At 48.4% G+C, this 277297-nt stretch overlaps 1 protein-coding gene and 1 pseudogene across 20 annotated transcripts; one reads left to right on the forward strand and one right to left on the reverse strand.

Moving 5' to 3' along the window:
- Positions 1 to 2402: 2402 nt before the first annotated feature.
- Atxn7l1 (ataxin 7 like 1) lies at positions 2403 to 216695 on the reverse strand. 20 transcript variants are annotated; one of them, XR_012907774.1, is made up of 14 exons: positions 216501 to 216695; positions 215928 to 215996; positions 145993 to 146097; positions 51053 to 51275; positions 33558 to 33829; positions 30782 to 30864; positions 29676 to 29932; positions 19323 to 19515; positions 15417 to 15538; positions 13831 to 14136; positions 10554 to 11496; positions 6758 to 6832; positions 5656 to 5852; positions 3950 to 5615 (listed from the first exon to the last, which is right to left on the reverse strand). XR_012907774.1 is itself a non-coding variant. In XM_075948689.1 (13 exons), exons 1-13 carry the CDS (start codon positions 216679 to 216681, stop codon positions 5811 to 5813), a joined length of 2595 nt encoding a protein of 864 aa, XP_075804804.1. In that variant the 5' UTR covers positions 216682 to 216695; the 3' UTR covers positions 3950 to 5810. The 20 variants fall into 20 exon arrangements, 17 of the variants coding, with proteins under 17 accessions (XP_075804814.1, XP_075804804.1, XP_075804799.1 ...); XM_075948689.1 differs by having other exon boundaries at positions 3950 to 5852; positions 10830 to 11496; XM_075948684.1 differs by having other exon boundaries at positions 3950 to 5849.
- Positions 202035 to 202513, forward strand: LOC142834699 (NADH dehydrogenase [ubiquinone] 1 beta subcomplex subunit 3 pseudogene; annotated as a pseudogene).
- Positions 216696 to 277297: the final 60602 nt, after the last annotated feature.

A 277297-nucleotide genomic window follows, 5' to 3' on the forward strand; every position in this document is an offset into this window, starting at 1 on the left:
TACATAACACTGACCTCCCAAGCCAATGCCTTCAGTTTAGACTGGCTGAGAGCCTCGGCAGTGTGGACTCCATGCTGCGTGTGTGTGCGTGTGTGTGTGTGTGTGTGTGGTATGGTGTGTGGTGTGGAGAGGTGTGTGGTGTGGTATGTGTGTGGGGCCGTGTGTGTGTGTGTGTGTGTGTGTAGCTGACAGAGCTCCTACTCAGAAGAACCCAGATGAACTCCCGTACACAGAGAGACGTCTCCCACTGAAAAAGAACAGTTTGTCCCTAAGTCAGGGAAGGAAGGAAGAGCTGCGGCCAACGAGGCCAAAGCAAAGGTGAACTGGGAGTAAATATAGTGTACAACAATGCAAAGAAAGCCTTTGGTTTTTAAAGTTCTGTTTTGTATGTGCGTGTTTACTTCCATGAAGAAAACTCTATCCGCTAAGGTCTGAGCTGCTGCGTCAAGAGGGCATGGAGAGGACGGGCTGGCGCAGTGAGTACAGTGATTGTCACACAGGTCTGACGACACAAAGGATGGGCTGGCGCAGTGAGTACAGTGATTGTCACACAGGTCTGACGACACAAAGGATGGGCTGGCGCAGTGAGTACAGTGATTGTCACACAGGTCTGGACGGGCTGGCGCAGTGAGTACAGTGATTGTCACACAGGTCTGACGACACAGCGCTCATCTCCTGCAGCCTCATAAACAGCGGTGCTCATGGTTCCTGCTGGGGACAGAGGCAGGGGATCCCTGGGGCTTGCTGGCCAGCAACACTACCCAAGCAGCAAGCTCCAGATCAGTAAGAGACTGTCTCAAAACGTAAGATGGAGGAGCAACTTAGAGATCCATCCCCAGTCTCTCGTCCCTCTGTTCAGCAGACTGGGAATCTACGCCTTAGCCCACCCTGCACTCTGACAAAGCAGCAATGAAGCTAGGGGCTCCTCTTCCTTGAGCACTGCAGACATCACTTGGGTCTCTTAGCCTTTGTTTCTAAGAGTGTGACATCAGTTTAAAAAGATCACTATTTTGTAGTAATTAAGAGTGTATTCAAACTTGCACCCTAGGCTCACATGTAAACCTTTATGTCCTTTCAAATAGAGGCAGCCCAAACTTGAGCGCCTTGGGGGTATGGTGATGCGTGCTGGTAATCTCAACTCGTGAGAGGAGGCAGCAGAATCCGTTCATCCTTAGCCTGGGCCATAGGACACCATGTCGTAACCCCCACCCTGAAAAAATCCTCTGCATATTCTTTGAGGTTCTGCCCCTACCTCTGAGCCCACCATGGGAGCCATGGGACAGTTCCAGAAGGGGCTGTCATTTGCATTGTTGACAGCTTCCTGGATAGGCATACCTGCAAGGGCCTGGATGGTTTCAAAGGTGTGCTGAAGTGAAAAATGAAGATTTGGGCTTTCATTTTGCACGTGGTTCTTCTGCACTAGGTAAACACTGAACCGCTTTCAGAGGCTACTTCAGTGACAAGCGGGACTCACAGCTTCTGACAGGAAACGCCATTCCTGCAGCCACAACAAAGCCCTTTCTCCCTTAGGTTTTCACCGCTGAAGAAACAGAGTCTGCACCCAACATGCTTCCTGTGAAAGTTTTCACTAGCTGAGCAAGTCCTAGTCAGCATTGTCTGCAATGCACCTAACCCATCATTTCTCTTTATAGATATTATTATTATTATTATCCTGGGGCCACAAGACCACCTCAGCCTCCAAGGCAGGGTCTCACTCTGCAGCTCAGGCTGTCCCGGAACTCACAGAGATCCTCCTGCCACTACCTCCTGAGTGCCACTAGACCTGGCCTCTCTTTTGGTCTCTTGCAGTGGCTTACACAGGATGCCCTAGACAGCAGGTGCTGTGCTACTTCAGGGGAGCAGAGGGCTCCACATGGCTACCCAAATCCCTTCAAAGCCCAACTCTGCCAGCACTTAGGTGACCTGGTCCTTTCTTCTGTCTCTCTGCCTCTGTTCCACCAATAAGAGACTCACGAGGCTTTTCCTGCCTCCGGAGACTTCTGCCTTCTACCTTTTCCTCATAGGGAGCTCCCAGCATGGAGAACGCCTCCATGTTAGACCAGCTTCTGTCGTCATTTTCTCTCCCCCGTAGCTCGGTCCTTCCCCAGCACAGCATTTGCTACAATCTGTGATTATACTCTGGATCGTGTGTTAATTTGCTTTCTGACTGAGCTGCCTCTAGAAAATAGAAAATGTCTTGTTGGAGAAAAAGAAGAGCATAGTTCAGGGGCAGGCACAGAGGTGTTCCTGCAAAGATTTGTTCAGTGAGTTCACCGTCTTCCACCGCATCCTCTCCTGTCATCAATGTCCTCCCGGAAGGGCTGTTCTAAAGAGAATACCTCCATTCACAAGGAAAACAAAACATAGTCTCATAAAATTTATAAAAGCCAGGAGACTTTGTTTTTACAAACATATAAATTATTTTATTTACAAAGCCATGTTACAAAAAAAAAAAAAGCAAAAAAAAAAAAAATACAATCGTTCAGTGGAGAAAAGCTTCCAGACCTGGTGCAGACCACAGCAGGATCACAGATACAGTTTCGTTCTTTCTTTGAAAACCTGTAAGCCATAGAGTTACTATTTACACCTACTTCGGACATGTATTTGCTTACAACGTCACAGGCATGGAATGGATTCTATCTGATAGTGCTAATCCGTAAAGGTGCGGGACGATGGAGGGAAATGCTTAGTGTTACAAAATGCGGATCATAGAAAAGAAACCCACGCCACGAGTGTGGCCTTGGTTGAGTAGGATCGGACATGCTCTCTTCAAAATTCCTCTGGAAAAGCTTCTAAAATTGGTTAGTAGGAAAGGACAAATGGACAGGTGCAAATTCTAGTCTGTGCAACAATGGTTATTTAATTCACCCCATGACTGACCAGCTACATAAAACCCACAGAGTTTCGTTAAAGTGCCATGGGCTGACGGCATAACAAAATATAAGGTGTAAATAGAAAATTTCCTTTTTTCCTTTTTTGTTTTTTTTTAAACAAGAGTTCACTGAGAATCAGCAATAATAGAATACGCTGTATAAACTATTTCCTACAAAGGCTGATCAGCGTTATTTACAGTTGGTACATTGATACAAAAGAAGGCATACAAGTTATCCAACTCGATTTTTTGATTTTTAAATTTTATATGGCTGACAGGTCTATGTGGAGGCTGAGACGAGTCAGGAGCTCCTCAGGCAGACAGGGGTGTGAGCAGCCAAGGGGCCGAGACGGAAGGCTGAGTGGGGTGTGGGGAACAGAAAGACCGGAAGGGACGACTCTCCTGATGCGGTAGGTGTTGGTCCAGTGGAATCCATGAGAACAAACACAGGAAATCTTTTCTTTGCATTCCATTAGTTTTTTTCCTAGCTACAAGCATTTTTTAAAATACATCAAAACGTAAACCCAGGGCTAACTGTGAACGAAGAGATACCGGGGTTTTTCCCTTTTTGCTCAGTTTTCTGGAATTGTCCTCACCTTTTGGTCAAAGCGGTCTCTCAAGAAAGTAAGCAGCATTAGGTGGAGAGCCTCTTTATTGCGGCTTCCGGTGCAAGACCCAGGGCGGACCTTGCTGAAGCCTGCGTGCTCCCTCCAACTCTGTGAAGTCGCGGTTCCTCGGAAGCAGCATGTCACCTCTCAACCTTCGGTTTCCCTCTCTGAATAGAAGAGTTTAGGGGCCAGAGGCTTATTTTGTTGCTGAGACTTGTTTTGTTTTTAATCCCGCAAGTTTTACAACTCAAAATAAATTATGTATTTATATTTATATTTATATATATATATAAAACAAGACATCTAAAACCGAACAAGACAAAAATTGTGCAAAAATAACAAAGATATATACACACTTTTGAGTCTGAAGAAATGTACAATAAAAACATAATTCAAAGAACATTTTAAAAATATAAACATTGCTCAAACTTTCCGAAGTTTCATATTGTTTCTGAAACTATTCTGGTCAGTTAGCTCTGTAATATAGTAAAACATAAATTATTACAAAATTAACACTATAAAAATTTACTTTAAGAATATCTTCTAAACTTTTTTTCAATGGATCTAACCTTGTTTATAATTTCTTAAACATTTATAAGTCTTAAAATCTGCCTTAACCTTAAAAAACAACAAATATCCCCCAAACAAAAAAGTAACAATCACCCCTTAAATTTGCAGCCCCCCCCCACCCGATGTAAATTGACCAGCATATAAGTGCACTTTTAACACTGGAGAAATAAAAACGAAATAACCCAACCAATGTCCTGGTGCTTAACGTCAACCCCGACTTAAAAAAAATCTTCATTTTCTATTTAAAAATTTAAGAATCCTGTAAGAAACACTGTCAGTGCAAGTCCAGTGACGGACATCACTCCTTTCTCCTTTCTCCTTCTGTCTTTGCAGATTCCAACTCTGTGGTGAGACTTAACATTAGTCTGATCTTTGGGTTGGGAGAAGAGGAATGGGAAGGGCTTCTTTGGGGAGGGACAGGGGTGTGCCCAGAGGCGAAACTAGCATTCACTTCTGATTTCAGGATGGCACAGGCGGGTGTCTGGCAGATCAAAGCCGGAGTACCTGTTCCGTGTACCAAACTCTCTTTCTCATTCCCCATTGGAGCTGCTGTTTCTTTCAAGACTCCAACATGAAGGGCTTAATAGCCGTGGTGCTCCGGTGCCTCCCTGCCCACGCCTCTTCTCTATCTCTGGCTGGTCTGTCTGAGTTGGAGCCCCTGAGGATGGAGGGCAAGCTTATCTAGGGTGTGGGTTTGCAACCAGTAATAGTTCTTATTCCCACAAGGAGTTTGGCACAAAACCTCCATGCAACCAGACTTGTCTCTGGAGGACCCTTCCTGACCCCAGAACCTTCCTGATATCTCAAGAATTTTCAGGAGCTATGGTCACAGTGCCACCTTATGAAGTGACTTCCCTAGGTCCTGTGGGCTTTCTGTCTCTGGCTGACCCAGCTTTAGGAAACTGTGCACTGGGCCCTACTTGGTACGGACTCTTCAGAGTATATTACAGACAAGCTCTGACCATCACAATCATTGGGTTCCACCATCTCAGGTCCCTTCTACCCTTTTACCCTTCTACCTGACCTGGTGAATCTTTTCTGCACAGCTGGGCCTTGGCATTGAGTAAGCCACACCATGAAAGGGCCACTGACCTCACTCTAGTGGCTGGCATTTGGCTCTGGACAAGGAGAGCTGCGGAAGGTCCACTCCCACCCCACAGTGCACCTCCAAGCACAGGCTCCTCCCCAGCGTGTGGTCCAGAGCTGCCGATGGGTGGGAGCTAGCAGCTTCTGATGGCCTCCGGAGCACAGTGACCCAGAGGTGGAGAGGAAGGGCAGGGTGGGAAAGGACTCGGGAGAGCGTGAGCTCTGCAAGCGCTAAAAGTTCAAGAGCTTCCGTGGGTGCCAACCTGGAACCGGAACCCGGAACTGGAACCGACAGTTTGCACCTCTGTGCTCAGGAGCAAAATGACGGTGCACTAGCAGCATCAGGAGGAAGGGGGTAACCCCGAATGTGGAAGAATGTATAAGACATGACAAGTGAAAACAGAGAAAACACTGTTTCTGTAAATCTCACATTCAGGCTCTTTTGCCTTTTCTTTCTTTCTTTCTTTCTTTCTTTCTTTCTTTCTTTCTTTCTTTCTTTCTTTCTTTCTTTCATTCAACTAAAAATCCATGTTAAATAAAAGAATTAGAAGAAGAAATGCCAGAGCCACAAGCAGCGTCCAGGAATCACTCCCCCCTCAGACCTCCCTTCTCCCGACTTAGTCTCCTGGGAAGGATGTCCACCGGGACTGGTTGGAAGTGGCTTCACCATCTTGTTAGGGAAGAGTCCTTATCCTGCCCATTCTGCTTGTGTTCTTCTAGGAAAGAAAAAGAAAAAAATGTGTCTCATTCAGGGTGATCCATGAGGTCCAGGAGGGCACCTCCATTTTCTTGTGTGTCACAGAACGGAGAAGAATCCACTCCCTGGATGTGGCTAAGAGTAACCACACTTTGTAACTAAGAGGACGGCTATAGTTAGTGGTTAGTGACGGTAGCTCCGAGGCTGGAAACGTGGGGACAAGAGCGTGGCTTTCATGGCCTCTCTCCTGGATAAAGGGCTGGGATAACTGCATGTTTTCTCTGCGCCTTCCTTTTTATTGGTTCATTTTTTTCAATATATTATGAATGGCACAGTTAGGTAGCTAATGAAGGTAGAGCCCTGGGTTAAACAGGTTTTGGAGATTTGGGGTGGGTGTGGCTAATTTCGGTGTGACTCAGCTTCAGCTGAGTACAGCCTTGTTCCTCCAGTCACTACCTGCTGCTTGTGTTTGCTACTTCTTCTGTGAGGCGTAACTGCCTCCCTCGCCTTTTCCCCAGGCCTGAGCACATAGCCCTTTGGAGAAAGTCACTGATCTCTGGGTTTACAGATTGATCACTCTTACTTCTCCTAAGTGAATCAAAACATAACGGTCATTACAGCTAACACTTGATTTTGCTACGTGCCAGAGTGTTTTAGCTATTTTTCAGAGACTTTACATCAATAAGCTGGTTTAACCTCACATAGGTCGTAGAACCTTGGGGACCATCATGATCCTCACTTTATAGAGGAGGAAATGGGGGAAGCAGATTGCTCAAGGACCCACAGCTAATAACAAGAAGGTCCATGTTTGGAAGCCAGGTTATTTGCTCTGCTGGAGGAGAGACTTGAACTTCCAACACCAGCGCACGTTCTTACTGGTCTGACGTTGGCTCTGTGTGGCTTCCCCCACCCCTAGAAACTTACCTGACGGCTGTGTCCTGGGCTGGATAGGCTTGCAGGGCTGGATTGGGACAAAGCTAGGCTGCTATTTTTTCCAACCTGAAAGACACCGTGAACTCCCATTCAGACACGGAGGCAAACTCAAGAAGACCCTCTGACGCCGTATGTTGTCAGGGCAGGCAGGGGAGGAGGGCAGTACTACAGGTCTTACTCCCTCGATTACTCAGAGTGGATGCTTCCCACTTAAATGGCAGAAAAAGGAACTGCAGTTTATGAGCACTTTTAAGAGGTCCCTCTCTCAGAGTCCCTCGGATGTGCACAATGCAGGAGGCAGGGCTTATCCCTCTGCAGCTCAAGAGACCACAAGCTCATGTATCTCTGAGCACAGTGCAGGCCCACCGTGCTTCTAGCCCTGGCTCCTCAGGTCTGTCTGGCTAGGGGGTCCAGGATTCAGCCTCTGGTTCTTCAGAAAACCAGTTATGCTGGGCTGCTCTTGCATGTGCAGGGAAGGAGGGGAAAGGGTACTTTGTCCTGCCTGGCAGGGTCCCTGGGATGGCAGGCCTGGGGTCATAGATGACCTCTCTTTGGGTCTGTCCTTGTCCCCTGGTGCGGTGGGCTCTGAGAAGAGCTGGTGCCAGGGTCCAGTCTCATGGTTCCAGCTCATTTGCAAAGGGGGCTCTTGCCCCCAGCCTCCAAACAGCCCCTCCACTATCTTTGCTCCCCCTTTGAAGACAGGCACCCACCTTTCGCTCTGAGTACTGCTCTGTGTCCCGTTTAATACCCTGGTGGAAGTTTGGGGCCTTTTACTTCCCAGACACAGTTAGGAGAACCTGAGAGTTCTCTGCGAGGCACAGAGTCTCATTTGGATTTCTTTTTGAGTCAGGATCTCATGTAGCCCTGGCTGGCCTGGAATTCACTGTGTAGCTAAGGACGACCTTGAACTCCTGATCCTCCATCTTCCCATTGCTGGGCTGCCGTAGCTGGCTCTCATCTTGGGTTTCTGGAGCTTTCCTCTCTGCGTTCTAACAGAACCAACACAGCTGCCAGAGGCCTTTTCCTTTTCCTAAGACATGGAAATAAATGCCCAGGGGTGACTCCAGCCAAAGCCTTCTTTCAGTTGCCTGGTGACAAGCATCGCTGTCACTGTGTTGAGGGTTGGTGCAGCATGGCTCCTGGGGCACATTCTCAGGGAGGCTCATGGGCTCTTCTGCTGCTAGCTGGGCTGACTCACCGTGCCGACTGAGTGTTACAGACAGTCTGGGAGCCAAACAGCCAGCACTCAATACCCAGGCCCTTCAGGCTTGACAGGAAGACCCAAGAGCCCAGAGTCAACTCCCAGGTTTAGGTCTCTGCTCCACTGTTTGCTTGCTGTGTGACTTTGGGAAGCTCGTGTAAGTTCTCTACGCCTTGCTTGGCTCATGTATATAAAAATGGGTTAATAGCAGGTTAGGTACTGAGTTCCTGGACTTCAAGGGTTTGGGGACAGAGACCATCAGTGACGTGTAGTCGGCCAATAGAACTTTATCTAAAATGAGGAAAGCAAGGCAGCTTTGCTGCAGCAGGTAAGATCCACAGGCATGGGGAAGCAGCTCCACCTGTTGGCTCCCCCGCGGACTCTGCTCTTACTCCCAGCCTGTTCACCCTCAGCCTGCCTTTTCACAAGACCCCAGTGTATCTGTGCGCATGCATTCCAGTATAAGAAGCTGTGTGCCTCCTTCTGAGTCTACAGAAGACCCCGGTTAGCAATCCAGTCTCCGGGTAGGATCTGGAGGGTGCCAGCTAGACGTGACATTAAGTGACCCACGTCTCACCATGGCCAAGGCTGCAGCTGTCTGGCCCTTGCTCGTGTGTGCTTGTGAATCCCTCCCAGAAGGTGCTCTTCTTGGGGCTTTGCTGAATGTCTTACATGGTGACACAAAACAGTGGTTCTCAACCTGTGGGTCGAAGCCTCTTGAGGGGGCAGGGTCGCAGATCAGACACCGAAAAGTAGCAAAATTACAGTCATGAAGTAGCAAGACAATTTTATGGTTGGGGGTCACCACAACATGAGGAACTGTATGAAAGGGTCATGGCATTAGGAAGGTGGTGACCCAGAGCATTAATGCATCTCCTCTCTCTCTCTCTCTCTCTCTCTCTCTCTCTCTCTCTCTCTCTCCCCCCCCCCCCCTCTCTCTGAATTTCCCATCTCTAAGCAGGGCTGGTCTTAAGGTCTATTAGTTCCCTGGCGAAGGGTGGTTCTCAAAGCCCACTTGGAGGAGGCCAAGGAACCTGGGATCCTTCCCTCCAGCTCTTAGCTCCCATCAGGTAGAGGGTTGTTATCAGCAGCTCTCCCAAGCTGTGTAGGTAGCCCGAATTTGGGGAACAGGAGCAGAGTTCAAGGAAAGATACAGCTATTCTTTGGCCAGCCACACCTCCCAGCTTCCCTACTGTGCACACTCTTGTGGGTATCCTGGCAGTGAGTGCTTCTCTTGCTAGCTCTGCCTTGCTGGGTGCAAGGGGCACTTTTGCTTTAGGAAGGGAGGGAGGTTGAGGCAGCCTGAGGTGAGGACAATCACCTGGAAGCTGGGAGATCAGGCTGCCACTCTCCAGGGACGGGGGCGGGGGGGGGGGACGGGGGTGTGTGTGGGCTGATATCATTTAACCAGTCAGGGTCTCAGGCTCATCCTGAGGTGATCCAACAGATCAGATCAAACTTCTTAGCAACAAAACGCTTTAATGAAGTCGTCCTTGGAACCTCAGGATATGAAACAGACAAAAGGAATGGGGGAACTCAGAGCCTCTTTGGGTCCCAGTTTACCCATCTGTAAAGTGACAACCGTTTTTGTGACCCCATGCTGGGCTGGCATGAGGACTAAAGGAAGTGAATACTGTAAAGTCCTGTGCACAGGGACCAGCAAGGTGAGGGTCTCACTGACTGTAAAGTGCTGAGCACAGGGACCAGCAAAGTGAGGGTCTCACTGACTGTAAAGTGCTGCGCACAGGGACCAGCAAAGTGAGGGTCTCACTGACTGTAAAGTGCTGCGCACAGGGACCAGCAAAGTGAGGGTCTCACTGACTGTAAAGTGCTGAGCACAGGGACCAGAAAAGTGGGTCTTACTGACTGTAAAGTCCTGTGCACAGGGACCAGCAAAGTGAGGGTCTCACTGACCATAAAGTGCTGCGCACAGGGACCAGCAAAGTGAGGGTCTCACTGACTGTAAAGTGCTGCGCACAGGGACCAGCAAAGTGAGGGTCTCACTGACTGTAAAGTGCTGCGCACAGGGACCAGCAAAGTGAGGATCTCACTGACTGTAAAGTGCTGAGCACAGGGACCAGCAAAGTGAGGGTCTCACTAACTGTAAAGTGCTGCGCACAGGGACCAGCAAAGTGAGGGTCTCACTGACTGTAAAGTGCTGAGCACAGGGACCAGAAAAGTGGGTCTTACTGACTGTAAAGTCCTGCGCACAGGGACCAGAAAAGTGAGGGTCTCACTGACTGTAAAGTGCTGCGCACAGGGGGACCAGCAAAGTGAGGGTCTCACTGACTGTAAAGGGCTGCGCACAGGGACCAGCAAAGTGAGGATCTCACTGACTGTAAAGTGCTGAGCACAGGGACCAGCAAAGTGAGGGTCTCACTAACTGTAAAAGGCTGCGCACAGGGACCAGCAAAGTGAGGGTCTCACTGAGAACCCTCAGAGCAGAGGACGCGCATTGCCTAAGGGGAACCTGGGGAAAGGAGCCATGCTTATGTTGCCTGCCTGAGCCATCTGGCCAAGCAGGGGCACTGCCCAGCTCCCCCTGCCCCCCAGAGCCGATGAAGGCAGTGCCAGGATCTCCCTTACCTGCCGAGAGGAGGTGCTGTTAACGGGATCGGGCACCGGTGCAAGAAGGCTGGGTGGGTTCTTTTTGTGGACACTATTCATACCAGGCATTTTAGTGATCTTACAGGCTTTGCTACTAGGGCTTGAATTCTTACGCTTTTTTCCTTCTGATTTGTCAAAAGAGAGGGGCAGAGAAGACACGGTGTTGTGTGAGGCCAGAGAGAGGTCCCCCGCGTGGAGCGCAAGGGAGGGCACAGAGAGGGGACAGGGGCCACTGCTGCCACCCACAGCGCCCACCTGTCTCACTATGTCCATGGGGCTGCTGGGCAATGAGGTCCGTCCTGAGGGCTCCAGCTTGGCACTGAGTGGGCTCACCCCGTTGTTTGTGTGCACAGACAGACTGTTGTAGGGAGGGGCTGCCTGATAGGAGTTCAAGGAGGAACTGGCGTTCAAAACGCAGTTCTTTCTGTGGGGCCCTGGCAATGGGGATGAGAAGGAAGCCTGCAATGACAAGGAGGAGGAGGAGGAAGTCGAAGACTGTGGCTTCCTCTTTTTGTTACTTGGAGATTCGTCGCTACGAGCTGACAGGTCTTTGACTTTTGAGGATTTGCTGGTTTTGGTTTTGGATGGCTTGTGGGACGGGGAAGGAATGACAGCTGGTATCGGGGACACGGCGGAGGGGGCCTTGAAGGTTGAGTCCATGATGCTGAGGGTTGCAGCCACATGGGGAAAAGCTGTGGTGTGGGACATGAGGACGCGTGGGTCCGGCGATGCCACAAAAGCCGCGTCTGAGAGCATGGCGGATGTCATTATGTAAGAAGAGGTGAGTCTCGAGCTGATGGGAGCTGAAGGAAGATACACAGCACTGGGGTTGCTGAAAGGCTGCAAAACGGATGCTGGAACAGGGGTGGTGATGTGGGCTGCTGGCGAGGGCATGGGGCTCTCTGCCGCAGGAGGGATCTTCCTAAACATGAGAGAAGAGCCAAAGAGAAACAGTGAGACGTCGGGGGGCATTGCCTGGGGGAGGGGGCCGGGTGAGCTTTGGTCGGCAGGGCTACAGAGGACACCCGGTAGGACCAGACTATGGAGAATGAAGCCTTGACGGATGGTGAGAACTGGAGGATGGCTCTTTCCTACGCTGGCCACTAACACAACATCAGCACCTGTCTCCACGCCTCAGACCCTGCTCTCTGTGCTCAGCAACTTAAGATCTGGGTTCACGAGGAAACGGCAAATGCTATCAAGACTATAAATGTCCTGAGCAGTCTCCCCGCCCTCACACACCACTAGCAGTGATGAAAGTGGTTTTCAGAGAGGAGAAAAGGCCGCGGCCACTTGGGCATGCCCCCCTCTCCTCACTGCAACCTCTTCCATTCCTCTTTCCCATGCTACGTTTGGCTGGAGATATTTTGAAAAGAAACCATCTCCTAACTTGTCAGCATTCTTTTCTGCTGGTTGCCCAATGCCTCTGGCTACTCCATAGAGAGGTATTTCTCTTTTAGCTCATGGCCACTGGATTGTGGTGGCCACGGAAAGTCAAGAACTTGGAAAATGATATCAAGTTGCCCATCTCTCTCTCCCTCACTCTACTTCAGTGGGGTTGACACACAGATGCCCTACAACAAGTCCTCCTGCTCCTGGGCTGGGAAAAGGCGATAGTTCTGGACCAGTGTGCCCAGAGGGGATCAGGAATGTAGATACGGGCAGAAGGCCAGCCTGTGAACAGGGGCTCAGAGAGCCACTGCTTTCTTAGAACTGATGGGGGATGGAGCCTGAGGGCGAAGTCCATGGACTAATGCCAGCACCAGGCAGGCAGGGTATCATTCTTAAGGCCTCTGCATGTATTTCTGTTTTTCAGACAGAGTAACACTATGTAGCCCCAGTCTTGAATTTGTGGTCTTCCTGCCTCTATGTGTGGGATTACAGGTATGTGAAAGCACCTAGCCATAAAACTCTCTGCCTTCTGGCATGTGCTGTAAATGGCTCCATGTGTATCTTATGACTTAGGTCCATGCTGCTGCTACTCTTGGGACCCAGAGATGGTAGCTACGGCAGCTATGGGATCACAGCTGATTCTGAAAGAAGTAAGTGGTGTGAGGAGCCAGAGAATGCTTTGTTATTTTCTGCAGAGCTTTCTGCTTGCTCCCCAGTGTGTGTCTTCAGGAGATTTCCTTCTCTGAGGTAAGTTTCTTTTCTTAGGAGGTAAACTTGAGGCACAGGGCAGAAGGGCCTCACACTGTCCCTTCTTCTCCGCAGACCACCTCCAGCTGAGAAGAGGCCCTCTCCTGGCGTTCCCCTCTGAGGATCATTTGTCTGGCTTCCATCTCTAGGGTGGAACCCAGCAGCATCCTTCAGTGCGGAAGCACAGTGTCTCTGAAACTGGCAGACCAAGGAGATCGAATACAAAAGTGTTGCCAAACCCCAGGCAGTTGTGATGGCGTCTGAGAGCTTCCTTCTTCTCCAGCCCCTGGGGACCTCAGAGCTCCTGCCATCCCTAAGTAAGACGCTGCACAGATAGATCCCGGCTGTGATGGATGGATGAGGGTGTGGACAGATGGATGAGGGGGCAGAGGATGGGAAAGCAGGCGATCTGAGCAGAACACAACTGTATTGTCAGGGACTATGCATGCTGGGCAGGGATTCCCATGGCGTCAGGCCCTGAGGGTCGGCACACATCCTCACCACTGTCTGGCCCTGCACAGCCCTTCCCTGAGAGGGTGGGGACGCTAACAACTCCTCTGCTGTTTTTGTGACCCTACTGTAATACTGCAGGTGCCCCCACCGCTGCGACGTGCTCCCTAGGGGAATTTACAAGTCCCAGGTCATTAATTTACTTAAGGGGGTGGGGCTTCACTTTGGAACCTTCAATGTCACGTCCCGAATGTTGGGAATCTTAATGTCCCAATTTATATTTTGCTCATTAAACAGTATACATACTTCAAATTCTGTAGACAGGCAGAATTGAAGTCCTAAATCTTACTTGGCCCCTGCTCAAGACTGGAATGGCTGCTACTTCTGCTATATTTTCTAGACTTTTCTTTCCTCTCCTCTCCAACCCTCATTGGTCGAGGAGAAGTGGGAGGTGGGGCAGTCCCTGAGAGCTTTCTTCCCAATGCTAAACAGTTTCAGTGTTCCCTGGGGGCTCAATGGGAGGGGGTTTCACCTTTGTGGGGGCTGCTGACTTAGGCTTTGCACCCTGGCCTACAGGAAGTCCCACATAAAAGCCCAGAGATGTAAATACACTCCTGACAGCTCCCGTCCTCCCCTTGCCAGCTGCCGAGGAGATCCAGATGCTGACCTGGCTGAAAGAGAATACTGTGTTGGCGTCTCCTGATGCAGAGTTAAATGCTTGTTAAAGAAAAAAGAGTCTTGGCCGTTCCTTTTCTTCCTAATGTCTTCCATGCCCCCATCGGCTGCCATCCCTCCAGGTTCGGGCCCATCAGGGCCTGGAGTTTGGGCCCCGAGGCTGAGAGGGCAGCGGGGTGCTACGCTCTCCAGGGTTGACACCCAGGCAGCCCCAATGTTGCTCAGTGACAGCAGATTGGTTAGGCAAGTCCTGAACAGAGGGGAGGGACCTGATGCCCGGTGGCTCGGGCTTCTGTGCCTGAGGAGGAAAGGAACATGGAGCTTGAGCTGACAGTATACCAGCGCGCGAAATACAGACCAACACATTCCTTCCACGTGCCAGGGATTCACACTTCCGTAATACAGAGGGCCTGCAGCACTGGAAGAATCACCAGGGCTGGCTGCCGTGTTTGGAAGCTAAGGCAGAGGGCCAGGTCATCTGATAACCAAGAACTACATGATCCCTGTGCTGGACTTTCTGAGATCTTCAATGCATACAAACAGGAGCTAATGATGCCCTATAGACAGGCAGGGCAGTCGCCCGTGTGGGAAGACATAAGCTTCTCTTTTGGCCCTTTCCTAGTTGGTATAACAACATCTATCCTAAGTCCCCTGTGAGTCCCCTGTGAGAAACAAGGCGGGGCTCAGGTCTATGTGTGCAGAGGGGCTTGGGAGAGGAGAAGGCTGTGGGTTCTGTTTCCTGTTTCTCAGGGTGTCCTGTGGCCTCTCCTGGGCCTCACTGGGCAGGCTCAGGGTCTCAAATGCTTTGGGGCCCTAGTCTGACATGATCCATCCTTTTAGCGGAGTACGCAAAAGCTCCCTTAAGAGGAACGCTGGGTGGGGACACTCGGAGCTCGGCTAATAGGGTCAAAGTGTAGCTTCTCATCTGCCATGGTTGAGAGGGTCCAGGCCTACTGAAACTTCTGAAGAGCATCCTAGGTGTCTCCCCTTTCTGTAAGTACCTGTAGAGTGTAAGTGTGTTAGGAAATGGTGTAGACACCGGATAATAAACTGCAGGTTAGAGAAAGAGAAGGAGAGGTGAGGAGAGGGCCCTAGGGAGACGGGAAGGGCCAAAGACAAACTTAACCCACTTCACAGCACCGTTCAGAACCTGCCCTTTTAGACAACTGGACACAGTTTTTAACAAGAACAGCAACTAACTAGAAATTGTAACCATTATGAAAATTTTACTATTGCTCCTGAACCCTTAACATCACAAACAGAAGCATATTCTTGACATCTTTAGATAATCTGAAAATAATTAAAAAAAAAACAGCAAAAGCCTATAATCTCATGGAATAGACAAGATCTTACCTAAGATCCTTTTCAACTGTTTGAGAAGCTTACCAACCCAACCATCCCAAGAAGACAACCCAAACAGCACATTATAGATACCCTAGAAAGCTGTTCATTAACACTGACATTTAGAACCGGTCAGGATCCCTGACAAGCCAAGTATTGGGGCTTGTTCACAGAGTTTGGGCTCAGATAATGGCAAGGCAATTGTCAACTTAGACCACAAAGAAACGGCTCACTTACTTCCACATCTGTGAATTCAAGTGTTTCTCTACCATGGAGTTTAGTGCGAACCGAAACCGGTCCCATCTTCTATCAAAGACATAGTACCCTCGTCCCATGAGGCGACTCCCGAAAGAGCAGAACTGTGAGGGGAAAGAAAAACATTTTAATCGTGATTACAGGTTAGTAAGCTAATATGAAGCACACAGAGAAAAATAACATTTGCATAAAAACACACAGGGGTACAATTTTGCTCAGAATAAAATAAGCGACTGGTACTGAAGCCAAAACTATTCCTGTGGCGCGGTAGATGGAGCTGTGGATCCCAGCAGAACCTCGCATTTAAGCCAGCGATGGCGCCACTTGGAGAGTCACACGCGTTACCTCTAAGATGGAGCCAGTATTTTAGGATAGAAAACAAGAGGACAGCTACGCCCAGAGAGGCTTTGCAGCTCCAACTCACACCACCCATTATCTCCAGGGACACGGGGTCCCTGCCTCCCTTTCTTCCGGGAAAGAGGATGGAAAGAGGATGGATGACTCCTCCTGTCTGAGGCCACAGAGCCAACCGCTTCCTTCCTCCGGAAGCTGCCCTTCCATGCCAGTCCCAACTGCATCTGCACCATTTCATTTATTTTTATGTGCTTTGGTGCTTTGCCTGCATGTAGGTCTGTGTGAGGCTGTCAGAGCTTGGCGTGACGGACTGAGCTGCCATGTGAGTTCTGGGAAGTGAACTTCCTCTGTGAGAGCAGTCGGTGCTCTTAACCACCAAGCTATCTCTCCAGCCCTTAAAACACATCTGTTGTTATTGTTGTTTTGTTTCGGTTTTTTGAGACAAGGTCTCGATATGTAGCTCTGGCTGTCCTGAAACTCACTATGTAGACCAGGCTAGCCTCTAACTGACAGAGAACTGCCCGCTTCTGCAACATCTGCCCTCTTTATCTGCTCTCCGAAGATGCCAGGGATGCACCACCCCTCTGAGCCAGTACCCTCTGCCTGATGTTTCCCTCTTTGGCAATTACGGTCCTACCCTCTGATGCTCATCTTGTAATTCCCATTGCTAATGGCCTCGTCTGACTGATCCTCCCACTGTGAACACCGACAACACATCTACAGTACATTACACTACATTTCACTTAGACTCATTATAGCGTAGATGGAATTACATATGTGGTGGCTATCAATCTATAGCGTGTGGGGACTTCATTCTCTTCCTCCTCAGTCTAAGGATCATTGAGATTAGGAATTAGAAAAACAAAGAATTTTAAGATTTAGGAAGCTGAGGAGGGGAGCATCAATAGTTCAAAGCCAACCTCAGCTACACAGTGAGAGCATCTAAAAAATTCTTTTTAAAAAGTGGACTGGGAGAAAAGCTTCCAAAGAAATGTCTAAAATAAACCACTGCATTTAACTTACAACTAAATATCAGGAATGTAGTAAGCACTGGCTATAAGGCAGGACACCTGAGGGCCAGTAGACAGAAATGTAAGAAGCAACCTCTGGGAAGGTGACATTTGCTGGGTCTAGAGCTCAGGGAAGCCTTCAAATGACTCTATAATTCAAATGGCACCTTCACATACCCCCCACCCCCAGGCCTCCAGCAGCTCCCTGGACGCAAGCCCAGATCAGTGCTGGATTGGCACCCGTTCCACAAATGCATCCTGGACCCAGCCTTTGAGCAGTTCTCAGAAGGATCTAACTGCAAGGTCTTCCATTTGTTCTGCTTCTGCTTGAGTTGGGGGGGGGGGGTTGATATTAAAACCTTGCTACCCACAAAATCTGATACCGCAAATTATTTACTACAGCAAGTTCTTACTGACCAAGGAGGAAAACATACAGGGGAAGTCTTCAGCTCAGAAGCTGGCCTCCACCTGTCTGAGGGAGCTGCTCCTAGGGTAGCCATCACCTTCTCTCTTGTCCCAATTGCTAAGGACACATTGAGCAAGAGTTTATTACAAAAAAAAAATATGATTTAATGTGTCAATTGGCCATGAGAAAAAAAGGACAAAGCAAAGACACAAACTCACAGGTTTTTCCATTTTAATCAGCAGAACATTAAGGGCCTATGAATGCCCTGTGGATGTGGCTAATTTTCTATAACAGCTTGCCCTGTGGACAGACATCTTGATGCTATCCAGAGCCTGGCCTTTTGGGAGGGGCCAGTATCTCTTTCAGACTCGGAAGCTGGAGGCCCCTTTGGTTTTGGCTTCCAGTGTATCTAATAGCACTTAGATGTGAAGCCAGACAGTGAGAGAAGCTGGCACCGTGGGCCTCTGGCAGAGCGGCAGACCTCTCTGCTGTGCCCTCACCCCCAGCATCCTGACTTACGTGGCCCTGTCTTCCTGCTAACACCAGCACACTTCTGACTTGATACCTTATGTGCAGCCGTAACAGAGAAGATGTGTCTCCTCTCAGACCTCGAGATGAGGCGCAGCTGGGTCACTACACTCTGTTCTTTCTCTGCCACCTGCTAGTGCAGCATTAAACATGTAACAGACGTCTGCATATACGGAGAGTCTGCTGGGGTTTCATGGAAAGCTCTTGCTTTGTGATGAAGAAAGCATAGCATCTCAGAAGACCCCTTTTTCCCTAAGTCCCCTCTCTTCCCGTTTAGAATGCCACTAGGTGACAATGGAGCTGCAGGGGATGTGTTAACACGCGAACAGCCAAGGTATTTACAGATAGCAGAGAGGTTGAACCAAGATTGCAAGGGCACCGACTTCTAGACTTCCTACCACGTGAGATAATCTTGTGTGAATATGGAGGCGCCGGGTTTTCTACAACTGTAGGCAAAACCATTACAGCGAGTCCCCCACTATTTCTGTTCTGGCACAATCTCGGGTTATAGGTGAGCCATAGGTCGACATCATCTCCAGAAAGGGGAAGTGACTTACACGGAGGAGAAGGGGGCCAGCCTTGTCTTCCAACAGGACTGGTTTCATTGATAAAGCCCCTGAGGTCTGAGTCAACCAGAGTTAATCCTGCAGACTCAGGCAAGCACCAGAATGAACCACTGTGGAGACCATATATTCCCAGGCCCCAGCACTGGGATGTGTGGCTGTGGATCCCACCAACCACTTCCTTTCTCAGGGGGTTTGTGAGGCAAACGTGAACAAGCTTCCAACCAATGCCTTAGTTTCCCCTCTGGCATGGATGACCATTTGAACTGTTGGAGCGTGCTCCTTCAGACAGCTTTTGTTAGCAAGCTGCTAACAAAACTAATGTGAAACACTGCCCTCGCCACCCGCTCTGCAGCCGTGTGGTCATACTGCTTACTAACAACAATGACACAGAGCCGTCCGGGAGACTGAGCCTGAGTTGCTGCTCAGACAGCTTCAAGAGCAGGTGTGTCTGGCCAACTCTTGCCCAGAGGCTCTGTTTTCAGATGTGCAAAGTCCGGTTGGCTACCAAGGAGTTTTAAAGGATGACAGCCAGTGGGGAACCCCTCCCTTTCCTTCCGTGGTCAAGAACATCTCTAATCCCATTTAGCCTTTGGGATGACACGCTACTATGGAATTTCCTTAGGAATTCAGGCCTCTGTTGCCATCACCAAGTTGCCTTTGAAGCACAAGGGCCAACAGGGACGGACAGAGGAGGCCTACCGCGAGAGGTCTGGGGGCCAACAGGGACAGGACAGAGGAGGCCTACCGCGAGAGGTCTGGGGGCCCAACAGGGACGGACAGAGGAGGCCTACCGCGAGAGGTCTGGGGGCCAACAGGGACAGGACAGAGGAGGCCTACCGCGAGAGGTCTGGGGGCCAACAGGGACAGGACAGAGGAGGCCTACCGCGAGAGGTCTGGGGGCCCAACAGGGACAGGACAGAGGAGGCCTACCGCGAGAGGTCTGGGGGCCCAACAGGGACGGGACAGAGGAGGCCTACCGCGAGAGGTCTGGGGGCCCAACAGGGACGGGACAGAGGAGGCCTACCGCGAGAGGTCTGGGGTGGTGCGCGGAGAACTGACAGTCTAACTTCTCGGACTCCTCGGCTCCGTCCATCTCCCCTTCATCACTGGACAGTCGGCTGGCAAGGTCACCTCCAGCTGGGGGCAGAGGGGGCTCCGGGGTGTAGGCGCTCTGATTCGAAGATGTACTGCTACTTATGCTGTTTGCAGATGACGGTCTAAGGGCGGGAGGGAAGAAGACATGGGTTTTCTTGAGGAAATCAGAGCCACCGATTCCATGCCACCAAAAAGCAGTCCTCCCATGATGCCGGGAAGGGTGGGCCAATGGCAGTTTCCTACAAAGGAAAGAGTAAGCTTTCTATGATGGCCCACGAGGGTTTCGGTGCTTGTCCTCTGGCTGGCTGCCTCTGGATACAGTACAAGCCCAAGGGAAAAACTTAAGTGTGAGCCTGAGATGTGAGCTCACCCAGAGCCTGTCTTATGTGAGTTCAGCGACAAATACCCACCCACGACCAAGTGTCGCCATTGCTTGGCTTACATCCTTCCAGACTTCCTTAGTGTACACACATGAATTTTCTTTTTTTTTTTTAAAAAAAAAAAAACTATGCCACTTTTTCAGCAAGAACAGGATTTGAGACAGGATCTCATGTACCCCAGGCTCTGAACTCTGACCCTCATGTCTTTGCCTCCTGAGTGCTGGGGTCATAAACGTGTGCCACCCCATGCCCAGTTGACGCAGTTCTCGGGACCAAAGTCAGGGCTTCAAGCATATTAGGCAAGTATTCTACCAACCGAGCCATACCCTACTAGCCTCAGCCCTCGGGACAGATTTATTTTAAAAATTATTATTTTATGTGTATGAGAATCTTGTCTGTAAGTATGTCCGTCTGTCACTTGTGTGTGCCTGTGTCTGAGAGAAAGCAGAATCCTCTGGAACTTGAGTTATAGGTGGTTGTGAACTGGGAATTGAATTAAAAAATCTCTGGAAGAGCAGCCATTGCTTTTAACCACTGAGCCATCTCTCCAGTCTGAACACATTTTTTAAAACTTAGTGATGTAGAACTCCGTTTGTATATTATCATTTTTTTAATATCCTCCAGTAACATTTAATATCGATGGCACAATTTATATAGCTAAATCCTAAACATTTATTTCTAAATGTTCTGGAAGGCTCTTGGGCAGCAGTTCATCCCATCTGGGCAGGACCACCTTGTCCTGCAGGATAAACGTGACCTGGGATTTGTTAATTGCATCTTGGTCATACTTTCCACTTTCCCTTTTCAAAGAAGTCTTTACCAGGGAAATGTCATCATCTATGCTATTCAAAAGACACTAACAAAAATGTATTATAATAAAATCTCAAAATGTCAAAATCAGGATAGGTAAGTTTTCATTAATATGTCGCTACTTTCCAGTATGTAGGGGAATTTTTATAAAAAAATGAAAATGGACAGAAAAAGAGAGTGAGCAGTGCCACCCTGTAAGCAAGAAAGGGACTGAAGGATGTCCTGCGTTCTTCTTTTTATTTTTTGTCTACGTGCATCTTGTGAAATTATTATTTCAATCAAGTTAGTTAAAAAATTAACATACCTATCGTTCCTTAGTGTTACCTCCTCTCACAGTCTACTAGGGATTGAACCAGGGCTTTAGGCAAACCAGAGAAGGGTCTACCACTGAGCTCTAACTCCAGCCTTCTTTTTCAGTTTTATTCTGAGGCAGTTTCGCTAAGGCTGTTCTTGAACCCACTGGGTAGCTTAAGCCAGTCTTGAGCGTGTGGTTTTTCTGCTGGGGAAGACCTTGAACTCCTGATTCTCCTGCCTCTACCTTTAAAGTGCTGGGAGTACAGACGTGTGCTAAGAACCCTTCCTCCAGCATTGCGCTGTTTTTCTTTTACATAAATTCTCTTTACAATTAGCCCAAGCTATCCTTGAAGCCACAAACCTCCTGGCACAGCCTGTGGAGTGCTGGGATTACAGACATGCACGGCTACTCCTGGCCCCACATTTCTTTATGTATTCACCCACAAGCAGACACTTAGCTTGTTTTCATATCTTGGCGATAGTGAATGATTGTACAATAAACACCAAGTGCAAAGCTTCTGTTAAATGAAGTATAGGAATCACAGTCCCTCACCAGCTTCTCTCCCCAAATCCCACAACTAAAGGTACTTACGGGTTTATTTTTTTGTTTGTTTTTTGTTTTTTTTTGTTTGTTTGTTTGTTTTTGATTTTTTGAGACAGGGTTTCTCTGTGGCTTTGGAGCCTGTCCTGGAACTAGCTCTGTAGACCAGGCTGGTCTCGAACCCACAGAGATCCGCCTGCCTCTGCCTCCCAAGTGCTGGGATTAAAGGCGTGCGCCACCATCGCCCTGCTTAAGGGGTTTTTAAAGAAGCAAGAAAGTCAAAGAACACAGAGCAGCAGAAAGACAGTGATTGTGACCCTGAATCCACGTGGGTCTTTTTAATCGTGTCTGCTAGTGATTGGCTTAGGTGAGTTGCAGAAAATCAAAGAACATTTATTGTGTGTGTTTGTGTTTGTGTGTGTGTGTGTGTGTGTGTGTGTGTAGGAACACAGGAAATCTCTGTCACATGTGTGAAGGCAGGAGGAAGTCTGTCTCTTCAACTCAGTTTTCCTATCAACCTAAAACTGCTTGGAATATAGATGATATCCAAGCGAATGGCTGAAGCACACAGATGGAATGGTCTCAGCTTCATCTGGACCTGGGACAGCTGTGGCCATCTTGCTACAAGATTTGAAGGATAATTCGAAGGATTTTTTTTTCTTTTTTAAAAGGTGTGTGGGGGGGAAGAGGGCCATTGAGATCCGCAGTGGTCAAAAGCACTGGCTGCCGGTGACCTGAGTTTAATATTCGGGAGCTACATAAAGGTGGAAGGAGAGAACAGACTTCATGGGGTACCACTCCCCCAACGCACACATGGAGGGGGAGAAAAGAAGAAACCCATCTCTGGGGATTGGCACCCCCTCACCTGTGGATTCCTTGTCACATTCAAGATATATCATAAGGACACAAGTGTCCATAGCTCAGGGTTCTGCTATTCCCACCTGAACTGATACACCTCTGAGCAGGTTTTCGTAGACATTTAGATAATGTGGCTGGGGATAGGAAGCCCGGTACCTACACCTACTGAGGGGCTGCAAACCCTCCTGTTTAAGGCAGTAGGATCAGGAGTTCAAAGGCAGCCTTGGCTATATATTGAGTTCAAAGCCAGCCTGGGCTATATAGTGCAACCCTACCTCAATAAAAAAAAAAGTAAACTATAAACGAAGATGAAACGTAGCTGAATACGTAGTTGGTTTCCGTGCAGTCATCTCCACATCTACCAAATACTACCATGCCTGGCAAGACCCAACATTCTCAGGAGAAACAAAGGTCAGAGAAGGTGAACTGGAGAGGCCACAGACACAGGCTTCCAAGCACGTCAGAAAGCAGGAGTGAGGTGCAGGCTGCAGACAGAAGCCAGGGGCTGTCCTTAAGGACAGGCGCCTAAGCAGGCCCGACATCGAGCAGCATTCCAGCTGCAGGGAATCCTCCTGCCTGGTGACCAGACCCTCTCTTGGGTTGCAGCTCCACATGGAGGCTTCCTGCCAACTTGCTGGGACCTCTCTTCCAGGTGTGTATTGTCAGCAATAGCCTAGCATCTCTAGAGCTCCAAGGCTCAAAGGGGGACCCTCCCTCAAAGGAACAAGGTGGGTAGCAAGAGGCGGCCACTAGTGTCCTCTCTGGCCTCCAAGTACACACACACACACACAATCAAGAATAAACTAAAAGACAATCTTTCACAAAGTACAAGGAATTTAAAGGAAAAAAAGTAAACTAAAAGATCAGGGAAAAAAATGCCCAGCATTCAACTAAGAAGAAGACAAGAAATGGAAAATACAGACAACTGTGGGGCAAAAGGTATCTAAGATGCAACAGGAAAACAAGTACCCACTTCAACCAACTGAAAAGGAGCTACAGCCAGAGAGCTTTCTGTTGCCTGAGGTGTGATGGCGTTCTTCCTACTGCATGTACGGGAGCCTAGTCTGTTTGGATGCTCACCTTCCTAGACCTGGATGGGGGGGGGGCTTGGACTTTCCACAGGGCAGGGAACCCTGACTGTTCTTTGGACTGGAGAGGAAGGGGAAGGGGAATGGGGGAGGGGGAGGGAAATGGGAGGAGGTGGAAATTTTTAATTAAAAATAAATTTAAAAAAATAAAAAAAGGCAGAGGCAGGAGGATCTCGAGTTCAAAGCCAGCCTGGGCTGTCCAGTGAGCCTTGCTTTCCAAGAAGTGCAAGTAAATGATGAAAATTAGACACATTAGAGACACCCCTGAGAACTTTCAGTGCCCCAGGACAAAGAGATAGGAGTCAGGATGTTAAACTTTGTGGCAGAGACTCCCTGTGCCAGCCATCGATGGGAAAATGGCTTCGAAATTCTGCAGGGAAGTGATTTCCAATCTAGTTGTATACTCAAAGAGATCATCTATTCAGTGTTAACGCAGAATGAAAATGTGCTTGCTGGGTAAGGACTCTAAAATTGATCTCCCACGAACCTCTTCACGGGCAGCCACCGAAGGAACTACTCCATCAAAGCAGAGAAGCAAGGCAGAGACAGGAACGCCGCAGGAGCCAGGAGCCGGCACAGCAGAAATACACCCACCCCACTGGCAAGAGCGGCTGTTTTTTCTTCTGAGCTTTCTGGCACTATTTGATTTTTGAACTATGAACCCATATATAACTTTGATAAAAATGAAGTTTAATTAAAGAAAAGATGGTTGAAACACTCGATAGTAAGTTCTAGTTGCCAGATAAAAGAGGGAAGGAGGTGGACAGAGGAAATTAGTGAGAAGGAGAGTGGAACAAGACCCAGAACTGACCGAATGGGCTCTGAGGTGGTCTGTGGGCACCCCCACACACAGGAGCGCCGATGAGACTTCTCTCTGTATGTCTGTCTGCATCCTCCTGGGGATGACGGGGTGGGGGACATTATTAGGGCCTCCAACTGAGTGCAGAACTCCAGGTGGAACCAGGAAGGGGCTTTTACGGGAAGCAACCACACTTCAGAAGAAACAAGGCTTAGGAAGTGGTGGGAAGAAGTCACTAGAGTCTAGTGAGCAGAGTACCAACGCACATTCAAGATCATGCACTTGCTGTTCACTCTGCCCTCGACACTCACATCATCTGCCCTTCTCCACCTGCCTGTCTGGCACTCAGGGAGCTACACACGACATCTCAGCCTGCCTGTCTGCAGGAGCCTGGCGGCCATCTGTCTGAGTATTCAGTGTGAGAGCGATCTTCACGGAGTCATTCTAAGGGTGAGGACCACACACGTTCTTATCCTTGCCACTAAGTGAGGACTCAGGTGACAAAGGGAATGACACCACCTAGGCCTTGGACTCTGAGATCCACCTGCCCCTACCTCCCGCATCCTGGGATGAAAGGCATGCATCGCCATGTCCCGCCAAGAATTGCAGTTTTGAGGTCTAGACTATCTAGTAAATTTGAGGCTCAGCTGGGCTATGTAGAATGATCCTGTCTCCTCTCCACAAAACAAAAACGAATGGAGCTGGAGAGATGGCTTAGCAATTAGCAGAAAGAACCTCTTGTTCTTTCAGAGGACCTGAGTTCAATTCCCAGGGCCCACATTGGACCGATCACAACTCTCTCTCTCTCTCTCTCTCTCTCTCTCTCTCTCTCTCTCTCTCTCTCTCTCTCTCTCACACACACACACACACACACACACACACAAAATAACCAGGTAAATAAACAAATGCAAATCTTTAAAAAACACACAAACAAAAATAAAAGAAAAATAATACCATCTGCATCTGTTGGCTTTCAAGTCTCCTTGAACTGAAACGTTGGCTGAGACGTCACAGATGCAGAAGTTGAGGACAACAAAAGTGTGCCATGTGGCAAGAAGGCCCTCCTGATGCACTCCATCCATACCCCCGTCCTCACTGGGCAACCCACAGACCTCCTACCCGTCTTCACACCACTCCTGACGATGTAAGGCGGTCTGGGATTGACCACCTTGTACATTAGTCTGGATGTGTGCAATATACCCAGGGCAACACCCATTACTGACACTGGTTTCCACAGTCTGTCTCCCCTCCCTCCTACTCAGAGAGATAGCCTGGGCCATCACAGTCCAGGTGGGCTCTGTGGTCCTCTACTTTCCGATACAGTGTGGATGCATTTGGCTGGGCTACGACCCATAAGGCTTGGGCTTTCTAGGGGCAGGCAATGTGTTCCCTTAGAGCAGAGGACAAGGAAATGGAATCAGGGGTTACTATAATTTAAATAATTTGGATAAGGGCTATCCCCCAAAGGCTCCTATCTTGTAAGCTTGGTTCCCAGGGTGGTGGTGTTAAAATGGAATCTTTTCAAGCAAGCTAACTAGGTTATAAGAGCACCAACCTCCATACACGAGAGGAAGCCTGACCTCTCTCTGTCCGGCTTCTTAGCGCATATGCGTGTTTACTCTGCAGATGGTAGTTTCCCTTCTGTGGCTCCATCAAGCACAACGCAGCTAGAGAAGACCTTAGCGAGGTTGGAGCCTGGACCAGCTGCTTGGACTTCCTAATCACCAGAACTGTGAGCCAGATGAACCTCTTTCCTTTATACACTGCCTAGAGTCAGGTGATTTTATTTTAACAGCAACACAAAATGACCACGTGACCACGGCTGGGGTATACTTGCTTACGTACACCACACATGTGGCTGGTGCTCTTAGGGGCCGGAAGACGGCACCAGGGCCCCTGGAATTGGAGTTACAGTAGCTGTGTGTTGCTAGGTGGGTACTGAAAATTGAATCCTCATCCTCTGCAAGAGCAGTAAATGCCAACAGGTGTGGAAGCACTGGCCTTTCATCCCAGCACTCAGGAGACGGTGGAGGGTGGGGCTCTGTGAGGTCAAGGCCAACCTGGTGTAGAGTAGGTTCCAGAACAGCCAGAGATACAGAGAGATTATGTAGCACCCTATCTCAGTGAGAGAGAGAAAGAGAGAGAGAGAGAGAGAGAGAGAGAGAGAGAGAGAGAGAGAGAGAGAGAGAGAGGTGAGCACTGCTAGCCATCAAGTCATCTCTCCAGGCCCATCGTTAAATTTCTATTAGCTCCATTTTATACCCAGGCAACCTGAGGTTGGAGGGAATCTGAGCCACACCTGATCTTATCTAGTTAGAAAGCACGGGTGTGTGTGGTGTGTGTGTGTGTGTGTGTGTGTGTGTGTGTGAGAGAGAGAGAGAGAGAGAGAGAGAGAGAGAGAGAGAGAGAGAGAGAGAGGTTCCTGCTTCAATCCTGTTGCAACTCTTGTTATCTAATTTACGCTGTAACTCATAATGTAGCCCAGGCTGGTGTTAAATTCTTGATACCCTTCTGATTATGGAGACTGCAAGTGTGTGCCATCGAGCCCAACGAAAGTTATGATTCTTGAACTCAAAGACCCAAGTCTCTTTGTTAGCAATCCTTGACAAGAATGGGTTGCAGTGAAGGTCATCAAACAGCGGAGTAATAGCTGAGCAGTGGTGGCACACTCCTTTAATCCTAGCATGCGGGAGGCAGAGGCAGGTGGAACTCTGTGGGTTTAAGGTCAGAGTGAGTTTCAGGACAGCCAGGGCTGTTACACAGAGAAACCCTGTCTAAAAAAAAAAAAATCCCACTCATGTGTGATATCTATCTTTACTTGTTAAACTTGTTAATATGGGTGAAGTATCTATTGTATATATCATTTCTAGGAGCAAACGTCTGCTCCTGGAGGTTTTGTGTGATTTTCATGTTAAATTCTGATCATGCCTTTTCCACCTGACTGCACAGGATTTTGTTAACCTGAGGACTTTGTTCCCATACATTCATTCACTTTGGAAGAGTCCAGCTCTGTCCTAAAGGATGATCCACTCGTTAACATTTGCCATGATGGTTTGTTTCTTTTCCTTGTAAGACATTCATTTCAAAATGAAACGTATCCAGGTCTGCTGCTTCCTGATGAAAACATAAGTGGACATTCTCCTAAAATGCAAGGGCCAAACCTGAGAGGACCCTTAAGGCTTCCTCCCTGTGCTGTTTTCAGCAGCTACTCTCTTACTCCACTGTTAACTCAGGACACCACTGATAAAGCGAGCCTCCATCAGCTAAATTTGCTGGAGAAGTGTTTAATGAAAGAGTTCACAAGACATGTGTGTGGTCCGCACTCAGGTCAAAGCAGGATGATTGTAGAGATTCCGAGGTGAGCCTGGGCTACATGGGACCCCTTCTCATCCCCCAAAAGAGCTATCAAACTTGTGCTGCTTGAGGAATCATTGGAGAATCCCCCATGATCCCTGGATGGGGGGGCGGAGATAATGGCTCTGGGTACACGTGGTTTTAGGTAGAGACCAGTCTACCAGTATCAGGTACTGTGGAAGGATGAGTTGTGAGGAAGAAAAGGTTCCCGAGCTACAAAAAAATGGAAAGTCACTCTACATAGCCTGCCCTTACCAGTCTCAGTCACTCATGGTCAAATGAGGTCTAAAAATATTAAATAGACAATTGTATGCACCAATAGTTCATAAATTCCTAGCACGTGCAGTGCTCAGGAGTATGGGGAAATGGTGGGTGGTCCCACTCTGTGCCCTCCTGGATGCAAGTCAGCCATTGTTAATGTATCCAGCCATTGTTAATGTACCCATGCTTTATAGTTGCCCCCTTAGTCAGTGGCCATTTTCAGATCAACTGCAACAGTGTAGTAGTATATGAATTCAAGTAACCATTACTTTATTTAATCAGGGTCCCATAGTGCAGGGATAGTAATGCTGATGGTTTTATTACAATATATTTTATAACTGTTTTATTTTATTTTATTATTAGTTGCAGTGCCCAATTTATACATTATGTTTTATCATAGGAATACATGTATAGAAAGAAACATAGACTGTGCAGGGTTTGTTTTTAACTGCAGTTTCAAGCATCGACAAGGGATCTTGGAAAATGGGGCGCCTCTGCTTATACAGTCAAAGCCCAGAATTCTGGAATATAGTTGTCTCCTCAACTCTAAAATAGGGGTAACACTTTGACCAATACCTGGCTTCCTAGTGACAAGTAATTATAAAACGATCTTGCAAAGAAAAGGGCTGCAACAATATAAATGTCTACAGTGACAGAAGCCCTGGCAGTTAATTTAGGAGTTTAAGTTAACTGGTAAAGCTGTCTGCTCCTGAGTGCCTGGGGCTGGACTGGACCATACTACAGAGGCACTGTGGTAAGACGGGGTCCAGGTTCCCTCAAACTGAACAGGTAGAAGATCGTGAACAACTGCTACCAAATAGATTTTCACTTTGTGTTGTTGTTGTTGCTTGGCTTTCTGAAGCAGGGTTTCCCTGTGTAGCCCTGGATGACTTGGAACTTAGACCAAGTTGACCTGGAAGTCACAGAGACTGGCCTGTCTCTGCCTCCTGCGTGCTGGGATTGAATGTGCACGCCACCAGCTCTGACCCAGCCCAGATAGATTGCTGATTTAAAAGCCATCTCCTTGCTCTTTTCTAATGATGTTCTTTCAAAGCTTACTTGGTGTTGAACAATGACCCTTTGGGACACATTCATTCATCTAATTATAAAAAAAAATAGATAATACAGCTATTCGTACTTCTTGCTGAATGAATAGCATTATTTCCTTTTTAAGTCAAGCATGAACATTTGGGTCTTCTCTTGCTTGCTAAACTCTATGTTTTTGGAAAGGAGGGTCAGGTTGCATTTTTCTCTCTCCCCTTGCCAGACAACACTTTGGTTCTGGAGCGAGTCCTCTGTAAACACTTTTGAATGCATGCTGTTAGTTCTGGTCCTGTTACCTGGAAATTGGCCTCCTGCCCATCAAAACAAACATTCACAGACCTTAAATTGCCTTTTAATCCAAATGGATTGTAATTCTGTTTCCTGTTCTTGCCCACCTGTTCAGTGCCACCGAACAGGTGGCTCACCCTCCACGTGGCTGATCTCCCCTTCATCCCGACCATGGAAGCATTGTGAAAATAAGTCATCAGGAATTGTGATATGTACGCAAGAAGGAGCTTAGAAGTTGTTCTAGCTACTTCTCTACCCAGGCTTCCCCAGGAGTCTTCAAAGAACATAAAAACCCAGGCAGACAGGAAGCTGCTGGGTGGTTGACGTGCCAATCTCCCAGCGCTCTGTAAAAACACACACTGTCTGATAAAAGGTCTGTGAGGAAGGCTGATGACCCTGGCTGCAGCAGGAAAATCTGTTGAGTGCTGTGTGGCCAGCACAGGGATGAGCCCCTTAGGCTCACAGAGCCATGGACGGTTGGACTAGGAGCTCTCATTAAAACACAAAGCCCCGAACACGGGAGAGTGCCTTGACTGAGGCTGCTTCAACGCCCATACCGACTTACCTAGGAAGTACAGAGTTGAGCGGCCTGGCTTTTGGTGGGGATGGTACTTTGGGCTCTGCCACCGCGTTCCCGGAAGACCCTTGCAGAGCGTCGGGCACTGGTCCCGGCGGCGGCGGGTTTGGAAGTATTTCCCTAGTGGAAGTCAGGAGGTGCTCTTTCACTTCTTTCTCCCGCGACTTGGCTTTGTGCTCCGCCAAGAGGAGGTCAAATTGCTTTCTCCGGCCTGGGACCGCTCTGCGGTGGCTCAGCGAGTGGGTCTACGGAGAAGAGAGAGGAGAAGCACAGCCTCTTTGATCAGCACATAAACCTGCTTCCCCGCGGCCCGCATTTCCGAAATTGCAACCACAGGCAATGAAAGATGCTTGGCAAAGTCAACTTCAAGGCAACAGCTCCTGTTCTGTGGCCGGGAAGAGGCAGAGACCGCTCGGACGGACGCAACCATGCCCTACACTCCAGGTGTTAAGAAGCCAAGGCTTCCTCCAGACAGCTTCTGCGCGGAACCCAGGACCACCTCAGATGAATGACACCCGCGAGGGCCAAGCTAGAGTCAACGCAGGTGCGGGTGGGAGGCTCCAGTTGGCCCAGGCAAACAGGGCCATACCCTGGACCCCTCGAGGCACTAGAAGGACAAGAGGAAATCTGGGGCTTGAGGCTGCCCAGTGGCGGACGCCAGGGGTCCGCCTGTCCCCTGGCCACCCCGAGGGGCTAGATCAGGGAGTAGCATCTCATCCTCCCCTCCGGGGCTGCCTTTCTGGGCGCTGCCGCCGCCGCCACCGCCGCCGTTCCTGCATACATTAAAACGTAGCAGGCTTTAGAACCGCCTGTGAGTGCCTATAAATACAATTTACTGTCTGGCCTCCCAAGTAACACGGGAAGCCTAGGGTGGATTTTTTTTTTCTTTCCTTCTTCCCCTTAAAAAGCCAGCCAGCTTGAGGCAGGCACTATGCTACCGTGGACAGAGAAGAAAGCATTTCCCTTACAAAGAACAGCTGGAGGTCGTGTCGAGGTTCCACACCCTGCCGCGTGCGCAGAGTGGCATGCAAACACATCGACAAAGGCCCCAGCAAGAGCAGGAAGTATTTTCTTTTTTATGGAAAGAGAAATACCTTGCAGGTGAGGGATCTTGTGCAAGGTTTCTTTGTCTCGGGATCCAATACTCCACAGTGTTTATTTGGGTCAAATTCTCTCTCTGGTTTAAGAAACAAACAAAAAATATAAGAAAAAAGGAGACTAGATAGGATTTGGCATTAAGACTACATTTAAAAAAAATGCACATTTGCACCAACAAGTGAGACATTGTCAGGCAATCTGTTTTGTTTTGCTTTTCTTCCCCCCAACCAGCTGCTAAAATGCTTCAAGAATCACTCAGGGGAAATGGAGCTCCACTATGAACCCAGACATTCCGAGCCTGCTACAGGGCAGCGCGGGGGACAGGGCAGGAGCAGGTGGCAGAAGGGAAGGACCTTGTGCTTGCAATACTTTATTTAACTTAAAACAGTCCCCCAGGTCCTTGGCACTGTGAGCACCACGGCTGCAGAGCAAGGAGGCCCACCTGAAACCCAAAAATGCTCCCTTTCTTCTGGAGAACCCATGGGGGCCTCTGTCTGCCTTCCTGGTTTATGCATTGCCGTGGGAGCTTGTCCACTGACGTGTCAATACGGCCACTCACGTGCCTCACAAAGGCCTTTGGAGAAGGCCTTCCACACAGTCTCGCAGATCAAGAATATTCCACTCTGGCATGCCACAGGCAGGGGCAGGAGAAAGTGTGGCAGTGTGCCTCTGTGGGGCTGAACTTGAAGGCACAGGAAAAGCAGCCTGCTAACCCTATAGCTTGTGCTGTCTGTACATAGTCCTCGCCCAGATGCTACCCGGGAGGAGAAACAGGACACAGGGGCCTGGGGGGTGAAGAATGACTGAGGACGACCGCTTTCCCGGTGTCCTCCTTTCTGTCCGGACCGTTGAGAGCCTCCATGGAAGTAACTGCTAACTGTTCTTTTGATGCCTCTTGCGATCCTTCACCTCTTTGGGGCTTACAAAACCGCTTACCACACCTGCAAAATGTGGGGATGTGTGGCAATCTCTCTAGGACCCTCAGGCTTTAGGGAAATCTGTGCTGTTTCTGGAAGGTACCAGCAAACACCTCAGTCCTGCAGAGCAGGAAGGCCACAGCTCTCTGGGTGTGAAGAGTGGAGAGGGGGCCCGTTAAGGAGGTGCCAGGTCTCTAGAAAAGGGAGGTGTCTGTAAGGGCCTTGAAGGCTGCAAACTGAAGAGAGTTCCTTAGCCAGACACTGGGTGCATTTACTGGTGTAAACTTGGAGCATAATAAATGAATATTCTATTTTCAAAGGTCTGGAGGTCGGGAAGGGGCCGCAAAAGGGCTTGTGGGGCTGTAGAAACTGTTTCCCCCTCCCCGCCCATGGCCATGAAAATGTCTCCCTCCCTTTCCACACAGAGAGCTCGGTCCAGCAGGCAGCGGGCAAGCAGGTGCTAGATGCCAGGCTGCCTGCTGCTGAGGTCTTTCATTTCGGTCTGCCAGCATCGGGCCTGTGCCCAGACCCACACAGCACCTCATATGGGAACTGAACAGGGTTTTGGCTAAGGATAGGAGCTGGCTGTTGAATCTGTGAGAGAGGTAGAGACAAGCAAAGGACCCATTGGGACAAGACAACCCACAAAACACAAAATTCCACCACAGGCTGGAAGATGCCAAGGTAGTGTTAATGCAGCAATAAGGGACCCGCAGCCTCTAGACACTGCGCAGGCCAACAAAGACACACACACACACACACACACACACACACACACACACACACTGGGGTGTGGCCACCCACCTCTGCCCAGTTAACCAGCACATTCCATTTGGGAAGAGAGCTAGCAATGGGGGGCTGAGTCCGTGCAATGAAATCCTATGATGCACTCCCCTTATCTTGATTGTGGGTAAGCAGAACACGGGGAGAGGTGAGGAGTTGTCTCTCAATGTTTTTGGTAGGCCCAAGTACTTTTAAAACACAATTTTTAGATACAGATATAAGATAGAAAACCCAATTAATTATGAAGTAGTATTTAAAAGCTGCCCACACCTCCCTGGGTGCTGAAAATCCATGCCTGCACCAGAAAGCCACATCCTCAAGGGTGGCTGTCTCTGTATTTTGTTTTTCCTAGCTACCCTTAGACAGGGCCCATGACTATGAAGTGCGTGGCTTCTTCCAGTCACTCGGAGATGTCAGAACAAGCCATGCTCAGTCCCACAACAGATCCAAAGCAAACGTCATCCCGTAAAGTGGCAGTTGTCGCCTCTGAGTGGCCATGTGTCTCTTCAGAGGACTGACCTGAGAGACATCCTGACACCCCTATCCGCTCTGTTGGTCTGTATAACCCCCTTGAGAACTCCAGCCTGACCACAGGGCAGAAGGCAGCCCCAGCCCCAACTGCAGAATTAGCCAAGAAAAGCGGGAGGCTGAAGAGCAGAGGTTACAATTCCCTCTGCAGCACAGTCACTGAGTGGGCTATCCTACCCACCACGTCATGGGTAGCCCACGAACAACAGCAAGGCGTCAGCTGGAATCATGCCAGTGTGGCGTGTCTGTATTGGACCACCAGGCTAACAAGACCATCAGAGTCTACGCCTGTTGGTTGAGGCAGAGTCTCCTACTTCCTGGGCTTGTCGGATAGATAACGCTGAAACTCGGCCGGGGAGACCTCATCTGCATTGGGGTGCATGAGAGCACTAATCCTGCCTGGTGTTTCTAGATGCCAGAGCCGGTACGCTCCAAGTCACCCTTGAAAGGAAAGAGCCGTCCAGCTCCATGAACACATCACCAGTTACAGGTGTGACTCGGTTTTAGTCCTAGCACGAGCCAGACTCTAACCACAATGACATACCTGAGAGTCTCCGGTAAGGCTTGTTGCTGGTTTTGGCGCCGTTTGGGTGCTTCTTGTCTATGGCGGCCGAGAGAACCGCCTTGCCGTTTAAGATCTTCTCTGGTGACGGTGGCACCGGCTTGGACATCAAGGCGGGCTTAATTAACGGTGGGGTGGTGACAGCAGAGGAGGAAGTGGCTGCGGTCGTGGTCGTAGGGTTCATTTTGACATTGGCACCATCTGCCTTCACTAGGTTAGGAATTTTCTCTAAACTGACTACCGGAACTGGAACGCTGAAAAAAATAAGGGAACACACATGCACGGCTGCCTTCTTTGATCCATCAGGTCCACCGGGGAGCTACACCCGATTATCGTTATCAGAACGCTTCCTTACCACTTGTTTATGCTCCTCCTGGAAGTGAGCAGCTGATTCCCATTTTGATGGGTGGGAGATTTGTGTTGTGAAAAGGATCGACGGGTGGGGGGGGGCGAGGCTGGCACAGTGCCCGGGATAGATAAGTGCAGACTGATTACCTCCCAGGATGACTGTCCCTATGGGTCCTCTGATTCCCCCACTTCTCAGGCCCTATATGTGGTCCTCTCTGACACAGCACCTTGGGTCAAAACAAGGCCACTGCTGTGAAGTTCAGGAAGGCAGGTAGTCTGTGCCCTGGAGACAGCCTGCTGCCTTGGAATCAGGTCCCCTCCCCGTCCTCTGGCTTGTGGGTTGTCTCCCACCCAGGCCCCATCCAGGCCTGACATCTGCTTCAGCTGCCAGAGTGCTGACAGGCTCACACCCCACGGAGCATGGCTGCAGGCCAGTGTGGGGCACGCTGCTGTCGGAGGGCTGCTGGATCATGCTTGCATCCCGAGGATGGGCTTAAATTGAGCGAGGCGCCATGTACCGTTATCCGATATTCCATTTTAGGCAGCTAGTTATGTAAATAGGCAATTCTCCAGACTGGCAGGTGAGAGGATGAATTTTAAGAAGGCGAGAACACAAAGGTGTGCATTCCTTTTGCACAGCCTGTCACCTTCGCCCCACGCCCCTGCTACTTCTCCAGGAAGGCGCGTGCGTTTGATTTCTGCTGCTCTTTAATGTAAGAGGACCCTGTGTCCGGGGGGCTGCGGGGGGATGTGTCTCGGGGTCTTGAAAGATGAGATGAATAAGTTTTGCTTTGGTCTCTGAACCAGATTCCCTTTTCTCCTGGCAGGAGGGTAGACTGCTAACACTTCGGCTCCACAATCACCTCTGAGCGTAGAGAGTGGAGCTGCTTAGCGGTTTGAATGCCAAATGTCGGGGAATATGTGGCTCTCGAATGCCTGCAGACAGTGTATGGCATGAAAGAGAGGCTGGTTTTGGCAGGGAGGAATCCTGTCTGTCCACATGGCTGGCTGGCTCTTACTTCTCTAAGCCATGTTCACAGATCATTTCTTTGATCGAGTTGTTCATGAAATTATTTTAGCAACTCGTCATCCTTTGCCATCGTTCTGATTTGGAAACAGAACCACAGATGTTAGTTGTAGGTCTTGGTGGAACAGATTGAAGCTGGACATTTTAGACTTTCCCCACGGGACATGAATTTTCTCAGCCTGCAGAAAGGTAGTTTGGGGACGTGAAGCTCAGGAGAAGGGAAATGGGAATAGTGTTTTCTGTGATGCTCCGTGTTGTAGTCACTGAGATGGGGCTAACCTGTTTTGTTTTGTTTTTTAATCTGTTTAGGGGGGATTCTCTAAGTACTCACATCTACTTACTAAAGAACAGCTCCAGAAACTCTCTTGAATGGGAGGATGCTGAGAAGCCACAGAGACATTCCCTGGCGAAATTAGCACCCCTCAAAGTTCATGTGTTAGAACTTTAAACCTCCAGACGCCCAGGTTGACAGTGTTTGGGAGTGGGGGAGTGGGGCTTCGGGAAGTAATTGGGATCAGATGACGTCATATGGGTGGGGCTCTACAATGGGGCTAATGGCTTTATAGGAAGAGGAGAAGAGGTCTGAGCTCTCAGCCTTCCTGCTCCTCATCTGGTGACTCTCTCCACTGTGCTGTGCTGAAGAAGAAGATCCTCAGCAGATGACGACATCTTGGCCTTGGACCTTATAGCTGTCTCACTGTATGGTGCAGATTTATTTCCATTATAAATCACAAAGTTTGTGGTATTATCACAGAAGCAGAAAACAGACTAAGAATATAAAAAGATGCCATGACAAAGAATGCAAACTATGGGACAGTATGAAATATAATTCTTCTTGACTCATTTCCTCATCCAACTTAAAAAAGCATAAGTTACAGGAATCAGGCCCCCCCCTTTTTTTCTCCCTTTGAGACATTGTCTCAAGCAGCCCAGGCTGGCTTTGAACTTGCTATGTAGCCAACACTGGCCTTGAACCCCTAGTTGTCCTGCCTCGCGTCCCGAGTCTGGGATGACAGCTGTTTTACGCTCGCCCCTCCCAGTTTAGAAATGAGCATCTTGAAGGGATGTCTTTACATCTTTGGACCTGGCAGTGGTAGCCACAGGGCGGAAGCTGACCAAATGCCGTTGACACAGCACACAGATGCTACTATCCAGCTTTACAGAGGAAGGAAATCCCGACCCGTGGCTGGACCCCGAGGACAGTATGCAGAGTAAAGCAAGCCAGTAACTAAGGACCAGCAGTGACCCCACTGACATGAGGCACCCACAGTAGCTAGAGCCAGGCAGACACAAGGCAGAACAGTGGTGGGGGCGGGGGGACCCCATGGACTCAGTGTAGAGTTTCAGCTGCGTAAGGTGAAAAGAAGGCCAGAAGTGAAGATGGTAGTTTTTATGTTATACATTATATCATCACTTAGAGTACCAAGTGACAACTCCATAAATCACAGGATTCACACAACCTAAACTCTGCTTCAGCAAGTCTGCGCACATGTGTATACATAAGTTTTATATCTATGTGGATATAGATCTTTAGGTGTATATATATACACACACATATGCATGCCATGTTACTTCACAAAAGGAAACGAGGACTTTCAAATTGCAGGCTTGAGTACACAGAAGGGTCTCCTGTTTCTGTGTCAAGTGTCCTTGACTTCAGCAGGATGATGCCTGGGATGGCATGGCCCGGAGCAATTGCCCGGCACCCCCCATGCTCACAGTCTCCTCTGGAGTCAACGATCGCTGTCAAATGTATTCTTCAAGGCAGCCACATGCATATGGGGGACCTGGCTGACGTCATAGTCAACATGGCAGCTAAGCAATGACGTCACAGCCAACATGGCAGCTAATCCATGACATCACAGCCAACATCGCAGCTAACCCATGGCATCAATCAACATGGCAGCCAACCCATGACGCCACAGCCAACATGGCAGCTGACCCATGACATCACAGTCAACATGACAGCTAACCGATGACGTCACAGCCAGCATGGCAGCTAACCCATGGCTGGTGCCTTCTAACTCTTCCTGGTTGCCTACTGGTGCCCTTATTTGATGTCTTACTGTGGGATTTCCTCTACTGTCCATTATTTTCTGTATCATCTCTGCTTCTAGGATGTCAGCTGGACTTTAATATCTACTTTTTGGTACCTGGGACCCACAGGCAGGGAGTAGAGATGGAATCCACAAGAAACAGGAAAGGAAGTGACAGGCAGTCCTGTGGACTAAGAATGGCAAATGCTGGTCAGGAGAACCTGATGGAGAATTCTAAAGCCCTTGTGGGTCAGAAATCAGATAGCCACCAAGTAGGTATCCCGGATGTTAGGTGAGCAGGCAGCGAGTCATCAGACGTGAGAGAAGGGGGATACAATCTCTCCAGCAGGAATTCTGAGGGGATTCGCCCACCGACAGAAATGAGTGCACTGCAATGGGGAGCTGTCCCTGGTACTACTCTCCCGGGTTGCTGTTCTCTCCAGCAAAGGACCTGGGCTTTTCGCAGGTCACCTGACTTCCGGCTGGGTCTGAGAAGGGGAGGTGAGGGAAGGTGGGAAAGGAGGCAGCTCTATGACACTGAGATGGTGGGAAGGATCTTGCCATCCGTACCCTGGCCCCAGCACACATTCTAGCCAGTCTCCTTTCTCCAGTAGTGCTGGCCCAAGACCCTAAAGTGATGAACAGAGGACATGAGTGGGCACAAGACGGCGCACACAGTCATGGGCATCTGGCCCCAAGCAGATCTCTAGAGCTGAGAGATCAGGTGGGTGTTGGAAGCTCCACCCTCAGCCTACCTGCACCCCATGCAGCCGTCTGCACCTGTCTCTATCCCACTGGGTTAGTGCAGCCACAGCAAGCCACTAGCTCAGAACTGCCTGCTGCTCTTCTCCTTCTGGTCCCCACACCTCTGCCCTCACTTCCCCGCATCAGCCTCGGGCTCCTTCAGATGACAGTGAACCTTTAAGTACAGGTTTAATTCCCCCTGCCCCCTGGCCTGGAAAGAAGCCAAATAGTCTGACCCTGCTTTCACGGGGTGGTCATTTCTCATCGTCTCTGCAACCACCACACCAAGCAAAAAGTTTCCACATATGGGGGGGGGCTGCGGGGAGTTGGTTAGGTGACAGCACCCAGAGCACAGACTAAGCAAAGAACTTCTCTGTGTGTGGAGGTGATAAGCGAGTCTGGGAAGGGACCCAAAGCCCCCCAAAGCCCTTTCCCCTTCCACCTAGAGGAATGCCTTCACTCCATTCTCAACACTCATGGCATTGGCCAACTCACTACTGTCTTTCCCTTGAAAGGCTGTGTTTGAAAATGAGAGAGGAGCCCCGTGAAGTCCCTGCTGCTTTCACAATGTCTGTTCTGTAGGTCTGGCACAAAATCTTTTGGGGAACCCAGGGCTGCAGTTCGTTCCGGCTGCATCTAGTACCCTAAGAGCACACACATCTCTGCCTCCTCCACTTGGTCCTGGGAAAGTGCCCAGGGGCATGGGCCCTCCCTCAACCCCTGCACCACCGAGGTGACTACCTTCTGCCTTGGCTCCCCTTGTCTTCCTCCTGCGTGCTTGGCCTGTCTGAATCGATCTTTCTACCCCTCTACCAAGGCAGGTCTTCTGGCTTTAAGAAAAAAAAATGGTTCTCTTGGCATCAAGTAGATTCCCCTCCCCGCCCAGTGATGTCTGCAAAAGAGCAGAGGTGGAGAATCATGATGGTGTCACTGTGAGAGTCACTGCCGGGCTGCAGGGCCAGCTGCCCCTGCCAGCCATGCCTTCCTTCGTGGTGAGCATGGTCTATTCTGTCATCGACAGACAGGCCTTAATAGGATAGTTCAGAAAGTCTCTAGGTTTGCAGAAATTATTGCCAGCCTCTCTACTCAACAGAATGGGGGAAAGATGGATTTGACAGGCAGGAGCGTGAGGACATATGGTATTTGTGCTGTGGGTTATGCATCTGATGTGAATTCGTGGCTGTCTGGCTTGTTCCACTGCTTCATCCGACAAAGATCCGCACGCCTGTGCGATTGCCCGGGCAGAATTTTCAGAGTCTCTGGTTTATTGGCAGACCCTTGGTAGGCTGTCTCACCCAGCCTCCTGCCTTCCAAGTGGTAGGTAGCAGCATCGGATCATCCAATAAAGAGAAACGTAAGCTTCTTTTAACATGCTCCCAGAGTAGGAATTCTACTTTGGCACTCATAGATGCACTGAGGGGTTAGGGAGAAGGCTGCCACTGGGAAATTATTTCTAATCACAATTCTTTAAGTTGAAGAAATATTAGGGACAGTCTGGAAGGTTTGGGAGTCGGGTGGTCCCACTAAGAAGCAATGTAAAGAACAGCCATAGGATCCTACCATGCTAGGACCACATACATCCTGATGAATGGGTAGGTCCCCCTCGCCCTGCTTTTGAGGTATCTAGAAAAACTTTGTAAATGCCTTTATCAAACAAAAGAGAAGACCCATAAATAAGAAGCCTGCAGGGCTAACGTAATACCGTGGTGGAGGCGTGTGCACTAGCTGCGTGGTTTGGACTCTCTCCCACACAGCACACACTCAGTAAACTGGGGAATGTGGTCAGACCACACAGCTGCTGAGGAGGGGGACGTCCTGGCAGTAGGGTTGGAATATATGGGGATCTCTACATCTTCACCAGTAGTGGGGCATGGAAGCAAGGCTTAGCTTCCTAGCTCCATTGTTGAGGGGACTGATGTCCCCCTGAGACAAGTTAGAAGTGTGTGGGTGGGCACAGGCATCTGAATAACCTCACTTTGATGTACGGTAGAAGGGGGTCAGAAGCAAAGACTAGGGAAGAAGGGGCTGGGGAGACAGCGTCCTGGGGAAAGGGCTTCTAGGTCAGCAGGAGGACTGGAGGCTGCCAGCCAGCAGGCATATAGCATAGAAAAGGCTGCACCTGGTGGAGCAGGCCTGTGATGCTAGTGCTGGGGAATTGGGGACAGGAGGATCATCTGGCTCAAGGGCAGACAGCCTAGCCTGCTTGGTGAGTCTCAGAGAAAAAAAAAACAACAAAAAAGGAAGATGCCACCTGTTAACACCTGAAGCTGACCTCCACATGTACACACACACACACTCACACACACACACATGCTCACTAATGACAAGCACTGAACTGAGGGTCTGTGCCTTGTCAATGTTCTGGCAAATCTGGGAGTACAGTGGAGAGGAAAAACAGACGTGGGGAACAATTCATTCCATGCCCTCGTCAAGGACTCTTCGTCCCGCTTCTCAACCCATAGGCACTCCCAAGCCGGGGCTAATCACCGGAGCTTGCATCTGGATAGAGCTTTCTGGGAGCAGAGTAGGCAGGAAACTCATCCTCCTCTACCTAGGCCAATTCTTGCAGTCCAGCAGCATTGGTGTGTGTGTGTGTGTGTGTGTGTGTGTGTGTGTGTGTGTGTGTGTGGTGGAGTTACGCTCCAGGGGCACCTTCGTTTTCTGGAGAGGCTATGTGTCCACCTCTAGGCTGTTCCAGAGGATGAAGCAGACACCTAGTTCCAGTCTCCTTGGGAGTCTGTTATTCTGGGTTCCTGGGGTGTGGAGCTCAGAAAGAGGTCTCTAGCCCCACCTGGAGACCAAGGATTGCTAGGTAACCTAAGACTGTGGAAGAATCAGCAAGCTGGAGTAGAGAATGGAGCCAAACAGTCTGGCACCTGTTGCTGCATAGGCTGCCCTGGGACCAACTATGTGTGCAATGGGCCTTGGGCCATGCTCTCCAGAGCCTACCAGGTCCTTGGTGAGTTGCCCCGTAACTAAGACCCACAGACACACAATTCAGACAGCTGGTCATCAAGAGTCAAGTCATTGCAGAAATAGCATGAGGGCCACGGAGAGCGAACTAGGGACTGTGGCTTAGGCTGACTCTGGAAGAATCTAAGCAATGGCTTAGAGCTGAGCTGGCTCTACTCTGGAACAGCAAGTGCGAACACTTCCCTTTGTGGCCACCAGAGGTCATTGGCTCCCACTACTGGAGCTGTAAGAAAGCCTTACTGAGAGTGGGAGCGGACAACTGAGCTGACCCTGGAACCCCATCCCTAGCCTCTCCCTTTAAGGAATCACTCTGAACACAAGAAAATGGCCAGGAACTCTAAGACCAGCTGCTCCCATTTACCTCAGAGAAGAGCAATGGGAAATATTCTCGTTCGTTCATTTTCATTCATATTCTCTCTCTCTCTCTCTCTCTCTCTCTCTCTCTCTCTCTCTCTCTCTCTCTGTTTTTCTGTCTGTCTGTCTGTCTCTAGATGTCTCACATATTTCTAGCTGGTATGGAATTGGTATGTAGACCAGACTGGTTTTGAACTTGCAGTGATCATTCTGTGTCTGCTGGTATAGGTGTGGGTCATCACAGCTACCTTTGCTTTTTCACATGTATGTATATGTGTGTGCATGTGCATGTGTGTATTTCATGTGAGGATGTGGGTATTGGTGGGTGCTACCTTCCACGTGTGGATGTCTGAGGACAACCTCACCTTCTATCTTGTTTGAAGCAGAGTCTCTTATTCATGGCTGCATATCCCAGGCTAGCGGGTTTCCAAGCTCCCCATGTTGCTGAGGAATATAGCCCAGGCTAGCGGGTCCCCAGTCACTCATGTTGCTGGAGGTGTACTGGAATTACAGTGCATATATTCAGTTTTACATGAATTCTGGGGATTCAAGCTTCAATCCTTATATTTGTGTGGCAAGCACTTTATTTACTGAGTCATCTTTTGGTTTTGTTGCTGTAAGGCTTTTATTTTTATTCCATTTGAGACAAGGTCTTGCTCTGTTGCTCGGGCTAGGCTCTAACTCATAGTGATCCTCCTGCACCAAGACTCCCAAGTGCTTAGATTACAGGAGTTCACCATCATGCCCAGTTCTTACTCATTTTGTATTGCAAGCCAATCCTGGACAGGAGAGTTTTGTACCTAAACCACCTCTATTCAGAAAGTCGAGCCCATAGGAAAAACCTTTCAAGAGTCTGGTCTTAGTCTTTACACCAACACACAGGAAACCACACCGTACCCTAAACAACTCTACTCTTACCACAAGGCTAGCCACTTAGAGACCTTGGTTCTTCCCTGAATTCCAGCTTGGTCACACTGTGTGCCCTAAAGAATGGGCTCCTTCTGCACAATTAGTGCAGGCCTTAGCATCACCCACCAAACCTGGGTGAAAATTCCTACAGGTGATAGGGTGTCCCCAATAGCTTGGTGGCTTTCATGTGCATGCTACACACATACCACACACACACAGAGAGAGAGAGAGAGAGAGAGAGAGAGAGAGAGAGAGAGAGAGAGGGGAGAGAGAGAGAGAGAGAGAGAGAGAGAGAGAGAGAGAGAGAGAGAATGTGCAACCTCACAGACTAACTTAGTACCGTAGCCCTCTGACCTCAGTGGATCAGGCACTTTCCCCTACAGCCCTGATGGGTTCCCCCTACATCACCATATACTCAAGGCTCTGGCCTTTCTGTGTGCTGGGTTGTTCTGCTGGCACACCCTCCCTATTTTTTCCCCTGTACTTCCCAGACTCCCACCCCAGCACCGGGGACTAAACACAAGACTTTTACACTGAGGTAAATCCTTCACCACGCCTCTTTCTCTTGTGACATTTCCCTGTCTTTCCCCAGCTTTCCCAGCTCATTCAGCAAAGTGAATGAGGCTTAAAACTTCAGGCCACCCTGAGCATGGTCCTCTGGAAGCCAGAGACTAGTCTGCCACTGTCCAGCTGCGCACGGAGTCTGGGCCAATCACTGTATCTCTCTATCTTAGTCTCACATGTGACCAGGGCGGTGAAGGCACCCTAAAATCGTGACACGCTGACCACCCATGAAAGACACGGTCACCAAGCCTCAGGTTTCACACTTTTTTCCACCACGACTTTTGCCCCTTTCCCACGGGTGGATGCTAGGGCTGTTTTTCTCTCTGGTGGCCACTGGAGTTGGCTTCCAGGGAGCTGTCCATTGTCCTTACCTTCACTCATCTGGAAACCAGAACCCTGAGGGACTTCATGTGTATATTCTTGGTGCCTCCTAGTCCAGGAAGGGACCTTATTTTCCTGCCTAGAGTTTGAATATCCTGGCCTATCTATCTTCCCTCATCTGTTCATCTGCTCGCCCCTTTTACCTCCTCCTGCTGCAGTTCAGCATGAGTGGGTTTGATTTTTCACTCACGGCAAACAACCGCAAGTCACTGATGAGTTCTGAGCAGAGCAGGGACACACCCCTTCCTCTGGCAGCGTGTGTACGTGTGCGTGTGTGTGTATGCATGTGTGTGGAGGGTGGGTGTGCACTGAAAGTGGAAGATTTCACAGCCTGCATGGAAGCCCTGATAATGACTCCCCGTTGCTTCTGGGAATCATCCATCCTGCCCCCAATTCATGGCAGCACCATGCAAGATGAGCTAAACCCCAGGTCTCTCCCACAGGCATCTGGCTGGGCCCCTCTACATAAAGCACCGGCAAGACTTCCAGGACACATGAACACCCACACACACCCTTCTCTCCCAGAAGAATCACCTCCCATTTCCAAAAAAAACCCCAAAAATATCTGGGAGGAGCCCCTCCCCTACTATGCCATAGGGCGTATACAGGAAGGCCCAGGGGCTGCCGATTTTTCTTTGCTTTGGTTTCATCTTCCTTCTGGAGCAGAAGGCTCATCTCCTGTGTTTTTAATGGCAGAGCATATTTAGCATTCAACACACACGCGCAGGTTGATAAGGCTCAGGGAGAAGGCAACAAGCCACCCAGGGCAGGAAAACCTCTTCCCAAGTCTTCCCTGCTGTTGCTCACATCCAGTCAACATCAGTGGATTCAAGTTCTCTATCTGTGTGCCAGGGCCGGCTGGGATTGTGGGGGGGGGGCAGCGGCTGGGAAAGTCACTCTGCTGGGGCCTGGTACCTGGTTGAGCCAGGACTCGTAACAAAGGATGAAAGGTTCACTGTGATGCCAAAGACCAAACAACCAGAATTTCCCCTCCCTGTCTCTCTCTGTCTCTCTCTCTCTGTCTCTGTCTCTCTGTCTTGGTCTCTGTCTCTCTCTGTCTCTGTCTGTCTGTCTCTCTCTCTCTCTCTCTCAGTCTTCTTCAGGCTCACATTGTCTTCCCACCTCAGCGCCCTGAGTGCTGGGGCTACGGTTATATTCCCAGTGTCTTTAGGAACTAAATCATCTTGCCCACCTCACTCTGTCACTGTGGACTACAGGGACACTAGCCAGGCATTCGGAGGGAGCTGCTGACCTCCTCAAGGGTGATCTGTAGCAGGCAGGCAAACTGGAGGAGAGAGTTCAGAGAGCTGCAGGTCAAAGACCAACAGACTGCTATATGCGCATTCTCAAGCAGTTCGCACGGGACGGACTTAGTGACATGAGGATGCCCTCCTCCTCTTCCTCCTCCTCCTCTTCCTCCTCCTCCTCTTTAGCAGTGCCGGGAGCTGAACTCATGTACTTAGGCATGTGCGTCACCACTGAGCCTCGCCTAGCCCTCTTTGGAGATGGAGTCTTGCCAAGTTGTCCAGTCTAGCTTTGAACTTATTCTGGAGCCCAGGCAGGCCTTGAACCCCCTGCCTCAGGCTCCCAAGTAGCTGAGCTTACAAGCCTGCACTACTAGCCTGGCTCCCCTCTCTTCCCTTTCTCTCTTTCTCATTGTGCAGGGGTGGGGAGGGTACATACACGGCACAAAGCCGCATAGGTGTCAGGGGACATCCTGGAGTTTGTTCTGAGGACGGAACTCAAGCGCTTTACCTGTTAAGCCATCTCACCACCTTCCACTTTTCTTCTAAATGTTTGATTCACTTATTACTTAAGTATTTGTTTATTTTTGAGACAGGGTCTCACTATGGAGCCCTGAAACTCTCCACACAGACACGGATGGACAAGAACTCTGGAACACTGGGACTAAGGGCATGAATTACCATGTCCAACCTCCCCTTCTTCCTATTTAAAGTGGTTTCCCCCCTCCCTACTAAACCACAGAAAGGACAAAGTCTCATAGCTGCAGACTATTCCATCTTGTGTGAAAACACCAAGGGATCAGCCTGCCTTGGGGGCGCTGTTTATACCCATGCCTTCGAATCTGAGACGCTTGCGAAAGGATGTCCTCCTGCCTGCTACCAAAGAGCAGGGCAAGGCTGCCCAGTCAAACAGGCAGGAGATGCTGTGTGCTTCTGTGGCCTTAGGAGTCAATTCGGAACTCAGTTGGAAAGAGCCTCTGGTTGGGTATCCTCTGGGTGTCTCCCTCCTCTTCCCGCTACAGGTCTAGAATGCCAGGCTAACACAAGAGAAGAGGCAGTGTCCCTTCCACTCCACAAGAGACCGATCAATGGACTTGCAAGTGCAAGACCCAGAGGTCTCCATGCAGGGTCACTCGGAAAGACATGGAGGCCTGAGCTCTCTGGTAGTAGCCACTGGTGACTACTTAGTTCTCTCTGATAGCAGCCACTGGTGACTGCTTGGCCACTGTGGAGTAGCACTGCCCTCTGACTCAGGAACGGAATTCTAAAAGTTCAAATTCACAACAACTTACAAAGAAAAACTGGATTTAGTCATGACAGAGTTTTAAGTGTGTTTGGGATGACTTGCACACATCACTCTACTAGACAGTTTCTAGTTTTTAATAATATCCGACAATGGATTGAATAGTCCTGTAAACTCAGACGTGCCCTCGAGGTTAAAGATCCACAGGGTTGCCATGATTGCGGAAGGGAGGACAGGATCAGAACCAAGAGAACATGGACTAACTTACTAATCACATGTTGAAATGATGACATTGAGGTGGATCAGAACCAAGAGAACATGGACTAACTTACTAATCACGTGTTGAAATGATGACATTGAGGCGGATCAGAACCAAGAGAACATGGACTAACTTACTAATCACGTGTTGAAATGATGACATTGAGGCGGATCAGAACCAAGAGAACATGGACTAACTTACTAATCACGTGTTAAAATGATGACATGTGGCGGTATTGGGTTAAAGAAAATATACTGCTGAAAATTAATTCCATGTTGCTTTTCGCTTTTTTCAAGGTGGCTGTGAGTTTAGAGTGGGACGTGTGGACACACACGGTTTTTACACTGGACACTGCTAGTCCAAATGCTTTATACAGAAGGCTACTGCCTCCAGGAGCTCATACCGACCCCTTCAACAGACCTCTTTGGTTCTGTCTGACATTCAGTTCAACAAGTGCTAGTGATGGCAGTTCCTGGATTGCACAACTGCCAACGAGCCACTGTGCTGGGGACACTGTGCTAGGGACACCCCGTGCTGGGGACACCGTGCTGGGGACACCATGCTGGGGACACCCCGTGCTGGGGACACCCCGTGCTGGGGACACCGTGCTGGGGACACCATGTTGGGGACACCCCGTGCTGGGGACACGATGCTGGGGCCACCGTGCCACCCCTGAGCAGGAGGAATAAAGGAAGCAGAATGTATCGTGGACCAGACACAGAGAGCATCGTGGGGAGAGGACATCACAGGCAAAAACGAGATGCCACAGGCCGAGAGCAGGGTGCCAGGGTATCGGGTTGTTGGCCAGGAGGGAGTAAATGAGAAAGAACTGAGAACAAGGTGACCAGTGAAATGGGGCGTTAAGAATGGTGACGATCCTTTCCAGGAGGTCCCATCTATACCATGATGTCAATGTCCTGTCTACAAGAACGAATCTCAACTTCTGTTCCGCCCCAACCTCTCTCCTGAACCCCAGGATGATATACTTCTTTGCAGGTATGTCTCAGACCTCTCCAAAGGCACCCATGCTAAGCCTTCAGGGTGCCACCACCCCTTCCTGGAGTCTAGGCCCTCTCCATACCTCACCTGGACTGTGTAAAAATACCCTCACTCTTCTCAATGCTTCAAGAATGCTCCTCTAGTCTTCCTTGATGCTGCTAGGGAGGCTATGCAACTCAAGACTATTCTTTTCATTCTCTACATGGTTCGCTCCACCCAGGCCCCTACGCATGGGAGGAGCTGCACCGCCAGCCCAGAAACCAAACTTGGAATTTGGAGCATTCCCCGGGCTATGCATATGTGGTACACTATTCCCTTAGGGCGCTGGGCCCCGGCACTGGGCTGCTGCAACGAATCAGACCCACCACTGACCATACATAAAGTAGGCTCCTTCTTTTTTTTTTTTTTTTTTTTTTTTGTTTTTTGAGACAGGGTTTCTCTGTGGTTTTGGAGCCTGTCCTGGAACTAGCTCTTGTAGACCAGGCTGGTCTCGAACTCACAGAGATCCGCCTGCCTCTGCCTCCCAAGTGCTGGGATTAAAGGCGTGCGCCACCACCTCCCGGCAGTAGGCTCCTTCTTTTAGAGACTTTGCCCAAATTAAATTGATTGACATGATCTGAGGTCATTTTTTTCTTGTGTATGTGTGCATGTGTGTGGTATGTTTGTGTGTTTGTGTGAATGTGTACATGTGTTTGTGAGTGTACACAGACACAGAGCGAGGAGCTGAGTGTCTTCCTTGACTGACTTCCAATGTAGTTTTTGAGATGGGCTTTTTAGAGAAACAGAGGCTCATTGGTTTGAGTAGATTGGCTGGTCAGCGGTTTTCAGGGGTCTGCCTGTCCATCCCGTCAGCCCGTCGCCAGAAACACACTGCTGTCCCTGACTTGTATGTGAGCTTTGGGAATGTGAACTTAGGTCCTCGTGTTTGTGGGTCAGGCCTTTTACAACAGAGTCACCCCCAGGCTCCTGCTACCACCCTTTTCTTATGTGGATGAGGGAAATCTGAACTTAGCTCTCCAGAAAGAAAAGCAAGTTCAAAGCCAGACTATGCACGGATAGTGTGTGTGACTTTGAGCTAGTCACTCAGCATGTATGATCTCATTTTCAAGGCTAAACAGTTGGTGAAGTTTGTGATTCTAAACCACACCCTTCTCAGAATTTCTCAACTTCCTTATTGCCTACTAAATTAAGAGTGAGCCCTACCACCGACACAGAGACCCTCTTTCAATTCTGATGACCCATTACTATCTATTACCCCGGTCCCCCCTGATGACCCATTACTATCTATTACCCCGGTCCCCCCTGATGACCCATTACTATCTATTACCCCGGTCCCCCCTGATGACCCATTACTATCTATTACCCCGGTCCCCCCTGATGACCCATTACTATCTATTACCCCGGTCCCCCCTGATGACCCATTACTATCTATTACCCCGGTCCCCCCTGACGACCCATTACTATCTATTACCCCGGTTCCCCCCTGATGACCCATTACTATCTATTACCCCGGTCCCCCCTGACGACCCATTACTATCTATTACCCCGGTCCCCCCTGATGACCCATTACTATCTATTACCCCGGTCCCCCCCGCTCTCTCTTCCCCTGGCACTAGAACATGCCTCTGTCTTTACTCAATATTTAATGGGCACCTAGAATAATAACTATGTGGCCACTATAAGAAGAACTGGGGGTGCACAGGTCCCACTAATGTTACATATAGAGCTTTATGCAAGCTGGGAACAAAGGCCTGCAGTTCAGGGTCCCAATAGACTGACAATCTTCACCCCTAGCCATGTTGATGCAGTTCACAACCTGCACAACCATATGCTGTAGCCTTCAGGACCCAATACTAAATATGAACAGAACAGGAGAAGGGCATCCAAGCCAGGCTGAGGACTCAAAAGAGGCCACCAGATGAAGCCACTCCTCAGCTTACCAGGGGTAATGCAACTTTCAGCTGCTATGTAAGAAAAAGTTTTGAAAGCCAACATACATGTTTAAATTTTACCTTATGTGGGTGTTGTTTTTCCTGTGTGTATGTCTGTGTACCGTGTGTGGGCCTGGTGCCCACAGAAGCCAGGAGAGGGCATCAGATCCGCTGATTGTTAGCTGACATGTGGTTGCTGGGAATTAAACTTGGCTCTTTTGGAAAGCAACCACTGCTTTTAGCTGCTGAGCCATCTCTCTAGTCCCAACGTGCATTTAATACACCTACTTAGGGGGCTGGGAGAAGCCTCAGTGAGTTACTGCCTGTTTTGAGCTCACTCAGACTTAGCAGGCAATGGGGAGCTTGAGAGGGCTGTGATTTAGAAATCGGGCTTCAAATGAGACACAGGGATGCCAAGTGACTTCCTTGAGGACACACAGCAAGTCCAGGGTAGAGTCTGGCTTCGAACTCACTTTTCTTGCCTCTAGTTCAGGGCTGGGTTCCTTCCAGGCCATACCTGTTGTTTTCCACCAGCTCACCTTCGCCCCTGCTGGTGGGTGTGTCTTCTCTGCCCCTGTCAACTATGGCTGCCATCTTCCACCAACATGGGAATCCAGTTTCTCCCACCTTCCCTTGTCTCCTGAAGACTGGTGGCTCTCTCCGTAAATTCCCCAGGCCTCCGGGGCGAGGCTGGGACTGCTGAGGCCTCCAGCCTTTCAGACTGAGAAGCTGCTGGATTTGCAGCCTCTCCAGGGTGTAGGACGGCCATTATTGAATCACACAGCTCACGCTGCGCAAGCTAGCGTAGCAACTCTGTGGCGCACACTCTTGCTGTCACTTCCTGCCCCTAGCTAAAGGCGCCTAATGCCATGGCATGGCAGGTCCCGGTGTGCTGAGAGGGTCAACTATGCTGGACAGGGAAACTGAGCTAACTCAGCAGTCTCAGCGGCCCCTTCGAAAGGTGGGCTCACTTATCTCACGGAGGGGGTGGGGATCCTTGCCTTCCTTACGTTTGTCCGTAGGTCATTCCCAGACTCAGAAACTCTTCTCTATTTGCTTCTGCAGTGCTGGGGACCCCACTCATGCTAGGTAAATGCTTTACAACCAAGCAACACCCTCTCAGCCCGAATAAATTATTTTACCATTTTCATGTTTCCCTTGGATCTCTGTCTTTTTGTTTTTTCCATACGGTCTCACTACATAATCTAGGACAGCCCCTGAACACCCCCCCCCTCCAATAGTCCTCTAGCCTTGGCCCACAAATGCTGGGATCATACACGTACACTGCCGTGCCTGTCTCTGAAGAGCCATTTCTCCGATTCTGCAGCTGGATGAACTCCACAATCTTAATCCCAGGTGAGGAGACTTTGGCAGGAATGAAATAACACTGACAGTGGCCCAGACACTGTGTTGCTGCTGTGGGGCACTGGGAGGAGGGTCGGGGAGGAGGCCACTGCTCTCTGGGGGCACTGGGAGGAGGGCCGGGAAGCAGGACACTGCCATCAGAGGTCACCAACTGTCACTCTCAGACCAGGTCTCTCCTAAGCAACTGTACCCTACCCAGGACAGATCTACGTTCGCTCCCTCCAGCAGCCCACAAAGAACACAGCCAGTTCATGAGGCAGGGCGGCGTGCAGCCACGCCCCCTTTCCATCCTCCCCTCCCCCATCACCTGAGGCTCCTTCACTGAGGTGGCTTAATTAGCTCCTTACAAGTTTCAAAATTTCCAGTGCACAGCCACCACCTGATTGATGGATGACTGTGTTCCACAGCTTTGCTGGGTAGGACGTTAAGTGCAATTAACTACCGTTAATTAACCAACACTGTTTCTCTTTAAATATATAAATGAGACACTTGTCCCTTCTCCATCTTCAGGATAAAGATAAAGTGGACGGCCCTGTGACAAGCCAGGCCGAGGGTACTGTGTCCATCCTTCATATTTTCAGGACGGTTCCCAATTTGTCTAGTCCAGGGGGAACCTTTCGTGGCTTTTTGGTAAAGGCTCCCCATCAGAAACACGATTTTCCCTTATTTTCCCTTTCCCCTACTCCTCCCTTTCTAAGATTCGCACTGTCTTTGGGGCACTGGGGACAGAGGCCCTGTGGGGGTGGGGATTCTGCTTCCAGGGCTGGGGACCATCACAGCCTCTCTCTTTCCCCATAACAGCCTGTGCATAGGCGGTTTACACGGGCGGTTCTCTTCACTGGGGCAGAAAATTGAGAGGCAACCATGTAACTGAGGAATCTTTCCCTCTTTCCTTTGCCTTAGACACAGTACAGCTCAGCTCTCAAGTGTACAAATATTCCTCTGTCCAGGCAGACAACACTTTCAAGGTCCCATGCTCCCTCTCTAGTTACTACAGTCTAGTCGTTAGCTTCTGCACGTCACCGTTCTGAGTTCCTTCCTCGGTCCCCAGGGCCCAGAGCATGGGCCAGACAGTCTCGACACCCGACACCCCGACTCACCATGGTTTATCCCTTGGCCCCTTTGCAGAGAAGACTGTGTGCTGTTTGCTGCTGGAGGTAAGTAGATTGTCTTTGGGCGTTTTAAATGGCTTAGAGGTGCTGCTGACAGCGTTATGGCCGCTGAGACAGGCTTTTGTCTTTGCCTGTGCTAATGATGTCCGGGCATTGGAGGCTGGAGACGCCGGAGAGGGAGAAGGCCTGCACATTGAACTGTGTCTTCTCTCTGCGGGAGGGGGAGAAAGAACAGAATTCAGCACAGAATCTGGGGCCAGTGGATCCCACAGTCACACACACTCGTGGACGCAGCAGGCATAGAGCAGGCCTCTCCTGGCAAGGTTAGCAGCTCCACCGCCTCTGACATTTGCTCCGATGTTGGCATCAATGCCAACTAACGATGACTACAGTCGGACTTCTGTATCAGATGGCATGCTAAGCTAACCCTGGGGTTCTCACGGGAGGTATTTCTATCCGTCCGCAAAACCGCTTCCACGGGAGTAGCAGGTGTTACCTGATCAATCACAAAACCAACGTGATCCCCTGACAGCAACCCGGATCTCCAGGGCAAAACTGTTAGGATGAATTCCCCAGGACAGGAGCAGTATGGAAGTCTGTGGTGACAGTGTAGGAAGGGTGAATCTGAGAGCCTTTGAGGGCCAGGAGAGACTCAGTATCTGCCTCTTCCTGGGACTGTAGGGAGAGTCTGTGGACACATCCCAGGGGTAGCCTCTTTAAGCTCACAGAAGTTTGAGAACACAACACACAGAAGGACGCAAAGGCCTGACGCAGAACCCACAGTACCAGTGCATGAATTTGGGAGCTTCCTGCGGTTCTACAGGAAATTCCAAAGGTCGGGGCAGAGACAGACAGGAAGCAGACCCTGAGCAGGACAGATGCAAGAAGCTGGATTCTGAGACACAGCCATAACAGGTTGGATCACAGTAAGCATCTCTGGAAAAGTCCCTGACAGCTTTGTACACAGTTCTGGGAAAGAAATCTCAAACTCACACAAGTTGTTCCTGAAATCCTAAGTCCCCTCTGGCCCTCCTGCGCCTTAATTTGGGTAATTAGTTGATTAATCTTTGCTGAAGAATTCAACGAATTGGCAATAAAAGTCTTGGAGGGAAGAACCCGAGCTCACAAATCTGTTAGCCTGCACGGCTGCGGCAAAGGTGGGAAGAAGGGAAATGTGGTGGATCACAGCACCCTCTGTCCAGCCAAGACCTGTCTCGGGGTTCCTCCACCACCTCTCACGCCAGTGGGCTCTCAGGGTCTCTCAAAGTTGACAATTTGGAGTCAGGGGCTGCAGTTTTTGAGGGTCATCTGGTTTGGGCATTTTCATCTGCACAGCGCTTACACTCTACCTCTACAGAATGACTCTGTGGGTCATTGTCCTTCACTGACCCAGAGCAAACCCTCTCTGTAGCCACACACTGAAGGTTGTGAAGATGCAGGGCTGGGAGCCAGCACACCTTGGGTCCTGACTGCGACCCTTGTGGTGGGTTTGGGTGTGTTCACTGCCATGCTCGCTCTTGGTGTCTTCACCTCTAAGTGAAGTGGGTTCCTAGATAGTTCTCAGGCCTCTTTCCACTCCTTGAGTTTGAATACAGTGTACACTAAGATCCGTTCCTCATCTTCCCTGATTCCTGGATGCCACAGCAATAATAACAGATTGCGTATTGAAATACCTCGTGTGGATAGGCTCGTCCTTGGAAGAACTCGCTCTCTGTAAAAGGGACTGGCCTGTAAAAGCCCTCTGTGACAGGCAGGACGAAGCCAGGCATGTCCATACCCCCACAGCTGACTCAGAGAGGAATAGGGCCTTGGCCATGGGCCCAGCTACTTCTCAGGAAGGAAATGGTGTGTACTGTGAACAAGGCTGGAGACCATGAAGGTTCTCCACACACTTACGTAACACTAAAGGTTAGAAGTAGGCAATACGAGTGGACTAGTCCCATCTGTGAGGCTCGCAGGGAGGACATGGTTTGAGGCCATGGTGGGACCAGAAAAGAGCCCCCTTCAAGTTCTTTTTTTGAGCAATTTCTTTCTTCTTCTTCTTTTTTTAACACGGGATTTTGATTCTAAAATAAGATTTTTATTTCTATCACAGATCTTTCCTGTTTTTCTCTAGTCTTCTCTCACTGACTTGTTCAAAGCTGGTGAGGACTGGGGTATACAGAAATGTCATTTATTAGCCTTTGGTGACTGAGTGACAAAATTCTTATTTTTCTAAATTAGTGGTTAGAAACTGTTGAAGTAGTGGGTGAGGGAATTAATTAAGAACAACGTATAAAGACACACACGTGCGGCCGCCATGGTAGGACACATGCTTGACCCCAGTACTCGGGTGGCAGAGGCAGGCAGATCTGTGAGTTTGAGCCCAGCCTGGTCTACAGAGTTAGCTAGAGGCCAGCCTGGTCTACAAAGCTAGTTCCAGAACAGCCATAGCTACACAAAGAAATCCTGTCTCAAAAAAAAATCAACATATAAATAAAAAAATAAACACACACATTCATGAAAAATGCTGTATGATACTCATTGCACTTTGTACAATCTAAAAAAATTAATTAAAAATTGAAGTTTAAAAAATGATGGAAGTAAGCAGAGATGAACCACAAGAAACTGTCATTAATATACAAGAGCGGGGAGGAGGGGGAAGACTGGCGATTCTGAAATCACCTTCGGAGAGAAGTTGTGGTCATGGTCTTGGCCCATATATCATACCGTTAAACTGGTATAAACATTAAATCAATGATTTTTCTTGGTTTTATGTTCTCCTTCCTCCACAAGCCCCCTCCCCTTTCTGGTTTGTTGCGACAGTGTCTCATAGCCTCGATTCACCAGGTACTTGTGGCTGCAGTGACCTTGATTCCTGATCTTCCACCTAGACCTCCCAAGTACTGAAATTACAGACCTGAGCCACAACACCTAGCGTACAGGGTGCTGGGAATTACACCCAGGACTTCGTACCTGCTAGGCAAGCTGCATCTCTGGCCCCAGAAATCCTTAAATATCCATTTGAAAGAACAAGTTGCACATAAGAGATATTTCTCAAAACCTGATGAATAATCAATGAAGTAAGTAGGCAATGGTAGCCCATGCGAAGCCAGCTTTTCAGTCCTCTGAGCTTACTCCTATGGGGGCAGGTGCGAAAAGCTACAGAAGCGTGTAAAATGGCAGAACCTGAACTCAGGGCTGCATGGTATTGGCGATCTGAGAGCACACTTTTGAACATGTGTGGAATGTGTTCTAGGCAGGGCAGGATGAACACACTGGCAGGAAGACCTTCACTGGCATCAATCTGTGGGTCTCTAGCATGTGAAGACCTGCCTATAGAAGCCTGACACAGCTGTATCTTTGGGCGCATGCATATATGAAGGCAAAACACGTAATATAAAATGAATAAATCTAATAAAAAATTATTTAAAAAAAGAACGGGGGTGATAGAGATATAACTCGAGATAGGCTCAGCACAGTGCAGGAGGGAAGAGCTTGGAAGGGGGCCGCCATGGATCAAACGTTCACTGATGCTACCTGGGCCTCAGGCTAATGCCGTGGAGCAAACAACGTTCACTGATGCTACCTGGGCCTCCTGCTACCATCATCATCATCATCATCACTGCTACTGTCACCACGGCCATTGTTAATCGCAGCCATGCACTGCCTCTCCGCTGCGCCCCTTCCCGCACATCACCTCATTCATCTGTGAGGCTAGTTCTCCACGTTCTCCCTGAATGGATGCCTTCCCCAGACGGCCTTTCCTCTAGCGGATGACTACGTTACATTTAGGGTTCCTTTAAGCCCATATCTCAATTCCATTTTCCTCCACTGATCTGAAAGAGGTGGCTGTGGGGGTGGGATGCCTCTCTCCCACTTCCGAGGGACATTTCAGAGAGTGGCTAACTCCCCTAGAGCTGGAGGCCCTAGGACCAAAGACAGGAAAGCCTGAATGAACCCTTCCACTTCTTCCCCAGGAAGCCAAGCACTCAGCAGGTGCTCTTCTCCAGCCCCTCTACCCCCAAATACAGTGCTTAAATATCCAGGTAGGAGTCTGGGGAGCAATCCTAGGAACAAGCAGGCCGGGGACTTGCAGCCACTAACTGAGGAATGAGAGCCCTATTGTCTTCCTCCTTAGCTTCGTTTCTTCTCCGAGTAGTTCCACTTCAGTCAAAACTCAGAATCCTCCCTTCCACACTCTTTCTGTCTAGGGGATATTTTCGTGTGCATAGCATCAACACCCTGCACTGAGTCCTCCACAAAGATGTCTTAGGAACGGCTGAGCTGGCCGCAGGTATCCAGTGTGCTGCTTTTAGGAAGAAGTTGGGAGTTTCCAATACTGTTTTTAAGGAGCCAACCCCATCCTAATAAACCTGGAACACCACAGATGCTAGTGGTCTTCCACAGCTGTGCGAGCAAGTGCAGGCAGAAGCTGGAGTCTGACAACACAGTCTCCACCAGCTTCAGCCCCCAAGGCGGACAGTGAGGGCCACCAGCTTCAGCCCCAGAGGGCAGCCAGTGGGGGCCACCAGCTTCAGCCCCAGAGGGCAGCCAGTGAGGGCCACCAGCTTCAGCCCCAAAGGCAGCCAGTGAGGGCCACCAGCTTCAGCCCCAGAGGGCAGCCAGTGGGGGCCACCAGCTTTAGCCCCGCTGGGCAGCCAGTGGGGGCCACCAGCTTCACCCCCAAAGGGCAGCCAGTGAGGGCCACCAGCTTCAGCCCCAAAGGCAGCCAGTGGGGGCCACCAGCTTCAGCCCCGCAGGGCAGCCAGCAAGAGGGCCATTCTCTACATTCCGTCTCATCCCTGGATTCTATCTGCTTTGGCCTCTGAGGTGAGGATATATCTCATTAGGAACACTCTTGAGTTCCGAAAGGAACTCCATCCACAAGGAAACTGGACAGGTTGGTGAGAAGGCTTGGTGGTAAGCCTCCAGTCCTGAGTTTGAGCTCTAGGACCCACACAGGGCAGAGAGATCTGACTTCAGCCACGTGTCAGGCATGGTGCTTGTTACCACCCACGCGGCAGCATGCGTATTCTCTTGAACAGCCACACAACTGTTAGCTTCTAGGCGAAAGATGGGAATGGGAGCTTCGTTCAGTTATGAATGGAGACCACAGTTGTGCAGGCTTCGAAGCTGGGAGGAGACACAAGCTTTGCCTGCCTAGTCCCAGAGATGGTGTCCTCTCCCCATGCCATGGGCCTGGGATATTTTCTTCCCTCCACACTTTAGAAAGACAATTTCTCCAGTGGGTCCGGAGGATGCATTTCCTGTCTCAGAGCCACCCCGGGGTTCCTGTGTGCAGTTTGATGGTGAAGCGGCTCCTTATCTTTGCTCCCTTTCGAAGCCTTCTCCCCCCAAACCTGCTCTTCAGCTCAGCATTTATATGGTAGCACATGATCCTGGCACCAGACACTGCTGGGTAGGATCTGGGGAGTCCCAGGGATTTTCCGGGACCTCAAATAAATTCCATCCGCTCTCGGGATGTTCTCATGAGATACTCAACCTGGCTACAGGGGAAACTCACGAGAAACAAGCGTGAGGATGATCCTTTAAAGGGATTACACTTTTTCTGGAGGTGCCCCCGTGATAAAAACAGGAAGTAAAAAGCATGTACGGTCTTTGATCTGGTAATCTGGCAATGCTAGCTTGAAAAAGAGACCTCAAGGAAATATCTCAAAAGGGGCAGGGGGTCTGGGGGCGGAGGGGTAGTTCAAAAACATTCTCAGTAGCGTTGTTTACAGTAATAGAATAATAATAAATGTTACAAACGAGAGACTCGAAAGTGACCAGTAGGAGGCTAGCTCAAGCTGAGCACACGTGCAGTGAAACGAAACACAAACCCTCAAGAAGTGGAATGCATCACCAACACTGAGCAAACATTAATCACTACTTAATTAGTGTAAGGATGAGAAGGATAGGGAAGGACCCAGGACCGACTGTGTACTGGGCTTGTTAAAGTCATACGATGTCCAAAAAGGGTAAAAGCCGGGCCGTCAGCCCAAGAGCGGTGGCCGCCACAACAGAAAGGACAAAGCTGAGAGAGCAGATGCAGATACAGAGGGAGGAAGGCAGGAGAAACGAGTCAAGTCTCACGTCACTCATTCACCACCAACTCTTCTTTGAAAGCATTCCTGGCCACTTCCCCTGCGGCCCCAGGACGTGAGCACCGTGTACCACAATGAAACCATAGACAGTGTCATTTGCTGAGTCTTGGTACCCCAGGCTGGCCATCGCATCTCTTCTCTTGGTGGCTAGAGAACAGACTTGCCTTCCTGACGGCAGCTGCCTTTCCTGGCCTGCTGACCTCACCCGCAGCCAGACACCACCTTCCTAAAAGGGCGCGCCTTTTCTCACCAGGCACAGGGGCACACACCTGTAATGCCAGCACTTGGGAGACTGAGTCAGGAGGATTGAGAGATGGGAACCATACTAGGTTCACAGTCTCAAAACAACAACACTGCGATCAACAGGAGAACACTGGGTTTTCTATTGCCTTGGTTGTTCCTGTGTTTCACCCCGGACAGTGGCAAACTCACAAGGGGTCCTCTTGTTCCATGTTAGCCTTCTCCATAGCCACCTCCCTGCTCTACAACCCATGGAAACACACTGTGGGCTGTATAGGCGTCACCATAGCTCCGGTAGTTTCCTGCTTTTGGATATGCCACTGAGCTCACCTTAAATAGACACAGGAACCTCATCTTCAACCACAGGGCACTGAAGGAACACGTGCAGCCAGCTGTTGGCAAATGGGAGGCACAAGCCTAGGTATCTTTGAGAAGTTCTGACAGGCTGGCATCCCTAATATTAAAAATACCAGAACAGTTGGATTTGGTGTTTCTGACTGTCTGGGGGCACCAACAGCAGACTCTGCCTAGGACCAGGGCTATGCACACCAAGGGTTCTGTCTGCTGTGGGCATGATCAGCCCATAGCTCACAGAGATGGATCCTGGACATAGGTGTGCCCTAGGCTTCTGTGCAGGGCTATGTCAGGAGGTTCTTCAGTCTTGTGACAACAAGGCTAGGGCCTCCAAGTTGTACTTTTTAAGAAAAGTCCTGAGGTGATGCTCATGCTCCCTTAGCTTTGGGAGTTAACAGAAATATGGACCAGACACTATGGTCTCTGGAATCAGAAAGAACTGGGATGCCACCCATTAGCCCTGTGACTTGGACTAATAATGTAACCCCTGTTCCCCCATACATAGAAGGGAGACACCACCCACATTAAAGATCACGACTCAGTAGGAAGCCTCTGGCACACGCAGCCTCTCCCCTAGTTATGATCAACCACGTTGTAATTGCTGGCTTCCCTGTCTTATCCCTGGGCACTTTGAGGGCAGGGATCTTGTTTATCTCTGGCATTTAACACAGTGAGCCCTCACTACATCCATGGCTAAATACAGAATGTTGAGAGGCTCAATCACAGGTAAAGACCACCTCAATGCCAACTCACAGTAGACAATATCCATTTCCTGATACATGAAAAGATGATAGATATAAGAAAAAACATCTCAGCGGCTTGCCTAAGTGGACGGGTCACGGCCTTTTCCCTAGCCCGAGCTGAAAACTTTCCGTTCTCATGAATCCCGGGACGCTCACTGTTTGAGGACACAGGTTGAGAAGCAGAGGCTACCTCTGCTTTATTCCCCTGTCAGCCTCCAACTTGGACAGCGCAGAGCCCTGGTCTCCTCCAAGAGAAGGTACAAAGTCTCTACTCAGTGCCGAGCTCCCAGTGTCACTCAGAGCCACTCACCCAACAGGTTGTCATGGTCCCCAGCAGCCACTAACGGAACCACGTCTGTTCTCCTTGGAGTGGCAGTTGGTAGTGGCAAACAGGAAGTTGTCTTGAAGCAGGGTGTGGTTATGCCTGTCAACATAGGCGTACAAAGCCGCACGTTTTCCTCCTCCCCCTCTTCACTCCTTTCTCTCTCTCCTCTGGAGAGAAAAACCTGAGTTGTTTTGTTAGAAGGTAAACTTTTATTACTTCATGCAGGACCAGTCATCGCTACCGCACAAATGAAAACCTGGGGCAGAATGGAGCCTCCAGTATAGTAGAAGCCTGACTTCCCGTCTGTCACTCACTCTGGCATATCTCTGAGAGAGCAGGTGCCTGTGAGTGTATGAACTGTTCTTTTCCTGCTCCGTGGGCACGCAAGAAACAAAATTCTAGTTTGACAGCAAGCCAAACATTCCCAGTCATTTTAATGAACATGGAGACAGTGGACTGGCCACATGCTCTATCTGGGGCCCAGCGAGTGTACACACTAGGCGGAGGACCATACATGAATAGGAACGAGGGAAAACGCGGTCAGGAGTTTCAAGCCATGTGCAACATTTGACAAGACCCGAAACAGTTCTTAACGGAGACTGCACGTGAAAACAACAGAGAAAGGCCGTCTCCCAGCGTGTAAGGCAGGAAGTGCTGCTTGGGCTGCACGTGAACGCTGCAACCCAGGGGTGGCGAGAGGCAGGAGGGGGCCCGATAGCTGGCTCCCCAGAGCTCTCAAAGGTGTGCTGTAAAATTTTCCATTCCTCTCCTCTCCCGGACCCGAGGCTTGAGCCTCCAGAAGGGCTGTCTGAAATAGCCCAGTCCCCAGCCTCCTACACATGCCCTCTTTCTGAAGCAGCTGCTATCCCCACTGGCTGCTCCAGCTCCTGCCCACAGGTCTACACAGACACTCATCTCTCTGAGTGCAGCCATAGGCTGCCAGCATGCTTCGCCTGCCAGACTCTCTTCTGTGACCCAAGTGAGGGCAGGCCACCATAGCCTGTGTTCACACTTACACTTCCCGGAGAGGCAGCCTGACCGTTTGGATAAGGAGGCTGAGCCAATGACATGCTGGGTAATGGTGCTCTTCTGGTAGCTGTTTCCTGGCTGCGGGCCCTGGCCAGTCATAACGCTTCACTTCCCCTTTAAGAGAGCACGCCCAGATGAGATTGAGGAAAGACACAGCAAGAAGAGGGCAGGCAGTCCGGGGTGCATCCTGAATTCTGCCGGATGAGCATGGGTTTTCCTGAATCCCACACATGAGGTGTGGTCAGAAGCAGCCAGCTTCTCGGAGGCTCAGAAGGGCTCTCTCTAGGTGTAGAGGGTGGGATGGGGGTGGGGGTTCTCCTGCAGTCCCCCAGGAGCCTACCTGGGTCCTAGGTGGCCTGGAGGTACTGCCAGGCTTTCTGTTCTCCTTCCCTACAGGGAATGCCCATCCTGCAGGACAGTGCCCATCGGGCCCTATGCTTTGAAGACCATTATTATCACTGGAAAACCCCAAAGGGACCATGCCATTCTTAATTTCAGTGGGGTTTTCATTCATTCTGGACGATTTTGGGTTTTGTTGTTGTTGTTTTTGTTTTCTGAGCCGATTTCTCGTGTAACTTAGAAGGGTTCTGAAATTTCTGTGTAGGTGAGGGGGACCTTGAATGCCTGATCTTTCCACCGCCAATCCCAGTCTGCCAGACACAGGTATGGGCCAGCAATTGTGGCTCTCATTCTGGGTACTCAGACTTTCTTCCCTGTGTGCGAAGGGTCAGCCAGCTTATGGGAAAGGGACCAGCCCTTACAAAGATAATGCTTCACAAAGGGCCATGAGTGACATGACTTTACATCTATGAAATATCCGGAACAGGCAGATACATAGAGACAGAGAGTATAGATTAGCAACAGGAGACACAGGCAGTCGGCTCTCTCATGCGTTGTAGGGCAGCCTTGTCTACATAGCGAGTTCCAGAGCAGCCAAGACTACAGAGTGAGACTGTCTTTAATAAAAAAAAAATTCAACAAATCAGTGTATTTGATGAATGAAAAATGAGGACATGGCTGCTCCGAGGTATGACTGAGGAGAAGGCTTATTACAGATATCAGAGGCATCTGGAAGACTTCAGACTGAATCAGGCCATGGGGAGAGGGGCAAGAGAGGAAGAGAGAGAGATGAGAGAGGACAAATGGATGAAGAGAGGAGTCTCCACGCAAGAGGCCAAGAGTGGAGACAAGAGTCAAAAGAGTGCCTGACGGAAATGACCGGGACTAGAGAAGCCCGGGGTAAGGGAAGGGAAGAGCAGCCCAGCTGGACTGGGAGGAGGAGCCACAGGTACTGAGTGAACTTTGTCCAGAGTTTCTCCAGGACCTAACATCTGAGAGTTCTTTTTCTGCTCTCAGAACCTCCTTTGGCTCTCGTCCAATGTAAGTTCTGAAAACCTGGCTAATACCTGATGAACCTTAAGTCATGTCCAGGTGAGCAGCATCCACCTTTTAGTAAGGAATACTGAAAGCAAGTCTCTGAAAAACTCAGGAAGATCCCAGGCTGTGAGAAAGTACAGACAAGCCTTGCAGAGATCATCTCGTGACAACTGGCCAGCTCGACAGAGCCGGGAGTCTCTGTGGGAAAATCAGTTAGAGACAACCTTTTCGCCGAATTAGGGAGAATTAATGTTTTTCTGACTGCAGGGCTGAGCTAGTCTGTGTCCGCTGCTGTTTCTTGGAATGGTGTCTGTGTGGACAACTGGGTGTGAGCCGGCAAGCCACTAGCCAGGTCTCCTTTCTGGATCATTTGCAGCTTTGGCTGGAGATAGTCTGCTCCAGGGTGCTATGCTGCGAGCTTTGTCCCCTGGACTCTAAGCCAGCTGGTCAAAGGCTCCTTGAGCACACTGCCCCTACCCAGGGGACTACCAAGAAGCGGTCTGCTGGATGTTGTAAGGCTTAGCAGTTCGGAGAAGATGAAAAAGCGGCCCCGTGGCCTGGGAGCCTGAGCCTGGCCAGAGTCAAACAGCAACAGCTCTCCTGGAATCTCTGCTGAGAGTTCCGGGAAGACCTGGAGGTCAGAGGTGGACACTTCCCATGGCCAGCTTTCCTGGTGCACTCTGGTTCTTCTGCCTGGCCCATTCTTTCTCCTCACCTCAGGTGCCCCACAGAGTAACTAGGTGGCCTAAGTTTTCAGCACACAGGTGGCTTAAAAAAAATTTATGTTGTCGTAGCTCTTGAGAAACAGCAGGTTTGGAAGTGTAGCTCTAAACACAAAAACAGGAAGGGGCAAAGTCAAAACGGTGCCAAGGCCGGCTCTGCAGAGCAGGTAAACAAATGGCTAAGGGGAGCCTGGGCAGAGACACTCCACTCCCTAGCTATCAGAGAAATGCAAATCACACCTAAAAGGGGCTAGCACTCCAGCATACTAGAATGACTATTTAAACAGAGGAACAGAACAGGAGCTGGTGAGTACGAGGAGAAAATGGAGCCCCTGTGTAGCGCTGTGAGCAATATAAAATATGATAGCTGCCGTGGAAAACAGCATGGTAGTTCCCAAAAACATTAAACTAGCATTACAGTATGATTCAATAGTTCCACTTACGGGCATATACCTATATGTACATCACGTCCAAAATAGCATCACTCTGAGGAGCTAGCAGATGAAAGCGGCACAATTCTTCACAGCCGAATACAAAATAAGGCATGTGTGTCCATCTGCGCACGTGGCGTACGCGCGCATACGTCTGTGCGCATGCGCACGAGGATGGGATTGTTTCCCGTTGCTGCGATCCAGACAAAAGCAGGTGAGGGGATGAAGGGTTTGTCGGGCTTACAGTTCAAGGCTACACTCCACCACAGACTAGGTCAGCCACAGCAGTTGGAGCGTCAAGGAGCTGGTCCTGTCACACCCGTGAGCAAGAAGGAAGAAGAAGGTAGCATGCTTACTGCTCAGCGGCCTTCTCTGCTCTGTGATTCAGGGTCCCTGGCCGAGGGAATGCTGCCACTCACAGCGAGCTAGTCTCCCACCTCGACCAGCACAACCATGACCGTGGCTTTCAGATCTGTTCATGGAATCTCATCTGGACAATGTCTCCCTGAAACTCTTCCCAGGTGATCCTAGAAGCTGATAACGCTCACTAACCACCAGGAGCTGGCGAGATGTCTCATCTCGTGATGGCACTTGACGCCGTGGCCAGATGACCTGAGTTCAATTCCCAGGACCCACGTGGTGAGATGAGAAAATCAACATCTATGAGGTGTCCTCTGACCTCCACACAAGTAACACACACACAGATAATAAACAAACAAACGCTCTATTAAAACAAAACAAACCTCTAACTGTCACAGAGTGGTATTCAGCCTTAGGAAGCAAGGACATTCTGACACGTTACCCTATCCTACAGATGAGCCTTGACAGCATCACACTAAGTGAAACTGTCCAGCTGAAGAAAGGCTATACTGTAGGGTTCCCTTGATATGAAGTAGTTGTAGTCAAATACAGGCAGGAGGGGGAATGAGAGTGGGCAGGAGTTGGGGGAGGGAAGGAGGAGCCTCCTGTTATCTATTGGCAGTCACGGTGTTAGTGCTTTGCAAATCCAGGAATTCTGCAGATAGTGGTAGCAAGGATCGTAAAACAATATGATGGTACCAAATGCCTTTGAGCTACACATTAAAATTAATTAAGATGGTCCAGGAGCCTTTAAACCCAGGAATTGGGAGGCAGAAGCAGGCAGATTTCTGTGAGTACAAATTCAAGGCCACCATGGTCTACACTGTGAGTTCTAGGTCAGCTAGGGCTACATAGTGAGACCCTATCTCAAAAATCAAACAACAACAACAACAAAGACCTCTCCAAAGAATAAATCCTTTGGAGAGATGGCTCAGCGGTTAAGAGTGCTTGCTCTTGCAGACGATCCGGGTTCCTTGCACCCACACGATGGCTCACAAACATCTGTAACTACAATTCCAGGGCAACCAAGGGAACCAAGGCCCTCTTCCTATCTCTGACAGCAGCAGGCAGACACATGCTGACGTACACGCATACAGCCAAAATACCCAGACACATAAAGTAAATAAACCTAAAGTTAAAAAACAAGTAATCAAAGGCGGAATCACCCACTGACGGATGCATAAATCAGAAAACCTGTAACACAGTCGGAGGAAAGAATGACATATGGTGTGTGCTATAACACACACGAACCTCAAGACCACTGTGTGAAATGAAAGAAGTCAGGCACACCAGGCCAAATACACTGTACACTTTCATCTCCATACAATGTCCAGAGGAGGCAGAGCCTGAGGCAGATTGATTGACGGCTGTCAGGAGCTGGGGGGCAGGAGGGAGGAGTGCCTGCATAGCGGATATGAAGTCTCATTGTGGAGTAGAGAAACATGTTGCAACTAGATAGAACCGGCTGCCCAACATGACAGTATTCAATGCCAGCGAGTTATCTGGCTTTGAACAGTTAATTTTATGTTGTGTGAGTTTCACCTAGGCAATAATGGTAAAACCCCAGCAGATGACAGAGTTCAGGACGAGCTGAAAACAACAATCTGTTTTAAGATAACTGAAAGTTACCTCCAAAACCCTGCTTGGAGTCGCTTAAAGGAGGTAATTTTTAAGTTAAGGTAATTAAGGCAGCCAGCAGGAGACAGCACACAGATATTCTGAAACAACAGCTCCCCAGTGCTGCTAGTTAGGGTCCATGAATGAGTATTATTTGTCTTGAGCAAGATGCATCCTCTCTGCCTCCCTGCTTCTGCAAGAGGATCCCTTTGATGGCAGACTGATGACAGCAGGTTGCTATGCTTTATTACTGCTCGGAGGATGATCTGATTTTAATGTTTTTGTTGCATAAAATAAATTTGGATGCAAATAACAACAGTGACGTTATGGCCATGTGCACTGCATGCAGGTTCCACCGGCTATTGACGATAGGACTCTCGGAGACGCAACTACCCTCTGAGTCTCCTGCATCCCTGATACAGCTGCCGTTTGCATTCAAGTGCTCACTGCTATCCAGAGTCTTAGGTATATAGCTTGAAATCAGGAGTATCAGACTTTAAACACACACAAGGACCCTTCTTCAAACATGGATGTCTCCCTTCCAGCAGGACTGCAGGCCCAGCGTCCTGCAGTCCTCTTGGGTGCTAATCTCCAAGGCAGCAATGTCCAAATGGTGAGAGAAGACAGTGACTGTCCTTTCCCGGAACTTCTGAGAACCCCAACATACGTCCCACTCAGGGTCATCACGACTACTTCAGCTCCTCTAGGGGGAACACCCTCCACCTTTTAAAGCTGTTTCTCACAAAACTTTGTTCCCACTCCTGCCCTGTCCTGGGTTCCCCCTGCTCCCAACATTCCTCAGAAACTAGAATTCGGAAGGGAACACATTCCAGTGAACACATCCTGCTCAGCTCCTGGCTGTCCATTCTAGACATGATTCTCTATCAGTGCAATGAAGATCCACCCAGATGTTTTATTTATTACAACCCTACTCTCAAGTCTTAGGTCACACTGTTGTTAAGTTGTGTTAACCCACAGGTACCCTTTAAACGGTTGCCCTGCTGGACTGAGTCTACTGTTCCAGCCTGTTGAGATATTGACGGACCCCAGGAACCAATGAGCCCATTCACCACCTGGAAACCTGAGAAGCTCACCCCCGGCACCACACTTCTGAGCAGCAGGCTCCAGTCATGTCTCGGAAACCAAGACCTATGAACGGTATTCTCTTCAAGTGCAGCCAGATTTTCTGACATCCAGGGTAGGGAGCTCCTGGCCTACCATCCTGTTAAGGATCCCCTCGGTGACACTGACCCATGATAGCCCTTCTCTGAGGAGAGCTAACACAGTGGGCATTACACAGAGTCACAAAACGTATTTACCACTGACAGAAACATTATACCGATGAGGTGATTTTCTAGTTCCCACCCAGCCCCAAGTGGCCATCAACACATAAACTACACAGCAGAAATGGGAAACAGGAACTCAGGCGTCCAAAGCTGGAGCTGAAATCCCCCTGCTGTTAACTTCTGGTGGTACCAGACCTGTCTCTCCAGGGCTGAGGAAGAAGTGTTGAGATCTAACAGGCAAAACACGCTTAAAAGTTGATGCCAGACGGTGGTGGCACAAGCCTTTAATTCCAGCCCACAGGAAGGAGAGACAGGCAGAGCTCTGAGTTCGAGGCCAGCCTGGTCTATAGAACCAGTTCTAGGGCTACGCAGAGAAACCCTATCTAGAAAAAAAACAAAAACAAAAAAACAAAACAAAGAGTTGAGCCAAGCTATACAAACATAAACAGTTGTAACTAAATAACTTAGAAATAACAACAAAAATACCATTTCTCCCCTGTGTTTGGCAACCTCTAGACATGAGCTTCTGTCTGGGAATAGGGCAAGCAGATAGTTGCAGGGGATCCCTGTCCTCAATCCCCAGGCTCCTTTCCTGGAAGAGCTGTCCCTTTCTCCATGAAGACCAGAGCCCAAGCTGGCTTAAGAAGAAGGGATTGAGCTTTCCCCACCCTGCTTGTCAAGAAGCCCCTCAGCCTTCAGGAACATACTGTCCATCATCACCCTTGTTGAGGCCAAGAGCAGTGTAATTAGCATGAATCGGCAGGAGACCAAGGGCCAGGTTGTGTTTAGCTCCTATGTGGTATGGATCCTCACAAGTCTCTAGGCTTTTATCTTACAGATGGGGTTTCCAAGAATGGCAGCTCTGGGCTCAGACAGTCCCTCTCCTAGTGTCTTCCGTGAAGGAAAGACCTTGGCCGCATTTTGCAAAGGGCTGTCAGAAGCCACTTGTTGGCTCCTCTAGCAAGTCACTGTCAACGGCACCCTCCTACCAGGGGAGAAACTCACAGAACTGGCGGAGCCAGCCTCAGGCCTTTGGGAAAAGGGTGGTGGTTTCAATGGAAGGCAATAGCTGGCATAAGGTTTCTCAATGTCCAAGGAACCTGAGGGCAGATTAAAAAGTAAAAACTAAACAAACATATGTAATTGTTGGCAAGACATTGAGACGTTTATACCAATGAATCTGTGAATAGATTAGGGTGTTTGACCAGAAAGGTGTCAGCAGAAAGGAACCAGGAAAGCCTGCCAGGTGATTCTGGAGCCCACTGGTCCGTAAGCTCTTCTTCCTGAGCTCCCTCCACATAAATCTCCCAACAGGCAAACAAAGTCTCTCCACTCAGAACGTGTGAAAGGTAACTTGGACATTCATAGCCATGATGGGTTTTTTCCTGGGATTTTAAAAGGCGTATGATTGTTGTTGTTGCTTGCTCCCTATGCCCAGTCATGGATATGGGAAGAGACTCCCAGGAGACCCTCTGTACACCACAGAGACTTATCTGGTTGGCGTGGCTGGTTAAACGGTGTGCCATCATCCATATGTTCAGTCTCTAATTCACTACTTCCTGAGAGTGTGACAAGGTCTTTGAAGAGGTCCTTAGGATTGGGACAAGGACAAGAACTCAGATGATGAACCTTGAGAAGGCAGCGAGCCTGGTGCGGTGATGTGTAAGGCCTCAGGGGACACCAACCCTGACAGCGCGGTGGTCTTGGAATTCAGTCGGCAGAATTGTGATCAAATGAGCTTCCGTTGTTTAAACTATCATCTAGGCCGACTCCAAAGCCCTTTACATTTACCATACTGGAGTGTAGAGAGCCAATAACTTCCCGCATAGTCACAGCGCAGCTCTAAGGTCTATGGAGGCCAAAGTGGGTACAACTTGGTGCTTGTTTCCAGCAGATCTGCTACCCTGCAGTCCTGCACTGGAGGCACGCACACAGAGCAGGGGCACTGGAGGCATGGACCATGCACACAGAGAAGGACCATGCACTGGAGGTTATGCCCTGGGCAGGTGACTTCAAGAGCAGCCTGCAAGTAGCCAGCTCCTTTAATCAATTTCCTTTCCTGGTTTTCTTCCTACTCTGCAAGGCTCTGACTAACCCACATATCATTAATGTGGTTCTAGAAAAAGACAAGACCTTGGAGTAAGCAGATTCACAGCTCATAACATAGCCGCCAGCTCTCTTGCTAGTTTGATTAACCCACTTTAAGCTCCGGGTCCAATGCTACCACCAGCTAGTAATTGGCAGAGTCTCCAGGTTTCAGCTGTGCTCAGTTCCTGTGGAATTCCTGGACCCTTCCAGTCCTCAAGTTTCAAACCGAGTGTGGGGTGGGCAGAATCAATCCTGGGACAAGAAAGGTAGACTCGGCGGCCTGTGGGGCTAGGCACAATTGCAGCAAACAGCAGGTATGACATTGAGCTATGGCTAAGTTGACGTATAAAAGAGAGGAAGGAATCCATAGGCAGGCTGGTCTACAGGGGTTGGGCGGGTGACATGCTCTAGGAGACAGATGTGCAAAGGTCTAGCTGACTGAATCACAAATGTCTGGAAAAGAAGAACTTGATAACTATCTGCACTAGCGCCATGTGAGTCCCTTCACGAGCCTCTTCATCCATGTTGGCCGTAAGACTACGTGCACAGTGAGCCTGCACCCCAGTTATTATAGATGTCTAAGATGTACAGGACCAACACACACTTCAAACCAGAAGCCGGGAAAAGATGGGCCTCACTCACTCATACCAACCTGACAGAGAGGGAAGGACAGGGCTCTGGTGACTGGGAGCAGAATGACTCTAACCAGAATGAAGTCTCGCTCTTAATTTTTGTTTGTTTGGTGAGGTCTTCATACGTGGTCCTGGCTTGCCTGGAGCTTGCTCTGCAGATAAGACTGGCCTTGAACTCCATGTAGAAGATCTGCCTGCTTCCACCCACTACCTCTACCCCGCCACCTCCTACCTCAAATGCTGTAATTAAAAGCGTACACCACTCCACCTGAGAAAACAAAGTTTCTTAACATCACATTGGAGCCAATTTGCCCACTGTAGATGGAGCAATAAGCAGGTGACAGTTAGATGTCTATGCTAGGCCTGACACCCCACTCTTCAGCCCCTCTACGAAAGTATGGGGCATAGGCCAGAGGGTAAAGGACTTGAAGCAAGCCTGCTTTGTCATTGGGCTCTGCAAAGTTAGCAGAGACAGAAAAATTGCACTTTTATATGGATGTGAGAAATGTGGAGGAGAAAGAGAAATTATCGCCCTAAAGAGGCTATAACAATGTCCAGCTCGGGCTTAATGCTCATGCTTACTAATTCGGAAATTTCCATTTTGACTGGAGTTGGGGTGACAGCAGTATTGGGAGCCGGCTGTTGTGGAACCCCCTAGTGCGAGGGAAGTGCCCTGCCTCCATGAAGGGCTTTCCACTAGAAGGCTGAAGGCTGTTTATGGCTCTCTCCCTCCTTTTCGATTTGTTTAGTTTAAAATATTTACCCGTGGCACAATGAAGTGTCTCATTTACAGCGCTCTCCTGGACCATTAGAAGGGGACGCCACACTCACTGTGCTGATGAACAGTCTCTCTCCCATGCAAATTCCAGGACTAGCAGCCTAGGAGATGGGAGGGAGGTGCTCTAGGTACGCCACCATAGAGAGTTTTTTTTTTAATTTTGCAGCCATTCAGTGGGCAAGGCAGAGCAATATTTAACCAATGGTTCTAGTAAATATTATGGGGAACGCTTTTTATAGAGTCCTAACCCTAGCAAAGCGTTTTCTTACAAGCCCAGTTTTAGTTCTCATTCAAACCTGCCTGGGAGCCCCCCCCCCCGTGCCTGATAATCGACACGAATCACGTGTGAGGGGGCACGTCATTCAGCGGCGGCTGGAAGTCCTTCTTTACCACGCGATATGCACCTCTCTATAGTCGCTTCAGTGGGACAAACTTTCCAACCCAGGAACTTCCCTTCCGCCATCGCCGCCGTCCCATCCCCCAGACGCTGACACTCGCCAGCTGGCTCTGGGACAGGTCGCGGGCCATCAGATGACAGCGCTCCCGTGAGTTGAACTAAGCAACTACTGCGAACTTGTTGTTTTGGAGATTTGAAACAATACCCAACCCTTTCGGAGCGCCCCAGAGGAAATGGCACCACCACTTTCATTTTGCTCCATCTGCGACACGCAAAGAAAACAGCTCTGCGGGAGACGATCCCCGGGGGTCTGCAGATGGCGGCTGGGGAATGCTACCAAGTGACCTTCCAGAGAAATTAATTTTCAAGAGCGATAACGGCCTGTGCCGTACATACATTCAGCGTCACTCAGCGTAGACAAGAAATCACTTTCTACAGTTGGAACAGAAACTCTTCATACATCCTCATTTCTTTAAAAAAAAAAAGTCTATAAATAACCCAGGATCAGCAAAATTATGCAAAACACCCTGCTAGAAGAAGAAATGTAAACTAAAACCACTTACAGAGCGACTCTGGCTGGCAACTTAATCTGATGTTGCGTCGACTGTAAACATGTTGTACTTTTGGAACCTGAAGTGATCCATATTAGCACAGATGCCATTAAAGGCGGGGGGGGGGGGAGGGAGGGAGGGAGGGAGGGGGAGAGAGAAAGAGAGAGAGAGAGAGAGAGAGAGAGAGAGAGAGAGAGAGAGAGAGAGAGAGAGAGAGAGAGAGAGAGAGAGATTCCGCAACCACGAAATGGCAACAAAAGCCTAGCCGCAAAATAGAGCAACCTGATTCCGTATTCTGCACGGTGCACGACCCGACGGCTGACCAGCTGCAGTCAGTACCAGCTCCCCTCGCTCGCACACGCCAACTGTTTTGACTACAGGCACTTGTTAAACACAGAGTTTCAGGTCCTACCAGTTGGACACCAGAAGTTCACAGCACTGACCCAGTGCCAAAAACAACAAGCGCAGAAAGCGAAACGACTGCCTCGCGTGAGTGTTTGGTTAACTGTTTCTGCGAGCCGGAAGCAACCGCCTCCGATTAGGAATTTAAAAGCTCTTAAACGACAAAAGCAAAAGATTAGCAACTTGAAAATGCACATAGATGTTGGCAGATAATGTGAAGACATCAAATTACTTTATTGCGGGGGTGGGGGTGGGGGCGGGGCTGTGCGTGTCACGTGACACATTGTGGTTCTCAGCAGAAGGAACAGGGTGTTTCCTCAAGCATCTTCCATACAATTGGCTTAAATAATTTGTAAATAATGAGGACTTCTGGGGTTCTGGAACCTGGTAATCCCATAGGAGAAAAAAAAGGACGTATTGGATAATTTTTTTTTAAGTGCAATAAGAAGACTTCCAAGATACCTACTGTGTGCATAGAGATTGAGAGCCCACACTGGAAGCCTGGTCCTGGCTGGCCCAAGGGCAGGACCCACACCTCTGGAGACTGCTTCAGGACTCCTTTTGGAATGAGGGACCCTGGGGACCAGCATTCTGTCTAATCTAGTCTGGAGTCTACACTGTTGAACAATAATAGGGAGAGGTCTTTACACCTTGCAAAATGATTTCTTAAAAATTCCATTGCTGAATAAGGCTTCCCATTTCTTCCCCAGAATGCACCGAGCACCATCTACTTTTAGAGTCAACACAATTAGCCAGGTTAAATTTTGGAGTTACTTAAGGATTTAGGGAAACTAAATTCCATGAGAACTGGGGCATGCATCTACATATTTTGATTTGGGAGTAGGTGTAAATCTTCTGTTGTTACCTATCATCAATCTGTCTGTCTATCTATCTATCTATCTATCTATCTATCTATCGATCTATCATCTACCATCTACCTTCTATCATTGTCCATCTGATTTGATCGACTACAAACGTCTCTGCAAGTCATGCAAACCATAGGACTTGGTTTTTAGAATCCTGTGAGGTGGAAGGGCAAGAGCTGCTACTCTCACCCCATTTTCTGGAGCAGGAAAACACGGGTTAGACTTCCCCAGTGTCATGCAAGCAGGAACAGATTCTACCACCTTAATCTTGGGGCTCAACCTATGAGGTTTTGCAGGTGTGAGTCTTTAGGATCTCCATGACCTTTCTTCCTCCCTCTTTTCTTTTACCCCTCTCTTTCGATGCTTGGGGATTGAAGCTAGAGCTTTTCACATATTAAACACATGTTCTTCGTTGATCCAGACTGTGAGGAAGCCCTAAAAAACTAGCTTTGTTACTTCCTCTTTCACGGATAAGCAGAAGGAGACTTAGGGAGGCTACATGATTTGGTTAGTACCAGCCTTCCCTCCCCAGCCCAGCCTTCCTTATTTGCCTCTATCACGTTTCCAGAAAACAGAATGCTAGAACTAAAAAGGTTGATCGTGAATGTGTAAGAGCTCCCTTAATGTTTTGGTATTCACTGTCACTAGGGCTTTCAGTAGCAGATCACAGCCTGCCAGGATCACGCAGAAGGCTTTCTTTCTGTACTAGGGCAAGCTCTGCACATCTGTGCTCCAGAGCTGTTGTTTCAACAGGAGGTAACCCTTTCCACACTCTTTGTATCCTGTCTCTCTCCGATCCCACCAATTCTTTCACCTGTTATCCTTGGTACCTCAGCCAAGCGTAGTCTAAGAAGAATGTGGAGGGGTAGCCTGCGGCCCTGTCCAGCTACACATTGTGCGGTTATCGTGTCCATTTTGCTAGTGGGGGCTCTGGGTTTGCAGATCTTTTAAAGACAGGCCTTGCTGGATTGGTTTGTTTCTTCTTCAACAGAGATCACTGAAAATATTTAATCATACTGAGGTGCCCATCATAGCTCTTTCTCCATGCTAACTGGACAAACTCATTGTTGCAGTAGAGAAACCATGACGGTTATTGGGTGCCCTGAAGCAGGCTTGCTGCAGGGCTTGGCTCTCTCTATGAGAGGACGTGGAAGTGTGTAGATGACCAGGCAGTCTGGTCTGCAGTGACGAATGAAAGTTCCTGGAAAGCACCGAACCTCACTGAAGTGTATGAGACCGTTGGCCGATTGTGTGCTACAGAGAAGATAGGATGCTGCAAGCCAGAGCCAGTTTGTTTTGGGACATCTTTAGCCCCATCACAGCCATTAGTTGCCCCCTCTGTGTGTGACCTAACATTTCTGTGACTAGTAGGTGACTCTTCTGGAATGTATAAACATACCCCTAGTTCCCACAAACCAAAGTAGCAGCTGAGGTCTACACTTTGGAGTGACCCACCAACGTACCAGCAAAGTATCTGGATTTGTGATTTCCTTTTTTTCTTTTACCATGTTGGAATGTGATATTTGGGAAATCCTGAATCTGTGTTCCCAGGCCATGGTCACTCACAGTTAGCTACAGAATAAATAATCTCTTTTCCACTTTGAGGTAAGAGTCGTGCTTTTGTAGTTAAGCAGGGAAAAATGAAGATGTTTGGCAGGAACTGAAGACTTAGGGCCAGCACTGGGGACAATGAATCTAAGATGTAGGGGGAACTGGTTAAGAAGTGAAGATTGACAGGAAGCAGAAGCAGGAAATCCCTGAGTTTGAGGCTAGCCTGATCTACAGAATGAGTTCCTGAACGACCAGAGTTACACAAAGAAACTCTATCTTGGAAAAAAAAGAGTGAAGATTAGAAAATTCTAGACATTTTTGCTACCTCCCCATGAATCTTTATCTTGAAACACAACACAAAAAAATCATGAAAGAAAAAGCTAAGAGAGTTGGGTGTCAATTTGGATTTCACATAGAGTGTAATCAAAGCAGCATGGACCATACAGAATGATGGAATCCACACGTCCTCACTGTCTGGAAAGGCTCTGTGGTTGTGTGGAATGACTGTGGTGCCTCTTGTGGCTTGTGAACACTCATTTTGAAGGGGGTTATTTGAGGTTGTTTGGGGAATAGCATGACATTTGCATTCACACTGCCTGGAAAAGTATGAGCACTGGGTAAATCAGAAATCTTGGCAGGAAAATGTGTTTGCTTACAAGACACAAGTGAATATTTCCAGGTAACATGTGATTCCTCCTGAGCGTCGAGTCCACGTTCATAAAACTCGAAAGTAGGACACATGTTTTGACAAGCACTGTCAGATTTAGGGAAGACAAAACAAGGTATTTAAAATTAGAACTGGGCCAGAAAAATGCCACCAAGGCATCTGAGTTCCATCCCTAGAACCCACAGGTTGGAGGGAGAGAACGGGCTCCTAAAAGTTGCCCTCTGATATGCACATGTAAAGTGGCCTGCATACATCCTCACACATATAAAATAGGTCGATAGATGATAGAAGATAGATACATACATACATATATAGATAGATGATAGATAGATAGATATAGATGATAGATAGATAGATATAGATAAATGATTGATAGATAGGTAGATGATAGATAGATAGATAGATAGATAGATAGATAGATAGATAGATAGATAGATAGATATGGGGCATGTCTTTAATTCCACCACCTGGGAGAAATAATTCTACGTGGAGAAAAAAATAAAAACAGGTCTCAAAGCAATGTCTATAAAAGGATTCCATTTTTACTTTTGCAACTATAAAATACACACATATTCAGGATACACAGTGAGAGCCTGTCTCAAAAATATATATGCATATAGACATTTATGTGCAACACAGACTTTTACTCATAGGAAAAGCTGGAAAGTTTTTATATCAAAATATATATTTTTAGATTTTTCTGAAATTTTGGCAGCTTTTGCAGGAAAATCTTTTTTAAAAAAATAATCTTCTTTGTAGTCTCTAAATTTTAAAGTTTATTTGTTTTGTATTTTGTGTGTGTGTGGATGTGTAGGTTGAGGACAACTTGCTGGAGTGGGTTTTCTTCTTCTACCATGTGGGCCCCCAGGACAAACTCAGGCTGTCAGGCTTGGCAGCAATCTTCTTTATCTGTTGAGCTGTCTCACCAGCCCAGTTCTGAACCTGAGGCTCATCTGGAACTCACTCTGAAATCTATAGCGAAACTTTTCAGTGTTTCAGTGTTTAAGCAGCAAATAAAAATTGTATACATCCAAGATACGCACAATGCTGGGCACTTTCTTTTATAATAAGAACAAAAGTAATTGTTACCTTAGAAAAACAATTCCATGTTGTTAGGCAGAGTTGTGCCTGTGCGGGTATTGCTGTCATCTGTAGCCCAAGCTACCTCAGTTCGCTTAAGCATTTGAAAGAGTTCTATTCACGAACAAAGATCATGGGAGCTAAGCACAGTGGTACATGTCTGTCATTCTAGAATCTGTACAGCTAATGCAGGAGGACTGCAATTCAAGGCCCTTCTGGGCTACAATTGCAGGATCCTGGTTAAAGAAAAAGGAGGTAAGTTGCAAAACAAAACAAAACAAAACAAAAACCCCGTTTCTTGTGGCACAGGACATGGAATCCATGACCTGACACGCTAGCCAGTTATTCTGTCCCTGAGCCGTATTCACGCTAGCCAGTTATTCTGTCCCTGAGCCGTATTCACGCTAGCCAGTTATTCTGTCCCTGAGCCGCATTCACGCTAGCCAGTTATTCTGTCCCTGAGCCGTATTCATGCTAGCCAGTTATTCTGTCCCTGAGCCGTATTCACGCTAGCCAGTTATTCTGTCCCTGAGCCGCATTCACGCTAGCCAGTTATTCTGTCCCTGAGCCGCATTCATGCTAGCCAGTTATTCTGTCCCTGAGCCGCATTCATGCTAGCCAGTTATTCTGTCCCTGAGCCGCATTCACGCTAGCCAGTTATTCTGTCCCTGAGCCGCATTCACGCTAGCCAGTTATTCTGTCCCTGAGCCGCATTCACGCTAGCCAGTTATTCTGTCCCTGAGCCGCATTCACGCTAGCCAGTTATTCTGTCCCTGAGCCGCATTCACGCTAGCCAGTTATTCTGTCCCTGAGCCGTATTCATGCTAGCCAGTTATTCTGTCCCTGAGCCGTATTCACGCTAGCCAGTTATTCTGTCCCTGAGCCGTATTCATGCTAGCCAGTTATTCTGTCCCTGAGCCGTATTCATGCTAGCCAGTTATTCTGTCCCTGAGCCGTATTCATGCTAGCCAGTTATTCTGTCCCTGAGCCGCATTCACGCTAGCCAGTTATTCTGTCCCTGAGCCGTATTCATGCTAGCCAGTTATTCTGTCCCTGAGCCGTATTCATGCCGGGTTCAACTTACGGACTTCAAATGTCTCAGTTTATGGGAAAAGTTTAATTATTGCAATTCAAAGAAAAAGACTGGTTTCTTCTTCTTCTTTTTTTCTCCTCCCTAGCCAAGATCTTTTCTCTGGTAGATTTAAAGAGCTTTGAGAATCCCATGTAGATGATTTTCCCAGTCACTTCTGTGGCAAAAAGGGCTGCAGCCTACTCTCTTGTACAGGAAGAAAAGCCTAGGAATTCACGTGTCTGCATTCTGAAGCTACTTTGCACACCAGAGTGAATTCAAATCAAACGTGTTTTGCTTTGAGGTCGTGTCTCACTATGGAGCTGTGGCGGGCCTGAAACTTGCTAGAGACACCATGTTGGCCTTGAATTCAAAGAGATCTGCCTGCCTCAGTTTCCTTAGGACTGAGATGAAAGGCATTCACTACCATGCTGGGCTAAAACAATGTTGGTTTAAGGTATAAAAAATTTTTTAAAAATTCATAGCTCTAGCTAGTCCTGTGTTCTTCTATTTGTTATCTCTTACTTGGAACCAGCTAGAGATGGACACTCCTGCAGGTGTGGTCATTACTCGGTTTACAGAGAAGGAAGCCAAGATTCACCCAGGTGGGCAACGGGCCCAACCTCACACTTGAGAACCATTAGACACAGGATCCACATGTTTCCCTAGGCTGTTCTCTTGATTGTGTGCATGTGTGTGCACCTACATGCGTTTATGTGTACCATGTGCCCATGGGAGCTCAAGGAAGACAGAAGAGGGTCGTCACAAATAGTTGTGAAGCACCATGCAGATGCTGGAACTTGAATCCAGATCCTCTGCGAGAACAGAAAGTGACCTTCATCACTGTGTCACCTCTCTAGCTCTCTAGAGTCGTCCTAGAAATAGGAAGCCATGTCATTTTATTGTTCTTACTGGATACTATCAAAAGGGAATGATGCTGAGTGGATGGGTCCCAGGGTAACAGGTCGAAACAGTGGCTTTCCCAGAGAAACTCAGCCTTATGGTCAAGTAAGATACAGCTAAACACACAGAGACATAAACACATACACACACACGTGCACACGTGCATGTGTGCGCGCACACACACATCTTACGAAGAACAAAGGGAACGGATACAGTGGTACAATACTTATAATTTGTTTTTAAAAATTAGAGTATAAAATAAGCATAGACAGAAACAAAAAGAGACGCCTGATATAGCTTGTTATTTATTTGGGTGGGCACAGTAAAGATAGGCCAGACGTTTCACCTTTGGGTCATCAGTTCCCACTGTCTCAAGAATTACCAAGTCTGAACTGGAAGTCATAAAAATGAGACACAGTCCCAAAGTGACTTCCTTAGGGTTTTCTACATTCTGGCCAACACTGTGGATTTCACTGGTGAAACTCAAGACATAGTATATTGAATGCGAGAAAGGGGTTGCTCATTTATTAGTTTTTGAGACAGACATTTATGTAGCCCTGGAGTACTAGGATTGTAATGTGTCCCACCATGACGCTTGAAATGGGGTTTCAATGGTGAAATTAAAGGTATTCAAGATAAAAGCCTTTTCAGAAGCTCTTAAGGCCATTCTCTACACTTGTATCAACAGTGTGGTCTAAGGACAAACCCAGCAAGGTTTGGAATGGCTCTGGAGGCTTCCCAGAGTCCAACAGAACTATTCACTAGAGCTGTGTATAAACCCAGAAAGCTGTGCTTCTCTTTGAAGTATTTCCATAGCTCCTCTGATGGACCGTTTATGCAAAGTATGATTGGGATTTCAAGAAGGGCTGGCCCTTTACCAAGCCTACAAAGCAGGTTGAATTAAATGTCTGTCCTTGTGAAATTGTGAGTTGATAAGTTCCCAGGTTTGTAGCAGAAGTGAGCGTGGTACTAAGGTGGTCAGAGAGGAGCTAAAACCCTCATCCATCAGGTCTTCTAGAATCTTCTTAGTTGCAACTGTTCTCTACCAAAAGATTCTGGGTTGCTCTTGGCCAGAGCACCTTTGGGCAGCCACAACAACAGGCAAATGTGAAACATGCAGACTTGAGGAAGGGATCCCCTACGCATTTGTCTTTCTGTCTGATGCTAAGCCTCTGTCTTCTTCAACAATGTAGTTCATAAGCCCCTGCCCCTAAGAAGTAATACAGGCTTGTCTAGTGGATGCAACAAATGAATAAGAATTCTGTCACCTATACAATCTAATTCAATAACTTACCTGTCATTGTTCTTCATTCTGTTATTGACAACACGTTTTTACAGCAAATAATCTACTGCTTGCTCTGGGTTAAGCTAGTACTGTAAAAGCACTAAATAGTAAACAAGCAAAAAAAAAATCACGGCAATTCTATGATTTCATCCTCTTGATAATGCCAATTGACATGACCACTCCCACATCCAGATGCAGAGAGCTAAAACTTCCTTCTGTAAAGCTAGGTCCATTTGTTTCCAAACATACTCCCTACTCAGAATTACCAGAAAAAGCAAACATTCAGAAACTGAAGCTTTCTTTTGCCACGCTCTTCATGCCCCGACCCCCATGCTGGGATTGAACCCAGGGTCTTACACACATCAGGCAAACGCTTACCACAGAGCCGTATTCCCAGGATTCACGACCTGGGTTATTTACTCATTGTATGCTGCTCGTAGTTTTGTTGGTACTTCAACATTTTATCAGAAGCACTTTTGGGGAGGAAAAACTAGATGGATGTCGGATTATGTGAGCCAACTTACAAGCTCTTTCACTTGTAATTATTTTGATTGGCATGTGGTCAGAGATATCCAAGGACCTCTTAGAGATGTGAATTAAATCAGTCCCAGGGAATCTGACTTTGCTCCATATCTCCAGCCTACTCAGGCTCCGTGTATGCCCTTCCCACACGCACCCCTTCTGCCTGCCAATCTAGACGACGAAATCTTCTGCTTCATGCTCTTTGACTTGGTACAGGGGCGGCTTTCCCGTAGAATACCTGCCTGCCTTCTACCTTGGTTAACACCTGGGTCTTGCAGGATGCAGCTCTTACACTAACACACTTTAAATAGCTACTCGATTCCTGCCCTCTGCACCTCTGTCTGACCCCGCAGGCAACCCCCTTCCCACCATGGGTGAGATGGCTCAGCCGGTGAAGGTGCTTGCTGCCAAGCAGGATGAACTAACTTTGATTCCAGGGTTGTACAGGGTGGAAAGGGGCAACGGATCCCCAAACGTTGTCCTCTCAGCTTTCTCTGTGCCCCACAGCGTAAGCACACCCCTGCCAGAAGGAATAAGTAAACAGATGCACTGTGTTTTTGAGAAAGGATCTTAATATATGTAGCCCTGGCTGACCTGGAAAGCACTCAATAGACCAGGCTGGCCTTGAACTCACAGAGATCTTGAACTCACCTCTGCCTGCCGAGTGCTGGAATTAATGGTGTGAACCACCATGGTTGGCTTCTGAAACATTTTTTTTTTTTTGCTTTGTGTGTTGTGTTTTTAAAAACACAGTTTCTCTGTGTGGTCCTGGCTGTCTTAGAACTTGCTCTGTGCTCCGTAGACCAGGTTGGCCTCAAATTCAGAGATGCGCCTGCCTCAGCCTCCTGAGTGCTGGGATTGAAGGCATGTGCCATTGCTACCCAGCTGAAACAATTTTTTATAAAGAACTCACTGTGCTCACTGTGCTCACTGTTCTCACTTCCACTCCAGCCTTGCACGTGGCTCTGTACTGACCCATGGACTTGGCCCCCTCCGCCACACAGTAAAAAGCTTGCGTGGAGGACTTTATTTCAGTCCTGGCACTAACAGGAGCCCAGGACGTGTTAGATAATGAACGAATAAATCAGGAAATAATTAGCCAGTCTATAGAAAAGGAGAAGAAAAAGCAGGGTCAGCAGGCACCAGTCTCCCGGAGTCTGAGGGCTAGCTAACCTTAATTATTTCTCTTAGTCCCTGGGTTTAAAATGATTTCTAAGCCGAAGCGTGTCGTCATTGGTGTGTTATGAGAGGCAATAGCCTACTTAATTCTGAGTGCTCAGTTTCCAAACGCGGCCAGTTCCTGCTCAGAGATACTGTGCCAGCCGCCGGCACCCCTCTGGTGTCTACTGTGTGCCAGGACTGGCGGTTCGCAGAGGCCTTGCTAACTCTGAGCTGTCCACTTAAGCGAAGAAGATACCGAGACTGAGACATAGACCAACCCATGACTCGAGGAGAGCTTGGGCTTGATCAGACCGGGGGACTGAGGCCTAATGAAATAAACTATTCCCAGCAGAGCCCGACCCTGCAGAATGTAATTCTGACCACACCGTGCAGATAAAAATAATTCAGTGATTTCCTCCCAGTAAACTCTTGGGCACAAACCAAGAAGGCTGCAGAAGAGTGTCCCGACGCTACTGTACAACTGTAAATATTTAGTTCTCCTGCTTCCTTAGCAGTGGTTATCAGCAGGAATGCATCGAGATTTCTGGTGGGATCATTCTGCAGAGTGGTACTATCACCCCATGCTCTGCGGAGTATTTAGCACCTTGGATCTAATCGATGCCAGTGACAGGGACATCCGGGAAAGCACATTTCTAAATGTCTCCAAGACCAGAGCCATCTCAGATCCCGGCCTTCTGGCTGGGGTTAGCTTGGATTCTTCTGCAGCAGAGGAATCCAGGAAGGGACTGAAAAGGGATCCAGACCAGGGTTTGAACAGGTAGATGAAGTCTCAGGTGTCAGACTGCTCAGCAAAGGCCTGTCTGTGGGTAAGTCCAGGGTCCCTAGAGGTGGGAAGACAAACTCATCCTCAAATGGAAAAGTACTGAGAAAACTGGGCTCATGAGCTGTTACATTTGAGGTCAAAATGACCCAGACGATTGATGGATGAGCAGGCAGTGGGAACGGCCTGGGCACTGGATCTTGCCGACACAGAGGTCTGATGGATGAACAGGCAGTGGGAAAGACCTGGGCACTGGATCTGGCTGCCTCTAAGCCTCCTCTTCACAGCCTGCAGGGAATACCAACATGCCAAGAAGGCGCAGTGATGGAGAGCTTAGCTAGCATGCAGGAGGCGCTGGGCTGAATTCCTACCACCATACGAAAAGAGAAACACACTGCATGAGCAGAGGAAAAGCAGCAAGGGAGTCCAAGCCATCTGCTCAGGGCGCTCTAATGTCTCAAAGGTTCTGAAGGTTTTAGAACCCAGCTCGGCTTTCTGCCTTGGCTTCAACTATCCCAACACCTCTGCTATTGCTGCGATCACCAAGCCTGTCAAACTTGCAAATATGGCCCCTCCAGAGAGGTCCTAATGTTCTCAGAGCCATCCCAAAAGGGAATCTGTGTCTCCAAAGGGGGAGACATCCTAAAACCAGCTCCCCCACCCCAAATCAGCCGAAGTTTGACGTAAAGGGAATGGAAGCACAAAAATGGCCACCCATCTCCGACTCAGTGATCAGACACCCACAGCAAGAGCAGGGGGGCAACAGCTAGGTTTCTGCAAACTCTGTATTCCTTTGTCCCCTCCTTCTCAGTTACTTGCAGTTTATTCTCTGCAGCTCTGCTGTTTGCAGCTTTCAAGTAGCCTTAAATCCTTTTACAACAAGGACAGTGTAAATAAATAAAGCACAGAAATAAAACCGGTGGCTGCTGCTGTCAGCACTGCCAGACTGGGTACAAGGTTTGGGCTCTGATGTAAGAGGAGGGAGGTGCTCCCGGAGGAAGCAGAAGGAGGGGAACCGCTACAGAGCCCTGGGGGACAGCTGGCCCTGGATCCTGCTGCCCTGCTCCTGCTCTAGAGTCCCAGGGCCTCCCGCAAGGTGCCAGCCTCTTAGGCCTCCGCATCACTGTCCTTAAAAGATGGGGAGAGAGTGGGGGCGGGGCTAGTGCTGTGCCACTGAGCCTAATAGCAGGGTCTGTAGAGTTTGGTCCCCAGCACTGCAATAAAGACAAGACAAAACAAAAAGGATTTGATGGAATGATTTCACATTCTCCCTCATTCCCAAACACTGGGATTTAAGACATCTTTCCTGTCTGTTCAGTGTAGCTAACGGCCTCATCCATCCACATGTACCACGCAGGGCTGTTAGCTGAGCATCTGTTTGCACTGATAAACGTGAGCCATACTGGTGAACAGTGTGTGTGTGTGTGTGTAAATTTATTATTATTGTTTTTATTACTGTTTTGCCTCTCACAAAAATGTAGGGTTACCCATTTCATGGTGAAGGAAACTAGGGTATCATTGAATAATTTATCGACCAAATTTTCCATTGTGAAAGGAGATTTAAATATTGGCTTTTATCTTTAGCTTGACAATCTGGTAAGTTTCCTCACTCCCAAATAAGCTTTGTTACAGAGAGCAGCACTATGTGCTCATACAAAGTGCTGAGCAGAACTGGGATGCTCGCCTCATAATAATCAAAAGAATAGTAACACACACCTAAGAAGTGGAAGGCGCTGGGACACGGCAGCACATTCTCTTTGCTTTCCAGTTAAACGTTCAGGTCTCTTAGGATGTCTCCATTTTAGGATATACAATACCCAACATCACAGCAGATGCCCTGGAACAGGGCTCTTCAAACTTTACTCAAAGATCTTGTCAAAAGGTAGCCGTGGGATCAGTGGGTCAGTGCGTTCTCATCATACTGGCTTGGTTTTCTTTATTTCTAATGTTTTGCCATCTTGGGGCTTGTCCTGGCCAGAACTAAAGACTGACCTAAGTGTGACTGCCATGTGCAAGTCTCCACTTGACAGTCCCAACCCTCCCTTACCTCCTCTGGCCATCTTATACTCCCGACTAAGATTTCCTCCCCATCACCTGCGAGGTTATGTTCCCACATAACGAGGGGCAGCCTCTACACTAAAAGCCCACTGCAATCATTCAAACTAGTCAGCTCTAACCCAGTTCTTTCGGCCTGTTCCTTTCGGTGGAAACTTCAATAACAGCTTCTGCCTTCATTTTCTCCTCCTTCTGCCCCTGCCTCTTAATGGAGCCATTGATTTCCTATACGGGCCTGCTTGCCTTGCATGCTCTTTCTCTTGGGAACTACGCATAACGCGTTGTGTTAGGCACATGACTGCCAGCTCCTGACCTGGATAGATTCCTAAGTATGATTATATTCTTACTCCTGAATAAATGACAAAAATCTTAGACCACCCGGGGATAGCGCCGCCGCCGACGTCAATGCGGCCAGGCCGCGTCTATCTACGTCTAACTACGTCTAACTATGGAGCTACCACTGAACAAGGTGCTAGGCTGGCAGGGGGAAATGATTACATCGTATGCATGCTGGGCCTCTGCCAGGAGCCAGCGTCTGTTCAGGGGTCCCTGGACAACGGCCAGAATGCTGCCTTACATTCCAGCAAGGGGATTTCCCATGATTCACAAGGGGGTAGCTAAATTAAGAGCCGCAGCGGCAAGGAGGCTAGGCCTGCAGCCTTTGAACTATTATAGCTGGCGCAGTGGTAACACAGGTGACTCAGGGCCCAAGGGCGACAGGGTGGCTGGCACAGGACCTTGCTGCTGGCTCCCTACCTGAACTACAGCAGACATAGCCCAAGATGCCCAAGGGCATTTTCAAGACACCCAAGTCAGGAGGCTCCGGGGGATAAGCCTTTGAACCCAAGCAATTTACTGTCCCCTACAGCAAGATACTACCCAAGTGTCCAATTACCCTTCTGCCTGGAGAGACACGAAGGCCCCGGTACTATGCGAGACACCCAGGGCTTAGGAAAGCGTCTGCAGACGTGCTCGCCACGTGTCCGAGTCCAACAGCAGCACACTTCACCCCGGGCTGCTCCGGTTTATGTGTCACCAATTAAAGCAAACCCTGATTGAGAACTATCAATTTCAAGTCGTTCACGCGGCTTAGCTCAGCTAATCCCCACAGCTCTGTAGTAGCTGCTGTGTAAATCCTTGCTCTCAAGATGAGGAAGAAAGAGCTGAGTGGCTCACAGGGGGTACCGGTTCATCCGCAGGGCCACAGCAACCCGTCCTCCATTGCGGCCACACCCTTGGGCTGTGGGGCGGCGCCAGTCCCGGATAAGCCTTAAACTCCACAGGGAGGTCTCAGTACCAGCGAGAAGCACATAATCCCTCCCGTCCCAGAACTGCAGAATCAGAATCCAGAGCTGGGGGTCAAGAACTTGTGCCTTACAAACTCTTTTCCTAATCCTGCTATAGGCAGAATACACTGATCAGGACCACATTGATGAGAATTCCTTTTTTCCCTTCCCTCCCTCCCTCCCTCCTTCCCTCCCTCCCTCCCTCCCTCCCTCCCTCCCTCCCTCCCTCCCTCCCTCCCTCCTTCCTTTCTTTTAGAGATAGGGTCTCGTGTACTTCCAGGGCTATAGTGAGACCTTGTCAGAGAGAGGGAGGGGAGGGAAGGGATAAGAAAGAAGAAGAGAGTTCAGCTGAAGAATTGCCTGCATCAGATTGGTCTGTATGTATGCCTTGATTATTAATATACGTAGTGGGAGCTAAGCTTCTTTGGGCTGCACCATTCTTGGGCAGACGGTCCTGCTATACAAGAAAGCTACCTAACCATGAACCAGACATCAAACAGCATTTTCCATGGCTCCTGCTTTACTCCAACACATCAGAAACTGTGGGACAGCACAAGCTTGTCATCTCAGGTTTGGGAGGTAGAGGCAGGAGGATCAAGAGTTCAAGTTCACTCTTAGCTACAAGAGACTAAACCTCAAGGATTTTTTTTCAATATGTACATAATTTTAGAAATGTGTTCAGGGCTGGAGAGATGGCTCAGCAGTTAAGAACACTGGCTTATCTTCTAGAGAACCTAGGTTCGATTCCCAGAATACACAAAGCAACTCACAACCATCCATAACTCGGGTTCCAGGGCAACCAATCCCCTCCCCCTCCTCAGGCACCCAGCACACATTTGGTGTGTAGACATACATACAGGCACAACACGTACACACACAAATAAAATAAAAATAAATATAATCATACTGAGTATCTCCTTTCATCCATTTTGTATTACATCATAGACATTTTTATGTTAATAACTTTTTAAAAAGTATTATTTTAGATACTAGTTAGTACAAATAAGCCCCAGCTGTGTGTTTGGCACTGAGACTAGTTGCAGGCTTCTGCTATGAGGGATAATTCCGTAGTGAACGTAATTTTTTTAAAAAACAGTCTCACTCCTTTTGTAGTCTGGCTTCAAACTTTGGCAGTCCTCCCACCTCAACCTCCTAAGTGCTGGGATGACAGACATCAGTCATGATAGCCAGCTTCTAGAAACGACGTTATACACACATATTTCTGATTATTTTCTTATAAGTCCAGGCCCTAGGTCCAATAAATAGGGACCCCTGTCTATGTACCCACTGACTTGGTAGAGATCCTGCTGCCCTGCTCCTGCTCTAGAGTCCCAGGGCCTCCTGCAAGGTGCCGGCCTCTTAGGCCTCCGCATCACTGTCCTTAAAAGATGGGGAGAGAGTGGGGGCGGAGCTAGTGCTGTGCCACTGAGCCTAATAGCAGGGTCTGTAGAGCTTGGTCCCCAGCACTGCAATAACAAGACTAGCTAAAATCAAGTAATATTAATTCATACACATTTGTCATTAATTTATTAGATTAAGAATATCCTGTGCTTGTTTTAATTTTTGTGTTTGGTTACCAGTGTGGCTACACATTACTCATATTAACCGGCCACTTGAATTTCATCTCCTGTAAACTGCCTACTCATACCCGTTCTTTAATTAATATATTCCTTTTTCCTCATTAATCTGTGAACATTTTGTAGAACATTAAGAATACTATGTATTTTATTTTTTAAAGATAGGGTCCCTCTACATAGTTCTGGCAGTCCTGGAACTCACTATGTAGGCCAGGATGGCTTCGAACTGACAGAGATACACCTGTCACTGCCTCCTACATGCTGGGGTCAAAGGCGTGTGCCACGACACCATAACCATGAAAACCATAACGGTCAGCCGCTAAACAGCAGCTCACCAATGTGGTGGAGATCGGGGAGGGACAGTCAACGCTAAATCATATTTCTATAAACTATCCTAGAATAAACATACAGTTCTCATTTTACTATCTCCTTTTAAAGCAACGGCACCATAGCAATGACCGGCAGCTTTGGAGGTTGACTTCTAAACCTTTGTTAGATAGATGTTTCCTCTCTCTTCCTGGATAATCTACTGGAGGACACACGGACGGGACTGAAAGTTCAATGTCCAGGCCCAGTGACCACAGTTTGGGCAGAGCATTTTCCAGGAGTTCTTGTCTGAATTGGAGACTACAATCTGGAGTCTGAATTCTGAGTTCCTGGGCACCATCCCAGTGAGCCAAGTGATTACAGGGAACCAGAAAGACAGGATCTGTTTCCCCTCTGGGAGGACAGGACTGAGCATTCCCTAGAATGGCGGCCACTGTCACAGACTTGGACCTCCCAGGCCGGGAGCATCTTCACCCTGTTAACAGCACAAGTGCAAAGTGGAGCCGGCCAGGCTGAGCGGGCAGGTAGAGGGTAAGGAATGAAAAGGAGACAGGAAGCCACTTTTCTTCAGGGCCAACCCAGGATGCTAGGTACGTGCCTGGCATTCAAGTCCACTGTCTATCTCTCACACAGGCTTTGCCTGCGACGGCTCAGGCTGCAATTACTCAAAAATAAAACAGGAAGCACAGAACCAAGCAGCGGGAGTGGGCTGCAGCCCAGAATAGAGGCTGAGGCAAGGGGACCTGTCTTAGAGGAGGACTCTGCAGTCACAGCTGTCTCTTCTCTGGATACAAGAAGACAGATGTCACGGACAGGTGATGAACGAAACCAGGTTCCAATCATTTCCATGTTATACCATTCCAAGATGAGAGGGATCAGGGGAAGAGACCCGTTTGCATTGCTCATTGCGCTCGTAATTTTTGCCTACTAACGTGGAGATCTTTGGGGATGCTTTTTAAAACCAGGAGCTCAGGGGTCGACAAACACTGAGAAATGAAGAAGAGAAGTGTGGGGCCTGCCAGAGAAATTTTGATTTTGGCCTGCTGGCATCCATTTCCCCTTCCCTCAATCGCAGGGCCTCACTGACTTCGCCACACCCCCCTTTTCCACACTCAGGCAGGGAGGGTCCCATGGACTAGACCCTGCCTTACCTGTCTGAGGGCTGGTGGTGATGGAACACTCATGATACTCTCACAATGATAAAACCATCATTAGACATTTGTGCAAGGCACTGTTGTTCAAGTGAGTCTCAACCTGTGCGTTGAGATCGATCTGTGGGTGTGTCGAACAACCTTTTCACAGGGGTCACATATCAGATACCGTGTACATCATATATTTGCATTATGATCATAACAGCAGCAAAATTACAGTTATGAAGTAGCAATGAAAATAATTTTATGGTTGGAGTCACCACATGAGAAGCTGTATTAAAGGATTGCACCACTAGTAAGGTGAAGAACCACTTCAACACTTTAAGGTTTCTATGGCTCACTGGGTGACATTCTAAAGACTCCCATGGAGCTGACTATGCCCTAGATTGCCTCCTGAATGGTAGGAGCAACGGTAAAGGTGCCTTCCTCGAGAGGAGGGGCAGGCCTGGGAAGGAATGTATATTCCCAGCCAATCTGATACCTATTCCAACAGGGCATGTGCCTGCAACAGAGAAAGTGCCATGAGGGTTAGGATTTGACTTCTTCAAACACAGAAGAAAGATAAAACCCACACCTTGAGAAAAGTCAGTAGCAAAGTGGGAAAACTTGTTGTTAGAGATTTCTACTTCCCAGTAAAGTATAGTGTTGAGAAAACCCTACTGTGAGGAGTGTGGCTCAGAACGTTTTGTTTCGATCTCACCGCTGGTGCCTAGAAAGGCAGCTCGTCCAGCCATGCTGCTGACTGTGATTCTTCTAAACCTTGGAGTGACTACATTCTCTGTCTTCCTGCTCTGTAGGCTCCAACACTCTATTACACCTTAGTGGAACCGGATAGAATCTGGAACCAGGATTGTTTTTAGTTTCTTCTTCTGAGACAGGTTCCCCTGACGTCCAGACTGGCCTTAAACTCCTTAAGCAACAGAAGATGGCCTTGAACTGCTGATTCCGCACTCTCTACTTCCCAAGTACTAGGATCACAGGCATGACCCATCACACCTTCTGGTGCCAGGCAAGCCCTCCACCCCCAGCCAAGCCTGGAATCCTGAATGTAGACAGGGTAGCTCTAGGGCCAGGGCTCCTTCTCAGAAGAGTCTTACTCAGAGCAAGTGGTTAAATCATTAATTTCTGTAAAAGGCAAACCCAAGCAGACAGATCTCCACATTGGAGTCAGTAACCCAGTACTTCTCTACCTCAACGGAGCTGTTGTCTTTAGTACATGGCTAGAAAACTCCTGGTGTTCAACCTACCTGACAGCCACAGCAAACACTGGGAAGAGCTGAGAAGGGTCACCCTGACTCTCTCCGCTCAGACCATGTCGCTGTTGGATTTCCTCCCTGTGGTCGTCCCCATTCCAACGGCCTGTATGGGAGGACCCACAGGCACAGAACGGTCACACCAGGGCTGGTGTCCCATAGTATGTCACAGGCTTGGAGGCCTTCCCTACATTTTCTGTGAGCCACTGAACGGTCAGTTGATTGACACAAGAAAGAGAGGACATACAAGAACCACAAGTTGACATTCAGGGCAGGGAAGTCCCCCCAAATATCTGGCTTGTGATCACCACCCTGGCCACCAGTTTCCATGAGAAAAGTAGGAAGAAGGGAGGAATTGAATGATCCCTGGAACATTGAGCCCAGTGCACCTTGTGGCAGGTCATCACTGGTAACCGTTATGAAACCATGGAGCAGTTCTTTCCCCAGGAGTCCCCTCTTTCTTATATAGGGCACTGACCACAGACACTCTGGAGGCCTTGCTGTATGGCCATGTCCCAGGCTAAATGGACACAGGACATATGCTGGCGTTGATGTGGGGTATTCTTTGGGGACCTTCTTTTATAGAAACCATGAACACCCGAGCCCAGAATGGAGATGTAGAGGAAAGCTTGGAAGACATCCCAGGGGCTGGTTGGCAGCCCCAGGCTCACAGCTTTGCCCAGCCAGACAAACCCCGCAGGGTCTGTTTTCCCTTCTGCTGCCTTCTCAGCTTGGGACAACATGGCTGGCTGGACACTTCTTTCAAGTGCTGACTGCAGCGGCCCTTCACAGACCCAGCCGGCTTCTGGGAAGTTCTTCATAGTACTAAGAACTGGCAGACCACCCCCTGAGCTCCATTCCTCTCAGAAGGGACTGGCGTTCCTTAGATGTGTGTTCCTGTGCGTGTGCACACACACAGGTTTCTACTTAGGTTCTCATCTTCGCAAATACTCCACCTGCATTGTAATTCACTGCTGCTGTAATTCGACTCGTGGCAAGAAGAAGCTGATCTTCATGACTTCCAAAATGCATTTGAATTAAGTCACAGGTCCTCTTCTGCCTTCGGCTGTCATGAAGATAAAAGTGTGTGTGCGTGTGTGTATTTAAAGTTGGGTCTACATGAAGAAGTTACAGCACTGTCTGCTTTTAAGCATTCCAGTCCAGGTCCCCAAGCTCTAGCTTGACACTGGGGGTCTTTGCAGACCGGAAGGGCTTAGGGCTCTGTTAAGAAAATCAGGGTTGGAATCCTGATTCTGCCACTTGCTTAACTGATTCTCTGGACAAGTTCCTTTCCTCTCTGTGCCTCAGTTTCCTAATCTATAAATTGAGAATATAGTATAATGTAAATTGAGAGTTGCTACAGCAACGCATTCCTGTGATGGCTGCCAAGTGCTAACACACAGAGCGCTTAGAGATGCTCCTGGAACATCGTATACGTTCAATAAATATTTGGAATAGTTCGTATTATTATTCGACAAATAGCAGATGTTATTTTTGTAAATAAAATGGGAGGGTGGGCTGAGTCACATCACAGGTCCTTGCAGCTTTAAGATCCCATAGTTTTATGAGGTTATGGAAGGCAGGAGAGTCCTGAACGATATTTTGGAAAATATCAGCCAAGGGAAGAGGTCACTGAGTATTTACACCAAGTTCTGGACTCTGTATTGTGTATTCTCTGGCAAACCCCATGTGTTTGGCATTGGCACAAGCATTTTTGGCACCATGGCCCTTAACCTCTTCGCTGTAAATGTCATGGAGTGTGGAGATGACCCCTCCTGATTTTGTTTGTCTGTGGGTTTCAGTCCCAGCCTAAGCTGCTTCTTTGCCCTGCTGGGCCGGTGAATGGGGTTCCAGGGTTAAAGTTGGCAGGCTGGCGAGTCTGCGCACTGCTGAGACACCCAATGGGTGGGAGTAGCCGTGCCTGCAGAGAAGGTTGGATTAAATCTGGAAGACAGAGACTTAATCTCTACTTGATGCAAGCAGAACACTTGGGCTTAAAATATGTCTCCCAGGATTGTTGTAACAAAGCACCACAGGCTGGGTGACTCAAAACGATTCTGTTCTCTAATAATCCAGGATGCCAGGAATCTGAACCAAGATGTCAGCAGGGCTGGCTCTCCTAGGGCTGTCGCAAGCTTTCAAGATGGACTATCTTTGTAACGCCAGCCCCCAAATAATGACACTTATGATAAATAATGGACTTATTATTAATTACAAAAAGCTTTTTCCAACTAGCTCCTATAATTTAAATTAATCTGCTTCTATTAATCTACATTCTGCTACAAGGCTTTTACCTTTCCTCAGTACGGAAGGTCCGACTTGCTCCAAGTCTGTTAGCATAATCAACACCTCTAGAGATTCCTCCTTCTCCTCTTCCTCTCTCCCCGGAAATCCTGCCTATTCTCTCCAGCCTATCTATTGGCCATCCAGCTCTTTAGTAAACCCATCACAGTGACACATCTGCGCACAAAAGGCTTCCTTCTTGGCTTTTGGTGTTACTGGCAATCGCTGCCATTCCAGGGCTTGTGGCTACAGTTTCCAACTGTGTCTCTGTTGCGTCTTCCTTCTATGTCTCATGAATATGTGAGCACATATGCGTGTCAGAACCCATCTATCTCTCACACACACGTGGTCATGTATCAGAACCCCTTGGAGTTGGAGTTACAGGCTTCCATGAGCTACCCAATGTCGGAGCGGGAAGCAAACTCTGGTCCTCTGGAAGAGCAGGAAGCGTTCTGAACTGCTGAGCCATCTTTCCAGCCCTCCTCTCAGGTCTCTTTCAGAGATATAATACCAGTCACCCTTTAGAAACCACCCCCATCCAATATTAGTTAATCTATCTCATGATACCTGAAAACTGTTTTTCCAAATGAGGTTATATTCACGGGTAGGGAGTGGGTAGGATTTGGGCATATCTTCTCTAGAAGATAAATTCAATCCATTCGTTACCAAGGTGTACAGAAAGAAGCCATCATCACCAGACAGTTCCAAGTCTTCTATACTCTCTACCCTGCAGCCCGCAGGGACTATAAGGATATCGGGAGACAAAAAACCCTGTTTCCAGAGTTCCAATAAATGGCGCTCTGTAAAAAACTCAAACAGGAATCCATCCCCACTCTCCGATGGCATGCTCATGTTTCCACAGTTGGTAGGTCGCCTCCTTTTCTGAAGAAGGCAGCGAGTCTTTGAATGTGAAGCACATACCTGGTCCTGTCTAATCAGAACAAGGATGTCCTCAGTGACTTTAATTTCCTGCTCTGACTAAATTGCAGCATAGCAAGCTGTCAGCATCCACACATCTACCCAAACTCCCAATCAGCTAAGAAATAATTTCAGGAGCACAAAGCTGGCCATGGGAGTGAAGCTGAGAACAGACCTCTTAGAGCCAGGGACAGGTCGAAGGCATCACTCCCAGAGTCCCCAACCCTCAAGAATCACAAGCTACTGTACGGGTGTCTCAGTAAGAAGAGAATCTGAGATGACAGTGGGCGGAACCAGGTATGGGCAGCTGTGGGGTCACCTTCACATGTCTCCTGGGGCTGGGTTTCACGCCTTCTGGTCAACTTGCAAACAAACAAACCACAAGAATGTTCCAGAAAACGCAGGTCAGAACTGCCCTGAATAATCAACTGGCGAAGGGTATCCCTCCACCCAGTTTTCAGAAGATAATCCCTCGTGACCACCGGCTCACTAAGGGTGAAGCACTTCCTGGATGTCCCAACCTGTGCTTGAGACGTGTAGATTCACCCCATTGTGGCAGCCATTATTCAGAAGCAGTTGAATGAACTCCAAGGAGACTGTTACACCACACCACCCCCCTTTTCTAACAATTTAACTATTAACATTTTTAAAGCACTTGAAATCATCACAGCATGAGGTTCTTTTAAATAACAGAGAATGAGTCTTACCCCCCCTCTAGCTACTATTCTCTAGAGAGGAACATTCAGACAAATTAAAAACTAGCAACCTGATTCTGCCCCACTCAGTCACATAATACAGAGATTTTTTTTCTCCTCAGTTTGAGTATATTGATGGGCAATTTGACAGAAGCTTTTAAAATTAAAATGTGTATCTCTATAATCCAGCAGTTCTTGAAGAAACACTGGGTGGCACAGCCATTATCACCAGCGGGGTGGGGTGGGGGAAAGGTAACCAAGGCATTCAACTGTGCAGTCTGTTTACAAGGCAAATAGTGATGCACAGACTGAAATATATCCTCATAGAGTGGCTTGAGGGGAGAAAAGTAAGAAGTTATACACGGTGCCTGTATTACTCATCTTCATCAGTGCTGTAACAAACGGAGAACCTTAATGAAGAAAGAATTGATTCTGATATACCATTTCCAGTACTCTAGTTCCCCACGAAGGGGAGGACAGGGCAGTGGCAATGAGAGGCAGCTTGTCACATCACGTCCACCATCAGGAACAGAGAGAGATCAAGGCTGGGATCCACTTTGCTTCTCTTCCCCTTGTTTTTATTTAGACTAGGACCCCACCCCATGACCTGGTACTGCTCACACTTGGGCTGGGGTTCCCTGCCTCACATAAAGCTCCCCAGAAACACCCTCACAGACTTGCTGAACGGTGTGTGTGTCTTCCACAGGACTCAAAATCCAGTCAAGCTGACAGTGCAGATTAGCTGTCACACTATCATCTAGGGTAACAGAGTCAAGGCCAGATGAACAGGAACACCCCTGTCATCCTAGCACTCTGATACAGGAGGATTACTGGGAGCTCAGGATCAGACTATGCTCCACAGTGAGTTCAAGACCAGCCTGGGCTACATAGCAAGACTAAAAAGCCAAAAAGATACATACCAGCACCGGACATTTTCTGTAGGTCCACATCCATGGATATAAATATGAAAGTAAAATATCCAGAGAGACAAGTCTCCTAGAATGATAACAGCATTTGTACTGAGACCTGGGCTGACCCTGGAGTGGCACTAAAGGGAATTTTAGCTGTATTAATGAATTACTTGTGTGATGTAAGAAATGCTTATTAAAAACAAACAAGAAAAACGACAAGAAATGCGTGTTCCCACTTTGCTTCTCGCTGAAGCTGCCTCTGAATGTGTTATTCAGCTGGAAACAATGCTAAATTAAAGTGTCCTCTCTGCTCCGGGAAGGAAGCAATGCAAAGGGTGACCAGAGAATTGAACTGAATTACAAGTGTGAGAAGCAGCCTCACCAAAGAGGACTGAGGGGAAGTGCTGACTTAGTAACTCTGCAAACAGCAGTCTATAAAATTAAAGGCAAAGCAACCTGTGTATAAGCACCGTCCTGGAGTTGATAAAACCGGTTCCCACAGGTTATGATTCTGATACTGCAACCCGTGTATACTGGAACTGAACAATTAAGAAAATAAACAGCCTGAGTTGGCAGCCAGGTTTCTTACTATTGCAGTAGAAATTTACTAATAAAGGGCAAAGTCTAAAATGATCCTTAGGGGAGTGGGTTAGAGCTGGAGACACCGGGATGAATTCCTGCTTCACTAACACAGGTAGTGTGACATTCAGAAACATTTATAAGTATGTAGCATTTACGTATACATATAGATGCATGGGTGAGGATACACACAACTTATTTCTCTACTCGTCAGTCAAGTGGGAGACTAGAAGCTCAAACACGCAGAGGCAGAGACCATACCCCATCCCTTGATCTTGCCTCCTAGGGTTGTTCTTCGATGAAAGGAACTGAGACTCTGGAGAAATTGAGTCTCAAACAGGGACAGGAAATAAACAAGATGAACCTGGAGCATCTCACAATCCCGGAAAGCAGAAAAAAATGATATAATTCTAACAAGAAATAATTACAGCTTCCAATGATAGGAATATGACCCAAACTGAACTGACCTGAGCAACAAGATAAAGTAGTATTAAATGACAACCCATAGTCTAAAATAAAGATTAATTTTTTAAAAATTACATTTATTGATTGCGTGTGTAAAGGTCAGAGGACAAGCTGGTGGCATTGGCTCCCCCCTTCCACCCTGTGGCTTTTGTTGCTCAAACACAGGTCATTGACCTTGGCCGCAAGCGCATTTAACTATTTTTGCTGGTCCCAAATTAAAGAATTAACAAATAAATGATTGAATAAACAGATGAATGGGGAAGAACACACACCTCTTCCTTGTAGAAAAATCCCAAATGTGTCTTATTGGGCATTCCTCCCACAAGGACAGGGGCTGTCTATCAACGCTCAACTCTGAGTGGCCTGTACTCTGTGATTTCTTCTAAGGAATATGGCACAGAAAGGCTGGTCAGGAGAGAAAAGAGTCACTTTTGGGAGAAATTAACAAAGGCCACCTCAGAAACGTCTTCAGTCAGGAGAAGAAAGGCCATGTTTACAGTTTGCTGTCTGTGAGGACAAGTTACTCCTGTACTCTCTACCCTCAGAAGCCTAACGCTAGTCTAGTCATGAAGAAAACACCAGCACGATTCCTTTAACAGAGAGCATCCTGTGATATCCTATGATATCCATGTCCCCAAAATGCTAAGCTGATAAAAATTAGAAAACCCAGAGGAACAGGTATGGCCTGGGAGTCTAAAGAATCATGCTGACCAAAAGTAAGGCAGAGGAGAGCCAGGACAGAAAATGGACTTTACATAGAATTAAGGTATTCTGAGCAAATGACCGTTAATAGTAAAGAACCAAGGCTGCTTCATCAATGGTAGTACATGTCCTATGCTGATGTGAGGTGTAAACACAGGAAACTGTTTGCTTCTGTAACTCTAAAAGAGGCCTTCAAAAGACAAAGTCTATTTTTTAAAGGATACCCTTAACATACATTATCTTTTATTTCTTCTAAAAAAAAGAAAAGAAAGAAAAGAAAAGCCAAAATCTAAGTACAGATTTCAGACTTATAAGGTTAACTACACACACACACACAGAGAGAGAGAAAGAGAGAGAGAGAGAGAGATTTGAGTTTTGGGGATTCAGTAGTTGCCTACAAGTGAGCATTTGTAAACAGAATGGAATCTCTATCGGATGGGGACAAGGACAGGGTCACTGTGGGACCTTTAGACTCCCTGGAGCTGCTTTAGATGGTGGGAGTAGTTGCCACGGGAGGGAGTCCTTCCCTGTTCCTTTTAGAATGAAAAACTAGTTATTTATTTTGGTCTCAGGAGTACAAGTGCTTGTCTCTGTGTCTTTGCACTGTGTGTGCAGTACACACAGAGATCAGAAGAAGGCAGTCAGATCCCCTGGAACTGGAGCTGCAGATGGTTGTTGTAAGCTGTCCTACAGGTGCTGGGAACCCGGGTCCTCTACAAGCACAGCAAATGCTTGTAACCACCGAGCCATCGCCACAGCCTTGCTCAGAACCTTTTAATCTTCTATAGCCGTCTGCCTCAATGGATTCCTGGTAGTTATTCATTCCTACTGAGCATGCTCCTACCCAGGTGCCCCTGCACCTGTTTACTTCCCTGCATGACTCGCCCACTCCACTCCCGAGTTTCTGCTTAAGCGTCGTTGTTCTGCCAGAGAGACCTTAGCGGCTAAAATAGCAACCACCACCTCATCATTAGCCGGCTTCATTTTTACCCCGAAGGGGCCACACTGCCTCTCCCCCGGTACTAATATAGAGTCTGCTTAGCTGCTCACTCTCTGTTGTCCTCAAACAGAGGGTGATTTCCATGAGAGCAAGCACTTTGTGTTTACTCTTTGTGGTCTCACCAGCACTCGGAAGGGAATCTAGTGCTTTGTGGGCAATAGCAGGCATGTGGTACCCAGGGAAGAACTATAGAAACAAGCGGATGTTAAAAACCTGTGTGATGTGGATGCATGTCTGTATAGATCAGGGCAATCACGCAGAGGTCAAAGGACAACCACGGATGTTATCCTTACCTTCCACCTTGTTTTTAGATGTAACAGCTTTGTGGTTCATTGCTCTTACTTCTAGGTTAGCTGGGCTGTGAGTGTCTGAAGTCTCCTGTCTTGGCCTCTTTTTTTTGCCATACTGGGAGAACAGGCTGGTGCTACTGTACCCGGATGTACCGAGGTTCTTGGGAACTGAACCCAGGTCTTACCCACTGGTGCAACTCCCCGGATGGATGATCTTTTGATGTAGCCAAACAGAGAATACCGTGAGACGCTAAGTGATGGCAAATCGTCACACTGTGCACGTCAGCTTCTCCGGTTCAGAGCTGGTGCAGAAGGGCATGTTTGTGGTCCCATCTACTGAGGAGACGAAGGCAGGAGGGCTGGAGCCAGCCCGAGGGACACAGTGAGACCCTGACTCCTTTAAATTTCCTTTCTGGAAAATCTTTTGTGACTTGTGTTAAAGTTCAGGTACACTAAGTAGACGATTCATTAAACAAATACTTACTGGTGGACACAAGGGTACAAAAGCAATCAATACCCACTTTGTGTCCTCCAGGTGCTCCATCCGTCTTTCCATCCATCTGTCCATCAGTCTATCCAATCCCTCTCCAGTGCTTTTGAGTCCCCATCAGATGCTTGACACCACATGCCTAAGACTGTATGTGTACCATCACCTTGTCTCTCTGTCCTGATGGATAATCCTCCCAACTGCAGGCAATTTCAGCATTTAGTTGTAGATGTGCCACTGACTAACTTTTTTGAAAAACCACTGAATTCTGAGTGTTTGTTTCTTTACTGGTAAGCATGGGTTTAAGGTCTCATTCCAGCCCCACCTCACAGTGCTGCTGGGAATGTCCCAGGAAGTGGAGATGAACCAAACACAAACGCTCTTTCTCTACTGTGAGGTCCCAAATACATGGAAGAGACTCTCTGCCAGAAAATGTTAAACACAAACCCAAATCCCACACAAACAAACCCAAACCCAAACTCAGACGGCTTCTCAGTGAGCCTCAGAGTCCAGGCAGCTGCTGTCATGGTGAGGACGATGTGCCAACACTCAAAGATCCCAAGCTGGACAGTAATCAGGACAGGCAGTCTACAGACCAAGTAGATCATCAATCATCTCGGGTTAAAATTTAAATCAAGAGATCATCAGCATCTCCCGTGTTCCTGGATCCCAGATGGGGCCCCCTTGGCTCTGTACACTCCATGTTCTTCAGAAGCCTCAGCAGTCCCCAAATCTCTTTCCTGTCTCTTTCAAACAAATCCTTGATGTATCTGGCTTTGGTCTTGTGAGATATAGCTTGACCAGAAATGAAAGTGATCCCTCAAGATTGACTTGTACCACTGTCAGGCCAGGATGTCTTCAGAAAAGGAAGATAGTGTAAATCTTCCAAATAGTAGTCAAGATCAATGGGCGTTGAAAGGAGGGAGGAAAAGGGGAAAGAGGAAGAGATAGAGGGAGGGAGGGCAGGAGGGAGAGGGAAAGAAAAAGAGGGTGTGGTGTAGCATGATTAGTAAAAACTCAGAGACAGAAATTGGGGTTCAACCTGAAGGTCAGAAAAGCAAAACAGCCAGTTACTGGTTCTTACCTCAACCTCAGCCCCAAATGGTGATCCTGCCTCCAGGAATCTCAGAAAGAACTGTGACTGAGAGCTGTCTCCTCCTGTCTTATCTTCCTCTCCCGTGCTGAGATTAAAGGCATGCACCACTACTACCCTGTTTCTATAGCAAACTAGTGTGGCTACCAGGATTAAAGGTGTGTGTCACCACTGCCTGGCCCGTAAGGCTGATCAGTGCTGTTTTACACTCTGAACTTCAGGCAAGTTTTATTTATTAAAATACAAATGAAATATCACTACAGTGTGGGGAGAGAATAAATACAGGACAAAGCAAAAAGTAACAGAGCAAGCAATGAGAGAATCCATACTTGAATAGATATCCTTTCTTGATGTGGGAGTGTCATATATCAATCTGTTGATTTCATTGGCTAAGCAATAAAGAAACTGCTAGGCCCATTGGATAGGCCCACCCTTAGGTGGGTGGAGTAAACAGAACAGAATGCCGGGAGGAAGAGGAAGTGAGGGCAGACTCCACAGCTCTCCTCTCGGGAGCAGACGTCCGTCTGCCATGCTCCCGGCTCCTGGGCAGACACCGCGATGAAGCTCTGAAGCTCCGACCCAGGATGGACTTAGGCTAGAATCTTCCCGGTAAGACCGGTGCTACACAGATGATAAGAAATGGGCTAGTCCAGGTGGGAGAGTTAGCCTAGAAGATGCTAGGTAGAAATGGGTCAAGCAGTGTTTAAATGAATACAGTGTCTGTGTAATTATTTCGGGGCATAAGCTAGCCGAGCAGGCGGCTGGGGTTTTTGGGGTCACAGCCCTGCCGCCCCTATTACTACACTTTCTAGAATCACAGTAGACTTGAACTTCGGAGTTTTCCAGTCTATTTATGCTCCCTCTTCCTAATGGGATGGATAACACTGTCAGCATGAACAGAAAAGGCATGGCCAACAGACATTGCTGGTGCAGTCGTTATGGAGACAGATTCTTCCTCAGCACGCTCACAGGACTCAAACAGTTTTTAATGAAATGCCCCGAACATATTCTGTTCCTTCAGCCTTCTTCCCTCTGGATCAGCACGTCCTGGGCTACTGTTAACACCATCTACAGGAACGTGAAGGGTATCTCTGGATCAGTATGTCCTGGGCTACTACTGTTAACACCATCTACAATAACGTGGAGAGTATCTATCTATTTGCAGCACATGTTATGGGTCAAGCCCTAAAAACAAAACAAAAAAAACACTACTGCTTGCAAGTACCAGAGCATCGTTTTGTAGAAACTCCAAGTTCTCTTTGGGATGCCCCCATGGGTCTCGTATCCAGGCCCTTCTTAGTTACAGTCCAATAGATGTAACTTGTTGTTGTCTTGAGACAGTCTCACAATGTATTTCAGGCTAGTATCAAATTTGTAATCTCTCTGCCTCCATCTCCTGAGTGCTGGGGTTACAGGCATGTGCCATCATACTGGCTGGTATTGTTCTTTTTAGAAGATGACATGACAGACTTTATTGTGAGGAGGCCATAGGACATTACACTAGAGGAGAAGCGATCCAACTTCCTTTTCCTTAGTTTCTTGTTTTTAAGGAAAATTCTCAAGCATACACATGAAGTGCAGTACACAGATGCATATCTACTCACCACCTCGCTTCATCAATTGACACTGTGCCAATCTCGATCCACTGATGCCCACTCCGTCAGTGGTTACACTGTAAGCCAGCAATGGACACGGGCCAATTGGACCACTACCTTTCGGCATTTTGCCATTTCTTTCATTGTTTAAAGATGCAGAGGCTCCAGATAGCCCAGCAAGGTTTCTGATTACTCTCCTACAGTGGAAGATGGTGGGAGTACACAGGCCTAGGACTCACATTGCTCCATATGAAAGACTAAAACCTTGATCACTAGTTTATAATCATCTAATTGATTATTCTTGTTATGGTAAGAACTGTTCAAGTCTCTTTATAGTTATTATTTACTAAAAAACAAGGGATAGATGGTGTAGGACAATTCTATGTTCTGCCAATTATGTTTTAAATACATTCTGATTGGCAAGAAGCCAGGCAGGAAGTAGAGGCGGGACAACCAGACAGGAAGTAGAGGCGGGACAATGAGAACAGGAATATTCTGGGAAGAAGGAAGCTCTTTCCCTAGTCCTGTCCAGACATCGAAGAAGCACGATGTGACCTGCCTCACTGAAAAAGATACTGAGCCTTGTGGCTAACATAGATAAGAATAATGGGTTAATATAAGTCTTAAGAGTTAATAAGAAGCCTGAGCTAATGGGCCAATCAGTTTATAACTTATGTAGACCTAAACGGCTGTGGGAACTGGGCAGGACAGAAAAACCAACAAGCAGGTCCGCATGTTACAGATAGGAGGGTTGAATAGATGGTTCAGTGGTTAGGAACGGGCTGCTTTCTGGGTTCAATTCCCAGCACCCACACGGCAGCCTCAACCATTTGTAACACCAGTAGTTGAGAGAAGACAGAAGAGAAAGCTGTTTCAGGGAAAGGTTCTGAGGAGGACGGGAGATCCAAGACTATAGTCTTTGAGCAGTGAACCTCAAGTGCTGAAGAAACGGGACCCAGGACATCAGCCCCCTTCTGCAGGAACTGGGGACTGTGTAAAGACAAGGAGGCTGAAAACGTGGATGAGCTATGCATAGGCACCGCTCACTAACTATCATGTGACTCACTTACTACGTGGGCTAACCACCTTGTAGCACACTACTGAACTGATCTGCCAAAACCTCACTGTTTTTCCCATGTGGAAACTCTCCTGGTCTTCCTTGGCAGGAGGCAAGGCTTCTGGCACAGAACTTGAGTATAGGAGCAGTTTCATTGTGGCTGGGTCTCTGAGGCAGGGAACTTGTAGCTCCGTGGTCCCTCCTCAGGCACTGATGGGAGCTGGTATATTGGCTGCCAGGACATGGCTTCTTAGCTCTGACAATGCCAATGCTTTTGCAAAAAAAAAGACTCCTCCAGCTGCCGGAGGGCTGGGACAAATTCGGGCTTCTGTTTAATACCTTAGGGCAGTGGTTCTAGGGAGCTTGAAAACATACCGAAAGCCTGACTCCCCTCCATACTAATTCAACCAGGAGCTGCGACAGTGGCCTGGCTCCCAGGAGACACCACCCCACCCTCGGCAGCCGGGTGGAGAGGCTTAGCTTTAAAGAAGCTGCTGGTGCCCTCCCCTCGTCTTGCTTCCTTCCTCTGCCTTCTTTGTCAGGGTCATCTTTTACCTCAGAGCCTTTGAGATAGAAGAGACATTCCTTTTAGACCTGACTATTCAGGTCATGCTGGTTTCATAAAATGAATTGAGGGAGATTTTCATCTTATTCTCTGGTCTCAAAGAGTCAGAATAACAAAGGACGTACCTGGTTTTCAAGGCTACTACTGCCCAGTTATAAGACGATGAAGGCCGTTTAAAAGGGGCATCTTTCGTAAGTCTAACGTGTTTCACAGTTATTGCTCCATTCAGATGCTTTGCTTCTTTGGGGGCAAATATGAGAACTTACATTCTGCCAGAAACTCAGCTTTCTCCAGATTATTGCCATAAATTTCCTAATGCAATGAATTGGGTGAGGCATCTCCTTTTTCCTTGTGATCTTGCAGACCAAGTGTTTCACAAATCTCTGTGCTGATAATCATCAGGAACTGTGCATGACACACGTGGTTCTAACTGCTCTACAAGGACTAACTCATTTCTTCCTCAAGGCACATTCAGCCGGGGAGGCGCACAGGTGCCCCAACCCTCATGTTACAGATGAGTCCCTCAGTCTCATTGTGCAGGGGAGTTAACTGGCCTTTAGGTCATATGGCGGCAGGCAGCTCTAACGTTTTGCCTGTCAACTTCTGCATATAAGAGAGAATAAGTGAACAATTATGATTCTGCCTATGTTTTTGATTATATTATTCTAGGGGTCAAGTGCCTGTAATCCCAGAACTCAGAAGCCTGGGGCAGGAAGAACTTAAGTTTGAAGTTACATAACGAGATGCCGTTTCAATAAAACCAAGGGCCAGAGAGACAACTCAATGGTAGGGTGCTTGTGCAGGATGTAGCAGAACCCCGGTCCCCAGTCTCAAAACAAAAGAATTTTAAAGGAAACAAGAATAGTAACAAAGCAGGGATGGGTTCCACGTGGTCTAGTTAAAGTTCTGTGGCCAGAGAAGACTCTACTGGCAAAGAGTGGCCTAAAGATCGAAGTCTTTGACCTCTAATGATCGGGTGGATTTCACACCATGTGACCCTTTTGGAGGCCTGGTTCAAGGTCACTCAAACATTTAATTGCTTTGAATGGTCACTCGGACAATGAGAGAGGCCTTTACAAAAGCCACAGAGTGGACATGAATTGATGCTGAAGAAACCCACAATTACTTAAAAGGGGGTGAGCAGCTGTGATCGATGCCTGGCAATCACAGGGTACAAACTCCATGTGACAAGACGTATTTAAAACCTCTTCCAGCTGGCACTCTGCTGCTTCGACAGGGAGGTCCATTCTTCTCGCTTTAGTTAAGCCTTCAGGAAGTTTCTGCACTTGACATCAGTAGCCAGCGTTCGCTGTGGGACAACGCTGCTGATTGGCCAGTAGCCAGTCAGGAAGTAGAGGTGGAGCAATGAGAACAGGGGAGTTCAGGGAAGAGGAAAGCATCAGTCTGCAATCGTCATCCAGACACAGAGGAAGTAAGATGAGAATGCCTCGCTGATAAATGGTACCAAGCCACGTGGCTGACACAGACAAGAATTACGGGCTAATATAAGTTATACGAGTTAATAAGACACCTGAGCTAATAGGCCAACCAGTTTATAACTAATGTAGACCTTGGGAATAACAGCATCAGTCAAGCCAAACCCTGTGCTTTCTCTGTCCTTGCATTTCTGCCTCTGCCACTGCAGTTTCCTCGGCCAAGAATGTCACGTCTCCATCTTTGGGGAATCTAACTGCAAAGAATGCTTCAAGGAAGCTGATGTTTTCAGTCCTCTTTCCAATCACTCAGTCCGGGCCAGCACTTATGTGAATCACGTGTGCTGGGCCTTTGAACCTGTACCACATGTACCACTTATGTGAACCACGTGTGCTGGTCCTTTGAATCTGTACCACGTGTACCACTTATGTGAACCACGTGTGCTGGTTGAATCTGTACCACGTGTACCACTTATGTGAACCACGTGTGCTGGTTGAATCTGTACCACGTGTACCACTTATGTGAACCACGTGTGCTGGGCCTTTGAACCTGTACCACGTGTACCACTTATGTGAACCATGTGTGCTGGGCCTTTGAACCTGTACCACGTGTACCACTTATGTGAACCACGTGTGCTGGGCCTTTGAATCTGTACCACGTGTACCACTTATGTGAACCACGTGTGTTGGTTGAACCTGTACCACGTGTACCACTTATGTGAACCACGTGTGTTGGTTGAATCTGTACCACGTGTACCACTTATGTGAACCACGTGTGCCGGTCCTTTGAATCTGTACCACGTGTACCACTTATGTGAACCACGTGTGCTGGGCCTTTGAATCTGTACCACGTGTACCACTTATGTGAACCACGTGTGCTGGGCCTTTGAACCTGTACCACGTGTACCACTTATGTGAACCACGTGTGCTGGGCCTTTGAACCTGTACCACGTGTACCACTTATGTGAACCACGTGTGCTGGTCCTTTGAATCTGTACCACGTGTACCACTTATGTGAACCACGTGTGCCGGTCCTTTGAATCTGTACCACGTGTACCACTTATGTGAACCACGTGTGCCGGTCCTTTGAACCTGTACCACGTGTACCACTTATGTGAACCACGTGTGCTGGTCCTTTGAATCTGTACCATGTGTACCACTTATGTGAACCACGTGTGTTGGTTGAATCTGTACCACGTGTACCACTTATGTGAACCACGTGTGCTGGTCCTTTGAATCTGTACCACGTGTACCACTTATGTGAACCACGTGTGTTGGTTGAATCTGTATCACGTGTACCACTTATATGTACCACATGTGCTCGGCCTTTGTATTCGTTGACTGGTTCAGTCTTCAAAAGAGCATCTAGGTATTGCAAGTCTGTTCCATTAGATGAAGACAATGAGACCACAGAAGAATGAAGCCACTTTCTCAGGACTGTGCAACCTCGACATTCGGAGGTGGGATGTGGACCCAGGATATCTGCTGTGGACTCCATTAAAGCTACAAAAGAGCTTACACTCAGGGGCTGGGGATGTTTCCAAATACTTGCGTTATTGGATTATTTACACCACAATCGTTGCTCTGAGCTCTTAGACCCATTGGTATTTTTTTTCCAATAGTCCTTCTTCAGGGGAAGCTGTTTCAGTTTTGAATATCAAATCTTCACTTCCTACATACACACTCACTCATACAACCTGGTCCCTCCTACCCATAGGTCACTGACCTGCCGCTTCCCCTAGTGGGCATCTTTAGTGTCCAGTGACTGGCTCCTTACGTATGCCTACCCCACCTTCTTGTCCTTTCTCTTCCAGATCCAACTAGGAAGAGAATGCTTCATTGGGGCATTTGAAGGGCTTAGCATTTGAAGGGCTGTTCACTCTCCTCGTCAGGGGAAGAACTGAGGGACTCAGTCTCTCATAGTCTGCGTGTTCTTATATCTCAGTTAAAGTTAACGCCAGCATTTTCCCAAGATGGCCGAAGAAAGGGAAGGAAGAGTGGGAGCGTGTGGTGGTTGGAATAGGAAAGCCCCCCATAGGCTCATAGATCTGAATGCTTGGTCACCAAAGAGTGGCCTTGGGAGCAGTGGCCATCTCAGAGGAAGTGTGTCACTGGGGGTGGACTTTGAGGTCTCAGATGCTCAAGCCATGCCCAGCATGGCCTGCTGTCTTCCTGCTGCCTATGGATCCAGATGTGGAACTCTCAGCTACCTCTCTAACACCACATCTGCTCACATGCAGCTTTCCACCGTGACTATAACGGTCAGCCAGGCACAGTTAAATGGTTTTCTTTGTAGGAGCTGCTGTGGCATGGTGTCTTTTCACAGCGATACAGTGGTGACCAAGACAGAGAGACAGGTGAAGGAAGAGCAGGTAAAAGGACAGAACAAGAACCTTAGAGAGGAAAGCCGGGGTCTGTCTTAGACCCAGGGCCAGGTTCTCAGCATTGCTGTTGCTGCTGCACCCGCACAGAGCTAGGGTTGAATCCGTGTTCCCTGGGCTGTAGCGGGAGCTGCAGGAGGCGGCTGTCCCGTTCAGCAGTTAGAACAAATCTCAGTGCCTGTTCCTGGCGGGTGAAGGAGCCACGCTGGGCTGTTCTGATCACCACCTGTCTGTCAAAGAACTGAGCTCTCCAGGGTTCTCCATGTCCCTCAGGGCAACATGGTGAGGACAGCTATGATCACTCAGGATTTTGTTTTTTTTTTCACCAATGGCTATTCACAGAACATGCCAGGTGGTGTCCATATAGGGTGCTGGGGATGTCTGACCCACCAGCCATCAATTCTTACGGACTCAGTTTCCTTTCAGGACCCATTGAGAACACCCTGGTGGTTCCAGCTCCCTCTAAATCTGTTTTCTGACTTGGAGGAAAAAGGGCAGAAGCCTCCATTAGAGCAAAATTGGTTTTTACATCTGTGAAATGATGTTCTCTAAGACAGCAATCCCGAACATTAATCAAGTATCAATCACAGACAGGAGTAGAAAATAGAGCTGTGTTGTTATTCAAGTCTTGTTTGCCGCAGAGTGAGGGCTGATTGAGGGGGGAAGCCTGGTAATGAGATCCCAAGCAGGGTAGAAAGCAGGAGCTGCAGCCCCTGGCTTCAGAGGTAGATCTGCACACGGAGGCTGTGCTGCTGGGCCTCAGTTTCCCCATTTCTACAATGAGAACCATGTACATCTCTCAGGTCACTGAGGGATAACATGTAAGGACACATGGGAATGGCCTGGCTGTCCTAGGCTCTGTGCAGAAGTAAGGATCTATTAGACATGCTTGATATGACCAGAAGAAAAAAAATCTACTCGGGAGAGGGCCCTTTCTCTTGCCTGAGTGTTCCCTTAGGATGTACTCAGATACACCGTACCAGACCAGGGGAAGCCTCTGTCTTTCTCATTCGGGGGTCTCTGCTGCCTAGTCCCTACCCAACAGGCCTCCCCTCCCTTCCCTCCCTCCCTCCCTCCCTCCCTCCCTCCCTCCCTCCCTCCCTCCCTCCCTCCCTCCTTCCCTTCCTCTTCCTCCTTGGCACTTCCCACTGTTCTGTTGTGGCCACTCCACCTTCCCGGCATCTGACCTCACGGCTCCCAAAAGGATAACCTGAACCTGAGACATCTCTAGGGGGAAATCGAGGGCCTCTTTACAGCGTGCCTGGTGTGCAACCTTCCAAAGTGTTGAGGCCACCGTGGCAAAGTAGATAAAAGACACATGATATACGGCATTATCCTGGATTTAAACTGTGTTTGTCTTTACCTTTGCTACAATGTATAATTGACAAAATGATGTCTCCTGCTTTTGTTAATTTTACTATGTTATTTAAGAGAATATCTAATTTTAGGGCATTCATATTCAAATATGAATATGAATTTAAGGCTGAAAATAGATATAATACACGAAACTCTCAAACAGTTGAGAGAAAATAAACTAATGATGTATTACATCCATCTCCACACGTGTGATCATGTCCATTGTATGGAAAGTAGTGTCTGGATTACTGTTTTAACTTTGCTGACAACTTTAAATGCTCTTCTTCCCTGGAAAGATGCAACACAGTTGGCCAGTGTTTGACCTCTCAATTCTTCATGTGAATGATGGAGTAGGATCCTCCTGAATTTCTCATACCGTTCCTCATGCCCGAGGTGGTAACGGCAGGGTCCTGAAAGACCACCTTATGCAACCCTTCAAGAAGATGCAACCAAGCCCAGATAGCTCTCGGGTTAACTCCGCCTAGTGGGTGTTGGAGCTGGCCCTGGATCCTAGGCACGGCATCCTCTACTTCACACTCTATGGCTGTGTAACCATCAGGTGTGGCCTGTCCTGTTCTCACCCCCTCTGCTCTCTGCAGCACTGCTATACTGACCACTCTCAGATCTGCCTCTGTAAACCTGACCTCGGCCTGAAGTCCATCCCCCTGCCAACTCCAGGCCACTAACCAGCACAGCTCATGTAACATGTCAGAATCAAATGCTGAATTCTCGCCTGCCCCTGCTTTTCCTTATCTTGGGTCCAGAGTTCATCCATTTCACTCAGCAATCAATGATTACTTGAATCAAAACATCACATACTCTCTTATTAGTGTGTACAATTTTATGGGTTTTATGTACCAGTCAATAAAACAAATTTAGTTAATAAAAGAGAGCTTGTGTCATTATTCTTATAGACTGGAAGGCAAGAAAGGCAAAGGGCCACTGAGACATGAGAAGGCTCAGTGGGTAAACAAAAGTGCTTACAGCCAAGTCTGGTGATGCTAGGAATCCCGGGTGGCAGGAAAGACTCCCAAAAGCTGTCTGCTGATCATCACACACACACACACACACACACACACACACACACACACACACACACACGTATACACACACAGAGAAAACAAACAAATGTTTTGATACACACTACACAGCCCAGGCAGACTTTGACTCAGGGCAGTCCTCCTCCTACCTTAACCTGCCAAGCGCTGGGATCACAGGTGAGCAAGAATGCTCTCTCTCTCTCTCTCTCTCTCTCTCTCTCTCTCTCTCTCTCTCTCTCTCTCTCTCTCTCTCTCTCTCCAAGACTGGGTTTTTCTTTATGTAGCCCCAATGGTCCTGGAACTCACCCTGTAGACCAGGCTGGCCTTGAACTCTGAGATTTGCCTGCCTCTGCCTCCCGAGTGCTGGGACTAAGGGGCCACCACCGTCTGGCTTAGGAATGAAAACCATTCAACAGCAGTTTGATGGTACCTGTGACTTGGTTTTTTCTTTCTTCATTTCTTTTTATCCACATGTTTGTCTGTGATATATGCTGTACGACTGTGAATACACGCTACACGTGTATCTGTGGACACCAGGGAAAGTGTTGGGTCCATTGGAACTGGAGTTACAGGGGTGTGAGCCACCTGATGTGGGTGCTAGGATCTGAACGTGGGTCCCTCCGCAGGAGCAGTAAGTGATCTTCACCACTGAACCACCTCTCCAGCCACGGTTCAGTTTTCTTCACCAGCGCTTTTATACTTATTTTGCCTTTATTATGAAGGCTTAGGCGTTCTTGTCTTTGGAGCTGTCACTTGCGGTGTGCGAGCAGGGGACAGGAAGTTCTCAGCTGTCACGTTCAGCACAGGGCCACTCAGAAAAGCCACAAAACCCCACCGCCAGGTGTTAAGGACAAGATGTAGCACTACTTGGGCTAGCTGATGTGAATCACTTCTGGGCTCCTGAGGTCGCAGGTCTGGAATAGGTCGGCATACCTGCCTCCTCCTCCACCAGGTCTAAGTCCATGGTTGAGAGTGACTTTAGCTGAGTTCTGGACACACTGTTCTTTCAAAATGGCCCAGGTCACAGGGTTTCTCCCTGCACTATAAACACGGTCTTCATGCACATACACCACTAGGCTCTACGGGATTTACCAGCTGTTCAACAAAGGGGCCCTGTGTCCTTCCCTAAATACACTTGGGACGGTGTGGACAGACCACAGGGGCTTCACGGGTCTACTGTGACTTCCAAGGAAGGCCCTCTTCTCAGCCCCCAAGGCCTCTTCTGCCATTAGCCTGCCAGCATTTCAAAAAATAAATTCTGTGAGCAGTTAAACACGATGAATAATAGAATTTTCTATTTATGATTGTTCTTTTTAAAACGATAACCTGTCAGTTTCTCCTTGAAGTCTGTAACAGTTTACCCACAGCTCCTCGAAACAAAGCCGCCATTTGACAGGTCTCTACTTCTTCCTGTTTGCCGTCCTCAGCTTCCTATGGTTTTTAAGCTTGCCAGTCCCTGGGATGCGGGATAGCAGTGAGAAGGCGGGTGAAGGAGGGCAGATCTTTTACGCAGTCATAACACACAGAGAAAAAAAAACCAATTACAACACACTGTACAATGACATCTCATAGTTAGAGACCAACGTATGGCAGCCAAGAAAACACAACACGCCCAGCACCTCAGAAAGGCTTGGTGAACTGGCTCATAGTTTTGTGTCCAGGGCTTAAATGAGAACTCTATGGGGCAGAAGACTAGGAAGCAGAAAGAATTGCGATGTTGGAGAGACTAGGAGCAACAAGGAACCCACAGACCTTGGCTAGAACCCCATAATGGGCTGAGCCCTGTAGCCTTTGACCTTGGACTTTGATAGGGAAATCCTGTGGCAGTGAGGGCTCTTTTCCGTGGAGCTAAACCTGTAAACTTGCCTAGAGGTTGAAGCTGAAGAGGATTCCAGAAGGAGACAGAGCTGTTGCACTCATAGCAGACAGCTAAGCGACAAGACCCGGGTGGCCAAGTGGCTGCAGCTCTTCTCCGTCTCCAATTCTCCTGAGAAGTTCTTCGGGGGCTTATCTAGGTTAGCAGGGAATTCTGGGAAATGCACCAGTCTTGCCCCGTGGGCGCTGGGTTTCACATCAGAAGACGGTGGCACTCTGGCTTTCCAGTCCTTTCCACTGTGTCGCTGTGACTAAGAAGTTCCGTCATCTGAGATGCGGATACGAACCTCACTACTGACTTCAGCTGGGCCCCTTGAACATCTGGTTCTTTGGAGCATAACATGTCCTGCTTGTCTCTCCTTTTCTCCTTTCCGGTGCCGCCGATGGCGCCTGGGACCTCGCTCATATCCCAGCCTTTCAGGGTGTTTACCCCCCTATGGCCCTCAGGTTGTGTTTCCCATGGCCTTGCCTTCCCCATCTGCTTGTGTCTCATAGCTAATGCCACCGAAGCCCTGCTGCAGCCCTGAGCATAGTCCCTGTGCCCTGCATGACTGACCCCCAGTGCCCCTGTGCTAAGTGGATTAGGAACAAGGAGCGGAACATTCTACAATCATCCTGATGCCTTCAAGACTGTCGCAAATGACTAGGGCATTTTCACTGTTAAGCTTCTAAATGAAGCAGCTCTTTCTTGCAGGCACAAGCTAATTAAGTGATTATATACAGCAAAGTGGTCATCGCACATCGAACTGCTGCAAAATAGCAGCAGAGCCGGCGAGAGCCGGTGCTGCGGGCTCACAGGCAGCTGAGCTGCAACTGCCGAGTCCTCGATGACGGCTGGAAAGGAAGCCCTTGTGGAGCCGTCCTAGTATGGGAAGCGGGAAAGAACAGGGCTGGGCAGGGCTGTGACTCAAGTCCCAGTGATGACAGCAGTTGTCACGGAACCTTGGCCACACAGCCTATGAGCCTTCCTATGCCCCAATCAGTCCTGCCTCAAGCCTGCTGTGTGGTGATAGCAGCTGAGAGAATAGATAGAAAGCAGCAGAGACAGGCGGATCTCTGTGAGTTCGAGGCCAGCCTGGTCTACAAGAGCTAGTTCCAGGACAGGAACCAAAAGCTACGGAGAAACCCTGTCTCGAAAAATAAATAAATAAATAAAAAAAAAAGAAAGCAGCGGAGGGAAGAAGAAACATGGTGGGAAGCCACGCCCACCTAGCCTTCACGGAGGGAAGCCACGCCCACCTGGCGTTGACCTGCTTTTGGTCCACCCGCTGGTCTTCAAGCTTTCCAGGCAAGTGCCTCTCCTCGCTGAGGACCTCCCCAGCCCCAGTGAGGACGTTGCCAATGAGATCTGCCGCAGCATGAGATTGACAAGATAAAAATAGGGCCTTTGTGGAGCTAGCGCTTGCTGTTCTTGCAAAGGACTCAAGATTGGATCTGAGTAGACATAGCTGTGGCTCACAAACATTTGTAACTCCAGTTTTAGGGGACCCGACGCCATCCTTTGACTTTTGCAGGTACTTGGTTCATATGTAGTACACATGCATACATTCAGGCAAAACATACCCATAAAATAGTCTAAAGAAATTTAAAACAAGGCCTTTGGGATGAACTTGGAAAGCCCTCTTCTTCTCTCCCTCCCTCTATCCCTCCCTCCCTCCCTTTCTCTCCTTTTGCCTTTTTGAGACACAATCCCATGTATCCCACGCTGGTCTCAAACTCCTGATCCTCTGGCCTTTCCCTCCTAAGCGTTGGGGTCACAAGGGTGCACTACTGTGATGGTTTCGAGCTTGAGTTTTCTGTGGCTGATGTCCCCATTGCCCCTCTGTTACAGGGGACAGAGCAGTGAAGTCCCTCCATTCTGAACGCCGTTTCTGCAGAGAACCCTTCCGAGAACCACAACAGAAAGTCTCCCACAGACCTGTAGGTAGACCCTGCCTGAAACAGACATGAAGCCTTGTGAGCGTGGGCACCGAACCTCCATTCTCTTTATCTGCATCCCCAGCGGGCTCTGGTGGAAAGAGTGCTGGATGTGAGGCTCCGGGTCTTAAAATCCTGCCCCTCAAAAGCCATCCCACCCATTCTCGGGCGCCTCCTCTAGTCCCTGGGACTGTGTGCGGTCCGATTGGGACAGGGTGTGGAGAGTCGCTTTCAGGTCCCAGAGTGCTGTGCAAGTCCGTTTGCTTTCCAAGTGCTGCATATCCATAGGCTTTCTTGTCGAGGACGAGGAGGCACAGAGGGGAAGGGTCAGCATTCAGTGGCGGAGTGAATGTCATTTGATCAGAGTGACAGAAGATCACAACCTACCTTGGTCACTCTGCACAGTGTTTGCCAGTCTGGTCCCTCGTTTAAGGGCTACATTTGTCTATCCGACACGTGTTTACTGATTGCCCGCTATGAGAGCTGACTGACAGCAAAACCAAACCAAGCCCAGAGTCCCGAAATCTAGCCCACCTGTCCCTAAACAGGTGTGGGCTCGCCTGCTGAAGAGGGAACAACCTCCAGGCAGCTTGATGAAAGCGCCCCATGTTGTATTTTTGTGAGATTCTAGATTTCGACTGAAAAATATTAACAAGTTCAGATGAACCATAAAAGAAAGGGTGAAACTTCTGCCCCTTCCCCTCTGAGGCTCTCCCTGTGTGCCACCTCAGGTTTCTGGGGTCTCATTCATTATGACCGGACTCCCTGTTGAAATGTCCACCCAGCTTACTAATACCCCATGGATCTTCATCTGATGGGGAATAAAGGCCTTAAAGGGACTACGCGCAAGCTGGAGGGAGGGTAATTCTAAAGGGGACACTAAGACCACCGCCTTGGGATAGCTACTCCTTGTAGCCGGGCATCTTGGAGGGGGACAAGAGAGGCAGAAGAAGCAGGATCTGTCAGCAATGAGTCCCCCAGCAAATCTCATGCTAAGAATGGATACAAAGGTTCAGAGGGGCACGGCAGCAAGCAGGAGGAGTCCTGTGAGGGTCTAGTTTTGATGTGGGGTAGGTGACAGTGCAGGCTAAAGAAACAACCACATAAGGAGCCCAGCAGAACAAGGACATTTACGGCAGCCACGCCTCGGAGAAGCCCCGTGTACAAGTTCCTTCCTCATCAGGCCTGACCTCACCAGCTGACAAAGCCCACCAGGGAGCTTCCAGATGAGTTTACAACTTCTCACAGTGAGAAAAGAGAGTAAATTTTCTAGTCTGTGATGCCACTCCCAAAGCCAAAATTCTTGAAAGAGAAGCCATGAGATTCCCCAGATAGACTCCATAAAAGAAAACCTTGGGGAAATAAGTACACTGGCAATCACTCAGAGCAAAGTACTACATCGGGCAGACACCTCCATGAGCCACCCAACAGGGACAGAACTGGCTCAGTCCCTAGGCCAGAGTGAGTCTAGACACTAGCAGCCAAGTTCTCCCTCTGAAGGAGTCACTTAGTCTTAAAATTCATGTTGCCTCAGGCATGGCCACCCAAGGGCAGAGCCTTAGACACTGGGCCACTCTTCTGTTTATTACACACCTGGATTGGGGGCGTTTGGTCTGGAGACAGTCTCCCACTGTAGCTTCCGCTGGCCTCTCCCGAGAGCTGGGATAAGAGGGATAAACCACCACACAGAGCTCTTCAAAGCCTGTCCGCATCATCTCTTTCTTTCCTCGCAACACCGACCTACTAAAGACTGTGCCACCTAACGTGCAGCTTAGAATACAGCCACGCGCACTCAATTTTAACACTACTATCACCTGAAAGCCGTCTTGTTTCGCAGCCATGTTCTTCAGGATGATACGACCCGTGGCCACTGTTTTCTCATGACCACATGGGCCAAGAGATCCTTCAAAATAGTGCTAACAAGGCAGAGAGGGAAGCAAGGCCAAGTGAATCTTCCATGGCACTAGAGGGGTGTGTGTGTGTGTGTGTGTGTGTGTGAGAGAGAGAGAGAGAGAGAGAGAGAGAGAGAGAGAGAGAGAGAGAGAGAGAGAGAGAGAGGTAGAGAGAGAGAGAGAGGTAGAGGGAGAGAGGAGACTTTTTGCAACTAGAAGGGGCCAGGGGAAGAGTCTGTAAAGTCTGCTCCGGTGGGGAGCACACCCATAATGAGTGTTGGCTCTCACGATGCTCTGGGGTCCAGGATTGTATACATTAGGTTTCATCAAACACGATTACATAATAAGGAGAGGCTGAGGCAGCGGAAACCTACAGCATCCAAACCACTGACCGGACTCACCAAATGTACGGAATATAAATTATAGATGAGAGAAGGGAGATTAAATCTGGACATTTACTTAGGGTTTAGAGCAAGGAAAGCAAGTGCTGAGACTTCCCCCACCCCTCTCTAATCTCAGCAGGCAGCCCACAAACACAATTACCAGCAGTTTTGAGAGGTCTTATCAAATATTGACTTAACGAAGAGCCCATCTACTTAATGGTGACCTCCAGACACCCCTAATAAGCCCAGGGTCCTAAATTATATACTATTAAGCCATGGCATCCACACAGTGGACAACCGTTTAAAATTAAGCATTTGTGGGGTGGATTCTGATTGGCACAACAGGAATTTGATCAAAAAAAGACACAGCTCTTAAGGTGCTTTGTAAATTCAATAGAAATGATCTTCAAAAGATTAGTGTTGTGGCAAGGAAGAGCCTAAAACAAGCAGGGAGGAATACCAGAACCTGGGCCTAACTGGTCACAGGCTAGTGCTTGGCTCTCATGTCTTTCCTTGCTTCTCCCAAGGAAAGTGTTTGTAAAAGAAACCAAGCTTGCAAGGCTTCCTGCCAGCTCACAGTGGAGAAGGGTGGGGGGCAGGAGGCACAGGGAGGGAGAAGGCACTAAATGCAAATTTGACAGGCAGACAATCTCTTCCCTAGGCTTAGGAGTTTTAAAAATCTGCTTGCAAGACTGAGTTCCTGCTCTAAGCGTGTAGACGGTAAGAGATTTCCAACCCTGATTTTTACAATGCTCTAGGGTACAGCCAATGATTACAATGTGTGCATTTAAAATTCTCAAAGCCAAATTAATGTCAATTTCTGCTCACTGAAAGGGTGACTATCAATCAAAAGCTCCTTCACCTTAGCTACCGCCCTGGTGCACCATCCTGAAAGATGTGGTAAGTCCTTCTTGGCACCTCCACCTCTACCTGGGTTGGAAGATGTTACACGGATGCTTCACGTCTAAGTATTTCTGTCCTGCTTCAAGGAGCAGTCTCTAGCTCACCAGGAATCCCAGAATTCTCTGAGTCCTTTCCTCTCCCTGCCCCCTTCCCAGCCCTTCTCCAAGCCCCTCTCCAATCCTGTCTCTGAGCCCAGCAGTGATGTCTGCAGGGAATCCAGGGCTTATCAGGGGAATAAACCTATTACGGCTTCTATCAGCTCACTTCTCATGCCTGGCGAGCTGGGCGCGCTGCATGCAGTAAGGCGTTTAATCCTCATGCGACCTCTCCGGAAAAGCATGAGATAGTCATTTTCCACCTACAAAAAAAAGAAAAGGTTTAGGCTCAAGTAGAGCCAGAGTTAGCCAAGGTGTGCTGAGCAGGGAACCCAGCTCCAAGCCTGGTTCTGGGAGATCCGAGTGGTCACTTTCTTCTGCCTGAAACTGGAGGTTTGGACTCCTGTGTTTGAACAGTGGAAGGATTCCTGAGTAATGAATCTATTCCTTCGGTAGACTAGGAGAACCAGGCAGAGGATGCATCCCAATTCTGCTGCCCCACCATGCAATCTTAGCAGCAGTTTTTGTCTGCTGGGTTTGTCCCACACCAGGACTGTGTTATTGACAGATGGGCCAGGACCTCAGTACATTTCCTTGCCAGTCTCAGGACATCGGTTCAAAAGCAACCACTCTAAGACAGACAGTCCTTGATCTAGGAGATGTGGGGAAGCTGGAGACACAGACGGTCCCATCCTTCAACAGGCCACATGCTCTTGAGCAATCCTTGCTGAAGACCATGGGGCACTCCGACCCACTTAAAAGCCCCATTGAAGACAGCCTCTTTGTTCTTTCTGCTCAGGCTTGGTCCCAGCGAAAGGCAATTAGGCCATGGGTCGCTGCCCTAGAAAGACTAATGCTGCTCTCAGGAAGGGAGAGCGGGTTATGAAGCAAGAACGCCCCACATGCTTGGTCCCTCTGCATGGTCCTGTTTCCTTCCCTGTTTTTCAATCAAATGGTGACATCCCCAGAAATCCTCAATGAGACACCAAACAGTTGAGGTGGCTTGGTCATGAGAGTGCTCAGCCTCCAAAACAAAGAGCTATACAAGGTACCCAGACTCGGGTATTTGTTATAACTAGAGAAAAAAGATGAAAATACCCATCAATCCACATATACTATCAATAGTGATAGTGGAATCATAGTGATGGATTTTCCCTCCAGTGTGCTTACACTCCCAGGCCCCCACCCCAATACCTAATACAACCAACCATATTTGGAGTCCTGGGGTGAAGAAGAATATTCAGATAGCCAAGAGATTCCATGTTTGTGTGTCATGGGCTTCTTAACCAGAGTCATCTAGGAGACGCCAGGTGTGGGCCTCAGGTCCTGCCACTTATTCTCAAGGCCTCCACAATCACTGGGTAGAAGAGTGGCCAATCAGAGGGCTGGAACTTCAGCCATCATAAACACATGACTTACCCCAGGAGAGTGGCAGTCGTAGGGAATAGGATGTGAGCGAAGAGAAAGAAACAAAACCCAAATACCTCATAGAGGCGTGTGACAGGGTCTCAAACCACAAACGCATGTCTATACCTGCAGGCCTTAATCCTACCAGAACACAGGGAGTTAAAGAGGAAACCACTCTTGAAACGGAAACCAATTATCCCTGGCAATTTATAAAATAAGGAAGGTTTCTAGGCCTTATTAAAATGAATGCCTAGCGATTCTCCTAGGCTCAGACGTTTGCTTCCTCCCTTGTCAGCACCTGCTGGCAGCCGCTGGAGGAATTGCACCAATTTTGCTGCATGTGCAAATCAATTTGATTTCTCCCCCAAAGACAGAAATCGGCAAAGCGATTAAACTATAACGAAGGCATGTCATTGGCAGCACAGACATGAAGGGGCTGAGGAGGAGTGGTCCTGAGTTGGGTGACCAGTGACAGCCTCCGGCCTGGGTTAAGTGGTTTCAACATCGTCTTCCCTGCCTGCCCCATCAACATAGGGTATGGGGATAGATAGGGTCCACTAGTTCCTCCCCTCTTCCTCAAGTCCCTGGCTACTTGGCTCCTTAACTATCAATCTGTCCATCCATCTACCTGTCCATCCACCCACTCATCTTTTTACCCATCAGCCACCCCTCCACCCAGGCATCTAGCTATCCACCAACTGATTGATCCATTCATCATCCATCCATCTAACATCGATCCGATAGATATTTGAGAAGGACTCAATGTACAGACATTTAGAGAGTGACAACATATATTTATGTCTGGTTTTACAGTCAACAATGCTTCTGTATACATTATTTCATGAGATTATCACAATGGTCATATGAGGTGGCTGTTAGTATCACAGGTTTATAGACAAGGACACAGATACTACTACTAAAACAATAAAGCCAGCAGGTGTCAGGGTCTGGACAGAAATTCAGGTTTTCATTCTGTTAAAAACTCATAATCGTACTCTTGGAGAAACTGGTCTGTGTAATCTCCCTATTTGTCTTCCCCTTGCTAACTAGATGCCACGATCCAATCAACACATACAGGCTCTGAGGGGTATAAACACTCGAGTTTCTGCCCTCACAGAACTCATGTTGTAGTTAGGGAAGCAGACATTAAAACATATGTTCACACAATAAATATTTGTTTTCAAACACACGAGGGAAAACTAGTCTGGATGTGAACGTTAGGGATGCTTCCAAGAGGACGTAATCATTGAGATGTGTTCTGAAGGATGAGTCAGAGTTTGGAGAAGATAGGATGACAGAAAGCCATTGTTAGGGCAGGAAAAGCACGTGCAAAGACCCTACGGCAGGAAGACCCAATGTGCTGAGAAGCTCAGGCCAGGCGCACTGCCGTGTGGAAGGGAGCCTGGCTCAGGCTGTGGTTCAGAACGCACAGACCTTGAAGCCATGATAATGGTTTCTAGTTTCAGTCTAAGAGCAATGGAAAGCTACGAGTCAAGAGAATGGCATGATCAGCTTGGATTTGGAGTCTGACTTTGGTGTGCAGGATGGGTGGCAGAGGAGCAAGAGTGGGAGCAGGGAAAGCAGCCGGAAGGCGTTGGCGGTTGTCCAGGTGAGGCGTGATGGCAGCTTGGACCTGGGTGGTGGTGGTGGAAATGAGAGAAGAGCCCTACAAGTGCCCCCTGCTCTGCTCAAGCCTGCTTCCTCTCTAGACCCTGCCACCAGAGTGTGCTCACGAATTCGGAGGACATGGAAGCGTGTCCACAATTCAGGGCTCTCTGCCGGAGTCTCCTCTTCCGGGAAGCCTTCCGCAGACAAAGCCAGTCCTGCACGGGTCTTTCGGAAGCTGTGCGTCTCTTCTGCACTGCGCATGCTCACACCTGATGCTGTTCTAGGGGTTGGCGGCTCTCGGCTCCGCTCCAGGAGACGCTTGCATTTCTCTTGCTGTCTTGCTTTCTCCCTTTAGAAAGTAAATGCTTTGTTGGCATTTGCTGAATGGTATCAACAGGGCGCCTCTGGAAATTACATTTGTCAAGGATAGCTCACGCCAACTGCCTTCCCCCACCACATTAAACACTGGCCGTTTACATCTGTCTTCAGGATCAGGTCCTAGCAAAAACGCATGTCCCCGTTTCCCCGTTATTTCCTCTGAGCTCGTTTCCATAGTTTTTCCTAGCAGAAAGTCATTTCAGGGGGAAAGGAGTGGGGAGGAGAGAGGGCAGGACTGTAATTAAACTGGGCGGTCTGACTGGAATTCCTATACCTTTTAATGGGGTATTTGATTAATCTTTTCCACGGGACCCATTATTCATGCTGTGATGAAATCTCATTTTATAGCTCTTAATACATGGACCCAATTTATCCACATCACATTGTATTCTAATACTTGTCACCCAAGTTATTAGCTATCTCCTTCCCAGTGTAAAACCATCAGTGACTTTGATTAGCTTATTCCCTGGGGATGATGGGGAGATAAGAGAGACACAGAAAAGTGTGGCCACCAATGGCTCTGTGTCCTCAGAGCAATGCTACCCAACCAGTGTAGAGGCCGGGGTGGTCAGGGTGGCCTCCCTTCCAACTCAGGAAAAACTCTCCGTAGGACCCCGGGACCTTGGCTGTAAAGGGTTAACTGCAGGTCCATCTGCAGCTAGGTCAGCCTCCTAAATGGGACCTTTTGGGTGTCTTCCTGATACCTTCCTCCCCAAGCCAGAACACCCTCTTATTCTAGGTCCTCCCCTCCCCTCCCGTCTGTTGCTGTTTCCCAGCAGAGCTGGCTCTCATCAGCCTTCCCCTTGCTTCTCCTCTCAGGATCAAACCAAACACCCACAAGCAGCTTCGGTTCCTTCTGAGACATGGACAGAAGGAGTAAGGGGCCTGCCTGGGGCCCACGGAGTCTCTAGCTCCCTCCTTCTCATTAGGTTGAAGCCCCACAGTCCCAAGGACCATAGTACCTTCACCTTTAAGCCAGAAGCCCTGCCTATTGTTCTGAGATTTTGAGCCTGGAAAGACAGGGATGCAAGAGGCCATTGCTAGGGAGATGTGCTTTTCCCTGGGATCCCCCACCACACACACACACACACACACACACCACGTTTGCAGGCTGCAGCTACAGAATCATGCCTAACAAACACACACACACACACACACACACACACACACACCACGTTTGCAGGCTGCAGCTACAGAATCATGCCTAACAAACACACACACACACACACACACACACACACACACACACACCACGTTTGCAGGCTGCAGCTACAGAATCATGCCTAACAAACACACACACACACACACACACACACACACACACACGTTTGCAGGCTGCAGCTACAGAATCATGCCTAACAAACACACACACACACACACACACACACACACACACACACACCACGTTTGCAGGCTGCAGCTACAGAATCATGCCTAACAAACACACACACACACACACACACACACACACACACACACACACGTTTGCAGGCTGCAGCTACAGAATCATGCCTAACAAACACACACACACACACACACACACACCACGTTTGCAGGCTGCAGCTACAGAATCATGCCTAACAAACACACACACACACACACACACACACACCACGTTTGCAGGCTGCAGCTACAGAATCATGCCTAACAAACACACACACACACACACACACACGCACACACACACACCACGTTTGCAGGCTGCAGCTACAGAATCATGCCTAACAAACACACACACACACACACACACACACACACACCACGTTTGCAGGCTGCAGCTACAGAATCATGCCTAACAAACACACACACACACACACACACACACACACACACACACCACGTCTGCAGGCTGCAGCTACAGAATCATGCCTAACAAACACACACACACACACACACACACACACACACACACACCACGTTTGCAGGCTGCAGCTACAGAATCATGCCTAACAAACACACACACACACACACAAACACACACACACACACACACACACACCACGTCTGCAGGCTGCAGCTACAGAATCATGCCTAACAAACACACACACACACACACACACCACGTCTGCAGGCTGCAGCTACAGAATCATGCCTAACAAACACACACACACACAAACACACACACACACCACGTCTGCAGGCTGCAGCTACAGAATCATGCCTAACAAACACACACACACACACACACACACACACACCACGTTTGCAGGCTGCAGCTACAGAATCATGCCTAACAAACACACACACACACACACACACACACACACACACCACGTCTGCAGGCTGCAGCTACAGAATCATGCCTAACAAACACACACACACACACACACACACACACACACACCACGTCTGCAGGCTGCAGCTACAGAATCATGCCTAACAAACACACACACACACACACACACACACACACACACAGTTTGCAGGCTGCAGCTACAGAATCATGCCTAACAAACACACACACACACACACACACACACACACACACACACACACACACACCACGTCTGCAGGCTGCAGCTACAGAATCATGCCTAACAAACACACAAACACACACACACACACACACACACACACACCACGTTTGCAGGCTGCAGCTACAGAATCATGCCTAACAAACACACACACACACACACACACACACACACACACACACACACCACGTTTGCAGGCTGCAGCTACAGAATCATGCCTAACAAACACACACACACACACACACACACACACACCACGTTTGCAGGCTGCAGCTACAGAATCATGCCTAACAAACACACACACACACACACACACACACACACACACACACACCACGTTTGCAGGCTGCAGCTACAGAATCATGCCTAACAAACACACACACACACACACACACACACACACACACCACGTTTGCAGGCTGCAGCTACAGAATCATGCCTAACAAACACACACACACACACACACACACACACACACACACCACGTTTGCAGGCTGCAGCTACAGAATCATGCCTAACAAACACACACACACACACACACACACACACACCACGTCTGCAGGCTGCAGCTACAGAATCATGCCTAACAAACACACACACACACACACACACACACACACACACACACACACACACCACGTCTGCAGGCTGCAGCTACAGAATCATGCCTAACAAACACACACACACACACACACACACACACACCACGTCTGCAGGCTGCAGCTACAGAATCATGCCTAACAAACACACACACACACACACACACACACACACACACGTTTGCAGGCTGCAGCTACAGAATCATGCCTAACAAACACACACACACACACACACACACACACACACACACACACACACACACACACCACGTCTGCAGGCTGCAGCTACAGAATCATGCCTAACAAACACACAAAGCAAAGTGGCAGTGTGTCAACACCAAGGGTCTCTTCTTCTGTTCTCAGGGACAAACACTGAGTTATGTGAGAGGCTTGAGGTACCAAGAGCAAGGAATTGAGGCTTCAGGCCCACGCCAGGGAAGTAAGCCATCAGGGGACTGGTCCCCAACTTTGGTCACGTCTTCAGCTGATAGCCTGATTGTGACCTCATGAGAGACCTGGAGCCAGAACCACCTAACTCTCTGACCCACAGAAGTGTTCAAGACCATATATTTTCATCAGTCCACACTGATAAATGTTGGGGATGTTTGTTACACAGCAAAAGGTCACTCATACACACTGTCTAACTCAGAGAAGAGTCCCCGATGGGTTCCTTCTCGGGTTCCACATCACCTCCTTTATGTTCAGGGAGCCTGATCTCTGTAGTACCCTTGACTGACCTGTCCCTGGCCTTTCCGGTGAGTCCTTACATCCCTACAGTGTCCCTAAGACAGAGGGAAGAGCTCTCTGAGGCCTGGGCATGGAATCCCACCCTCCTTGATGGCCATCCCGAGTGACACTTGGCATTAGGAGAGTGACTTTCTGTAGAGGGCAGCCTTCTTTGGGCCATGAAACTCCCTCTTGTGTCTGAATCCTGGGGCCAAATGACCTCAGTCAGGCCCACAGCCAAATAAAAAGCTTCACAAACAACATGTTCCCTTCTGCTATTACGGCCTCATCTCCTGCATCCTTTCTGCTTGTGCTCGGTGTCCGAGAAAGGTCACATCTTGTTTTAGCTTTGTAGTTAAATGCATCCGACGTAGGGTGTGTGTGGGGGGGGGAGTTCCAAAACCGGATGGAGCTGTAAGTGGGCTTACACGTTGCAGGGTGTACCACTGCACTACTGTATTCTAGCTGTACATGTTACAGGGTGTACCGCTGCACTGCTGTATTCTAGCTGTACATGTTACAGGGTGTACCACTACACTACTGTATTCTAGCTGTACATGTTACAGGGTGTACCACTACACTACTGTATTCTAGCTGTACATGTTACAGGGTGTACCGCTGCACTGCTGTATTCTAGCTGTACATGTTACAGGGTGTACCGCTGCACTGCTGTATTCTAGCTGTACATGTTACAGGGTGTACCGCTGCACTGATGTATTCTAGCTGTACATGTTACAGGGTGTACCACTACACTACTGTATTCTAGCTGTACATGTTACAGGGTGTACCACTACACTACTGTATTCTAGCTGTACATGTTACAGGGTGTACCGCTGCACTGCTGTATTCTAGCTGTACATGTTACAGGGTGTACCGCTGCACTGCTGTATTCTAGCTGTACATGTTACAGGGTGTACTGCTGCACTGCTGTATTCTAGCTGTACATGTTACAGGGTGTACCGCTGCACTACTGTATTCTAGCTGTACACGTTACAGGGTGTACCGCTGCACTACTGTATTCTAGCTGTACACGTTACAGGGTGTACCGCTGCACTACTGTATTCTAGCTGTACACGTTACAGGGTGTACCACTACACTACTGTATTCTAGCTGTACATGTTACAGGGTGTACCGCTGCACTGCTGTATTCTAGCTGTACATGTTACAGGGTGTACCACTACACTACTGTATTCTAGCTGTACATGTTACAGGGTGTACCACTACACTACTGTATTCTAGCTGTACATGTTACAGGGTGTACCACTACACTACTGTATTCTAGCTGTACATGTTACAGGGTGTACCGCTGCACTGATGTATTCTAGCTGTACATGTTACAGGGTGTACCACTACACTACTGTATTCTAGCTGTACATGTTACAGGGTGTACCACTACACTACTGTATTCTAGCTGTACATGTTACAGGGTGTACCGCTGCACTGATGTATTCTAGCTGTACATGTTACAGGGTGTACCACTACACTACTGTATTCTAGCTGTACATGTTACAGGGTGTACCACTACACTACTGTATTCTAGCTGTACATGTTACAGGGTGTACCACTACACTGCTGTATTCTAGCTGTACATGTTACAGGGTGTACCGCTGCACTGCTGTATTCTAGCTGTACATGTTACAGGGTGTACCACTGCACTACTGTATTCTAGCTGTACATGTTACAGGGTGTACCGCTGCACTACTGTATTCTAGCTGTACATGTTACAGGGTGTACCGCTGCACTGCTGTATTCTAGCTGTACATGTTACAGGGTGTACCGCTGCACTGCTGTATTCTAGCTGTACATGTTACAGGGTGTACCGCTGCACTACTGTATTCTAGCTGTACATGTTACAGGGTGTACCGCTGCACTACTGTATTCTAGCTGTACTCCAGACAGGCTGTCAAGAGGGAAGTGGTAACACGGTCACCATCTCTTATCGTATACAATGGGGAAAACATATTTTGTGTTTATCACTCCCCCACTGTGTGTGTGTATGTGCGTGTGTGTGTGTGTGTGTATGTGCATGTGTGTATGTGTGTGTATGTGCGTGCGTGTGTGTGCAAGCATATGTGTGTGTATGTGCGTGTGTATGTGTATGTATGTGTGTGTATGTGTGTGCGTGTGCGCGTGCGCATGAGTGCGCGTATGTGTGTGTGTGTGTGTGGTGTGCATGTGGTGTGTGTGTGTGTGTGTGTGTGTGTGTGTGCTTCTTGTATCCTAGGGCTGCCTCAGCTATAAAATACAACTAAAGATGACCTTAAACTTCAGATCCTCCTGCCTCCACCTCCTAAGGGCTAAGATAACAGGCATGTGCCACCAGAAACAATTGCTCAGGCTGAATGCAGAGCCTTGTGCAGTCTGGACAAGTGTTCTGTTTACTGAGCCACACCCCCTGCCCACTAGATGCATTTTCTGACTAAAAGAAGAAAACAAAATAAAACAAAACAAAAACCAACACCAACACCAGAAAACCAAGGTGGTTTTTCCATCTGGTGAAATCCCCAGAAATCTCTTTTCACAGAATCAACCTCTGACGCCCACAGGCATGGATTCAGAGGACCTGGGGAAGGGAAGAAGGTACCTGAGTAGTGAAGGCCCTTGAGCAGTGTTCTCAAAGCAGCCTTCAGGCCAGGGGTACTGACGTTGGTGGGGAGCTCGCTAGACACGTGCACACATTCCCAACCCAGGCCCATGGAAAGGCACACTCAAGGTGGGGCCCAGGAATTTGTTTTCCCTACCACGGCTGGGTGTTATGACACGTGTCTGGGGGCGAGCAGCCCAACCGAAAGGACCAGATATTAAATTATCCACTCACCACTCATTGTTCAAAAGACAGTGATAGAGAGAGAGCCCACTGTGTCAGACACGGAGTCCAGGGCGATGACGAGAGGGTAAGGCATGCCTTTCTCAAGGCCTTCCCTGAACAGAGCCTGTCAAGGTTGGGGAACCCAGAGGTGCAAATTCAGGGCCCGGGAGTCAGGGGCAATTCTCTCAGTGCACAGGAGGCACCCAAAAGTGTCCCCTAGGGCCATCCTGTCAACACAAGCAGCCTTTCCAAAGTCAGTGTCTTGTACAGCTGGTCCAAAAACTTAGAAAACAACAAAACAAAAAAAACAAAAATATCACATGGTTCTAGCATGCATGATGATCCTAGCACACAGGAGATACATGGCCACCTGAAGAACCCACGAGGTTCATCTTCTAATAAACCAGCTGGTCCCCTACTGACCAGAACATAGGAGTTTGCCCCTCTTTTTCCTCAAGTCTCAATGAAATCTGTCAGCCTAGGTGGCTGGTGAGCTTCCTACATCAGGGCTCCGTCCCTTCCCCCATTCTACGAGCAGATACGGCAGACACGGAATCATCAGATGAAGGACAGAGGCACAGGGACAGGACCAGCAAACTCAGATGCAGAGAGACCACATCTGTGTGAGTGGCCCAGCGACACACAGCTCTTCGGTGTGCACCCAAGGCCGGCCTGTACCACACAGCCCTCTCTCCCTCACGGGGTGTCACACAGTGGTCATCCAGAGATTGGTAACCAGCTCAGAAGGCCTTGGCAGCTCCCTGAGAATAACTGGGTACTTCTGCGTAGCCATGGGATCTAACACCTGTGAGGTTAAGCAGAAAACCTTTTGGTTTTCTCAAAGCTGCTCTAGGGGTTGCAACTGAAGGGAATGTAAGCACATCCGCCTAACCCGCCAGCTTGCCACAATCAAGGCTTTTTTAAAACAGAAACTCCAACCCCTCTCTATTTTTAATTCAGGAATGCTTGTTGGCTTTTGCTGAGACATTGATTTGATTAGTAGCGCTCTATGGAGCTACAGACACGAGATGCTGAGCTCACAAGAGGATGATTCACTTCAGGGTTCTGAACCGAGAAACATACCTATCAATGGCGCCCTGGAGGCTGGGAGATTCTGAGAAAGCGTTTCCTGCCTGCTTATAAATAGGACGAGCAATGAAGAAATTTGCTTACGGCTACAATCACGAAGCCAGGGACCACCCCATGGTGCTCCCCACACAGAAGACCGCGGGGAGTAGATGCTACTGCGTTTGGACACCCATATGCTACCTCATTTATCTACCTGTGACAGGGACGGAGCTGGAAGAGAATCAAAAGATGACAAATTGCTTCTGGTTTTAAAGGAGCTGTTTAGGCTGGGCACATGCCGAGCAGGACTGGATTCCGTGCTAGGAGCCAACACTTCTTCCCATTGTACGATCACATTTTGGCAAACACCCTCCAGCAAAGGACTGCTGTCTCCTTTCACCAATGGACTGTGAGATACTTGCTCCGTGATGCTGGAATGCCAATGTCCTAACCATGTGTGCAGCAGAGGGCAGACCCACCCTGCACAGCACAGAGAGAGGACGGGGAATAAAGCAAGGGTTCTAGATGACAGGGAGTTTTCTCTGCTGGAGAAGGAAACCAAGGGGACTCTCTGGCAGAGATCCAGGGCGCAGAGAAAGGCACTGCCAGTCAATGACTCTGAGAAAAACTGACTGCTATAAGATAAGTAGTAATAAGTGCCCAGGATGCTGGCGCCTGGAATCTGTTTTGGGGGACACGGGCACCCCTAATCTTCTAGTATCCCTGGAGGCAGGAAGGAGATGCACTGGGGTTTCAGTATGGTCCACCTGAGCAGAATCAGCTCTCACACCTCCCCTCCCCATGCAGTTGGTGGTCGTCAGGTACAGCCCTGGAGATAACATGATGCTTTTACTTATCCATAGCCATAAACATTTAAAGTCTGCCGGGAACAGGTAGAACACCTTGCATATCTGAAGCCTCTAGAGATGAGCTTCTACTGGTCACACTGCCTGTGTGTCACCCTCTACCATGTGTGGGAACCCATCGGGTCAGACAAAGACCTCACCATGTCCACGTGTCCCAATGCCAGGCACTCTATGCTACATTCATATCTGCTTCCTCTGTCTTCCTGAACACCTCTGCGAGTCAGGTACTACGTTAGTCCCATTTTGTAGATGAGAAAACAGAGGCATAGAGAGGTTGACAGCTTGACGGAGTCACAGAGAATCAGAGACCACGCCAGGCCTGGTGGTACAGCTGGAGAATCAAGCTCTTTCCTAATTCTGTGCGTCTCTCTACCCTAAAGCCCTTCAGGCACTGCAACTGGAGCCCCGAAGAACCCGAGCTTACTTGGATCTGTCCCACCTCTCCTCCACACGGAGCCTGCATTGTGGAGAAAGACACTCAGCCCAGCCTCCTCTCCCCGCATCCAGACCAGACTGCGGAATGCCATTTTGTGTTTGTGTGCACATTCCACCATGCAGCCAGAGACAGCCTCATAGATAGATTCTGTTCGCCTTCCCTAGCCCGCCCCTGGGCCCCTCCCTTCCCACTGCCAGTCTCTGGCCATGCCCCTGCAGCCAGCAACCGATGTTTCCCGTCTAACCTCATTTCACCGAAAGATGCCTCTTCTCCACGTGGCACGAGGCATATTTTTAGCCAAGGCAGCTTCAGATTTATCATTTCTAATAATAACCTAGGAGCAGAATCACAGTACCCATTCCACAAGCGGGCAAACAGAGGCAGGAGGCCACAGCCAGCTCATGGGAGTCTCAAACAGCCATGTCTGCCTGTCGTCACACAGTTCTCTCCTGGACTGTTTCCTCTTCCCGTTTAAGAGACTCATCTGAGGTTTGGGCATGGGAGCAACGTCAAGATCACGGTGCATCCCTGTGTGTGCTGGGGCTTCAGAATACAACGTCAAGATCACGGTGCATCCGTGTGTGTGCTGGGGCCTCAGAATACAACGTCAAGATCACGGTGCATCCGTGTGTGTGCTGGGGCCTCAGAATACAACGTCAAGATCACGGTGCATCCGTGTGTGTGCTGGGGCTTCAGAATACAACGTCAAGATCACGGTGCATCCGTGTGTGTGCTGGGGCTTCAGAATACAACATCAAGATCACGGTGCATCCGTGTGTGTGCTGGGGCCTCAGAATACAACGTCAAGATCACGGTGCATCCGTGTGTGTGCTGGGGCCTCAGAATACAACGTCAAGATCACGGTGCATCCGTGTGTGTGCTGGGGCCTCAGAATACATCGTCAAGATCACGGTGCATCCGTGTGTGTGCTGGGGCCTCAGAATACAACGTCAAGATCACGGTGCATCCGTGTGTGTGCTGGGGCCTCAGAATACAACGTCAAGATCACGGTGCATCCGTGTGTGTGCTGGGGCCTCAGAATACAACGTCAAGATCACGGTGCATCCGTGTGTGTGCTGGGGCCTCAGAATACAACGTCAAGATCACGGTGCATCCGTGTGTGTGCTGGGGCCTCAGAATACAACGTCAAGATCATGGTGCATCCGTGTGTGTGCTGGGGCTTCAGAATACAACGTCAAGATCACGGTGCATCCGTGTGTGTGCTGGGGCTTCAGAATACAACGTCAAAATCACGGTGCATCCATGTGTGTGCTGGGGCTTCAGAATACAACGTCAAGATCACGGTGCATCCGTGTGTGTGCTGGGGCTTCAGAATACTAACTAGCCGCTAAGTTCCACTGGCAAGGGCGCTGACGCCGAGCTTTCTTCAAAACCCTTCTTCTCATTAGGAGGTTTACACACACAAAGCCCTCGCTCGGCAGCATTTCGGTCTGCAGTGCTCGCCCCTCACCCAATTGCAGCTAATCAGCCCAGTGAATGGACTGGATTCGTTCTCATGCAGCACATAACCAGCTGCCCGTAGCGCCCGATGAAACACGACCAACACTCTGGTTCTGATGGGATCCTCGGGCTAGGAAAGGAAGGGATGGATCGGAACCTCTAAAGCAGGCCAGAGCTTCCTTCAGCCCTGCATCACGGAGGCGTGTTTCTAATGGTTACTACTGAGAGCTCAGATTTCCTGTGAGGGAAGGATGCATACGCTACGGATGTGTTCCTCGGTCGTATGAGAAAGTCCTGCCTTAGAAACTGTGAACCTGCAAACTTTTCTGAAGGTGTGCTTGTCTCCTAGAGAAGCACACTGCTTTTGTTGTTGCTGTGCATTTCGTTGCTAGAACGTGTAAAGAGGAGGTAGCAGTGAAGTCAGGGGATGTGAGTTCTAGCCCCGGTTCTGCCTCTGACTTTCTCTTTGAGCTTCAGACTCTGCCAAGCTACCACCCCCTGGTGAACTTCAACACGTTCTTCTTTAAGTCCAGATCACCGAACTAGGGAGAGTGCTTGTGCACACTCAGCAAGAGGCCGTGGCAATGGAAGGGTTTCCCCGGGCAGCATGGAGCACACGAGTGGCTTGCTGCTGTTCTCTACAGAGGCACGGCTGAGAGGTGGACCAGGGAGGGGGCACCAGGGAGTGTGACCACGGAAAGCAGGGTCTCTATGACAGCACCAGAAGCAGGCAGCAGCCCTGATCATATGTGTCCTGGGGTCTTCATCTCGCCACCCAGCATGGCGCTTGGCCTGTCGCAGGTGCTCATGAACACGAGGCAACCAGAGAGGAGGCCTAAGGAGAGCTTTCAGTTTCTTTGGGGAAGAAGGATTAGGAAAGGGGTTTGGGTTGAGAGAGGTGATTCCTGGAGGCCTGAGTGTAGGGTGATCAGCTGAGCAGACCTAAGAGACCCGAGCAAAGAAGGTCACTACCCCTGGGTGTTCAGGTCCTACCTGAACATGCGCTGTGCATCCACCCCAGAGCAGAGGATGAGATGCCTGAACTGAGAGGGATCTGGTGGAGGGCACAGGGGGCTCTGGGTTCTCCAGAGTGGATCTCCTTTCTCTCACCCCTCATTTCCCGTCCTTCAGGAATTCACCAGAATCACACTCCTCTTATTTTTTCCAGTATCAGATTATCACCCCGAGATATTTCCCTGATCCCTGTGGGTGGCTTCCCGCGTCAAGCGACACCGGTCTCTTTAACAGTCCCTGGCACTCAGCGAAAAGCTGCCGCCTTTAGCCGGCTTCGCACTCACTCGGGATCGGCACAAATACTTGTTGAAGTGTTCGCCAGATCACACACGTGTACCAACAGCACTGCTGCCTGGATCAAAATCCAAGCTGGTGCACGCAGCAGCAACGTGGCAGTTGGGGCCAGGAGGCCACAGAACCAATCGGGGAATTTCCCCCTTTAAACTGGTGCGGCACGAGCCTGCCTGGGCCGATTCAATATTCATAAAGCAGGAAGCGGAGACGGCATTTCTGCTTCGCCAAGAGCGATCGCTGTTCATCATGACGAATGGCTGAAACAGTTGTACGTACAGCGCCTTGCTCGCCTCTGTAAATTACAGTATACAGAAGATTAAACTTAAGCCTAATGCTACCCTTGAGCTTCAACAGCTGAGTCCTATAAATGGATACCGGTTTAAGAAGAGAGTCTTTTTCCTGGATACTATTTAGAAGTGTGTCTCTATTAAAAGCTTGTCTTTCACCAGGCAGCCTGCCTGGGCCCTGAGCAGGAGCATCCTTGGGGCACTGAGCGTAGCATCCCATGGACGTGATACAGAGACTTGGCCTCAGCAGGGGCAGGAGTGGGTGGGGTGGATGCAGACTGGACCAGCTCTCACTCACTTTCTGCCAGCAGGGCCGGGGCTGGAAAGGGGACAGAGGGGACTCTGCCAGGCACATAGAGAGACCTTCAGAAATAAAATTACCCAAACCACGACAGAAAGTTTCTTCTGGTATCTGACGACCTGGGAAACAACAGAGAACTCTGGCCTAGAGCTAAACCTCCAAGTTTCCTAACTATAGTTAATCCTCCCGGTCCTTGCTCCTTTAAGTGAGGCCGTGGAACAGAGCAGAGCAGTATCACCCAAGGAGGTGTGCGAGTTCGTGATAACCTATCCAACAAGATTCTGTGTAAGTCTGTATTTGCGCTCAGGCTTGAGAAACCAGTATAGGTGAACAGGTGCGGGAATGGAAAAGCCCTTCTAACAGCCCACGAGGAACACGAAAAATAACAAATCTTATAAAACAGGCCCCTTGGCAGTAGACCATAGGATTCTGAACTCCACTTTCAGGGCAAATTTTAAAACCACCTTGAGAGATGTGTTTTATGGGCCAGGAATGAATGGATGTATCGCTTTAAACTTGAGAAATGTCTTGAATAAGTCAAGGCATAAAACACAGGGAATTAGCAAAAAGCTCAGGCCTTCTACGTTAATCACGGTGTCTCCAGTCCCACAAGTGTTTGACAATGCACCCGGTGTTTGGGGTTGTAATTAGCAGATGGTTCTAAGTGGTGAAGTAGGCAAAGACCTCTGCCTTGTTTGAGAAGATAGATTCTGTTAACTTTAGTTTTCATTAGACAAAAACAAAATAAAACTGTAGTCCAATATACATGATAAATTGTAATGATCACTAAATAAATAGAAATTTTAAATAAAATCCAAAACATCAGGAAATGAGAGATGAAAAGTGAGATAAAGAAATACAAATGAAAAGAAAGAATTAAGTATAAGTACATCAAGAAATCACAATAAGTGTAAATGGACAAAACTCACCTACTAGATATTAACAGATGGGCCCCTTAAAAGCTACATATGTATCGCCTATGGGAGAGACAACTAAAACAAAATAACATCAAAAAATTGAAAATAAAGAAGAGTGGATAGGGATAAATAAGGCAAGCACAGATTAACCAGAAGATGGTTGTACAGCAGTGTTGTCAGATAAAACAGAACCAAAGGCAAATTAATAGGTAGGAAGACACCAACCACTAGGAAGGATCAGCCAGGCTATATGCACGTAACCAGACTCCTCAACATTGTAAACCAAAGCCATCAGAGTTACAGGAAAGCATAGCATTTCCAACCATCACGGGAGGTTAACAGCTCCCTTCCCAGAAAGCACTGTGAGCAGGCACGAGGACACACAGATGAGAACAAAATAATAAAAACACTGAACCCTGCACCCAAACTTTCCAGTCACACAGGACACATTTATAGAAATCGCCCTTAGCCTTGCTAAGCCAATACATAGCATGCTAAAAACAGAATAGCAGTTAATATTCTTGGACCATCACAATGAAACCAGACATCAAAAACAAGGCAATACTTTAATCCCAGCACTGGGGAGGCAGAGGCAGGTGGATCTCTGTGAGTTTGAGTCCAGCCTGGTCTACAAAGTGAGTTCCAGGACAGGCTTCATAAAGCTACAGAGAAACCCTGTCTCGAAAAACCAAAAGACAACACTAAGGTCACCCAAAAACTAAAACCACCCACCTAAGTTACCCCTTGGCAGCAGTGTGATTTTGTTCTGTGTGGTCTAGTTGCTATGGGAACCAGGCTAATTTACATGGTATTTATCAGTTGTATCACAAGAAACAGGAAACTCTCAGCTCAGTATAATGTCACTATTTTGACTTTGAACTGAATTCTGGCCTAAGAGGGTGAAGTACCTAACTCCCAGGAAGAAGGGATGAGTATAAATTAATCACAGCCTAATCCTACAGCACAAGCTGCGTTTGGTACATTCTCCAGACTGTGTCCTATCTGAGCATATTATACTCGATATGCCTTACCAATACTGGTTAGACAGACTGTCCAGTTTGGCACCGGGGGAAAGGAGTTGTTCAAATAACTGAGCATCTTACAATAGCATCCTGGAATCAATAAATACTATAGTTAACCATTTGTATGGCTTGCTCTTTGACAGATCTAAGAACTCCTGAAAAAAGGCGAGGAAAGTTACAGCGGTGGCCTGAATAGGGATGGGCGCCATAGGCTCATAGATTTGAAGGCTTGGCTATCAGGGAATGGCAGTAGTTGACAGGGATTAGAGATGTGGCCTTGTTAGAGGAAGTCGATCACTTCGGAGGTGCCAGTGAGCTCTCTGTCTCTCTGACGCCACTCCCCTTTCTCCAGCACCATGTCTGTCTGTGTGCCATCTAACTGCCCTAGCGATGATGGACTAACCCTCCGAACCTGTAACCCAGTCCCAGTGAAATGCTTTCCTTCATACAAGTTGCCATGGTCATGGCGTTTCTTCACAGTAACAGAACGCTGACTAAGACAGCTGCACAGGTACACACAGGACAAATAGAGGACCCTATGCCTCCGGGAAGAGAGTCCTGGCCCATGAAATCACTGAAAGCAGCTCAAGCCAGATGAGTGGCTTCTCCCAAAGGGACTGCCCACCCAGTACAGTGCCAGCGTCTGCTACATTGATGACCGCAGCCGAAGGTGGGGGTGTAGCTTAGTGGTTCCATGCTTACAGAGTCCTGGGCTCATAGCACACACACACACACACACACACACACACACACACACACACACACACACACACGTGCAGAAAGAGAGAGGGAGAATTCAAGCTTTAGAAAAGGATGAATGCAGAATTCCACTGTATCAATGACAGGCCTGCAAGTTATGTAGGCAAGTGGAGGTTGGTGATAAGTAGACAAGACTGAGTGGACAAAGAAAACAAAGAAGGACCAATCAAAGCTCTCCAGGATGTGTACTGGGCAATGAAGGTCTTGTTTCTTGTACTACACAGAGCAGGGTCGCTCTCAGGGAGCACCCCCTCCAAACCTTGCCTCCCCACTGGTCTTCAAGCCTCTCTCTGCACTTCCATTATCCCCATTACCCCTCAAAGAACAAAGGTTGGTGACAGGAGGGTCCTTATCCACGAACTCTAGGGACCCACATGGTGAACATCGCAGGTTCCGAGACTGTAGCAGGGGCTAAGACGACATGGTAGGATCTTACAGAGCTCCTTTCTGGTCCCTGTCCACTTGAACCGACATGCTTCTATGATAAGGACTTGGAATAGTACTACCACTAGGCGGACACGAGACACCATAGAGCTGGCAGCAGAGCAGGGTGGTGAGTGAGGGCCCAGCAGTGCAGACCTCATGCTAACTGTGATGCATGCCCTCCGTCAGGAAGCCAGCCTACCTTCCGTAAGGAACTCATTTCTGAAGGCTGTAAATTTAGTAGAGGCTGCCACTTACAGGGAAGAGCAGGAAACCTCTTCAGAGGTGCCTCAGAGAGAATGCGCCTCTGGAGAAAGCCCAGGAAGAAATAGCGCAGGGGAGGAAAGCTCAGCATCTATGATGCCAATAAACAGATAAATAACAAGGGTGGCCAACCCTACCGTCGACAACCGTCTCTAGTTCCAGTGCCGTAGGACAAAGACTACAGCTGCTTTCTCTGGATCCAAAGTATGATTAATTCCGTGGGAAGTGGGATTCATCAGTGAAATTGCTGACTTACTCTTTCCCAGTTAGTCTCCTCATTTGCATCTCCCCCTGGACCTATTTATTTCCCAAGTGTCTCCTATGCAGCATTCCCTAAAGTGCACTCATTTTTCAGAAGTGCCTGCCTGGGAAAAGAGCATCGGGCAGGTCCCATGCAACCATGAACTCTGGTGCTACCTTGATTCTAGGGGGCCCTTCTCTGTGAACGGCTCCATCAGCCTTCCCAGTGTGTGTGTGCGCACGCGCGTGTGTGCATGCATGTGTGTGTGCGCGCGCGCACGTGCGTGTGTGCGTGTGGTGGTTCTAGAGGCCATCCTGACATATGAAATGTACTCATATCTGATTTCAGACAAGGCCTGGAAGGCTCTGCTGAATCCCCGAAGTCAGCCTGCCCACGGTGTCTAGGATGTAATGTTTCTGGAGGAAGCAATCAATGACCTTGCCAGAAGAAAACAGATTGTGGAGTCTTGCAGATGAGCCGTGAGTGAGGTTCTGACATCATGTGTGTGGTGTGGTCACATCACAGGGGTGAGGTGCTGACCGTGTAGAATGGTGACCGCTATTATAAAGTCTGATTATAAAGTCCAGTGCACATGGCTGGGAGGATAGAGAACCTCCCCACGGCTAGATCCCCGTCCAGGACAAGAAAGCTTCTGTGTTGCTGCGCAGTCAGCACAGGAAGATGGGGACTTGCGTTTGGGAGCACGTTATTGGGACAGAGATATGTTATTGTCATGGCTGGGTTGTGCGTACGGATGCATTCAGTCAGAAGGACTGACTTTGGCACGGAATGGATATGCTTTTCTTTGGCGCTTTAAACCCTGACAGCTGCTTTGCGGCTCTGGGATGCAAGTCTGGCACCATTTCCTGAGGACGTGCGTCCAGAAAACTCTTGCTTTCTGCAGACCGACTTGGTCTTTCAGGGAAAGAACCCTGGGAAGTGCTGCTGTGCTCATCGCTAGGGACGATTCCAAAACTACCTTTTGAAGCAAGAAGCAGCGCTGGCAACTGCTTACTTGGACCTAAATAAAGCAATGACTGTTGCCCTAGTTCGGCGTTGAGGGACGTCGTGCATGGGAGCAGCCGGCACGGTGCGGATGTGCCAGCGATGAGTCAGGAGCCAGGGGTCACGTTACAGCAAAGAGCCCTCCAGAAATCAGCTGTGCTCACAGATCAAAGCACTGGCTCCCACCACTAGCTGAGAACGGATGTCTGTCCTGCACCAGCCTTTCCGACTGTATCCGAACAGAGACAGGCATTCTCTTTCAAGTAGCAGATCTTCAAACTGAAAGTCTTGGCTAGCACGGGCAAGCCTCTTTTCCTTCTCGCTTCTGAGATTCATTTGGAAAACGAGTCTATGGAGCACTGACTTTTTAAACCCAGCACTCTACACAATTGACTGATTCAGTGTGCGTGTGTGTGTGTATCACGGAGCATGCGTGGAGGTCAGGAGTCCTTCTTCTGCCATGTGAGCTCCTGAAATTGAAACTCTGTCATTAAGCTTGGGGGTGTGCGATTTTACCCAATGAGTCACACTGTAGCCTCAAGGGGATCTGAGAGTGAACATGACAGACGGAGCTCCTGGTGCCCAGCAACTCCCAGTCTCGTGTATGGGTGCGTATATATGCGTCCCTGTTAGGAGGCGGATAAGTAGTACAGCAGGTGAAATCGCAGGTGCCGTGGGCACTTGCGTTTGTGATTGAGAAATCCTTCTGTCTGTCTGCTTATCACAAACACCTGTAAGCTTCTTCCCAAAGCCAACAAATGTGCTCCATGCTGGGACTCACGGATGTTAAGACTCAGGACTGGCCCTCAGCAAGTCTGTGGCACAGGAGACAGGAGGCGCAGGTACCAGGTACAGGCCCAGCACAAACTCAGAACAAGCCCTCAGGGTCGATCTAAATAGAAGTCTGTGGGTGACATGAAGCCACCTGTGCTTGAGGGAAAACATGTCCAGACAAAATGATTATTACAACTCCAGCTGGCCAATCTAGCACCCCCTTTCTTTCCCCCTGCTACCCAACGTCTTGGCATTGGACACGGTCTATGAACGTGTTCTTCTCTTAGCTTCCACATCTTCAGCCTCTGTGGCTTTTCCTAACAAATCACCGGCCATTCCCCTTGAATCGGACATTAAATAAATGTTCACTCCTGCCGTTCCTAACCCAGTCCAATCCAATCTATGCCCAACCAACCCAACTCAACCCAAGGGAACCAAATTCTTCAGCAAGACCCGTCACTTAATTCAAAGATGGATCGCAAGTTCACCCTTTTCTCCCTAGCTCAACCCCAGAGTAGCCGGATATTAGTCCTGGTCTCTCAAGATGCATGGGATCTTGGCAAGAATAATTGCTGAAAAGCATAATTCACACTTTCATCTCTCCCTAGCTCTGACTTCCCAGGGTCTTTCAACCAGTCAGAAAGAAACAAAAACAGCCTCTAGATTCTGGCCTTCAAGACAGTTCTGGTTCTGAATCCCTCACCCCCACTTTTGCTCTTGTACTGGTTCCTTTTCTTTTGTGTGTGTGGGGGGGAGAGGAGGGCTCTTATCACAGCTTCTCTTGTGGTTTGAGTATATTCATGTCATGCAGCATATCAGACCATAAACTCAACAAGTCCAGGCCCTTCTCTCTCTCACTGTACCTTCAGCTTTGGGACAACACTTGGCACACAGTTGCTGCTAAATAAAACATACACAGATGCTTCAAGACCAAGAAGTTCCAGTTTCAAGAGCCAGACCGTGATGACATTATGAGTAGCAGTTATTTGTTTACTTTTTGTGTGCTAGTATGTATGTGTGTGTTTGCACACACGTGCATGCACACGTGCATGTGGAGGCAGAGGCAACCTTGAGCACTGCTCTTGGAGCACCATCTACCATTCTATTATATTTTATCTGAGACAGGGTCCATTACTAGCCTGGAGCCCACTAACCAGCAAGACTCACTGACCAGTGGCCCCAGGGACGCACCTGTCTCCACCTCTCCACTCCTGGGAATCCATATGAATGGCACTGTGCCAGGCTTTGACACAGGTTCTGGGGATCAAACCCAGGCCCATATGCTTACCCAGCCGGTACTCTACTGACTGAGCCATCTTTCCAGACCCAGAAGTTCATCTTCCATTAAAGGGGAACTAGAAAGGCGGTGGAGGCGCACACCTTTAATCCCAGCACTCGGGAGGCAGAGGCAGGCGGATCTCTGTGAGTTTGAGGCCAACCTGGTCTACAGAGTGAATTCCAGGGCAGTCAGGGTTTTGGCACAGAGAAACCCTGTCTCAAAATAAAAGATGGGACAGAGTTCCAAAGATCCTATTGCTCTGCACTTGCTGTAAGCACATTTGCCACAGTTCTATTAACTGCACAGAGATACACAAAAGGGCATTTCATCGACTATGGAATTGTCTATTGGTGGTGGGTTCCCTGAGCATACCGATTTGCCAGCGAGAACCTGCGGGCATAAAGGATGAGGGAGCACAGAGCACCCATGTCATCTGTCCGCAACCTTTTTCTTCTTTCTTTCTGATGTCTAAAATCTGCAGCTGACCTTATACACCTCCATGATTATACATGTGCAATTCCCATCCTCTTCTCACGCATACATGCATGCACGCATGCCAACAAGCAGGATCAGCACTGCAGCCTAGAAAGGTGCCAAAGAGAAATAAAGCACCCGAAGGACAGAAATGACCTCTTGGACCACAGGTCAGTTGTGCTGTCGGAGAGTCTGCGAGCAAAGCAGCCAGCGCAAAGCTCGGGGGGCATGGCTGGAGTTTGGCTCAGCGGCTTAGCCTGATCTTGCACACACTTCCTCAGCTCTCAGAGCCTCTCTTCCTTGAGAAGGAGATAGAACACCACGAAAGGTGTGAGGCCAGGACTAAGCAAGAAGGGAAAATGCTGAGCGCATAGTGAGCACTCAGTACAGGCCTGAGCTTCCTTGTCGCTGCCCCATCTTTAAGTACAAGGAAGAGTTGGGGCTTGGGACTATGTGAGAAGCTGTTCTTGATCAGTATTAAATCTAATGTGAGCATCAGTGAGTCCATAACACAAAAGTTTGTTTTGCTTGAGACAGCGTCTCCCTATGTAGCCTGATTTGGCTACAAACTCAAAAATCTTTTTGTGTCAGCCTCCCAAGTCTCTGTGTCCAGCTCCAAGGATTAAAAACCATAGAGCGGGAGAAACCAGTTTTACTCAGTTGTAGATTCTTCCAGTAGTAATGCTTGCCTTAGGGTACACTCGTCTGCTAATAAGTCAGCCCACTTCTTTCCTTGGATCTCTGTCTCTCTCTGTCTCTGTCCCTCTCTCCCCCTCCCTCCCCTCCTTCCCTCCACACCTCCCCCGTCTCTGTCAGTGGGAGAGGGATCTCCTTCAGGTCCACCACATGGGTTTTCGTAAGATACATAGCATGGTAGCTTCACATGCTTTTGCCAAGTCTATTAATTAATTCTGCCTAGTTGACGAAGAATATATTCAATGAGATCCGCTTCCTTTAGTTATTTTATACTTCTTTGGTGTGGAAAAAAAAACTAGTTTCACGAATGACAATTAACAGCAAAATAAAAAATTCATCTCAGAAATCAAATCTAACTCAATTGACATTAAAAAAGAAAACAAGAAATCAAGTTCTGTGATGTGGCAATCAGCAGCTTCAGAGAGGAAGCCCTGGCAGGGTAATTAACGGGTGTGGATACCCCTGACACCCCAGGAAGCCCGGGGCCCTGACGTCAGCAGGGGCTCAGAACACATGGCCTGTCATTTCTTCAACTCGAGGTCACCTAGAGAGAGACAGAATTAAAGGAAAAAAATCTCAGGAAGCCTTGGAACCTCATTAATTAGGCTTCCCCACGCAGCTCCGCAGGGCGGGTAGCTGCCTGTCCCCAGCCGGTGCTGGCATCTGGATGCGCGCAGAAGGAACGGGGTGCCAGCCAGGACATGCCGCGCCTCGCTCCAGGAGCCAGATCCCACTCATCCGTTCTGCCACCCTCTGCTGTAGCTCACACTTCATTAAATTCTCCCGCATCACATCAACATGCAAAACAGCCATTTGAAGGGCATTCAAAAACATATAATCAGACAGGGAGTAAAACCTCTCTGAAAGGTGGGCGAGCGGAGGCCTCTCCTGTCCAGTCAGTGACATCCAGGTCCTCTGGTTCTAACCCATGTTTTTAAGGCACAGTGGTACAGGAGGAGTGTTTCTGTCTGATGGGCAGGGCCTGGAGCTGTGTGTTCTCTGCTCAGAGACCAAGCACAGGGCGGCTGTAAAAACCTGTAGGAAACAGACGTCTGATTGCTTCTCCCTTCTGTTTTCATTTTTATTTGGAAGTAGGCAGGTCTGCAGGTTTCCTAACTTTACCATGATGCCATGTTCTCACTGTGCATACACCTGTAGCACAGAAATGATCTTTTCTTTCCTTTCAATGCTTTAAAAATCATTCATTTGGATCCAGTAAGATGGCTCAAAGCTGGAAGAGGAACTTGAAGCCCACGTGGTGGAAAGAGAGCCGACTCTCACACACCACCCACTGAAGTCCATACGTGCACCGTGACACACACATACTCAGCTACCCACAAAATAAAGAAACAAAGCCGTAAGAAAGAAGATTCAAAAGCATTCATTTTACGGATCACCTACTAAATCTACATGCATCATCAGCCATTGGTTTTAGATTTATTATTTTTGTAATGTAAACATCTTTTGTTTTATTGGCATATAATCATCATCTGTGGTACTGGTTTTCATAAAGACAATTTCATACAAGTGCCTAGGAAAATTATCTCAATGAGTGGATCTATGCAGGTAGAAATGCCCACTTTCTACAAAGGCTGTTTCTGGGATCAGTGTGCACGAATGTGCACGCACGTACGCGCGCGCGCGCACACACACACACCCTTTTCCAATGGGAAGAAATTTAAACACAGTAAGTACAGATTGTACCATGACAATTGGGGGCATTATGTTTCCTGGCAGAGGTACCCAGACGTGGACAATTTTGTCCCCAAGGGTGAACTGCAATCAATGCCTGAAGATGCTACAGTTGTCAAGATTCGGGGCAGGGACCGCTTCTATTCCTCTCATCTAATAGGCGGTGGCCAGGGAAACTCCACCCAACATCCTAGAGGACACGCAGGTCAGCCCCATACAAGGCTGATTACAACGGACCTGGGGACGGCCACCCTATCAGCGGTTACTCCACAAACAGAAGACAAGGAGGCCTCGGAAGAAGTCCTGCTCATTCCTACACTTAGGCAAATCATAAAACTTCACAAATGTTTAGCCCAATCCCCAAACCCAACACAACTCTAGCTGTTACTTTTTCAATTACAACATTTGAAATGGGTTAAAAGCACCATTGCTGAAAACAGTAAGACGGTGTTCACCGCGGCACCACGCACCTGCGGCCTTCCCCTCCAGTGCACGCCTGTGCACACCTCCAGAGCACACCAGCAGTCTTCTTAATATGGCCACAGTGCTCTCTCTGGGTAGAGGTCAGGGCCACCACAGCCCTGCCACAAAAAATGACATCACCCTCTGCAAAGATTATAAGCAAAAATCCTTTGGGCAATAACTTCATCAGAGATCTTTGAGGCTTATCACTTAGTGTTAGCTTATCTATTATTATTGCTGCTATTATTATTATTATTATTATCATTATTATTATTGTGGGGGGGAGAGTATGAGTGTGTGTGTGTCCGTGTGTGTGTCCATGTGTGACTGTGTGTGTCTCTGTGTGTATCTGTGTGTGTGCCTGTGTCTGTATGTGTGTGTGTCTGTGTGTATCTGTCTGTGTGTCTGTGTGTGTGTCCATATGTAACTGTGTGTCTCTGTGTGTATGTATCTGTGTGTGTTCGTGTGTGTGCCTGTGTCTGTGTGTCTGTGTGTCTGTGTGTGTCTATGAAAGCCAGAGGTCCACCTCGGGTGTTGTCCACCTCGTCTGGTCCTGTTCACTTTGCTTTGACATGGGGTCTCTCAATTGACCTGGATCTCTTTGAACAGGCTATGCTGACTGGCCAGAGATACCCACTGGTCTCTGCACTGGGATTCCAGCAGACATTCCCATCATGGGCTCTTCTATGTGGGTTCCAGGAATCAAACTCAGGTCCTCATGCTTGGATACAAGCACTCTACTGACTGAGTAACCTCCTCAACCACAGCAGAACCGTATTTTAGAGCAAACTCAGTTCCACCACTGTGCTCTCCAGATGTGAGCCTGCCCCCTCCGGTCATCCAGGAGACTACATAAGAGAAACTACTGACCCATCTGAAAAAGAAGAGAATAAAGTACACAAAGGCCAAGTGAATAAGGGTGAAGCTAAGTTGATACTAGGAAGGCTCCACTCAGTCTGTACACTGTCCCACCAATCCACACCCTGGGCTGGACAACCTGAGCAGAGACAGCTACTGAGAGGCCAGGCCAAAGGCTCAGTGAACTGTTTCTGTTTCCTTCCTTCTAGTACACCAGCTGCTATCTGGTCACCTACGCAGCTTTAGACCCCTTGGAGTCACTGATCCCTGGGGAGCAGACTGAAAGAATTCAACAAGCCTGGGGGTGGGGAACCATGACACCAATTCCACTCCCAGCAAGGGAGCTTCAGGGGCATGGTCATACCCACTATCTAGGTCTACAACACCAGGCAGGGCACAGTGGTAGCAGAAGAGAGACGGTGGCCATTCCTGGGAAAGGGTATGGCCGTCCTCCTGTTAAGGTACAGTGACTCTTGTCGGAGACCCAGAGAGAGACTAGAGCTTCCTAGCATTTCCAGGGAACTGACCCCGGGGGCCTAATGAGAATGTAAACCAATATTTGTGCAGTGCAATCCTCGAGGATCCCAGAAGATGTAATCACAGTCAGGCAGACTACTTCTGTCTCCAAGGGCAGGAAGCTGCAGTGAATCACAGCCCGGGCCACGGACTGACCTCGGAGTGGCATCCCCTGAGATGGCGGGGAGCAAAGGCAGGAAACAATTGGCTAAAGCGGTTTTCCCATTCCTCATAAGAAACTTTCAACTTCATAAAAAAGGGCCACATTTTATTGACAATAAAAGCTAACCTTTATTTCCTTACTCCATGCCAGCAAAGTATACAACCTTTTTCCTTTCCTCACGGCAATTCTGCAGGGCAGGAACTGGCGGTCTCACCTCAGATATGAGGAGAACCAGGCTCAGAAAGAAAGGCAGTGTAATTAGCCCAAGGCTGTACAGACAAGTGTATCAGGATTTCAACCTCCACAACTCAAGGAGTTTCCTTTAATGACATTCTATTTTTTCATTCCACTGCTGTGACATTGTGATGTCAAAAGGAGTATATATTTGGTCTTTGTCCCAAGTTTCTGGCAGATGCTTGAACATGTTACTTCCTTGGTGACAGGTGACAAACAGGGTGTGGGGGTCATCTTCTGCTGTGTTTGGTTCTAGCCTTCAGTTTCTTGGTACAGAACATCTGGAATCTCTGAGATTTCCGAAATAAGCATCCTTGTGTTTGCTGATGAGGTGACTAAGATTCTAGACGGTTCCAGGACAAGGGCTGATGCTCAGAAGGACCAGACACAGTAGAAGAGGGGAATCTTCAGTCCCATTCACTCAGTGCTAGAGATCGTATTGAACACCAAAGCCCAACGCTTTGAATCACCGTACAATGGCGCCTCTACAAATCCCTGCGTGTCAGAGGTGAGCGAGTCTGGAAGAGCCAGTGCAACCACATGCCAGGGGTATATCTCAACTCCGCCACAGCAAAAGTGCTGTGCTCAGGGCCTCTAATGTCACCCTACGATTTTCTGTGTTAGTCCGATGCTTTATAACTGTCTTCATGACAGCATTGATAGTGAAAATAACAAGTTCAAGGCTAGCTTGGTCTACAAAGCTAGTTCCAGGACAGCCAGGGCTACACAGAGAAACCCTGTCTTGGAAGCGAAAGAGAGAGTTATAATAACAGAGTAAACACAAGCAAACTGTTTCCCTGAACTCCTACTGTCCTTACAGCAAAGTGGAATCTGCAAGTCAAACAGAAGTATAAGTAACCGCGCGACCATTATCTGTGATTGTGGATGTGCCTATGGGTTGAACCTTTTCCTTGTGGGTCTGCACTTACCCTGGGTAGAGATGGTCAGAGTCGGACTTGATGTGGAAAGCACAGGATCAGGTGCAGGAAGTGCTGAGTAAGAAATCATTCTCCTCTACCAGTTTTAGACAAGTAGCTGCAGCCACTGCCACGCGTTGCCCACGCAGAAGCATGTACGCACACACGCACAGAGAAACGCACACAAGGGAGCACAGACACACTTTTTGTCTTTCAGTTTAGATTAATGGCCTGCACACCAACATCGTGAATGAAGACACACACCCAAGAAGGCCTTATTGTGGGGGAGAACGCAGAAGCACAAAGGAACATTCCTAGCAGTGACAGCAGAGACAAACCCCAGACAACTGCATGGCAAGAAGTGGAAAGTGAACAAAGGCTTATGGGTATTAGGAAGGAGGACTTCCCCCATGAATCCAGCCATGGGGGGGGGTCTAGAAAGAGGGGGAGGAGGAGGAAGTGAACTCCAAGTGACATAGTCACGCGTCATGTTGTCCCAACAGCTCCACAAAGAGAATACATTTTACAATGAACCAGCGGAGGTAGAGAAAGATAAAGTGGCTGTCCCAGGTCACACAGACAGTAAGGGGCACACAGGACCATCCTGCCTGTCCCCAAGGCCTGTCATTTCCAACACATGAGCATATCTCAAATGACATGGGAGAGCTCTGGTGGGCAGTGGGCCTGGAGGAGACTCAGAGAAGGCCTAGTGGGCAGGAAGTACATCTAGTCGGAAGCTGTACAGGGCACAGGCTGTGAGGACACTGGCGTGCGGGCTCGCCCCTTGCTCTGAGAAGACACCTGCACTCCAAACCAGGCCCTCTTCCGTTTTGCTCTGAGACCTTGGACACAGCACCCAACTTCTTAAATGCCAGCTTCCCCAACTCCACGGGGCTGCAGAAAGGGTTGTGTTTTCAAAGATATGCAAACTACCTGGCATGCAGCCCAGCACTTAGCACAATAGCACTCTTATTAACTTACTGAAAACAGCCAGGCTCATCACCCAAGGTAAAGCCGGAAGACAACGCAGAAGAAGCTGTGCTGGGTTGGTTCTGGAGATCAAACTAGGTTGGTCTCGGGCAAGCGAGGGAAAAGCACTCACAGCAGTCTTACAACTCCAGCCCACGAACAGTTACAGCTGAATGCTTCTCCCTCATCCCTGGAAGTCCTGAAATCCGAACACCTGATATAAGATGGTGCTAGAGGCGATTACATCACAAGAGAGGAGACCTCAGGATGGGTGGGATTCCTTCCCCTGTTCATGAGGCTCCAGGGAGCTTTTGCCCTCAGTAAGAAGCTGGCTGGCAGCATCTAGAAGACAGCTCTCACCAGTATCTAATGCTGCTATCCTGACCTCAGACTGCTACCTCCAGGATTGGGAGGAATCAACCTCTCTTGTTTATAAGCAACCCAGACTGGTGTGGCAGCCTAATCCAACATTGGACCATCAAGAAAGTCTGGGAGACATTCTGAGGAGAGCTTTCCAAGAACTGCTCCCCCAAAGACTTGCCACAGTTTCCAACTGCCCCACGAATTTTCTCTGATCTCCGAGAAATACTGATTTTGTATTATCAGAACCCACAACTGGAGGATGATTGACACTTCTTTGCCTTTATTTGCTAAGTTACGGTTCTGTCTCTATGGCTGTCTGTCAACTGATTCAGCAGAAAGCTCACTGTAGCCTGGGCCTCAAGCGATGCGGTCAGTAACCCCAAAGCTCCAACCTAATTTTCTGCCTCTGCTCAGAACAGGTGGCCACAATGTCATTGGCTTTCTTCCTAGGTTGAGTCCCAGATCCAGCAGAGAAAGTCTGAGGGCTGAGAGCTGCGTGTGTCAGTGACACCAAGCCTCCTCTGCAAGCGAGAGAACCTCTTTCCCTGAGGAAGCATCTACATAGCTCATCCCTTTCTGGATCCTTCCATCAGAGACGGCTGGCAAGCTAAATTCTCAGTGATGGTTTCAGGCTTACAATTTTGCATCAGCCTTCCCTTGTGTTCACGGCAGCCTCCAAGTGCCCAGGGCAGCAGCATGGCCCTATGGACACCAGGAGATGAACACTCCGGAGACGATGGAATCCTCACGCTCATCAAACACACAGCCGACATCCCCCAGTTCTTCACTGAACGACAGATTGAGTGGGACTAACTTCTGGCCACAGACACACTCTAAACGGTTTACCAGTAGCCTCAGTTAGTAGGATTGCTGCTAGGTCCCTGACAGTTTCCCTTCTGAAAGGTGTGACCTTATTTCCCTTCCAGCCAGAAGAGGGTCATTTGCTACAGAACAATGAGCAAGGTTCATTCACGCTGAATGCACGCTCACTCAATTTATGCTCACCTCGCCAGAAATGAACACGCCAATATCGACGCACACACATAAGTCACCTCCTCATGGAAGAGACAAAGACATACAGAGCTTGACCCCACCTCTCATCAGAGCCCTTTGTATAGTATTTTAAAGAACCCCTTCTCTTTCCAACCAAAGCTTTGGACTAACTGAAGGCAGCGCCCCCCAAGGCATGGATTCTCTGCCTACTCGTTATAAGCATAAACCACACCTACAGTTGGACACAGCTTTTATCTATATGTAGATAACATAGACACATATTATCAACGCTCGGCTATTCTACTGTCCCAAACACATTTACTTCTTTTGTTTCAGGGCACTTATCACAGCATGGTGACAGTAAAAGGGGCACGGGAAGGCAGAGTACACTGGGAGAAAGGGGGAACGGGTGTAATTTACCAAAGCACACTCAACATTATAATTGCTTCTTTTGTTCAAGCATAATATTGAATATGCTTTGGAAATAACAGCAGAGGGGGCATTCAGAGCCTGTTCATCTGAGGGGTCATGGTTAAATAAGACTCGAAGGTACTGTCCTGGACTCACACAGCACAGGACAACTGTGGGAATCATGTGGTCTAACTCCTGGTAACGATAAGGAAACGGTCACCCAGAGAGAGAAAATGGCTTCCTGTCTAAGGTCAGAGAGGTGTTTAGGAGCAGCCATGTGGCTTTTATCTGTCCTTGTACTGAGTGGAGCACAGTTTGCTGCTGATGGAGTCAAGGAATTTCTCACCGCCTCACAGCCAAATCGCTAAGAGACTCGGGGGAAAAATGAGCTCTTAGGCACAAATTAAAATTATAATAAGCGGGATTCTTGAAAGGACCAAGAAGATGGGAGGTTTTATGTGCATCCCCTGGGAGCAGCATCCAATGTCACACACGCCGGCCACCTGTGGCTCCAGCCCTCCCCTGTGTGTGTGCAAATCTGGGGAGTCTCTCCCATGAGCCTCTTTTGGGAAGGAGAAAACGGCAGGTTGCCAGGGAACTGCTTCCTCCAGCCTCCAGCCTCCCCTTCTCTTGGCTACCTGCAGAGGCTACTACCAAGGTTCACAAGGGTTTCGGATTAGTCCCAGCTCCTGAGGCTCGCTGCAGGCCTTCTCCTGCCTGCTCTGACAGGAAGGATCACGGAGCAAGAGAACTTAGCTCCTACCGGGCGTCTGTGTGCAGAGGCAGCAGTCGCAGGCCAGGGTACCCACAGCCTTGGAATGAGACATATACGGGGCCACCCAGATGGGAGCCCGGGGTCACAGGCGGACCATGCATCCACCGGGTGCAGGAGTCCACTTACCGCAGTGTGACTGGAAGACCTGCGGCTTGATGACCTGATTGCAGGCGCTGCAGACGACCAGATAGAAGTCATCATGTGCCGGATAGTGGCCGAACAAGTGCATATCTGCAGGGGAAATGAGAAAGAAGAACGCAATTGAAGTCTCGGAAGTTACACAGCTTCCTCTTGGAATTTATTCCGAGGACAGATTTTTACAAGACACACATAGGAACCTGATCCTTTATGCCAGGGAGCACAGCTTGTCACCACACAGCTATCCAACTTCTGGAGAAACAAAGGCCTCCAGGAGCCCGTTCTGAGTCCACTCCTGGAAGCTACATGACACTTACCTACCTATCTGCTGCACTGTTAGGATTCATGACTGAGAGAAAGCCCCAACTCAGCCTTTACTGTGGAGCCGAGGGTTTTCCCCATGACCTGTTCTGTTTCTACAGCAGTTCCTCCAGGCGAGTAGAGAGGGGAGAACAGGGCTGGGGTGGAAAGAGGAGTCATCTTAGCCTCATCTAAGGGAAACGTGTGGGACAGTTAACAGGTCAGGGTGAAGACTGTATTTCTCCTGGTTCTAGGGTCCGTCTAGCAAAAACAGGCTCTGAGCGCGTCAATCCGTCCTTCGTGCTTTCCCTCCCCCATACCAATCTCTACCCTTCTACATCCCACCGTGTTATGATGCGATATGAGGCCCTCTTCAGATGTACTGCCCAGCCCAGCACTTCCAGTCTTAGAACCGTGAAGCAGAATAAACTTTCCTTTATAAAATGTCCAGTTTCCAATCTTCTATTGCAGAAAAAAAATGGCCCAAATCAGAAGGACATTCGGAATAAGCAACAGGCTCCCAAGACCAGTAGGTGAGTAGTGTATACACAGTGGATATTCTGAATATGAGGCTGATGCACATCGTGGATGGGACAGCACGTTTATCTCACTTCTCAGACTGGAGAGCAACTAAAAACTTATAAACTATTTGGTGCTGGAATTTTCCGGTTAATGTTTTGGGTGCTGACCACAGGTAATTGAAACCATGGGGGGAAAATACTGGATAAGAAGAAACTAGTTTGTTTATAATACAGATATCACTGCATTCCATACTCTGCATTTTTCCTGGGATAGCTGGCTGTACATACATACATACATACGTACATACACGTACACTAGGCCCTCCTAGCATCACACTTTACCCGTCCCTGGCACAGTTTCCCCAGGTACGACACAGAGAGACACATGGACAAACTTTTGTGAACTAATATAAGATTACGTTTACGGCACCAGTTATTACCCTAAGAACTTCTACACAACAGGGTCAAGCTGGCATGTTCATCACTTCCTCCCTAGCTCTGGGGCTCTCACCTGAACCTCCTCCACCCCCGACGGCAGAAGGAGGGGCCCAGAGAGCTCAACAGATGCCGAGTTTGAGACAATAAAATCATATCTATGAAAGTGAAACAATGATTCTGATTTCCCTGAGCAGCTGATAAACCACTTCTGAAGTCAACACTAAAAAAGAAGTCAGAAGAATGGGGTAGTGTTCTGTTTGAGATAAACGGCTTGCTAAGGAGCATGATTTCGTTAAGCTGTGTGTGTATGAGCCGGTTTACAGCCAACAAGCTCTTGTTGAGATGGTTGCAGTCAGGGGAAGGGCAGGTGGCGTCTCCAGCTCGCTCTTTCTATAGCACCTGTTGCCGAGATGGGAAGACAGCTGGCTTTGCGGATGTGAGATCAGACTAGATGCTGTGCACTCTTGAATTTGCCCCTGGACACCTTCCAAAGCTCAGGACTTTGGCATCAAGAAGAACAACTGCAGAAGACCTCAAAGATGAAGAAACTCAGCAAGGATGGGAGACGGGCAGGATCCTTCTACAGTGGGAATCCCATGCACAGGGGAAATCGGGATGCACAGGGACGCTGCCCGGAGGGAATGATTGGAAAGTAGTTGAACAGCTTATTGGCAATCAATGCTACCTGTGCTCAGAAGAGAAAAAAGCCACAGTGGGAAAAAACAAGACAAAACAGGCAACCTTGAAGTTTAGCTTCATGGAAGAAATAATAAGGCCTTAGGAAATGGCCTTCACGTGCCCCAGAAGTCTTCCCAGGGTTTTGAAAACACTCTAGGCACAACAAGAATTATAAAACATTGAGGCAGCACATGCTACACACACACACACAGAGAGAGAGAGAGAGAGAGAGAGAGATGCATACACACATATACTATAGATACTGAAAATAATCTTACAAAATTTAAACATGTTTCCCTTTTAAAAATTACTCTAAAAATATTGCTTTTGGAAAACATGTTAATTCAACACACTGAGCTTCTTTCCTGAAGGCGAACGTGAGAGTCTGGCCTAAAATGTTCACTTCTCATTCTGGGCAGCAACTGCCCAGACAATGGTCAAAGCGGTCAGTGCCGCAGGGGTTCCTCGGGAAGCTCTCAGGAAGACAAGCTGGTGGCTGATGGCGGTTTGGATTCACGGGCTTCCACTGACATGAACCTGAGCCAAATGTTTTGGAGGAGCAGCCACTGTGGTTCAAGGACAAACAGGCGGACTCCAAGCAGACTGGCACGAGGACGCTGACCGGCTGGTCCTGGGGCCTTCTATCGATCGTCATGTGCTTGCTGTGTGGCTTTTATTAATGCCTTGCTTTGGTTAGCAGCACTTTCTACAAACACTGATGGTGACACACTTTACTCTGGCAGAGTGGCTTGGCTGCCTAACTCCCATATCTCTCTGCATCCATACAGCAAAACTATCTGGAGTCTTCAGACGACCACGGACCTGGCACTCTTTCTCCAGCAGTGCCGAGCTCCCCGCTAGGCAAAGCTTGGGCCTGCCAGCTTCTCAGAATTCTGAAGACCAAAGCCTACGTGATTCAAAGCCAGTAAGATCTGAAACGGAGAACGGGAACCCAGCCAGAGAGGAAGCAACAGAGGCTACAGAGGCCATGAACAGTCTGCATGGGCATGCGTGCCAACAACCGGGCCTGCGTCTGCTCTCCTCCCAGGGCAGGGTGGCACACCTTTCCTGTCTGACAGTCAGGTGTTAGGAAACACAGGACCCTTCTGGGTCCCCAATCCCAGATCAACACGACCACAGGAAGTCTTTTTAGAGGCAGTCGCTCAAGATGCATAGAGTCCAAGAGGCTGCACTAAACCCCTTTGATTGGCAATCAAATTGGGCTTTGAAAACACAGTGCCCAACTGCTGCACCCTGAAGCTGGCATCCCGAGTTCAAGTCCCAGCCCTACCATTTGGCACGATAATGTTCTCAATGCTGTGTTTTGGCCTCTGGAATAGAATGCCCTATTTATGAACGAGCTGGCACTCAATGGCGATTTCTCCAGTCTTCTTATCTCTTAGAACTCACCTGACCCCTTTCCAGGTGTCTCCCCTTCCCTCCGGCATACCCTCACTCAGCAGTGAGAACAGGACTCCTGGCTTAGGCCTCTCACTCGACCATGTGATGTCTTCTGGAGGACAGGCTCTGGTGCATCGCCCTTGGTATCTTCAATGGCCAAACAGGCTGGCACCCAGTAGCCGCTTAATCAAGATCATTTATTCCCACCCTCCTCTAGCTTCTCTCTCAAAGGAGACACAGCAAATGATATAAATGGTCCTAGTAGACATGTTGTTATCGACATTACAAGCTCAATAATTTTATCAATTCGTTTATTTTTTTATTTTTTATTTTTGGAAGACAAGTACTTTGTGTATCTAAGGAAGTTCGAAGTGGGTCACATAAGTGAAGAAGTGGTTGATGCCCATATCACCACGCAAAGTGTGAAATGGTTGGACCCTTCTAGAACTCAGTCACTGTTGCTTCCTGCTCTAGCCTCAGAAGGGCCCCCCTCAGAGCTGTCACTAGGGGTAGGCTTAGATGCTCCATATTTATTGTCTGATGAAGACCACGTATGATCCAGTGCATGAACTATCTAGACTCTTCTCACCCTTCCTGCGTTAGCTCCAACCTGTGTGCTCCCGGCCAGCACGCTCAGGTCTGGCTCAGGGCACACTGTGTTAGCCTGAGCCCAGCCTGGCAGAGAAGATGACTGGCCAGCTGGGCAGCAATGACCTTGGCAGCTAGGAGATTAATTATGTAAAGGGCTCCCCCTTTGCCTATGCCTCACAAATCTGACACTGAAAATGTTCTTCCGGATGCAGAATCAGTCCCAGTCCTTGCAAGCAGTTCCAGGGACAGCAGGCTCCTCCCTGTCCACACCCACCCACCTTTATCCAGCATCCCAGCCAGGCCTGCTGGTAGCTTCTGGCTTCATTCGCTCTGTTCTATTCTTCAGGAAAGAGGAAGCCACTGGCAGGTTTTTGAGGTGTCCTGGCCAAGGCCTCTCTTAAGGCAAGGACTGCTTGAGGTCAGCTGTGTAGACAGGACAGTCCCATTCCCCTCCTTAGCAAGTTGGTCCCACAGTCTATGATCTGTGTGAAGGCCAAGAATATATGGACATGTGGGCACAGCATGTCCAGCCCAGGACCCGTCAAAGAAAGCCGCATAGTTCGCTGTGACTCAATCAGGGGAGAAGAAACATCAGTTTGCGGGATGAGATCCTAGTCCCTTTTGTCTGGCTCTCTTGCTGAGGGCACTTGAAGAACTGAACAGGTGGCCTATGAAGACTTTCAAGAGCCATCGCCAGACCCTGCCCCCTTTCTTCCTCCTGCTCTGAATGTTCCTGCTTATTATTTTCTGTTTGTTTGGGTTTTGGTTTTTTGAGGCAGGGTTTCTCTGTCGCCCTGGCTATGAACTTGTTCTGTAGACCAGGCTGGCCTCAGACTCACTGAGATCCACCTGCCTCTGCCTCCAGAGTGCTGGGATCAAAGGTGTGAGCCACCACCGCCCAGCACTTATGTTTTCTATAAGAACTACATTTGGGATACATAGTTTCACAATGCTTTAAGTCTTTCCTGGAATATTTTTTTCTATACTCTTATTCTGCAGGTCTTAAATGTGTATGTCTGCCTATTTGTCGGTCTGTGTGCAGTGCATATCATGTCTGAGTGTGTGTTTTGTGTCTGCCTGCCTGTGTGTAGTGTGTGTATTGTGTGTCTGCCTGTCTGTGTGTAGTGTGTGTGTGTATTCCTTACTCCAATCCCTAACATTCAGAGAACTTTAAGAGCTTGTTTGTATAAGGTGAGTTTCTAGCAAATTCTCGGGTGATTTCTACTACCTCCCTCTGGAGTGCTTCGTGAGTTTGGGCTGCGTCTTCCTTCCCTGTTCCTATCCCCCAGCACCCTCTGAAGAGACCTCTGTGAGGTGTGAGGAGGACATTTCAAGGAACAGGACAGTGGGCTTGGGAACCAGAAAACAATGACTCCCATGTTTTTCCTTCAAAGCAGGTTATGAACCAATGTGGTTTGAACATATCTCCCCAAAGTCCATGGGCTGGAAACTCAATCCCAGCACAACACTGTGGATTTCTTAGGCAGAGGACAAACACTGTTACCAAGCAGTGGGATAGTTACTGTGGAGGGAGTTCCTAACAAAGGGACAAATCCCACCTCCTCCCTCCCTCCCCTGCCCACCGCAGAGCTGCATCCAGCAGGGCTGGTTGTCTTCACTGCTCCATCCTCCACCGTTAACAGCCCAGCAGGAAAGTCCTCGAGATCTAGGCTCCCTTGACCGTGGCCTTCCAGGCCTCTAAAACTGTAAGAAATAAATTACTCTATAAATTGCCAGTCTGTGATAATTCCATTATAACAACAGAAAAAAAAAACATCCTAAGACATGGCCAAAGGGGATTCTCAGGCCGAATGAGAATGCGCTGAGAATGCGCGGTTCGAACACCTGAAGTGGTTTGTGGGGAAATCAATGCGGCATCTGCTTTCACATCTCATAAAGGACACTTCACTCTCTCCTGACTGCACTGGAGGGTGGACTCACAGGCCCTCTCAGTTCTTTTCAGCTCTTTAGTCAGGCTAGATGGTCCAAAGAAAGATTGCCAAGAAAAGGTGCATGAGGAAGGAGAGAGGGACATGCCCACTGAGCACAGTAAATCTCTAGGAAGAGCAAATGAACATAAAATCAGAGAGCCTCACTCCGAGGAACTCCGAGGCTCTCTATCTGCCCACCCCATGGTCTATGTGAGCCTCAGGAAGCATTAGAGGATTTAAGGAGCGTGAATCCAAGATGGATTTTACTTTGTCTCCATGTGTGTCATTGCTACACTTGGGGGAAGGGCAGGGCAATGGTAAGATAGTTTTAAAATCAATCACTCAATTAAAATTGAAAAACTAAACTAAAAGAACTTTAACAAATAGCAAGTGGATCCAGCTGGTCTTCGGGGGCTCCAGTCTAGCTCCAGACAGCCTGGCTGGACTGCTACACGCTGTCACTTCTTCAGCATTTCATAGTTCTGTGCACGCATTCAGAGTCAGGTGGAAGGCTGCGGGAACTTCCTTGCAAGGCAACAAAATCCAGACTTCTCCTGACATGCAAATGGTCTTTTTGCTTTTAAAAAAAAATAGTTGCATGAGGTCCACAATCTTGCTTCATGCCCTTCAGCTGAGATTCTTATTCTAGGTGTATACAAGACAGAAAGGTCAGGGCAGGTGTCACGGATGGGTGGTCAGCTGCCTGTGAGCATCAAACCCACACCATTTTGAGGATTTCCACAGTCCTGCTAAGACAGTCTGCAGCCATTACTGATAAATGCACCCAATGGCCAGCAGCGGAGCCAGGCAGTATCCACCCACCACACACACACACAACTCTGGTTCCCCACAGCAACTGAAAGACTTCTTGAATGACAGGTTGCAGGAGGATGCTGAAAGCAGAGGCCATGAAGAAGCCTGTAGGCAGCTCATGGATACAGGAAAGCTGACATCACGTGCTGAGCCCTTCTCCAGTGACACGGTATGTTGCAGGCTCGGCTACTAAGTTATTGCTAATAAAGTCATCAGAACATGGGATGGAGTCTAGCAACCCACATAACCAAGAGAATGTGAACCAGAAAAATCTCTCCATTGTTTCAGATACGCCATCCCTTGCTCCACATTGGAAGGCTACCTCGGGGGTCTGTCTACAGATGGAAGCATGATGAAGATGTACCGTATGAGACTCTGTGAACTGGAATCCAGGAACAACGGATGGTCCCAGATATTCCTCCGAAGTCCACAGCACTGGTGGGCTGACTCTTGTGTGGAGGGTTCATGGCAAAAGACCCTGGAAGTGGTGGGACTTCTTAGTGTAAAGAAGAAGTAGGCTGTGGCTATGGTTTATCCAAACTGGCAAGGCACTGGCTCTCCCTCAGACAGCCATAAGTCAAGGCTACAGAACCCTCCAAACCCTTTTCAAAATGGCAACGGTGCTGCCAGGGCTTAGGGATTCAATGTGACATTTGTGTCCATGAAGAGAAGAGTGTCCACTTGGCAGAGCCAGTGACCAGAGGAAAGGAACTGTTGACCAACCCAGAAGCAGTGTGCATAGCACTCAGGCTCTTGGGACGGTCAGACGTGGAATATCCTTCACAAGATGAGCTACAGCCTCTCGAGTTGGACCAGCCACCATGCCAGGGCTCATGAGGGATAGAAACATATCTCTACTCTAGAGCACAAAAACAAACAAACACCCAAGTATCACACTTCAGCTGCTCCCGTCTGCCCCTCACCTGACAACCCACTCTAACAGGGCTCGGTCTAGTAGCAACAGCTGCCTCCAAGCTGCTGGAAGCACAGAGGCCCAGGAGAGAAAGCTGGAGAGCAAGAGTCCTACAGAAGCTATTATAAGGTAATGGAAAAGAAGACTGATCAGCTAGAGGAGAAAATCACGGCTTTGATCCCAAATCAAACATCAACTAGTTACGGCCCAAGGCAAAAAGGGAGCCTGTGAAAAGGGTGGGTGAGCCCGTGGGATCTGGCCCTAAGCCCAGGGGCCCAGGCTCAGTCTCCACAAAGTGCTCCCCGGCTGCTTCACTGTGCTCCCTCAGAGCCTCTGCCACTGCACAGATCCTGAGGGGACTGCTCCAGGGCGGCCTCTCCATTCCCTTCTCCACACATGCTCGGCCTCTGGCTCTTACTGGTGCCTTCAGCCAGCTCTGTGCCAGGTCTGAGGGTGACTCTGGATACATCCGTCTTCCCTACGTGTACACTTAGGCTTTATTTACAGACTCGGGTGTTTAATAGTCAAAAAGGAAGACTGCCAGAACAAGCTCAAATGATTAAATATGCAGCAAGGAATCCAAACAGCCTTGCATTAGCCTAAGGGAGCACTGGAGAGATTCATCTAGGTAGTAGGGGTAGACGAAGGAGCAACACATGCCTGCTCTGTCCCTAGCTGGCTAAGCTGCAATATCAAGCCACAAGACTGACCTCTCCGGGTCCACCTTTCCTTTTCTGGAAGGCAGCAGCCACACCTTTCCCACAAGGTTGCTGCTTGGAATTAACTGAGACGCCTTCGGCCAGTGTTGGCATCTTACAGACACTCAATTAAATTCCCACAGAACTGAACTGAACTTTGGCCTGAATCAGCCAGACCATCAGGCAAAGACCCCCCACCCCCCACCCCCCCGCCAGTGGAGTGCTGTGCCCCAGAGACAGCTCTACGCCATGATTACAACACAGGCGATGGAGTCAGACTCCATGGGAGATGGCTCTGGACCCTGTTTTGTCGTCTGTAAAATGGAACTGGCGAAAGCGGAGTTGTCAGGGTGAGGTAGGGGAGGACACGCCTGCTGTCTGGTGCATGGGAAGCTCTCTGTTAATGTTAGAACCAGACCGTGCGTGATGGGACTTGAAGAACAACAGCTCTGTTGTTCGGCAGCCTCACAATGAACGAGGACAGGAAAGTCACTGTGTTCAGAGTCACTGGACTCTCAAGTCATCTAAGCCCCTGGGTAAGTAAACAGTGGGTAAGCATTCTTCAAGTGTGACTGCTATCTGCTAATGGCCTGTCACAGAGAGACGTCTGGACTCCGTCGGTGGCATCAGATCCTGCAGGAGAGGGGGTCCAGTGGAATGCATTTTAATTTAATTTCACTTCACAATGTGTTTATTCTTTTATTTGTGTGTGTGTGTGTGTGTGCGCGCGCGCGCGTGCGCGATGTATGTGTGTGTGTGTGTGTGTGCTTATGCCTGTGGTGCTGAAGACTAAACTCTGGTCCCTTGGAAGGGCAGCAAGCGCTCTTAGCCATAAGTATCTCTTTAGTCCCCTTTGATGCATCTTTAACAAGTTCTTCAAGGGATGTGCTAACACCAAACATTTATCCAATCATTGTCTTATCATGACAGCTACTCTAAAGACGACACAAGTAGCCCCTGGATACCTACTGGCTGCCTAGTATAGTCTTGTCACATGGAACTCCTGAACATCATGATGGTATTACCAGGAGGACATCTTTGAGGAACTCCTGCCACAGGATTCCCTTTGCTGTCACAGGCACCCCTTAGAGATTCATGGAGTCCTATAGTGTTTGAATAGGACTGTTAACCTTCTCAGGAAGCCAGTAGACTAGCACACCCCTGACTGTGCCCCATAGAGATGTTCTGTGCTGAAATACGGTCAAGGGCATCATACTTAGGTCCTCGGACGCTCTGGGGCTACGTGGAACTGAGTCAAAGTGGGATGCGTCAGGGCCAAACCTGCATCACCACCAAACAACCCGACGTGACCTATAACACGTGGGCAGAGTTTCTACACGAAGTTTTACTCTGGGTTCGGGCCTGGGGCGGACAGCTAACGTTCATCCCCGTCATCCAGCCTGAAGCTCACATAACCCTGGCTCACTCACACACACCCACTTGGTTTTAGAAGGTCACCCGTTAGCACCATCGGGCTTGCCGTTGGCCCTGCTTCAGCAGATCCACTGGAGAGACACGGAGCCTTCTGCCTTTCCCCACTCAGCAGTCAGGTGAGCACTGGGAATTCAACCCAATTTTTCAGTAAATCCTACTGCGTTCTGGAAGGACATGGTTTGAAAATCTATTTTTGTGCTTATATTTACTTAAGGTCTGCATGCCTGGGGAGTTTTTCCATAGTGCCATAAAACTGCCTCTTGCTGAACACTCTCTCTCTCTCTCTCTCTCTCTCTCTCTCTCTCTCTCTCTCTCTCTCTCACACACACACACACACACACATACACTCAATAGCCCAGGTTCACATGGCTAAGTGACCTTACCTCCTGACCTTAAGCCCCGGATGGCAGGAGGCCCTTCTAGCAGCCTGGCTCTGGTGGTGAACCCTCTTTCTTTCCAGGGCTTCCCAGAGCTCACTCATTTTGCTTCCCCTGACATCAGCACTTTTTTTTAAATCCAGAAACACAACTATCTTGCTAGTTATGTGTGCCCACGATTCTAGTGGCTTTGCCATGCAAACTGCTGGGGGCTGAGGGCCCTGCTTCATCATGGGATGATCTTGCCCTAGAAGGATCAAATGCACAGATGAAAAGTTAAAAGCTCTTTATGATGTGGGAGGAGCCCATATTGGTGACCTTAGACCTAGTCCCAGCTTTCTGTCCCTGCATCCGGTCCATTTATTTGGGTCGGTAGCCAGCCAACTTCAACTGAGACTCCTCAGTTTGACACACTTTCATGCCTGGTCCCCTCGCTGCCTCAGCACTGTCATGGGAAGATAGGATATGCATGCACATTCAACGCCTTCTTCCCCTCTCTGGCTCCCACACAGCTTCCCAGGGCCCCCGTCCAGATGCCCTAATTCCATTCAGTGCAGAAACAGGTCTGGCCCTGCTGTCGAGAGCAAGGTCGGGGCTGTGAAGCATGTTCAGTGTCCTGGGCCTCTGTCACAAACCTGTCAAATCTCCCTGTGGTTCCTAAGCACCCACCTCCACTCGGGGAATAAAACATCGAACCCAGCAGGTTTACTGTGCCACACCTGAGTACTACAGTCTTTCAGGACAGATTCCTGGGCCCCAGGCAGACTGATGAAATCGGAAATTATAAAGGTGAGTTCCGGGATCTGCATTCTGGAATGAGCTCTCCAGGTGACTCTGATGTAGCTCTTTGATCCTCACTGGGTCGGATGTCCCAACAGTTCCTCCCATAGAAAGAGCCTATTGACCTGTGTGTTTTCATCCTTTGATCAGCTGGGATGAGGAAGAGAAGCGCACAGTGAGAACCACTTACGTGGTTTGCTGGTCCAGCCAACTGACACGGGGCTACAATACCGTCTCCTTTCTGATACAAGTGAACAGCTATCATCCAGTCCCAGGAAGCAGCCAGGAAGAGACCCTCCACAGGCAAGGGGCCAGGAGGGCCCACATCCTGGACTTCAATAGTCAGGACTCCTGCCAGCTCTGGTCAGATGGAGAGAACTGGGAACTCCTTAGTCACAGAACTCAGGCAGCCATAGCCCCAGCTGTGCACCCGAGGCCGACAGATGTGGTCTAGCTTCTTGGTCTCACTTGGAGGCAGAGAGTTCTCGGGATACAGAAAAGCTTTATTTTAAGATAGCTAATAGCCTCCTGAGACCCTCTCAAACCAAGAAAAGCAAATCCTTAACCCTGAGGTAAGCAGATAGAAGGGGCTCGCTATCATGCCTACAGAGAGAAAGGGGGAGGTTCCAGGAGCAACTCTGGAAGCCTGTGCCACACTTATTCTACGTTAGCTGCTGGCCAGGAGCTGGACTGTTAGATACTTAGGGGAAGATGTATTGAAACATCATCAGTCATAGTGGCCAGCTTTCACTTCACGCTCGGCTGTGCCATGGGCTCCACACAGAGCGTTTCATTGAACCCTCTCAGCAGCCAATGGGGAGGATGCCGCCTCCCTCGCAAGGATGCTTAGACATCAAGCTGCTTGCTTTCCAGACCCCGGCTGGGAACGGTGGAGCCCACATTCGAAACCTGTCTGGCGACACACGACTCCGAGGAGACTCTGTCTTCCCAAAGAGGATCTAGCTCAGAGAAAGGGGGACAGGCAGAGAAGGGACCCGACTTTGAGGCCAGTTATAAATACAGAGTGTGAAGAAACAGTAACCAGTGACCAGGAAAGAATGGAGCACACACCAAGGCCCTGTCTACATGAGGGGTCAGGAGTCACTGAAAACAACGAACCGGGCAGACAGCAGATCACACAGGTGCCATGAAGGGCTGTTCTGTGGGAGACTGTTAGAACAACAGCGCGGCAGAGGACAGAAGTCAGCAAAAGTGCTCAAGGGAGAAAAATGAATGGGCACTCAAGCTGAGGAGGGAGGGGCTTTCCTCACGAGGGCATTCACATGGGCAGGAGGGAAAGGGAACACCCAAGGCTCCCTCTGGGGCTTGGGTGTGTGTGCAGGAAGTACCAAGGGCAGGCAGCTGAGGACATGTGTGACCACAGAGTCAGAAAGAGGCTCCTACCCACTGCCCTCCCCTTCTCACTTACATGTAGGTTCAACATCATGCGTTCATGCGTTTGCTGTTGCTGCCATTGAGTATGGATGATTCCAGGCCCCCAAGGATCTCACAGAAGACTCAGGGAGGCAGGTCTAGACACAGACACCCATAACATGCTATAAAGAAGGCATGTAGAAAGCTCACGATGTTTGGGGGCAAGTCAGGCTTCACCATGGTGACCCAGATGAGTCTGACAGATGAGTATGATGCTGGAGGCCATGATGTGTATGGGGGGTGCCCCAAGGAGGCCATGTAGGTGCATTGGGGTTGCCCCAAAGAGGTCATTTACAGGGATGGGGTGCCCAAGGAGGTCATGTGCAGGGGTGGAGGTCCCCCAAAGGGCCATGTGCAGAGGAGGGGAGTGCCCCAAGGAGCTATGTGCGGAGGAGGGGGGTGCCCCAGAGGCAAGAACAAGCACACTGAGCAGCCGCATTTGGTTTGACTGGCACTGTGGTAAATTACTGTACTAGAGAAAATGCCAGGAAGAAAGGCAGGCCTGCCAGGGAGTGGGAAGCAATGGGTGTACTGTGTTCCAGTGTATAAGACAGAGAACCGAGGCTGGGTGTTTCTTCAGGAAGCAATGTAGGGCTAGGTGAGACAAGCCAGGGAATGAGGGGCCACTGTTGTGTCTGTGAGTAGTGACTGGCAGGCAATGGCTGCAGGGACAGAGAGGACAGAGGACCTGCAGACGCTGGCAGCAGCCACTGTGGCCAATGATGTCACTTTCTGACTTGGGTGACTGGAAAGACAGGAGGTGGACAGGAATGCAGCAGGGGGAGGCAGGTTATGCCGCACTAGGGGCCAAGATGTGTCCAGTGCGTTTGTGAGGCTCAAGCCCCAGGATGATGTGACAGCTGAGAGTTGGGGGACATTAGCATGAGTCCTGAGAGAGGGCCCCACAACAGGAAGGAGACATCAGGCTGTTCTCCTTGCTGTATGAGCAAAAAGCACAAAGGCAGGAAGGACCCCCAAAAATCCCCCCCCCATACACAGTCACCCTGAGTTTGAACTTACAGACTCTAGAACTGTGAGAAATAACATTGCCAGGTAAGCCACGCAGCCCACAGGACTCTTCCAAGTGCTGAGATTACAGGCAAGTGCCATCATAGCCAGTCTAAAGCCATCAAGATTTGGGGGAACCCCTCCAAGACTCCGGGATCCTTGTAGTAGAGGAGGAAGAAGGAATGCGTACTGGGGTAGGGGTGGGGTAATGAAGACTGCCACCTTTCAGGCAGGGCTGTACAACAGAGCTCTTCACTCACAAGGTTCCCATCCCTCCCTGAGGATTAATGGGTGCTGGTGGGGATAGAAAAACATTTTCTTTTCTTTTTCTTTTTCTTTTTTTTTTTTTTGCAGGGACGGGGTGCGGGGCGTATGTTTTGAGACAAGGTCTCTGTGTATCCCTGACTGTCCCGTGTGTAGACCAGGCTGGCCTTGAACTCACAGAGATCCACCTGCCTCTGCCTCCCAAATGCTGGGATTAAAGGTGTGCGCCACCCCCACCACCAGGCTAAAAGACGTTTTCTCCAGTGGTGTAGCCACTGGTGAGTTGCTCATACTACTGTAAGTAAGCAAGACATTACCTATGCTCCTGTGAGGAACCCTAATTAAAATCACTTGGAGACAAAACCCAAAACAGCAACTAGAGTAAACGAAATGAAGGTGGGAATTAGTTCAGAAAGGGAAGGCGACTCGGCTGGGGAAATGGTCCGGCAGCTAAAGTCCTTGCTGTACAAGCACAAAGGCCTGAGTTTGGATCCCCAGAACTCAGATAAAATGCGGAGAGTGGCCGCGCACACGAGCACTGGGAGGCAAAGGCAGGGGTGTCCTAGGGGCTCACTGCCCAGTCAATCTAGCCATCCAAGCTCAGTGAGACCCTGCCTCAAAAACAGAAGAATGACAGAGGAAGGCAGCCAACAGTGACCTCTAGTCTCTACACACATACGCACGCACATGGATACACGACACACACACACACACACACACACACACACACACACACACACACACACTCACAGAGAGGCTGGTAAGACTAAGACAGAGTAATGAGGAGAAGATTGGATCTAATATATAGAGGAATAAAATTATACTGATCTCCATTATTATGTATAATTAACCCGTATTAGCAAGAAAAGATTTGCAGTGATCCATCAAATAGCAAGTATAAATGAAGCCTGTACTCAGGAGGCAGAGGCAGGCTCGAAGACCAGACCGGTCTACATAGAAGGCTCCAGGCTAGGCAGAGCTACACAGTGAAAATGTGTCTCAAAAACAAGGGTGGGAAAGAAAGCTATTCAATCCAAGTCCCTGAAGGAGATGCAAGTTTCTGAAGCACTGGAGGATTCCTGGGTCTCTAGTGTCTGCTCCTTCAGCAATGGAAAACCCACCTGTGGTGGTCTGAATGAGAATGGTCCCATAGGCTTTCATAGGTTTCAATCCTGATCCCCAGTTTGTGGAACAGTTTGGGGAGGTTCTATGAGCTGGCCTTGTGGGAGGAGGTGTGTCACTGGGGATGGAGAAGCCTTGTGGGAGGAGGTGTGTCACTGGGGATGGAGGAGCCTTGTGGGAGGAGGTGTGTCACTGGGGATGGAGGAGCCTTGTGGGAGGAGGTGTGTCACTGGGGATGGAGGAGCCTTGTGGGAGGAGGTGTGTCACTGGGGATGGAGGAGCCTTGTTGGAGTAAGTGTGTCATTGGGGATGGGCTCTGAGGTTTCAAAAGACTTTTTTTTCACTGCTCCCAGTGTTCGCTTTCCCTGCCTCCTCTTATGGATCATAATGTGCGCTCTTAGCTGTTATCATCACCATGCCTTTGCTCTGCTAACATGGACATAAGCCCCCTGAAACCATAAGCCCAATCAAACGCTTTATCTTATGAGCTGCCTGGCCGTGTTATTTTATCACAGGAAAAAAAAAAACCAAACAACTAAGTAATACACCACCCAAGAATGTACTGTCTTTGGTTTGGAGAATCACTGTGCTCCTACAAGAATGTCCCTATTGTGTCCCTGGAGCGTCAAGTTATCTAGAAGCAGGTGGCAGTAGCACACTACAGTGACACTGTCTGTCCCCACACAAATGTTTTCTACTGAAGAGAAAGGAGGCTGGCTTTCTAGGAAGCAAAGACATCAAAACATCAGAGGCACGGAGGGTCCCTGGAGGACACTCTAAGATCCAGCGACTGCTAGCGCCCCTCAGCAAGGAGCCAAGGAGAGCCACACGGGCCCGTGGCACACTGGCAGGGTACCACTACCTGTCCGCCCCTTCAACCTAACCCTGCTCTGTGTGGTGAACCATTGGGGACAATACTGACTAACTAGGTGCAGCTCCAGGGCATGAGGAAAAACCACCACCTTTAAAACCTGGGCAGAAAATTCCCTTGTTAAAAGAACAGGAAACAAAAGCTTGCTAGGTTGCCACTTTCCCCAAGATATTTATAAAGGCAGGAAGGAGGAAGAACGCATTAGAACAGGAGTATCTACCCAAGCGGCATGGAAGACAATGACGGCTCCTGCTCTCACAGACGGAGTGTCCCTTCAGGGTGGGGACAGATTTCCTATGCTGCCCAACACTGCGAAAAATGACTTTTAGCGTTTCCTTGTTCCAGTGCAGCCTGAAATGAAGATAGTTCTTTCACGTACTCATGTTGGTGAAGCCCTAGCTGTCCGTCAGGAGTATCAATGTCTGGATGATTTATTTCTCAGTGCTTAGTCTGTGGATCAGAGAACTTCATGAGATCAACACGCAGGTCATTTTCTCCCCTGGGAGTGCGGGCACACCTCTAGGTAATGTGTGACCTGGATTTTGGTGGTATTGGTTTTGGGGTTTTTTGTTTGTTTTCTTATGTTTATTTTTTTTTCAAGATAGGGTTTCTCTTTGTAGCCCTGGCAGTCCTGAAAGTCACTCTGTAGTATAGGATGGCCTCAAACTCAGATCTACCTACCTCTGCCTCCTAAGTGCTCGGATTAAAGGCATGAGCAACCACCACCAGGTGTCTCTCTTTTTATAAATCACATTTGTTATCTATATGTGAGGAGAGGTGTGCAAACATGACCACATTGTACTTGTAGAGGTCAGAGGACACCTTGCGGGATGCTCTCGTCTTCCAGTGTGCGGTTCTGGAGTAGAGTGCAGGATGTCACACTAGAAAGTGGGTACCTACACTTGCTAAGCCATCTTGCCTACCCTGTAATCAAGGTTTTAACACATGGTAAAACACTGAACTCTGAACAGGGCAAAGGGCTCTGGGTGCTGAAGGCCTGCTTCCCGTTGTTGTCTGATACCGACTAGACCTGAGGCCATGGGAAAGTCTCAATATAATAAATGGGCCAGTGAATAACATATTCTTTTTTTTTAAATTGAGGTTAAAAACTTCCTATGAGGTGGCAATGGGCAGTGTATCTCTCTGTATTCTTTAGCATAAGCACCGGTTGTATATGAGTGTTCTCAATCTTTCCCTGTACATACTGAAACCGTACCCATTGTAGGGTGCATTCCTACCCCTCACAGCCCCCAAAAGTCTCCATCCTACTTCCTGCTCCTGAGTTTCAGAACTTTAGATGCTACATGAGGGAATTAAAATTCTGTGTGATGGGTTCATGTCACCGGTGCAACGTCATCCGGGTCCAAGCACACCACATTCTTAGAATACCTTCATGACACTCGCTGTCTGCATGGTAACAAGTCTATTGTTAGATAATTATCATTTAATAGGATGGTGTGTGAGCAGAGACACGAAGGAGGGGTGTCAGTCACAGGGCAGGAACACATACAGGCAGTGCTCAGGCACAAGGCTACCCTGCTAAAGTGAAGATTCCTGGGAAAGAGTCTGAAAGTCATGAGGGAGAGTGGCTGGCCAGAGCACATACCTATAATCATCTGAGGAGGCTGAGGCAGGAGGATTATGAGCTCTAGCCTACCCTGGGCTACATAGTGAGTGAGTTCAAGCCCAGCCTGAGCTAATAGCAAAACCCTGTCTCAAAAAACCAATTAAACAAAACACATGAGGCCCAGGCGCCAGAGTGAAGGAGCTAGACATGGCAGGGACAAAGGACACACATAATAACTGAGTGACACAGGAAGACAGGTGGGGGCTCATGCAAAAGAGCGAGATGATCTCATAGCTAGGTTTGGTGGTCCTCTGTAACTGAATCAGGGCAATGGAAGTGGAGTTGGAAGACATGGGTTTGCTTTGACCATAACTCTGAAGGTCAGCAGAGCACAGTGGTGCCCTGGATGGGGAGGGGGCGCAGAAAAGTATTAGGAGGCATACATCCTGTACTAGATTTCATCCACAGAAAGACATGGCCATCAGCTGTCCGAGAAGGCCTGCAGTAATGACTGGGCCCCTTCAGAGGTTTGTGTGAAAGCCTAGTCCTGGTTCCTGTGAATACAGAGCCAATAGCCTTGAACCCAGGATCCTTCTTTCCTCGACCTCCAAATCGGGCAGGCTGGGACCACAAGTGTGCACAGCCCTGTGGGGCCTCCTGTGGCCTTACATAGAATCAGACTCTAAGAAGTAATTGCAGCAAGATGGTTATCGGTGTAGACCCTAATCTAACGTGTCTGATGTTTTTATAGGAGGACTAGAGAAGACAGGCATGAGAGGAGACACTGAAAACACGCAGGGAGAAGACCACATGAAGAAGAAGGTGACACTGGAGTGGAGTCCCTACTGACAAGGGGACTGTTGACAACTACCTAAGAGATGGATAGGATACAGCCTTTAGCAGAAGCAGGCCTGACAATGTCTTGATTTGGGACTTCTCCCTTCCAGAGCTGAAAGAGAACAAAGTTGTGGCTTCAGCCAGCCATTTGTGGTACTCAGTTAGGGCAACCCTAACAGACAGAGGCCCGGAAGTGAGACTTTCCTTTGCTAAGCATGGACGTGTCATGTGGGCAGTGGGGTCGGTTCTGAGCTCACGATGAGGGGCCCAGATGACTGGTGACAGAAACTTGTCATGTGTGCAAACAGCACATTCAAAGCCATGATGCAGGTTGAGAACAGCAAGAGATGAAAATATCTGGGAAAGGAGAGGACCGAGGACGGGGCCTGGGGCACTCCAAAGTGGAAACTGAAGACGTGGAATTGAAGACGCCCCAGGCTGCAGGGTAGGAAGAAACCAGACATTAGAACCCTGTGTTCCTCTGTGGCTCCCACTGCTCCTGGGGCCAAGGCCTTCCTCATGGCCTTCCCCTGCATCCTGCTTACCTCAAAGCCAGTTCTCACTGGGCAACTTAACCCGGTGCCTTTCCTCCTTGTATCTGGGCAAAGGGCCACTTCCTCCTCATCTGCTGTGTCTCAGCCCAGGCAGAGGAGGGAGCCTCGCTCCCCTCCTGCATACCTCTCTGCCTGTTTGCATTTGAGCACCCGCCCACCCCGTGAGCACAGTGCTTCAGCACTGCGGCAGGCTCCCAACAAGTATTTGCTGAACAGCGTGACAGAAGCCTCTTCTAGCAGTCAGAGCTGACCTCTCTCAACACCAACGCATAAGAACTTACAAGGTTTCTTAAGCTGTATCTTTTCTTGCACTTGTTCAATTGATTTTTAACTCTCAACAATGGGATTTTACATATTTTCCCATGAACTTTTATTTTGACTTACACAACTTAGAGAAAAGAGATGTTTGGGAGTCTTGGTTCTGTCCAGCCTAGACTGGTTTCCGAGCTTCGCTGTTTGTCCTAAAAGTTCTGGGGCAGGAAAGACTTCTGCAGTGTCCCCCAAAGCCATCCTTCAGTCCTCACACCCTTTCCTTCTACATGCATGCCCGACACTGTTGTGGGATCAGGGGTTTATGTGTGAACACAGGAAGATCTGCCTGTTATGATCTGGATATAAAAATGAACCCAGAGGCCCATGCACTGACAGTTGGCCCCAGCTGGTGGGGCCTTTGGGAACTGACTGAATCGCGAGGGCGCTAAACACATCAATGGGTGAAGAGATTGATGGATTTATAGGCAAATGAACCATTAGGAGGCACAGCCTGGCTGGAGAAAGTGGATCACTGGAGCACTGTGTGAGAAGGCAGGCAGATCTTGTTCGGGATCTCTCATTTTCCTCTGCTTCCCCGTCACCAGGAGGACAGGGTCTCACTCCCCTACCCCTTCTCATGATGCTCCGCCCACCCCAGGGACCAAGCAACAGGGGCTGAAACCTCTGAAACCATTAGTCAAAATAGACCTTCTTTCAGGCAGCACACACACAGCCCTACCTAACTTCCAAAGACCTGCCTGTGTGATTCTGTGGGGAGCCCCTCCTACCCATGGCTTCATGAGGCTTTTGCTAAAACACCTTGCTTAAAGCAGAGACTGCATGACGTGCCCTGAGCTACCAGCTGGGGGTTCTCTGGAGGGCAAATGGCCTCTCTCTGGTGTGACAAGCTCCCAGTAAACCCAGTCGGCTCCTAGGATCGCCGTCTCTTTGACTGGTCTTTTCAGTGGTGTAGTCTAGACCTCTCTTCACCCCTGTGTCCTGGAGTTAAGGTATTAGACCTTTTGTGACAGGAACAGAAAGTAGAGGGACTGAAGAAGAAGGAGTTGGAAGGAGAAACAATCTATTAGGGTTGTTTTTCCCTTCAGGGTTTGTGCATGAGGAATTTGAAAGTGAGTGTGAGGGTCAAAGTGACATTTTTGAGTTGTAAGTACTTCACCTAAGAGATCCATGAAACAAAAAGGCTTCTTCTGCTCCCCAAGGCCCTTGCCCAAGGACAGAGAGTTCCTGAAATGCTGGAGGTTGCTGTTTATGGGATATTAACAAATCACTTGTTCTTCATTGCCCTAAACAGGTTTGTTTGACCCATCTGCACTAATGTGTTTGACCGCATGTGGGTGGGAGGCTCACAGCAGGTAAATATGTCAGGATGTACACTTGCCCCTGATTGGACCTGATGGGAAATGCAATGAATTATGGGTTTCCTTCTTAATCTGCTGCAAACCTTGACTTGGGGCCATTTTCTGGAAACCCAGAGATAGACCTGGCCAGAGCCCATCCACCTGGCCAGTGTGTAATTAATTACATACTTGCTTCAAATCTGGCTTTGAATTGTGGGAGTGGTCTTATTCCCCATTGGTGGGATTAACACTAGGCTGCCCAGGTCCATTAGGATGAAGTCAGATTATAATTACATACGCTTTTCGGTGTTTAATGGTACTTCCTTTTGACTTGTCCTTGAGATCAGTTTTTATTGTCGTTGCTGTTTATTTAATTTTTCTGTTTATTACCTCCTTCTGTACTTTAGTGATTCATTAACTCCAAAACTGAGAAATCCTTCAAAATACAAATGTGATCGGTTTCAGTGAAGAATAAAAAGAACGGAAGCTGAGGAGAGGGCCAGAGAGGGAGTCGGCAGGATGCAAGTTCCTTTATTTATTAATGCATAGTTAGTTTATTTACTTATTTTTGGGATACGGTATCACTACACAGACCAAATTGGCCTTGAATTCATGGGGCTCTGCCTGTGTCTTGGACTGGGATTAAAGGGGTGTGCCATTGCACCCAGGTTCCTTGAGTACTTTAGAAGATAACATTTTAATTTGCCTCACCTTCTCATGGCTAGACAGTCAGAAATGATACAGAAAGTTTGATGTAAAAATAAATTCTTTAAATAAGAAGCAAATGTTCTGAACAGCCTCTTCCTGGGGTTTCGTATTTATTACTCTGCTTCAGAGAAATTGCCAGTCGGGAACAATCAGTTCGCAGGCTTGTTACAAAAGACCAGTTACTGGGAAATATAAGGAACAGGGTGCCTGCTAAAAGGAGGTAGGGGGTTGTAGGTGGGGCTGGTCCTCTCTAGGAGAGGTGCTCACAATGTTCTCTCCCTGCCCCCTGTCCCCATCTCACTCTGTCTCCTCAGGGGAAAGCCATCTTTCTTTCTTTTTAACAAATCAAGACGTGTGTGTCTCTGATTTTCTGCAGGCTACCTCCTTATGTCTGGAGAGCAGGCTATTACGGGGAGAAGAGGGGAGAAGCGGGAGGTGCAGGCCCAGCTGAGAGACAGCCTCCAGAGACCCAGGATCCTTCCCCCTAGCTGCTGAGGAACAGGGATGCATCCAGCAGGCATGTGGTCCCCTGGAATGTTCTACGTTGAGGTTGTTTAGCTTTAAAAAAACAAAAATGATAAGGCAGTGGTCTTGTAAATCTCCAGAGAGAAGGCAAGTCATACCAAGGACTCAAGGATGGCAGAAGGGCGATATGTCCAAATTTTATTTTAATTAAGGTTTTCTATTGTGTGTGGATGTGGTGTGCATGTGTATATCTGCATGTGTGGGGGTGTGTGTAGAGGTGATTTCAGGAATCACCCTAAATCCCACTTCCATTTTATTCCTTGAGGCAGGGTTTCTCAATAAAACACAGATTTTGAGCATACGGCTACTCTTGCTCGCTAACTTGCCCTAGGGACCTTCTGGTCTCTACTTTGCTTGAGTTCTTTGGGATCCAAACCCCAAGCATTGCTGTGTGTAATAACTGACCCACCTCCCAGCCCTACCTCCAAATTTTAGCTGTTAAGTGTTCAGATGACAGCTCTGTGTGTCCACCTCCCCCAGGCACTTTCATCCCATGTTGCCTCTGAAAATTTACCTCCTCGGAACTTTCCCAAGAAGCCACTAGAAGATATGTACTAAGTCCCAGCAAAGGCCTAAACCAACCAACGATATCAACCAATCAACAATAATGAACCAAGACTTGGGACCCAAGAAAAGAAGGATCTAAGCCAGAGAGGCCAGCAAAGGGAAGGCCCAGATGGAGCTAGGTAGCAAGTTGGAGGAACTAGTCTCAGCTGGAGCAGGAGGCCGGGTGATGCAGGAGGAGGGGCTGTCTGAAGGGATGAAAACTGCAGCGCTTAGAAACACTGAGTGAATGGTAGCAGTTGGCATCTGTAGGTCTCCTGGAGCGCCGGGGAAAAACTCAACATGGGGAGACAGTAAAAACGAAACAGTCTTTTGAAGACAATCATTAGCTCTGAGGAAAACAGTTGAACCCTTGTACACGTGAAAGAAGAACGCTATCTCAGGTCAGCAGTTAATTCTCTAGTGAGTAATGCTGAAATCATCTTCAGACTGGAAACCCAACCACAGGGTCCGCCCCATGTGGCATAGCAGTTGAAGGTTGGGGAGGTGAAAGGAGGGTTTGTGTTAAAAGGGGCCCAGTTCTTCTCACAGGAAGTCAGAAGGCAACGTTTAAAACCAATAAACCAGGACTGCACTCAAGACTTCTGACAGAGGGCAGTGATTTGGAGGAAAAAAAACAAAAGACTTCAAAGAGGTTCCTCTGGGAAGTGGGGCTAGGTACGGTGGCTATTTGACTTTTAATCTGTTTTCTTTTACCAAACAGATAAAAAATAAATAAATAAAATGCAATTTAAAAATGAAAGCATTGTCTTGAATTTTTAATATAAAAATCTTTCCGTGGGGGAAATGAGGGACTCAAGACAAAGGTGGAGAAAGGAGAAACACAATGACTTCTTTAGCGCCAAGGACTCACCAGCAGGGCACTCCTCTGGCAAAGCCCCACCCCTTCGCTTGGAGGAGAGCTGGTCTAGTCACTTCCTCCACTAGGGGACCAGTGAGAGCTGTCCCCCTCAAACCCTCTCCCCGCACAAGCTGAGGCCTCAGAAGGGAAGTAGGTGCTGAGACTTGTCTCGCGTCCACTTGTCATGTTTTGGAATGGAGAGGGGAAGCCAAGGATTTTAGGAAACCCGCAGTGTGTGGGGAGCAGAGAGGGATCCTGGAGATCAGGGTGAGAGGCACCAAGGACAAGTGTGAGTTCACAGTGAGGACCAGCGGGGGAGGGACCCAGGACGAGTGTGCAAAGAGCTTCCCTTTAAAGGCTGCAGTCACCAGGGGCACTGCCCCTACCTCCCGCGAAAGCGTTAAAGGGTACCCATCTCAACTCTGATTTCCATGACCGGAGTGCTTATTTATTTTGATCAGCTCCTTGATATATTTAGAGACCCTAATGAGAACAGAAAATAAACACCATTTGATTGAAAACAGGGATCTCAATGTGCACTCACTACTGCTACTTAGTGTTGATATGGTGAAAGGCAACTTCACTAAGATGTGTATAATAAAAAAAATCTCAAGCTCGGCTTAGTGGTGCATGTCTTTAATCCCAGCGCCCAGGGTTAGGAAGGCAGAGGCAGGAGGATCTTTATGAGTTACAGGTCATCTGGTCTACACAGTGAGCTCCAGAGGCCAGCTAGAACTACATGATGGGGGGAAGGAAGCTGGGCATGGTGGTGCACACCTTTAATCTCAGCACTCAGGAGGCTGAGGCAGGAGGATCTCTGAGTTCGAGGCCTGCCTGGTCTACAGAGTAGATGCCAGGACAGTCAGGACTGTTACACAGAGAAACCCTGTCTCAAGAAACCACCAAAAAAAAATTTTTTTTAAAATATTGAAACAATTGGGTTTGCAGATTTCTATGTGCAAACCACATGAAAACAGAGGAGTATCACTCAGCGTGCAGAGAAAAGAAACTCACGCTTGCTGGTGGGCTTTTTTCTGACTACGTTAAAGTGGGTGTTATACTTCTGGAGGTTGTATGAACGCACACTCTATTCTGAGGACATACACACTGAAGGAACCGGTAAAGAGCCAGGAAGGATGTAACCTCCCTCACGTGGTCCAGAGAAACAGTATGTATGACTTCTAAAGATATATATCTGGATCCTTCTGTCCTTCTTTCTCTCCCTTTCCCATGGGCTTGCTAACTGCAGCTGGATCTGGGTAAAGGTCATAGGGTGTTCTGTGTACTGTTCCTAATAAAGAAAAAGTTCAAGACGATAAAAGACAGTGTGAATGCTTGGTACCTCAGAGGACACCAGGAGAAAAATGACTGGCATTTCACAAATATTTTCCAGACACCCTGAACTCATGCTGGAAACTAGACCTCAGAACCAGTAAGACTGTCTGCCTCAGAACAGCCGTGTGAAAGAAACTTCTCTTGGGGTCTGTTTGATCCCCCATGGCTCATATGAGAGGCTGAATGTGCAGTTTACATAACAGCCTTAATTTAAAATAAATGAACCTTCTAGCCACTTACCAATTCCACAGTAATTAAGGAAAGGGGTCTTTAAAAGCTGGGCCAATCAGTTGGGCGGTGGTGACTCATACCTTTGATCCCAGCAGGAGGCAGAGGCAGGCAGATCTCTGTGAGTTTGAGACCAACCAGGTCTACAGAGTGAGTTCCAGGACAGCCAGGGCTACACAGAGAAACACTGTTCCAAAGAAAACAAAGCAACAAGTGGGCCACTTTTGGTAAGTTTCAAACACAAAGCATCACAGAGACTGTGTAGAGGCCAGCAAAGGCTCAGGACAAAGCTGCAGAAGAAAAGTGCAATTGTAGGAAGGGGAAAAACAGCTAAAAAGCGGGGTGCCAGAACCATGTGGACTGCAAAACACCGCCGCTAGGAAAGACTGCCAGGATGTGTCCATTACTGCAGAATGCTTGTGAGGGGTAGGGGTAAACCTTGAGACTGAGTTTAACTGGTTTGTAATTCCAGGATCCCTTAGTTTTGGGGAAAGAAAACTGGTCACCAGAAAAGGTTCAAAGTAGCCTGAAGGTCACCCTGCCTCAAGAATGTGTGCATTTGTTTTAAGGAGTTTTGTGTGTTTGGGTTAACATTTGTTGTTTATTTCCATTCTAATCTATATGTATTTATATGTGTGACTGTGCCTGTGGAGGCCAGAAACTGGTGTCCAATCCACTGGAACTGGGGTTACAAATGTCTGTGAGCCACTATGTGGGGGCTGGGAACTGAACCTGAGTCCCCTGGAAGGGCAGCACCATTACTGCTGAGCCATCTCTCACATCCCTGGTCTAACTTAAGTGGGAAAAAGACTAAATATGTTGGGTGTTTAACCATAAAAATATGATTTAAAATTAGAGAAAAACAAAATGCATGGACTTGTTCTTGCATTCGGTAGGAAAAGTGTACGCCCCAATCAAATGTCCTCTATTCATGCAAATCTGGCGGCTGCAGGTCAGGGCAACTGAAGCCTTTCAGACTGATATGTGAGAAAATTCTCAGAGTGTGTACTCTGTCAGATACAGGGAGACGATGAGTGACAGTTCCGTGTCTTCAGAGAGCAGAGCACTGGGGAGAACAAAGGACACTGGAGTGGGCAGGGTAGGAGACCCTTTGGGTTCCGGGAGGGGGAGAAGGTGCGAATGCTGGAGAGGGAACATAGCTGGGCCCTTAAAGACGCCAAGATGCAGAGGGACAGAAAGAGCATTCCCAGCACTAGATCAGACACATAGCTCCCTCCCTGCAGCTCCTTCTGCTGACTGCAGATATGACAGACTAAGACTCTCCTGCTTTCTTCCCGAGAGCTGGGAGGGCTTGGAAGACTTGACTACAACAGAACAACACAATATACTCCCTGCTTCTGCCTTATTGACCTTATTAGAACTCAGGGTATAGGCAGCGGAACAGAGCTGTCTTGAGACAGAAGGGTCTGCATTCAAAGGGTTCAACCTATTGCCTTCTGGTTCTCTGATTGTGAAAGGGGATGGAAACCTGGGAGCACTAAATGAGTTTGTTCTTGGTACACCTAGGGCAAGCTGGCTCCAAGTTAAGTGCTCAACACAGCTCACTGTGATTATTGCCACTGTCCTCTTAACACTTTTATTAACAGCTACTTAGAACATCTTTTCCCCCTGCATAATTAATCCTCAACTTTGGCGAATGCTAGAAATGTGGTTTTGCTACATGGTGACTTTGCACATACTCAAAACTGTGTAATCTCCAGACACCCTCCGGTGACTGCTCGGGTGGAAGCTCCACCCCAGCCCCTGGCATCCATATACCCAGGGTCTGGAATGTTCATCTGGAAGCTTCACCCCAGCCCTGGGCACCCACATATCCAAAGTCTGAATGTTCGGGTGGAAGTTTCACCCCAGTCCCGGGCATCAATATACCCAGAGTCTGGAATGTTCAAACTCCAAGTCCCCTCCCCCATCTCTCTCTAAACCCTGCTGCATCTAAGAAAACCAAATGATGGCCCCTCCCCAGAGATGCTCAAGGCCACTCCCACAAGGCATTTACACTGCCCCCGAGAAAACAGACATGAGGTTTACGGGTCTCTCTTTCCTGTCTGTCTCCTCTCTGGGGGCTGGAAAATCATCCGGGAGGGATGTATCCATTAAACCTGGGCTTTTTCTAATTTGGTTTGATTTGGTCTGGTTCTGACTGCTGCATGGGTGGAGAGGCTTATCGGGGTATAAAACTTTTCCGTGGCCTTTCTTTCTATAGAGCTCAGTGACTCGCCTCACCACTATCGTCCAGCATAGCTGTCCCACTGAGGCCACGGAGCCTTTCCTGGCATGGGAGGGGCTCAGGGGACAGAGTGCTGACTCTCGACAGCACATCCCTTCGTTCAAGCCCACACTGGCTGGAGCGGTGGTCCTCTACCTGTGAGTCAGGAGCCTTTGGGGGTCACCACCACAGGAGGAACTGTATCAACGGGTCATAGCATCGGGAAGGTTGAGAACCACTGCTCTACAGTGCAAAGGGCATGGTAGGCCTGGGGCCCCAGGGAAACACGCTTCTCTGGGAAGGGAGAGGCACTATCTACAAGTCTGCTTGCTGCATGATTGGGTTGGCTACCTTTAGGCTTTTGTTTTCCCCTCTCTGAATGGTATTTGTGGTGGTGGTGGTGGTGGTGGAGGTGGTGGTATGGGCTCCTGTTTTACTACCTGTACACCTTTATACTATCACTTCTTCCTTCCTTTTTTTTTATTTTTTTTTTGGAGACAATATAGTTCTGCTTGTCCTGGAACTCACTCTGGCCTCAAAATCAGAGATCCACCCGCCTTTCCCTCCTGAGTGCTAAAATTAAAGGTATGTGCCACCTCCTGGCACAAAACAAGATTTTTTGGTTTTCAGCTTCATATTATGGTTTTCTTGATTCCTTCCTTCCTTGTTTTCCATCACTTCTCAAGAGCCAGTGCAAAGGTCTCTGGGGAGGTGGATGAACCTAAGGAGCTGGTGACTGGAACAGACTGGTCACACACACTGTGGGGTTAGGTGTTGAGAGTCGCATGCTCTGCAGTTTATAAAACTCCCAGTTAAAACAAGTTTGACAACTCTAGTAGACAGCACAGACTATCAAATAAAAAGCACAGTGCTAGGAATGGGTAGCATCTTCTGAAGTTGTTGGCCAGCGAGGTCCCATAGACACCCCCACCCCCAAACATTACAGGCTATTGCCATCTCTTGGTCACCCTCCAGAACTACACAGTGAAACGCTAAGGCTGAAAACGCCACACACTTGAGTCTTAGAACACGGAGAAACCAAGTTGGTGCTGACCTAGAAGCTTCATCCCTGCCAGCCAGCGTTCACCATACAGGAAGGAGCTACATAAACTGCTTCAGAAAGAAAGTAACCACCAGTCTTACTCAGCTGGGAACCCTGCATGCTACAATAACGACTGTCTGGACAAGACATGCCCATGGGGGCAACAGTGGGATGAACGTTATCACTATAACCAACCACTCTTTGTTCGGATCTAGGGCCCGATCCACAGGATTAGACCCATGCTTGGCACTAGTACCAAGGCCAAGAACCTATGGCTCGACCCTAGCAAAAAACTTTTACTATTATTCTGTTAAAGGCACATAGTATTAAACCAACTCTAATGACTTATCATTCTATACATTAATTTTTTGCGTCTCTCAACCCTCACCAGAAGTTTCTTTTTGCAGTAGAGGGCAATTAACATAGAAACCCATTGCTAGTTGTGGTGCAGAGAAAAAGAGAATGGAATAGCAAACCCTAACTGAAACATCTAAATCACACCCTTTCCTCCCAAGGCTCGGATCGCTGTGGAAGAGAGGGTGGGAAGACTGTAGGAACCAGAGTGGTGGTGATTACAGTAAAAGAGTGTTCTCCAGACACAACAGGGTTGTTGCACACACAGACGCACATGGGCTCTGAGAGCCCGCACAAGACCTGTGTAAATTCAAGTCAGACAAAATCCCAGCACGCAGAGGGAAACGGCACGGAGGTCCACTTCTGCTAGTCGAGAGGTCATCAGCAACCGATAGCTGCTGGGAGGTGGAATGAGTTTATTTTGTTGCTTTTTGTTTTGTTTTGAAACCAAATTTCACCTGCAATTTTTTATTTTGTATAATTTTTATACAATATTACATACTCTTTTTTTAAAAAAAAAAATTATGAAGTTGCACTAAGACCAGGCACACCCCTCATATTGAGCCTGAACAAGGCAACCCAGCAGGAGGAAAAGAGTCCCAAAAGCAGTCAAGAGTCAGAGACAGTCTCTAGTCCCACTGTTAAGAGTCCCAGAGGAACACCAAAACCTTGCATCTGTGCAGTGCTGAAAGCTAAACCCTGGGTTTCATTCATGCTGGGTGTCATACATGCTGGCCAAGTAAGTACTTTACCAACAAGCCGCATCTCCGGCCCCCAAACTTCTAGTTGCTTCAATTTAGCTTTTATTTTTTTAAAATTGGCATCCACTCTCCAGTACTGCATACTATTTCACAGTATCCATGATTTTATTAGTATAATAGTATATACATATCATTTATAATTAAACACACAAATTTGGCGGTGCCAGACAATTTTTACATACATAGGATAAAAGAGTATGGCGGTAGACTGGGGAAATCACTCATTTCTTAGAGTTTGTTTCATGAGAGTGAATTTAGGAGTTTGGATTTGCAGAACATATGAACAAACACAGTTGGAGATGGTGGTCCTTCTGCAGTTCCAGCTTGGGAAGGTAGAAATTGGATTCCCAAGACAAGCTAGCTAGAACGACTAGCGATTTAGGGGACTCTGGGTTTTATTGAGAGTCCCTACCGCACTGAATATGGAGGATGATTCCCAACTTCAGCCTTTGTGCCTACTCCATACGTGTCCACAAACATGCGTACATAAACATGCACACCACACACAGGCACACATAGAAGAACATGTCAGTCAGTGCTGCTGGAGGAGTCTCAAGAGCACTGAAGCTTCCTAGTCCGTCCTGCCCCCTCACAGCCTCCTACTCTCGATGGCGACTTTCAGTCAGGAACCTTTATTGGTGTGTACTCTGCAGGTTAATTCCACAGTCTGGTGCAGCAGTAGCTCGGCCGGTCCTTACAAACAGCAGGTGTTTTCTATTGTGTGCAAAGTCTAAGGCCAACATGGGTCAGCGCAAGATAAACACGATGCTCCCCCATCCTCAGCTTGTGCAGCAGAGACAACTCAAATTTCCAGCACCATTTCTAACCACTTGTACACTGCCAGGGTCCAGGTAAGCACCGAGACACCTGGTATTTGCACGCTGGCTTTGGAACAAGAAGGCTAACCTGCGCTTACGGGTTGGTCTCATTACAGTTGTTGCTCTGTGGTTTTGATGACCATGGCACTTGGTGTGAAGCACAAAAGTGTTTAGGCGGCCTGTCCAGTCTGCTCACTCTTCCCCCCGGCCCCCGTACGGTGACTGTCTGCTGAGTGAATGGTGCATGGATTACCTACCCTTCAACTTTACTTCTTCCCTTAGAAAAACCCCCTAAAAGGTAAAAGGAAAGAAAGGGAGACCAGTGCACAGACAATGGGATACAAGCAAACAAGCACACAATTCTAGAAGAATCATGGTGACCACTTGAACAGGATGAAGGAGACAGTACATCCACAGAATAATAGAAGGTAATATCTCTTAGGAGGCAGGAGATATGGAGGCACTGCAGTCCCCAGGGGCAAGGGCCATCTGAGGAACACAACGGGCAGGCTAGGAGAGACGACAGTGACCACTCTTAGAGCATGTGGTCACTGGCTCCCTCCCCGTGTGTGTTCCTAGCACATCTTCATCAGAAGACTTGCGTCTGGGAAAAGAGAAAAGGCCCCTATGGAAACGGCCTCTACGTTCGATAAATGAAAATCCCCTCCACAAAAGACGCTGGGCCAGCCCTTGAAAGCTCTGTGGAAACACACACAGAACCACCAAACCATTCTTGAATACACATGGCTCAAGAGCCCCAAAACATGTGAACTCCAAACCTGAAAGCCAAGAGAGGAACTAGAGACTGACAGTGGTGTTTATCTAGCATGTGTGAGTCCCGGGTTCAGTCCCCAGCAACTGCTGCAGGAACTAGAGACTGACAGTGGTGTTTACCTAGCATGTGTGACTCCCCGGGTTCAGTCCTCAGCAACTGCTGCAGGAACTAGAGACTGACAGTGGTGTTTACCTAGCATGTGTGACTCCCCGGGTTCAGTCCTCAGCAACTGCTGCAGGAACTAGAGACTGACAGTGGTGTTTACCTAGCATGTGTGACTCCCCGGGTTCAGTCCTCAGCAACTGCTGCAGGAACTAGAGACTGACAGTGGTGTTTACCTAGCATGTGTGAGTCCCGGGTTCAGTCCCCAGCAACTGATGCAGGGACTAGAGACTGACAGTGGTGTTTACCTAGCATGTGTGAGTCCCGGGTTCAGTCCCCAGCAACTGATGCAGGGACTAGAGACTGACAGTGGTGTTTACCTAGCATGTGTGAGTCCCGGGTTCAGTCCCCAGCAACTGATGCAGGGACTAGAGACTGACAGTGGTGTTTATCTAGCATGTGTGACTCCCCGGGTTCAGTCCCCAGCAACTGATGCAGGGAGTGTGGGAGGCAGCAGGGTGCAGGAGCATGAACAGAGGAACGCCATCTAATGAAAAGAAAATAGCTGTACAAACACTATTCCTCTCCTCAGAGCGCAGGCCAGAAAACAAGATGCGGCAGTGAGAAACGGGAGGAGGAGCATTAAGAGCTCTTAAAAATCTGAACTATGGCAGGCAAAATAAAAGTGTCAATATAGAATTCTTAAGAAAACAACCGACGGACAGAAAATAGAAACAGGTAGGTCTGCTATCTGACAAATCAGAATTCTAGAAAGAGACAGGGGAAGAAAAAACACAGGGAAGAAAAAAAAATGACTTAAAAAAATAAAAAGAACAGTTTCCAGAATTGGAGAATTTGCATTTCCACATTAAAGGGCCCACGAGTGGAATGCTCAAAACCAAAAGAAAATGGTCCCCATAGCACACTCTGGGGAAATTCCAGGCCCACGTGACTGAAGAGCAGATCCTGAGAGCTTGCAGGGAATGAAAAAGGTCACACAAGGCCCGCATCTCCCACAAGAGATGAAAGACAATACACAAATGGCTTTGAAATTCTGAAGAGAATTTCAAACGTTGAATATTGTGCAGCCAAGACCCTTTCATATTTTAAGTGCTCAGACACTATCTTTTCTAGAAGATGCACGTGGAAGAGACATGCCACCAAGCAGGCAGTGAGTGGAGAAGGCTGTGGACCTTCAGAGGGAGACACAGCAGGCTGGGAAGGGGGCCGAAAGTGCTCCCTCTCTAACACTGGGGAGTGGGTGGGCGTGGCCTAACAGGTAGTGGGCAGGGCCGAATGTGCTTCCTCTAGAACACTGGGGAGTGGGTGGGGGCGGGGCTGAATGGGTAGGGGCAGGGACTAAAGCTCATGTGATCTCACCATGGGGAGTGAGGGGGGGGGGATGATGCTGAATGGGTAAGGGGCGGGGCCAAATGTACCTGTGCTCTTAACTCTGGGGAGTGGGTGAGGGCAGGGCCCGAATGAGTGGGGGGTACGGTGCTCAATTTAACTGTGCTCTAACCCTGGGGAGTGGGTTGAGGGTGGGGCCAAATGGGTGAGGGGCGGGGATTAATGCTCCTATGCTCTAACACTGGGGAATGGGTGGGGGTGGGGCAGAAAGGGTGGGGGCAGGGCCGAATGCGGCTGGGATCTAAGGCCTTCTGATGTATCTGAGCAGCTGCAAAGAAATACTGTTGGCTTCTGTCCAACCTGGTGGGCAAAATTCAGGGTAAGTTTATAGAGATCAATGCAAATACAAAGGAAAAGGCAATTACTTTAGGATAAGCAAAAATACATGTAAGAGGAAGTGTAAAGTCAGGGTCTAGAGTTGACAGGCAAGGACATGGGGAACAGAAGCCCTCCATAGCTCTGCAGCAAGCACTGAAGGTTGAGGTTCACGCCATCCGCATCTCACCGTACCCTCTGCTAGGAGATGCTCTGGGTCCTTGTCAAGTGCTGTACCGAATATCAGAAACAAGTCAAGTTTGTGGAGTTGCTAACGTTCTGATCTGGATACTTGCTTTACCAAAGTTTGATGTTAACCACAATCCCATACAGAAGGGAGACCCAGCACTGGGCAAGGCGGGGTCGGGTGATTTGGCTCAGGATCTCTAGGTCGTTTGTTACCTACTTCTGATGAATTAATTTGAATGCATTCACACACGTGAAACAGGAGGTAAATGCTACAAGAAAAGTTAAAAAATGAAAAGAAAAAGAAAGTTGTCCTCTGGGGGTGGGTGGACAGGAGGCAAAGTACTTATTAAAGATGTTAATATGGTTTGGGTTTTTACTCCATACATGGTTGGTTGTAGTGGGGCACACTAGTAATTCCATCATCTGGAACACTGAAGCAGAGGGACTGTCAAAATGCAAGGCCACCTCGGGTAACAGAGTGAGTTCTAGGCCAGCCAGGGCTACCATGGGAGACCGGGTCTTTTAAAAGCTTAAGCAAATAAGAAAACTGCATGGGATACTTTGACAAAACAGCAAATGCACACACACACACACACACACACACACACCACACACATACACACACACACACACCACACACACTCATACACTCATACACACATTTACACATTCACACACACACCACACTTACACACACACATACATATTTTCTTACTACTTATTAAATGGAGCCCCAGAAACCTTAATGCCTGTCACTCGCTAACGGCCATTTATTGAGCAATCCACATCTATCTCCGCACCTCAGCTGCTGTGCCTATCAAACAGAGAGTTGGGGGTCTTTTCCAACCCTACAAGTTCTACTGCGCAAACTTGACATCTCTGCCACTGTTGCTAATGTCATCCAAACTCAAAATTGTGAACTGTAACTGATATTGTTAAGCTTTATGTAAGAAAGTAACAATGTATTACAATGTATACAATGTATATATCTCCTAACTAGAGGCATCTGGAATAAACGTGCAATAAGGGATGCTTGTGGCTTGCCAGGCAAACAGGAACGTGACCTGTGGCGGCTCTGCAGAATGGTGCTGTGTGGAAGAATGGCTGGGGGAAGCCTCCGCAACGGCAATCGAGCAGGCAGATGACAGGGAGGGAAGAAAGGGCCTCCCAGGGCATTGACACAGCTAAATGGAAGGTGGTATGAATGAAGAGAAGAAACGAGAAGATAAAAGCTCATTGTTTTCCAGAGAGATTTCCTTTACCTGTATGGGCTACAGAAGGAAGAATGGGTTCTAGAAGAGCTGATACAAGTTTGCCACAGAAGACAAAGGGGTGAAAAAGAAAGACACAGAGGAGGGACCATTAGGACTAAGAAGGCCCAGAAACACACCCCATAACCACAAGGGATTATGTCTCCAGGCTTGGTCTCTGCTCCAGCCAGCATCTACTGCATGCAGAACAGAAACAGAAAAAGAAGGCACAGTGGCACTCACATTTGATTAAACAGGTTCCTTCTGTTAGCTTCTGAACTTCTATCCAAAATAAACAGCATACTGTCTTCGTGTCCAGGCAGTAAAAGCCATTATTATATCATTCATTAAACATTTAGACTATTCATTAAAAAAATAACTGTCTTTAGTGCAGTAAAATAACCAGTGTTCTTATGGACACGGTACTTTTTCATGTCTTTAAGATAATAATAGCCGTGTTTATGGGGCGCTTTACAGTCTGGCTATTGTGCCAAAAGCTCTCTGTAAAATACCTTGTTTAATCCTTCCAACAACCCCATGAAGTAGCTTCTAAGCATCTACAGTCCTTTGTCCCAAGCTCTGGGGCCCAGTGGGTTTCCCAGATCAAATTTATCAGATTTTAGCGAGGTAGTACATATAGTGTGCACTACATCAAACCCAGCAGTCTAGAACTGCATTCTATAATCAAAAACATCAATATTTCTGCGGGGAAACACTGCAAGGGGTTGGATTTCAGAAAAGCAGCTCAAAGTGGCCATCTTGTCTTAACACACAAGGAATGAGAGGCGCCACCATTATGTGGCTTGCCCAAGAATAAAGCGCTACCAAGTGATGGGGTCCAAAGCTGATCCCGGGCAGTCAAGGTTCCTTACTGTGTTGCAGTGATGTTTTCTTATGTTTGGCTTGTGGCTGAGGTCTTGTGTTGGTGTGGGACATACATTTGCTTTCCCTTCACTAATCATCAAGAACCCATGTTCAGATCCCAGCAGACTCCTGTTGATGCACCAGAGAGCCAGATGGCATCCATGTTTCCCGTCCCAGGAGAAGAGGGAGAAAGAGATAGAGGAACTCAGGCTTGGAGCTACCTACAACAGCCTGGGCCAGATAGATGGATGGGAAAAGGGGAAAACAACACCAGGGAAGTCTGGCCACTGGCTGATGGATATGAAGATGAGTTCAACATGGTGGCACATGCTTGAAGTCCCACATTCAAGAGGTTAGCAGAATGTCCAGGTCCAGGCTGGTCTGGGCCACATAGTGAGTTTGAAGTCACTCTGGGCTAGCTACACAGTTAGTTCAAGGCCAAATTGTGTTATACAAGACCCTGTCTGAATCAGTCAGCCAATCAATGGAAAATAATAACAATAATTGTTTATGTATTATATGCCAAACAGTACACCCAGAATTTTTTTCTTTAGCATTTCTTTATTTATTTTACATACCAATCAGTTTCCCCTCCCTCCTCTCTTCCCATTCCGTTCCCCGAGCACCAGTATTTTCAAGGACTGTATGAACTTGCTTTCTGTTGCTATGATAGAACACTGACCAGAACCAGCGCGGGCAGGAAAGGGTTTGTTTGGCTTACAGGTGACAGTCCATCATTGCGGGGAGAGAGGCAGGCACCCACGGCAGGAACTAAAGCAGTAGCAGGCAACCACGGCAGGAACTAAAGCAGTGGTTCTCAGCCTTCTAACGCTGCGGCCCTTCCATGCTGTAGTGATGCCAACTCGTGACTGTAGTTTTGCTACTGTTATGAATCATATGCAAATATCTGAGAGACAGGATATTCGATAGATGACTCCAAGGGTCACGACCCACAGGTTGAGAAGCAATGAAGTCAAGTCAAGTCAGTAGAGGAAAGCTGTTTTTGCAGCAGGCTTACTTCCCACCTTTTCTACACAACCCAGGCCCGCCTGCGTAGGTGTGGCACCATTCCCAGAGGGCTGGAACCAAAAAATGCTCACAGGCCAATCCGACAGAGGCAGTTCCTCAGCCTAGGTTCCCTCTCCCAGTGACCCCACACTGGGTCAAGGTGACAGAGAAGCTATCACAAGGAAGAATTATTACTATTTGTAGCCGGATGCAAAACTCAGGGTTTGGACCTCATCAGAAGCAGAACCCAGAGGGAAGGAAGAGCTGAGGAGAGAGAAAGAACGGGGTACAGAAGAGAGAGCTCACTGAGGGGAGACCTTGTAAGCAAAGCCTGCTTCACCTCCCAGGGCAGTTCCCAGTTTAGGCACAGAGAGCCATTTCCTACGGAGATTCTAATCACACGTCTTTGTGGGGTTAATGCCTTCGACAGGAGTAAATGAAAAAGGGATTTAAATATCAACTAAGTTCTCTTATTTGCTTTTCCTCCGGGGAAGATGAACAAATACACAGCCCCAATCTGTGACTCAGAAGGCAATCAGTACCTTCGACCAGCCCAGTCGCGAGGCAGCGGCCATCCCCACTCAGAGAGACAGCCATGCGCAGCGTGAAGGAGGGAGAAGAAATGATGGTAATTTTATGGTAATTTAATTAATTTAATTAACAGCTACAAACACCCACAAATACACACCCATTGAGAAGATCCACACTTCTGCCAGCTTCCCCCTCTTCAACATTAACCCAAATCATAGACCTCAGTGTGTTATCAAACCGCATTTATTGAAGCGAAGCTACTTTCACAACAGAGAAAAACAACTTCCCCTCAAAAGTGGCCAAAGACACATTGTTTACACTCCAACCAAATCACATGTACTTAGTGAACTGGATGATGGTACAGTGAGTGACCTCAGGCCCCTCTCTGGAAAATAGGGAATGAATGGAAACTAGACCACTATTTCAAACCCATGAGGAGAGAAATGTGCCCCATGAGGAGGCTGTTCAAAATCTCCAGGTGCTCCTCCAGTATGAGCAGTCTACATTAAAAACAAGGTAAGTCCTTGCCACCAAGGGCACACCAAGTGCCTTACCCAAAGCCAGCAGTTGAAGGCATTACCTCAGCTTTCCCAACACCACAGGTTCAGCCCCTGACCAAATCATGTCAAGCATCAGAAGTGGGGCCAGGGGTAATGCAGGCATCTTCCCTGGAGCCTGCAGTGATATTTCATTTGTATTTTAATAAACAAAGCTTGTCCGAAGATCAGAACGCAGAACAGGCATACTAGTGAGCCACACAGGCCAGGCAGAGGTAGCACACACCTTTAATCCTGGTTAGCCAAAGAGGCTGGGCGATGGTGGTCACACCTTTAATCCCCGCACTAGAGAGGAATATAAGGCGGGATGAGACAGGAACTCACTCTCATTCAGTCTGAAGATTTCACAGAGGAAAGAGCTCTTCAGTAGCTTGGCTTCTTTGCTTTTCTGATATTCAGGCTGAACCCCAATATCTCTCTCTGGAGCTTCTTTGGCAGAGCTAGAAGACAGGGCAGGGATGCCAGACGATCTTTGGCCCAGCTTACTGTCCTCTTCACCTTCAACAAGGCTTCCATGTTTACCCACTTTATCAATTGGGCCTTTGCTTAAATTATTATTGGGAATCTGTCCTACACCGTCAATAACAAAGCCAACGACACAGATGATGACTTGGAAAACTGCTGCCTCACACCTGTGGCTTGTCTTGGTTTGTTCCAGAAGGGTCTATTTCCCCTCCTGCCTGCCCCCTCCCCCAGGCGTGTGGAGTGTGCCAGCAATGGCTGGATAGGGTCGATGTCACTATGTGGGAAACAGCAGACATACCTAAGGCATGATTTACGTGATTTGGCAATAAGAGATAAGATCTGAGCCATAAAGCAGCCCTGATCAACACAGTGAGTCAACAGCAAACAATTTGGGGAAGAAATTCCTGCATTCTTTCAGGCCCGTGGGAGGATTCCCATCCAAGGACTCTTGGCCATGAGCCAACAGGTCCATCCCCACTGAGCTTCATGGAAGCCGCATTCCTATCTCTACAGAGAGAATCCCAACATGGTGGCAAATGTCCTTTGTGTCATGGAGGGACCCTGTCCAGCGGCTCTGGAAACAGAAAGGATTCACAGGCCACGACCACACGTGAACCTGAGCTCTGTCTCTGCAGCGTAGTAGACGTGGTAACAGGCAAGGTTCAGGGCTGCCTGGTGACAGTCCTGGGCCTCTCAAAACTGGGCTCTCGGGAGCTCTGTGGTACCTCAAAAGAACCTCAGTAGTCACTTAAGGGTTGCCTGACCCTCTCTCTTCACCCAATCAGAAGTTCCTCCTCCTGTGTTCTAAGGATTGTGGATAACTTGAATACAAGAATGAGGTACAGACAGGCCCAGTGACACCCACTGAAAACTGTGATGAGATCCCAGCACTTGGGGGGCTGAGGAAGGAGGATTACTGAGGGGTTAAAGACAGCCTGGGCTACACAGTGAGTTCAAGGCTAGCTTGACAACAGAGTAAGACTTATCTCAATCCTCTATCCCCTGAAAAAGGAGGTGGCAGCCCAGAGAGTAAACACTACACAGTCACTTAGCTGGCTGGGGTTGAGCCATGCAGCCCTGACTCCACCCTGGCTGCATTGGCTTAGAAATGTGAGTGCCGTGCGGTTTGATCACTAGGGAGAGAGGCTGTGGGAACATTGGGAAGTGTTGCGGGTCCCCTAAATTGATCTGCAAAACTCTTGGGTGATTTAAAATGCCTGGAAAGCAATCTGCCGTAGAATGCGGCTTCCAAATTTCCAATTTCCGATTCTGTGGGCAACAAGTGAAGAAAATCACTCTGAGAGACACTCCTACTGCAAGGCCCGTGGCCTGGGAATCATGGGAAATATTGGGGGTATTTCAGAATAAATAAACAGGTTACCTTTTCTCTACTCTCTCCCAATGCCCCACTAGCATCCCAGCTATGTTAAAAAGCCATAAACTACCAGAAAAAAATGTAACAGACCCCATCAATGCTGGCCACACTCTGAATGCTGCTGGAGAATAGATGGACACATTGGGAAGGAAGAGAGCAGAAACCTAGGCTGATCTGAGCCCTCAAGTTCCAGGAAGGCCAAAGACTGGAGGAAGAGGCTATCCTTAAAAACAGATGTTGGGCAGCTAGAGACAGGGAGCTGGGTGGAATGTCTATGCCTTCATATCCCTTGCCTTATTTCTGACAAAAGCCTGGATGAATAAGGACTCATGGCGACGGGGTCAACATGCTTCAGTTATAGCACATGGTTATCTAAACACAAGCCCGAGGACCAGTGTGATGGAGACACTGCCACCGAACTCTACCTGAAGGCCAGGTGCCAGCAGTGTGTGGGGGCAAGGGAGCTTTCCACGAAAGAGCCCTTCATCTTCGTGACAGAATGTTATGTATTACAAAACACATGTTTTAAAGGGCCTACACACAGCAGGGAGTGGTAGTTAACTTAAATTACAGAAATAAACAGAAAAAAATAACCCCAAGTATTTTGAAAGCATTTGCACTTGGGGAAAGAAACTGAGGGCATTAAAGCTCTATGCCTGAGTTTTGCCTAATTGAACAAGACTTATGTCATGCCAACAGCTGACCTAGAGCAATGGAGGTTACTTCTCATCTCTATTAAAGCACAGAGCAGGACATTACAAGTTGCTGGGAAAACATCGTAAGCATCAGCATAGAAATGACACCCAGTCTGGTTACATCCAAAACACTCCCGTGACTCTGAATTAAAGACACAGGTGGTCGAGAAGACTAGCCCAGGGTTCAGACATCAGCTGTGCACCCATCATCCCTCTGAAGTAGCTCTGCCCCTTCCCCCACCAGCTTGACTTCACTGCCTGGGCTGAAGGTGAAGTTTGATACTTGTGCTCAACTTGAGTTGTTTCCGAGAAAACTCCCAAGTTCTTTCTCCCCAGCACCTGCTATCTGCACAGGTTCCCCTGTATCACTGAGGCCACCATTTATCCACCCCATCGCGTGGACCAAGAAACATGAGCTATCCCCACATGGCTCTATCTCATATACCCACCTGCAGTCACACGGGAAGAAGCATAGCTATTCCACCAAAGACGTAATTTTGAACACCAAGTTCCAAATGGCTGTTCAGGATATCACCTGATGGGTGTGTCACATTGGTTTAACTAGTCTCCCATCTTTGAGCCTGTAGGCTTTTCCACCTAGGGGTGGGGAGGGAGATTAATCTGTATTTTATGTGTGTGGGTAATTTGATCAAATGTATGTCTGTATACTCTGCATGTGTCCGGTGCTCTTGGAGACCAGAAGAGGGTATCAGATTCCCCGGAACTGGAGTCATGGACAGTTATGAGCCAGCATGTGGGTGCTGGGAATTGCACCTGTGGCCTTTAGAAGAGCACCCAGTATTCTTAACTGCAGGGCCATCTCTCCATCCCCACCTTTTCCACTTTTATCAACAGTAGAGTACTGAAAAATCCTTGTCTACAAAACTGTGTGTGTGCATATATTCATTTCCACAGTTTACATCCCCAGAGGGGCAACCATAGTCAAAGAGCCTAACAAACAGGGGCATAGGTACAAATGGCCAATTTCTTTTTTGGCATGGCAGCTATTAAAAGTTTTCCTATTATCGGGTAAGTCTGTGAATTTCTTCTAGGAGAGCAACTGCTTTCTTCTTCTGAGCCGCCGAGTGCAGGTAGTGCTAAGCACACTGGAGGCTCTGGGAACGGCACTCTTAACGTGGGAAACAATCCCACACCAGTTTGGATTTAAAGGGGTAAAACTTACAAAACACCAACCATCAGGAAAGGAGTCTAGTCGATGAGGCAAGAGCAGGAATCAAGCGCAGGAACCTAGGCTCACCGCTCTTTTTTAAAAGAGAAATAGACCACGCCCTGGTGGGCTGGTACTTTAGCGGCTATTGGCTGAAGGAGCAGGAAGGTGCCCCTGCCACACTCTGAACTAAGCTGAGGGAACAGAGGAAAGAATCGCTCTTGCCATATCACTGAGGAAGACGGTGGCAAGCGCTCTTCCTCATGGGAAATCGGAGGCTTCCCACTTCATAACGGAGCCACGCAGAGAGGCTATTGCAAGAAGGAAAGGGTCTGTGACAAGATAGAAGTCATCCAGCTACCAACTGTGCCACTGAGAACCCAGAGACAGTTTTCCTAGGGACCAGAGTGGCCTCCAGAGATTGCTGAGTCGATTTTGGTTTCCAAAACAATGGGACATATTTGTGACCTTTAAAGGGATAAGGTCAAATTCAATTAGTGTTTGTCAAAAGAGGCTCAGGAGAGTTGCTGAACAACTGAGGAGCAAGCAGCCTGGCGCCGATGCAGCCAAGTGGGGACTTCTTCCCGTTTCATGACCTTCTGAACTCTATGTGTATGCTTCTCAAACTGTTAGGATTTGGGGCAAGCCTGGTGGCTCACATCTGTATGCCTAGCACTGAGATAGAATAATCTTGAGTTAGATACTGGGTTAGGCTATAGTATGAGAACCTGTCTCAAAAAAAAAAACAAAAACAAGCAAGCGAAACCCACCATCATCTAGCAATAAATGTTAATTTTATAATAATTAAAAGTTCCTACAGTGGCCAAAGGCATGAGGTGGCTGGGTCAACTCTGAACATGTTAGTATGACTTAGACTCCACTGTCTTTGCCTCTCGGTTCTAGAATTTTCTGGGAGAAATAGCCTCCCTTAGAGGCCCTTGGTCCCTGTAAGTTATTGTGTTGTAAGTTCGGTCCCCTGAGGGACTTGGAATCTACTTCCGTATACAATAGAGGTAGTTTCTCTTCTGGTCAGCAAGGACCTCCTTCTCCTTCATGAAACCATAGCAAAGCCAATATTCATAAAAAAAAAACTGTTAACAGATTACTGAGGGGACTTTCACATAACTAGTAATAGATATACTTTTTCTAAAAATAAAACAAAATTCTAGAGATTTGTCTAAGCCACTGGTCTATTGCTGTGAGGAGGCTCCATGACCATGGCAAGTTTTATAACTGGGGACTCACAGTGTCAAGGTTTAGTCCATGATCATCATGGCTGGGAGCACGGTGGCAGGCATGGCGTTGGAGCAGTCGCTGAGAGCTACATTCTGATCTTTAGGCAGAGAGCCTGGGTCTGGCAGGGGCCTTCCAACAAGGCCACACCTCCTCATCCGTCCATCCTTTGGAACAGATCTGTTCTCTGGTGACAGCACCCAAACACATGAACCTACAGGGGCTGACCTTCCTCAGTTCACCACAGATTCAACATGAACCTACAGGGGCTGACCTTCCTCAGTTCACCACAGATTCAACAAGGAGCACCCTTATTTCTTATCAGAAACTTTAAGAGGATGGAGTAACAGCAAAGCCCTCAGAACTTCCAGAAAGGGTTGAAAGCAGCTGGTAAGGAGAGACGTTCGGGAGCTGCATTAAGAAAGAGCTCTCTCTGAGGGGAAGTGACCTGTGTCAGAGAGGTGACAGGAACAAGCCAAATGAAAAGAAGGGAAATGACACCCCTGAGGGACTGGAGGGAAGGAAGGAAGGCACCTTTCGGACACAGTGTGGAGGGGGCAACGTATTTCTGAGACTCAAAAGTGTAATGGAAATGGAGGTTCAGAAATTCAGGAAGACCCACAGAGTAAGGAGTTAAAAGTCCAGGGCTAGTCACAAGTCTCTGTCCACTTCCTTGTCCTGCAACACAGGGACCTAGAATTTCTTTGGAGGTGACCGCTGAAGACTGATATCTAAATGATGCTATTTATCTATTACTGCAATGGGTGTCTGAGCCAAGGACACCACCTCAGACCCCAGTCCCCAAAGGAAGCGGCAGGGAAAAGAGCCACTCAGGGAGCTGTATCCCTCCCAAGTCTGCATGTGATGACAGAGGGAAGCTGAGAATGGTTGGAAGTGTGAAAACTGTGCCTTGGAAGGACTTCAGGACACCTGGTAGAACAAACATGGAGCTGTGGGTTTGAACCTCAGCAGAAGGAAGAAGGGAGGGAGAGGAGAAGGAAAGGAAAGAAGGGGGAGAGAGAGAGATGAGGGGTACTAGACTCTGTGCATCTCTGCAAATCATGTCTCCATAGAGAATTATAGTGGTGTATTACCTGTGTTTTAATAAATAAAGCTTGCCTGAAGATCAGAGGACAAAGCAGCCGTACTAGTCAGCCATACAGGCCAGGCAGTGGTGGTGCACACCTTTAATCCCAAGACGTGGGAGACAGAGGCAGACTGATCTCTGTGAGTTCAAGGCCATCCTGGGCTGTGATGAGATTGAATCTGTCTAAAAGAGAAACAGCTCACACAAAGGTGATCCTGGCACTTGAGATCACATGCCTTTAATTCCAGAACTAGGGAGGTGGAGACAGGAATGATATGGCTGGGTGGAGAGACATATATAAAGGGGAGGAGACAACTCTGGAGTTTGAGGATTCATGGAGATGGGATCTCACCCCTTTGGTCTGAAGATTTGGTAGAGGTAAAAGGTCTCTCTAGTGGTTGTCTGCTTTGCTTTTCTGATCTTCAGGTTGAACCCCAATATCTGTCTCTGGGTTTTTATCATTTATGCTACAGAGAATGGTACCACACACGGGTGCTTGCTCTTGCCGGAGCCAGTCCTAAAATCAAGTTGTGCTGCACAGTGGTTCGCAAAGACCGAAGCAAGATTTCTGCCTTGGAAAATAGCTTCCCTCCAGCCTCCAGCGGAAGAGATAGGAAAGGAACGCGCCATTTGCCAGACTTCCCCAGGCAGGGTAGACAACAAGAGCAATACGTGACCAGAGGCCCGCAGCGGTTCCAACATAACCCTGCCCTCCAAGAAGCAGCAGAAATGACACAGGCCTCCAGGCTGTGTCCACCGGTGCCACTCCAAGGGCGGCTGTCTGCCTGCCTTCCTTTTTTATTTTCTTTTTGATGGAAAAATCAAAAGGTTTCAGCAGAGCCTGCCTGCTGCAGGAGCCGAGGACACTCTCCTCATTTTACCACTTCCTACTTTTCTCCGCTATTTGCATAAGGGTTGTTAGGAAAGTACCTATACCTACCAGAAGGAAGCCACTCCGTGGAAAAGGCATTCCGGTCACTTTCTCAACCTTGGAGCTCTGGAGAGGAGCCACCTCAACAAGGTCATGCCCCCCAGGATTCCGCGTTTGCACCCAAGGGGTGTCACCTATGATACAGAGAAATCTGCAGGCCTGTGAAACTGGGCGGGGGTGGGGGAAGGCTGAAAGAAGCTCTCCATCCCACCAGGATGAGTTTCAAGCCCAACGCAGGGAGACAGTCACAAGGGCCCTTGGCTGGCCAGTGCCACTCCCTGCTAATCACTCTCCTAGACTGGCTCTGAAGCAGAGCCCCAGGAAAATGTGGAACTGACCTGAACTTTAGGCTCTCTGGGCAACCCAGCAACTAGGTCTCTGTGAGTCGGCTGGCCTGAGAGAAGAGCTGGCTGGAGTGACCACTGCCCCTTTGTCCCTTAGGAACCTCTGCCACTCCTAAGGGAAGGCAGAAGAACCTGCTCCTCCGTGAAGGGACATCTCTGCTGAAAGCAAGCATCCCTCTCGAAGTCAAACTGCCCACTCCACTTCAGGGAAGCCACCCATGCCAAGGCAGCCAGAGGCATGACGTAAGGCGGTTGTGGGTGTTCTAGATACAAATACAGAGGCTTCCTTTTCCAAAGGCCAAACGGCAGGCTGTTAGAGGCAACGGCTCAGCTGAGAGGGTTTTAGGAAGCTGTTGCATGGAAGGAAAAGAAAATAAAAAAACCACCTTCTGGATTTCATAAACCTGAAAACCAAAACTAAAGGTGGAAGATGGTTGCCTGACGGTCTACTTCCCTCTCCAGCCTTTTATATCTCGCGAGGGGATTTCCACAGCTCAGCACACTCTGCAGGCCCTCATTCCCCGATGGCCCAGGCACAAGGATGTGAATGCCAGCAGTTAAACCCCCTCCCCTTTGAACTGGGTTTCAGATGGCACCGATTAGCACAAGTGGGCCTGGCAGGACACATGATCTATCCTGCATTGTCCACCTGTGGGACCAGAATGGCAGGCAGCTGTTAGCAGTCAGGGCACACACAAAGTGAGAAAGACTCTTCCCCTCACCCCAGTCTTTCCTCAGAATATCCGGAAGACAGGGGAGAACTGGCATACCCCACGGGAGGCGGCAGCCTCGGCTTCCTTGGCACTGAGTGCCTGGGCACACTGCCAGGGAAATGCACCGATGAAGCCCCTACTGTGTGCCAGACTGGGGAACAGAGTAGATACACGAATTCTGTATAAAAGAGCCCGGAGCCCACGAGGGAGACAGAACAGTCACGTGGATGGTAAAGTCCTGGAACACAGACACCTGAAATGAGCTCCCGACTCCACGAACTCAGCACAGGGCGCAGGGGGAGGTGGCGCCAGGGAAACCTCATTTGAACTGGGCCCTCACGGATGAGCAGGAAGGGAACAGTGGCAGCAGTAAGAAAGGGAAAGTCTATGCAGAGGACAGGGACACACACACTGCAGGGGGCAGGGGAGGGAACGACTGGGGCTAGACACATCGTGGCAGGAAGGCATGTGTACCCAGTAAACCCTGGGGAGTCATGAAGACAATCTATAGGGCACAGGGACGGGCAATGTGAGCTCTGGGAAAAGCTCCCTGACGACAGTAAGGCCAGAACAGAGAGGCAGTGTCCCCAGAGGGGACACCAACCGGAAGGCTGCTGAGAAGATCCCGGAGAACGGGACAGCTGTGGACAGCTGCCACGGCAGGCAGAAGAGCTGGGTGGAGTTGCGGGCTGCCCAGGCAGGAGGATGCACGCCTGCTGGGAGAGCTGCCTGAGTTGAGGCCTGAGGTCTGACCGCTTACTCCCAAGTGAGGTTTTCCAAACCTAAACGCTCTGCTTTCAACGCTGCCCTTTCTGTCCTCTCCAGGGGTAAAAGTTGGCCCTTCGTGACTTCTAAAGACCTGTCCAGCCAGGCGGTGGTGGCGCAAGCATTTAATCCCAGCACTCGGGAGGCAGAGGCTGGCGGATCTCTGGGAGTTCGAGGCCAGCCTGGTCTACAAGAGCTAGTTTCGGAACAGGCACCAAAGCTACAGAGAAACCCTGTCTCGAAAAACCAAAGGGGAAAAAAAAAACCCTCTCATGAGGACCAAGGAGACTCCACTGGTCAGTTTTCCTTTAGGTCACATGACAGATCTGTTGAGCTGGGCGTTAAGAGGCCCATCCACACGGCTGGCAAGTATGACTGACTGTCACTAGAAAATCAGCTGGAGCTGTCACCAAAGTGCCTATAGCCCAAGTGGCTCGGGCTTCTTACAGCCTAACAGATAGATTCCAAGAAAGAAATCCAACAGCAAGTGTTCCAGGAAATAGAGAAGTTGAAAGACGCCCCTATGTCAGCCTCAGACGTCACGCGGTGGCACTTTGTCATGTTCTATTCAAGGGTGAGTCACACAGCACACTTTCCAACTCCAAGTCCAAAGACATCATAAGCCAAGAAAATGTGGGTGCACAGATCGTCAACCAAATTCTACCACACCAAACTCAGGAACAGGCTCAGACACCACTAACAAATGAAATTGATCCCGTCAATGTAAGAGTGATCCAACCTCTGAAAATCAACCCAAGCAACGCACCTTATTAATAGGATAAAAACAAAACCACGCCATGTATGAACTGATGTAGAAAGTGCACAGCACAAAAATCTAGCAACTTTCACGATAAAACAGCTACACTGAGAAAAGTAATAACTTTTGACGACAGTGCTGGACAACTGGACAGACACATGAAAAGGAACAGACTCAGGCCTGGACCTCACCCCACGTACAGAAACCACAGAAACGCAAAGTGAGCCAGAGACTGAAACGTGTGTGTTGAAGTCAAGGAAGAAAGTCAGGCATAAACTCAGACACGATGCCCAAATCACCAGCAACAAAGGAAACATTTGACCACCAGATGACACAGGAGCGAAAAGCTCATGTGTCTTAGCGTGTCTCTGAGAAGACAGTGCACAGCAGGATGAAGTAAACCATGATAAAGAGAAACAGTCTCATCTGGCAAAGAACTTAAAAGGAATTTCAAAGAAAGCTGCTAATAGATGCTGGGCACACAATGAAACGGTGGCCGTGGCTATCAGTAAAATAAAGACCCAACTCACAGCAGGACTCTACCCCTCGCCCACCAGGACAGCTATGATAAGATGAAGGACAATAACAAATGTTGGCACGATAGGGAAACTCGTTACTGGTAGAAAAAGAGGATGGGGCAGGTGCATTGGAAAAACATTTGATAGCTGCTCAAAAAACCATAGCCATGATGTGTTACAGCAAACCAAAAATATCTGTCCACACTCCCCCCCAAAAAAAGTGTTTATACCACAATTTATAATAGGCCAAACATTGACCCAAGTCAAATGTTCATCACCCGGTGCTTGGATAAACAGGATAGGATATATCCTGAAAAGGAATACTACTTACAGAAAGGAACAAAGTACTGATACACATTATACCACAGAGAAACCTTGACACTATCAAGTGAAAGAAACCATACATAAAAAGCCATCTATTATATAGGTCTATTTCTATGAAATGCCCACAACAGAGCAATCTACTGCCAGAGTCTAGCGGGATCCTGGTAAGATTCTGGTCAGGTAGTAGGTACCATATTTCTCCTGGAGGCAATAAAAACAAAGATGTTCTAGACTTAGAAAATAGTGTTAGTTGCATATGTTGGGTGTTTATACCCAAAAAAACCCACACATAATTAATCACTTTAGAGGGGTCATTTTATGGTGAATTAATAAAGCTTATATTTAAATGCACACACACATAAAAGGAAGTCCAAAGATCAGCCAAGTGACGTGGAGGGGGACGCCATTGGATGGCATATTTCTTTTTCTTTTTTAAACATAATTCTTTAAGATTCTTTGGGAATTTCACATCATGCACCTCAATCCTGCTCACCTTCCAGTCCTCCATATCCTCCTCTCACCCCTACAGCATCTCCCCCAAAATCAATTAATAACAAAGCAAAACACACACGCACACATGCACACACACGCACACGCGCATGCACAGAAAACCTCACTCCTCCGTTTTTCCAACACCTCTTCATTCATCCTAGTGGCACTGGGAGCTGCAGGGTGTCACACAGTGTACGCTTTTGTCCAGTCAGCCCCACCCACAAACTGTTCGTTGCCATGAGCCATTAGTCTGGTGGAAGTTCTCTGGCTTCTGGCACACCATCATCACTGAACCTTCATGGAAAGTCCTCTCAGACATCCTGCTGTTGCCCCGAGTCGTGAAGATCCTGCTGTGATTATTCCACAGGCCAAAGCCTTCACGCAGATCCTAAACGTGGCAGATGTTAGGGGTGGGCCAATGTAAGACCCAGGATGTAGGTCTAGGTGGTAGCTGAGCTGGTCGGACAGGCCCTGCTCAGGCGAGGTGTTGAGCCAGTTGTCCCACACCCGCGGAGTGGGTGGGGCTATCTGGGAGGCATGTTTCTTGCAAGGCCATTTTTGAGGACCACTCATCTCATGGTCTTCCCTGGTTCTGACAGGTTACAGAAACAGGAGTTAGCCCCTGGACCACTGAATTTTGCTTTCTGATTCTCACGTCTAAGAGAGAAACTGCATCCTGATTATTCACTGAAATTCTTGTAGAAGAATGGTCCAATAAGACACCTAGGACCACAGAAAAACTGTGTGAGTAACATTACCTAGAGAAGTGATCTACACAAGATGTCTAGAGAACAGGTCCAGATGAGATGCTAGAGAGAACAAAGAAATCCAGACAAGAATCAACTGAGAAGTAGTAGGAATAAATACAATCAGGGACAGGGTGACATCACACAACTGGATGCAGAGTATTGAGGAAGACCCCATGTGTACAACTGTACAACACTGTTAATCCCAAAAACTAGAGAGAGTATGGGGACTGGCAGAGTGGAAAGACCCAAGTTCCATCTTGGCTGAGCCACAGACCAGCTATGAAATCTTGGCAAATTAGTTTGTGCCTGCGCACAGTGGGAAGATCGAAAGGCTGAATATGGCAGGTACCTGGAAGAAAATAGCTGTTCAATAAACGGCAGCTTTTATTACTGGCAACTCTTGACAACATCATTATTGACACAGGCACCCTCACCAGCGTCCACTGATTCCCGCCACTGGCCTAGGACTCTGAGTATCCACTTTCTTAGCTACTTGGGTCGTTCAGTGAAGATCAGGTAGCTACAAACCAGTTGGAGTGTTCAGGAATGTGATAAGTATGGCAAATTAGAGCATTTGTAAAAATCACCAAAGATGCACGGCTGTATCAACCAATTCACAACTAAGCAAAAGCCACAGATGGACAATTCACAGGGGACTGTGTGTGAGGTTGGCAGGTACGTGAAGAATGTCGGAACCGCCAGTGACCACAAGGGCAAATTAAAACAAAGCAACATTTCAACTTATCATGTCACAGATCATTTGAGAAGCCTTTGATGGGTAACTGGTCTCAGATCATATTCCTGATGGGGTGGGAGCAAAATGTCTAGAAGGCAATTTGGCAATGAGTACCCCAAAACAAAACAAAACAAAATACCTCATCTAAACTTGGCATTCTCCTTCTACGAATATTCTAGAAATAAGAATGCATGGGGAAAAAAATCTTAGCTAGAGGGACATTCATTTGACTCCAATATTATTTTTAATAATGAAGAAACTGAAAATCAATATATCCAACAACAAGAAAATGAGTTACATTATGGAGTGCATAACTGATAAATACTTAATAACGTGGAAAGAAAGGTACTCACCGTAACAAAGCAACATAAAATCAGCATTTATAAGACATATATAAAAGGTCTGTGATGGCTAATCTTGATTGTCGGCGTTAGGATCACCAGAGACTACAGCAGCACACTTCTGGTGTGTCTGTGAGGAGACCCCTGAGCCGGTTAGTTCCTGAGGGCTCCAACCTCATGCACGGACCAATCGTTGGTGAGATTCACAATATGGTGGCAACATTAGGAGGAGGAGAAGAGGCATGTACGAGGGAGATCTGTCCTGTTTGCCCCCTTGCTGTTTCCCGCCTATCACACGTCCCCACAGTTACACAATCTACTCAAGGGTCTGGGGGTCAAACTACGAGACAAAAATAACCCTTCCATTAGCCGTTCTGCCAGGTAGCTGATCGCGAGGATGAGAAGAGTAACTGGTGATTGGCTGGATTCAAAGCTAGCGCATCACATGATAATTTGTTGTCCCTTCTTTTGTTGATATGTATTTTCTACCACGATGATCTGTCATTTTGTATTAAGAAAAGAGGATGAAGGTTGAGTCCCTATCTCAGCACCCATGTCAGAAGACACATAACCCCCTGCGACTCCAGCCCCACATCGGACACACCTGTGGCCACCACAGCCCCTGCATTCATGTGGTGCACATACAGACAGGCAGGCGAGCATACATATAATATACATAAATAAAGATGAATTTAATTCTTTAAAAAAAGAAAGACTTTTTATCCCTGGAATCCCGAACCTTCCTAAATGGGCTCAGTGGGCCCGTGGTGACAGCATTTTTCCTCGTGATCACCCGCCTTGGTCCCTGCCCTAAAGCCCTGAGTGTGTCTCTGGACCAGGTTCCTGCCTCCTGCATCTCTCAGTCTCCTCATTGCACCCCTTCCTGGGAAACACTTCCATCATGTGACCGCCTTCCTTCCATTCTTAGAAATACAGCTCCAACAAACAAGAGCTCTTCCTGGCCACAGACCTACACCAATCTACACCCAGGAGGCCGTCCCCTCCACCCAGGCCCTCCACACTGGGGACAAGGAGCCACTGTGGGCCTCCAGAAGGAACTGTACTGCTCAATGGGCTTGGCTAAATGACAGCACCATATCTACCAGAGGATCCCTGCATGGGAATGGACAGACAGCAAAGAGAGGATGCGTGGGCAGAAAGATCTCTTCTGACAGAGCAGAGATGAGCCATCCCTCTCTAAGGATAGGATGACCAGCTAATGGTACCCTCTAAATCTCCTCTCAAACACCACACTGGAAGATGTTCAGGTCTGCTGATGACTAATCCCAAAAAGCAGCCACTCACTAGATGGAGTCTCTGGTTTCCAGCCACCTTCTGCCTCCTGGGCAAAAAAGAACATAATTCACCAAGGATTTACCAGTGGCTTGAGGCCCTGGGGCTCCTTGAGGATGAGCTGGCCCCAGATGACAATGGGTGTGCTCAAGTCTGACCCACTTCCCTCCCTCGCGTGTCCCGTCTGGATTAGTGGGGAGGTCAACCACAGCAAACACTCCCTCCCTCTTTACTGTTTACACAGAGTCCGAGAGGGATAGGTCAGCGATGGAGACACAAGTCCACGACCTTCACCACCTGCGCTGTCTCTTAAAACTGTGTGCTTTATTTTAAAAATTAATGCCAACTTTACTGTACACTCCGGTTTTTAACCTTACGGTATTAGATTGTTTCTAAGCCACAGCTCTCTCCCATCTCACACAGTTGTAACACTGCGAAAACTGGGCTGACTCCTGGCATGAACTAATCAGGAGCAATTTTTTCCCTCGTATTATAAAGACTAGGGCATCAGGAATGAAGAAATATAAACAGACAAAAGAATCCTTTCCCTAGAATCAGAACCAAGACCAGGAAAGCTGGGCCAGGCTTGAATACCCCAGGCTCCTGGCTCAGGCCATTTCTAGATGGTTTCCTGAAAAGCAGTCCCATCCTCGGGCAATCCAGCCTTTGTGCCCACAGGCAGCAGCGGTGTGAGGAGGAAGCCTTGTTCTGAACAGTGTCCTCTTCCTGCCAAAGGGAGACCGAATAGCAACTGGGGGGGACTGCTCTCCCAGCATGCATCACAAACCTGTGTGGTGTGCATCGCTGCACCCCAATCTATCTACTTCACCTTACAGACGGGAAGAGCAAGGCTCTGAGAGGCTACACTGTGGTGTGGCTCACTAGAGACACCACTGTCAAATGCCAGCATCTTCCGTGCACAGAGGGACCTCCAGACCCAAGAGCCTGACCATTTGAAATGCATTTCCCTGAAGAAGCATCCCTCTCAGGCACCCCGCTTCCTCTGGCACCCTGGATTCACTGTTGCCCTCACCAGGGACGCTGCGCCGGGCAAACTAAGGCCAAGATAAAGGTCAGCCGAGAAAGGACGAAAGTCCATGCCAAAGGAAGCAGAAGGATGCTCCCCACCACGGTGGCACTCGCGGACGCTCTCAAGCTTCTCTGTGACCCATTTCTAACTCAATTTCCCCCAGTCTCCCCGTTTCAGAGTCTAACCCACCCTCCATTTAAGTACAGCCCAGCAGTGACCCCTGGAAGTCTTAGGTTGCCCTTCAGCTGGACAAGAGAAGCTGCCATCTCCTGGCCCTCAACGGTGTCATGATGACTCACGAGCCCACTCAGACCAAGACGCTTGCCTAGAGACACCCGGAGAGCAGGCAGCAGGGGGCCTCTGTAGCCACATTAGTAAGATCTGAGGAAAAGCCTGATTCTGCCTTCTTTACCAGCTAGCTGCTCCCCTGCCCGCCATCCACACAGACAAAATTTAAAGGAGTCCCCCCACGCAGTGTGCAGAATCATCCATATCTCTGCTGGATCACCTGTCTGTCTGAAAATTAAAAAAATAAAAAATAAAGATAATACAACCTGATGAGGGCTGTCAAGGTGGCTCATCAGGCGAGGGCACAAACCTGACAACTTGAATGAGTTCGATCCCCGGGTCCCACGTGACAAAGGAGAGCGCAAGGGCAAGCTGTCCTCTAACCTCACATGTACGCTATAGTCGGTGCCCGCATGCATACACGCGCGCGCGCACACACACACAACACAAATTTAAAACAAATGAGCAACGTGAGTTTTAATCATGTGGGTAGAAACTCCCACCCCAAACCACGGAAGACTCCTCTTTAAATGAAAAAAAGTATCATGAACACTAGAAACAAGGACCAACTATTCTGTCACTGTTGTTGCGATTCCAGGGGTTGCACCCAGGGTCTTGGGCATGCTACAAAAGCACTCCACCACTGAGCCACCCTCCCAGCCCACAAATTCATCTTCGGTTTAAAATATTTTATTTATTTTATGTATACGAGTGATCTGTTTTCATGCACACAAGAAGAGGGAATCAAATCTCATTACAGATGGTTGTGAGCCACCATGATGTGGTTGCTGAGAATTGAACTCAGTTCCTCTAGAAGAGAAGCCAGTGCTCTTAACCACTGAGCTATTTCTCCAGCCCTTGAATTCACCTTTAAAGCAGCATATGCTCTTGCTTATCAATGCCCTTTCCACATGGCTCTCCTTCCTTGTCATGTCTGTGTGTGTATACGCTATAAGTTTTTTGAGTACATACGCATACACACATGCATACATTTTTAAGTGCAAGGGAGTCATTTGCCATAGAGAAACAACCAGCAAAGGACCTGTCCCTGTCACTGGATAAAAATGTACACACACAACACACAGTCTCATCTCTACAAATTACCACACAATTGGGGTACTTCCCAGACGTAGTCACGAACGGCTGTTCTGTTCCCACCACACTTGCATACGGTGTGGCCCCAAGCAGGACTGCACGTGCTAACACTTTTATTTATGAAACACTGGCACCTTGTTTCTCCTTCCTTCTGTCCCATCTTTGGTCAGACAGACATTGCCAGTCACCTTCCTCAGTTGGTCCTCAGCTTCCTGGGCCAGCACAACCAGCCATGTTCTCTGGAAGTCTTACCACCTTCAGAGTCACGCTGTCATGCCTGGCCCTGCCCCTGCCTCTACCTCCTCTCCCGAAACGTTGCTGGGTCTTAGCATCATCTTCCCAACAGACTCTACTGTACGGGACCTTTCCATACGACCTGGCCCAGCTCAAGCGACCGGGGACCACTTGCACCATGTTTTCTGGTGGAGGGAGACCCGATTTGGGAATCTTTTAAACTTTTTAAATCTTGTTGTCATTATTTGTGGTATATATGGTGTGTGTGTCCTGTGACCCACATATGTATGGTATGTGTATGTGTGTGTGTGTCCTGTGACTCACATATGTATGGTGTGTATGTCCTGTGACCCACATATGTATTTGTGTGTGTATGTGTCCTGTGACCCACATATGTATTTGTGTGTGTATGTGTCCTGTGACTCACATATGTATGGTGTGTGTGTGTCCTGTGACTCACATATGTACCAGGTGTGTGTGTGTCCTGTGACCCACATATGTATGGAGTGTGTGTGTGTATCCTGTGACCCACATATGTATGGCAATCAAAAGACAATTTTCAAGAGTTGATTTCTTCCTTTTATTGTGGATCCTGGGAGTCGAACGCAGGTCATCGGGTCTGCATGATAGTCCTTGACCAGCTGAGCTATCTCACTGCCCCATGGTACAATCTTCATCCAGGTAGCTCAGGCTTTCTACCCTTTTCTCCTCAGAAAGCAAAAGCTCCAAAGGACTCTGGGATCTCAGTGCTATCTCCCAAGGGCTACATGGCCTGGCAAGTGGAATGTCAGCTTTATCTGAACCCCCAGCAGGCTGGCCTGCATACAGCAGGTCCAAGGGCCTGCAGTCCATTCCTGTAAGCTTTGATGGAGGAAGTGTGCTCTGCCACCTGGACAAGGGTGTTATAATAGGAGCGGCGAAGCAAGGTGATTGGCTGGGGCTTCCCCTACACAAGGGTAAAGCGATCCTGCCTCGTATGAAGCAGTATCATGCACAAATGGCCGGAAAAAAAATTCAAAGGAGGAAAACAAACTCAAATTCCAGATAAACAAAATGTGGTAATATCCATGCAATGTAACTGTGTCCAACCAGAAAAGGAAGACAGTCTCAACATTCTGCTCCACATGATGAATCTCGAAAGCACCCTGCTTACTGAAAAAGAGTCAGGTCAGAAAGAGAAATGCCAAATGACCCCTTTTCCATGAGGGGCCTGGAACAGAGCCACCAGCTAGCTCCTCACTGACACGAGAGCTGAACTGAGAGGGAGCATGGGGAGCTGCCGGTGAATGGACAGCTTCTGTTTTGGGGAGCTGCCGCTGAATGGACAGCTTCTGTTTTGGACTTTGCAGAAGTTCTAGAAACGGATGACGGTGGGGTCACACACACCATACATGTATTCAGTGCCGCTGACGTATGTTTTACTAAATTTTTTTCACGATGTATATTTTTAAGTTTAAAAGGTTAGTGAATTCTATTACAATGTGGCAAAAGAAAGAGAAAGCAAGACAAAGAGAAATTGCAGCATTATCTGAGTCTAGGGGGAAAAGTTGGTTTTCCACACCAAAAAAAAAAGACAAAAAAACAAAAAAAAAAAAACCTCAGAACACCACACCACACCACTCCCCAGACTTCTATCTTCTGACCGGGAAGGAGCTGGGGTTCTCAGGCAGCCATGTTCTCCCACAGGCCTGCGGCAGCCAGGCCCACTCTCAGTAGGCATAAAGGGCCATCCTGTTATAAATCCTCTCCCACAAAGCGCTGGATACTGGTCCTCTCTCCCTGTGCCAAGAAGTCTTTTTCTGACCATCTGCAATCCATTCAGAGGCAGCAGACAGGAAATGGCGGCAAGGAAAACCCCAGCGAAACGCAACTGGTGGGCCCACCTCTCCTCCAGCTCTGGGCCAGCACCAGGAAGTGAGCCTTTCTCTGGATGCAGAACATCTGTGGGAATTCTGAGGGTGGCTGGGCATCTGTCAGGGGCTAAATGGGCTTGAGACAGATGCTCACAAAATTTGGTCAGAAAACCATGCTGTATTGAGCTTTTAAATTAGTTCTGGGGAAAACCCCTTTGGAAAAAAAAAAAAAACACAAAACAAACCCCAGCCCCGAAGAGGGGAAACGAATCATACGAACACTAACCTCAAAATTGCTTTCTTCTGATTTCTATGGACAATTAGACCACAATTCACAATTAGAAGCAATGAGGATCTCTTTTTTGTGGCTCCCCATCCAGTCTGGTACTGTCAGCTGCCTCACAATGACAGCTTCATTTATTCTGGCACCAGAAGCTCAGGCCCTCAGCACACAGCCGTGGTGCTTTAAGTAGTTAAAAGTTATACAAGATAACCTTATAATTTGATACATTAAAATTATACATTAAATTACATTAAAATATCACAACTTAATATTTCTTATTTATTTTGGCATACTGTATGGCTACAGATGGGTAAAGCAGGAGTTAGTAACTTTCTACAAACAAGTAGTTTTGTCAGCAGTGTCTTTCGGCTTTGGGGCCATAAGGTCCCGTCTTCATGACTTCACTCAGTCATAGTTGTGTGAGAGCAACCCCAGACAGCACACACATGGACAAGTGTGACTACGCCAGTAACCCCTTCCCTTCTCTTCACACCGACTCACCTGCGATACCTAGTCCAGGCTGGCCTTGAACTTATGCTTCTCCTGCCTCTGCCTCCCAAGTGCAAGAATTTCAGGCACATACCACCATGCCTGGTTTTATTCCTTGCGGGTGACTCGACCTAGGGTGTAAGCATGCAAGGCAAGCACTCTACCAACTACATACACCCAAAGATGTGCAATAAAATTCGAATTATAAAAACAGACTACAGGGTTGGCTCCGTCTGGAAGGTTGAATAGTGAGTGTCCTGAGAGGTCAGATTGCTGTCAGACATGGCTGCTGGGCATGGACACGGGCACGGGCATGGGCATGGTCACGACAAACTGGTCCTTCCAGATCACACGCAGTGGAAAACGGAAGGGACACCGCTAGAGACAGTGCAGAAGAAGCTGGCTTCCCGGGGGCTGCGGGACCCGTGGGCTCGCAATGAGGCCTGGCGATACATGGGCGGCTTCACAGAGAACGTCTCCTTCATGAGTGTGCTGTTCAAAGGGTTCAAGTGGGGGTTGGCTGCCTTTGTGGTCGCGGTAGGGGCTGAGTACTTCCTGGCCTCCCCGAATGGTGATAAGAAGCATCACTGAAGGCAGCACCTGGGCTTATCTCCTGACTTCTCTCTCTAGCGTCCTTGGCTTAGTTAAGTTAAGAAAAACTTTGTTTTGTCTTGTAATGCTTAAATAAAGTTGGAAAGAAAAATGTAAAAAAAAAAAACAGACTACAGTTGCACAGAGCCAGTGGGTCTGAATTGCTAACTTCTGCCCAAGAGGTTGTTCACATTGTGTTTGTGCTGTGGGCTTTTTAACAGGGCAGTAACTAGCCTCACCTCTGAGTCCACACAGAGAGCTTGAGATGCAGGACTGAGAATTCAGAAGAAGAAAACAATCACCGGAGGGGATGAAATTTGTAACAGTTTAGAATATCTTATTATTGATCAATTGTATGCTAAGCAGGATTTCATCAGTCAAATTTGTAATTAGCAACTTTTTAGAGTAGGCTGCTAAATATTCATCAAAATACCAACAGGAATGGATTAATTGTAAAAACGTAAAGATATGTGTGTGTGAGAAAGAGAGAGAGACAGAGAAAGAGGTCTGTCCTCAGAACTCCAAAGAGAGAAAGCAGGATGTACATAAATATTACAGAGGGAGGAGGAGAAGGAAGAGGAGGAGGAGGAGGAGGAGGAGGAGGAGGAGGAGGAGGAGGAGGAGGAGGAGGAGGAGGTTGCATCCTTGAAATCCCAGAGAAGTCTGCAATTGTCCACCACATGGATGAAGCTATGGTTTCTGTTTGGTCCTGATGGAATTTCACCATAGTTTTCTTTTCCAAGAGTTGCTTTCTGGTGAACCAAACCCTCTCTAAGGGCCTGTGCAGATCTTCCCCGGAACACACTGACTCTCCACGTTCTAGCCATATTTGCTGTCTCTACCTGAAGTGTCCTTCCATCTGTCCATCTGCCCTTCCTTCCCCTCCCTTCCAACCTGAACCTGGCTTCTAGAACACACCTGTACTGCGCTCCAGGCAGAACCATACCAAAACAGCCCCTGCCTTCATGTCAAAGGTCTTGCTGACCACAGGCTGAAGTCTCTTCCTTCTCGCCTGGGATCCCAAGCCCCCACAACATCTGTCAGGGACCCCAGTGAGCTGCATGATGCGTTCCTGGGTAATGGCTGAGGCGGTTTCCTCGTCAGACCACATCAGGGCCCAGCCCTGCGTAACCACATCCTGGGTGCTCGGTGGCCTTCTGTTGAGCCAGGGATCCAGGAAGCACCCCGGCTTCGATCACTCACTGCTATCTGACTCAATGGTTCACCTAGCCCAGGCTAAATAAATACTCCCGCTGCAATGTGAGAACCAGATTATTCTAAGTGTAATTATCTTCTCCCGTCCCCAAATTAAAGCAGAGCCCCTTGAGTGTATAGGATAATGCATCTCGATGATTTAAACCCCAAGCTCTACCAACCAGAACAGGCTGGCATTGTTCCCCCTGGGGCTTCTACATGATTTTGCCTTCACAACACAGACATCTGGAAAGCCCAGCACCCCAGTCCTTGACCTCGCCCTCCCCACCAGCTTAAGAATCATGGTGCTCAATGCCAGTCTCGGAAAGTTGGTGATTAAAGGAAAGCCCTTCCTCTGCCTTTCAAAAGAAACTTAAAGGAGTGGTTCCTTCCTGCTCGTCAGAAGAGAACGCCGGCCAGAAAAAGTAGGTCAGAAAGACAGAGTCTGCCGATGATCACCCTACTCCCCGTGTGAAGAAACGGTGAATCCAGGCAAGGACCACTGAGGAATCCAGGCAGGGACCCCTGATGGATGCCAAGGCAGCTCCAGGAAATTCCCTGCTATTGAGTAGAGAGGTCGCTGAGAGCCAGAACACTCCCCACACAATGACAGTCTCACTGCAGAAGAAAAACCATCTTTGCAATGTATAGAATATTTTGTATAAGATGAAGCCCTGAAAACTCAAGTGTGTTAGCTCAAGAAAACACCGCCAAGATGCGGCAAAAGCAACGGAGAGAGCTGACACGCCATTAGGTCTGCAGCTTATTTTAAAACCTTACAGAAATATTTGTATATTCCTTACCAAGAATTGAATGGATATGTTTTATATATAAATAAGTTTATGTATGCATTATACACACACACACACAAAATGAAACAAGACACAATGTAGACTACCATTTTAGTCTACATGGTGTGCACTGCACAGGGTCTCTGATGGCATCCCATCTTTTCCTGTATGAGAAATGACAATGTTGACACTGAATTGGAAGGTGTAGGGTGGGGTTTACCTCTACATATTGAAAGAGGAACTTCTCAGCATCTCAAAGACGATTCAGTGGGTAAGGCATGGGCCATATAAGCCCAGTGACCTGAGTTTGATTTCGGGCACTCGTGTAAAGGTGAAAGGAACTCTAAGAGCTGAGATCCCAAATGCAGGGTGGATACAGCCTGCAGCGCCATGTCCAGGGGAACGGACAGCCTGCAGCACGGTGTCCAGGGGAACGTACAGCCTGCAGTGCCATGTCCAGGGGAACGTACAGCCTGCAGCACGGTGTCCAGGGGAACGTACAGGGGAACGTACAGCCTGCAGCGCCGTGTCCAGGGGAACAGACAGCTTGCAGCGCCGTGTCCAGGGGAACGACAGCCTGCAGCGCCGTGTCCAGGGGAACGTACAGCCTGCAGCGCCGTGTCCAGGGGAACGTACAGCCTGCAGCGCCGTGTCCAGGGGAACGTACAGCCTGCAGCGCCGTGTCCAGGGGAACGTACAGCCTGCAGCGCCGTGTCCAGGGGAACGTACAGCCTGCAGCACGGTGTCCAGGGGAATGGACAGCCTGCAGCGCCGTGTCCAGGGGAACGTACAGCCTGCAGAGAGTCTGGGACGATATCTCTAGGCACACGCTGGTTCCAGCAGCAAGAGGGTGGGGGTAAGAACAAGGGAAGCTGGTAGAGGCAGAGACACCTGTGGGGGCCGTCTACCTGCTGGGACAGGAGGCGACTACTGCAGGATCTGGAGGCCTGTGGTACCTGAGGCCACCAATAGCGAAGGAATGAAAAATGATCACTTATTGACTGCCTGATAAATGTAACTTTGGGGGACATTAATTTTTTGAAGTGATATGCAGGGAAGGGGAAGACAGGAAAATTAAATACTAAGTTAGTATAACAGTCTGGGTCTAGTCCAGGAGTCAGAACTGCTCTCAGAATAAAAGGCAGACACCAGACAGGAGGCTTTTTAAAGATGGTGAGTCAGTGAGGGCACACGTCTGCTCTAACTTTGGGGTGAAGAGAGTCTGGGGGTCCACAGAAACATCTGAGGGGAGCTGGAGGACAGGGACAGAGAAGGAACACTCTGCCAAGGAGCTGGGGCTGGTGACAAACACACTGGTCTCCACAGAGGGAATGATAGGGTTAGCGGGCACGAGTCACACCAGGGGCAGACAAGAAGAGAAAGCATGCATGCTGCTAGCCCCTCTAAAGGAAACAGGCCTCTCATGGCTCTCAGGCCGTCTACTGGTTAAAGCAGGAACGTCCAGCCTTCTGACTGTGACGTTGATACCTACAAATGTGTTGAGTGTATTCTGGGCTAGCCTGGGATGCACTCAGACCACAGACCACAGGTTAGACACATCTGAGTCACAGAAGTTAGCATCAGCTCCATTTGGAGACCAGGGAAACCCTTAATCTGCTCAGACCTGATTTTTATATTCTGGGTCTGTCTTCGCCATAACTTAGTCTTTTGTGTCAGGCACAGGAAGTGATGCACACATGTTCTGTTTGGGGTTCATCCTGCTTGTGCACGGGATGGTAAGGAAGTATGCAAGGTGATGTGGGAAGCTCCCAGGGATGGGATGAAGGTTGGGAACATGGCCAACAGGGCTCTTAGTCATAGGAAGGCCACATAAGGCTTTCCCTACCCCAAGGTAACCAGAGGCATTTTCCAATGACTCGTTCACTTCCTCCTAGTCTGGGACATGATACTATGACCTTTATCACAAGAATAAAACAAGGAATAAGGTCACCCGTCAGCAGGCCAGCCACTAAAATCCCACACAGAGGCGGGACTGCAGGAACGGCAATGGGGCTGAAGAAAACGTCATATCTCTGGTCTCTGAAATAAAGGTGGGGGCACAACAGCATCTCTGATGCCCATAAGAGCATCACATACACAGTGCTCAAGTGGCCTGGCTAGTGAAGAGCAGACAAAATCCAGAGTGAGAGGGGCTGAACATGGCTACCTCATCCTGGTCTTTCTCTGCCACTCCAGTCCAAAGACTCTTTCCTTCATCACTGCCCTGGAGCCAGCCACAGCCAGGGCATGCTGTGGCTGCAGGAGGCAAAGGACTTTCACACCCACTTAGCAGGCATATCACCATCAAAAGGACACCTTGAATGTGGCAGGTATTGAAAAGCTATCTGCACTCAGTCATCCAGAGGAGCACACCCTTCACGAAAATACTAACAATTCCAACGCCAAGAGCAAACTGAACAGCAGCCCAGAAGATGTTCAAAGGGGGGAAAAAAGAGAGACATCATCACTGTAGATAGATGCCCCTAGAGTTGCTTGGCAACCGTCTTTGCTAACACCTTCTTCTAAAAAGGAACGGTTTGCATCAGCTCCTCTGCTTCCCTGGGGCCAGTGCTCTGACCACACAGGCCCAAAGCTGGGGCCTTGGGATGAGAAAGCCCATCGTGGAGGATGCTGTGGATCTTACAAGGGCAAGGGGGACAGACAGCTAGTCTCTCTGCACTGCTCTGCTGAAAGGATAACAACCCCCTGACAGGGTTGGGCTGTGTGAAATAAGCCAGGTGTCCAGGAACAACACCTAAGGTCCTCGCTCTGGGCCTGCAGAAGCCCATGTGGGCACTCTTAAGTGTGTCTCCAGCATGCCTTCTGCCCCTCCCCAGTCTCACTCTGTTCCAAGAAGGAGAGAGAGGATTAGGGAGTACAGACTCTGGGATCAGCCAGCCCCAGGGTTCGAATCCCAGCTCCCCTATTTCTCGGTTGAACCATTTAGGTAAGTGAGCCAATTTCTCCGAGCTTTTGCTATCCAGATTCTCAAATCCAGCTAAGAAGAGGATTTCTCTCATAGGGTGATCATGAGGACCCGGTGAAACATGCACCACTGGCCCAGTGTCAGGCACTCAGTCAGTGTCCTGGCCCACTCCTGAAACAATCCTTATACAATCTGTGTCCTGGAACTAGCAGCCTTGATAAGATGAAGAAGAGGACCTGAGTATTCGGTTAGATAGGACCGTAAGCACAGCTTACGTTACCGATACCTATAGGATGCCAGATAGTATCTCATTTATTTTTACAGCAACTCTGAGAGGAACTATTATTCCATTCTGAAAATGAGGAAATTAAATCTGAAATTAACACACAGCTGGGAAATGGTTGAGTCAAAATTTAAATAATGCTACATGAAACTCCCAAGGCTGCCATACCAATGAACTCTCTGTGTGTCGTGAAATATACACAGCATAGCATTAGCCACTGCAGCTATTTTTAAGTTCACAGTTTGGTGGCTTTAAACACATTCACACTGTCACAGAACCCTCACCCCCAGCCACTTCCAACCTTTTTAGCCTCTAGTCCCAAAACTCTGGATCCACTAAGTCCAAACTTTACATTTCTGACTCCAGCCCCCATGATGCATCATTCTGTTCTGTCTACACAAACCAGATTCCTCTTGGGACCTCACAGAAGCGGGCTCAGAAAGGCTTTGTCCTTGTGAGACCAGCACATTCGGGGCAGGAGGATGGACACGGAGCTGAAACCTGGGCCTTGGGCATGCTAGACAGATGCTCTACCATGGAGCTGGGCCTCCAATCTTGGTCAATATATTTCTCAGAAGTTTGTTGGACATCACCTTGGAAAGGGGTGGTGTCCCAACCATCTACCATCTACCCCCCTGTCTACCTCCACAACACCATTACCTGTTTGCCTAGCCCCAGACTCCATGACCTGCTCGGGTACTGGGCCAGGCCACACTGCTCCCTGTTGAGGGTGTCCTTATAACATCAACATCCACAAGCTCATGATTGGCTTTGCAGAAGTCAGCATAATGTCAGTATCACGGTTTGTGTGCACGGAGCCCATCTTTGACTCATGGACCCTCAGATTACAGTGACCTCGCACCAGTTTGTCCTGCCCTGCCAAGAACTCCGTTCCCTTCTTTTCATTAAGCAAACGAGCCCTTAAAATCAGCAGGTAGAATTGCAGGGGTGGAGGAACCACAAGGATAAAGCAACCACATGAAAACACATGCTCTATCCACACAGGAATCCCGGCTTGCCTTGCAGGAACTGGGCGAACCAGACTAAATCCTCCACTGCTTAGGATCTAAGCCCAGGCCTAGCCCACTTGCAGGAAGGGCCTTCCCAAGTTCTCCTTATCAGTTCCAGTGTCTTAGGGTTCAAAGTCAGGTCCATAGGGCAGAGGCAGCAAGTCTGAGCCCTGCCACAGGACACAGCAGGGAGCCCATCACTGCAGGACCCTACACTGAGTTTTGGAAGAGACACAGACCGAGGTCCACCCTTGCCATTCCCTTTCTACAGGATTGAATATCCAAGCCGTCAGCTAATGCTCTGTTTCTATGACAGCCACATTTGACTGCTGCAGTCACTGAAAGATCGCCTTTCCCAGATGTAAAAACACAGGTTGCTTGGGGTGTGGGGTCCTCAGATACAAACAAAGGAGTCTCGCCGTGTTGGCTGCTACTACCGGATGACCACTCAGAAGGACGTCAGGGATGAAGCCAAAAGTCACAAATGATCATGAGCCCAGAGCACAGGCACGTGATCCACAGAGGAACATGGAGAAACAATCCTATCTAACTTGCCCACATCAGTTCTGCAGCAGAAGACAACAGGCCCCCGACAGCGGGTAACTGAACAGGTCAACGTGGCCCTACAGCCGTGGATGATGCTGTCAAGCATGTGACATACACATCAGGAGCAGTCAAGAGCCAGGCCTAGCCCTGCCCTCCACGCCTCCCAATCCTCAGCGTGGAGATCCTGAAGCCAGCTGCTCTGGTCTCCTCGTGCTCGTCCCCATCTCAGGCACATCCCATGGGTAATCAAGCCACCGAGAAAGCCAGTTGTATTTCCAGTCTGACTTTCAACATAAGCAGAAATCTGAATGCTTTGCCAGGGTGCTTCTGACATCAGGGACCACTGAATACCAAACGTCACCATTGTTAGAATCCTCCTGTCCCCATTGTGAGGGAGGCCAATGTGAACAAGGGCCTGCACCTCACTGTTGTCACTGACTCTGGAGGGAGCCACAGGCTGGGAGACTTGGGAGGAGTTCCTGGAGAGACCGAGCCTGTCTCTGGGAGTCTCTCAGCTTGGCCACAGCACTGCTGGGAGCCACAGTCCACTGACCTGTTGGGCAGTTGATAAGGCTGACTCATTTATGGGCTGTAGGCCCAAGACATGGAGTAGTAACAAAATACTCCTGAATTTTCTCTATTTTCCTGTATCCTTACCTCTCCAGCTTCCCTTAATTCTAGCGACTCTCTGCCAGGTCACTGTGCCTCCCTGGCACACACGGAGGGGTGGAGGGCCACTACAGGAATCCAACGAGCACAGGGCGTTTTTATACATTCTATAACACACACAATGGTCCCTGTCACAAGGAATACCTGGAACAAAATGTCAGCAGGTGGGAAAACTGACAGACACCTCTGCTCTGTCCGGCAATAAAACCCTTCCATTTCTAGAACAGTCCATATTCTCTTGTACTTTGGACCTTCACATAAACTGTTTCCTGCAGCTCCATCTTGTCCAGGTCTGCACAATGAAAACCTCCATTTATCCTCCAGGTCTTAGCTAAAGTACAGCTTCTTCTCAGAGGGTCTGTCCTAAAACTGACCTCCCTCAGGCTGTCCAACAGCACCCCTGTTTCCTCTGCTAGACGACCCTCGCAATCACTGTGGCTTTTTTGATGCCTGTAGTTGCTGCCAGGAAGGCAGGACTCCCAGGGAAGAGACATGGTGTCCACCGCTCCCGTGTCCCAGAGTCACTCAGGGCTGGTGCATAGGGATGGGGAATGGAGGTGGATTCCATGGGCAAAGGGAGCCAAGAAGGTACAGCACCTTCTTGCACGGGTAACACAGACGGACGACCAGGCCCTCTACTGCCCTTACACCCTTGTACTAACAGTCCTCCAAGACAGAAACGACAAGATGCTAGACCATAGTTGGGAGTTGTCACCCATACAGGAGAGGAGCTATGGGAGTACATATATGGATATTTTTGGGAAGATACAGAACAAATGGATGCGTGAGAGACTGTCTAGTAAAGTATATGCTCTAGAATTCTGTAACCTGGAGATTATATCTAGGCAGCTTTTAGATGAATTTAGGGTCTACATCTTTAGAGCTAAAGAATAAACAAAAAAATATCCATTATTCTTATAGAAGATGAAGGCCCAATCTAACCCAAGTCTTGAAGGCAATATTTTGTATACAGTTTCCAAGCCAACTTCCTGTTCTGGAAGAAAGGAAAGTCACAGAGGATCTGGACTGGTGGAAATTCTCATAACCACGAGGAGACCGGCAGCTCAGCTTAGTGGCCTTCTGCTTCTCAGGTGGGTACCACTGCAAACCCTTTTTCCCCCAACACCTCACTTCTCCTCTTCTTCTCTACTCTCTGCCACCTTCAGCTGCCCTGCCTCACCCTCTCCCCTGTCCTTCCAGGCCCAGGGCAACAGAGATGCCAACGAAAGACCAACATAAACAAATCTTGCTGCTCCCAGGAAAGTGGAGGATGGTAGGTATAAGAGTGAAATTAATAGTGAAAACGAGGTTTATCTGTGTAATCTGCAGACTCCGGCCTTCCCATCTCCTATTAGCATAGATAACGGAGTTGTCTATGTAATGATAAAGAAGCTGAAGATAGTTTCCCATAAATCTCCATGGCTTGTCTCTGGCTTCCCTGGCTTGGGTGGGAAGAATACATCATCTTCCCAGGCCAGCTGCCCTTTTCCCCTCCACTCGGCTCCCTTCCAAGCCTAACCTCTGAGCCCAAGCAGAGATCATGCTCACATTCCCTGCTCCTCCAGGATCTCGGGAGCATGTGGCCGGCCTCTCACAGCGTTGCTGCTCCAGCTCACTTTGTGACTGGAAGCATTTCTCATCTACCTTCACCAGATGAAAGGCTGGGAACCTCAGAAAAGACTCTTAGGGCAAGTACAGACTTCCAAAAGGCCCAGGAAGGTCCTTGTTGGAAGACTGGCTTTTATCCATAATAAATGGAATGACTTATCATTTCAAATGTATTTTTGTAGATCTCAGGAAGCACCACAAGTAAAATAAAAACAAACAACAAACAAACAAAACCAGCTCCTCGTGTTCTGAAGCCATGAACGCCTAAGTATTTTTCTGCATTTGATAAAACCAACTTCTTAGCTGCAGTCTATGAAAAACACTATGTCCACATAAATTGTTTTTAAATCATTAATCATAATAAAATCGTAGCACGCCTAGCTCTAAAACTGAAGTTCTTCCTACAGTATGCCTTTTCTTTTTTACCACAGATTACTTAAAAATTCATGGTAATTAAAATAATACCATTTTACTGAGCTAGTTTCAGTAATGAATGATGGCAGCAGTCCTAATGATAAGAGGAACGAAAACAGGCATGCATTCGGCACCTACTGTATGCCGAGGTCTCTCCTATTATCTCATTCACACTCCCTGATAACATCTGTTTTATAGTTTAGGGCTCTTCTGAGACACATGGACCCTATTCTTTGTCTAGGAGTTGGTATTTCTTTTTAAAAAGTTGGTTAAGGCCCATAGTAACAAGAGCAGCTTCCCAAAGTAAAAAGTCTTCAGGCGTCACCTACCACACCGGAGGAGAGAAGAGTGTGGCTTACAGAGTTAGCACAGGAAAACAGCCTTTCCTGGAATTTTCTATCAGCAACTCAGTTCTTAGGACGACTGGGCCAGCAAGGTTCCTGGGACCCTTCTTGAGAAAAGCTCACAGCTTGGCAGACTCAAGCTGAGGCTAGAGTATTCTTCATGGGAAGAAGACATTTGTGGTGCGTGTTTAACTCAGGTCTCTACTTCTGCCATGGTCTAGACTCAACCCCTCTCTTCTGTGGGGTCTGGACTCAGCCCCTCTCCTCTGTGGGGTCTGGAATCAGCCCCTCTTTTCTACTATGGTCTAGACTCAGCCCCTCTTCGGTGAGGTCTGTGACCCCAAACCATTCACGACTGTTTCTAGTAAACAGACAACACAGTGATTGGTTTTTGTCAGCACTGAGATAAACTTTTAAAAACTGAGAAAATATACCCAGTTATTCTCAATATTTCTGAAGTCACATAAGGTTGTTTTGTCTGTTTGTTGTTGGTTTGGTTTGATTTTTTAAAACATGAGGGGCTTTTGTTTGTTGTTGTTGTTTTAAGTTTCTTTAGTGGTGGCTAGGCTGTCCAGCATGGATTGCAGCTTAAAGGCAGGGAACTGACTAGAGAAGCCGGAGTAGAGAAGTCTCAGGGGGATTGTGGTGGGCAGTGAGTCCCAAACCCCTTGCTTCACAGCTGGAGAATCAGCCCAGAGGGGTGCACCTCTCCCCAGGGCCTAAGCGGGGAGCTGGCTCACCCTGCAGCAAAACTACTCTAAGGCAACCTTCACAAGCCCAGGCCAAAAAGGAATTAGCAACAGTTTACAGTTCAAATTCCTTTGCTGAGAGGGAATAAGAAAGCTGAGGAGGAGGCCCCTCATGGAGACTTCAGAGCATCCAGCTCAGAGTTCCTACTCAACACAGGTGATGAGCCAAAGCAAAGGAAGGTTATCCAAAAGTCTGCTAGTGCCTACAGTACCTTCCAAAGCCGTGGGGAGACAGCTCAGTAGGCAAAATGACTCCTATTTCCTATTTCCAGTCCAAATTCCCTCTCTGACCTCCGTCTAAGAAACGATCGCATCACACCAACGCTCATAAAAGCAGTCTTCGCAATGGTCCAAAGGTGGGAATGCCCCACACAGCCAATGGATGAGCGGTGTATATAGTAGGGAACATGACGCTACCTTGGAAAGGAATGTACCTATATGTCATATAACACCGATAAATCCTGAAAACACAAGAGAGAGAGAAGACAGCACAAAATGACAAATACTGTGTGGTTCTGCTTACGCGAGGAACCGAGACCAGGAGCCTTCACAGAGACAGGAGGAGGATGGAAGAAGCGGACCCTGAAGGGAAGTCGGTACACATGTGCCGGCGCAAACTCCGCCGGAGTGGAGTTTCTGCGTGAGACTGTGAAACGGCTGGCGAATGAGGAGCGGCAATGTCGCAAAGCCCCCTGGGCTGCGCACTCAAAAGAGCTTACAGGTAAATTCTACGTCGATTATTCGGCTCCACAACAGAAATCCCGCCGTTTCTCAATGTCAACCCTCAACGTTTATTCTTTTATTACCATAGTTCTCCTCAAGACCTGCTTCCAGCCCACCACACCAGTCAGGCATATTCATAAACACAGATGCCCAGAGTCCCACAAGGCCACACTATGTCCTGGGATGAAAGGCCCTCCACAAATATCTACCCACCCTCAGGCCTCACACCTGTGACTCTAACAAACCCCAGTGTGACCAAACACTCTAACACAGAGTCCCAGACTACCCTGGAAGTTCTTACCACAGAACATGGATTAGCAGGCCCAGTGTGACCAAACACTCTAACCCAGAGTCCCAGCCCAACCACGGAACATGTATTTGTTGCACATGTTTTTATCTGTAAGGAAAGTTGTGCTGCTGTACTACGTGACCCTAGAACTTCTCAACTTCTCACCCAAGGCCACTCCACCAGGCCCACAACAAAGAGAGGAAGTCCATGCGTGGTCACGGAAGCCAACTTCATGGTGACTGAACGGCGGGTATCCCCCATGAAGACGCATTCAATGAGAAGCAAAATCATTGTACCTTTGCAGGACAGAGGACATAATAAGTAAGACGTAACATCTGTGACTTCTGAGGGAAGGAGAGCTTTTCATTTTCCCTTAAAAGAATCCATTTCTCGTCCCGCAAAGAGAATCTGAGAACAAGAGTATTTTGAAATAGATAGCAGTGGCCGGAGAATCTGAGCTTTGTGGGTTGTAGTCCCACTTCGTCACCCAGGGCTGCCAGGGGTTAATCCCATGCATGCCACAGCCTTTCGTCAACTTTAACATACAGGCGTTTGCACCTTCAGCGTGGCAAAAAGGCTGGTGGTCTGAGAGCTCAGCTCTCAAAGTGGATCAGACCTGAGGAGAATGAAGCCACTAGGGATCCCCTTCCACTGCAAACACACATGGACATTTAGCACAAATAAGCTGCCACTTGTGAGGAGCCCACTTGACACCAGTCCCTCGTGCATCCTAAACACACATGCCAAAACCATGCTAAGATACTGAGAGGCAAATATCTTTAGAATAACGTTTTGTTCCCGAAGTACTTAATTAGCAGACACGGAGCTAGAGAACTGCCCTTGAATGTGCATTTTAACCTCTGCGTTATTCTTTCCAGAAGAACAAATTTTCCTCACCGGGCACTCAAGGATGGATGAGGACACTGAAAACCAACAATCTTGGGTGTCAGTCAGCAAAGTGAGGTCCACCTTTCCAAATAAGTTCCATCCACCTTTTCGGGCAACACCCCCTGTCAGCAGTAGACCGATCTATAGAGTCAAATGCCGTTTTCTCCATTCATTATGGATGAGCAAATGCTCCTACGGCCAAATTATGTATGAACTTTTTTGACACCTTCCAGCGATCTCCTGCACCTTCTTCCCAGCACCAACTTCAGCCAGTTGGTGCACCATTGAAACTCCGGCAAGTACATCCCAATTCAGATGAACCCATCCTTTTTCTAAGCAGAAAGTGGCCTCCCAAGTAGCTTCATTTGAAGCCAGGAGCCAGCATGCCAAATAGTGGACTTGCAAACGGCGAAAAGTAACTTACAGGTATGTGTCACCCCAGGTCTGGCACTACAGGCTTCCCTCACAGGCCCAAATCCGAGCTCATCTGTCTATTCACTGTGTCCCTTTTCAGGTATCATGTTTGTATGTCGGGAAGCGCAGACTGGGGAGAAGTGCAGGCTAGGGATCTATGTGCACATCCTGATGCACCTACAACCCGCACCCAGACACAAAATGTCACTTGCAGTCAGGGCTGGCCATGTGCAATGGTTTTCAGTGAGAGTGGAAAAGTAGCTGTTGGAATGATCCGCCATGTGGGGTTCATTAAAACTTGTGAATTTACACACAAGGGAGGCTGGAATGCATGTGAAGGGTATTCCACGCCTTACTTGGGGATTTCAAACCCCACCACCACCATTGGCCAATGGTGCCCCCAAGGAGAATGGCGGATACCATCAGGGTGTTCGGACATGGACTCCAGTGGAGTACAGTAAACTTCTGCCTTTCATCCTCCCCCAGTCTGCATCCCCCCCCCACCCTAGTTGTATTTATACTTGGAAGGAAGTTAGCAGTGAAGCAGTAGTCACCCGGGCGTGCTCAATTTTTGACAAGCCTTAGTCACTCTGTACCCAGCAGAACAATTCACATTATATTCCAAAGCCTGTGAAGACTGCCACACAAGCTAACACTAAAATGCCAAGAGCTCCACTTACCTTCTTTATTAAGCCTCATAACCTCCCTGCTTTTGCCACCCTCTTTTCCAGCCTCTTCTAAATCTACATCTGCAGATGAAAAAGAAAAGGAAAAAAGAAAATGAGGAAAAAAGGGGGGGAAAGCCAAAGTCAAGGGGGAAGGGAGAGTGTTTATTGGCAAACAGATCGATATAGATACTGTATCTGAAAATCTTGCAAAAATTGACAATGCAACATTTTCTCCCGAGTCCGGGTTTCCATCTACCTGGCCCAGATAGGTACCAAAAAAACTATGCAAGCAGCAACAGAGTCGCCTTTTAAACAGATACCACCGTGGGGCTGCGAAAGCCCACCCCGCGGGCTGCCTGCCCCAGGGAGCCGGACACAGACAGACAGACAGACAGCCTTGCTGGCAGCCGGGCCTCTCTGTGCTCTCATGGTCTGTGTCTGTGTGTATTTATTTAGAGAGAGAGGGAGAAGCATGGAGGACGCCGGGGGCCACTCTCTCTCACACACACACTTTTTCCCAGTGGCTCTAGGTGAATGGAAAGGTTACAGGATAATAAAAGGAGGAGCAGGCGGTGGGGTTCTTACTGTCGGAGCAGTGTAATTTGGCGGCGTCGATCCAGGAGGACCAGGGTTTGCCCAGAAACGCCTCCGGACTGGGCACTTTGCGGTGCAGTGTCGCCATTGCTGTTCCTTCTTGTTGCTTTTTCCCTGTTCCTTCGGCAGCAGCAGCCGAGAGACACGGGATTCGAGAACGCTCCGACGTCATCTTCGGAACGTTCCGACATTGAGTGCTCTGCGAGGGGGAGGAGGGCGGCGGAGGAGGCAGGAGGCGGGGCGCGCTTGGCCCTACCCGGCCCTGCTGTGCTGCGCCTGGACGCTGGGGGCGCCAGAGAGGCGCGGAGCGCGCGGGGCCGGGGAGAGCGCGCAGCCGGGCTGGCGGAGCGCAGAGCGGTGCAGAGAGGCCAGGAGCTGCGCGGGTTCAGCCGGGCAGGGTCGCCTCGAGCCTGGAAGCTGCGCACCGCCGCCCTATCCGGCCAACAACCCCGCAACTGCAGCGGCCCCGGGCAGAAGAAACGATAGCCTTTCCCGCAGTCGCCGCTGGAGGACTCAAAGTTTTGCATGCATCATGTCTTTTCCTCCCGGGGTCCCGGTCACCCACCGTGAGAGCGACGTCCCCGAGGGATCCTGGGGGTTTAGCGGGGACAAGGTCGACTGTTCCGCACCCCTCCACCACCATCCCCCAGGGCAGGGTGGGGACTCTGGCGAGTGTACCTCCCACTACCATATCCAGTCTCCTCTCTTGGTGAGTCTTGGAACCCGTTCGCTGTGCAGAGGTCTTCTGGAGCCAGGAGCAAAGGGAAAAAAGGACGTGGCTCAGAGAAGCAGGTGAGTAGGGGATAGGGGAGAGGCTATCCCATCCCGGGCTACCGGGCAGGCAAAATTCCAAACTCCATTTGGCTCTGGTGACCCGGAGCGTCTGTGCGCGTGTCCCTGCTGGCAGAGTCACCGCAGAGACTTTGGCGAACACCGGAGCCCCAGAGAGCGCAGCGCTCTTGGAAGCCTATCCCCTCCCTCAGTCCCAGCGCTTCCTAAGGAGCATGCAGGGCCGCAGGAGCACCAGGCATCCCACGGGAACCTGACTCCCCGGAATGTGGGACTCCTGAGGCTATGAGATGTGCCGCCTGACCCTGAGAGCAGGTAACTGAGACCTTTAAAACATCTTCTGTTATTTCTTTAAAATAGTTTGCTTACTAGGATTTCCCTAAACTATAAAGACACCCTCAACCCACAATCAATAACTTTTCTATTTGCCCAGCGTCCTTCATTCTTACCACTGCTGTCTCCGAGAGCCCTTTTGCCCCTCACCGAAGCGTTGCTTGATTCTGAGATGTATCCTGGTGGGTCTGGAATGTCCTGGCACTCAATACCATACACCTCAAAAAAAAACAGCATTAAGATGGGGCAGTGAAGGAGGCTCTGCAGGCTTGTTTCAGCTGTGGTGTGTGTGCGAACGGGCCTGCTTATATCAGACATGAATAAGTCTCCGTTAGCTTTCTTGAATGGACGGCTACCTAAGGGGAAACTAGGTAAGGAATTCCTACGTTAAAATACTTGTCGTTTGGGAAATATGTATCACACCGTGACATCTTAGATAAGCTAGTCTCTGTGCTTGTTATTTCTTAATCCTGCTATCTTTTCAAACAACATTGCTTCTTGTGGACCAGCTGTTCACACACAGGGGGACAGGGAGACCCACCCCGGCCCTCACAGAGCTGCAGGTGGGGAAGGCGCAAGCCTGTTTCTTGGGGGGGGGGAGCTTGGCGCATGCTCTGTGAGACCAGTGTGGAAGTGGTATGGACTTTCGCGGCTGAGCCAGTTCCTTGCAGGAACTGGAAATGAGCTAGGAGTGATCAGAAAATGTGTCACCAAGAAAATGGAATCAATCTGCTTTGCGTCTTGGAAATTGGGAAGGAGTTATAGTAAGCTGAGGTATGGTCGTGCCAAGGAAAGGGGACCACGCCGAGACTGGCTGAGTACAAGCGTGTGCGTGGGTGCGGGAATGAAGCTTAGCTGTGTCCTCCTAGGACCACGGTTGGGAGTTAGCTGGAGGCAGCTTAGGGAAAGATTTTTCCCTTCTGAGGAAATGTCCCCAGAGTGGTTTGATGTTCTTTGACTTAATGAAGCCATCTATCCCTCTTCTTCATCATAATTTTGGGGACACTTTGCTTCCACATTAGTTTTTCTAAGAATTCTCAAAGTCAGGAAGGCAAGCGTATCACCCACCTTGCTGGTTGGATCATGCTGCTTGCTCTTTCCTGCACTGCAGGATCTGGTGATCCATTAGACACAGGACTAGCGTGAAGGACTAGTTCACCCCTCCCCAGAACACCAGCTGGAGGAAGACAAGAATTCCAAACCTTTGTTGACTGATATCATTAGAGCCCCAGCCATGAGCTGACTTGATGAATGTTGTGCAGGATACTGGGACATCTGCCTTCGGAAGGGGCAGGACTGCCTTCATCTAAGTTACAATCCCCCTGCTCCCGACAGAACCACTGGGCTTCAGACCCCTGAGGGGTGCAGAAGATCCTCTGCTCCCTGTAGACCAGTCTTGGTGTATCCTTCCCTGTTCCTAACCACTGACGTTGGCCAGGGCCGCACAGGGACAGTGGTAGCCTTTCTCTACCCCATAACTCGAATGGGGGAAGAAATTGATGTACATGTACAAATTGACTAAAGCCAGCCTCACTGTTTAATGTGGTTGGAGAGGCAGTTGGAGGAAGAAGCCTGATCAAGGGCTAAAAACCGGTGGCATCCATTGCATTGTGGGCATTGGACTGAGAGCCTGAATCCAGCTGAACCCCTCCTTGATCTGTTAAATGGGCAACAAAAGTGCCAGTCTTTTGGGATTGCTGTCCTGGGTGAAATTAGGGGTGCTGAGCCTGATACATAGTGAGTCCTCAGACATGTTTGCTGCGATTCCCCCCCCCCTCTCTTTTTCTCTCTCTCTTTTTCTCTCTCTCTTTTTCTCTCTTTCAGTTGTTTCATTGGTTTTGGTTTCCCCTGCTTGGATTTTTTTGGCTTTTTTTGTTTTATTTCGTTGTTTTTTGTTTTGTTTATGAGATGGGATATCACACTATAACCCAGAATGGCCGCAAATTCAGTGTTAGGTCACAGCGATCTTCCTGCCTCAGCCTCCCACACTGGCTGCCTGCTCTCTTTGGTCACACTGCAGGAGATGCTGTGACTAGCAACTGGCAGTTGAGAAGGGGCCAACACTCCTAAGTGATCGCTTCTGGGAGAAGCTCTGAAACTTCTGTCCCAAACATCCCTGGTCTAGCAGCACAGAGTGGCCCTCTGAGCATGTGGTAAACCCTCCGCAGGAGCCCTTCCCCTGGGAACAAACATCCCTGGTCTAGCAGCACAGAGTGGCCCTCCGAGCATGCGGTAAACAATCAGGAGCCCTTCCCCAGGGAACAAGCTGCCTTTGCCTCATAACAGCCAGGTCTCATAACAGAGAGCAGAATGGGATCCCTGCACATTATTTTTGCCTTTGAATTTCTTGTTTCTTACAAAAAAAATTTAATGTTGACTTCTAAAAAGCGTTTTGCTTCTAGTCATGAAATGATAGATCATTGAGAGCGCCCCATTACACAACCCCTCTGGGGGTTACCCCTCCATGTCAGTTACTCTTCGCACTGTGACAAAATATCTACCAAAGCAGATTGAAGAGAGGAGGGTTTGTGGTGGTTTGAGCGCTTGGTGGCCACTTGGAACTGTGTGGGGAAAAGTAGGATGCGTGCCCAATCTGGGATGTTGAATCTGGGGTAGAGGGGTCCTAGATGTGTCAAAAGCCCAGCCATTGCCAGTTAGTTCTCTCTGCCATGGAGATGCATCTCAAGATGCGTGCTCAGCCATTACTTCTGTGTCGCGCCTTCTGCCGTTCTTTCTACCACGATGACCATGGACTCGCCCTCTGGTGCTGTGAGCCCTAAGTAAATTCTCTTATTAGTTGCCTGGGTTTTGATGTCTTATCACATCAACAGAACAGAAACTGAGGCGGCTATCTCATGGCTCACTGTCTAGGAGGGTACTAATCTGTCAAGTCAGGGAAGCTGTCGCCACAGGAAAATGAGGCATCTGATCATGTTATGTCCAAACCCAAGTGTGGTGACCCCCAGGTGCGGTGACCCCCAGGTGGCTCTGGAGCCATCCACGCCCAGTGCCCACTGGGAAGACCTTCCGTATGCCATTTCATTTCCTGATTCAAGCTTTTCTCTTTTTTTCAAGACTTATTTTTTATGCAAACAATGTTCTGCTAACATGTACACGCCAGAAGAGGGCACCAGATCTCACTATAGATGGTTGTGAGCCACCATGTCTTTGCTGGGAATTGAACTTAGGACCTCTGGAAGAGCAGACAATGCTCTTAACCGCTGAGCCATCTCTCCAGCCCCCTGATTCAAGCTTTTCATGAAAAAGCCCTGGCCACGACTGTGCCATGGGGCTTTAAGTCTCAAGATGACACTTAGGAAGGGTGAGAGCACCCAGTGTTCTCTCACACCAGCCCTGTGCGGAGACAGCACTGTCATGGTGAGAGAATGCGGGAGGCAGCTGCTCCCATGCGACCAACACCTCCTGATGCCTCTGACACCTTTCCTGCATGTCTGCTCCACACTCTCTCTCTAGGAGCAGGTCCTGAGCACAGGCAGTGGGATGTGGGGTTTTAGTCACATGACAGGAAACAGACCCCTGAAGATGTTGAGACCACAAACAGTCAGAGCAGAGGTCTAGTCCAGGTCTCCAGGGTGATGTGCAGCTTGCACATCCCTGTTTGCTGCTGGCATTGGGCATTTTAACCCTCATGTAGACCATGTTTTGTAGCCATGGTATGTCCAGCCGTCTTCGTTCTGGAAGTGCTTGCCACCATGTCTGGAGACCATTGGGGGTGCTGTGTAGAGGGGAGGGGGATTCAATCCACATCTCGTAGAAGCCAGCGTAAACTGGATAAACATCCTCCCCAGCTCAAGGCAGTCTCCGTGGGCCACAGTGATAGTGGTGAGATGGGGAGAGCCTGGTGTTGGCTGCCGGTTTCTGTCTCCCTTCTCGTCTTTTCAGACACTGCATACTAACCTCGGTGACGGCTTTGCCGCTGTGAGCGTCTTTGATCACACCCCACCATAGGGGGACCCAAACCCTTCTCATGGACAGCATTTGAAGAGCCAGATGGTGTGGTGGGTTAAAAAATCCACGAGGAATTCAAGGAAACACAGCCTTGTAAGTATGGCATCATTCCTGACCGTCGCTTTCCTGCTCTAAGTGGAGGGCTGCTCGGTGCTTGGGCACAGCACTGTAGGCTCTTAGCTCCAGTGCGTGGATGGTGAAGTTGAATCTACAAGGGACACTCCTTCCCGCTGTTCCCCTGGTCCCCTCGTGGCCGAACACCTGCCCAGTGCACATGCAATGCTCTGCACAGCCGTGCCTCTTCTCATGATTCACACGACAGGCATCGAAGATGTCTTATGACAACCTACCTGATGGATGGCAATGGGGTGCCATCAGGAGGTGATGGGTGACATCTACCAGACGGAATGTATTCCCGAAGCCCACAGTGGACTAGATGGACCAGTAGATGGAGTGATGATTGTGCATCGGCCACCAGCTCCACTGACACTTTGGTAGAATAGGAGTCGCCCTCCCCGTGACCACCGCCACCTCGTGACCACACCCACCCCATGACCACGCCCCCGTGACCGCACCTACCCTGTGACCACACCCACCCTGTGACCACACCCACCCCGTGACCACACCCACCCCGTGACCACGCCCCCGTGACCGCACCTGCCCTGTGACCACACCCACCCCGTGACCACGCCCCCGTGACCGCACCTACCCTGTGACCACACCCACCCCGTGACCACCACCACAGGACGCTCGCTGCCTAGGAAAACCTTTGGGTGATTTCCCAAGAGCTCTCTCGTGAGCAAGAGATACAGAGACTTGGGTCATGGAATACAACGACGTTGGTTCTAATTCTGCTTGATTTCGCCCCATACCAGGCTAGGAGGAGACGGTGACATATACATCAATCAGCTCAGTAAATTCGATACTGGGGAGGGTCAGTGTGTGTGGTTTCAATTACAGATTGACCCAGGATTGAATGAACAGTCTGCATGGCTCCACCTGGGATGGAGTCCAAGGATTGGCAGGGGCTGGACTCCTGTGAGAGGTGGGCTCCATGTCCCTTTGTATCCAGGAAGAATGTAATCATGAGTGAAATGTCGTCGTGAGGTGAGCGCCATGACACTAGGAGACCTGGCACAGCCTGTCCTGCCTTTTATCCCTCGTCCCCGTACATCTCTGTCCACACAAACCTCGGTGCTGTGCTCTTGCCTGGCTCTGTGTCTTTAGCGCCACTCACCTCATGGCATTTTAGGGGAGAAAGACCACAATGATTGCGTCTATGAAGAGGGCCTTACCAGCATGGTGAGGCTTGCCTGAATTTCAGAAGAATCACAAGTTCAAGGTCGCCCTGGGCTATAGCAAGACCTTGTTTTAAACAAGAAAAATGCAACAATCCATAATTTTTCCTAAGTATTCTGGCATTCAGATACTGGTCTACTGAAGGAATTGTTTCATTTAATGTCGTGTCAGGGACTACACCAATTAGACTGGCCTGTGGTATCTCAGGGAATAACAACCTCATTTTCTAGAACCAGGAAAGTGGCTGGCTCACCTTGCCGGGTAGGCAGAAGATAAACCCAGGGGGCTGAGTCGGACAGTGGCCACCCAGCGCAACCAAGGCTGGGGGACAGAAACCTGACCTGAGCAGGGCATGCCTGACTGATATAAATAAATGGTGACATGGTCCAGCGCCGCAGATGGGGGCAGTGGCTCCCTTAACAAAGAGCTAGAGACACAGACCTAGCCCTTAGTGGATAGCAGGCGAGTCCTGGGGGAGGTTCAGATGGGGTAGGAGGGTTTGTCTGCAGCTAGGCTGAGAAGTGATGGGACGTGGGCAGGGATACAGCGTTCTCACATTCCCTGAGTCCCTAAGCACCTTCCAGGGGGTGCAGATGAGGCTCAGTCTGCTGAGTGACTCTCCTGCGTGCAAAGGTCATGGGCTGGAACCCCAGCTCTGCGTGGACCAGATGTGGTCACACCTGAAGTTCAGGGTCTGCCTGGGATGCGTGAGACCCTGTCTCAAAACAAGTAACACTGCTTTCCAGAAGAAATGATACAATTAGGGCTCTGCTGATCCAAGGTGAGAAAGATGTTTTTTTTTCAGGACTCTCAATACAGTCAGAGCCACATGGTAGCGACATCCTTACATCCTGGTGGCCCCATGGAAGCACCAGCCCTGGGGCATTCACTCAAGGTGGGGAACCAAGAGTCTCAGATGCCAGAGAGGCCTATGCTGGTCAAACCAACAGCAAAATTCACAGCTTCTTGCACACTCAGAAGTTTTTTAGTTCAGAGGGTAATTCTATGGCAACTCCAATTGGGAGTAATACCCTTCACCTGTTTTTATTCGGAAGATGTCGTTGGCCAACAGGGATGTCCTGGCTAAAGAGCATTCCCCAGAGTCATTTCCCACCATTCTGAGGCCTGGGGGGTGGGGGGAGAAAAGGCATAAATACAAACGCTCTCAACCTAGAAATAACTGTTAGCATTTTGATGTGTTGGTAATGTGTTGCTATCTGCAATGTCTCTCTATCGTCTACCTGTCGAATTTGTTTATAGAAGTTAGATCCATGTTCTGCCAACCAAGACACTCAGGGTGACAATCCATGGCTACATATATGAACGTGAATATAAACATACTGTAAAAGTTCATATACTTAAATCTGTGTGCCATCATAGTTAATATAGGCTAATAAATGACTTCTTAAACAATCACAGCACAGCATTCCTGCGAGTGTTTATTGTTGAACTATAACATCTTTAATCCCCAATTATAAGCATTTAGGTTTGAATTTTAAAATGTGTTATTAGCAGTTATAAAGAATGTTTTGTCTAGCTAATCTTTTTAATATCCCTGATTATTCAATTTGTTTATTTTCTTTTAAGATGGTCTTAATGTGTCGCCCAAGATGTCCTGGAATTCACTAAGTGGCTCCAGGCTGGTCTTGAATGTGTGGCAATCCTCTTTCTGTGGTTACAGGTGTACACCACCATGCTAGCCCTCACTCTCTGTTTATTGATTTTTGTTTTGTTTGTTTGTTTCTCTGTGTAGATTTGGAGCCTGTCTTAGAACTCACTCTGTAGACCAGGCTGGCCTCGAACTCACAGAGATCCACCTGCCTCTGCCTCCTAAGTACTGAGATAAAAGACGTGCACCAGCACCAACTGTCTCTAGTTGTTTTTTAAAGAGACTTTTTGCAAATGAAATTATCAAATCAAAGAAATATGCATTTAAATTTTTGAAATTGATAAACGTTGCTGGAATGTGTCAGAATTCCTGTTTCCCCAGGATCTGGGCTATATCAATGTTTTAATTTTTTGTTTTTGTGTGTAGTGCTGTGGATTGAACCCAGGGCCCCCCACACACACTCCAGGCAAATGCTCTGCCACTGAGCACAACTCATGCCCCTTCCGTGCCTTTGCTGGGCTCACTAAATTGCCCAGACTGACCTTGCTTCTGCCTGTCTCAGCCTCCCAAGGGCTAGGATTATAGGCAGACACCACTACCCCTGCCTAGTTACAAACTTTGAAGTGGAGGGGGTTTAAGACAAGGTTTCTCTGTGTAGCTCTGGCTGTGCTTGAACTTGCTCTGTAGACCAGGCTGGCCTCGAACTTGCCAGGATTAAAGGTGTGTACCACTACCACCCGGTCTAATTATATGCTTTTTTAGAAGATATTTTTTTACAAAAGTAACCTGTGGAATTGTCAGAGTTTTGCCTGTTGCTTCAAACCCTGAACCTCCATTTTCAAATGTCAGAGCCTGGGCATTGTGGCCAGATGAGGCTGAACCTTTGCTCCTATCTCTGTGGGTCAATAAATCTCTCTAAACGCATTTAGTCACAAGCACACAGAGAAGTCACTACAAGTAAGAATGGGTTGTGTGCCTCCCTTTGGGAGGGCCAGCGTGGAATCTGAGAAGGACTGGGCTGTGTAGGTTTTATGCAGAGAAATTCATGTTGTCCGTTCATGATCTCTATAGAGGCAATAATATGTTCTCAAAACAACAGCAGCGATAACCCAAGTCACAAATAACCTCAGCTTTCTGTAGCTCCCCAGTGGCATGGTATCTCTGGGTCTCATGGCAATTTCTGCACCACAGAAGAGGCTAAGTGGGCAAATGCATGACCAGTTCCAGCCAGTTCTGTTAAGAGTCTAACTGGAGTAAGCCATGCATGGGCCTCTAGGACCCCTTCTTTGTTCCAAGACTGAGATCTAGGCATCCTGTCTGTACTGGGCACAGGAGAAAGGAGACCCCTTTCCACCTACAGATCCCACAACAAGCCGCTGGCCAGTCATGGACACCGTCCCATCCTGCCAGCCCTTCTAACTGCATGGGCAGCAAGCCGAGTGGGTGTGAACCCAGGCAAACCAGATCTGGGCAACCTGCCTCTGCTCAGCTTTCAGACTGCTCCCAGCTGTTGAGGGGCAGAGATTCCAGGCCTGGGGTGGAAAACATCCCTAATGACCTCAGGGAATCCCAGGACTAGGAACAGAGACCAAGATCCTTTTCATGCTGCTGGATGAGGGATTGCAGGGCCTATGCAGGTGGCTGAGAAGACTTGTAGGTTCCTACCAGCAGGGAGCCAAGTTCAGAAACTACTGTGGAGACAGCCAGGGGGCAGAAGAGTTTCCTGTGCACTGACCCTCTCTCCTGTGCAATGACCCTCTCTCTCTCTCTCCTGTGCACTCTCTCTTACACACACACCTGTGCACTGACCCTCTCTCCTGTGCACTGGCTCTCTCTCCTGTGCCCTGGCTCTCTCTCTCTCTCTCTCTCTCTCTCTCTCTCTCTCTCTCTCTCTCTCTCTCTCTCTCTCTGCTGTGCACTGACCCTCTCTCTCCTGTGCACTGACCCTCTCTCCTGAATGGTGCTGCTTGGGAGAAAAAGGTTAATTTCCATCTTTCTCTCCCCATCTTCCTATGTGGAATTGTGGAAGAGGAGGGAGTGACCAGGCTGTAGCCCACGCTGCTTAGACTCCCAGACTGCAAGAGTGGACTGTATGCTTTACAGCTGGGGGATGGTCCTGTATGCTTTCTTGGTCCTCCCACTCATCAGAGACCCTGGGAGGTGCCTGCTGCATGTGGAATGGCAGCCTCTCTGCTGCCATACCCTGTGGTTTCTGAGGGGTAAGGCAATGGGCAGTCAGTTATGGAGAGGGAGCCAGAGCCCTGAACTTTTCTTTTTGAGGTTGAAGCTGGGAGGAAGGCAGACAGCAGCACCTGCCCTACACACTCAGTTGCAAAGCATCAGCCAAACTCTTCTGTGAGGCTGGGCACACAGAGAGGCGCAAACAGAAGTTCAAGACACATGTCTTCATCCTGCTTAGGGATTTCCAGAGCTACTAGTGACATCCCTGGTGGTGGCCCAGAGACATCAGATACAATCAATTGCCCTATGAACGTTGAATGTTATATTACACAACAACGTCTTTACAGGGGTGATTGAGTTAACGTTCTCTGGGTTGGCTTCTTAGGCACTAAATATTATCCTGTGTACCCAGTGGAAGAGAGAGATGGGGTGGGGGCATTTATAATGCATATGTACAGGACAGGGGTGATGAGAAAACCGCAAGGTCAAAGGGGGCTGAGGAGTGCGGTCCTGAGGTGAGCACAGGTGTCCCGTAGCCTCAGCTACACAGTATCAGTGGTGGTTGTCTGTGCCTGCCTGATGAGAAAGATAGTTTGTTGTTTAAATGAATCTTTTTTTGTTTTGTTTTGTTTTTGGAGACAGGATTTCTCTGTGTAACAGCCCTGGCTGTCCTGGAACTCACTCTGTAGACCTGGCTGACCTTGAACTCAATGAGATTCACCTGCTTCTGCCTCCTAAGTGCTGAGATTAAAGGTGTGTGTCATCACTGCCCTGCTAAATGAATCATTTTTGACCTCAGCCAACGTTAAGCAGCCTCCTGTGAACTAGCCCAGACCCCCCTTAGGTGTGTGCTCTGACCCACATGGGTCATGTGACTAAATCTGAAAGCCTCAAAGACTTTGGCCACAGTAAACGCAATGGTGTGGTACTGCATTGCCGAGGTACTTCTGGAGGCTCCCACGGGGGCTGCGTCATGCAACCTCGTTCCAGGTGACATCACACGGTTCCGCTGCTTCCTGCTGAGAACAGGTCGTCTCCGATTTGAGCTACAGCCTCTATAAAAGATAGTGTTTCGATGTCTGCACAGAGTTTCCTGCTCTGAGAGACACCTGGGGTGGAATGGGTAAGAAGGACCATGCCTTTGACTGTTTTATGTGAGAAAGTTTGATTTTAAGAATTGCTGTTCGAACCGCAGATTTAGGTTTCGTAGAAACCATTTTTCAGTGACTTTCGGTGTGGTATTGGGACAGAGTCTCTAACAATTCTCAAATGGCCTCAATCACACTCCTAACATTCTGTGCTATGAAAAGCAGCCTTCTCGGTATTGACAGTTATGAAATCAAAATATTGACCAATCCTGAAAGGCATTAGAGATGCTGTAGATCCCACAGTATCAAATATTAATTTATGTAAGATAAGCAAGCACAGTGTTGAATTGATATGCAAATTTGTTTTGCCATTAATAAATAGTAAAATTACATGTATACCAGAGAATTAGTTTAAAATAAATTTATGATTTATTATCCACAGTCTTTGGCTTGTATACAGATTTTATAGAACTATATATTCCAAGCTGTGTAGAAATGTTCTGGGCAAACAGGGATTGTGAGTGTGGAAAGTTGAGAAAGTGTGGCTCTAATTGGAAACCAGAAAGGCTGAGCTCTACTGAGGGTGGCCAGGGCACTCCAGGGGATGCAAAGTCCCCGTGGGAAAGAGCCCACACTGCAGCAGGACTGGATGAGAGAGAGGAGGGTTATCACACCCAGTGCCTTCCAAGAGTCATTCCTGGCCTTTCTAACTGACCCTCTGGCTCAGTGTCAGCTCACACAGTGGTCTCGGGAACTCAGGAGAGAGATGGAGATGGCTGGACCAGCAGATGGCTTGTTGTTGGGAGAAGTGGGGAGACTGCAGAGTTACCTTGGCTCCCCAAATGCTTGAACGGGCTTAGCAGGAAGTTGAGGTGATGGTGATGAGCTGGCCAGAGTGGAGCTGTTACCGGGACACTGAGGAGAGGTCAGAGGACTCGGGAAGGTTCTGGGCAAAGGCAGAGCTTTGGGAGGGGACCTGCTCAGCCCTGGAGCCTCCAGACACATCCAAAGGACTCTGGTCAAGGGGTTGCCACCCCAGCTGCAGCTGATGACACAGAAGAACGTCTGAGTCATGGCGTGACCTGAGAGCCTGCTTGTGAGAGGACAGAGTCTTACAAATCTCCTTGGTGGAGTTGGGAGGAGAATTCAAGAGGGTGAGATTTGAAGCTGGGGGTCATGAGATGCTAGTCCACTGGCAGACAGGAAAATGAAGTTGAGAGAAAAGTCAAAGATACAGGAAGGAGGAAGAGGAAGAGAGGGGCTCTCTGTGGTGCTCCTGTGGGGCTGGGTGGCTCAGAGCTCTGGGGTGGGTGGATGGCCTCACTTTTGAGTATGTAGCAGAGGGGAGAGCACTCAGATCTGCCTGAGCAGGCCGGGGGTGTATTCCTGTCTCTGACGCTGGTTAGAGGTAACAAGGGCTGTTTTCCTATCTCTGACACTGGTTAGAGGTGATGGGGCTGTATTCCTGTCTCTGAAGGTGGTTAGAGGTGACAGGGGTGTATTCCTATCTCTGACGCTGGTTAGAGGTGACAGGGGCTGTATTCCTGTCTCTGAAGGTGGTTAGAGGTGACAGGGGTGTATTCCTATCTCTAATGCTGGTTAGAGGTGACAGGGGCTGTATTCCTGTCTCTGATGGTGGTTAGAGGTGACAGGGGTGTATTCCTGTCTCTGACGCTGGTTAGAGGTGACGGGGTGTATTCCTATCTCTGACACTGGTTAGAAGTGACAGGGGCTGTATTCCTATCTCTGACGCTGGTTAGAGGTGACAGGGTGTATTCCTATCTCTGATGGTGGTTAGAGGTGACAGGGGCTGTATTCCTATCTCTGACGCTGGTTAGAGGTGACAGGGTGTATTCCTATCTCTGACGGTGGTTAGAGGTGACAGGGGCTGTATTCCTAACTCCGACACTGGTTAGAGGTGACGGGGTGTATTCCTATCTTTGACACTGTTTAGAGGTGACAGGGCTGTATTCCTAACTCCGACAGTGGTTAGAGTGACAGGGGCTGTATTCCTATCTCTGACGCTGGTTAGAGGTGACAGGGTGTATTCCTATCTCTGACGCTGGTTAGAGGTGACAGGGCTGTATTCCTAACTCCGACAGTGGTTAGAGTGACAGGGGCTGTATTCCTATCTTTGACACTGGTTAGAGGTGACAGGGCTGTATTCCTATCTCTGACGCTGGTTAGAGGTGACAGGGTGTATTCCTATCTCTGACGGTGGTTAGAGGTGACAGGGGCTGTATTCCTATCTCTGACACTGGTTAGAAGTGACAGGGGCTGTATTCCTATCTCTGACGCTGGTTAGAGGTGACAGGGTGTATTCCTATCTCTGACGGTGGTTAGAGGTGACAGGGGCTGTATTCCTAACTCCGACACTGGTTAGAGGTGACGGGGTGTATTCCTATCTTTGACACTGTTTAGAGGTGACAGGGCTGTATTCCTAACTCCGACAGTGGTTAGAGTGACAGGGGCTGTATTCCTATCTCTGACGCTGGTTAGAGGTGACAGGGTGTATTCCTATCTCTGACGCTGGTTAGAGGTGACAGGGCTGTATTCCTATCTCTGACGCTGGTTAGAGGTGACTATCCTCACTAAAGTTGTTCTCACAGAGGCACTGCCATATTGTAATCAGTAATTACTTCTTGGAACCACTGTGAGAATTAAGGGGTTGCACAAAACCAGAAGAAACTCTCTGTGATACAGAGCCACTAGAGAACGGGTGTCCAGAAGAACCTCTTACAGAGCAGAAAGTAAAAGGTCAAACTGCAAAAGGAACAGGCAAAAAAACTGGTCCTCTGATGGAAGAACGTTACCACAGCTCCTCAGGGAAGGAAAATACAGAGATATTCACCTATAGCACAGAGTCAAAGGGGCAAAAACAGGAACCAATGTATGATGTGGGTTCCCCTCTGTATGCTGGGAATATGCTTTATTATCATTGGTTAATAAAGATGCTGCTTTGGCCTGTGGCAGGGCAGAATAAAGGTAGGCAGGAAAACTCAAGTGAATGCTGGGAGAAAGAAAGCAGAGTGAGAGAGACACAGCCATATAGCGGCCGAAGGAGAAAGACGCCCTGGAACTTACCAGTAAACCGCGAGCCTTGTGCTAAAATATAAAATAATAAGAATGGGTTCATTTAAGATGTAAGAGTTAGTTAATAAGAATCCTGAGCTAATAGGCCAAGCAGTGTTTTAATTAATATAGTTCTGTGTGATTATTTCAGGAAGTGAATGAGCAGTCTCCGCCTACAAATGCATGAAATATAACTCATATTAATAACTTAATAGCATAAGTATATCTAAGATTAATTCAATAGCCGAAAAATGAAGCTATAGCTAAAGAGGACCCATGTTCATCAGCTTTGCTGATGGAATGGAGATCTGTGAGACACTGGGCAAGCATCTCGTCTAATAACAGAAAAATGCACACTCCACATGGTTTGGACTGAGCGTCTAAGAGGAACTTCTCACGTATGACAGAATAAACAGTCTGCCTATGACTTCACTGCTGGTGGTGGCCACAAGCTGGAAACAAGGCACATCCTTACTAAGTATAGAACGAATAAATACGCAGTGGTCCGGCATACGCCCCACGGAGTGCCACACAGCGCAGTGGCCTGGCTTACGCCCCATGGAGTGCCACACAGCGCAGTGGCCTGGCTTACGCCCCATGGAGTGCTGCACGGCCAGTGGTCTGGCATACACGCCCCACGGAACGCTACGTTGCACTGAACAATGAGAATGAAACCATGTAGTTCCATTGTAGATGTTGCCCGAATGTTCAAGACTCTGGATGGAATCCCCAGCAACCCCCAAGCAGACACAGCGTCTGGAAGCGGAACTAAGCTACAGAAGATATAGCTTTTATTTCTTATTATATATTTGAGAAAAGTCCAAAGGCAAGAAGGGCTCGACGCTGGTGCCCCAGCGATGCACACCTTTAATCCCAGCACTTGGGAGGCAAAAGCAGGTGGATCTCTATGAGTTCGAGGCCAGCTGGGTCTACAGAGTGAGTTCTGGGACAGCCAAGGCTACACCAAGAAACCTTGAAAAAACAAAGGAAAAGGGAAGGGCTTGAAATCACAGCAGGGCCTCTTAGAGAGGAGAGGGTGGGACCCACAGGGACCCTCCCTCAGGCCATTCTCCTGTGCTTTGGTTGTTCTGTCTTGACCCTGGGGGTAATTACACACACTGGCACTGTGATTGTTCATTACACCGTGCATTTGTTTTGAACACTTTAATCAGGAGTATTTTATTCCACAATTTAAGCAGGTTTAAAAAGGAGATAGCTAACACTTGTGAAACTCTTGGCACGGTGCCTGGCCCATATTAAGAACTCAACAGATGGCAATTTTATTTACTGTTCTAACTCGGTTGTTAGAGCTGCCTTGTCTCCTAAGCAACCTCCAAGCATCTCCTGGGTGAGCGTTGTCTCCATGAAGCCTGGCTTTGAGGCTCAGATTCCAGACTGTTGTTTCCCAGGGTGACTCTAAGCGAGGCCCGACACGGAAGGCAGGGCTTTCCCAGTGAAAGGTGTTGGATATTGACACCCTCCTCACGTGCACTGTCAGGGCTTGGCAAGGTGTAAAACTAAAAAAATAAAATAAAAGCTTTCCTGGTTTTTATGCAATTCCCGAAAAGTAGATTGCTGAGATGAATAATAGCACATGAACATTCTGGGGACAGAGCCAGAGTCCTGCCTGCTGGAGATCGGAGGTCAAGATGGAATCAGTGGCAAGCTGGCACTAAAGAAAAGGGGACGCTGAGTTGGCTGAGCACACACCTGTAATCCCAGCACTCTGGATGTGGAAGCAGGAGGATCAGAAGTCTAAGGTGATCTCAGCTGCCCTCAGCTGGTAGCCAGCTCGGGCTATGTGAGACACCTGCCTCCAATAAAACAAAACAAACAAAACAGAAACAACCAACAGGAGAGAAGAAAGAGGGAGAGAGGGAGGAAGGAAGGAAGGAAAATAGGAAGGGAAGGAGGGAAAGGGGGCCTGTGAGTTCAAAAGACACACTCAAAAAGCAAATGAAGCCGTAGGGGTGAAAAACCAGCCTGCCTCCATCTTAGACTTTAAAGTAAATCAGACCATCTGATACTTAGCTGTTCAGTGACCATGGAGCAGGCTTGGAAGGAAGAAAGACATTTCTAGGTACCCTGACGTGTGTCAGACTGGAGACAGACGTAGGGTTACAGACACAGCAAGCATAGCTGCCCCAGGATACTTACAGTAAAGACAAACTAGGTTTGTTCCTGTTTCTGATTACTTCTCTGTTTCTCAAGGATTTGCTATGTCCCACCTTTAACCTTAACTACAAATGGCTCTGTACTCTCTGTTCCAGGAATGGTAATCATGTCTGCGTTTCAAAGAGTTGCTATAACCAGCTCACAACCCTGCCTTTGCTTCAGGAGGGACTAACTTGCTTACATTCTGTGCCTGTGACCCTGCCTATTTTGCTCTCCAGGTCCTCACATCCAACGCTGGCCTTTTGAACCCCGCAGACAAGGAGGCAGTTGGTGTATGCGAATAAAAAAGATTGCTTTAATTAATTTGGTTCCAATGATTTGGGTCAGTGTTGTTTGTTTTCCTCCCATCTTTTGGATTAACAGGGCCAGGTGAAGCCTGGGGCAGCTATGCTTGCTATGTATGTAACCCTATGTCTTCAGTCTCACACACGTCAGGGAACCTAGAAATGTCTTTCTTCCTTCCAAGCCTGCTCCGTAGTCACTGAACAGAAGTATCAGGTGGTCTGATTAGTGGCACGGTTTATCACAAGCAGGACACAGGCCCGACACACTAGAGTGCCACATCAATCATTTACATCTCAGTGGCTGTGTCAAGACAGTGTCCAGGAGTATGCTGAAGGTCACAAGGCGGAAGCAGAACTGAGAAGACTCTTCCTTAGTGCTTGGCTCCACGGGGAAGGGTGGGGTAGAGTGAGTGAGTGGGTGGGTGGGTAATGGTGGGGTGGGGTGGGTGGGTGGTGGTGGTGGCGTGAGTTATGTGGATGTAGGTTTTGCTGACAATTCAGAAACTCCTCAACAAACTGACCCAGGGTGGAATTAGGGGGAAGGAAGCTACCTGAATGGCTAGAGAGCTCCCTGCCCCTGTGACAAGGTAAAGGAAATGGCTTTCAAGATCCTGAAAGCAGCCACCAGGGAAAGCCCAGGGCTCCGCAGAGCTTCTGACAGGGGCTGGGTACCTCCCAAATCCAGTGCTCGCTGCCTGCAGGCAGTGCAAGCCCCCTTCTCACATCACCTGTAGGTGCGTCCCTAGACCGCCAACCAGGACAGATACCCCCGGAGCTGTTTGCACACAGTCAAGAGTTGCTGAGTCTGGAGTCTGCCGGGCAATTCAGAAAGCAGAAACAAACAAACAAACATACCCCCCCACACACTCAGAGAGGGAGCATTTGCATAGCACTCCCCACCACATGCCACAGACACATCTTTCTGTGGCAGCCTTCCTGCCTCGCCTCAGGTGAACAGCTTGTGTGTCGCGTGCACATAGCGCGGCGCTGGCAATGGCAGTTGGCCACATTTGGGCTCTCTACAGTCTGTCCTCTGTGCTTTGTTTCCAGGTCCCGTGAGCTGCTGTGGTCTGTGTGCTGACCATCTGGTGCAGACACCTTGCCGCCTTAGTTCAGAGACTGTGTGTGCCTGCCCCCCGGGGATGGGGTAACTTCGGAACAGGCTTCCCTTAAACCTTGCCATGACTTGGTAAAACTGCCGTGGCTGTGGCTGGAAACAGACCCTGGCATTTCTCACTGGGCAGAGTAACAGCCAGGTTGTGTGTTAGTTCTTACAGTCTTTTCTTAAGACACACCAAATGTGTGGAGGCTTACAAACAGCCCCATGTTAGGTTTAACGGTTGAATTTTCCATCATGTGTGCAGGTTGATAGTGAAAGATGCTAGTTGGGTTGAGTTTATCTCTCTCTCTCTCTCTCTCTCTCTCTCTCTCCCTCCCTCTCTCTCTCTCTCCGTGTGTGTGTGTGGGTGGTTGGTTTTGTTTTGTTTTGTTTTTAAGACAGGGTTTTCCTGTGCAATAATCCCAGCTGTCCTGGAATTCTCTTTGCAGAGCAGGCTGGCCTCTAACTCACAGGGCACCACCCCCCCCCTCTGCCCCCTACCCAGGCATTATTTTGTTTTTTTTTGAGACAAGGTCTCACTGTGTAGCTCTGGCTATCTTGAACTCACATCTGCTATTTTAACAGACTTTTTGGGAGCAGTTTTTGGTTCACGGCAAAACTGACCACGGTGTACAGCTTCCACACACCCTTTGTTCCTCCAACACGTGTAACTTCCCCTGCTATCGACATTCCCCACCCAAGTGGCACACGGATCAGAAAGGCATGTCTGACGCCGACTTCCCCATCACCCACGTATGTCTGTTACTGCAGTGGTTTCACCGCCCTAAGGAAATCAATGCCTAACTTATCTCCTCTCTCTGCTAACCCCTATAAAGCCACAGCTTTGGCCTAGTGATCCCAGAGATTTCCCTTTTCCAGAAGAGTATAAAATTGAAGCCGTACAGTACTTGTTCTTATCGTTAATAAACACAGAAGATGTTTCTGTGTTGTGTGATGGCTAGGCAGCTCGTTTCTCTTTAGGGCTGAATAATACTCCATTTGCGTGAATGTACCACCATTTTCTCTTCTGTTCTCCTGCTCAAGGACATCTTGGCTGCTCCCTAGCTTCAGCAAGTATGAATAAAGCTGCTATAAACACCCATGTGCAGGTTTTCGTGTGGACGTTACTTTTCCATCTTTTGGGTAAATACCCAAGGAGCACGATTACCAGATCATATGGTAAGAATATATTTAGTTTTGTGAGTCTGCCAAACTGTCTTCCGACATGGGGGGACCATTTCACAGTCCCACCAACAGCATAGGAAAGGCCCTGTTTCCTCGTCTTGGTGGCGCTGGGTGCTGCCGGTGTTTTTCGATGTTAGCCACGCCAATGGCTCTGTGATGGCATCTCCCCATTACTCTTGTTTCTGTTCCCAAGTGCCTACTGCTTCCTCCATAGCTGTGCCTTCCTCGATGCGGCATCTGTTCCGATATTTTGCCCATTTTGAAATTATGTTGCTCATATTCCTATCGGGTTTTAAGAGGGCCTTGTGTAGTTTGGATAACAGTCCTTCGTCGGGTACGTCTCCTGCCAGTACAGTCTCCCAGTCTTTGGCTTGTCCCCTTTTCTTGAACATACAGCAGTGTTCTGTTATATGCGGGAGAGGCTATAAATGTCTTATAATTGAGAATTTAAGAAAAATCGCTTCTTTGTAAGTTGCTTTTATTCTCATTGGGAAAAGCCTACTCCCTGGATGCAGAAAACCTCTAGTCCTTTTTGTATTGGCTATGAATGAAGTCAGGGAGATCACGAGGGTGACGGTGGCAGACAGTCCAGAGGCTTGTCCTATCGGGAAGCCAACTTACTCAGGAAGAGTTTCCTAATACGCCAGAATCTTCCAATCTTCCTGCTAGTGTGTTGAGACTCTGCCTCCCCTGGGAAGTCAGGATGCCTTTGGTGTTCTAAGACTATCAATGCCTGGTACTTAAGTAACCTTTCAGAGTCCGCGGTCACTGGTACCACCTCTATGACTAAGTGGAGTAGCCAGTAGCCATGACTTCCCCAGATGAGGTGGACTGTGGCAGGAACCATCTCTATCCCACGTGCCTGGCTCAAGCATGTCTCACAGCAGCTTGGAGTCCTCGGCAGCCGGTCCACATGACTTCCATAAAGTCATGCTTCATTCATGCTGGCCACGCCGAGCCTCCAGTGATGCCAGCAGGGTTATTATAGTGTGTAGATGGAAACAGGACTCCACAACCCAGCACAAGCCCCGTCAGAGACCTGCAGTTGAACACACCCAGTTCCCTGACATCAACGGGGGCCAGGAACCAAAGTAGAATGTGCCGTTCAACCTTAACTCTGAGCCGCCCACAGAGGAGCAAACATTTGTTAAGATTGTGTCAGTTCTTAGCTGACAAGAGCTGGGCCTGCCATCCAGGCCCTGTGCTCTCCACACCATGCCCGACCCCATAGGTCCCAGCGATGTTAATTCTCCGTCAGCTACGATGAGGGAGGCCAGGGGGCACAGCCTTGCCTCTGGCCAGGAAGGATTTCTGGGCCACCCGACTGTCACTCTTCTTGGGGAGGTCACCACCAATGGTCTCCAGAAGTGTATCTCCCAGCCTTGGTTTCTGCACGGGAAAGAACTCACTATCATTGTCTGCCACATGGCAGGGACTCCACAAACGCCAGGAAATCAAAACACTCGCCCTGCTCACTTTCACCACAGCCAGGGTAGTGGGATTCTGTATTTAATAGCAAGATGAGCGAGAAAACTCGCTTAAAACTGACTGTGAGCTTTAGGTTCCTGTCTTTGGGAAGTTCTGCCCATGCCCCCAGGATGTGTCCTCATTCTCTTACCCTCTCTTCCTCCTCTCTCCCGATTCTCTTTTCCCCACCCCTTCTGCTCTCTCCTCCCTCTCTTCTCCTCCCTCCCCCTTCAGTTCCTCCCTTCCTTCCTCTCACCCTCTTTCTTCCCCCTAACTTTATGCTCCCCCCTCTTCCTTCCCCTTCCTTTTGCTATGGTTTCCATCACCCAGCGCTTTGGCAAATGTCTAGCCACCCCAAACGCTGGTGCTTCCAGGTTCCCGGGCCTGGCATGCGCTCAGGCAATTTACATAGCCACCTGGGGTCCTCAAGCCCTACTTGACACACTTGAGCAGCATGGTCACGTGATCTACACATGGCGCAGCTTCGGCTATGTAAGCACCTGTGTGCACGTGCTAGGTAGCCTTTGAAAGCTGGGCACGCCCACTCCAAGCTCTCTTTCCCTCCCTCTTCAGAAGAGGTAACTACTACCTCCCTTTCCCCGCTCCCTCTCTTTCTGCACCAACTTCCTCAGGCCTGGGAACCGTTTCTTTTCTTCTCCCTCTTCCTTCCCCTCCTCTTCTGCTCCCCTCTCTTTCTTCTTCCACCCCTTACCTCATCAACCATTTTGCGCCTCCCCTCCCCCACACTCACCCTCCTCTCCTTCCCCTTCTTTCTTCCTCTTTTTTTCTCCAGGGTCTTTCCATGTTGCCCAAGCTGTTTTTGAACTCCTGGGCTCTCGCTAGCTTCCTGCTTCAGCCTTTCAGGCAGTTGAGACCACAGACAACGTTATGCCTGGCTCAGACCTGGTTTCTCTCTTTATTTCAACTCTGCTTCTAAGGTGTGAGCTTTTCCCAAGTCTGGCTTCCCTTAGCTGCACAAGACGGTTGTTAGCAGAAATCTGGGTCCATCTGTTAAATATTTTCCCATGTGATGGAAAACTCCTTGTGATAGCAGCTATCACAAGAAAGAAGTCTATTTCTTCCTCATAAAGGAAGAGATGGATTGGGTTGGTACAGTGATTTCCCATAAGTAAAAATATCCCCGGTAGTGGATAACTCCAACGATATAACAAACCAATCAAGCTGAATTAAAGTCCAGATTTTAATCTGAGCAAAGCATTCCCTGGTGGTCTCTAGGGAAGAGGAGAAACCGTGTGGGAAAGCCCTGAAGGGAAGTCAGGAAAGTCAAGGGCCAGGCTTGAATACCCTCCGCGGGTGGAGCCTCTGCTTGGCGTGCTTTCTTTGGGCGGGTTCTGGAGAGGGCAGCTCCAGGGAGCTGCTGCTTGGTGCACTGAGGGATCAAGGTCCAAATGGCACTCTTGGCTGGACGAAGGGACAGAAGAAAAGGCTTGCTTTTTCACTTTCAGGGTGACTCATTGGGAGAATCACAGGACATTTTCCCCTATGTCTCACTGGCAGGAACCTAGTCACATAGGATCATTGCAAGAGAACCTGGAGGTGACTGTGTTTTGTTGGACTTAAGTGTACACATTTAGGAATGCAGTTGTTCGTTTTCCTGAGAAGGCAAGGAGCCCTGATAATTGGGATCAGGGGACAGGGGCAGTCTTTGGGGAAGCTTCGCTGAAAGGAATGCTGCTCAGACTCCAGAGCGCACACCTGCCACCTCCTTGGCTAAACCAGGTCTTTCTCTGCTTCCCTGAACCAATCGTTGTGGGGGCTGTAGGAGATGCTGACGCTGGTTGGATTAGCGTTAGAACCTGTACCGGCTTGGACAGTGAAGTCAGCTTTACTAGCTCGTGCCTAGAACATTCAGAGACCTGACAAGATGATAAGGGGGTCAGTGGAGGTCAGCAGAGTCCCCAAGCTACCTCAGGACCTTTCTCAACAGGCTGAGCTATCCTCAGTTGTTAAACTCTTCATAAAAGTCAATTCCACTTGCTCAGTAAGAAGCCTAAAAAAAACTCCAGAGCCCGCTAAGCATTAGATCCAGGCTCATGGGAGCTGCCTAGTCTCTGAGCTGCCTGATCTCCCCCAAAGATTAAGATACAGCCAGCACCCAAGCTCCTGGTGCTGCCAGCCTTGAATAGGCTAAGTAACTGTCACAGCGCTTCCCCCTCCTGACTCCAGGCTGTTACTCTGTTTCTGCTATGTTTGCTTCTTTCCCCAGACCTTAGAATTGACTTCTTCTCTGTCAGCTTCAGTTTCTGCCCTTTCCCCTCCTTTCAGAAATTCTGTTTAGTAAATACCTCTGAGTCAATTCCTGACCGGCCTCTCTCATCCGCCAAGGTGATTCTCAGTGCCCAAAGGCATGAAAAGAAGAGAAAATAACTGGGGAGGACTAGTAATGGAAGTGGAAATGCAGGGGGCAGGTGGAAGGAAGGCAAGGGCAACCTCCCTCAGGGATTCCGGCCGCCCAGCGTGCAAGTGAGCTTTACTGTGTGAATGGACAGAGAAAATCCACCTTGGCTCAGCCAGTATGCAATAAAGCCAGTTCGCCCGCGTGGAGCTTAGAGCTGAGCTGGGAAATTCAAGGCTGCAGCTCTCGGTGAAATGCCTCCTTGGCTGTGTGTCTGTGTGGAGGAAGGCTTGCGTCCTCCATCCGCACCCTCCCAGACTCTGCACCAGCCAGAGTGGAAAGACTGGCAGGGTCTGCACTCAGTTCCTCATGCAAAGAGCTGGGCACAGAATCCCTGCCGGAAATCAAGGTTCCCCAGGGTGCCCACTTGTCCTGGTAATGGGGTGGGGGATAACAGCTCACTTCAGTTGCCAGTCACTGTAAGTACCTCGCATGTATCATAACAATAACACGGCACTCAATGTGGTGATTATTCGGTTTCAGGCAGAGTTGGAATTAGTTTAAACCTAGAAATTTATTTCGTGCTCTTCTACTCCTCTGAGTATCAACTAACATCGCCAACTGTCATCCACTGCTCTGATTCTGCAGATGAGGGGCTGGGCTAGAGCTGCTTAGAGAATTCACAGCAGGCAATGGAGGCTTGTTTCCAAGTCAGCCGTGTGCTCTCTTAGATAAAAATTTGTTTGCGTGATGTGTGTCATAGGTGTGTGTGTATATGGGTGAGATGCATGTGTGTCATGCACGTGTGTGTGCATGCTCCTGTGTGTCTTCTATTACTCTGATCAAATTCCCTGACAGAACAGCCAGGACAGGAACTGTTTATTTAGCTCACAGTTCCAGGTTGCGGTCCGTCACAGTGGTGCCACAGTGGGGGTGTCACAGCGGGGTGTCTAAGCGGGGTGTCACAGTGGGGTGTCACAGTGGGGGTACCACAGCGGGGTGTCACAGTCGGGTGTCACAGTGGTGCCACAGTGGGGTGTCACAGCGGGGTGTCACAGCGGGGTGTCACAGTGGGGTGTCACAGTCGGGTGTCACAGTGGTGCCACAGTGGGGTGTCACAGCGGGGTGTCACAGCGGGGTGTCACAGCGGGGTACCACAGCGGGGTGTCACAGTCGGGTGTCACAGTGGTGCCACAGTGGGGTGTCACAGCGGGGTGTCACAGCGGGGGTGTCACAGTGGGGTGTCACAGCGGTGTGTCACAGCGGGGGTGTCACAGCAGGGGTGTCACAGTGGGGTGTCTCAGTGGGGTGCCACAGTGGGGTGTCACAGTGGGGTGTCACAGCAGGGGTGTCACAGCAGGGGTGTCACAGCAGTGGGGTGTCACAGCAGGGGTGTCACAGCAGGGCTGTCACAGCAGGGGTGTCACAGCAGGGTGTCTCAGTGGGGTGTCACAGTGGGGTGTCACAGTGGGGGTACCACAGCGGGGTGTCACAGTCGGGTGTCACAGTGGGGTGTCACAGTGGGGTGTCACAGCGGGGGTGTCACAGCGGGGTGTCACAGTGGGGTGTCACAGTGGGGTGTCACAGTGGGGTGTCACAGCGGGGTGTCTAAGCGGGGTGTCACAGCGGGGGTGTCACAGCGGGGTGTCTAAGCGGGGTGTCACAGTGGGGTGTCACAGCGGGGGTGTCACAGCGGGGTGTCTAAGCGGGGTGTCACAGTGGGGTGTCACAGTGGGGGTACCACAGCGGGGTGTCACAGTCGGGTGTCACAGTGGTGCCACAGTGGGGTGTCACAGCGGGGTGTCACAGCGGGGTGTCACAGCGGGGTGTCTCAGTGGTGTCACAGCGGGGTGTCACAGCGGGGTGTCACAGCAGGGGTGTCACAGCGGGGTGTCACAGCAGGGGTGTCACAGCGGGGTGTCACAGCGGGTGTCACAGTAGGGTGTCATAGCTGGGTGTCACAGCGGGGGTGTCACAGTGGGGTGTCACAGTGGGGGTGTCACAGCGGGGTGTCACAGCGGGGTGTCACAGCGGGTGTCACAGTGGCGGTGTCACAGCGGGGTGTCACAGCGGGGTGTCACAGCGGGGTGTCACAGTGGGGGTGTCACAGTGGTGTCACAGCGGGGTGTCACAGCGGGGTGTCACAGCGGGGTGTCACAGCGGGGTGTCACAGCGGGGATGTCACAGCGGGGATGTCACAGCGGGGTGTCACAGCGGGGTGTCACAGCGGGGTGTCATAGCGGGGTGTCACAGTGGGGTGTGGGGTGTCACAGCGGGCTGTCACAGCGGGGGTGTCACAGCGGGGTGTCACAGTGGGGGTGTCACAGCGGGGTGTCACAGCGGGGTGTCACAGCGGGGGTGTCACAGCGGGGTGTCACAGCGGGGTGTCACAGCGGGGATGTCACAGCGGGGATGTCACAGCGGGGTGTCACAGCGGGGGTGTCACAGCGGGGTGTCATAGCGGGGTGTCACAGTGGGGTGTGGGGTGTCACAGCGGGCTGTCACAGCGGGGGTGTCACAGTGGGGTGTCACAGCGGGGATGTCACAGCGGGCTGTCACAGCGGGGTGTCACAGCGGGGGTGTCACAGCGGGGTGTCACAGCGGGGGTGTCACAGCAGGGGTGTCACAGCGGGGTGTCACAGCGGGGTGTCATAGCGGGGTGTCACAGCGGGGTGTCACAGTGGGGTGTCACAGTGGGGGGTGTCACAGCGGGGTGTCACAGTGGGGTGTCACAGTGGGGTGTCACAGCAGGGGTGTCACAGTGGGGTGTCACAGCGGGGTGTCACAGCAGGGGTGTCACAGCGGGGTGTCACAGCGGGGTGTCACAGCGGGGTGTCATAGCGGGGTGTCACAGTGGGGTGTGGGGTGTCACAGCGGGGTGTCACAGCGGGGTGTCACAGCAGGGGTGTCACAGTGGGGTGTCACAGCAGGGGTGTCACAGTGGGGTATCACAGTGGGGTGTCACAGCAGGGGTGTCACAGCAGGGGTGTCACAGCAGGGGTGTCACAGCGGGGTGTCACAGCGGGGTGTCACAGCGGGGTGTCACAGCGGGGGTGTCACAGCGGGGGTGTCACAGCGGGGTGTCACAGCGGGGGTGTCACAGTGGGGTGTCACAGCGGGGGTGTCGCAGCGGGGGTGTCACTGCGGGGGTGTCACAGCGGGGGTGTCACAGCGGGGTGTCACAGCGGGGGTGTCTCAGTGGGGGTGTCACTGTGTGGTGTCACAGCGGGGGTGTCACAGCGGGGTGTCACAGCGGGGTGTCACAGTGGGGTGTCACAGTGGGGTGTCACAGTGGGGTGTCACAGCAGGGGTGCTGCAGTGGGGTGTCACAGCAGGGGTGTCACAGCGGGATGTCACAGCGGGGTGTCACAGTGGGGTGTCACAGCAGCAGACACACTCACCATAGTTCTCAGCAGCCTCTGTCCCCTCAGGGAGTCCAGGTGCTAACCCTGAAGTGTGCTGCTCACTTTCCGTGTGGGCCTTCCCACCTCAGTGAACCCGGTTAAGACAATTTCTCACAGACTTTCCCACATGTCAACCTGATCTAAACAGTCTTCATTGAGACTCCTTCCTAGGTAACCTCACATTGTATTAAATGGACAATTGTCACTCACCATGGCCGTGGGGGGTAGGGGAGCACACGCTCCCCTTGGGTGTCTGTCCTTCTCTTCATATTCATGGGCTAGCTGGCCCACAAGCTTCCAGGATTCTCCATTGCTGCCTCCCATCTCACCACAGGCCTGCTGGGAGCACGGGTGCTGGCCACCACAGCTGACGTTACATGGGTTCTAGGGATGCAAATGCCAGTCCGCATGTGCTAAGCGCTTTATCCATGGAGCCATCTCCTTCTGTGTTCTTCATTAGTACACAGTACTCTATACCAGTGGTTCTCAACCTGTTTGTCGCAACCCCTTGGGGTCAAAAAGATCTTTTCATAGGGGTTACAGAGCAGATATCCTGTGTATCAGATATTTACATAATGATTCATAACAGTAGCAAAATTACAGTTTGCAGTGACATAGTGTTATGGCTGAGGGTGGCGAGAACCCCTGCTCTACAGCCTCTCTCCTGGGAGAGAAGGAGACAGGGGCCCAGAGAGAGGCTGGATCCTAGTGCAGGTGCACACAGGGGACTCCAGAGTCGGTATCTTGTTTGTTCTGCCGTGTGGCCTCCGCATTAGCTCCTCCTCAGTACTTCACCTAAGGACCAACGGGGTGACGTGATGAGCCTGCAGCAACTAATGGCTTGATGTGGCTCAGTTTCCCTACTGCATCAACCTTGGAGTTGTTGAGGGACCTGGAGGGAAGGGAGGCCAGTGCTGGTAAGGATTGGGGAGGGTGGTACCAGAGAGGATAGAGGAAGCAGCTCATTTCAGCCTTAGCAACGGAGTTCACTTGTGCTTCCCTGTCTCCTGGTGTCTTCCTGATTTTACCTGGGGCCGTAGGTCGAGGTTGACTAGGGCCCTCTAGGACTGTTTATGTATATGTGCACATTGGGACTGGTGTACCTCTGCATAGACAGGTCCACATCTTCAACTACCCAGGGGCTCTCAAGTCTAACTATGGGTCTGAATCACCTAGAACTTGTTCAAACACAGGGCGCTCCAGAAATTCTGATTTATTAGATATCAGGAGAGGCCAAAGAATGTGACCATTGAGTCTCCCGTGGTGTGGACAGGGATGTTCCAGACCACACGAAGAGGAAAGCCTCTCTATTCCAGGGTCTCATTGTTAATTCCTAGAAATCAAGTTCTTCTTTCTGAAAAGAGCCTTCAGACTTGAGGACAGAGTAAATAGAAATAAGAAGGAAGGAAGGAAGGAAGGAAGGAAGGAAGGAAGGAAGGAAGGAAGGAAGGAAGGAAGGAAGGGGAAGGAAAGAGAAAGGAAGGAGAAGGGAAGGGAAGGGAAAGAAGGAAGAGGAAGGGAAGGAAGAGGAAGGGAAGGGAAGGAAAGAAGGAAGGAAGGAAGGAAGGAAGGAAGGAAGGAAGGAAGGAAGGAAGGAAGAAAGAAAGAAAGAAAGAAAGAAGAAAAATAAAGAAAGAGAAGGAAGCCATCACATGTGCCAATGACCAATGGAGAATAGGCAAGTTGAACTACACCTGTGGAATGGAGAAGAAATACACAGGAATATACCTGCCGTGTGGATGAGCCTGGAAAACCTCAAAAAGAAATCTAGCAGCCACAAAAGGCCACATGTTATATGGATCTAATTCCATGTCTCTAACAGGTTAATTCCTGGAGCAGGAGCATAAGAATGGCTGTTCAGAAGTGGGAGCCAGGAGGAATGGGGAATCACTGCTGATGGCTGCTTCCTGACTTTCCCTTTGGGAAAATAAAAGCGTCCCAGAACTAGATATTTGTGATGATTTCGCACCACCATAAGCATATTTTACACTGTGGAGTAAAATACCCTAAAGTGGCTAAAATGGTCAGTTTTACGATATGAGTGTTTTGCCACAATAAAGAATTAAAAGTGCAGATGAAGTTCGTTCCAACTCAGTGTAGGTGGCGGCCAGCTGAGAGGCTTACAGGACAATGTCTGAGGATGCAAGGAATCTCAAGGACTCACCTGCTAGAACCACCCAGAGAGTCGCATCGTGGTTCCTAGGCACACCTCCAAGGACTCCCGTGTGCCGTCAGGATGGGGGACATTGGTCTGGGAGCTCATAGGGTCTCATGCCCGCTGGGCACCAACCCTTGTCCCAGACTTGTCATCTTCCCCAAGACTTGCTTGGGAACAGGGAAGAGGACTTGAAGGCAGAAGTCTGGGCATGAGTTCAGCTCAGGTCTCAGACAAATTCTGAGCTTGCCAAGAATGCCATTTTGTAGATTTCTGTGAGACGCAAAGGGAGGAACAGGACAACTTCCAATCCCTGTATCACCCATCTCTTCCTGTCTTAAAGAAAAGCACAGTGCCTTGTGTACGCAGAAGTCCTACACTGCAGCATCTTCACACCTCCACCATAAGCTCAACTTGTTCCCTTCCACAGGAAGGAACACCTGTTGAGGTAGAGCGAGTAGCGATAAATTAAGGCCCATAGAAATTCATTCTGTCACAAACTCAGATTTTCTTCTGTTTGTCAAGACCAAAATAAAGATAAAAATCCTCTCATAACTCCTATTAAAATATAGTCTGAATTTTACCATGAGTTAGTGTAACCAAATACTGCTCTTTCATTTCCTGACTGCTCTGACCTGAATAATCACGTAAAAGCTATATTAACTACAATACTGTTTGGTCTATTAGCACAGACTTCTTATTAACTAACTCTTACATCTTAAATTAACCCATTTCTATTAATCTGTGTATTGCCACGAGGCTGTGGCTTATGGGAAAGGTCCTGGTCCTTCTCCTTTGGCAAAGACATGGTGTCTCCCTGACTCCAGCTGCTCTCTCTCTTTAGTGCTGATCTGATCTCCCGCCTGGCTTTACTCTGCTAAGCCATTGGCCCAAAGAGCTTTATTCATCAACCAATAAAAGCAACACATCTACAGAAGGACATCCCACATCAAGTTAGTTCAGTCCTTATTCATAGCTAATATTCCTATATATATTTATTCAATGACATTATGGCATAGACACAATTTTACGGTCTGCATTCTTCCTCTTGGCACCATGATTTCAGCACTTGTTTGGAATCAGAGGTTCGTTGCTGACGTTTTGTTCTTGTTATTTTTAGACATGGTCTCACTATGTAGTTCTGGCTGTCCTGGAACTCATTATGCAGACCAGGCTGGCCTTTAACTCACAGAGACCCACCTGCTTCTGCCTTCTGAGTGCTGGGATTTAAGGTGTGCGCTACCACACCTGGCCACTGCCGGCATTTTTAACAGTGATGCTGTATTTCTTTGGTGGCTTTGCCTCAGTTTCCTTTGCCGTTAAGCCTTAGCCTGCTTTCAGGTTTCCAGTACGAGAAGCCATGCCTGGAAGAAACATTCCATCATGACTTTTAGCTTTCTTTGATTTGCTTCCTTAAGATAAATTTCCCCTAAGCTCCTGGCATGTGGATTTTGCAGGCTTTTGATTGCACTGTTTAATTGCTTCGCTTACACACTAAGCTGCAACCAACCAGTGTTGGCGTCATTTTCAACAACTTGCTGATTCTGAGTTCCAGAATTTGAAAAAAGCCTTACAAATTGTATGTGTTCTATCATGATATAGACCAGTAAGTGACTCTATTTAACTTCGGGACACAAACACTACCCATTTCCTTGTCCCTCTTTTGGTGCCAGCCCCTGCCATTTTGTAAGCTGCTTGAGGGCACATTGCAGAAATCAATAATAATTTTTTGAAGTAATGGATAATCCAAGCAATCCCACTTCCCAATGCGTTTTCTCTTTTTCTAATAGCACAAGATTTGCTTCTGAAATAACTAATAATATTTGATTTCACTTATGCTGGCTGCCTCCAGTGGCTCTTCTTGCAGGGGAGATGAATGAAGATTTCACTGGGTCGGAAGACATCTCCCCACATGGCTAAGTCATGATTCTTCTCCGGCAGGGTCTCTCTGCACCCCCTCTTGTTTCCTGTCTTTGCCCGAAGAGCCAACTCAAGATCTAAGGCACTATTTGTAGCGTGCATGGGGGGAACATCAAGGCCAATACTCCCTTCCTGAATGGATGTAGCTTTGTGCTCAGTCTTCCCAGCAGGAAGATAGACATGCACACTGGTACCCATTGGCCAGGCCAGCGTGTGTCTGTGAGGAAATACTGTGAACCCAGGGATGCTTTGAAAGCAAGTCTGCATCTCATTCATTTCAATAGTACCTAGATAAATTTGAAAAACATAGTAAAAGCTATGCACCAGACGAATGCGCCAGGCCACACCTGCTTGGGGTATGCTTGCAGCCTCAGGTGTCCTGTACCATTTTCTGCAAAGTTAGGAAAACGCGGCTCTCAGAATAAGCCAGTATCTTATGACTGGCAGGTGCTTAACCAATTAAGGAGATTAAAGAAGTACGATAACCACAACCTCCCTAGGTCTTTTTTAAAGCTGTGTGTCTGTATGTGTGTGTATATGTCTGTCTGTCTTGTGAGAAGACCAGAAGATTCCCTGAAGTCACAGGAGGTTGTGGCCCACCCAATGTGGGAACTGAACTTTGGTCCTCAGAAGAGCTGTGCTCTTAATGCGGATCCAACTCTCCACTAGTATTTTCCTTTAATTTCAAAGTCTCACAGGGTTAGGGAAAGTGGGCATTAAGTCCCACCCTTAGCTGAGGGGCTACTGGCATTTGATAGCTGCTTGGTTTGTACAGGGACAAAGTGTGTGTAGGGATAAAGTGAATGTGTATTGTTGGCATGGGCATGGCTGTGGCCAGGACTCCAGTTCCTCGATGCTGCCTGGAGTGGCAAAACCTTCCTAGGTGAGGCTCCGAGGGATGGCAAGACTCCCCTTGGGTCCACATGGGCGTGCTGACTGTATGAGCAGAAAATGTCCGCCGTAGCTTTCTTCCGCGGTTGTGTACAGCCTTTGAACTGCTGAGATTAGCCAAACCCTGGCTCCTTGTTTATCTGTGTAGTGAGCCTGCCTCCCTGCTCACTGTACACAGGAAACACTCGGTGCCCCTGGAACACTGCAGCTTCCCCATCACAATGCTCAGGTCACCAATTCCAACTCTTCTCTGCCTGTGGGTCTGAAATTTCTCCATTCCCTCATTATGCCTAACTGGAGTTTCAGGTCCCAAACCATGTGAGGATAAGGCAGTTGTGACCTCTGGTAGATTGACGGGGCAGGGCTCACACCCAGGAGTAGCTGAGTTAATTCAAGTTGGACTCCAAGTATTTTTTTTTTTAAAAAAAGAGAGAGAACCCAAAATTGTACGGGTGCAGGAGGATGGATCTGGAAGGAGATGGGAGAGGGGGTAAATATGATTGAAATACATTGTATAAAATATTCAAAGAATTAATAAACTATTATTAAACTTCTAAATTATGTTAATTTATGTATTTATTATTTATTTGTGTATGAATGGCTCATGCCTGACACACTGCATGTTGGGACAGAGTATAACTTGAAGGAGCTGGTGTTTTCCTTCTACCCTGTGGTCCTGGGGATGGACTTCAGGTGGCCAGGCTCGGCAAAGACTGTCTTCCCACAAGTCAGCTCGCAGGCCCACTTGGCTAGGACTGGACATCGTAGCCTGCCTCTTAACCCAGGCCCTTGAGAATTTTCTTTAATTTTCAACACTGGCTGGCTTCCTGCCTGTTCACCTCTTATCAGTGACAGCAACAAACAATTAATGACATTTCTTAAATGTCTTACTGCCTGAAATAACATCTTCTTCCAATTAGGGAGGAACAAAAGCTGTTCCTCTCCTGTCGCCTTCGCGGCCAGCAACATCTTGACATCTGCCTCTGTCTCCAGCTTTGCCCAAGACCAAGCTCATCTATAACACAGCAGGTCATGTGCTTCTGTTAGGGACAGGTTGTTTATGATGTCAGCATTCAGGGAAACTGTAGGCTGGGGCTTTGCAGGCACTGGCATCCTCAGAGGACCCATTCTTCAGGACCCCAGGGTCTACCCAGTCCTAGTGCCCTGCTGGTGTGTAAGTTGCCCTAGGATGGGGTCACCCATTCAGGCACCGTCTTCCCGAATTCTCCTACAAAATCACTCTAGCTCTATCGCCCCATCTTTGTGCTGTGGGATGCCCCTCTATATGCTGTGAATATGTTATATTACTATTGGCTAGTAAAGAAAACTGCTTTGGCCTATGGCAGGGCAGAATAGAGCCAGGCAGGAAAACTAAAGTGAATGCAGGAGAAAGAAGGCAGAGTTCGGGAGATACCAGCATCTGCCAGAGGAGTAGGATGCCAGAGCATTTTCTAGTACACAGATTACTAGAAATGGGTTAATTTATATATAAGAGCTAGCCGGTAAGAAGCCTGAGCCATTGGCCAAGCAATTACAATCAATATTAAGCCAGTTCAGGAACTGGCAGGTGCGCAAGAGAGAAACCTCTAGTTATATCTTTGCTTTTTTTGTTTTGTTTTATTCTTGTTTTTGTTTTCAAGACATGGTTTCCCTGTGTAGCGCTGGCTGTTCTGGAATTTGTTTTGTAGACCAGTCTGGCCTCGAACTCAGAGATCCGCCTGCCTCTGCCTCTCAAGTGCTGGAATAAAACGCATGTATCATCATCTGGCCATCTTTGCTTTTTAAATTCCAATTAGCATATGGTCATAGGGGCTTAAGCTATGGAAACAGAGAGGTCACAAGGGGGACTTCCAAGACTAGCCTTCCAGCAGAATTTTTTGGAGGATTTTATAAAGCAGATATTTTTGTTAAGGTTCATTAGGACTAAATGTCACCATGGAATCTGCATAGTATTTGCTTGTGTGTGTGTTCATGTACACTTGTGCATGTGTTCATGTACACTTGTGTGTTGGCTTACACGTTTAAAAAATAAACAACCAACAACAATAAAAACTAAGGTCATTTTAATTAGCTACATCAGCCTCAAAGTTGATCTCCTCCTGCCTCTACCTTCAGAGTGCTGGGATCACAGGTATGAACCACCACACCTGACAGGAACCTGCGTTTCAAGATGTTTTTCTGTGTTTCAGAAGGTCAGCCCAGCTTCTGAAGCATTAAGTAAGCCAGTTTCTCGCATCTCTGATGGGCAGCTGAGCCACCGACAGTAGCCCCTACCCACGAGCACTCCACAGGTCACCCGGAGTTGAGACCTGCCTCCTGCGGCTTCTACCACAACTGCGTCCACTTACTGATCTTGAGTACATGTTTTAGAGCAAAGTTATTCTTTTCCCCATGACTTTCGAGACACTCAGAGACACTTGCTGTTCCTTCCCAGGCCTTTTCTTCAGTTTCAAAACCCTTCATCAGATTGTCCTACTCAGAACATGTGAAGATTGGGTTTTCAGTTAGATAGTGTCTTTTGATGTGCAAAATTTTTAAATGATCATAAAAGTTTTTATTCACAGTTTGCCTTTCCCAAGATGCCATATGCTAAGTGTGCTATCCTAGCACTCAGAGGCAGAGCTGGGAGACTGCTGTGCAGGACCAGCCTGGGTTCTGCCTGGGATCTATCCAGAGCCTGGGGGCTGTTCTTACTTACTATGCATGAGGGCTGGTTTCAAAGCCCAGGGCCACACACACATAGCAAGGCCGAGCAGAAAGTTGAGAGTTCCGAAATAATTCCCACCCCACACATGGCCTCCCCCACTGCTGACATCCCACACCAAACCAATGCATTTGCTACCTAGGCCAAGCCTATTTCAACACATCATCACCCAGACTCGTGTCCAGACAATGTCCCCCACACTGAGATTTGCTGTGGGACAATGGTCTTTTAACCTGTTACTTGTATTATTTTTAATAAAACTCTGACTGGCCAGTAGCCAGGCAGGAAGAATAGGCGGGGCAACCAAGTAGGAAGGAGAGGCGGGAATTCTGGGAAGAGGGAAGTTTGAGTCTGCAGTCGTGACCCAGCCACAGAGGAAGCAAAATGTGTTTGCCTTGCTGAAAAGGTACCAAGCCACGTGGCTAAGCCTGAGCTAATAGGCCAACCAGTTTATTAATTAATGTAGACCTCTGTATATTTCTTTGGGGCTGAAGGGCTGCAGGACCGGGTGGAACAGAAGACCCAGACAACAGAGATTTTATCCTTGATATTTGTCCAAATTCAGGCTTCTATTGCTGTGAAGAGACACCATGACCACAGCAACTCTTACAAAGGCAAACATTTAATTGCGATAGCTGGCTTACAGTTCAGAGGTTCAGTCCATTATCATCATGGTGGGACGTGGCAGCGTACAGACAGACATGGTTCTGGAGAGGTAGCCAGGTTTCCTACATCTTGGCTTGCAGGAAGTGGAACTCATGTCACCCTGAGGAAAGCTTGCACAAAGGAGACCTCAAGGTCCACCCCCACAGTGACACACTTCCTCCAAGTCCACACCTACTTTAACAAGGTCACACTTCCCAGTAGTGCCGCTCCCTTTGGGGGCATTTTCTTTCAAACCACCACAATATCTAAGTCTCATGGGCCTAAAGTAGTGACCCCTGTCCATTGTTCTATCACCAGGCACATGGCTCTGCTGTTGTAGACGTCTCTGTTCTGCCCACCCCTCCCCTTCCGCATCCTGGCAGGCATGGAGCTCTCATTGGAGTGTCTTCTACTAGGAATCCCTCTGTCTGACGCCTTCTCTGGCTGCGTCCTTACAGTGCTCAAGCTTGCTCCATGTATTTTATCCTCTGGAGCTCACTCTTTTTAGCCTTGAATAATACCCCACTGTTGGGCCGGATCACACGTGTTCACCCCTTACCAATCGTGCTTTTGGATCTCTGAGCTGAGTGAGCATGAATCCCGTGGGCTCAAGAGTTTTACAATTTTGGCTGGGGAGATAGATGACTTGGGGGATGAAGTGTCTGCTGTGCCACAGCAAGGACTGGGGTTTAACCCCCTGGCCACAGGTAAAAGCCACAGTGGTGCAGACTACAGTCTCAGGGCTGAAGAAGCAGAGGCAGCTGGGCCCATGGAGTGAGTGTCAGGTTCCATCTCAAAACATGAGGCTCAGTGGCCAACAAAATGGCTGGCCAGGAAAGGTGCTTGCCTCCAAGCCTGATAATCTGGGTTCAGTCTCCAGAATCCATATACTAGGAAGAGGGCGGGCTCCCTCTGACCCCTACACAGGTTCTGTGGCATACACTCATGCCCAAAGACATACTTACACACATATTATGTGTACACACACACAGAGCTATGAAATGAGTAAATAAGTATTTAAAAAGCTATGCTGGAAAGTGATTGAGAATGACTTTCAGCATTGATCTCTGACAGCCACACACCTGCACGCACACGCACACACACACACACTTGCACACCACACACACATATACACACGCATGCACACACACATGCACACACGCACATCACACACATATACACACACATGCACACACACATGCATGCACACACGCATGCACTTGCACACCACACACACATATACACACGCATGCACACACACATGCACACACACACGCACTTGCACACTACACACACATCACACACACATATACACACACATGCATGTACACACGCATGTACTTGCACACCACACACATCACACACATATACACACGCACGCACTTGCATACCACACACACACATCAAACACACATATACACACACACTTGCACATCACACAGTCACAGAATTGAACATTTTTAAAGGAATTTTGGAATTAAACATTCTAGCATATAGGAGGTGCTCAATACATGTGCTAATTAGTGACCCGGTAATGCTAATGAAATAGAACTGGTCCAGGGAAGCTGCCTGGACTGAGGCCTGTGCCCATTGGCTTATCTCAGAGAGGACAGTTTTGTCAGTTGGGTCTGCCAGCCAAGCCACCTTTGGCATGTAGGGCAGATCCACGCTTGCCTCTGGGGCAGGTGCTGCCCTTTGCTGTGACCTGACAACCTCTGAAAGCCTGTCTTTGGAACTTGGACTTTCTGTCACCCCAGCTTTCTCCCTTGCTCTGACATTTGCAGAGATTCGCGTGGTTCCCAGCGGCCTCTGTGGAGGTCTTCATGCTCCCTGGGCTGTGATTCGTGGAGCCTGAAGACCGGAGCTGCAGAGAGCTTCCGAAGCGCTGCTGCATCTGCCTTGAGCTTTAGTTCCCTCTCAGCATCTGTCTTCTGCTTTGCCAGTGTCGGGGACGTCGCTCCCGGACGTCCAGGGCAGGGTGAGATCCCCAGGGGACAACACTGACCAGGGTGCAGATCGGCTCGGACTTGGGCTCCTGAGGAGTGGGGAATGGTGACCAGGGTGCAGATCGGCTCGGACTTGGGCTCCTGAGGAGTGGGGAATGGTGACCAGGGTGCAGATCGGCTCGGACTTGGGCTCCTGAGGAGTGGGGAACTGTGCTAAGCACTTCAGAAACTGGCCTGAGAGTTTTCACGGAATGAAACACATACCCACCAATGACCAAAATATCAGTTCTAGGTTTGTTTGTTTTTAAAGATTTATTTATTTACTTTATGTATATGAGTGATCTATCTGCATGTGCACCTTCATGTCAGAAGAGGGCATCGGATCCCTCGATAGTTCTGAACCACTGAACCTTGATGGTTCTGAGCCACCATGTAGTTACTGGGAATTGAACTCAGGACCTCTGGAAGAGCAGTCAGTACTCCTAACCACTTAGCCATCTCTCAAGCCCCCAGTTCTTTGTTTTTACCAAAGAAATATTAAAACAGACACCTGCTAGAAGACTTATCAGCTTTAATAATGGCCCAAACTACAAGTTTTTTTCACGGACACTCTGAGACTGCCAATAAAGCTAAACCTTGAATCTGAGGGAGAAGCCAATGTTCTGCTGACCAGAATTAGCCATAGAGATGCTGGAGGATTCAGGGAGATGGGTAGAGAGATGCACAGGAAGTAGAAGGGAGGGATTTAGAGATTGTCGGGTGTTTTTGATCTTGGGAACACGGAGAGTAGGGTCAGTCAATCAGCTGATCGTTTCTTCACCATTCTTGGGATTTATCAAGGTTTTATCCCAAATTCTGACTCCCTAGATTTTTATTAACAATAGAATAATTTAGATGAACGCACCAAATGGATACACACGTCATGTTATAACCAGACAATAAACACTATCTCACAATAGAAAAAGAGTGAACCATATCATATGACATCACGAATGACCTTGAAAATATGAAGCTGTGTTAGAAAGAACATACACAGAGTCCCTAACGTGTGCTTCAATTTTATAAAGTATGGACAGACAAACTGTACGGAGTTTAGAAATACAGAGAAGGGAATCAGACAGCTTCGAAGGTTGGCAGACTCAGCCGAGCTCTTCCTGGAGCCGTGGGCTTGCCCTGTGTCTTCATTGCTGCGGATTAGTAAACACATCTCCACACCAAAGCTGACTTTTAAAGCAGGGCAGTGAAGATCCATACATTTAAACTCCATGCATCCAACTTATGTAAATATATTGCTTTTGATTTTTGAGAGAGGGTTTCTCTGTGTAGCCCTGGCTGTCCTGAAACTCACTTTGTAGACCAGACTGGCCTAAAACACACAGAGATCCGCCTGCCTCTGCCTCCTGAGAGCTGGGAATGCCTGGCTCAACTTATATAAAGAGTATAAAGCAATAAGGAAGACTGACTTTGAAAAAGTCCTGCAGCTGATGTTGCTGAACAGGAAGGGTCATCTTTACCTTGACGTTTGGAACACCCTCACCCTACCTCATCACCATCCAGGCCCTGTCTGTCAGCATTCTGCTCTCTGATGGCTTGGGATCAGAACTCCAGTTTCCTGAGTTAACTCTTTTCCTGCTCAGCTGCCAAGCCTCTGCGCTGCACAACAGAGCTGAAAATCACTGGGTCTCCTTTCCCAGCAAGAAGAGCCTGCTCTTGCCGTGGGAGAGTGAGGCCCGCAGCACCGTGTGGAGGACCTGGCCCTGTCCTTTGCTTCTGTGGTAAACATCTTCCGTCCACTTCATCATTTCCTATGACCTCCTGCCTGTGACATAGTCAAGTATGTTCTTTTTTTTTTAAAATGAAGTTCTGAGTTTCCTTTCATTAGACATACTTTTTTAAATTGATTTTTATTGAGCTTTACATTTTTCTTTGCTCCCTCCCTGCCTCACCCCTTCCCTTCGACTCTCTCTCATGGTCCCCATGCTCCCAATTTACTCAGGAGGAGATCTTGTCTTTTTCTGCTTCCCATGTAGATTAAATCCATGCATGTCCCTCTTAGAGTCCTCATTGTTATCTAGGTTCTCTGGGATTGTGATTTATGGGCTGTTTTTCTTTGCTTTATGTGTAAAAACCACTTGGTATACACACTTTTTAAAAATTAAGACATGACTTTAAAAGTTACTATTTGGGTGGGCATGGTTCTTCACACCTGTGATCCCAGCCTTTGGTAGTCTGAGGCAGGAGGATCACAGAGGGTTCAAGTCTGGGCTACATACTGAGTTCCAGCACAGTCTGGGCAACTAAGACAAAAACAAAACTAAACTAAACTGAAAAGAAAAAGATAAGAGACTAAATAAGTAAGTAAATTAATTAATGAATACTATCATTTACATTCTAAATTATTTCTTACTAATACTCAGAGATATCTATCAGAGTGTTTAGCCATGAGGGGTCAGCATTTTCAGGCTGCTTATTGCCCAGCTCTTATGCTTTATTTTATTTTTAACAGTCTGTGGGAGATGCACAGCTCTGATCTTGCTTGGACTCTGAAGACCCCAAGTCAGATACCCATGAGCAACACGGCCGTGACCCACCTTTCAGTCGGCAGCCTTAGCTGTCTAGATTCACCTAGTGGCTGAAAGTAAGACAGCAGGGCACTCAGAAAACACAAAACAAGATGTCACCCCTGCCCCTCAGATCTCCCTCACTGCCAGCCTGCCCTCACCTGGGGCACAGGTGTGCCGCCTTCACAGCCTGGTTAGTGGCAGCAAGGCAGAATACAGAACTCCAGGAGGTCGTAGACTCAGAAGATGTGTTGAGAGCCCTAAAAGGGTACACATGGAGGGGAGAAGAGAGACTCCTTTCTATCTTCAGATTAACTGTTAAACCGACAAAGAAATAGAAAAACCCAGTGGCCACAAGCGTCACGCGCTTGCCTGTCAATCATTCCTGTTCCTCAGAGGGGCGTCCACCCTGGAGGTCAGCATAAAACTGTCATGTCTGGCAATGCCTTCAAACCATGTGTCGCGGTCCCTATGAAAGTTCAGAAAGGCCTATCAAATGGGCAGAAATGAAAGTTTGACGCTTCAGGTAAGTGAGCTGTGATCCTCAAGTCCTGACTGCGGAGTTCTTGAGGGCAGCTGTGGAGTGATGAGGAGACACCTCCCAGGTGAAAATCCTAGGACCAGGAGCCGACGCTCTCTGCTTTCCCCTGTAACTGGCCACTTGCCTTTCCTTACATTTAACCGCAGGCATTGGTGTGTGAGGCTGGTCCTCCAGTCTGAAGTCTGTTCACCCCTCTCTCCCTTGCCCTCCCTTCCCCTTCTATCCATCTTTCCTCCCTCCTTTCCTTCCTTTCTCCTTTCTTTTTAAGATAACTCCTATTCAGGTGTGGTGGCAAACAACTGCAATCTCAGCATTTGAGAGACTGAGGCAGGAAGATCATGAATTCAAGACTACACTTAGCTACATAGCAGGTTCAAGGCTAGCATGGGCTATTTAAGAGCCTATCTCAAAAAACAAAACAGACAACAAAAACCTAAGAAAAAAAAGGAAGGAAGGAAGAAGTGGAGGGACCAGCATAACTGCTTGTCTTCCCTTCTCTTTCTTTTCTTCCTTCTTTCTCTAGTCTGTTATGGTGAGCTGACAGACGGAACTCAGTCCAGTGTATACACACTCCAGCATAGGGCTACAGCACCAGACCAAGGTCTGTCTAAAAAGAAAACTTTTTAGACATGCTTATTAGATCTTCATAATATAAAACAAACAATGATTGGTCAATAATATATTAACCAATTATATATTATAAATATATATCAATAACAATAACATTCAGTCCATGCTCGAATTTCCTGCTTCTCTCACAATTTCTTTGTCTTGTTGGCTTCTCCAAACCGAGATCCAAGCAGCGTCAATGCACTTCAGATGCTGGAAATGACTCTTGCTTTCTCTCTGTCGTCTCTAGTCCCCCTTGCTTTTATTTTTCTGGCCATTTATTCGCTGAAGAAATGAGGCTCTTTGTATCACAGAACTGTAAACACTGGCTGTGCCCCTTTCTTATCTGTACTTGTGCTCAGATAATAGCTTGTGTGTAGGTTTATCACCATGAACACTTTTCTTCCCAGATAGTATCCACGTCTGACATCTGACCACATCAAGGAGAGTGGCCGGGCCCTGAACTTTTGTGAGGCAACAGCTTTGAAAAAAAGAAAGATCAACTCTTCTGCAGTCTAGTCTATTGATGTGGCCTGTCCTTCTGTTTATGTGCTGCTTTTATTGGTTAAGGCATAAAGCTGTTTTGGCCAATGGCTTAGCAGAGTAAAGCCAGGCAGGAAATCTGAACAGAGATAGATAGATAGATAGATAGATAGATAGATAGATAGATAGATAGATAGATAGATAGTAGGTGGAGTCAAGGAGACACCATGTAGCTGCCGAAGGATAAGGATGCCAGAATATTATCAGAAAGTCACAGTCTCATGGTGATACATGCATTAATAGAAATGGGTTAACTTATATATAAGAGCTAGCTGGGAATACGCCTGAGCCATTAGCCAAACAGTGTTGTAATTAATATAGTTCTGTTTGATTATTCGGGTCTGGTGTCCAGGAGACAAAAGTGCAATCTCCATTTATAGTCTAGTCCAGTCTGTTCTCTTCAAACAAGCCTGTCAGGACACTGTCTGCCACCCTAGCCTCACAGGAACCATAAACTAGACTCTGTTAACCCCTTCATGTTTGTAAACAAGTGGCGCTAATTCTGTTAATGCACACCTTTCCTCCAGATCCGAGTCTGCTCCGTACAGAGGAGGATGATGGCCCTGTCACCAAGGTGCTGAAAGGCACCTGCCATGCAGCCTGAGCTCAACAATCGTCCCTCCCTTTCCCTGTTTCTGTTTAAGATGGGAATTATAAACAACAACAACAAGAAGACCCTCTCAAATCCACAGCTTGTTTAGATGCAAACACAAACATGACGTTTCCTAGCTTCGTAAACCATGGTGAAGGTTTTCTAACACGCTCCGCAGAGCATGCAGGGAAAGGGAAGGTATGAGGGGCGGGAAATACATTGATCTTTCCCACCTTGTGATTAGAAAGTTCCATTCTTCCCAAAGCTAGCAGGATCTGTTTCTGCACGCAAACATGCAGGGCTCTGGACTGTGCTGACTTGAGAAGGTATTTCTTCTAGCCGAAGATGAGTTCACTGTAAGGGACTCAGAAACATATGGATGCAATTTCCCTGACACCACTCCAGGGATCAGAAATTAGGGAAAGAGCGCTTAGCAAAATGCATCTGGGGTTTTGCCAGGCTGAAACCAACTGAAAAATGGTTAGGACACAAGGCAGATAGATCTCCAGTGTTGCCAAGTTTATCCATCTCTGCAACACAAGGATTTATAATTAGTGCTATTCTGAAAAGCGCAGCCTTACAAGTAGCTGAGGACAGAAAGAAAAAAGAAAAAGAAAGAAAAGAAAGGGGAAAAAAAGAGCCTTTGTTCTCAGCCTCTCAGCGAGGTTGCTGGTCCCCAATGGACTGTTACAGCCTCTCAACCTCGAAGTCACATCGTTGCTCATCTGTAGCCAGAGCCTGGTGTCTTCTGGGTCCTGTTTCCAGTGAGGAGTTCCTCCGTATTCCCAGGTGAGGGGAACAAATCTCAATGGGTGTTCTTGTGCGACAATGTGACTTGGCCGTCCCTTCTCCGATGTAAACTTCATCTTCCACAGCAGTCTGCCTTCCCTGGGCTTCTCTGTTAAAATTGGCCCAGTGGAAGGTGGTGGATATGTGGGGGAGCGTAGCGAGAGAGGAGAGAGCTTTAAAATGGTGCCGGCGCTGGCACACGATGTCACCTTCTGTCAACTCCGCAGCACCTGAGCTGTCTGCGACCTTCTGTCTTCTTGCCCACTCACAAAACCAAGTTTCCCCAAAGCCGTGTACCAGCTTTTCTCTGACAGTGACCAGAGGGAGGCTAGCTCCAGGCCCTCTGCACAGCTCCTAGCATACAGCAGTGGACAGAGCAGATACAGCCCTTGCCCCCATACAGCAGGGAAGACTGGCCTGAAAGGCACCCACATGTAAATCCAAATCATGACACAAACTCAAAAGGCAGGGTCCGGCAGAAGGTCGATCGGCCGGAGTTGAAGACACTGCCCAGCACTTCTCCCCCTGCCCCCCACTCCAGACGGGCTAGCCCACTGCCTCTGTAAGGAACTAAATCAATGGAAGCCTTCCTTAAACAGACCCAGTGACCTGACAGGCGGTCAGAAACCCAGCACCACGCTGGTGAGTTTCTCTGGCTGTTTCCTCAGAAGGCAGAGGAGGCTGGAGAGGAACCCCATTGACTACACATCAGTATGGGGAGGTATAGAGTTGATGGACTAAGTGGTGCCAGGAAAAGAGAAGGCCAAGCCCTGAGTCACTTCCACGTATTGAGTGGCTTGTAATTCCTTCTCCCTGACTCGCCCCGTTTAACGTGCTATTCACAGTAAATGTTAGCTCACGACTAAACGTTTGTTCGACCTGTGCCTACTGGATCTTTCTCTTTCCATCCGTTTTGTAAGGAGAAAACGTTGAAAACAAAACCGAAACACCTCATGAAGATGTTTCCATGGTTGCAGCTGTGGAAGCGGTACTGGTCCAGGGTGAACCTCGGAGAGGGAGGAGAGAGAGAGGAAGGCTGTCTGTCTTGTCTACTTAGAGTTAAGACTCTTGTGGGGCACTAGATGGCAACATTTCCCTAAATCTAAACACAGCGGAGTCAGGGCCCCATGGGCAGGTCAACCCCAACAACTGCAAGTCCCAGTTCCTACGTAAGGTGACACCCAGAGCTGACGGAAAGCAGAGTCTGGTGTCTCTTCATGGAGCCTTGTTAACCGTCAGCTATTAACACCACCATTACACCAACAACACAGCCAGTTAACACCGTCACTGCTAGGACCACCACCACCATTATTATTACCACCATTGCCACTACAGCACCACCATTACACCAACACCACCATCACCACCATCAACACCCCCGTTACTCCAACACCGCCATCATCAACACCATCACTGCTAGGACCACCGCCACCATTATTATTACCACCATTGCCACTACAGCACCACCGTTACACCAACACCACCATCACCACCATCAACACCCCCGTTACTCCAACACCGCCATCATCAACACCATCACTGCTAGGACCACCGCCACCATTATTATTACCACCATTGCCACTACAGCACCACCGTTACACCAACACCACCATCACCACCATCAACACCCCCGTTACTCCAACACCGCCATCATCAACACCATCACTGCTAGGACCACCGCCACCATTATTATTACCACCATTGCCACTACAGCACCCCCGTTACACCAACACCGCCATCATCAACACCATCACTGCTAGGACCACCGCCACCATTATTATTACCACCATTGCCACTGTAGCACCACCGTTACACCAACACCACCATCACCACCCCCATTACACCAACACCGCCATCATCAACACCATCACTGCTAGGACCACCGTCACCCTGCTCCTATCACCATCGGCCTCACTATCACTATCATTGTCACTACCTGCATCTACACTATTATTGCCACTAACATCACAATCATCACCATCATTATCACCACGGCTACCAAGGCTGCCCCTACACTCACCACCATGATCACCATCATTGCCATCACTACTGCTGAGTCTCTTGTGCTCTATTGGTTTTTGATTTTATTTATTTATTCATTTATTTGCTTTTTTAAAGCAGGGTTTTGACACAGGTCTCTGTGTATCTTTGACTGTTCTAGAACTCACTCTGTAGATCAGGCTGACCTCAAACTCACAGAGATCTGCCTGCCTCTGCCTCCCAAGAACTAGGCTTAAAGCTGTGAGCCGCCACCACCACCCAGCTATGTTTTTTAAAGATTTATTTAGTGTGCATACAGTGTTCTGCCTGCATTTATGCCTGTATTCCAGAAGAGGGGACCAGATCTCATTATAGACGGTCGTGAGCCACTGAACTCAAGACTTCTGGAAGAGCACCCAGTACTCTTAACTGAGCTATCTGTCCAGTGCCATTGTTTTTATATTCTTACAATGGAGGGGTTGAAAAGATTGCTCAGTGGTTAAGAACCCACACTGTTCTTGACCCAAGTTCAATTCCCAGCACCCCAACTGCCTGTAATTCCAGCTACAGGTGATCTGATACCCTGTGACCTCCTTCTTCTCCTACACACACATACACACACTCACACTCATACACACACAAGCACACACACACAAGCACACTCACACTCACACAAGTAACAATTAAAATAAAAAAGAAAATGGTTTTAAAATATAACGGAAACTTCATTTAGACTGGGAAGAGAGATCCAGTTAGAGACAAAAGGTAAAAGGGCCTTTTAAAAAGTTCTTTTCTTTTCCAATCATAGCTAAAATTAGATTGATAAACTGCTGTCTGGTATAGAAAGTTGGGGAGCTGTTTTAATGAATAGATAAGAAGGATCTCTATTTGCATTTTCTTTTAGATGCTTAGTTGCTCCTTAAGTGATTGTCCAGTTAGGCATGCTATTGCTATGATGAAACAGCATCGCAAAAATCAAGGAAGAAAGGGTTATTTGGCTTCCACCTCCACACTGCAGTCATCATTGAAGGAAATCAGGGCAGGAACTCAAACAGGGCAGGATCCTGGAGGCAGGAACTGATGCAGAGGCCGTGGAGGAGAGCTGCTCACTGGCTTTCTCCTTATGGCTTGGTCAACCTGCCTTCTAAAGAACCCAGGATCGCCAGCTCAGGGGCGGCACCACCCACCATGGCCTGGGCCCTCCACATCAATTACTAATTAAGAAAACGCCATACGGGATTGCCTGCAGGCAGATCTTATGAAGGCATTTTCTCAGCTGAGATTCCCTGTCTAAGATACTGACTACAGTCTGTCAAGTTGACATTAAACTAGCCAGCACACCAGTATTTGAAAAGCAGTATTCTGTGTGGATTGCAAAGCCCCTCTGGAATTATGTTTGCAGCATCCATGTAGTTAGCACGCTCTCTGCCTAGCGACCACTCTCTCTTCCTAGTCCCTGTCCCTTCAATTAGTCACCTGTCACCAGATTTCAGCGTCCCTGAGGAGGTACACCAACTGACCCATGGGGAAGAGTCAGAGCGTCACACTTGACAGAGACAAATGTTTGCTAAACCTCCCATTGAATTGGGTTGATCAATCGTTTCTAGTGGAACTGACGCCAACGGACAGCAATCAAGGTGTTTATGACGGTGATAAGGTAGGGAGGACGGTGTCGAGGGTGAGCCATGGGCCAGAAGCCGGTTGCTGGCTACCTTTCGTCCTGTGAAGTCGTGTGCTCCACAGCTGCCACTGGACAAAAGTAGATTTCTCAACCATACTTTCCTCCGTGTATCCAACCAAACAAAGCTCATTTCCAGCATTTCTCAGCACAGTTTCGGTCTCCAGGGATACGACAGCAGATAAGACATCTGTCCTAACGATGCTTACATCCTGGAGAATAAGGGAAGTGAAGAAAGGATCTGCTAATTCAGATTCAACAAGGACCAGTCCAAAACTGAAGGAGGATTCAGACAAGGTGAGAGGGGAATGCCAAGTGTGTGCTTGGTGTGTATGTGTTTGTCCATATGTGTGTGTACGTGTGTGTGCTTCCTTTCACTAGTTCATGCAGGCTACATGGAAAATATCTGAACGCTGAGATCTAACCAAAAAGAGGCAGTAACTCATGTAAGTGACCCTGAGCTGAGACTAGAGCACATGTCGCCATCACTGGTCTGATTAGTGACGACCAGCACCTAGGCCTCCTGCAGCCCAGCACCTACTGTCAACTGAGACACATGCTTTGTCTGCTTACCTTCTGCCTAGTTGGCCACAGCTACACAAAGAAGATTGAGATGACAGAGTGCTATGGTTTGAATGGACATGCCCTGCCAACATTCCTGTGTTGAAATTTGAACCTCCAGGTGGCATGAAGATGTGGAAGTGCGAAAGTTGAAGGGACTCTGCCTTCATGGTCAGAATTAATGCCCGATAAAGGAGGCTTCAGGAGGCTGTCTGTGCCTTCTGTCCCTTCTGCCATGGTAAGGAATCAGCAAGAAAGGCCACACTCTCAAAAGCAGAGTGACCCGCACTAGACGCCGAAGCTGCCATGGCCTTGGTCTTGCGGTGCCCAGACAGTTGAGTTCGAAGAAAGCAGGTGCTAAGGCAGAATTTCCAGTTTAAAAATAAGTTTATCAAACCCTGTGATTGGAAGGGGAAAGAAGCATTATCAGAGACAAATGCAAATGGCATAAAGGCAGTTAATATGCATGGCCAGCTGGTTCTGCTGAAAACCAGCTAAAAATAATTGCTACCCATAGAGATGATCTGCACACATCTCTCATAGTCAATGCTTGTGTATTTTCTTGCCAGTGTGCCCAAAGCATTATGAGGCGAGTAACTTAATTTCTTATTGACAGAGCTTTAAAATCTATAAATTGAAGGTTATTATTAGTGGTAAATAATTACTAAATTCAAATTTCCTTTAGCTAGAATAACTTAAGTTCACTGAAATTTGAGGCAAACTTAAGAGAATGAAAAGCATCAGCTCTGGGCTAAGGAAGGTGAACAAGACTGATTGTATCTGACTCCCAGGCCCTGCCAGCTCCCACACTAGTCATGTTTGGCAAGTTATTCCGCAAAGTTACTCTGCAAAAAGCTTCGTGCCTCAGTTTCCCCATCAGCAAAATGGAGACTAACAGATAAAATCTCTACAACTGTCTCCTAGTGGTGTTGGGGGAAATTAAATCACGGAGTACAGTTTCAGCATCAGGAAAACATGGAGTGGATGTGGGGGAAATTAAATCACGGAGTACAGTTTCAGCATCGGGAAAACATGGAGTGGATGCTGGATTTTATTCAGCACAGTTGAGACACCATTGGATCAGCGTGTACTTGGTTTTCACAGCGTGGGAGGCTATGAAAGGCATGAGTCTAATTTACAGCTTATTTATAATGAACCTTAGCCGCTTCCAAAGAAGACTGGAGTGAATGAACACAAACAGGGAAAGCCATCAGTCAGCCTTGTTTGTAGTTCTTTTGCGGTGTGCGTGTGTTTTGTGTGTGTGTGCATGTGTGCATGTGTGTATGCACGTGTGTGTATGTGTGTGTGCATGCGTGCATTTATGCGTACGTGAGAGAGAGAGAGTGTGTGTGTGTGTGTGTGTGTGTGTGTACTTTCTGAGACTATGTAGCCCTGACTGTCCTGGAACTTGCTCTGCAGACCAGGCTGGCCTCGAACTCACAAAGATCCACCTGCTTCTGCCTCCTGAGTGCTGGGATTAAAGGTGTGAGCCACCACTGCCCGCCTGAAATGACAAGTTTTTAAAGCAGAGGTGAAAATTATGACCGATGAAAAGACCTAAGGTTTAAAAGAGGAGATCTTAACTTTTCTGTGCTCAGCAATTCTGTGTAGCATGAAACAGCTGTTCAGAACACCTGTCACCCAGGGACGTCACATGAAGGATCGCCTTCGCCCCCGCATCGGCTCTCCGGGGATGAGACCGCACTGTTTTTTCACATTCTGTTCAGATGTAGAGCCGTTAAGCAGTCTGTCCAGAGTCACAGAGCAATTGCTTGGAGGAGCAGGGTCAGGGCAGGCCTAACACCAGACACACGCTGCCTGCTCTGCTTGTGCTGTCCTTGGGCCATCTCCATCTCCTGGTCCTCTGAGCCGCCGCTTCTGCAGAGAGCAATGAGAGAGAGAGCAACAGGAGCCTTCTGGCTGTCACATCTGGAAAGGAAGGCTAGGCTCTTTGCCGGCTACTATGACGCTAATCACTTATCGAGCCATTTAAGCATGTGGGGTTTGTATCAATTTTTAACAAGCAGCAGAGACTGTAAACAATGAGTGGAGCTTAATTCAAACCCTAAGTGATGGTGTTTGACAAAGGAATGTAAATACTGTGCCTGATTCATGGCCTGTGATTGGTGGCTCGTTTGTTCATGTCTGCACTGCCATGGGCTCCATCTGGGTCCCGCTGGGCGGCTGCACAGCCCAGGGCCGGCATTCCTCCACTGATTCTTCCACTCACCAGCACGACCTATGCTCACTGCCATGGGCTCCATCTGGGTCCCGCTGGGCGGCTGCACAGCCCAGGGCCGGCATTCCTCCACCGATTCTTCCACTCCCCAGCATGGCCTATGCTCACCCTGCCTTCACGGCTTCAGCCAGGAGACTGAACACAAGCACTCCACAGAGAAATAAAGTGTGTGGTAAGAACCAGGGTGAAGGGTGTGTGGGCACGCTCAGGAATGGGGAGTCAAGGAAGGCCCCGTTTGAGGAAGGAATGATGGAAAGAAGTGAAGCCAAGGAAGTGTGCGTGGGAGGGGGGATGGAGCAGACATCCAGACAAAGTCCAGACAGAGCCAACTGTAATTCTTTTTCTGTTTCTCCTCCTCTTCTTCTTCTTCTTCTTCTTCTTCTTCTTCTTCTTCTTCTTCTTCTTCTTCTTCTTCTTCTTCTTCTTGTTATTTTTGAGACAGGGTTTCTCTGTGTAGCCCTGACTGTCCTGGAACTCACTCTGTAGACCAGGCTGGCCTCAAAGTTACGGTGACCAGCCTCTGCCTCAAGAGTGCTAGGATTAAAAGCATGCACCACCACCCTTGGCTGACCAAATTCTTGAAGAGATACAGGTCACAGGGGCAGGAGGCAGTGTCTGTGTTTGGGGTAGATACAATATGCAGACTGCGAGAAAACAATCGTGGAAAAAATGGCCTGGTGTTACGAAAGAAATAACACTCGACAAGTGGTAAACAGACAAACAGAGGGGAAACACACAGATGGGAATTGAGAGGTCATCCCAAGGATGTGGAGGAGCAGGATTCCTCACACACTGTGGTAGCAATGTCAGATGGTGTTTATTGGCATTGACAACATCATGGGACAACTGTGCTCTCTCAACAGGCCCTGATTCTCCCACGTATCACCCATATCTACTACACATGTAGGCCCTCAGTCACTTTAACGTCTTCCACAGATACAAGTGTTTGATGACCTGGTCTCTAACTGATGGTATTGCTTTGGGATGCTGAGAATCTTCTGGACCTGCAGCTATCTAGCAGGTGTAGGGCTGAAGAGGTGGATATGGCGGGGGGTGGGGGGATGGATTAAAAGTCAACTCTGCTTCCTAGCTCTCTACTTCCTTGTCAGCTGCTAAAATGTAAGGAAATCAGGCTGTAAAGTCCTATTGTTCTTGACCAAGAGTCCCAGCCATCACGCCATCGCCTCATGAATAAATAAATATCTTGAATAAATTTTCCATCCTTTATGTCGTCCCTGTCAGGGTGATAAGAAAAGTAATCAACACAGCTTCTTCCATGGCTAACCTGTGTCTCCCCCAAAAGATACAATGAAATCCTAACCCTTCTGTACCTCACTTTAGAATATGACGGTAATAGTTGGGGCCTTCAGAGAAATAGAAATAACAGAACATTAAGTGTGCAGACAGATAGACATGAAAACATGTCTATCTGTACAGATACATGTGTAGCTATATAGGTATAAAGGGACAGATATAGAGATATACTAGGTGCATGGGTAGATGGAGGTAGATAATGACAGGCAGATACAGAAGGAAGATGGAAAACAGATGAATACACAGAAATAGATATATAGGTAGATAGTTGGATGCATGGAAAAAAGGAAGATGAATAAATGGATACATTGAAATATAAATACATGAAGATACATTGTAAGATACATCATAGAGATTCACAGAGCTACATATAGAGATTCATAGAGTCACATCATAGAAATACATAAAGATTCATACATAGAGATACAGAGATAGATAGATAAATAGGTAGATAGGTAAATAGATAAGTAGATAGATAGATGGATAGATGATAGGTAGGTAGCTATATGATTGATAGATAGATGATAGATATCTATATGATAAATAGATATAGATAGATAGATAGATAGATAGATAGATAGATAGATGATAGGTAGGTAGATTGATAGATAGATAGATAGATAGATAGATAGATAGATAGATAGATAGATAGATGAATAGAGATAGATAGATAGATAGATGATAGATAGATAGATAGATGAATAGAGATAGATAGATAGATGAATAGAGATAGATAGATAGATAGATAGATAGATAGATAGATAGATGAATAGAGATAGATAGATGAATAGAGATAGATAGATAGATAGATAGATAGATAGATAGATAGATAGATAGGTGATAGATAGATGAATAGAGATAGATAGATAGATAGATAGATAGATAGATAGATAGATAGATGAATAGAGATAGATAGATGAATAGAGATAGATAGATAGATAGATAGATGAATAGAGATAGATAGATGAATAGAGATAGATAGATAGATAGATAGATAGATAGATAGATAGATAGATAGGTAGATAGATAGATAGATAGATAGATGAATAGAGATAGATAGATAGATGAATAGAGATAGATAGATGAATAGAGATAGATAGATAGATGAATAGAGATAGATAGATAGATAGATAGATAGATAGATAGATAGATGAATAGAGATAGATAGATAGATAGATGAATAGAGATAGATGATAGATAGATAGATAGATAGATGAATAGAGAAAGATAGATAGATAGATGAATAGAGATAGATAGATAGATAGATAGATGATAGATGAATAGAGATAGATAGATAGATAGATAGATAGATAGATAGATAGATGAATAGAGATAGATAGATAGATAGATAGATGAATAGAGATAGATAGATAGATGAATAGAGATAGATAGATGAATAGAGATAGATAGATAGATGAATAGAGATAGATAGATAGATAGATGAATAGAGATAGATGATAGATAGATAGATAGATGAATAGAGATAGATAGATAGATAGATAGATAGATAGATAGATAGATGAATAGAGATAGATAGATGAATAGAGATAGATAGATAGATGATAGATAGATAGATAAATAGAGATAGATAGATAGATAGATAGATGAATAGAGATAGATAGATAGATAGATGAATATAGATAGATAGATAGATAGATAGATGAATAGAGATAGATAGATGAATAGAGATAGATAGATAGATAGATAGATAGATAGATAGATAGATGAATAGAGATAGATAGATGAATAGAGATACATAGATAGATAGATGAATAGAGATACATAGATAGATAGATGATAGATGAATAGAGATAGATAGATAGATAGATAGATAGATAGATAGATAGATGAATAGAGATAGATAGATAGATGAATAGAGATAGATAGATAGATAGATAGATGAATATAGATAGATAGATAGATAGATAGATGAATAGAGATAGATAGATGAATAGAGATAGATAGATAGATGAATAGAGATAGATAGATAGATAGATGAATAGAGATAGATAGATGAATAGAGATAGATAGATAGATAGATGAATAGAGATACATAGATAGATAGATGATAGATGAATAGAGATAGATAGATAGATAGATAGATAGATAGATAGATAGATAGATGAATAGAGATAGATAGATAGATGAATAGAGATAGATAGATAGATAGATAGATAGATGATAGATAGATGAATAGAGATAGATAGATAGATAGATAGATAGATAGATAGATAGATAGATGAATAGAGATAGATAGATAGATAGATAGATAGATAGATAGATAGATAGATGAATAGAGATAGATAGATAGATAGATAGATAGATAGATAGATGAATAGAGATAGATAGATAGATAGATAGATAGATAGATAGATAGATAGATAGATGAATAGAGATAGATAGATGAATAGAGATAGATAGATAGATGAATAGAGATAGATAGATAGATAGATAGATAGATAGATAGATAGATAGATAGATAGATGAATAGAGATAGATAGATGAATAGAGATAGATAGATAGATAGATAGATAGATAGATAGATAGATAGATAGATGAATAGAGATAGATAGATGATAGATAGATAGATGATAGATAGATAGATAAATAGAGATAGATAGATAGATAGATAGATAGATAGATAGATAGATAGATAATTTAAGAAGCCGGTCAGTGTCTTTGAAATCTGTGTGATGAGTAGCATGCTGGAGACCAGAAGAAAGCCATTGTTGCAGCTCACATTCAAAGGAATTCTCTAACACAATTCTTTCTGACCCTTTCAGACATTTAGGACTTTTGGTTTTATTTTGTGACTCTTTATTTTAATGAGTGTGACCATTGGGTTCAGATTTGTTTGCTGGAGGCTGGTGGGGCCACCAGTAGAGAGAGAACTGAAGGCAGTGGCCTCCTTACAGTCTCTGACTCTATCCGTAGAACTGGTTCAGCAGTGAGGAGCCCCGAGTCCTTCTCCCTCCTTCCCTACATGCTCGTGGGCCCAATCTTGGCAAGCATCTGTAGTTCCTGGGAGTTTGCGATCCTGTGTATTGCCCAGAAGATGGCATTTCCCAGCCCTTCTCCCTGTGTTTTGGCTGTTACACTCTTTCCGCCCCTCTTTCTGCAATGCTGCCTGAGCAACATAGGGATTGACTGTCGTTTATTTTCAGTACCCTGTAGTCTGCCTTAACAGACCAAGATCCTGACAAAGCAATAGAAAATATCAATAAGCTTGTAGAATGACCAGAACATCCACAGAAGTGGAAATGCTTGCTTCCTTCCCCTTCAAGGTTTTGAAATAATTTTAGACTTAGAATAGTTACAAAAAATAGTATGCCAAGACTGATCCTTTTCTTTATATATTTTGTCTATTAACTTTAGCTTTATCAATGGTCCTTGGGTGAAAAATTATTACTCTAGGGGTCTGGGGAGATGGCTCTGTGTTTAAGAGCATTTGATCCAGTAAATGGTTTGCAGCAGGAGGATATCCTGGCTGCCACAAAATCACACCACACACAACAGAGCTCACACAGAGACTTATTGGGGAGTAGAGGCATGCAGAAGGCTGTAAGCAGTCCACGCTCTTTCTAAATGGCAGTGTGGGACAGAAGGATGTGGAAGACATATTTGTCTGGGAGGACACAGGTGTCAGAGGAGTTTACTCAACTGCCATCTTACTCTGCCTCTGGTTCCTTTGTTCTTTCTCTTCTGTCTTCTCTCTCTTTCTCTTTCTTTCTGTGCTAAAATCAAACCCAGGGCCTCTTATATATTGGAAAGCAAGGCTTAATTTCACTTTTGTGAAGCAATGCAAATGGCAATGAGATATTTCTTTACCTAACAGACAGGTAAAATGTTTGATAATCTGGTATCATTAGGGTCCGGGGCTTCTTTTGTGTTTGCACATGCCATTGTTAGGGACCAATGTCGGAGCAGCATCTTTAAGGAATACTTTGATAGCATACATCAAAAAGTTACATACACAATTTCTTCTATTCAACAATTTCATTTTTAAGGCATTTAATCTGCAAGCATATTCTCATATTCATCACACATATTCAAGGACGGTTATTGTAGCCTCATTGGTAATAGATGAACTGGGAACATGGTAAACTTCTCTCCATGGGGAACTGCATAAATAATACAGAACACTGCCCTACGGTTTCTATTCTGCATTGTAAAGATACAAACTGCTGTTCTACTTTTTAAAAAGAACAGGCATCTCTAATGCCATGAGTATTAGAACGTTTATTCCGATGATGCGGAAGCAGCTTGGGGGAAGGAAGGGTTTATTTAACATCCTTGTCCCAATCACGATTGCAGCCCATCATGAAAGGAAGCCAGGGCAGGAATTCAAGCAAACCAGGAACCCAAAGGTAGGAACTCAAAGAGAGGCCATGGAACAATGCTGCTTACTGGCTTGTTCAATCTGTTTTTCTAAATAATCCAGGACCACCTGAACATAGGTGGCACCACCCACAGTGGTCTGGGTCTTCACACATCAACCATTAATCAAGAAAACGCCCTCCACCCCCGTAGACTTGCCTATCAGGAGTCTAATGGAGGCATTTTCTCAGCTGAGGTTTCCTCTCCCCAGATGGCCCAACTTGTGTCAAGTTCTAAGCTTCCTTTTCTACAAGCATAATGACTATGTAAATGAGCATGTGTTTATTCTTGGGCTGTTTCTAGGAGGTTCACAAGACTAACAATGGCTGCCTCCAAGCGACAGGTGAAGACAAGAAGACTTTCTTCTCATTGTTTATTCTTCTGAATCCCAGGACTTTACAGTGTGTGCATATATTAGCTTGTAAAAAGTAATTTATTTTTTAAAAATGACAGTCCCTAGAGAAAAGTCAATTGGCAGAGAATCCCAAGACAGCCATACCTCCCAGGCCTCTCTGCTGCCCTTTCTCTACCTTCCGCAGCTTTTACCCTGTGTGTCTCCTGCTCACTTCTGCATCTGGAAACTTTCTCTGACCACGTACTTTCAGTCTGAAAGTGATTCTCTCCCCACTAATGCTCTCACAGCCTCAGGCATCCTCAAACACAGTATTTGGTCCACTTAACCTTAATTCTGGGCTAGGTTTGAGGACCTTGGTGGGATACTTGGGTCACAACAGGCTTAGCTCTAAATGTCCCCCACAGGCTCACATGAACACTCAGTAGGCAGTCAGTCCTGCTGTTCTGCAGGCTGTGGAGTCTTTAGAAAGTGGGGTCTGCAGGTGGAACTGGGGGAGGGGCTTAAAGGCCACCCCTGCTGCCAGTTCTGTCGCACACTTTGTTTCCTGGTCTGAGATGCCCTTGCATGCACCTATGGACGGAAGCTGAGACCCTCCACCATGTTGTCTTTCCCGCTATAAAAGACAGAAATCACTCTGAGGCAGAGCTAACATAAACTGTCCTTTTTCACAAGCTTCTTCCATTTCTTTTGGTTACAGTGACTTTAAAGTAACTAATAACAGACATGACACCCTGCTCAGTTGCTCATATGCAGTGAGCTATACCAGAGTAATGGTTGAATGCTTGCATTCATGATGAATGGATCATACAAGCATGCACCAGTGGACGCATGTGTGCACCAAAGGATGGATGCATTCACCAATGGACAGATGTGTGCACCGAAAAATGGATAAATTCACCAATGGATGGATGCATGCACCAAAGGATGGATGAATGCATTGATGGATGCATGCATGCACTAAAAGATGGATGCAAGCACCAATGGATAGATGCACGGATGGGTGCATGTATGCATGGATGCATGGATGATGGAAGAACAGTGCTTACATCATCTGGCCAAGCAATTTTCATCTATTTTTTTTTCTGCTTTAACCTTATCATGCATAAAGGGGACACAGTAGGTAATCAAATTCTGGTAAATAAAAAAATAAACATCAAGAAGAAGAAGAGGAGGAGAAGGAGGAGGAAGAGGAAGAGGAAAAGGAAGAGATAAATGGAAAAAGGAGGAGGAGGGAGAAATGATTAGCTGGTATAAAGATATCTGGAAAAGTTGTCAGATGGGTGACATATGTGGAGCCCACAGTTTAGAACAGGGACCAGCAAAGGCCAACTTGCCTTGGCTCTCAAGCAAGTTAGATATTTGTGCACAAGAATAACTCCTCCATTGCCATATGACCTGACATTTATGCTCATGATATTTCCCCAACAGAAATGAAAACACATCTCTCTGAACAGAAAACAACAACAACAAAAACTTGTGTGTGAACGTTCATGGCAGCTTCATAAAGTAGAAATAAGCCAAATGCCTATCTCTGTGAACAAAGTGAACGTGGCTCCCCATATTGCAGAATAATATTACCTGGCAGTAACAAGAAAAAGAGAAAAGGAGTGAAGTACTGGGTGTTGTGGGGAGGTCACTTGGTCGTTCTGGCTGTTGGCTGCTCACCAGCAGACCTGGAATAATCACACAAAACTGTATTATTTAAATCACTGTTTGGCCCATTAATTCTAGTGTCTTATTGACTAACTCTTACATCTTAATTTAATCCATCTCCATTAATCTGTGCATCACCAAGAGATCATGGCCTACCAGCAAAGTTTCAACGCATCTGTCTCCGGCAGCTCCATGGCTTCTCCTCACTCTGCCTTCTTCCTCCCAGCATTTAGTTTAGTTTTCCCCACCTAGCTAAGTGGAAAGAAGACAAACCCAGAGCCTATGTGTTGTATGGTTCCCTGTGAAATGTCCAGAATAAGGAAGCTGACAGGAACCAGGATAGATTGATGGCTGCGGGGTGTGTGGGAGTAATAAGCTGGAGGAAAATGGGTAGCTGATAAGGAGTGGAGGGTTTCTTTTTAGGACAATGGAAATGTTTTAAAATTGATTGTGACAATGGCTCTGTGGATATAATAAAAACAGAGGGTTATGCACTTTAGCTGGGTACAATCTATTGTCTGTGAAATGTGTCTTCATCAAATTGTTCTGAAAAAAAAATAGGAATGACCTGGGCTTCCTGGAGGCGTGACCCAAGAAGCCCGCAGAGCTTTAGAAACACTTAGACTCCCTGTGATCAGGTGGCACCAAGCCTTGGGGAGGCCAATGTCCTGACTCTCCCACCCTGAGTCAGGACTGCACATTCCAGAGTCTGCCAGAGCACTGGCCTCTCCCATAGTCCTCAGGGCCACTGCAGGAAGGAGTTGTTCCTAGGTTTCAGAAGGAAGAAATGCTGCAGAATTGCTTTACTTTCTCTCACAGAACCCACGGAGCACATATCTGGAGTAGGGCAGAAAGAGAGAAAGGTGAGGAGCAGGCAGCTACAAAGTTCATCACCAATTCCACAATTGTCTAACTATGCCCCTGGTACCTTGTCAAATAGGAAGAAATTAGGGCGCAAATAAATTCCAAGTTCCATGTGGGTGGTGGAATTAAACAAGGGTCCTCTGGAAGAGCAGCTAGTGCTCTTAACCACTGAGCCATCTCTCCAGAACCAGGGCTTCTGACACCCTCACACAGACATAGATGCAGACAAAACACCAATAAACATAAAATAAAAATAAATTATATCTATATACTAAATAAATATATTATATAAAAAATATATAGACAAATATTTATATATAAATAATATATATAATTAACCATATATATGGTTAATTTTTTTTAAAGGAAGAAAGAAAAAGAGAACTGTGGAGCTCCCCTCGCCTGGAAGAGCTTGGGAGGACTGCCTGGAATCGGGTGTAGGCATGGTTGATGCGGTGTGGATGTTAGAACACGGGGTCATACTTCACTCCTGCCTGACGCTACGCACCAATTGCGTACTGTCCCTGTTACATGTGTGGCCCCAGGAGACACCAATTCAAGGTGCTGGAACGGCAAACCCTACACGTCCTGCCCTAGGGCCCACATTACTGGAAGCCAGAGTTCCAAGCTGGATGGAGAGGCATGCATGTCCCATAACTAAAAAGGTAAGAAGGTCCACTGTCATCTAGACCTCACACCCTCAAAATCGTTAAAGGAGCAGAACAATTGAACGTTCTCCACACAGCTTCAATTTCTCCCCTTTCTATTTCCTTCAAGTCCATATAGATTTCAGGAGAAAAATGTGTTCCAGGTTCTGAGTCAAATATCAGAAGACAACACTGCTAACACACTGGACATCAAGCTACTCCAGGGAACTCCCTTGAAAAACCCCAAGGCCTGACCAGTGCGGGGCCAGCCCGAACTCACAGAAGGCTCCCTGCCCCCCCAAAGTTCTGGCCCAGGACTACGAGGTCCCTCGTTCATCTTCCTGTGGAGACAGATTTTAGAGACTGAAATAGCTCTGCACCCTGGGATCCAGGTACAAGACAGCAAGGCCCTCAGGGTTCTTTGTAGCTGTAGTGACTTCTGAGCAGGTGGGGGCTTCCATTTGAACCTTGTACTTTTAGAAGGGGCAAGGCCTGGCGATGGTGTCCACTCTGGGGCTGAAAACAGAGCTGTGTACATGAGAAAACAAGCAAACACACAGCCCCTTCCCAAATGTGGCCCCCATGCCTCAGGAAAGCTGGATGGAGGAGGGGGAACCGGAACCGACACGAACTCAGCGTAACAGGGCAGCATTAAAACACTGTGTAGCCAGGCTGAAAATTAAACAGATGTGAGTTTCTTTAATTCAAAGCCTTAATTATTCTGACGTTTTCCATAACTTAATCTGAGCCATCACTTCAGCTTTAATTATGCATAATGAAACGGATTATTTACAGTAACTAACATGACAGGGAAAACCGAGGAGTGAGAATTAGTAACTTGGCGACTGTCGTGGATTCTTCCTTTCAGCCAGCCAGGGAATGCTGCACATCCACTCTGCTTCCCTCGCTGGCCTGGCAGTTGTCCCCCTGGGGTGAGCCACTGTTGGGAGATGTGCTATGACCGTGGACAGCAGGTCCTACTTCCCCGGATCTACAGGTACGAAAGGTCACACAGCAGAGCCTGTGATTTTCGCCACTTAGCTACTTCAAACAGAAGCTATCCAACATTCCGAATCTTCCTCTTTATCCAGGAAAAGTTAACTAAAGGGCAAAGTGGTTTGATATTTTAGCAGAAAAGGGAAGGATCAGATTCTCATGCTCTTGTGAAATGGGCCTGAAAGCCCGTAGGCCGCCCTGGGGCCATAGAGGAGGCTGTACTGGGAATGAAGACTGTAAGCCAGGGCAGTGACCCAGAGGACCCCTGGAGACTATGCAGGGAGAGGAGCCAGCTTTGGTGTCCTGGGCTTCTGAGGAGAGTCCTGACTGGCAGTGCATCGGAGGGGGTCACCTGTCTCTGAGCCTTGACTTCCTGTGGCCCAGGAGGGATTCACTGAACAGCTCCCACTCAGTGGACTGAAATGCTCCCAGTCCCCCTCTCCTCGATAATTCGACAGATGTCTGTTACACTATCTGTTTCCCCCTCCCTCCCTAGCCTTCTCTCTCTCATCTGGTTTTGGGGCAGTGTCTTCCTCTGTAACCCCTGCTATCTCCACCCTCACTATGTAGCCCAGGTTGGCAATCCTCCTGCCTGAGCACTGGAATTGCTCTTGTCCCTTAGCACATTGCTTTCTGTCCCCCAGTTATCCATGTCAGCATCATTTGGGCTCCGGACAAATCTAAATTCAACTTAAGTCTCATCTCCTGCCACCCTTCACTCCCTGGATGGTGCAGCTGACTGCACGGCTCCTGCCACCTCCTCTCTGCCCTACAGGTTAGGGAAGAGGGTTGGGCAGAGAGGAGGACAAGGGACCAGGCCCTTCCTCTACCTGCCTGCTCAGTCTGTCATCTATTCTGACTCCTTCAGGCTGACCCATCTGCATGAAGGTTTGCCTGTTCTTCAGGACCCATGGGATTTTCCAAACCACTTCCATCCCTGACATACGGTTTGGCCATCCCCTCCACATCTGGGGCTGCTGGGCTACCCTTCCCCAGGAGCAGACAGACACCTGTTGTGGGGAAATGAATGGATGGAGGAGATGGTACTTCCACTGACCCAATTACTCTCTTACTGCTCCTCAGTCATTTTCCCCAAGCCTACTATGACCCATTTTTTTTTTCTGAGTGACGGTGGAGCCAGGCTGTGATAATTCACCCACCTCTCTTTGTGCCTTGCCATGATGCTTCCACAGTCATGGGAATCTTGTAAAGGAACACACCACTCCCACATGGGCAGAAGCTCAACTCCAGTATTCCTCAGCCAGCCTGTGGACTGTGGAAGGGCCTGCAGTGGCAAATGGTGTCTGAGATAGTTAACCTCGTATGCTCACCTCGGGGAATGTTTGTGAGCTAGTTTCTAAATTGCTTCATTGAGGTGGGACGATCTACCTTAAATATGGATGGTGCCATTACACAGGCTGGGGTTGCAGATCAGATAAAAGGGAGTCAGCCAGCTGAGCGCCAGCGGTCCTCGCATGCTGTCTGACTGCAGCTGCAGCGCGCCAGCTGCCTGAGGCTGCTCCTAAGCCCCCCCTCCCCAGAAGACCATTCCCTCCACCTGTGAGACAAGACCAGCCTGTCCTGCCTTGAGCCGCTTGTGCCAGGTTTTTGTTATAGCAACAGGCAAAGTAACTAACCGGTGTCAAGGGCCACCTCGCTTCAAGGAGACACTGGGTCCTAGCTCTTAGCGACTGTCTGGGTCTCAGGGAGTTCCAGGTCTGAGTCCTACTCATCTCAATCCAGTCAGTAGAGACCCCTCATGTGCAGCTCCGATTGGGCAAATGACAGCAGGCCTGGTTGGTTACAGGGAGGTTGAGACCACCGTGTTCATGACAGGGACATGCAGCCGCTATCTCATCGTGTCCCTTTTGCTCTTCTGACTTCTCTTGAGCTCTCTGTGGAGACATCGGGATGAGGA

Source organism: Microtus pennsylvanicus, chromosome 14 (genome assembly GCF_037038515.1).
Source record: "Microtus pennsylvanicus isolate mMicPen1 chromosome 14, mMicPen1.hap1, whole genome shotgun sequence".
Taxonomy (NCBI): domain Eukaryota; kingdom Metazoa; phylum Chordata; class Mammalia; order Rodentia; family Cricetidae; genus Microtus; species Microtus pennsylvanicus.

Excerpts from the sequence above, each read along its gene's own strand:
- Atxn7l1 (XM_075948682.1), bottom strand. The coding sequence starts at position 216,681 with ATGACGTCGGAGCGTTCTCGAATCCCGTGTCTCTCGGCTGCTGCTGCC. Across the intron at positions 33,830-51,052 it reads GGGCCAAGGGATAAACCATG|CGTTCCAGTTCCGGTAGTCA; the intron begins GTGAGTCGGGGT and ends TATTTTTTTCAG. Across the intron at positions 30,865-33,557 it reads GCCTTACCGGAGACTCTCAG|AGAGAGAATTTGACCCAAAT; the intron begins GTATGTCATTGT and ends TTCTTAAACCAG.